Genomic DNA, 288358 nt, shown 5'->3' with positions numbered 1-288358 from the left:
TTGGGCACACGGCAGAGCTCGGAAAGGAAGTAGCGCCGTTTGAAATGCAGATTTAGATGGATTGGTCTGCAGGCGTCATGTTGCATTTGCAGAGTCCCTGATGTACCTAAACAGTAGAACCCCCCCACAAGTGACCCCATATTGGAAACTAGACCCCCCAAGGAACTTATCTAGATGTGTTGTGAGAACTTTGAACCAACAAGTGTTTCACTACAGTTTATAACGCGGAGCCGTGAAAATAAAAAATATTTTTTTTTCCACGAAAATGATATTTTAGCCCCCACATTTTTTTTTCCCAAGGGTAACAGGAGAAATTGGACCACAAAAGTTGTTGTCCAATTTGTCCTGAGTACGCTGATACCCCATATTTGGGGGGGGGACCACCGTTTGGGCACACGGAGGAGCTCGGAAGGGAAAGAGCGCCGTTTGAAATGCAGACTTAGATGGATTGGTCTGCAGGCGTCATGTTGCATTTGCAGAGCCCCTGATGTACCTAAACAGTAGAAACCCCCCACAAGTGACCCCATATTGGAAACTAGACCCCCCGAGGAACTTATCTAGATGTGTTGTGAGAACTTTGAACCAACAAGTGTTTCACTACAGTTTATAACGCAGAGCCGTGAAAATAAAAAATCCTTTTTTTTTCCACGAAAATGATATTTTAGCCCCCACGTTTTTATTTTCCCAAGGGTAACAGGACAAATTGGACCCCAAAAGTTGTTGTCCAACTTGTCCTGAGAATGCTGATACCCCATATGTTGGGGGGGACCACTGTTTGGGCGCACAGGAGAACTTGGAAGGGAAGGAGCACTGTTTTAGTTTTTCAAAGCAGAATTGGCTGGAATTGAGATCGGACGCCATGTCGCATTTGGAGAGCCCCTGATGTGCCTAAACAGTGGAAACCCCCAATTCTAACTGAAATCCTAGCCCCAACCTTAACCCCAGCCCTAACCCTAGCCCTAACCCCAACCCTAACCCTAACCCTAGCCCTAACTCTAGCCCTAACCGTAGCCCTAACCCTAACCCTAATGGGAAAATGGAAATACATACATTTTTTAAAATTTTATTATTTTTCCCTAACTAAGGGGGTGATGAAGGGGGGTTTGATTTACTTTTATAGCGTTTTTTTGGCGGATTTTTATGGTTGGCAGCCATCACACACTAAAAGACGCTTTTTATTACAAAAAATAGTTTTTGCATCACCACATTTTGAGAGCTATAATTTATCCATATTTTGGCCCACAGAGTCATGTGAGATCTTGTTTTTTGCGGGACGAGTTGACGTTTTTATTGGTACCATTTTCGGGCACATGACATTTTTTGATCGCTTTTTATTCCGATTTTTGGGAGGCGGAATGAACAAAAACCAGCAATTCCTGAAATTCTTTTAGGGGGGGGGGCGTTTATACCATTCCACGTGTGGTAAAATTGATAAAGCAGCTTTATTCTTCAGGTCAGTACGATTACAGCGATACCTCATTTATGTAATTTTTTATGTTTTGGCGCTTTTACACAATAAAAACTATTTTATATAAAAAAATAATTGTTTTTGCATCGCTTTATTCTGAGAGCTATAACTTTTTTATTTTTCTGTTGATGATGCTGTATGGTGGCTTTTTTTTTTGTGGGACAAGATGACGTTTTCAGCGGTACCATGGTTATTTATATCCGTCTTTTTGATCGCGTGTTATTCCACTTTTTGTTCGCCTGTATGATAATAAAGCGTTTTTTGCCTTGTTTTTTTTTTTTTTTTTGCGGTGTTCACTGAAGGGGTTAACTAGTGGGATAGTTTTATAGAGCGGGTCGTTACGGATGCGGCGATACCAAATATGTGTACTTTTATTGTTTTTTTATTTATTTACAAAAATAAATGGAATTACTGGGAAATGTTTTTTTTTTCTTTATTTGGGGATTTTTTTATTTTATTTTTTATACATTGTATTTTTTTTTTTACTTTTTACCATTGTCCCAGGGTGGGACATCACTGTTTTAGATCAGATCGTTGATCTGACAGTGTGCATAGCACTCTGTCAGATGAACGATCTGACAGGCACGTCACAGAGGCTTGCCGGCGCCTATTAGGAACTCTCAGCAGGCGCCGGCAAGCCAGGTCAGTAAATGACCCGGAAGGAGTCCCGCGGCCATCTTGGATCTAATCGCGCTGCTCCGGTGGGAGCCCCCGTCCCTGCGCGATCCACCTCTATGCCGCTGTCACTATTGACAGCGGCATCAGAGGGGTTAAATGCCCGCGATCGGCGATAGCGCCAATCGTGGGCATTGCTGCTGGGTGTCAGCTGTCATATACAGCTGACACCCGCACCCGATCACCACGGCGCTCAGCGCGAGACCGCAGTGATCGGTCCGCTGTACTAGTACTGCGGCTGGCACAAATGCAGTGCCGGCAGCGCCGTACTAGTATGGCGGATGGCGCGAAGGGGTTAAGTGATTTCTTGATTGAGAACAGGTGTGGCAGTAATCAGGCCTGAGTGTATTTGATCCCTCTGGCAAACAAGACATTACTGGTGGCAAAACCCTTGTTGGCAAACACAGCAGTCATTTTAATACTGGGAAATGGGTAAAAATGGCACCAAAATTTGTCCCCCACTTTCTGATGAATGTAGAAATACCTCATATGTGGATGTACAGTACTACTTAGCCATACGGAGAGACTCGAGAGGGATGGAGTGCTATTTGCCTCCTGGAGTGCAGATTTTCCTAGACAAGTTTACGGATTCCATATAAAGAACCCCTAAGTGCTAGAAAAGCAGAATCCCCCCTCAAGTGACCACATTTTGGAAATTATACCCCTTTGGGAATTTATCTACAGATGTAGTGACAATTTTGACTCCATGGGTGTTTTCCAGAAACAAACAGCAGTGGATGTTGCTGAGTGAAAATTGCAAACTGCCGTTGTAGTGACCAGTACGCTGTAGTGACCAGTACGTTGCAGTCACCAGTACATTATGCCTAGCTCATGCTTCTGGAGGCATGTAAATTAGGCAGGATCTCAAAACTACAAAAATGCCAAACATGTAGGCGCAAAATATGGTTTAGGCACACTGGGGCTCAGAAGGGAATGGGAGCATTTGGGTTTGGGAGAGGAGAATTTGCTGAATTTCTTTTGAGGAGCGAGGAGCCATTTATCTTTTCCAGAGCCTTTGTGCTACCAGTAAAGTGGAAGCCCCTTATATTTCCGTTAACAAATGACAGATCTGAGTGGGGACTTGCTTTTTTTGTGGATTGAGTTGAAGCTTTAATTGAAAACATTTTACATAATGTTTAGGATCACAGTTATCCGGCACTCTACACTGAGCACCTACTTTGGGGTTTCCATCTAAATCTCTGAGTGACGTGATTCAGATGAAACCCTCGATGGATTCATCTATCTATATAATCATCTAAGGGTAATTTTCGTCTGTTTGTCTGTCTGTAATGGAAATCCCACGTAGCTGATGGGCACAAACGGGCACAGTCTGACCGCGAATTCGCACCTTCCTACTCTCTATCAGTGCCCCTCCATACTCCCCTCCAGTCAGCGCTCACACAGGGTTAATGGCTGCGTTACACCGCGTTATGCCGCGGTGTAACGCAGTCCGTTAACGCTGCTATTAACCCTGTGTGACCAAGATTTTACTATTGATGCTGCCTATGCATGCTGTGCTATATACTACATGGGCTATGCTATATACTACGTGGGCTGTGCTATACACTGTGTGGGCTGTGCTATATACTACGTGGCTGTGTTATATACTTCGTGGCTGTGTTATATACTACGTGGCCTGTGCTATATACTACATGGGCTGTGCTATATACTACATGGGCTGTGCTATAAACTACGTGGATGTGCAATATACTACGTGGCTGTGCTATATACTACGTGGCTGTGCTATATACTACGTGGCTGTGTTCTATGCTTCGTGGGCTGTTATATACTACGTGGCTGTGCTATATGCTACATGGCTGTGCTATATGCTACGTGGGCTGTGTTATATACTACGTGTCCTGTGTTATATGCTACGTGGCTGTGCTATATGCTACGTTGGCTGTTATATACTATGTGGGCTGTGTTATATGCTACGTGGCTGTGCTATATTTCTCTGCTGTATCTGTGCATCATGAATCGTGGTATGTGTTAAAGAGGGGGGCCCACTGAGACTCTTTCACCCGGGGCCCTCAAAAACCTGGAGCAGGCCCTGGCTTCACTGATTGTTCACGGCCGGCCAGGCGTGACCAATCAGCGACAGGCACAGTCGGGCTGCGAATTGGCACGGAATTTGAACCACGCTTCGCTAATTGGTCGTGCCCGGCCGGCCGAATCCTGTGTATAAATTGCATTATTCTGAAAACTTCATAAATAGACTACATACATATTCTAGAATACTCGATGCGTTAGAATAGGGCCACCATCTAGTTCACTATAATGTGGCAGCAGAGTTACTGTTCCAGTGCACTTTTCTTAAGTGTACAAAACTGTGGCCAACGGCACTTTTATACAATCCTAAAAAGACAGACACTACTGGATCACAGGTCATATGGCATCCACAGTGCCTACATCTGCCTCATTATAGGGAATCTTCCGCCGGGGGTTCTGTCTGAATCATATATTTCAGAGATTTACACGAAAACCCCAGTGTAAGTGTTCAGCGAAGAGTGCAGGATAAAATGTGCGCTGAGCCTTACTGCGATCTTTGGGAGGCAGAATGAGTAAATCAACAGCAGGTGAAGAATTGGTTTTATTTATTTTTTATGCCGTTCCTTGTGCGGTAAAAATGATTAGGCAACTTTATTCTTCGTGTCAGTGTGATTACAGCAATACCAGATTTATATCTGATTTTTATGTTTGGCTGCTGTCACACACCTAAGGACGCTTTATATTGCGAAAACTGTTTTTTTGCATCATCATATTTTGAGAGCTATAATTTTTCCATATTTCAGCCGACAGAGTCATGTGAGGGTTTTTTTTTGGGGAACGAGCTGACGTTTTTATTGGTACCATTTTCAGCACATGACATTTTTTGATCGCTTTGTATTTTTATTTTTTGGGAGACAAAATGAACAAAAACCAGCAATTCAGGAATTGCTTTTTTTTTTATACCGTTCAGCGTGTGGTAAAATTGGTAAGACTGCTTAATTCTTCGGGTAAGAACGATTACAGCGATACCTCGTTTATATCGTTGTTTATGTTTTGGCATTTTCACACAATAAAAACTATTTTATGCAAAAAAAAATTCTTTTTGCATCACTTTATTCTGAGAGCTATAACTTTTTTATTTTTTTGCTGATGTAGCTGTATTGCAGCATGTTTTTTTGTGGGACAAGATGACGTTTTCAGTTGTACCATGTTTATTTATATTCATCTTTTGATCGCGTTTTATTCCACTTTTTGTTTGGCGGTATGATGATAAAGCATTGTTTTTGCCTTGTTTTTTATTTATTTTATGGTGTGACCGCTGTATCTGTATTGCAGCATGTTTTTTTGTGGGACAAGATGACATTTTCAGTGGTACCATTTTTCTTTACATTTGTCTTTTTGATCGCATTTTACTGCACTTTTTGTTCGGCCGTATGATAAAGCATTGTTTTTTGTCTCGTTTTTTTTTTTTTTTTCACGGTGTTCACTGAAGGGGTTAACTAATAGGATAATTTTATAGAGCAGGTTGTTACAGACGCGGCAATACCAAATATGTGTTCTTTTATTGTTTTTTTTTTTTTTTACACAAATAAATGTATTTATTGGAAAAATATTTATTTCTTTATTTTCCTTTATTTAGGGATTTTTTTTAAAAAAATACAGCTCTGGCAAAAATTAAGAGACCACTGCACAGTTTTATAAAAATCAGCTTCTCTACATGTCTGATAGCCATTCCATTCCAGTGTCAGTTGAATTCCAACTAGAGTACACCTCATTCTACTTAGGCTACTTTCACACTTTTTTTAGCAATCCGTCGCAATCCATCGTTTTGGGAAAAAAACGGATCCTGCAAATGTGCTCGCAGGATGTGTTTTTTCCCGTAGACTTGTATTAGCGACGAATCACGATGGATGGCCACACGTTGCGTCCGTTGTGCAATGGATCCATCGTGTTTTGGCGGACCGTCGGCACAAAAAAAGTAAAAAGTTCAAGTGAACGTTTTTTGTCCGTCGCGTCCGCCGAAACTCCGCCCCCTCCTCCCCGGACTTCAGAATGGGCAGCGGATGCGTTGAAAGCTGCATCCGCTGCCCACGTCGTGCACAAATTTCACAACGTGCGTCGGTACGTTGGCCCGATGCATAGCGACGGACCCGTACCGACGCAAGTGTGAAAGAGGCCTTAGTGTGCTTCTGATTAGGTGATCACCTGAACCAAATCTTATTTAACGAAGCAAAGTATAAAAAACACTGCTGTGGTGTTCACAATCCTCTTGCAATAGGACAAGCTGGATGGCAAAACAAGTGCTAGTAATATCCCAAAAGTAATAGGAATGAAAAAAATAACTTTTAACTATGCCAAAGAAGTTGAAAAGAAAAGTCTTGAGTGAGGAAAAGAAGGGCTCAATTCTGGCTTTACTGGCAGAGGGACACAGTGAGCATCATGTTGCCTTCATCCTTAAAATTTCTAAGACGGCAGTCCATTACAACAAGGTCAAGCAGCAGATATTGGGGACAACAAAGCTACAGACCGGCAGAGGGTGAAAACGACTCTCCACTGACCGGGATGACAGTCATCTTATTCGAATGTCGCTCAGCAACCGCAGGATGACATCAAGTGACCTACAAAAGGAATGGCAAATGGCAGCTGGGGTGAAGTGCACGGCAAGAACAGTTCGTAACAGGCTCCTAGAGGCAGGACTCAAGTAATGTAAAGCTAGAAAAAAGCCTTTCATCAATGAGAAGCAAAGGAGAGCCAAGCTGAAGTTTTCCAAAGACCATAAGGATTAGACCATAGAGGACTGGACCACAGAGGACTGGAGTAAGGTAATTTTCTCTGATGAGTCTAATTTTCAGCTTTGCCCAACACCTGGTCGTGGAGGATCGGTGATGATCTGGGGACGCTTCAGCAAGGCTGGAATTGGGCAGGTTGTTCTTTGTGAAGAACACAGGAATCAAGCCACATACAAGGTTATCCAGCAAAAACAGTTGATTCCTTCTGCTCAGACAATGTTCCCCAACTCTCAGGACTGTTTTTTTCCAGCAGGACAATGCGCCATGCCACACAGCTAGGTCAATCAAGGTGTACATGAAGGACCACCACATCAAAACCCTGTCATGGCCAGTCCAATCTCCAGACCTGCACCCCACTGAAAACCTCTGGAATGTAATCAAGAGGAACATGGATAATCACAAGCCATCAAACAAAGACGAACTGCTTAAATTTTTGTACCAGGAGTGGCATAAGGTCACCCAAAAGCAGTGTGAAAGACTAGTAGAGTCTGCACCATACATATACTGCTGTTTGCGGGAACGCAGCTGTGGCAGAGCAGTATATGTACCGCGCATGTCGGGAAGAGGTTTAAAGTTGAAAAATAATACTATACCTAAACAGTATTGGATATTTTAACAAATGTTTAATACGTTACAATGGAGTGGAGCCAAAAGAGTCTACCTTATCATGGTGGTGGATTAAAAAATCTTTTGGCCAAAACAAAAGGTGCTAACTATGTGTGTGATCTGGTGATGGGAACTGCTAATGTGGGATTGGTGATGATGTGGTGCAAAAATTTAGTTTTTCCAAGGGTCGGCAATTTTCAAACTTTTAATTTTGATGCCCTTAAATCAGAAAGTCATGTCACACAAAATATTTTATAAATATAATTTCCCACATCTCTACTTTACATCAGCACAATTTTTGAAACATATTTTTTTTTCATAAAAAGCTATAAGGGTTAAAAGTTGACCAGCAATTTCTCATTTTTACAACAAAATTTACAAAACCAGGGACCACCTCACACTTGAAGTGACTTTGAGTTGCCTATATGACAGAAAATACCCCTCAAGGTGCTCAAAACCACATTCAAGAAGTTTATTAACTCTTCAGGTGCTTCACAGGAAATAATGAAATCTGGAAAGAAAAAATAAACATTTAACTTTTTTTCACCAAAATTTTCATTTAGACACAATTGTGTTTACTTCCACATGGGTAACAGGAGAAAATGAACGACACAATTTGTTGTGCAATTTCTTCTTAGCATGCCGATACCCATATGTGGGGTAAAACCACTGTTTGGTGCACGGCAGGGCTCAAAATGGAATGAGGGACATTTGACTTTTTGAATGTAAAATTTGCAGGAATAACTAGCTTACACCATGTCGTGCTTGGAGAGCCCCTTATGCGCCTAAACAGTGAAAACCCCCACACAAGTGAAACCATTTTGGAAACTAGAACCCCTCAGGGAACTTATCTAGATGAGTGATGACCACCTGGAAACCCCAGGTGCTTCACATAAGTTTATAACTGTGATCAGTGAACATATATAAAAAAAAAAATCACATTTTTCCCACAAAAATGTTTTTTAACCACAAATTTTGCATTTTCACATGGGTAAATGGAACAATGGACCCCAAAAGTTGTTGTGCAAATTTTCTAGAGTAATCCGATATTCCCTATGTGTTTGAAAACTACTTTTGAGGCACAGTGCAAAGCTCAGAAGGGAAGGAGCGCCATATTGGAGCGCCCGCCAGGGCCGTGGGGTTACCCGGTACCGGGTCGGTTCTTAACGGGGATGTCCCCCTTTTTTTTTTCTCCTTTTTTCTCCTATTTCCTTTTCTCATTTGTCCCAGCACAGTATTTCCATTACTTTGCCTCCATTCCACATCATCACAGATACCCGGCAACACAGACCCGCTCATCCCTGCAGTGATAAAACACTGCTCTCCCTAGCACACAACGCGCATGCGCAGTTACAGAGCTCAGAAGCCATGACACGCTAAGAGCCCAAGCCTCATCCTGAGTAAGTACACGGCGCACGCGCCGCCATCTCCATACCTCGTTTTGATAGATACAGCCCTGCTGGGCTGCACGCTATAAATAGAACCACTGCCACCAATGCAGACAGACACTAATCCAGAAGCAGGATACCTCACCACCCCATCGTAAGGAGGTCAGTACCCTAGGACCTGCCCACACACCGTGCCATACCGCTATTCTTTGGCTCACACATGACAGGGACCTTTCTATTTTCAGCCCTTAAAGGGACCTTACCCACTTTTTGTCTACAAACACTTCAGGTCAGTTGCCGGTTTATACATAAGGGCTCTTTTCCATTTGCGAGAAACACGTCCGTGTCTCGCATGTGAAAACCAAGCTCTGGCGCCGGCACTCCAGAGTGGAGCGTGCGGCCGCATAGCAACACATGGAGCTGCACGCTCCGCTCCCAAGTGCCGGCACCAGAGCTTGGTTTTCACATGCGAGACTCGGACATGTTTCTCGCAAATGGAAAAGCGCCCTAATACTAAGGCTTGCCCTATCCAACACCGCTAATGATCTTAACCCCTTCCCGACCTGTATGCGTCATGAAAGTCGGTGCCAATCCGACCTGTGACGCATATGCTGAGTCACAGAATGATCGCGTCCCTGCAGATCGTGTGAAAGGGTTAACTCCAATTTCACCCGACCTGCAGGGACAGGGGGAGTGGTACTTCAGCCCAGGGGGGGTGGCTTCACCCCCCCGTGGCTACGATCGCTCTGATTGGCTGTTGAAAGTGCAACAGCCAATCAGAGCAATTTGTAATATTTCACCTAAAAAACTGGTGAAATATTGCAATCCAGCCATGGCCGAAGCTGCAATATCATCGGCCATGGCTGGAAATACTGGTCTGCCCCCCCCACCGCCCCCGATCTACTCCCCAGTCCTCCGTTCGTGTGGTCCGGTCCCCTCCGTCCTCCTGTCCGCTCCCCCGTCCTCCTGTCTGCTCCCCCCGTTCTGCGATCCACCCCCCCGTCCTCCGATCCACCCCCCGTCCTCCGATCCACCCCCCGTGCCCCAATCTCCCCCCCTTCATACTTATCGAGCTTCCCGGTGTCCATACGTCTTCTCCCTGAGTGCCGCCATCTTCCAAAATGGCGGGCGCATGCGCAGTGCACCCGCCAAATCTGCCGGCCGGCAGATTCGTTCGATGTACATTTTGAGCACTGTGATAAAACCTATCACAGTGATCAAAATAAAAAAATAGTAAATGAACCCCCCCTTTATCACCCCCATAGGTAGGGACAACAATAAAATAAAGAAAATATTTTTATTTTATTTTTTCCCCCACTAAAGTTAGAACTAGGGTTAGGGTTAGGGTTAGGGTTAGAACTAGGGTTAGGGTTAGAACTAGGGTTAGGGTTAGAACTAGGGTTAGGGGGTTAGGGTTAGAACTAGGGTTAGGGTATGTGCACACGTATTCTGGTCCTCTACGGATTTTTCCGCAGCAGATTTGTTAAATCCGCAGTGCAAAACCGCTGCGGATTTATCGCGGATTCACCGTGGTTTTTCTGCGGATTTCACTGCGGTTTTACAACTGCGGTTTTCTATTGGAGCAGGTGTAAAACCGCTGCGGAATCCGCAGAAAGAAGTGACATGCTCCAGAATGTAAACCGCTGCGTTTCCGCACATTTTTTCCCGCAGCATGGGCACAGCGTTTTTTGTTTCCCATAGGTTTACATTGAACTATAAACTCATGGGAAACTGCAGCGCACCCGCAGCTGCAGAAACACTGCAGATCCGCAGCGTTTTCCGCAGTGTGTGCACATAGCCTTAGAATTAGGCTATGTGCACACGGTGCGGATTTGGCTGCGTATCCGCAGTGGATTGGCCGCTGTGGATTCGTAGCAGTGTTCCATCAGGTTTACAGTTCCATGTAAACCTATGGAAAACCAAATCCGCTGTGCCCATGGTGCGGAAAATACAGCGCGGGAACGCTGCGTTGTATTTTCCGCAGCATGTCAATTCTTTGTGCGGATTACGCAGCGTTTTACACCTGTTCCTCAATAGGAATCCGCAGGTGAAATCCGCACAAAAAACACTGGAAATCCGCAGTAAATCCGCAGGTAAAACGCATTGCCTTTTACCTGCGGATTTTTCAAAAATGGTGCAGAAAAATCTCACACGAATCCGCAACGTGGGCACATAGCCTTAGGGTTAGGGTTGGAATTAGAGTTAGGGTTGGAATTAGGGCTAGGGTTGGAAATAGGGTTAAAATTAGGCTTGTGGTTAGGGTTATGGGTGTGTTGGGGTTAGGGTTGTGGTTAGGGTTAGGGATTAGGGGTGTGTTGGGGTTAGGGTTGTGGTTAGGGGTGTGTTGGGGTTAGGGTTGTGGTTAGGGTTATGGCTAGAGTTGGGGTTAGGGTTAGGGGTGTGTTGGGGTTAGTGTTAGTGTTGGAGTTAGAATTGAGGGGTTTCCACTGTTTAGGCACATCAGGAGTCTCCAAACGCAACATGGCGCCACCATTGATTCCAGCCAATCTTGCGTTCAAAAAGTCAAATGGTGCTCCCTCCTTTCCGAGCCCCGACGTGCGCCCAAACAGTGGTTTACCCCCACATATGGGGTACCGGCATACTCGGGACAAACTGGGCAACAATTATTGGGGTCCAATTTCTCCTGTTACCCTTGTGAAAATAAAAAATTGCTTGCTAAAACATCATATTTGAGGAAAGAAAAATTATTTTATATTTTCACGGCTCTGCGTTGTAAACTTCTGTGAAGCACTTGGGGGTTCAAAGTGCTCACCACATATCTAGATAAGTTCCTTTGGGGGTCTAGTTTCCAAAATAGGGTCACTTGTGGGGGGTTTCTACTGTTTAGGTACATCAGGGGCTCTGCAAACATAACATGATGCCCGCAGACCATTCCATCAAAGTCTGCATTCCAAAACGTCACTACTTCCCTTCCGAGCCCTGACGTGTGCCAAAACAGTGGTTTCCCCCCACATATGGGGTATCAGCATACTCAGGACAAACTGGACAACAACTTTTGGGGTCCAATTTCTCCTTTTAACCTTGTGAAAATGAAAAATTGCTTGCTAAAACATCATTTTTGAGGAAAGAAAAATGATTTTTTATTTTCACAGCTCTGCGTTGTAAACTTCTGTGAAGCACTTGGGGGTTCAAAGTGCTCACCACATATCTAGATAAGTTTCTTTGGGGGTCTAGTTTCCAAAATAGGGTCACTTGTGGGGGGTTTCTACTGTTTAGGCACCTCAGGGGCTCTGAAAATGCAACGTGACACCTGCAGACCATTCCATCAAAGTCTGCATTTCAAAACATCACTACTTCCCTTCCGAGCCCCGATGTGTGCCAAAACAGTGGTTTACCCCCACATATAGGGTACAAGCATAATCGGGACAAACTGGGCAACAACCATTGGGTCCAATTTCTTCTTTTACCCTTGTGAAAATAAAAAGTTGCTTGCTAAAACATCATTTTTGAGGAAAGAAAAATTATTTTTTATTTTCACGACTCTGCGTTGTAAACTTCTGTGAAGCACTTGGGGGTTCAAAGTGTTCACCACATATCTAGATAAGTTCCTTGGGGGGTCTAGTTTCCAAAATGGGGTCACTTGTGGGGGGTTTCTACTGTTTAGGCACATCAGGGGCTCTGCAAACAACATGATGCCCGCAGACCATTCCTTCAAAGTCTGCATTCCAAAACGTCACTACTTCCCTTCCGAGCCCCGACGTGTGCCAAAACAGTGGTTTCTCCCCACATATGGGGTATCAGCGTACTCAGGACAAACTGGACAACAACTTTTGGGGTCCAATTTCTCCTGTTACTCTTGTGAAAATAAAAAATTGCGGGCTAAAAAACAATTTTTGAGGAAAGAAAAAAGATTTTTTTATTTTCACGGCTCTGCGTTATAAACTTATGTGAAGCACTTGGGGGTTTAAAGTGGTCACTGCACATCAAGATTAGTTCCATGGGAGATCTAGTTTCCAAAATGGGGTCACATGTGGGGGAGCTCCAATGTTTAGGCACACAGGGGCTCTCCAAACCCGACATGGTGTCCGCTAACAATTGGAGCTAATTTTTCATTCAAAAAGTCAAATGGCGCTCCTTCCCTTCTGAGCCCTGCCGTGTGCCCAAACAGTGGTTTACCCCCACATGTGAGGTATCAGTGTACTCAGGAGAAATTTCCCAATAAATTTTAGGATCCATTTTATCCTGCTGCCCATGTGGAAATGAACAAATTGAGGCTAAAATAAATTTTTTGTGAAAAAAAAAGTACTATTTAATTTTTACGGATCAATTTGTGAAGCACCTTGGGGTTCAAAGTGCTCACTATGCATCTAGATAAGTTCCTTGGGGGGTCTAGTTTCCAAAATGGGGTCACACGTGGGGGAGCTCCAATGTTTAGGCACACAGGGGCTCTCCAAATGTGACATGGTGTTCGCTAACGATTGGAGCTAATTTTTCATTCAAAAGTCAAATGGAGCTCCTTCCCTTCCGAGCCCTGCCGTGTGCCCAAACAGTGGTTTGTAACCACATATGAGGTATCGGTGTACTCAGGAGAAATTGCCCAACACATTTTAGGATCCATTTCATCCTGTTGCCCATGTGGAAATGAACAAATTGAGGCTAAAAGAATTTTTTTGTGAAAAAAAAGTACTTTTTCATTTTTATGGATCAATTTGTGAAGCACTTGGGGGTTCAAAGTGCTCACTATGCATCTAGATAAGTTCCTTGGGGGGTCTAGTTTCCAAAATGGGGTCACTTGTGGGGGAGCTCAAATATTTAGGCACACAGGAGCTCTCCAAACGCGACATGGTGTCCGCTAAAGATTGGGGCCAATTTTTCATTGAAAAAGTCAAATGGCGCTCTTTCCCTTCCGAGCCCTGTCGTGTGTCCAAACAGTGATTCCCCCCAAATATGGGGTATCGGCGTACTCAGGACAAATTGTACAATAACTTTTGGGGTCCAGTTTCTCTTTTTACCCTTGGGAAAATAAAAAAATTGTTGCTAAAAGATCATTTTTGTAACTAAAAAGTTAAATGTTCATTTTTTCCTTCCATGTTGCTTCTGCTGCTGTGAAGCACCTGAAGGGTTAATAAACTTCTTGAATGTGGTTTTGACTATCTTGAGGGGTGCAGTTTTTAGAATGGTGTCACTTTTGGGTATTTTCAGCCACATAGACCCCTCAAACTGACTTCAAATGTGAGGTGGTCCCTAAAAAAAATGGTTTTGTAAATTTTGTTGTAAAAATGAGAAATCGCTGGTCAAATTTTAACCCTTATAACTTCCTAGCAAAAAAAAATTTGTTTCTAAAATTGTGCTGATGTAAAGTAGACATGTGGGTAATGTTATTTATTAACTGTTTTGTGTCACATAACTCTCTCGTTTAACAGAATAAAAATTCAAAATTTGAAAATTGCGAAATTTTCAAAATTTTCGCCAAATTTCCATTTTTTTCACAAATAAACGCAAAAATTATCGACCTAAATTTACCACTAACAAGAAGCCCAATATGTCACGAAAAAACAATCTCAAAACCGCTAGGATCCGTTGAAGCATTCCTGAGTTATTACCTCATAAAGGGACACTGGTCAGAATTGCGAAAAATGGCCAGGTCATTAAGGTCAAAATAGGCTGGGTCATGAAGGGGTTAAGCTCTATCAAATATCTGTTCCCCACCCAAATTAATACATATTAATGCTTTATTCAAGACCACGGTTAGGATTCTACTGCATTTGCTGTATTCTATGTGTAATTTATTGTTTTGGCATTTATCTTTGGAATTTTCTGTATATTTGTAAATATGTCTTTTTGATCATGTGAAATTTTGTACAGAACACTAATTTTGGTTTGTATGTTTATTTTCAGTGAAATTTGAGATAGACCCTAAGCGGGGTCGAAACATTACTTCGCTAACATTATCCTGCTGTACTGTATACAGTGGGGCAAAAAAGTATTTAGTCAGTCAGCAATAGTGCAAGTTCCACCACTTAAAAACATGAGAGGCGTCTGTAATTTACATCATAGGTAGACCTCAACTATGGGAGACAAACTGAGAAAAAAAAATCCAGAAAATCACATTTCCTGTTTTTTTATCATTTTATTTGCATATTATGGTGGTAAATAAGTATTTGGTCAGAAACAAACAATCAAGATTTCTGGCTCTCACAGACCTGTAACTTCTTCTTTAAGAGTCTCCTCTTTCCTCCCCTCATTACCTGTAGTAATGGCACCTGTTTAAACTTGTTATCAGTATAAAAAGACACCTGTGCACACCCTCAAACAGTCTGACTCCAAACTCCACTATGGTGAAGACCAAAGAGCTGTCAAAGGACACCAGAAACAAAATTGTAGCCCTGCACCAGGCTGGGAAGACTGAATCTGCAATAGCCAACCAGCTTGGAGTGAAGAAATCAACAGTGGGAGCAATAATTAGAAAATGGAAGACATTCAAGACCACTGATAATCTCTCTCGATCTGGGGCTCCACACAAAATCCCACCCCGTGGGGTCAGAATGATCACAAGAACGGTGAGCAAAAATCCCAGAACCACGCGGGGGGACCTAGTGAATGAACTGCAGAGAGCTGGGACCAATGTAACAAGGCCTACCATAAGTAACACACTACGCCACCATGGACTCAGATCCTGCAGTGCCAGACGTGTCCCACTGCTTAAGCCAGTACATGTCCGGGCCCGTCTGAAGTTTGCTAGAGAGCATTTGGATGATCCAGAGGAGTTTTGGGAGAATGTCCTATGGTCTGATGAAACCAAACTGGAACTGTTTGGTAGAAACACAACTTGTCGTGTTTGGAGGAAAAAGAATACTGAGTTGCATCCATCCAACACCATACCTACTGTAAAGCATGGTGGTGGAAACATCATGCTTTGGGGCTGTTTCTCTGCAAAGGGGCCAGGACGACTGATCCGGGTACATGAAAGAATGAATGGGGCCATGTATCGTGAGATTTTGAGTGCAAACCTCCTTCCATCAGCAAGGGCATTGAAGATGAAACGTGGCTGGGTCTTTCAACATGACAATGATCCAAAGCACACCGCCAGGGCAACGAAGGAGTGGCTTCGTAAGAAGCATTTCAAGGTCCTGGAGTGGCCTAGCAAGTCTCCAGATCTCAACCCTATAGAAAACCTTTGGAGGGAGTTGAAAGTCCGTGTTGCCAAGCGAAAAGCCAAAAACATCACTGCTCTAGAGGAGATCTGCATGGAGGAATGGGCCAACATACCAACAACAGTGTGTGGCAACCTTGTGAAGACTTACAGAAAACGTTTGACCTCTGTCATTGCCAACAAAGGATATATTACAAAGTATTGAGATGAAATTTTGTTTCTGACCAAATACTTATTTTCCACCATAATATGCAAATAAAATGATAAAAAAACAGAAAATGTGATTTTCTGGATTTTTTTTTCTCAGTTTGTCTCCCATAGTTGAGGTCTACCTATGATGTAAATTACAGACGCCTCTCATCTTTTTAAGTGGTGGAACTTGCACTATTGCTGACTGACTAAATACTTTTTTGCCCCACTGTATATATTTCAACACATGTGAATAAATTCATCACCGTTTTTGCAAAGCATATCTTGATAGAGTGCTGCTGTTTTTGATAGGGCTCCTTCTCACTTGCGAGACATACGTCCGTGTCTCGCAGGTTAAAACCCTCCTCTGGCGCCGGCACTCCAGAGCGGAGCATGCAGTTGCATAGCAACACATGGAGCTTCACGCTCCGCTCCCAAGTGCCGGCGCCAGAGGAGGGTTTTAACCTGCGAGACACCGCCGTATGTCTCGCAAGTGAAAAGGAGCCCTCAATCTGATTATTCTAGGTTTTGCCAAGTACAGACCGCACCGCTTAGTGAGCCGAGTGCGCTCCTCTTTTTTATTTCTATTCTTAAAGGGGATGTGTCACGGCAGCAGTGACCCGGTCTGTGGCCCTGGGCGTCCAATGAAAGGGATGAGGGAAATAGTCACAGGGGATTGTTCCTGACGCCACCTGTGGTACTCAGCCAGGGATGGCCGACGCTGCTTAAAGGGATCCGCTGGGGCTGATGGTGATGCAGCTTAGATGGTTTTGCTCCCCACAGGTGGAGTGGAGGCCCCAGGGCTACCAGGACAGTCTATGAGGGGTTGAAGAAGTTGGGGTGCAGGAATAATCGGAAAACATAGGGACTGTAGTTTCTTTACCTTTAATTGTAGGTGCTGTCCGGGGCACTGGTGACACGTGGTGTTGGAGGTCCGGGCAGCTTGAAAACAATTCAGAATCCCCCTAGCCAGGTGGATTTGAAGGCATTCCTTACTGCGCTGTTTTCAAGGTTCTTGATGCTTGATGCTCTATTCAAATCCCTCTCTCTCTCTCTGTCCTTTAAGTGGAACACTACCCGCATGGCAGGCAGCTCGAGTCTTTTCCAGGTGTCACTCTCTCTCGTGGTGACACCTGGCTCTAGTTTGCTGCTGTGCCTTCAGGTCTCAGTTGTGGCCAGGTGACCTGCAATCTCCTGTCATTCAGATTCAGTTGCGGGACCTGCAGTCCCCATACAACCACGGACTCCAGTGTCCGGCCTTTTGTGCGCAGTCCTGGAGTGAGCTCAATCGCAGCTCCACTCCCAGGCTTTCCCCTCATGCTTCCTCTTCCTTCACTGTCTGCATGCTCACTCTCCCTCCCTCAGACACAGACTAACTAACCCCACCTCCAGACCAGAACTTATAGGGCAGCTCCCCTGAAACTGGGTTTAGAGCTCCCCCTTCTGGTCTGGAGTCAGGAAAGTATTGAATGCCAGTGTTACCTGCTAAGGGGATTCCTTCTTGCTTCCCGGCATGGCATCACCCTCTGTGAGGGAGACAAGGCCATTGTGGCAACCGGACTCCTGGGATGCCACAATATTGAGTCTCTGAGGTGCCAGAACAGAAGTACCCCCATAAGTGACCACATTTTACAAACTACACCTCTCAATTAATTCATCTAGAGCTGCAGTGATCATATTAACACCACAGGAGTGTCACAGAATTGTATACCATTGGGCAGTGAAGAAAAAATAATTAACATTTTTACCACCAAGATTGTGTGTTAGCCCTAGATTTTATATTTTCATACTGGGAAATGTGTGAAAATGGCAACAAAATTTGACCCCCAATTTCTGCTGAATGTAGAAATTTCCCATATGTGGCTGTACAGTACTGATTAGTTACACGGTGAGACTCGGGAGGGACAGAGCGCTATTTGCCACTTGGAATGCAGATTTTCCTCGAATAGTTTGCAGACTCTATATACAGAGCCCCTGAGTGCTAGAAAAAGCAGAATCCCCCCTCAAGTGACCACATTTTGGAAATTATACCCCTTGCGGAATTTATCTACAGGTGTAGTGACAAATTTGACTCCATGGGTCTTATCCAGACACAAGTAGAAGTGAATGTTGCTGAGTGAAAATTGCAAACTGTTTTGTAGTGACAAGTATGTGGAAGTGACCAGTACGTTGTACCCAGCTTATGCTTCCGGAGACATGCACCTGTAAATTAGACAGGCTCTCATCACTATAGAAATGCTTAACATGTGGGCGCTAAATGTGGTTTAGACACACTGGGGCTCAGAGGGGAGGGGGGCATTTGGATCTGGGAGCGCAGAATTTGCTGAATTTCATTTTGGGGGTGAGGAGACATTTCGCTTTTATAGAACCTTTGTGCTACTAGTAACGTGGAAGTCCCCTATATTTCCATTGACAGACGATAGACCTGAGTGGGTACATGCCTTTTTTTGTGGATTGAGTTGAAGCTTTTATTGGGAAAATTTTACATAACATTTTGGATCACATTTATCTTGCGCTCTACGCTGAGCACTTACTTTGGGGTTTCCATCTAAATCTCTGGGTGATGTGACAAACTAAACCCCCTAGGGATCCATTCACGATAATAAGGGACCAGAGTTACTTTGGACTCCCTCTGGCCCTGTTCAGGATTGTCCTTCTTTTCCAATGTGGACAAAACTGTGGTCAACCGTGCATTTATGCGGACCACAGGTCCAATAGCATCCACAGTGCCTCCATCTGTCTTATTATAGGGAATCTTTCGCTGAGGGATCTGTCTGAATCACGTATTTCAGAGATTTCTAAGCGTTCAGCCTTACTGCAATCCTTGGGAGGCAGAATGAACAAATCAACAGCAGATGAAGAATTGGTTTTATTTATTTTCCTCGTGTGGTACAAGTGGTTAGATTACTTTATTCTTCGGGATGGCGATAGCCCGCGAACATGGGTGGTGTGCGGGTGATTGCCGCCGGGTGTCAGCTGATTCTGACAGCTCACACCCAGCACTAAGTGCCAGGAGCGGTCACACCATAAAATAAATAAAAAACAAGGCAAAAACAATGCTTTATCATCATACCGCCAAACAAAAAGTGGAATAAAACACGATCAAAAGATGGATATAAATAAACATGGTACCACTGAAAACGTCATCTTGTCCCACAAAAAAACATGCTGCAATACAGCTACATCAGCAAAAAAATAAAAAAGTTATAGCTCTCAGAATAAAGCGATGCGAAAAAAATTATTTTGTCTATAAAATAGTTTTTATTGTGTAAAAGCGCCAAAACATGAAAAAAGATATGAGGTATCGCTGTAATCGTACTAACCCGAAAAATAAAACTGCCTTATCAATTTTACCACATACAGAATGGCATAACCCCCCCCCCCCCCCCCCCCTAAAAAAAATATTGAATTTCCGGTTTTTGTTCATTCTGCCTCCCAAAATTCAGAATAGAAAGCGAACAAAAATGTCATGTGCTCGAAAATGGTACCAATAAAAACGTCAACTTGTCCCACAAAAAACAAGCCCTCATAGGACTCTGTGCCAAAATATGGAAAAATTATATGTCTCAAAATATAGTGATGCAAAAACAAATTTTTGCAATAAAAAGAGTATTTTACTGTGTGACAGCAGCCAAACATAAAAACCTGATAAACAGTGGGAAAGTATTCGGACCCCTTTAAATTTCTCACTCTTTGTTTCATTGCAGCCATTTGGTAAATTCAAAAACATTATTATTTTTTCTTTAACCCCTTCATGACCTTGGGATTTTTTGTTTTTCCGTGTTCGTTTTTCACTCCGCTCCTTCACAGAGCCATAACTTTTATTTTTCCGTCAATTTGGCCATGTAAGGGCTTATTTTTTGCGGGACGAGTTGTACTTTTGAACGACATCATTGGTTTTACCATGTCGTGTACTAGAAAACGGGAAAAAAATTCCAAGTGCGGTGAAATTGCAAAAAAAGTGCAATCCCACGCTGATTTTTTGCTTGGCTTTTTTGCTAGGTTTACTAAATTCTAAAACTGACCTGCCATTATGATTCTCCAGGTCACTACGAGTTCATATACACCTAACATGACTAGGTTATTTTTTAACTAAGTGGTGAAAAAAAATTCCAAACTTTGCTAAAAAAAAATAAAAATTGCGCCATTTTCTGATACTCGTAGCGCTCCATTTTTCATGATCTGGGGTCGGTTGAGGGCTTATTTTTTGCGTGCCGAGCTGGCGTTTTTAATGATTCCAATTCGGTGCAGATACGTTCTTTTGATCGCCCGTTATTGCATTTTAATGCAATGTCGCGGCGACCAAAAAAACGTAATTCTGGCGTTTCGATTTTTTTTCTCTTACGCCGTTTAGCGATCAGGTTATTGCTTTTTTTTTATTGATAGATCGGGCGATTCTGAACGTGGCGATACCAAATATGTGTAGGTTTGATTTTTTTTTTATTGATTTATTTTGATTGGGGCGAAAGGGGGGTGAGTTAAACTTTTATATTTTTGTATTTTTTTCTCATTTTTTTTAACTTTTTTTTTTTACTTTTGCCATGCTTCAATAACCTCCATGGGAGGATAGAAGCAGGCACAGCACGATCGCCTCTGCTACATAGCAGCGATCTGCTGTTCGCTGCTATGTAGTAGAAAATCAGGTGTGCTGTGAGCGCCGACCACAGGGTGGTGCTCACAGCTACCGGCGATCAGTAACCACAGAGGTCTCAAGGACCTCTATGGTTACAATGGAGAAGCATCGCCGACCTCCGATCATGTGACGGGGTCGGCGATGCGCTCATATCCGGCCGCCCGGCCGGATGCGGTAGTTAAATGCCGCTGTCTGCGTTTGACAGCGGCATTTAACTAGTTAATAGCGGCGGGTGAATCGCGATTTCACCCGCCGCTATTGCGGGCACATGTCAGCTGTTCAAAACAGCTGACATGTCCCGGCTTTGATGCGGGCTCACCGCGGAGCCCTGCATCAAAGCAGGGGAGCTGACCTCGGACGTACTATCCCGTCCGAGGTCAGTAAGGGGTTAATGTACACTCTGCACCCCATCTTGACTGAAAACAACGGAAATGTAGAAATTGTTGCAAATTTAATAAAAAAGAAAAACTGAAATATCACATGGTCATAAGTATTTAGGCCCTTTGCTCAGACACTCATATTTAAGTCACATGCTGTCCATTTCCTTGTGATCCTCCTTGAGATGGTTCTACTCCTTCATTGGAGTCAAGATGTGTTTAATTAATCTGTTTTGTAAAGGCACACACATGTCTATATAAGACCTCACAGCTCACAGTGCATGTCAGACCAAATGAGAATCATGAGGTCAAAGTAACAGGCCAAGGAGCCCAGAGACAGAATTTTGGCAAGGCACAGATATGGCCAATGTTACAACAGAATTTCTGCACTACTCAAGGTTCATAAGAGCACAGTCGCCAGAGAATCCTTAAATGGAAGAAGTTTGGGACCACCAGAAGTCTTCCTAGACCTGGCCGTCCAGCTAAACAGAGCAATCGTGGGAGAAGAGCCTTGGTGAGACAGGTAAAGAAGAACCCCAAGATCACTGTGGCTGAGCTCCAGAGATGCAGTAGAGAGATGGGAGAAAGTTCCACAAAATAAACTATCACTGCAGCCCTCCACCAATTGGGCCTTTATGGCAGAGTGGCCCGGCGGAAGCCTCTCCCCAGTGCAAGACATATGAAAGCCCGCATAGTTTGCGAAAAAAAACCATGAAGGACTCCCAGACTATGAGAAATTAGATTCTCTGGTCTGATGAGATGAAGATGGACCTTTTTGATGATAATTCTAATCGGTGTGTGTGGAGAAAACCAGGCACTTGTCACGGGGAAACTAGGTGAGCGAGAGCTAAATACCCGGGCCCCTGCAGTTTCCCTCAGACTAGGGAAATCCTGACTGACCCTCTACCTGGAGTTTACACTGATGGTGTGCATGTCCAGGCCTGGAACCTCACCCTAACTCCTGTAATAACCCTAGGCTAATACCTCCGCCCTCCACCCAGTGAAGAGGTAATATTCCAATACCCACAGATAGAACAGACAAGGATAAAGGAAAATATACACCACGCTGCAGTCACTCAGGAATACACTATAAATGTGCAGGGCAAAATAAATACAAATATAGGAAGGAGTAAATAAGACAGAGGAAAATACACCACCAGCAACGAATCTCCAAACCAGCTCTCCACTCCAGACCGAGATAACAACGCACAAGAGAGAAGCTATAATCGGCGACGCCCAATGAACAGGAGAACTATTTAAAGGCCATGGGAATGGCCCAGCTTCCAATCCGAGGATCAGGTAAATTAACCCCGGAACAGCTAGACAAAATCTAGCAGACGCCAATGAGGAAATAGTGGTCAACAGCGGAATTACCGCTGTTTGTCGGACGACCTAGTCTGAACAGCGTCCGACATGACAGTACCCCGCCTTCTACGAGGGACCCCAGGGCCCTCACGGCTTATAGGACCCGGCTTGTCTGGATGCCGTCGATGAAAAAAACGTGACCAGCCGATCCGCATGAATGTCCGAGGCTGGTACCCAGGACCTCTCCTCAGGCCCATAACCACGCCAGTGTACCAAGTACTGTAAAGTGCGACGCACTACACGAGAGTCAACCACCTTGGAGACTTCAAACTCCAAATTACCATCCACCAAGACTGGAGGTGGCATAGGCGCCGCGTCCACAGAACCCACCACCTTCTTTAGAAGAGACCTGTGGAACACGTTGTGTATCTTATACACCGTAGGGAGCTCCAATCGGTACGCTACTGGGTTAATGACGGCGGTGACCCTAAATGGACCAATAAACCGTGGACCCAATTTAAGGGATGGTATTTTGAGTCTTATGTTTTTTGTGGATAACCACACCCAGTCATCCACACTCAGGTCCGGACCTGGCACACGCCTACTGTCAGCCACACGCTTGTACCTAGCACCCACACTCAACAGGCGCTGCTTAACTCTCCTCCAGACTGATGACAATTGTGTCCCCAACTGGTCCTCCTCCGGAACGCCGGAAGAGCCCCTCTGACTCAAAGTACAAAATTGAGGATGTAGCCCGTAAACACAAAAAAACGGAGACTCCCCAGACGACTCCTGGCGGTGATTATTGATGGTAAACTCAGCCAAAGGAAGAAAGGTAGACCACTCCTCCTGGTTATCAGAGACAAAACAGCGTAAGTTCTGTTCCAAATTTTGGTTCATATGCTCAGTCTGACCATTTGACTGAGGATGAAACGCCGAAGAATGAGATAACTTGATCCCCAGACATGCGCAAAATGCTTTCCAAAATTTTGCCACAAACTGAGACCCCCTATCAGACGCGATGTCAGACGGAACCCCATGAAGTCTGACCACCTCCTGCACAAATACCTGAGCCAGAGTCTTAGCGTTAGGCAACGAAGGCAAAGACACAAAGTGCGACATTTTAGAAAACCGATCAACAATCACCAAGATGACCGTGTTCCCAGCTGATGAGGGCAAATCAGTGATGAAATCCATGGAGATTTCCGTCCAAGGCTTACTAGGTACCTCAAGAGGAAGTAGTGTGCCAACAGGACGGGAGCGAGGCGTCTTAGCCCTAGCGCACGTGGTACAAGCTGACACGTATGAGACCACGTCCTGTCGGATCTTGGGCCACCAAAACCGACGTGACACCAACTCCAAGGTACCTCTAACCCCTGGGTGGCCAGCCAGGACAGCATCATGATGCTCCGCCAAAACCTTTAGGCGGAGATGAAACGGTACAAAAGATTTGTTGACGGGAAGCTCAGATGGTACCTCCTCCTGAGCCTCGGCAATTTCAGCCTCAACCTCGGTAGTGAGAGCCGAAACCACAACACCCTTTTGGAGGATGGGTACTGGATCCTCCCGAGGTTCTCCCCCCAGAAAACACCTGGACAGAGCATCCGCCTTAGTGTTTTTAGACCCCGGTCTGTAGGTGAAAACAAAATTGAACCGCGTGAAAAACAATGCCCAGCGAGCCTGCCTGGGGGACAGACGCTTGGCTGACTCCAATACAGCAAATTCTTATGATCGGTAATAACAGTAACCTGATGTACCGACCCCTCCAAGAAGTGTCGCCATTCCTCAAAGGCCAACTTAATTGCCAACAACTCCCTGTTGCCGATATCGTAGTTACGTTCGGCGGACGACAGTTTCTTGGAGAAATAGGCGCACGGACGTAAACCACTCAAAGATGAGCCTTGAGATAGTACTGCCCCCACACCAACCTCAGACGCATCGACTTCCACAACAAAGGGTTTAGATACATCTGGCTGCACAAGAATGGGGGCTGAAACAAAACTGTTCTTAAGAAATTCAAATGCGCGCACAGCAGCCTCAGGCCAAACGGAGAAATTGGTACCCTTTTTAGTCATGTCAGTTAGCGGTTTAGCAATGATGGAAAAATCCTTGATAAATTTCCTATAGTAATTAGAAAACCCAAGGAACCGCTGAAGTGCTTTCAGGTTATCAGGACGTTCCCAATGCAACACCGCCTGCACCTTAGCGGCGTCCATTTTAAACCCAGAAGCAGACACAATATAACCCAAGAACGTCAACTCTTGAACAGAAAACACACATTTCTCAAGTTTAGCATACAGCTTATTCTCTCTGAGAAGCTGTAACACCTGCCTGACATGATCTAAATGAGCATCACGGTCGCAAGAATATATGAGAATGTCATCTAGGTACACGATAACAAATTTCCCCAAAACATGCGAGAACACATCATTGATGAAATGTTGGAACACTGCAGGTGCGTTAGTCAACCCAAACGGCATCACCAAATTTTCAATATGACCCTCAGGGGTATTAAAAGCCGTCTTCCACTCATCACCTTGACGGACTCTTATGAGGTTGTACGCCCCCCTGAGGTCAAGCTTGGTAAACCACTTAGCACCTGCCACCTGGTTGAACAAATCTGGTATCACAGGCATAGGGTATGGATCACGAACCGTAATCTGGTTCAACTCCCTGAAATCCAAACACGGGCGTAATCCGCCATCTTTCTTCTTCACGAAGAACTCTGCTGCCACCGGCGAGGATGACGGCCTGATGTGCCCTTTGCTCAAGCTTTCAGCAATGTAATCTTTTAACGCTTGTCTCTCCGGACCAGAGATGTTAAACATCCTTGCTTTAGGCAATTTGGCCCCTGGTTTAAACCTGATAGAACAGTCATAAGGACGATGTGGCGGCAACTCTGAACAACCCTTCTCAGAGAACACATCCACAAAATCCAGAAGTGACTCCGGAACACTTGAAGTCACCGCAGCCACACATGTGGCCAGGCAATTCTCCTGGCAGAACTCGCTCCACCGAATTATGTCCTGAGTTTTCCAGTCAATTACCGGGTTGTGCATAGACAACCAAGGAAAACCCAAAACCACCTGAGCAGGAAGATTCCTGAGCACCTTACATGTAACCCGCTCGGAATGTAGAACTCCAATGTGGAGTTTCACCTCAGCCACAAATTCAGTTATCTCCCCCTGAGAGAGAGGAGCAGCATTGATGGTGACCACACGGATAGGATGAGACAGTTTTTCAATCCTAAAACCTGCTGTGCGCGCAAACTCCTCATCAATGAGATTTGTGGCTGAACCACTATCCACAAAAACAGTAATTGGCAGCTCACTGCCAGCAATAAAAACCTTAGCAGGGAGCATGCATTGAGAAACCACCATGGAGGATATACATAAGCTCAGATTGGACTCCTCCACACCCTCTGAGCCTAACAGTTTTCCGCCGTTGCGTTTTTCTTAGACAGCAGAGGACAGATGTTAATAAAATGACCAGTTTTACCACAGTAAAAACAGGCTCCCTGCTTCCTGAGCTCAGGAGCTTGACGCTTGACACCCCTGCGATTTGCATAGGTTCCGTGGGCTCACCTGCAGCAACCTCACGTGAACCTAAACCTCCCACAGGCGGCGTCTCATGCTCCCCCTGATGCAAACGACGATCTATGCGGACAACCAGACTCATGGCGGAATCTAGAGGCGCAGGAGTCTCGTACATCAGAAGGGCTTTTTTAACCCTTCCAGAAATCCCATGTATAAACTGACTCCGCAATGCTGGATCATTCCACTGTGTATCGATCGCCCAGCGACGAAATTCAGAACAGTAATCCTCTGCAACTCGCTCCCCCTGGCGAATATTGCGTATCTTAGATTCTGCTAGAGCCATTCTGTCAGGTTCATCGTAGACTGTCCCAAGAGAAGAAAAAAAACTCCACAGAGTCAAATGCAACAGAATCAGATGGCAAAGAAAACGCCCACGCTTGGGGATCCCCGCTTAACAAAGACAACACCAGACCCACCTGCTGAGCCTCATTACCCAAGGAGATCGGGCGCATGCGGAAATATAGTTTGCAAGCTTCATGAAAAGAAACAAATTTACTGCGTTCCCCAGTAAATCTTTCAGGCAAAGGAAATTTAGGCTCAGCAACTCTTCCTGTCGCTCCAGCCTGCACATTAGCTACTGCTAGTCCCTGTTGCTGCACTGCCCCCCTCAACTCAGTGACCTGTAGGGACAGCGCCTCCATCTGGTGGGTTATGGAAGTCATGGGATCCATGACAAGACAAAAAAAAAGAAACCCCTTTTTTTGTTGTTGTTGTTGTTGGGCCGATTATAATGTCACGGGGAAACTAGGTGAGCGAGAGCTAAATACCCGGGCCCCTGTAGTTTCCCTCAGACTAGGGAAATCCTGACTGACCCTCTACCTGGAGTTTACACTGATGGTGTGCATGTCCAGGCCTCGAACCTCACCCTAACTCCTGTAATAACCCTAGGCTGATACCTCCGCCCTCCACCCAGTGAAGAGGTAATATTCCAATACCCACAGATAGAACAGACAAGGATAAAGGAAAATATACACCACGCCGCAGTCACTCAGGAATACACTATAAATGTGCAGGGCAAAATAAATACAAATATAGGAAGGAGTAAATAAGACAGCAACGAATCTCCAAACCAGCTCTCCACTCCAGACCGAGATAACAACGCACAAGAGAGAAGCTATAATCGGCGACGCCCAATGAACAGGAGAACTATTTAAAGGCCATGGGAATGGCCCAGCCTCCAATCCGAGGATCAGGTAAATTAACCCCGGAACAGCTAGACAAAATCTAGCAGACGCCAATGAGCAAATAGTGGTCAACAGCGGAATTACCGCTGTCTGTCGGACGACCTAGTCTGAACAGCATCCGACATGACAGCACTGCTCATCACCTGCCCAATACAATCCCAACAGTGAAACATGGTGGTGGCAGCATCATGCTATGGGGGTGTTTTTCAGCTGCAGGGACAGGTTGTCATTAAAGGAAACATGAACATGGCCAAATACAGAGATATCCTGGATGAAAACCTCTTCCAGAGTGCTCTAGACCGCAGACTTGGCAGAAGGTTCACCTACCAACAAGACAATGACCCTAAGCACACAGCTAAAATAACAAAGGAGTGGCTTCAGAACAACTTTGTGACCATTTTTGACTGGCCCAGCCAGAGCCCTGACCTAAACCCAATTGAGTATCTCTGGAGAGACCTGAACCAACAAGACAATGACCCTAAAGCACACAGCTAAAATAACAAAGGACTGGCTTCAGAACAACTCTGTGACCATTTTTGACTGGCCCAGCCAGAGCCCTGAACTAAACCCAATTGAGCATCTCTGAGAGACCTGAAAATGGCTGTCCACCAACGTTCACCATCCAACCTGACAGAACTGGAGAGGATCTGCAAGGAAGAATGGCAGAGGATCCCCAAATCCAGGTGTGAAAAACTTGTTGCATCATTCCCAAGAAGACTCGTGGCTGTACTACCTCAAAAGGCTGCTTCTACTCAATACTGAGCAAAGGGTCTGAATACGTATGACCATGTGATATTTCAGTTTTTCTTCCTTAACAAATTTTCAAAAATTACTACATTTGTTTTTTTTTCAGTCAAGATGGATGAGTGTATATTAACGAGAAAAAAATGAACTTTTTTGAATTTACCAAATGGCTGCAAATGAAACAAACTGTAAATCTGGTATCGCTGTAATCGCACTGACCCAAAGAATAAAGTTGCCTAATCACTTATACAGCACAGAGAACGGTGTAAAGAAGAAATAAAACCATTCTGATTTTTTCATTCTGCCTCCCAAAGATCGCAGTAAGGCTCAGCGCACGTTTATCCTGCGCTGAGCGCTTGCCCCAGGGTTACCGTGTAAATCTCTGAAATACGTGATTCAGACGGAACCTCTGGTGGAAGATTCCCCATAATGAGGCAGATAGAGGCACTGTGGATGCCATATGACCTGTGATCCGGAGGTGTTCGTCTATTTAGGATTGTACAAAAGTGCCGTCATCCACAGTTTTGTGCACTTCTGAAATGAAGGACACCGCTGAACAGAGGCCAAACGGAGTCCAGAGTAACTCTGCTGCCTCATTATAGTGAATGGATCCCTCGGATGTTTCATCTGAACCACGTCACTCAGAGATTTAGATGGAAACCCCAAAGTAAGTGGTCAGCATAGAGCGACGGATAACTGTGATCCAAAGCGTTATGTAAAATGTTCCCAATAAAAGCTTCATCTCAATCCAGAAAAAAAAGCAAGTCCTCACTCAGGTCTGCCATCTGTTAACGGAAATATAGGGGGCTTCCACGTTACTGGTAGTACAAAGGCTCTGGAAAAGGAAAATGGCTCCTCACCAGCTAAAAGAAATTCAGCAAATTCTCTGTTCTCAAATCCAAATGCCCCCTCTCTTCCGAACCCCACAGTGTACCTAAACCACATACTGTATATCATCCACATTTGGCATTTCTGAAGTGATGAGAGCTGGCCTAACTTACCGGTGCATGGCTTCAGAAACACAGGCTGGACATAACGTACTGGTGACTGCAACATACTGGTCACTAAAATGGCAGTTTGCAAATTTCACTCGGCAACATTCATTGCTGCTTGTTTCTGGAAAATACCCATGAGTCAAAATCATCACTACACCTGTAGATAAAATCCCAAAGGGGGTATAGTTTCCAAAATGGTGTCACTTGAGTGGGGATTCTGCTCTTCTAGCACTTAGGGGCTCTGCATATGAAGTCTGCAAACTATTCTAGGAAAATCTGTGTTCCAGGAGGTAAAGGTGTACTGTACAGCCACATATGTGGTATTGCCACGTTCAGAAGAAATAGTGTGACAAATGTAGTTATTTTGTCTTCACTGCCCAATGGCATACAATTCTGTGACACACCCATGGTGTCAATATGATCACTGCGCCACTGGATGAATTCATTAAAAGGTGTAATTTGTAAAATGGGGTCACTTATGGGGGGTTCTGCTGTTCTGGCACCTCACGGGCTCTCCCAGTGGGTCATAGCACTTGCAAACCGTAACAGTAAAATCTGGCGCTCCTTGCCTTCTGAGCTTTGCACTGTGCCTGAAAAATATTTCATGATTGCATGTAGGGTATTGGTACACTCAGGAAAAAATGGAGCTCAGTTTGTTATAGAAAAAAATCCTATTAGCCATTAGAAAAATTACAAACTTGGGGCTAAAGCAACATTTTAATGGTAAAAATGTAATTTATTCTTTCTTCACCACTTAGTGGTATAAAATTCTTTGAGGCACATGGGGTGTCAATATGATCACTGCACCACTAGATGAATTCATTGGGCAGTGTAGTTTGTACAACGAGTTCACATATAGGGGGATTCTGTTGTTCTGGCACCTCAGGGGCTCTGCCAATGTGACATGGTACCCTCAAACCATTCCAGCAAAATCTTAACTCCAATGTGGCGCCTCTTCCATTCTGAGCTTTGCACTGTGCCTCAAAAGTAGTATTTCCCTACATATGAGGTATCAGCATACTCAGGAGAAGTTGCACAACAAACTGTGTGGTGCAATTTCTCCTGTTACCCTTATGAAAATGCAAAATTTGGGGTTAAAATAACATTTCTGTGGGGAAAATGTGATTTTTTTTATTTTCACGGCTTAATGTTATAAATATCTGTGAAGCACCTGGGGTTCAAGGTTCTCACCACACATCTAGGTACATTCCTTGAGGGGTCTAGTTTCCAAAATGGGGTCACTTATGTTTTTTTTTCACTGTTATGGCACATCCAGGGCTCTTCATATGGGATCGTCCGGTAATGATTCCAGGAAATTTTACATTCAAAAAGTCAAATGACACTCCTTCCCTTCTGAGGCCTGCCGTGCACCCAACCAGTAGTTTTCTCTCTCATATGGGGTATTGGCGTACTATGAAGAAATTGCGCAACAAATTGTATGGTGCTATTTCTCCTGTTACCCTTATGAAAATGCAATATTTTCCCCTAAAAACATATTTGTGGGGAAAATTTATTTTCAATTTTTACGGCTTAACGCTATAAACTTCTGTGTAGCACCTGAGGGTTCAATGTTCTCACCACACATGTAGATCAGTTCCCTGAGGCATCTAGTTTCCAAAATGATGTCACTTGTGGGTGATTTTCACTGTTTAGGTGCATCAGGGGCTCTCCAAACGCGACATGGCAACCGCTAATTGTTCCAGCAAATTTTGCACTCAAACAGTCAAATGGCACTCCTTGCCTTCCGAACTATGCCATGCGCCCAAACAGTGGTTTTCTCCCTCACATGGGGTATCGACATGCTCAGGAGTAGGGTTGAGCGAAACGGGTCGATCATTTTCAAAAGTCGCCGACTTTTGGCTAAGTCGGCGTCTCATGAAACCCGATCCGACCCCTGTGCTTGTCGGCCATGCGGTACGCGACTTTCGCGCCAAAGTCGCGTTTCAATGACGCGAAAAGCGCCATTTCTCAGCCAATGAAGGTGAACGCAGAGTGTGGGCAGCGTGATGACATAGATCCTGGTCCCCACCATCTTAGAGAAGGGCATTGCAGTGATTGGCTTGCTGTCTGCGGCGTCACAGGGGCTATAAAGGGGCGTTCCCGCCGACCGCCATCTTACTGCTGCTGATCTGAGCTTAGGGACAGGTTGCTGCCGCTTCATCAGAAGCAGGGAGAGCGTTAGGCAGGGTCCACTAACCACCAAACCGCTTGTGCTGCAGCGATTTCCACTGTCCAACACCACCTTCGGTGTGCAGGAACAGTGGAAGCTATTTTTTTTTTTTTTTCCCCTCAGCGCTGTAGCTCATTGGGCTGCCCTAGAAGGCTCCGTGATAGCTGTATTGCTGTGTGTACGCCACTGTGGAAACCAACTGCTTTTTTCAAAGCACATATCCTCTTGTTCCTTCCTTTCTGCACAGCTATCTTTTTTGTTTGTCCACACTTTTTATTTAATTTGTGCATCAGTCCACTCCTATTGCTGCCTGCCATACCTGGCTTACATTACTGCAGGGAGATAGTAATTGTAGGACAGTTTTTTTTTTTTTTTTGTTTTTTTTTTGTGGGAGATTAAGATTGGCATTTCTGCTACAGTGCCATCCCTGTGTGTGCCATCTCTCACTGAGTGGGCCATAGAAAGCCTATTTATTTTTTCCGTGATTTGTGTTCTAAAATCTACCTCAACACAGAAACACTACATCAATCAGTGGGAGAAAAATATTGGCCTCAGTCAGGGCTTGTGTGCCACTGCTGTGTGTGCGCTATCTCTCATTCAGTGGGCTATAGCAAGCCTATATTTTTTTTTTTTTTTTTTTTTTAATATTATTTGGTTTCAAAAGTCTCCCTGAAAAAAAAAAAAAACCTAAAAAAACAGTGGGAGAGTAATATTGCCCTTTCAGCTTGTGTGCCAGTCTTGACTCCTGGGTGTGCCACCTCTCTCCCTCTCATTCAGTGGGCCATAGAAAGCCTATTTATTTTTTTTTTTAAATATTATTGGGTTTCTAAAGTCTCCCTGAAAAAAACAAAAAATACATAAAAAAACAGTGGGAGAGTAATATTGCCCTTTCAGCTTGTGTGCCAGTCTTGACTCCTGGGTGTGCCACCTCTCTCCCTCTCATTCAGTGGGCCATAGAAAGCCTTTTTTTTTTTTGGTTTTTTTAATATTATTTGGTTTCTAAAGTCTCCCTGAAAAAAACAAAAAAAACATAAAAAACAGTGGGAGAGTAATATTGCCCTTTCAGCTTGTGCGCCAGTCTTGACTCCTGGTTGTGCCACCTCTCTCTCTCTAATTGTGGGCCATAGAAAGCCTTTTTTTTTTTTTAAAATATTATTGGGTTTCTAAAGTCTCCCTGAAAAAACAAAAAATACATAAAAAAACAGTGGGAGAGTAATATTGCCCTTTCAGCTTGTGTGCCAGTCTTGACTCCTGGGTGTGCCACCTCTCTCCCTTTCATTCAGTGGGCCATAGAAAGCCTATTTATTTTTTCCGTGATTTGTGTTCTAAATTCTACCTCAACACAAAAACACTACATCAATCAGTGGGAGAAAAATATTGGCCTCAGTCAGGGCTTGTGTGCCACTGCTGTGTGTGCTATCTCTCATTCAGTGGGCTATAGCAAGCCTATTTTTTTTTTTTTTTTTTTTTTTTTAATATTATTTGGTTTCTAAAGTCTCCCTGAAAAAAAAAAAAAACCTAAAAAAACAGTGGGAGAGTAATATTGCCCTTTCAGCTTGTGTGCCAGTCTTGACTCCTGGGTGTGCCACCTCTCTCCCTCTCATTCAGTGGGCCATAGAAAGCCTATTTATTTTTTTTTTTAAATATTATTGGGTTTCTAAAGTCTCCCTGAAAAAACAAAAAATACATAAAAAAACAGTGGGAGAGTAATATTGCCCTTTCAGCTTGTGTGCCAGTCTTGACTCCTGGGTGTGCCACCTCTCTCCCTTTCATTCAGTGGGCCATAGAAAGCCTATTTTTTTTTTTTTAATATTATTTGGTTTCTAATTCTCCCTGAAAAAAAAAAAAAAACCTAAAAAAACAGTGGGAGAGTAATATTGCCCTTTCAGCTTGTGTGCCAGTCTTGACTCCTGGGTGTGCCACCTCTCTCCCTCTCATTCAGTGGGCCATAGAAAGCCTATTTATTTTTTTTTTAAAATATTATTGGGTTTCTAAAGTCTCCCTGAAAAAAACAAAAAATACATAAAAAAACAGTGGGAGAGTAATATTGCCCTTTCAGCTTGTGTGCCAGTCTTGACTCCTGGGTGTGCCACCTCTCTCCCTTTCATTCAGTGGGCCATAGAAAGCCTATTTATTTTTTTTTTTAAATATTATTGGGTTTCTAAAGTCTCCCTGAAAAAACAAAAAAAACCTAAAAAAACAGTGGGAGAGTAATATTGCCCTTTCAGCTTGTGTGCCAGTCTTGACTCCTGGGTGTGCCACCTCTCTCCCTCTCATTCAGTGGGCCATAGAAAGCCTATTTATTTTTTTTTTTAAATATTATTGGGTTTCTAAAGTCTCCCTGAAAAAACAAAAAATACATTAAAAAACAGTGGGAGAGTAATATTGCCCTTTCAGCTTGTGTGCCAGTCTTGACTCCTGGGTGTGCCACCTCTCTCCCTCTCATTCAGTGGGCCATAGAAAGCCTTTTTTTTTTTTGGTTTTTTTAATATTATTTGGTTTCTAAAGTCTCCCTGAAAAAAACAAAAAAAACATAAAAAACAGTGGGAGAGTAATATTGCCCTTTCAGCTTGTGCGCCAGTCTTGACTCCTGGTTGTGCCACCTCTCTCTCTCTAATTGTGGGCCATAGAAAGCCTTTTTTTTTTTTTTTTTTAATATTATTTGGTTTCTAAAGTCTCCCTGAGAAAAAAAAATAAATAAATTAGGTGGGAGATTAATATTGACATTAGTGCTTGAGTGACAGTCCTGCGTGTGTGTCATCTCTGTGATTTTGTGCCACAGAAAACAGAGTGTGTAACATTGTGCCTGATTTTCCTTGTGGTCTCACCAACCTGTTAAGGGATATTGAAATCATACTGAAGTTATAGCTCACCGTGTAAGTTGTTTGATAGCAACAAATAAAGTTACTTTGGTTAAGATTTTAAAACAATGAGGAAGTCTGGTGCAAGAGGTCGTCGTGGGCGTTCATTGTCAGCTGGTAATGATGGTAGTGGTAGTGGAGCATCAGGTGGTCGTGGGGATAAAAATATTCCACCTAAGTCTGGAGCTGTGGAGCCAGTTTCGTCGTCAGGCTACACAAGGCCTCGAACGCTCTCTTTTCTGGGAGTAGGAAAACCGCTTTTAAAGGCGGAGCAGCAACAGCAAGTTTTGGCTTACATTGCAGACTCAGCCTCTAGCTCTTTTGCCTCCTCTTCCGAAACTGGTAAATGTAAAAGCAGCGCGTCGCTTGTGGATGTTCACGGTCAGGGACAAGTCGCTTCCTTGTCCTCCTCAGCAAAAACTACAACAAGAGAGAAGGATGCAGCAGGCGACACAACGGGTCACTCCATGGAGCTCTTTACACATACCGTCCCTGGCTTAGAAAGTGAAACATTTAACAGGCCATGCCCATTACAAGTATATTCTGACATGGAGTGCACTGATGCACAGCCACAGCCAGAGTACTATGCTGCTCCTTTGACTCAGACCACCACATTGCCCTCTCAGGGTACAGATCCACAATCAGACCCTGATGAGACTATGTTGCCCCGCCACGAACGCTATACCACCGACCGACACAGTGACACAGACGAAGTTGCACACGAGCTCGAAGAGGAGGTAATAGATGACCCAGTTATTGACCCCGATTGGCAGCCATTGGGGGAACAGGGTGCAGGCGGCAGTAGTTCAGAAGCGGAGGTGGAGGAGGGGCCGCAGCAGGCATCAACATCGCAACAGGTTCCATCTGCCGGGCCCGTATCTGGACCAAAACGCGTGTCAAAGCCAAAACCTGTTGGAGCACAGCGTTGCCATCCGGTTAAAGCTCAGTCTGCAATCCCTGAAAAGGGATCAGAGTCTAGGAAGAGTGCAGTCTGGCATTTTTTTAAACAACATCCAACTGATCAGCGCAAAGTCATCTGTCAAAAATGTTCAACTAGCTTAAGCAGAGGTCAGAATCTGAAAAGTCTAAATACTAGTTGCATGCATAGACACTTAACCACCATGCATTCTCAAGCCTGGACTAACTACCAAACGTCCCTCAAGGTTGTAGCACCCTCGGCCAATGAAGCTAGTCAGCAACGCAACATCCCTTCCGTCACTGTAAGGCCACCATTTTCCGCACCACCGGCAGTATCTGTGCAGGTTTCTTTGCCAGCCAAAAGCAGTCAGGGTCAGGGAATCACCAGTTTTGTAGGAGGAAATATTGCATGTAGGGCACCGGCGGAAACAATACCGTCTCCAACCGTCTCTCAGTCTGCCATGTCCACCGGCACACCCGAAAGTTCCACGATCTACAGCTCTCCAGTCCAGCTCACCCTACATGAGACTCTGGTTAGAAAAAGGAAGTACTTATCCTCGCATCCGCGTACACAGGGTTTTAACGCCCACATAGCTAGACTAATCTCGTTAGAGATGATGCCCTACCGGTTAGTTGAAAGCGAAGCTTTCAAAGCCCTGATGGAGTACGCTGAACCACGATACGAGCTACCCAGTCGACACTTTTTTTCCAGAAAAGCCATCCCAGCCCTGCACCAGCATGTTAAACAGCGCATCGTCCATGCACTCAGGCAATCTGTGAGTACAAAGGTGCACCTGACTACAGATGCATGGACCAGTAGGCATGGCCAGGGACGTTATGTGTCCATCACGGCACACTGGGTGAATGTGGTGGATGCAGGGTCCACAGGCGACATCAATTTAGGGACAGTTGTGCCTAGCCCACGGTCTAGGAAACAGTTGGCTGTAGGCGTTCGCACCCCCTCCTCCTCCTCCTCGTCCTCCTGCAGAAGCTACAGCTCTTCCACAGAACGCAGTCGGCCAACCACTCCATCGGCAGATGACACTGTTGCACACCAGTTGTCCCATTATGGGCCAGCTACTGCCAAGCGTCAGCAGGCTGTATTGGCTATGAAGTGTTTGGGCGACAACAGACACACCGCGGAAGTTCTGTCCGAGTTCTTGCAACAAGAAACGCAGTCGTGGCTGGGCACAGTAGATCTTGAGGCAGGCAAGGTAGTGAGTGATAACGGAAGGAATTTCATGGCTGCCATCTCCCTTTCCCAACTGAAACACATTCCTTGCCTGGCTCACACCTTAAACCTGGTGGTGCAGTGCTTATTGAAAACTTATCCTGGGTTCTCCGACCTGCTCCTCAAAGTGCGTGCACTTTGCTCACATATCCGACGTTCGCCTGTACACGCCAGCCGTATGCAGACCTATCAGCGGTCTTTGAACCTTCCCCAGCATCGCCTAATCATAGACGTTGCAACAAGGTGGAACTCAACACTGCACATGCTTCAGAGACTGTGCGAACAGAGGCGTGCTGTTATTTATTTGTGGGAGGATACACGGGCAGGCAGTAGGATGGCAGACATGGAGTTGTCAGGTGTGCAGTGGTCGAAGATACAAGACATGTGTCAAGTCCTTCAGTGTTTTGAGGAATGCACACGGCTGGTTAGTGCAGACAACGCCGTAATAAGCATGAGCATCCCCCTAATGCGTCTGCTGATGCAAAGTTTGACGCACATAAAGGAGCAGGCGTCTGCACCAGAGGAAGAGGGAAGCCTTGATGACAGTCAGCCATTGTCTGGTCAGGGCAGTGTACAGGACGAGGTAGCGGGCGAAGAGGAGGTGGAGGACGAGGAGGATGATGGGGATGAGTATATTTTTAATGCGGAAACTTTCACGGGGGCACAGGAAATTGGTTGCGTGTCACGGCCGGGTTCTGGTTTTTTGAGGGACACAAGTGACGTAGATTTGCCTGCAACTGCCCCTCAACCAATCACAACCGGAGATTTGACAAGTGGAACTTTGGCCCACATGGCGGATTATGCCTTACGTATCCTACAAAGGGACACACGCATTACGAAAATGATGAACGATGACGATTACTGGTTGGCCTGCCTCCTTGATCCACGCTATAAAGGCAAATTGCAAAATATTATGCCACATGAGAACTTGGAACTAATATTAGCAACCAAACAATCAACTCTTGTTGACCGTTTGCTTCAGGCATTCCCAGCACACAGCGCACGTGATCGTTCTCACACGAGCTCCAGGGGGCAGCAGACTAGGAGTGTTAGGGGTGCACACATCAGAAGTGGCGTTGGACAGAGGGGTTTTCTGACCAGGTTGTGGAGTGATTTTGCTATGACCGCAGACAGGACAGGTACTGCTGCATCAATTGAAAGTGACAGGAGACAACATTTGTCCAGTATGGTTACTAACTATTTTTCATCCCTTATCGATGTTCTCCCTCAACCGTCATTCCCATTTGATTACTGGGCCTCCAAATTAGACACCTGGCCAGAATTGGCAGAATATGCATTGCAGGAGCTTGCTTGCCCGGCAGCAAGTGTCCTATCAGAAAGAGTATTCAGTGCTGCAGGGTCAATATTAACCGAAAAAAGGACTCGTCTGGCTACCCAAAATGTTGACGATCTAACATTCATTAAAATGAACCACAACTGGATTTCAAAATCTTTTGCCCCACCTTGCCCGGCCGACACCTAGCTTTCCTATGAAAAGCTCTTGCCTGTGAATTACTTTTCTAATGTCTAATTTGCTGCTGCAGATTGTACAGCATACGACATGTTTACACCTCCCTAAATGGCCAAACTCCCCACACGGGGCCGTGGTATCGCGACTTGGCGCAAGCACCCGTGAGACTGCTGTTTGTCTGAAGAGGTGGGTGTGCTCGCTTTTGGTTGACGGCATTGCTACTGGGTCCCTCATAGTACAATGTAGTGTCTCTGGCGGTGGTGGTGCGCACCCAACGTCAGACACACCGTTGTAACATGAGTGGCCCTGGGGCGGTCCCGCCGGCCTCAAGAGAGTTCCCCCCTACCCCAGCTCAAACTGGGCTCTACTACGTGCAAAATTATGTCGCACAGCTCCACCAATCTTTAGTCTATTCGCTGACATCATTCAATGTCTGGCACTGACAATACAAATTTGTAGACATCTATGATGCAACTTAAAGTAGTCTGTGTCTGTGTCCTATATTGGCACCATTAAATAGTTACTGCCAAATTACTATGTCAGAAACACAGCAGATGAGCCCACCCCTGTACCTAAGTATGCCATCTTTTTTTTTGTTTTGGTTGTTTTGCGAGACATTAACATCTATTTATATTTTGGGAGTACTGGGACAGACACTCCTTGCACTACTCCTCCACTCAGCACCAAGCTGCCTGCCCGTGTATCCATGTAACCGCTGTAAAACTGCCATGAGCCTATTGTTTGTTATTTTAGGCCTTTGATAGCCTGTCTGCGGTCCCTACTCCTCCACTGACCACCAAGCTGCCTGCCCGTGTATCCATGTAACCGCTGTAAAACTGCCATGAGCCTATTGTTTGTTATTTTAGGCCTTTGAAGCCTTTCTGCGCTCCCTCCTTCCACTAGTCCTCCACTGACCAGACCACTGCTGCCCGTGTACCCCTGGAACCAATTTTAAAGTGCCTACAGCCAGCCCATTTTATTGTGTTAGGCCTTCGAAGCCTGTCTGCGGTCCCTCCTTCCACTAGGCCTCCACTGACCAGACCACTGCTGCCCGTGTACCCCTGGAACCAATTTTAAAGTGCCTACAGCCAGCCCATTTTATTGTGTTAGGCCTTCGAAGCCTGTCTGCGGTCCATACTTCCACTAGTCCTCCACTGACCAGACCACTGCTGCCCGTGTACCCCTGGAACCAATTTTAAAGTGCCTACAGCCAGCCCATTTTATTGTGTTAGGCCTTCGAAGCCTGTCTGCGGTCCATACTTCCACTAGGCCTCCACTGACCAGACCACTGCTGCCCGTGTACCCCTGGAACCAATTTTAAAGTGCCTACAGCCAGCCCATTTTATTGTGTTAGGCCTTCGAAGCCTGTCTGCGGTCCATACTTCCACTAGTCCTCCACTGACCAGACCACTGCTGCCCGTGTACCCCTGGAACCAATTTTAAAGTGCCTACAGCCAGCCCATTTTATTGTGTTAGGCCTTCGAAGCCTGTCTGCGGTCCATACTTCCACTAGGCCTCCACTGACCAGACCACTGCTGCCCGTGTACCCCTGGAACCAATTTTAAAGTGCCTACAGCCAGCCCATTTTATTGTGTTAGGCCTTCGAAGCCTGTCTGCGGTCCATACTTCCACTAGGCCTCCACTGACCAGACCACTGCTGCCCGTGTACCCCTGGAACCAATTTTAAAGTGCCTACAGCCAGCCCATTTTATTGTGTTAGGCCTTCGAAGCCTGTCTGCGGTCCATACTTTAAATACTCCTCCACTCACCACCAAGCTGCCTGCCCGTGTATCCATGTAACCGCTGTAAAACTGCCATGAGCCTATTGTTTGTTATGTTAGGCCTTTGATAGCCTGTCTGCGGTCCTTACTTTAAATACTCCTCCACTCACCACCTAGCTGCCTGTGTATCCATGTAACCGATGTAAAACTGCCATGACTGCCTACTGTTTGTTATTTTAGGCCTTTGATAGCCTGTCTGCGGCCCCTACTTGCAATACTCCTCCACTGACCACAATGCTGCCTGGAGTGCCTGCCTGTGTATCCATGTAACCGATGTAAAACTGCCATGACTGCCTACTGTTTGTTATTTTAGGCCTTTGATAGCCTGTCTGCGGCCCCTACTTGCAATACTCCTCCACTGAGCACAATGCTGCCTGGAGTGCCTGCCTGTGTATCCATGTAACCGATGTAAAACTGCCATGACTGCCTACTGTTTGTTATTTTAGGCCTTTGATAGCCTGTCTGCAGCCCCTACTTGCAATACTCCTCCACTGACCACACCAATGCTGCCCGTGTACCCCTGGAACCTATTTAAAAGTTCATAGAGCCTAGTTATATATTTTATTTACTATTAATAAGGCCATGATGGACTACGCTGTACCACGCTACAAGCTAACCAGTCGACACTTCTTTTGCGAGAAAAGCCATCCCAACCCTCCACCAGCATGTAGAAGACCGCATTGTCCATGCACTCTGGCAATCTGTGAGTACAAAGGTGCACCTGACAACAGACGCATGGACCTGTAGGCATGGCCACGGAAGATTACGTGTCCATTACGGCGCAATGGGTTAATGTGGTGGATGCATGGTCCACAGGGGACAGCCTACTAAGTCTGTCTGCAGTCCCTAATTCAAATTGTCCTCCACTGTCTAAATCGGAACTTCCACCTTCTGGCTTTCGGCCTATAGTATCAGAAATTAAACTGCATTTGGCCTTCAACTTTGGTTAGGGCCTACTAACGGCTTCTGCCCCTCCCTGGTGTTGCCCTCAACTAAATAAAGCTGAGCTTCAACCTTCCGGCTCTCATTATGTGGTTTTAAAAAAAAAAATGGTGGTTAGGGCCTACTAACGGCTTCTGCCCCTCCCTGGTGTTGTCCTCAACTAAATAAAGCTGAGCTTCAACCTTCCGGCTCTCATTATGTGGTTTAAAAAAAAAAAATGGTGGTTAGGGCCTACTAACGGCTTCTGCCCCTCCCTGGTGTTGTCCTCAACTAAATAAAGCTGAGCTTCAACCTTCCGGCTCTCATTAAGTGGTTTTAAAAAAAAAATGGTGGTTAGGGCCTACTAACGGCTTCTGCCCCTCCCTGGTGTTGTCCTCAACTAAATAAAGCTGAGCTTCAACCTTCCGGCTCTCATTAAGTGGTTTTAAAAAAAAAAAAAATGGTGGTTAGGGCCTACTAACGGCTTCTGCCCCTCCCTGGTGTTGTCCTCAACTAAATAAAGCTGAGCTTCAACCTTCCGGCTCTCATTATGTGGTTTTAAAAAAAAAAATGGTGGTTAGGGCCTACTAACGGCTTCTGCCCCTCCCTGGTGTTGTCCTCAACTAAATAAAGCTGAGCTTCAACCTTCCGGCTCTCATTAAGTGGTTTTTAAAAAAAAATGGTGGTTAGGGCCTACTAACGGCTTCTGCCCCTCCCTGGTGTTGTCCTCAACTAAATAAAGCTGAGCTTCAACCTTCCGGCTCTCATTAAGTGGTTTTAAAAAAAAAAAAATTGGTGGTTAGGGCCTACTAACGGCTTCTGCCCCTCCCTGGTGTTGTCCTCAACTAAATAAAGCTGAGCTTCAACCTTCCGGCTCTCATTATGTGGTTTAAAAAAAAAAAATGGTGGTTAGGGCCTACTAACGGCTTCTGCCCCTCCCTGGTGTTGTCCTCAACTAAATAAAGCTGAGCTTCAACCTTCCGGCTCTCATTAAGTGGTTTTAAAAAAAAAATGGTGGTTAGGGCCTACTAACGGCTTCTGCCCCTCCCTGGTGTTGTCCTCAACTAAATAAAGCTGAGCTTCAACCTTCCGGCTCTCATTAAGTGGTTTTAAAAAAAAAATGGTGGTTAGGGCCTACTAACGGCTTCTGCCCCTCCCTGGTGTTGTCCTCAACTAAATAAAGCTGAGCTTCAACCTTCCGGCTCTCATTAAGTGGTTTTAAAAAAAAAATGGTGGTTAGGGCCTACTAACGGCTTCTGCCCCTCCCTGGTGTTGTCCTCAACTAAATAAAGCTGAGCTTCAACCTTCCGGCTCTCATTAAGTGGTTTTAAAAAAAAAAAAAATGGTGGTTAGGGCCTACTAACGGCTTCTGCCCCTCCCTGGTGTTGTCCTCAACTAAATAAAGCTGAGCTTCAACCTTCCGGCTCTCATTAAGTGGTTTTAAAAAAAAAATGGTGGTTAGGGCCTACTAACGGCTTCTGCCCCTCCCTGGTGTTGTCCTCAACTAAATAAAGCTGAGCTTCAACCTTCCGGCTCTCATTATGTGGTTTTAAAAAAAAAAATGGTGGTTAGGGCCTACTAACGGCTTCTGCCCCTCCCTGGTGTTGTCCTCAACTAAATAAAGCTGAGCTTCAACCTTCCGGCTCTCATTAAGTGGTTTTAAAAAAAAAAAAAATGGTGGTTTGGGCCTACTAACGGCTTCTGCCCCTCCCTGGTGTTGTCCTCAACTAAATAAAGCTGAGCTTCAACCTTCCGGCTCTCATTAAGTGGTTTTAAAAAAAAAATGGTGGTTAGGGCCTACTAACGGCTTCTGCCCCTCCCTGGTGTTGTCCTCAACTAAATAAAGCTGAGCTTCAACCTTCCGGCTCTCATTAAGTGGTTTTAAAAAAAAAATGGTGGTTAGGGCCTACTAACGGCTTCTGCCCCTCCCTGGTGTTGTCCTCAACTAAATAAAGCTGAGCTTCAACCTTCCGGCTCTCATTAAGTGGTTTTAAAAAAAAAAAAAATGGTGGTTAGGGCCTACTAACGGCTTCTGCCCCTCCCTGGTGTTGTCCTCAACTAAATAAAGCTGAGCTTCAACCTTCCGGCTCTCATTAAGTGGTTTTAAAAAAAAAATGGTGGTTAGGGCCTACTAACGGCTTCTGCCCCTCCCTGGTGTTGTCCTCAACTAAATAAAGCTGAGCTTCAACCTTCCGGCTCTCATTATGTGGTTTTAAAAAAAAAAATGGTGGTTAGGGCCTACTAACGGCTTCTGCCCCTCCCTGGTGTTGTCCTCAACTAAATAAAGCTGAGCTTCAACCTTCCGGCTCTCATTAAGTGGTTTTAAAAAAAAAAAAAATGGTGGTTTGGGCCTACTAACGGCTTCTGCCCCTCCCTGGTGTTGTCCTCAACTAAATAAAGCTGAGCTTCAACCTTCCGGCTCTCATTAAGTGGTTTTAAAAAAAAAATGGTGGTTAGGGCCTACTAACGGCTTCTGCCCCTCCCTGGTGTTGTCCTCAACTAAATAAAGCTGAGCTTCAACCTTCCGGCTCTCATTAAGTGGTTTTAAAAAAAAAAAAAATGGTGGTTAGGGCCTACTAACGGCTTCTGCCCCTCCCTGGTGTTGCCCTCAACTAAATAAAGCTGAGCTTCAACCTTCTGCTCCAAATTACCATTTTAAAAAATGCAATAGGCTTTTCCGGCCTACTAAAGGTGTCTGCCCCTCCCTGGTGTTGTCCTCAACTGAACAAAGCTGAGCTTCCACATTCTGGCTTTCGCCCTATACTATCAGATATTAAACTGCATTTGGCCTACTAGTGTGGTTAGGCCCTTGAAACAGTGTCTGCTGCTCTTGGGTTTGCTACTCCACTGAACAAAGCAATGCCGCCTGTTTAGTCCTGTTACCAATTTTGAACTGCATGTAGCCTACTTTATTCTTTGGCCCTATATCTGTTTCCTCCTCATCCTGCCCATTGCCCAGCCACTGCTAAATGAGTCTGCTGGTACATTGACCTAGACCACTACATTCCCCTTGTACTCTACACAGCCAGAATCTGTCCCTGCTGAAAGTAAGGTTCCCCTTCCCGCATGTTATACCACCTTACACAGGGACAAAGAGGAAGGTGCAGATGAAAGTGCAGGTTCCTTCATCAGGTGGGGGGGCATACTCGTTGGCGACGTCACTGGCACAGGGCCCCTCAGAGTACGCAAAAGTGTCGCTGCTGGTGGGAGGCGCCCCCGCCATGCAAACACACCGCCGTACTTTGAGGGGCCCTGTGCCAGTGGCAATGCGAACGAGTGGGCCCCCCCTGCTTGCTCAGGATCACAGCACTTGCAACTTTTAAATACTTACCTTTCCCTGCAACACCGCCGTGACGTAGTCCGCATTTCCTGGGCCCACGAAAAACTTGAGCCAGCCCTACTCCCCCCACAACTTTCCCCCAATTCCCTATGCCCAACTATTATTATACAGTTAATTAAGATTGGCAAGCTTCAGAAACAAGAATGGATGTTTTTGGCATTAAAATGGGCACTGTAGGTGTTTTCCTGGCCTCCACTCACTGCCGACTATGCTTCCCCATTGACTTGCATTGGGTTTCGTGTTTCGGTCGATCCCCGACTTTTAGCGATAATCGGCCGACTGCACTCGACTCGACTCTGGACAAAATCGGGTTTCCCAAAACCCTACTCGATCTTAAAAAAATGAAAGTCGCTCAACCCTACTCAGGAGAAATTACACAAAAAAATTTTGAGGTCCATTTTTTCCATTTACTCTTGTCAAAATAATTTTTTATTAATTAAACACATGTCCAGTAATTTGCACACACACTGTACTAATTTTATTTGTCACTGACATCTATATATCTACCTATTCTATATGTATTTGCTGTATGTAATCCATCTCTTCTATCCTGTCGGCTCCTGCAGTGATTTTACATAAGCCGGCAGATGAATTACCAGCTTTTCTTCTTTCTGTGAATTATAAATACATATATATATATATATAAATATATATATATATGTGTGTGTCACTGACATGTATATATATATATGTATTCTATGTGTATATGTCTAACCTATCTATTCTATTGTAACCTGTCAGTGTGATGTTACTGTACACCGCACATGAATTACCAGCTTTTCTTCTTTCTGTGAATTATAAATACATATATATATATATGTGTGTGTGTCACTGACATGTATATATATATATGTATTCTATGTATATATGTCTAATCTATCTATTCTATTGTAACCTGTCAGTGTGATGTTACTGTACACCGCACATGAATTACCAGCTTTTCAAAGGACACCAGAACGTAAAAAACGAACAGCACTTGCATGCTGTGAGTGATGTGCATTTTTTTTTCGCACCCATAGACTTGCATTGGTGAGACTCGGCCAATATATGCGTAAAATCGCAGCATGCTGCAACTTCACTCACACGTAGAATACGCCCAAGAAAAAAAACAGTGATATGAGCTTCCCCATAGATTAACACTGGTCTGAGAGCTACAGGTCCTTCTCAAAAAATTAGCATATAGTGTTAAATTTCATTATTTACCATAATGTAATGATTACAATTAAACTTTCATATATTATAGATTCATTATCCACCAACTGAAATTTGTCAGGTCTTTTATTGTTTTAATACTGATGATTTTGGCATACAACTCCTGATAACCCAAAAAACCTGTCTCAATAAATTAGCATATCAAGAAAAGGTTCTCTAAACGACCTATTACCCTAATCTTCTGAATCAACTAATTAACTCTAAACACACGCAAAAGATACCTGAGGCTTTTAAAAACTCCCTGCCTGGTTCATTACTCAAAACCCCCATCATGGGTAAGACTAGCGACCTGACAGATGTCAAGAAGGCCATCATTGACACCCTCAAGCAAGAGGGTAAGACCCAGAAAGAAATTTCTCAACAAATAGGCTGTTCCCAGAGTGCTGTATCAAGGCACCTCAATGGTAAGTCTGTTGGAAGGAAACAATGTGGCAGAAAACGCTGTACAACGAGAAGAGGTGACCGGACCCTGAGGAAGATTGTGGAGAAGGACCGATTCCAGACCTTGGGGAACCTGAGGAAGCAGTGGACTGAGTCTGGTGTGGAAACATCCAGAGCCACCGTGCACAGGCGTGTGCAGGAAATGGGCTACAGCGGCAGAAGCGCCTGACCTGGGCTACAGAGAAGCAGCACTGGACTGTTGCTAAGTGGTCCCAAGTACTTTTTTCTGATGAAAGCAAATTTTGCATGTCATTCGGAAATCAAGGTGCCAGAGTCTGGAGGAAGACTGGGGAGAAGGAAATGCCAAAATGCCTGAAGTCCAGTGTCAAGTACCCACAGTCAGTGATGGTGTGGGGTGCCATGTCAGCTGCTGGTGTTGGTCCACTGTGTTTCATCAAGGGCAGGGTCAATGCAGCTAGCTATCAGGAGATTTTGGAGCACTTCATGCTTCCATCGGCTGAAATGCTTTATGGAGATGAAGATTTCATTTTTCAGCACGACCTGGCACCTGCTCACAGTGCCAAAACCACTGGTAAATGGTTTACTGACCATGGTATTACTGTGCTCAATTGGCCTGCCAACTCTCCTGACCTGAACCCCATAGAGAATCTGTGGGATATTGTGAAGAGAAAGTTGAGAGACGCAAGACCCAACACTCTGGATGAGCTTAAGGCCGCTATTGAAGCATCCTGGGCCTCCATAACATCTCAGCAGTGTCACAGGCTGATTGCCTCCATGCCACGCCGCATTGAAGCAGTCATTTCTGCCAAAGGATTCCCGACCAAGTATTGAGTGCATAACTGAACATTATTATTTGATGGTTTTTTTGTTTGTTATTAAAAAACACTTTTATTTGATTGGACGGGTGAAATATGCTAATTTATTGAGACAGTTTTTTTGGGTTATCAGGAGTTGTATGCCAAAATCATCAGTAATAAAACAATAAAAGACCTGACAAATTTCAGTTGGTGGATAATGAATCTATAATATATGAAAGTTTAATTGTAATCATTACATTATGGTAAATAATGAAATTTAACACTATATGCTAATTTTTTGAGAAGGACCTGTATGTGATGTTTTCTCACATAGCATTCGTCCATATTATACGCTAGTGTGACTCCAGCCTTTTGGGTATCTTTTATCATATAGACTCTTCAAAGGGACATTAAATGTGATGTGGTCCCTAAAAAAATGTTTTTGTAAATTTTGTTGTAAAAATGAGAAATCACTGGTCCAATTTCAACCCTTATAACGTCCTAACAAGAAAAATTTTGATTCCAAAATTGTTCTGATGTAAAGTAGACATGTGGGAAATATTACTTATTAAAGTGAACTTGTCGGCTGTTTTGGCCGCTATAAGATGCGGCCACTGCCTTTCAGGACTTATCTACAGCATTCTATACTGCTGTATATAAGCCCCCAATCCGACCTGCAAGTGAAGAAAAATAAGTTTTATTATACTCACCCGGGGGAGGGCGGTCCGGTCCGATGAGTGTCGCAGGTCCAGGTCCGGCGCCTCCCATCTTCTTGTGATGCCGCCCTCCTGCTTCTTCACAGGCTCCCCGGCATCGCGCTCCTGCACAGGCGTACTAATCTGCCCTGTTGGGGGCAGAGCCAAGTACTGCAGTGCCGAGGTGCCAGGAAAGGTCAGAGAGGCCCAGCGCCTGCGCACTGCAGTGAATTATGCTAAGTACTGCCCATAAAGTGGGGTTGGGGGCCCAGATCTGCACAGGAGCCCACCGGGGGATTCCCGTTACCCTGTTGGCTAGTCCGAGCCTGGACATAGACATCTATCTGGCTGTACTTAGGCGATGGAATATCGGGTTGCCTTTGATATGTGTCTGTAGAAATTGCATGATTCATGTGCCATGGGTTTTTTTTCTCACACCCATTGGCTTGCATTGGTGAGTGCGATCAGATTCTCGCATCCACTCGCAGCATGCTGTGATTTTTTTCTTCAGTCCGATCCGAGCTGAGAAAAAACTCGCAGATGAACACTGACTCCTAGAATAACACATTTCCCCACATTGCACTCCTCCATATTATACGCCAGTGTGAACGAGCCCATAGTCAAACATTCTGTAACCTTCATTCATCAACACACATGCCCAAATTCACCAACCACACGAATAAAATAAAAAGACACGACCCAGAATGCATTGCAACACGTAATTACAAAGCTTACAATTTATTGGTGGAAAGGACATTCGGGCCTCGAAAAACGGGACCATAAAAAAAAATAAACAAAAAAAGCATGTTGGGAGGAATACCTAGAAAACAGGGTACAACATGGTTTAAGGGAGGGGGGATATCGGAGGGTAATTGACAGAGAGGGTGTGAAGGTGGGTAGATTACTCAACCCGCCACCCCTATTCTCACCACCCTCCCGCCATTGATCTGAGGTAAGTTGTGTGTGTATATGATGTTCAATATTAATAACTTAGCCTATTTTACTGAAGGAACAAAGCTTATAAAAACAAAAAAAGTCAAGAGACAGGGGGAAACCAGCCTTGTCTGCAGAGAAAATGTTACCACATTACCAAAAACCCTGAGCTTACACTCCCCCCACTGCGCCACGCCACTGCCAGTGCCATGAGCAAAGCAGTGACGTGGTCACTTAAGTGTTAACAAACTCTGTCCCGGCTGAATCCCCCCCAATCATAGAGCAGTTTGTTTCAAGAAATTTCAGGAGAATAACACTATAGAGAAGGAAAGGGAGAAAGAAGACATTAAAAAATCCTAAATGTTAGCATGGCATTTTCATTTTTTTCTTTTTTTAATACAGCATTTATAGGCTCTCTGCATATAAAGATTACAGTAAAAAAATAGACAGGCATTATTTCTTTGTAGGATGGGGGGAGGGGGGGAACGGAGAGAAACCGGGAAGAAAAAGGGTTTGGTTGGGGAAGAAGGGGGGAGTCCCTGAAAAGATACATAGACACAGACATTACTAGACAACAGTAACCCCTTTTTTCATAACATCAAAGCATAGATAAGATTGGAGAAGGGGCCAAAATCCCTCCTAATGGCATGAAGAGGGAAAACATCTCCCATTTGGGGTAAACAATGTCTTAGATTTATACATTTTCTCAATTTAAAAAAAAAATAAAACAGAAAGGCAAAATCAATAAGAGGAGAATATACCGCCATTAAACTTCATATAAACTGCATACATAGCATTGTAGGGAGCGCCATCATGGTCCAACCTCTCTCCAAGGCACCATCTGATGCTAGAAATCAAGCAGAGGGGTTGTTTTATAAAGGGTCTGCTTTTACTTCCTAGTAACAGCGCCACTCTTGTACAATGGCTGTGCATGGTATTGCAAATCAACCCTATCCAAGTACATAGGGCCAGTCCGCAATACCAGATACAACCTATAAACAAGAGGGGTGCTGTTTCTTCACACAAACTAGACCTTTTATATCCAGTATCAGACAAGCCTTTTTTTACTGGCACGTTTGATACATTTGATAGCTCTGACTAGAGATAACAGCACGGCAACAGTACATCTTTGGAATAACACCTTGACTTTCTAGTTTTTTTTTTAGCAAGCCTCTTGTACTCATAACATTAATATCATGCCGGCCCGAAGGTTTTTGGGGCGATGCTGGCGCGCCCTACGTGTGGGGGGATATCAAGTTTAGGAAGTATATTTTCTTCCTTTTCATTTTTATAAGGCAGTGCTGTCCTATTATATCATATGGCGCTATTAAAAATATAAAACATGGGGGCCCTAGGAGTATTAGACTAAAGAGAAACACAAAGGACGTCATAGTCAGGTCACCCCGACGTGCTCCTATTAGCTGCTACTTTAGGCATAACCCCAGTATTGCCTTACCCTCTATACAATTAATTCTCTATAGGGGCCTTATGTGAAAAGAGAATTAAGAAAATTATCTACAGGCCACTCTACGACATCTTTATTAACTCTATCTAAGCCTGCGGCGCCGTCCTACAGTCGGGAGGTCACCCTATACTAGATAGGAGCTCAGCGCTGTAGGAGTCTGTCCTGATGATCCACTAATCCCCTTATACTATGCATATGGCACAGGCTGAGCATATGGCATGTGAAGCCTCCGGGCTGTAGGACATGGGGGGCGTCAGGCCTGTTCAATCCTACTATATATCGCAAACCTAATATAAAGTTTCTTTAGTGTAAGCAAACCGTGCCTGAGTCTAGGGAGAAGAAGGGGTTAAGTTAGGATGGGGATAAGGCAATATAGATGGGTTGTGCATGTCGGTGGTTGGGGCATCAACCTACTATTTAGAAATAAGTAAAAAGTGCCGCATAATAGGGGACTCGTATTAACCCCTTAGCACCTGCACAGCCAGTCACCAACCATTCAATAGGTTTTGAATTCCTAAAGATTACCCTACGCTAAATTTCTAATGACCTATAGAACCTAAGTAAAGTGTAGTTAGTTAATTTGGTCTTTACTATCCTTAGATCACACTTCCTGAACAAGCAGAAGTCATTTTGTAGAGGCAAAAACATAAAAAGGGGGTCACTAAAGTATGGTGGCGGGGCATGGGGGGTGGTGGTAATATAAATGGTGCCGAGGAACAAAACACAAGAATCCCTTTGGTTAAGGGCAGTGAGCTTACCGCAGAGGACGTCTGCTGGTGGGACAAACATAAAAAAAAGAGCAAAAGGCTAACATGAGACCACCGAGAATCCTAATATAGGACCGAGAGGGCTGCACCTTGCCTCTGTAAAGGGGCAGAGATACCTGAAAATGACCATTCTCCCTATATTATCTATGGAATATTGTAAGCAGACTGAAATATGCAGAGGTAGGTGGAGTGAGAGTAAATATGTCACTTGCTTATTCAGAAAGTTTGATGAAGAAGAAGAACCCCAAGTGTGAGTAAACATCGCCCCCTGCATGTAGAACGAGACTTGACAGCACCCACTTCATCGATGAGGGTGGGGGTGGGAAAGGCATTATGAAAACTCACAACCCCAACGAAAACTTGACGAAAGCGTCCCCGAGTGTCGGGGCGTGATTAACGGCATAGAGATGAAAGTGGCACTGTGGCGTCACAGGTGAGTCAGAAGAAACCTGCAGACCAGTCAGCAAATGGCGCATGCACAACGAGCACGACTGCGAGAGTAGAAACACCACTAATGCGTCCTGCATAAACTCTGTAGGATCTGAGGTGAAGGTAGATGCTGGTGTGTGAAAGGTGTGACACGGTTGACACCACAGTGGGTTAAAAAAGGGCGAGATGTGACCTGTGTTCAGGGAAATCTCAGTAGTAACAGGTAATTTCATTTTCTGCATGTCACTGTCATGTTACATGTGAACAGGGCCCATTTTGTATAGTGCTTCCTAATGTGGCCACTAGAGGGCGCTGTTACGTCTCAGCACACTACAACTACGTTTAGATTTAAAGGGCAACTGTCACCATATTTTTCCCACCTAATCTTAGAGTAGCATAATCTAGACACTTACTGCGCTGCTTGTTGTACTTTTGATAAAATCACAGTTTTATTAGCAGTAGATTATCACTAGAGGACTAGTAAACCTGCTACCATGTAGTCCAACCACACCCCCACCACTGACTGGCTGCTTTCTGCCTACACAGTGTACACAGAAAGATGCCATTTAGTGCTGTGGGTGGGGTTATACAGAACAGGTAGATCTGCAGCAGAGAACACAAAGATTTTATCAAAACTACAGCAAGAAGCTCGGTAAGTGACAACACTGGAATCAGGGTCTCTGCCCCTACATCATGCTGCTTTCAGATGGGGTAGCAAAAATTTGGTGACAGAATCCCTTTAATAGATCTCCTCAATTTAGTTTATTATAGCGGTCCTGTCGACTCTCCTGACGATTCTGTTAAAATACTTTTATGGAATCACCATTAAATAACAAGGCTGGGCATCTCATAGGTATCTGCAATGGGCAGCTCCCGTTATTACCCCTTGAAATGCATGAACAACTTGGGGGCTTACAAATGCTTTTCTCAAAAGGGTCCACCCCAGCAAACGATCAGCACTGATTGGTTAGTTTCAATGTGCAGGGACATGGTCCTTTGACAAATGAAAATAATAAAAACCAATGGAGTTATTTATACATTTCCAGTAGGAGTAACAGAGGAACGCCACAATGTAGGATACTAAGCGAAGATGCCTCAGGATTGGTATTTATGGGGAATGCAAGTTTTTACTAAAACAGGGCAGTGACAAAGGGAATAAGGTTCTCCTACTATAGTAGCGGAGACATACAGTGTATGGTGCTACACATGCCGTACACCACCGCTAACTACTACACCTGACAACCAAACCCCTTCCTATCTGCGGTCATCCTCGTCTCTGGGAAAAGATGCATGTGAACAGGGCCTGACGCTGAATCTATGGCCTCTATGTGCCATTTAACAAGCATAAAAGACAAATTGATTATAGCATTAGCTAAAGCTTTAAATTGGGCTGTACAAGACTAGAAAAAAAAACATGGCTGCGGGTTGTTCTTGTTAATAAGGCTCAGGAACTTTCACTTCAATTGAGCTGAGTTGCAGTACCAGGTACAACCAGTAACAGGTGTGGCGCTGTTTCTACAAGAAAGAAGCCATGTTTTTCTAATCTCGATCAACCCCTTTAAGTAAATGCACTTGTCAGGCACAATGGAGCCCTCTTTATAGTTGTCACTAAACCTTAATTACCACTGTATTTCTATATATGGATTTCCTAGCAATACCTTAAAATATACATTATCTAAACTGCAGTACAAGGAAGGAATTATAAAATAACATTCATTAGGTCGTACAGAAATAGTGTGGACATGATTTGTCAATATGGAGGAAAATTCAAGTGAGCATGGCTGATAAAGGAGAACAATAGCATGCCTATCATAAAGTTACCAACAACAGAATAGGGGCATGAAAGCCCCCCCGAGAGCGCTAATCATGATCACAGGCTGGCATTGTGTGGGTTGGCACGGAGCGCTCTGGCAGGTCGTTGTGATCAGCAGCTGTGTTGTGCATGGCGACCTGTAATTTGTGTAGTGTGCCTTTAAATTTGTAACGTGCATAGATTATGTATCAAAGAAAAATAAAAGTGCCGCGCTGTTACTACTCGGAAGCGTTTTCCATGTGAACAGGTCACTATAGGAGAGGAATGTAGACAGATCGCCTGATTTAACCCATTGTAGGTGGACACCACTTGCATAGCTGTTGCACTGAGCCCTGCCTGGTAACCCCCTTCAAGTGTTGGGTAAGGACAGTGGGTTGGAGCAGTGACACAGTAATCTCGGATGGGCTGTAATCGTACAGTGTCCAGCACATAAAGGGACATTGGTGACCACTCTTCATTGCACTAATCTGCCAACTGTGGCGTAACTTGGCTGCACTCGATTTAAAGGAGAAGTCCACTGTAATATATAACAGCTCCATAGGATTGTTTGTTCAGATTCTTTTTTTTTTTTTTTGGGGGGGGGGGGTCATTTTAAAAATTGCCATGAATTTCAAGAGTTTTGGGCATTTTTTTGCAATGTGCTACAAAAAAGTCAAAACCTCTATCAAGAAATCCCATTAAAATGTAGGTACCTGCCTTGGCGCCAACGAGGGATACATAACCTCATTGCGCACCAAATACCGATCCGTAACTGATATCAGTCCTGCAAAAAATAATCCTTCTAGCTCTTGTACACGACCAATTTTCACATCCGAGTGCTATCCTTGGTTCTCACGGATCACACGTGCACCTATGATATTCTATGGGCACAAATTACAAGTGCGCAAAATCCACCGCAGTCCTCAGTACCAGCAAAGTGATTGCGTTTTATCTTACTCTCATCCGCTTTCTGATTTTCTTTTCTGAATCTGCATGGAAAGTGGATTTTGTTTTTTTTTAAATCAGCAGCATGTCAATTTCTGTTCCAACTTGTCTCTTCAGAGAGGAAGAGGGCTAGAACTCTAGGGCCACCTCTAGGAAGTAGCGATCCTACACGTATATGTGGCACTAGAGTTCTAGTCCTCTTCCTCTCTGAGGAGCCATGCAGCTTAAAAGTCTCCTCACCTTGGCATGTCATGCTTGACATGTCACTCTCCACAAGGAGAAACGTTACCCCAAAGATACAATTTTTGTTACAGAAACACACTTTATTGATGTAGATTTTACCCTTTAATTTTATTGGGGACCCTTAGATTTACATTACACCCGTGGCCTGTCATTGGTGTAGATGTAGTGATTTTCCTCAGGCAAAAAACTCAGTGGGGAAAATATGCATGGATTTTTTAAGCAGAAACGAGCGGGTTTCAGTTTAGAAGGCAGTGCATAAATCCACACCAGATAGGCAACATGTGAACCTAGCCTCCATGTGCCATTTTTAGGACATCTCATTCCTAAGCCAAGTTATCAGCCGGTATCGCTGAGGGACAGACTTCTGTTACTGCATCCCCAAGGGAAAACCTGCCTGGTTCACTGACAGGTCAGTGTTATCATGGGGGCACCGGGCCGGATAGCAACCAATCTGAAACCAGCTGTTAACCAGAGATCTATTTGGTTGTCCTTATGTTAATACGGCCACATTCCAAGGCAGGAAGGGTTGTCATAGGGCACAGGCCAAGGATGCCATTTTAACCACTGTTAGCTTGGTATACCTAGGTTTTGGAGTATATATTACAAACAATGGGAGTTCTCCTTTAAGAGTCACCATTCCTCATCATCATTTCATGAGCTACCCTTCAGTGCTTCTGTCTATGATCTCGTCACATTAGCATAGGTGGATAAGGCTCGTTGGGTTGTACCCCTGCCAAGAGGTGCAGATACTTTTACTAGGAAAGATAATGTGTGTATGTGATATTAAGCCAGACATACCGAAGAATATCCCATCGAAGAGACGGCAGGTGAATACGCAGATGGAAAGCCGGCAGCAAGCCCAATGCTTATGTGAGGAAATTCAAAAAATATTGCTGGTGCAGCAGCTTTCTGATGTTAGGCCCTGGACCATGAATATAGTAATTGCAGGGTCCTCGGGCCGTCCCTAATGCTGAACTGTCTCTAACCTGAGTGAGGGCGGATGGGGGGAACTGTGTAAAACATTCAGGCTGTCACCTGTGATTAGGGCTGTCAGGCTGGTAAAATATGGATTTCAGGCCCTTGATAAAATTATATATATATATATCTCTCTATCTATGAATATACCAGCAATAGGGAGCAACACTACATGGGATGTGCTGACACTGAACGGAGCTCCATGTCTCACAAGCAAGTCTCCTTACACAGAATTTCTGAGCTATCAGTACCGCCTTGCGTGGCCTAGCGCAGCAAAGACTGGGTTCACTTGAAGGGATGAATAGGCCTGCTTGAAAACCCGTAAAAAAAGCTTCTTTCTTTTTTATTTATTTACATTTTTTTTTGTGTGTGTGTGTTTTGTGTTTCATATATACTTAAATATACAGATCCTCCCACAAGAAATGAATTTACCAGAAAAAAAGGTTTCAGATTGAGCTTAGAAGTTTTAACCCTGTGATTGCTGACGCAGTGTTTTTTTTTATCATCTCCTCTGCGCCTTTAACCCTTCCACGGACCAAGGATGGTACATTTATAAAACTTGGAAGGGCTACATTTTCTACATTACGAAAGAGAGACATAATGATAGGAAGAGGGCATAAGATGGCAACACAATGACCCTATGGCCAGAATGTGCGCACACGCACACACATATACGGTATATATATATATATATATATATATATGTATATATATATATATATATATGTGTGTGTGTATGTATGTGTGTGTGTGTGTGTGTGTGTGTGTGTGTGTGTGTGTGTGTGTGTGTGTCTATATATATATATATATATATATATATATATATATATACGACTAAAGCAATTGCTTCTTCACTGGTAAGATTAATAGCCTGCGCACATCAGGCGGGGGATTTAAGCAAAGACTGTCCGTTTTGCGTTTTTTTCGCACATATGCAGAGTCACGTGACCCTTCAATGTTATAGAAAGATGCAAAGCCATGGGGGGTAAGGACAGGCGGAGGGGACTTTACTTGCAACTCTTATACGTTTCAACAAGGGAGCTCAGTCTTACATTGCATAATGATAAAGGTCCAGTGCCCTGAAACATTTAGGACCCTGGGAACGTGCGAGAAAGATGAGCGGATTCTGACCCGGAGATAGAAAAAAAAAAAAAGGGTGCTTGTGTGCAGTGTCTGCTATCTCCTTTAGTGCCACAGCAGTATTTTCTAGCAGTGAAGAAGTTAATCTTACATAAAAAAAAAATGAGGAGGAAAAAAATCTCTATATAGCTCTATATATCTTGAATAAACCACCATCATATCTGCAGGCCAAAGATCCAGGATGTATAAAGCACTCTAGGAGATGAGAATTAACCCATCTCTGCCCCGTATTACCAGCCAAAGTAATACCATGCAGTTTTTTTTTTAATGTTTTATATGTCATATCACCTCCAGCAGAAAAAAGGGGCGTCTGAGGAGTAGGAACGTTTAACCACTAAACAGCCAGTAAGTCTCCTGAAAGCAAAGAGGTTAAAAGAAGTCAGAATACCCCCTCCACATGGTACCCACCGTTATACATTACAATTACTAAGACTATAAAAGAGGTGGTTGGTAAAGACGGGGGTGCCTCATATACCCCTAACCACCCCACCCCTGTGCTATGAAACACAACGATACTTAAATGAATAGAGAAAAGAAAAATAACAAAAAAGATCTTTTTCTCTCCTGTAAAATTTGACGTTTTGTAAATTATGGCTAACATCTGTTTAACCCTCCCACAAACATTTGAGGTTACAGAAAAAAACAAACAAAAAAAAAAACAGAACAAAAAAAGAAAATCAAATGACATTAAAAGGGTTTCCTGAAACGCTGAAAGAAAGGTGGAGTTAAATCCTTGCTTTAGTTTGAGTCACAAAGGGCTGGAGGAGGCACACTGTTGAGGTCTGTATGATCGTCTGTGGCTGAGACAGTCAGTGGGTTTGTCTTAATGCTGTAGAACACAACTATGAAGGGGCATTTGCTTGACCCCTGGTTAAAGTTCAATGACTCTCCAATCTGTACACTCTGAAGCACGGGTCTTATCCGTGGAGATCCTTATAGTTTTCCAGCTGGTGAGAAATGAAAATCCATATACAATTCCAAGTCCATATTTCTCACCGAGTCAGGACAGTGAGGTCGGCAGGAGAGACAGAGAAGGGTTGCGGTGGTTGAGGTATGAGTGTAAGAAAAAAAAAAAAATGCAATAAACATCTTCCTGGTTTAATCTCGGTAGAGTGAGTAAAGTGTATATGTGCGAGGTGAGAGCGAGTTTGGCTTTGATACTCACTTCTCCCTTCTTGGCGGGACAATCACTCCGCCTCTATTACTGTCAGTTAAAAGGTATTCCTCTGCTTAAGATACTGAATGAATTGAAGAAAAAAAAAAGAAATATCCCAGAGAGAATTACATGTAGTGTTGAGAAGTTGGCATAAGAAGAGGACCATTTTCCTGTTTCGATCTCGGGGAAGGGGTTGGTGGCGTACAATCTTCAGAGTACACATCGGGCTAGAAGAGAGGAAGCAGGCTTAACTTCAGTTCTTGGGATGTCGTGGACTCGGAAGGACCGTGTCACCTGTGTGGCACTCTGTTCCAGTGCGACCAGTGATCCGGGCAAGACAGGAAGAATATACAGGTGGCGAGTTAGTTGTGGGCATCACCACTTTCCCAGGAACAAAAATAAAATATCAGTCCAAGCTGTATAGTCAAGTGGACACCCTAAAAACCTGTGAGAATATGTCCCGATGAGAAGCTGGTGGGTGTGACGTAGCCCGACTTGTCAAAAACACTCCCAACAGGAAAAAAATCCAATAACTCTTCACCCATAGTTCCCTCATCAACCACCTGGCAGCAAATGGGTGAAATAATGAGGGGTGCGACAGGGGAGCACAATGTCGTGTGAATTATCCAAGTTGTCTTTAAATCCTTCGGTCAAGATATGTTCGTGTAAACCTTCTCAGCAGATGCACAGGACGCATGGCTGCCCAAATACGCTGTATTGCTACCTGATGTAAAAAACAAGCTTCAACCGAGGCCTAGGGTTGAGCGGTTCTCAATTTGACCTCCACTCAAGCCACATTACAGAAGAAAAAGAGCAAGTCCACCCTCCCCCTTGATGGGTAGAGATGGCATACGGGCAGCAACGGGGACTTTGAATTAAAGTAACAAAATCGAAGGGGGTTGAGGGTGACAAACATAGGTGTATCCGCCTTACAGGTGTCTACACAGAAGCACATATATACAAATATATACAGATTCTGTTTTCTTATTAGAGTGTGCTAAGCACACAGGTTTGCAAAGACAAAGAGACAGACAGAAAGAGGGGGTAGAGGCGAAAGGGATTCTGGGTAAATTTAGCCAGGCCTCGAAGGCCTGGAATTTTTAATGTCCACTGAGTGGACCGGACCATATTTCTTTTTAACGTCAGTCCGCAGACGTTAAGCTAAGAGAGATAGCTCTGTGCTCGGGGCCACATTGGCAGTCGGCAGTGCAAAAGGCTGACCGTCAACCCAGCCCTGAACCAAGAAAAACACTATTAAACAAAAAGGAGACCAAAAAAAAAACCCAACTCTCTTCATCCACTCAATAGCTGAGGTTAGACAGACGCAGAGCGGTTTTTTTTTCTTCTTATGTTGCAAGGAAATTTAGCACCACCCAGAACCAGAGAGAAGAAAGCAGCTTTTAAAATGCAAAGCTTATAAAATGCACCCCTCATGGTACATAAAATCATTGATCACCTCCCCCCACCCAAATCTGCACCATATAATTGACTTCCCCCATCATTTACCAGATTATCAATCAAGTTCTATGTTAAAAGTAGCAAATGTATCCTTGTTCCACAGATCGATGCTCAGGATTCTCTCTGGTAATGGAATGATTTGAAGACCTATATTCCCCGTCATATAACAGGAGACGCTAACTAAGCACCGATTCCTGCCCCTTATATTTGCGACTTGGTACAATGATAAAACCTCATTACAAAAAATACTCCCCCGATTATCAGGTGGTGCTTAGTTGTCATCTCTGTGACAGCAAAGAATCAAATGCAACATTGTTCTCCCCAGCTTTATGGCACAGAATTCCCTTTGCAGAACCATTCTCGCTTCCAAATAGTACAAATCCAAAACAAAATGTACGAATATTCAGGATTTATATAAAAAAAGTATCTAAACATGCAAATGCATCGTTTATTAAGTGCTTCAAATATTCGGCTTTTTGGGAGTGAAAGGGAAAAAAATCTGCCTGCGGAAAATGTTGAACCCTAAAACACTAAATTATAAAAAGGTTGAAATAATATGTGGGAATCAAAATAAAGGGAATAATAAGTGCTTCATTTTAGCAGCCAAAATAGCTATATTTTGGCAATCGGCTATAGTCGCATCGTTATTTGAAGTCCTTACCTCCTAAGGCAAAATGTATAGGATTTAATATGTGATCTAACCTAGGACTTATTAACGTTTAGCAGCAATGATGCAGCCCCCCCCCCCCACAAAAAAAGTTACTCCAGTTTTCCCCTTGTGCATTTTCCCTATTAAAGTTATTGGTAAATAAATGCTACCAAAATGGCAGGCATTGGGCATATACCATCGGCCTCTATACTTAAAGGGAACCTGCCGCAGTGCATGTGGTGTCCAATCTGGGGTGGGATCATGATATAGAGCAGGGGGTGCTGAGAAGATTGTTAGATAGTTCAATGGGAAAATATTCAGTATACAGCTCTGTTCACATAAGATATAGTACAACCTGCTACCATAGAAATGTGACAGACCCCCCATTAGAGTCATTGGGGTCCTTTGAGCGATTGTTTGTGTCATGGGATAGATCCGCCTTTTGTATGAATTTCATTTATCTGTTCCTACAACGGAGCATAAAAATGGAATTCCTAAAATAGAAGTCAACATAAGCTAACATGTATTTTATAGATTAAATTCTATACTAACTCTTTGATTAGATGTCCAGCGGGTGGTCCTACACAGTGATTGACACCCCCTGTATGCCTTAATTTATTTAAATTCCATAGGAGTCCAGTGGGCGGTCCTACACAGTGATTACTACCTATCTGTGTATGACTTAATTGAATTCCATAGGAGTCCAGTGGCCGGTCCTACACAGTGATCAATACCTATCTATGTATGACTTAAGTGAATTCCATAGGAGTCCAGAAGGGGGTCCTACACAGTGATCGATACCTATCTGTGTATGACTTAATTGAATTCCATAGGAGTCCAGTGGGCGGTCCTATACAATAATTGATACCTATCTCTGTATATCCTAGCTTGTACCTTATCAACTTAACTCCATGCTAAATGTGAACTAAAGGTTCACGGGTTGCGGTACTACTCTATGACTGACACCTGTCTCTTTATGCACAAATCAAATTCTGGGTTCTCTGAATTTCTGCTCTATACCATGCTGTCTGCAGATCAGACACCATGTGACAGGTTCCCTGGTATAGGGGTCCACGAAAAGGTGGACTCCACTATACATATATGAAGAGGGCACGTTCATTTTGCCTTATTCTAAAAGGAGGAGAGGATTTTCTTGTATTTGTTTTGCCTTTATTAGTGATACCTACCCTTCATTGGGTGGCTACACCAGAGATTGTTTTTCGTTTTAGTGCTAATTTGAGAACATGTCACGCTCTCTCAGAAAGGTGTCCCAAAAATGTACAGGATCAAGTCTAAAATACACATAGATTTAGAAAAAAACTAAGAAAATTAAGTGCTTATTTTCATTGAGCTTATTTAGGAAAACGAAAACATTCAAACATAAATTGGAAACCATCATTGGTAAAGAAGTGCGTTCTACAAAGTGCAAGAAGATAGGGATTGGGCATAGTTAAAGTCTACACTGAAAACAGGATTTCCCCATCTTGTAGAAATATTGGCAAAGCAACCCTCAAAAAAGGGTTTGTAAATAGACATTGCTGGCTAAATAGTAAGGCCTGGAACTTCATAAAGCCATGTAGGATCAGATCGCTAAAAGATCCATCATCGTAGGGTGCAAGAGCAGCAAAGAAGGGTTAATATCTGCAATAATGGCATTTAAAAGTGCTTCTTAGAAACATTTTTGGTTTGTATAGCTGCAGTGGGTTCCTGCTTTTCCGCATGGCAGTGTAATGGGAAGAGTGGGGAGAAAAAGGGGAGACTTTGGTGCAATTTTTCAACCCAAATGGGTATATGTGGGGTGATTTTTACAAACCGAGGGTGCCATAGAGGGAATTCTGTGTGCGGGTGTAGAAAACACTACATCCCCCAGCTTCCTCAGTGTCCTGAGGAAAGTCTAACATTAAACCCAACTCACTAGGTGAATTCAGAGGCTGGGGAAGATACATATCTGATTGTGTGTATATCTATATATGCATATCTAGTACCGATTTGCAAATATGCAACATTTTGTATCAGAATATCTACTCTTTATCTAAAATATCACAAATGCATACCCTAGAGTTCATCAATTCAATAGCTGAAGGTCCCACCGACTATGCTGCCTGCAACACTGGACCATGATGTGTCCATGCCTCACAAAGGCACGCACTTCATTTTGTATTATTCCCTTTTAGTACATTGACCCTGGCGGGCCTATAACATCCCGTTCTGTACTGATGCTGAGTGCATGGCTTTTCAGATTACATATAATGTATATATAGATATACAGCACAATCAGATATTTCCTTTATTCCACACCCAAGAATCAATGTGTAAGTGCTCTGTTCTGTAACAATCCTCGGCTCACAGAAATGGGACAGGTTCAAAAATTTGCATGTTACCGAGAGGCAAGAGGACGCCCCACTTCTTCGTAGGTGGACGCGCACAATGTATACAAGGCAGCTCTGGCCAAGGAAGGAGCTGACTCTATAGCCATCTGGTGGTCCTGAGTCTGCAAATGTCTCAGCATAATATGGCCAAGCATTACCTAAGTTGAAGCCTTTGTCTTCAGTCATACATATTATATATATATATGTTTTGTTTGTAATATAGAATATATATATATAATATATATACACATATAAACACACGAGAACATATTATATGGGGGGCAATAGAACATTTAGCCTTGCTCATAACTCTTACCCTTCCCATATCCAAATTTAGGTCACCCAGATCACATTCACTGGGTGAACATTGATGATGATGATAATGATGATGAATTCTCACGTCTTAGTGTACCAAAAGGTTTTTAGAAGCATCAATGAAAAAAAGGTGACTTCTTGCATCTTAAGGTTTGCTCGATGGTAGAAAAGAAAAAGCCTTAAATCCTTGTTCTTTTTTGCTTTTGCCAATATGGTGATTGAAGATCTGCTGCAGAATGATGTCAACCTGGGAGCATCCATTCCTGGTAAGTGCCGGACTTCAATGGCAGTTTTCATTCGAAAAGCTTTACGAGCCACTCATCTCTATCCAACTCAGGGCTTGTGAGCTGTACACGGGTGGCGGGTTGGAATAGAGCCAAGCGATTCCCTTTCCTCTCTACCCCGCTTTGCTGCCCCTCAGACTTCCTGGTCCTCAAACACCTCAAGAAAGAGCGGTGGGAACAGCTCCGTGGGACACTCAACTTTCATATGTAGGAAGCGACTGGCATGGCAAGCTCCGATCATGCGCAAGTCAGTCACTTTCATCAGGAGCTTAGGCCAGAAGTGGGGAATGTTGTGTTTGCGGTGGTTGATGTAGTGTTCGAAGGCGAGGAGGTACGTCTCCTGACATTTCTCTATCTTGTCTGTGCAGATCAGACCGGTGCGGTCTAGAAAAGGAGAGAAATCTTAGAACTTGTGCAAAGTCATAGAAAGATTACATTATAACTGAGAAGCAAACTTTGTAGCAAAGAATAAGACTACTGGTAGGGGTTATCTGGGACTTTGCCTATTTTTCCCCATGGGGATAAGAACTTATAGTCAGGTACTTGCTAATTACTTACCTGTTCTGCCCGCTGCTGATCTCTGCCGGCTCACTGTCTGCTCCTGTCTGTGATTCTGCTGCTTCCACTGACTTCACGTCAACAAAGAAGATTCTTCTCCACCTCTCTTCTCTGTTGACAGGGTGTGACTGCTGATGTCATCCCAATTAACAACTTCTCGCTACCTAACAGCAGGGAGCCGGCTGTCAATCAGCATGACATAGGCAGTGATGCCCCATCGACAGAGCAGACTGGAAGAAGAAGAGCTGCTCTGTTGACAAGAGGCTAAATGAAGCAGCAGAATCGCTGGCAGGAACGGTCCATGACCGCTCTAAGCCGGCAGAGATAGGCACCGGGAAGAACTGGGAGATAGTTAGCAACTACCTGCCTGTAAGATCTTATCCCCATTGGAAAAACATAAGCAAAGTCCCAGATAACTCCTGTAATGTTTAATATGTAGATGACATTATTTTGTATTAGTCTACATCTATGCAGCATGGAGCAGATAATGAAACACGTACATTTATGTTGCTGCAGTTTGTTTAGTGCATATGGTGGCAAAAAAGCCATCAAAACAAAAAAATGTGAATACACCACAAATAAGCTTTGTTTTTTATTGATGAAATAAAATTGGTTGGATTTATTTGAAAGGGTAAGAGCTAATGGTAGGAGTGAATGCAGTAACCAAACTCACATCCGGTGGTGAATGATGTGCCAATTTGTAACCAAAAATGGGCAAGATTCAGACGAACTATCTGATCTCACCCTCAAGCATCTTCATCCTAGGGCAGCTACCTTCTCTCAAGTGCGAGAAATGTATTTATTAAAGATATTGTACGCAGATATGTATTCACCTGAGGACATGAGCAAGACGGCTTGTAGCAGAGCCACTTCTGTGTCATCAAGATTGAATGCAGACAAAGATCGTCCCAAGTCAAATATGGCATCAGAGACCACCCCTAGACCTCCGTTCTTTAGCTGTTCTTGCTTCACTGCCATCTCGCCGCTCAGTGTTAGGGTCTCGCTGTCTGGATCATACCGCACGGCAGCCCGGAGAGACATGATCTCCATACAGCATCCTTTCAACAGGATGATCTGGTCTTCACATGGTAACTGCAAAGAGAAGCAGAGGTCAAAACTAGTAACACAGACGATATCTAATGATTAAAGTAGGTAACAGAGTCAGTAGAGTCTCAAACAAACAGTCTATAGCATGAATAGATAGCTATTATAATCCTTGTACAGTACATGCTTCTCTAATATATTTAGTTTAGAATGTAACTACATTTTCTATTTCTTTTTAATAATTGTATCAGGCATAGAAAGTTATGAAGCTTTGAAAAATTACTTATTAGAGGATTGGTCTTCATTTCTGCAAACAGAAAAAAAAACAGCTTCCAACCCCCTGCCTTTCCCCAGTCTATTTACCTGCCTTTAGCTGCACTGATAGCAGCACACACTCATTTGGAGTACAGATGATGGCAGTGAAAGGTCAGCTCTTGCCTCCTCCTCTGAGCATTGTGCCCACCGTTTTCACTGCCATCATCTGTACTCCAAATGAGTACAGTCTGATATAAGTGCAGCTAACAGCAGGTAAATAGACTGGAGAAAAGCAGGGGATTGGAAGCTATTTATTTTTTCTTTCTACAAGTTTGAAGCCAAGTTCCCTAACATAGTGATTTACGAAGTTTCATAACTTTCCACGCTGAACATAATTATAAAAGAAACAAAAAAATCAAAGTTTATTTATTCTTTAAGGCACAGTTTCTTAACTGTGGCTCTCTTACTTTTAAAAAACTACAGCTACCAGCATGGCCTGACATCTTCAGGCTGTCATAGCATGTAGGGGGTTGTAGTTTCACAGACAACGCTATCAGAGCGTGCTCTTAGGCCGTATATATATTAGGCTCTATCAGCTGCTGTTTACAGATCTGTAATTCTGTGCTATGAGGCCTACCGAGTATTAGGCTGTATCAGCTGCTGTTTACAGATCCATAATTCTGTGCTATGAAGCTTACCACACATTGTGATGTATCAGCTGCTGTTTACAGATCTGTAATTCTGTGCTATGAGGCCTACCGAGTATTAGGCTGTATCAGCTGCTGTTTACAGATCCATAACTCTGTGCTATGAAGCTTACCACACATTGTGATGTATCAGCTGCTGTTTACAGATCTGTAATTCTGTGCTACGAGGCCTACCGAGTATTAGGCTGTATCAGCTGCTGTTTACAGATCCATAATTCTGTGCTATGAAGCTTACCACACATTGTGATGTATCAGCTGCTGTTAACAGATCTGTAATTCTGTGCTTTGAGGCCTCCTATACATTAGGCTATATCCGCCGCTGTTTACAAATCTGTTATTCTGGGCTATGAGGCCTCCTATACATTAGGCTGTATCAGCTGCTGTTTACAGATCTGTAATTCTGTGCTATGAGGCCTCCTTTACATTAGACTATGTAAGCTGCTATTGCTTCGCATTGTATCTTAGTGTGCCTACAAATGGAAAAATAAATGTTACTGGAACCTCACTTTCGGTGATGCCAATCTGTAGAGTCCATTTTTGAGTATTGAGCGCTACAGGCCAAGATGTTTGTGCTTTTCTGGCCAGTATTATAGCGTGTACAAACCTCAATAAGCTTTTGTTTTCAGGGCCACTCACCTCGGAGAACATAGGCAGTTTCTTGGCAAAGTCCACCACTCGGGTAATTGCAGGGGTGATTATTTTGGTGAACTCACTGAAAGCTTCTAGATCAACTTTATCCCCATCTGGCATTGACGCCATGGGAGACTGCCCAATGTCTTCAGGCTTTCATGTCACAGGGGAGGAGGGGAGAGACACAAAAATAGCATGAATGTGTATGCAGGGAGAACATAAAAGAAATCTACATTAGTACATGACTAGTAAAGATCAAACCTAGCCTTCCACTTTCTCCATGAATGGAAAGATTGGATAGAGCTACAGATTATCTGCTCGCCTGGCATTTATCCAGCAGAGGGAGCAATATAACAAGGCAGGACGACCATAAGGGAAAGAGAGCGTGTACCCTCCACGTGACAGGGAAAGGAGGGAGTGGGGAGACAGCATGGGAGGAAGGGAGGGAGAGAAGGAGCTGCAGCTCCCAGCTGCTTCTATCCTTCTCAGACAAAATGTACATACGTGTGTCATGTAAGGGCCTGCAAGTATACTAATCCTAAATGTGCAGGAATCCATGATCAAAGCAATGCTATCTGGGCATCGAGAGCCCAGTGCCAAGTTATAGGGTCAGCAGCTGCGCACTGCACAGATATCCATTAATATGCACGGCGGTGCTGTATGCAGGAAGCATATACTGTACAGATAACACATGTACCAGATAACATGGACAGCACGGCAATAATGCTGCGGAGCACGAACTTGTATGAATTTCTAGAACGTTCTGCAGCACAGCCATATGGTGAGATATAGGAAAGTGCACTGCATCATCTAAGTAAAGGGAGGCGTTACTGGCAGAAACCTAACACTGCTGCGGGAAGAATAGAGAATGAATTGCTCCGTACACATGTGGCGGGGAAAGTTTGTGAATTGCCGAAAGACAAGGTGAGGGATAGCACACAGCGGGTGAGAAAAGAAAAAGTAGGACAGACGCAGCTGCACAGTGACGGATGTCAGGACACTACAAGCACGTGGCTTCCTCTGTGTGTAGGCCAGTGAATTATGGACCAGAACAAAGAGCAGAATGTATACCTTATAACACTTTTAAAGGCTGAACTTGATGGACCTACGTCCCAACCGATGTGACCCTGCGTACCATGCTAGCATGTTCCATGTTTAGGAGTGTATTGTGCAAGCTCACTTCTGTGTGAGCGCTGATACAGCATGACAAATCTATTGTGTACGCAGGCGGCACCGGGGCACTCTGACACAGCTGTAGGTCTGCCAGGATCTATTTCCAACCCTGCAGTGTATGCCTGTGTCCACCAGTCCAGTCTCCTGACACTTGTGTGTGACTGAAGAACTGCGCTTATACATCGCTGCGCCCTGGCGATCTGTAGGTGCACAACTCCAAAGAAAAATAAACCGAAAGTTTTTGTTTGACATCAGTGGCGGAGTATTGACTTGTCTGACCAGAGCTATGTTAGGTATGAACGGACTACTTCTTGTCATTTCGGACTATTAGATTTCCAAGATAGCAAAGATCTTTGAAATGTTCTTGTGACAACACTTGGGAGATGTCTGCAAAGCACTGGGTGATATATAATAATTACACATTAGTTCATCCCGCACCACTGCACAATAAGGGTACGGCCGCACGGGGTGGAACTGCTGCTTTGGCAAGTTAGCCAGAAACCTCAGTGCCATCTGCAGAAGCAAATACCCATCAAATCATATCGATTTGGGTGATCTGTCTGTGGGTTTGCCACTACAGAAAGGATAAATAAAAAACCCTTAACTCCCCTATCCTAGTAATACTAGCCTGGTCATCTGTAGGCTCTGTAAAACCTGGCCTACTGCAATGATAATGCGTCCCGTGCGACCACTGAGTGTGCACATTGGACAAGATGCCATCAAGGCGTTATACAGAGACTAGCAAGCAACCAGGCATGGAAGCCATGGGGAGTATATTACCTTTACACTTTTTATTCGGGAGCTGCAGATTTTGCTGCGGATCAGTGGGTGATCTGCAATAAAACTCACAACTGCAGATTTGACATCCCTACTGAACTCAATGAGGAAAATCTGCAATAAAGTGGCAAAATAAATTGACCTGCTATCGATTTAGAATCAGCACTGAATTCAGACTGATTTTTTTTCCCGATTTGTAAAAAAATCTCAACCTCTTTGCAACTACTATAAAACGCAGGAGATTTTCCACCAGTAAATCTGAAGATCATTGAGCAAATGCATACGAGCATATCCTAAAAAAATACCATTTTAGGAAGCAAATTCTGGCATGGGTTAGATTGTGAAATATCAGGTCTGCCCTAAGAGCTATCATTGTGCTATCAACAGTCAGCCATGAAGTGGTGGTCCAGGTAAACTCACGGACGGGGCTAGTATCTACCAGAATGCATGGCTCCTACGGAACAATTTAGTGGACAAGGGATCATGATATAAGACAGTTTTTCCTGATTTTGAGCCTTAATACCAAAGGGTAATGCTAATGATTCAGCTTTCTTAAGACATTTTGCACAATTGTATCTTCTAAGGTTGCATGAACAATTTGGGGAAGGCAGTTTTCATGTTCAAGCATGACTGAGCCCCAGTGCACAAAGCAAGGTCCATAACGGCATGACTGGGTGAATTTGGTGTGGAAGAACATGGCTGGCTGCACAGATCCCCAACTTCAACCCCATCCAAAATCTTTGGGATGAACAAGTACGGAGACAGTGGGCCAGATCCACTCATCCAACATCAGTGTCTGCCCTAACAAATGTTCTTCTGATGAATGGGCAAAAATCCCAAAAAAAGAGATCAAGTTGTTATACCCACAAAATGGGGACCAACTCCATATTAGTGAACATATAATCCCTTTAAAAACAGCTTTTAATAATGACATTTTAAAAAAACACCTACCCAGTGAAAGAATGGTTAAATACCATCAATAAATATTGACCACCAAGGTACAACAACCCTGCAATCGACCTATCTTATACCTGCCTTACTGTGGAGGTTGGCACCCTAAAAGACAGTCGTCGGGGTTATTCCAACTCCATATTAACATCAATGGTTTTCGAATGTCATGTCCACCAGGTTCATATAGATGTGATCGTCAGTTGTCCAAATTATTTTGCCCATATAGATGATTCATGGGCACTAGTCACACACAACAGCAGAGAACATAGCCAAAAAGACTCTTGCTTTATTGGGTGCTCCTCAATGCAAGAACTACAACTCTCAGGATACCCTCAGGCATAGGGTCAGGACTTCAATGATGTGATGACCCATGCATCCTTATTATCCACTCACACACTTTACAGCAGGCTGTGCTGCTTTGCCAATGGGTAAAAGTATAGAGGGGTGTAACAGATGCGGCTTGCTCTCTCCGAGAGGTCACAGCCTCTCCATCTGCACAGGATGTTTGCTTAAGGAAATCAAGAGATTCCCGGTTGTATCCTGCCATGTACACATATCAAAATCTGTGCTTCGCTATACCTCATTATACCAGCCATACATGTATCCTCTAAATGGGGCTAATGAGGATTGCATGGTGCTATGGTGTTAAACGGCTAGGTCCTGCTCCAGGCCTCTGTGTGTGGATATTGCACTCTCCAGATCCCTCCAATAAGTGTAATGCTTACATCTACAGATATCCAATTCTTTTGTTATATACATATATATATATATATATATATACCGTATATATATATATACACATGCACAATAAATATATATGTATATATTATAAATAAAAAATTGAAGCAGCAGTAGATCCACCAAATTTGGATGCAAGCCTCTCTATCTACTAGCTATTAGATCAACAGTAGAAAATAACATTTAAGGAGGCAGTGGTTGTATATGACATTTCAGCTCCCATATTGAGCCTTTCTCACATTTGAGAAGTGCTGCCTGCTTTATTATTTTTAGATATATTTATATTAGGGTCTGTCTACAAACATGACATAATTGGTGGTACTGTGTAATTAATATTTGATTTCCGCCAACGTATTAGTTGCATATTGGTCAGTCCTATGTTAGTGACGTCAGCTATTGTCGTGGCCTTATTCTGTGTACAATGAAAGGCCGTAGTCTATATGGTGGTACATACACTTCCTATGGAGGCTAAAGGTATGTGCACACATTCACTATGTACAGCAGAGAAATGTACTGCAAATACTGGAGTGTTGGCATGAAAAACGCTGCATAAAACACACTTGTTTTTTGATGCTTTTTTTGGTTCATTCATTTGAGAATGCTGTAAAAACACTGCAATAATTGACATTCTCCTGCCTAGAAACTGCTTCAAATCTGCAAGGAAAAAATAAGCAGCGTTTGCTTGAGATTTCAGAAACATCATTCACTTTGCTGATACTGTAAGATGTGTTTTTTCGTGGCAAAAATGTGCTGAAAAAAACACTGAAGAAATGCCAGGTGTGAACATACCCTAAAAGAGATATTTTTGAGCACATATGAGAATAGAGCAAAACCTGGTAAAATATCAGAACTGTCATTATTTTATATCCTAGAGGGATAAGTGTTTCTGTCCATCCTTCCACCGTCAGATGACATCTCTATAGGTCTGAAAAGATTGTGGAGCTGTCAAGAAGCTATTACTAAGAAGTAAGAACAGGAAAATAGACGAAAGGGAACATTTCTACTGGATGACAGAAAATGGAAATTTGAGATGTTGTGGAAGGCGTTGGGGACTAACTAGTCTTAATATAGTTCTTTTAAAATAGCAGAAAGTGGTATGTATGACACCAAGTAATGAAAGGGTGCAAAATCAGAGCTACTCTGAGGAAATACCGTACATCTGGAGTGGGTGACAGTGCTGTGAAGATCATGCTGCACTAATGAAACAAAGCAGTTACTGATGTCCTGTGAACATGGTCACCCCAGACCAATGTCAGTACATACGTCACATACTCTGATTATTTCTTATTTGCATCTTGCCTCACCAGGAACTTCCTGCGCTGCTTCCAGTGGCTGCCCTGTGCGTTGGTACTTCGGTGAGCTTCTGTCACGATGTGAATCAGCTCCCATTCTTCACTGCTTGGCTCAGGCCGCTGCTGCAGAGTCTTGATCATCTCCTCCTTCCGACGCCGTTCCCGATTTTCTTCAATCAGCTTCCGCTTGGCTACCCGCTTGGAATCATCCAGGACAACTGTGGAGATGGAGGGAGCTAGATAAAGAATGAACAGCAGAAGGAAACCATACATGTCCTGGTATCATACATTGTGTCCAGTGTTTGATACGCTGTGCCTCTGTGATAGGAAACATGCAATATAGTTAATGTAATAAATGAGGCTACAACGGCTTGTAATCATAGCCAGCCATCACTTTGATCATGGTAATCATACTTACGGTCCATCGCCATGCCCACAGCAATACATTTCTTAAAGCGACAGAGCTGGCACTGATTCCGGGTGATCTTGTCGATGATGCAGCAGCCATCGTATTTGCAAGAATATGACGGGTGCAGATTCTTTTGGATGGTGCGGCGAAAAAAGCCCTGCATGGCAAAGAGAAAAAAAGACATTTTCATTACTTTAACTTCTACAATAGATAATGATGATTAATTCTTCTCATTTTCTGACACCAGAATCAGTAAGAAGAAAATGAACAGGGAATCATAATGTATGGTGTTTAATAGCTAAATAGCTTCTATCTGTCACCTTCTCCAGAAAAGCCAGCACCCAAACCAGAAATATGCTGTAATGGACTTTATACAACCATGAGGCTCAATAAAGGGCATTATACTTGACTTTTGGATTGGGAGTGCTGCCTTTATTTGGAGAGGTATAGAAGAAGAGGAATATGACAAGGCTTTGTACCCATTGCTCAGCTGATTGCGTCAGTGTGTATTTCCTGTTTATCTCTATCTATCTATCTATCTATCTATCTATCTATCTATCTAACATCTATTATATCTATCTCATATCTACAGTATGTCATATCAATCTATCTATCTATTATATCTATCTCATATCAATCTATCTATTATATCTATCTCATATCAATCTATCATATCTATTATATTTATCTCATATCTACAGTATGTCATATCAATCTATCTATCTATCTATCTATCTATCTATCTATCTATCTATCTATCTATCTATCTATCTATCTCATATCAATCAATCATATCTATCTATTATATCTATCTCATATCTATGTCATATCAATCTATCTATCTATCCATCTATTATATCTATCCATCTATCTATCTATCTATCTATCTATCTATCTATCTCATATCAATCAATCATATCTATCTATTATATCTATCTCATATCTATGTCATATCAATCTATCTATCTATCTATCCATCTATTATATCTATCCATCTATCTATCTATCTATCTATCTATCTATCTATCTATCTATCTATCTATCTATCTATCTATCTATTCCAACCCTCTATCTATCTCTCATATCTATATTATCTCCCTTTCTAATATCTATCTGACATATTATACTTGTCGCTCGCCTCCCAGATTACTCTTTATATTGTTTAGGCTGTTTTTAATCCATTTTAATCCAGTGTGGTCATTTCCTGCTGGCAATTCCTTCCTAACTCTGTGTGCCAACTACCAGAGGCAGACATAGAAACATTATATCCATACAGTTCAGGAGTAAAGAATATGGCCTGTATTACTGCAGCCTGGGAGAAGGAGAAAGAGAAGGATCTTTGGCTTATATATTAATTATCTGTTTGCACCATGACCATTGGGCATTTCCATTATATAATTAACTCTATAAAGAACATTGAGCCTTGCCGAAAAATTATTTTGTTGCCCATAGCAACCAATCTGAGCTCAACTTTCTTTTTTCAAGCGGCTCAAGACTGTGTGCTGATTGGATGGGCAACAAAGTCAGTTTTTCTATTAGACAGTCCTGATAAATTTGTCCCTGTATGTGTAATATATAGAGAGAGGATACCAACAAGCAGCCTGTGACTACATCCTCAGCCTGTGCTGTCAACAATCTCATGTTAATGACATATACTGTCATTTTGACAAAGGGAGAGACTGTCCTTCTAAACATGGGCAGACGTCAATATATCCGGACATCAGCAATTAGAGATTACAGCGGAAACTATGGCGGCTCACTCACCTTGCAGCCCTCACAGGTGATGCACCGGTAGTGGTAACCTGTGGCCTTATCGCTGCACACCACGCACGGCTCGTCTTTGTCCAAGTAGCTAGGGATGTACCCTGCAGAGAGCAGAGATACCGAGCTGTCACCTGTGTCGCCGGGTGAAAGGAGGGGGACAATCTTATTCAAGTCAATAACACAGATACAGGCTGTGAGGGTATGGACAGACTCCTGACACACTGTGCCAGAACAGAGGGTCAAAACAGAGGAACAAGCGAGTGGCTCAAGAGACGGGCAAAGACAACACATAGGGTCTGATAGAGGCAAGACGCACACAGCCATAGAGGACACACAGCCATAGAGGACACACACAGCCATAGAGGACACACACAGCCAGGCCAACGCATGGAGACACAGGAACACAAGAGGGCCTGTTCATTGTGTCGTAAGCAATTATCCAGTGTCTCTCCCTTCTGAATATCTCTCTCTCTTGCCATTTCGGAAGTAATTATGTTTTATAACTCTGAGATCCTGTCTGGACGGTGCAGAGATGGCAGCGGGGTGAAAGGGGGCCTGCTGCGTGGGGTGAAACGGCGGCTTCTGCTGCACAAGGGCTAAAAACGTGGGAGGGAAGGCCTGACATTGGCGTTATGAGACACATCATGGTCGTATTACAGAGGAGGAAACACAGCACCACAGGCAGCGTGCCATCAAATAGGAGGAATCACCTTGCTGATGTGCTTGTTCAGGAGATAAAAAAGTCATTTCAGATTCATCAAAGCTATTTATATGTATAATGGCTAATAATAGTCTAGGCTAGGGCATACTGTCTTTCCTAGAAAAGGGGGAACTATAGACCAGGCAATGCTCCTGGGCAAAAGGTATGCAAATTAATTTTCCTCCAGTAAGAGGAGCTTAGTAACGCCACTCTGAGCTGAGCCACCTTCACGGGATGCCCTATGGTAAGTATGATCAGGGACGGATAGGGCTAGTGTTCGTTTCCGTAACCACATAGTGAGTAGCCAATCCTCTTACATAATGCCCCCACTATGTACAGCCAAAGATGGCCTATTGGTGATGAGCAAACAAGCTCAGAAGACGTTATCCGAGCATGCTCAGGTGCTAAACGAGTGTCTTTTGGTGTGCTCGAAAAATATGCTTGAGTCCCCCGAGGCTGCATGTCTCTTGGCTGTTTGACAGCTGCAACACATGCGGGGACTGCCTGTTTGTTAGGACATCCCTGCATGTGTTGCTGCTGTCAAACAGCCACGAGACATGCAGCCACAGGGACTCGAACATAGTATTCAAGCACACCGAAGACTCTCAGTCAGCACCTGTGCATGCTCAAATAACACCTTACCAGAGCACATTCACTCATTACTACTGCCTATCACTACCGTATGACCAAGCCCTGCAATCTACTACATGACTTTTTGCAGGATTTCCAGATATTAAGATTTTATAATGGCAGAAAGCAGAGACAATAAATTTTTCGAAGCCATCATCATGCCCAAACTAGTCCTGTCAAGCTGATGACAGAATTGTATTGATTACTAAACTTACTTTTGGCACTGACTTACAGAAAAGTGATTTATTTATTTCACGGATTGCTAGTTACTATGACAGGAGAATTTAGGTGGGAGCAGCAGTTATAGGAAGAGCTGATAAAATAGTAAGCATACCTTCCGAAATATTGCAACGAAAGAGGAGAGCGTACTACACACATAGCCATACCCCCAATCCACATTTGTAAGATAGAGCAAGGGAGTGAAGAATGGTAAACATTAACCCCTCCATGTTTTTAAGATTCTCCAGGAAAGCCAACCCAGTTACCAGCAGAGCGTGCATCAAATTCTAATTTTCCTCTCGAAGAAGTACAGTACTTTGTCAGCCTGTGTTTTATCCATGGACACATATGGATGCGTTTCTTGTCCATTGACAAAATGAAAACCATAGAGAGGTGGTTCCTAAGGCTCTAGGATTAATCTATAAGGTTAGTTTCAAACAGCTAATGATCAGTGTGTGGACCATGATGTCTGGATAGCCACAGATCTCCTGACCCGAATTCAATAGTATCATAAGCATATATAAGGGCAGGAAACCCGCAGCCAGTCCAGACATTGGGGTCTGCACATAGACCATGAACGTCGGATCTGTGAAACTGGCCTAATCAGACATTCAAAGTTTTTTTTCAAGGAATTTGGAGCAGATTCTCTTCTAAAATCCACATCAAAAACTCTTTATATAAGCCTCCTGAGTTAGGGAATCTGTCAGCAGTTATTTTGCTATTGAATCCGAGAACAGTTTAGTGTAGAGCCGGATTCCAGGGATGTGTATGTGCTCAGCAGCTTGTTGTAATTTCAATACAATCAGAGTTTTATCAGCAGGAGATTATTACTTGAGGACTAGGTGTGGCTTGCAAGGCAGGCAGGGTAATATGTGTAACCCCACCCCACCACTGATTGGCAGCGTGCTGACAATGCACACAGGAAACAGCCAATTAGTGGTGTGGGCGGGTTTATATACAGCTTAGCATTCTGATTTGTATCTACAGCAGAGAAAACAGGGATTCCTTCAAAACTACACCAAGCAGTCTAGTAAGTGACACATCGCTGGAATCAGGGTCTCTGCTGCTACATCATGCTGCTTTCAGGTTCCTTAGAAAAACATCTGCTGACAGATTCCCTTTAATGAAATTGCTCCAAAACCCAAGGAACAAACAGCACCTTGTGCACTCTAGCAGCGTTTTCTCATTGATATCAACAGTAATCTTATTCAAAGGTCATTTAAAGCACTTTTTTGTGGATTTTGGAGCTACATTTATTATAAAACTCCTTGTGGAGAATTTTTATGTGGATAATGGAGTAGATGTTGCTCCAAAATCCATATGAAAAAAAGCTTGAAATACTTTGTTGCAGAATTACCAGTAGTTTCACCCTTTGTATGACCAATGGGTGAAATCTGTGATGAAAATCCACTGTATTGAGCAGATTTGTTTTTTAAAAATCTACATTTCTGGCAAATCTATGCTACAATTTTTTTTCTGCAGCACATGGATGAGAGGTTATAAGATCTCATTTACACTAATACACAGCAGACCGTCTCTCTGGAAAATCTGAATGAAAAATCCAATGCATCTAGAACCCGTGTGGATATACCCTAAGACTGCGTTCACACATAGCGGTAACACTTTTGCTTTAATCCACTTTTTCACTGCTCAATCACTTAATCTTGTAATCCTGTATAACCTGCAAATCCGAGCGGCCATTGTGATCACCTGCACGGCTTTACTGATGAAACAGGTGTTTCTCCGAAAGATTAAGTGATTGGCAGTGATCCGGCAGCACAGGGCTGCTGTAATCTAACGCCACAACTTGAATGCAGCATGGGCACGCCGCATAAGTCTGGGTTCACAAGTAATGATTCATTGTCTTTGCCCCAATTTTCAAGTCTTGCTAAAAAAGGACAAATTTTCTCTGCAATTTTAAGTATATATATACACTCACCGGCCACTTTATTAGGTACACCTGTCCAACTTCTTGTTAACACTTAATTTCTAATCAGCCAATCACATGGCGGCAACTCAGTGCATTTAGGCATGTAGACATGGTCAAGACAATCTCCTGCAGTTCAAACCGAGCATCAGTATGGGGAAGAAAGGTGATTTGAGTGCCTTTGAACGTGGCATGGTTGTTGGTGCCAGAAGGGCTGGTCTGAGTATTTCAGAAACTGCTGATCTACTGGGATTTTCACGCACAACCATCTCTAGGGTTTACAGAGAATGGTCCGAAAAAGAAAAAAAATCCAGTGAGCGGCAGTTCTGTGGGCGGAAATGCCTTGTTGATGCCAGAGGTCAGAGGAGAATGGGCAGACTGGTTCGAGCTGATAGAAAGGCAACAGTGACTCAAATCGCCACCCGTTACAACCAAGGTAGGCCTAAGAGCATCTCTGAACGCACAGTGCGTCGAACTTTGAGACAGATGGGCTACAGCAGCAGAAGACCACACCGGGTACCACTCCTTTCAGCTAAGAACAGGAAACTGAGGCTACAATTTGTACAAGCTCATCGAAATTGGACAGTAGAAGATTGGAAAAACGTTGCTTGGTCTGATGAGTCTCGATTTCTGCTGCGACATTCGGATGGTAGGGTCAGAATTTGGCGTAAACAACATGAAAGCATGGATCCATCCTGCCTTGTATGGAGCATCTTTGGGATGTGCAGCCGACAAATCTGCGGCAACTGTGTGATGCCATCATGTCAATATGGACCAAAATCTCTGAGGAATGCTTCCAGCACCTTGTTGAATCTATGCCACGAAGAATTGAGGCAGTTCTGAAGGCAAAAGGGGGTCCAACCCGTTACTAGCATGGTGTACCTAATAAAGTGGCCGGTGAGTGTATATATATATATATATATATATAGAGTCATGGTATAATGGGCCCAATGTAACGGAAGCAAGTCCTGTGCTGATAATTGAGATTTAGTAATGTTCTTCTGGAGAATCCTTACAGGAATGAGCAAATGAAATGATGTTGGGACACAGAAGGAGTGACAGGACGGATTATACAGTGGGAGGAGATATAGAAATGTCATATCCGAGAAGCAGAATCCCCTCCCAAGCACCCTCAGTGGACATCATACCTGACATTCCGCCTTTTCCCATACATTGGCTATTCTTTCTTTTACGCTTCCCATCCGGCCACCTGTACAGATAGAGAGATAACATGAATAAAAGACCAGAATGTAGAGGCTGTCCGAAATAGCTCACAACTCCTGATGTGTGTATTGTACCCACAAATTGAGCTATAGAGAAGAGAGTCCTCTAATCCTGCACGTCATAAATATCCAAGTATTAAAACTCTTACCAAACAGGACGCCACCTAACACACCTACGTTTGAAAACACTCACCGCCTTGAACTTAAATGCTCCGGATTACTATATTGTGTCACTGTGTCACTAGCTGTCTATGTCAAAGTGCTGACCGGCACAAGCTGCCGAGCATCACGCATCTGCGGAGCCTGGGAACGCAGGTGCCCGATGCCATTATGTATTGTGCAAAAGGAGAAAAATACATTCCAAAGATGAGAACGGTGAGCGCTAAAAGACCCCACTGCCTGCATCAATGAGAATGAAATATATCCAAGAGGTTATCTACCTATAGGGCCAGCCTTTTTTTTTACCAAAATTCATGAGTTTTGAACGGAAAATCAGTTTTGCTATTCAGTTTCATTCAAAATCTTGCACCGCTTTGGCTCTTACAAGCTTTTTGTTTTCCTGCACATTCAACTTTGATGCGGTCTGGAGTCAAAAGTGAGCTGAGAGGAGCTCAGAAAAAGACAGATGAAAGAGTTACATACTCTCCCATTGGAACCCAAGAATGAGGGCTCTCACAGATTATCAGTAGTGATGAGTGGGCATGGTCGGGGAAACTCGAGTAACGAGTATACTCGCTCATCACTAAACTGGCCAACAGTGAAAATGTTTCTGAAATGAAAATAGCTGGTTTGTAATAATTTTAGCATCCTAAAAACGAATATGTTACTTAAAAATCATTATTAGCTCTTGTTGCTGAGATACAGGTCATTTAAGATTATTATGCAGGAAAATAGGGAAATTTTGAATTTTCAACAAATGTGTATTGGTAAACCTGATTACAGACCTGTTGAACCAATGTCAGCCATTTTATAAATTGTGTCTGCATAGTTTGTACTAATTGAAGTCTCTTTCTCTTGTTGCAGTAATTTTGTGGAGAGAATTTACACTTTGAAAATGCCTCGTAAATGTGCAAATATTGTTAACAATTTTTGTTACGTGTGTGGTTATGTGACATTTGCCAACCAAAGAAGACCAATTACTCCACTTGTGAAGACTGCTTACCATCATTACTTTGCTTATACGTGGCACTTAAATACGTGGCACTTATACGTGGCACTTAAATACGTGGCACTTATATACGTGGCATTTTGAGACCTATAATTTTTCCACATTTTGGTCCACAGAGTCATGTGAGGTCTTGTTTTTTGCGGGACGAGTTGACGTTTTTATTGGTAACATTTTCGGACACGTGACCATTTTTTATCACTTTTTATTCCGTTTTTTGTGAGGCAGAATAACCAAAAACCAGCTATTCATGAATTTCTTTATACCGTTCTGCGTTTGGTAAAATTGATAAAGCAGTTTTATTCGTCGGGTCAGTACGATTACAGCGATACCTCATTTATATCATTTTTTAATGTTTTGGCGCTTTTATACGATAAAAACTATTTTATAGAAAAAATAATTATTTTGGCATCGCTTTATTCTGAGGACTATAACTTTTTTATTTTTTTGCTGATGATGCTGTATGGCGGCTTGTTTTTTGCGGGACAAGATGACGTTTTCAGCGGTACCATGGTTATTTATATCCATCTTTTTGATCGCGTGTTATTCCACTTTTTGTTCGGCGGTATGGTAATAAAGCGTTGTTTTTTGCCTCGTTTTTTTTTTTTTTTTCTTACGGTGTTTACTGAAGGGGTTAACTAGTGGGACAGTTTTATAGGTTGGGTCGTTACGGACGCGGCGATACTAAATATGTGTACTGTACTGTGCAATTTATACTCTTGTAATGAATTCTTCTCGCTACCTACAGCACATACTTCCATGGCGTGTATCTAAAAAACGAGAGCTAATTAAACAATTCTGTGGGTATATTTGAGTTTCTCGACCCAAAATTAGTAATATTTGCCTATTTTCATCAAAGAAACATAAAAAAAGTTGTTTTTTGTTGGCCTGTGGTCAGTTAACACCTAAAATTCAACATTTTTTTCTAAAACATAATTACAACATTTTTTCAACCAAAAATACTTTAAGTAAGAAAAAAAAATTGTCAGTGGACAACCCCTTTGAATATGAAAAATGCCAGCAGACTTGTCTGATAACCACCTACCTCTTGTTTTTGTGTAGAAATAACAGGATTGTTAACTTGGGGGCTTAGCTTGTTTGTTTGTTTTTCTCTAAAAAAAAAAAAAAATTGGCCCATAAGAAAAAAAAATATGCTAAGTTGGGCTATTCCAATAATTGTAATGTCCCTGTTGGTCCAGAGAGGTGAAAAGAATAACTGTAAATTCCTTATTAGGCATTAAAGAGGTTAGTAATAATTTCTAGGAAACAAGACCCTGTGCAATGTAGATGCTCACAGATTTCCGAGAATTTTTTTTTCTAGCCAATTCGCTTTAAAATGATGGTTACACTTCTGGTGTCCTGGGTTCAAACCCCACTAAGGACATCATCTGCAAAGAGTCTGTATGTTCTCTCCGTGTTTGCGTGGGTTTCCTCCGAGTTCTCCAGTTTCCTCCCACATTCCAAAGACATACTGATAGGGAATTTAGATTGTGAGCCTCAACGGGGACAGCGACGATAATGTGTGCAACCTGTAAAGCGCTGCGGAATATGTTAGCGCTATATAAAAATAAAGATTATTATTAGCATTTTTGTTTCCTCTTCAGATTTTTGAAAAATGCCTGGTGGAAAAAAGTCCAAATCACTTCTTGGAAGAGGATCCTGATGTAATCCACTTAAGCTAGCAATGATAAATCAAAAGGCTGCAAAAATAAAAATTAATACTTAAGGAAAAAATGCATAAGGAAAAAAACTTCAAAAATTCTTCAAATCCACTTCAGGAAAAGAAAAACTCCTCCAAGAGCTCCCCTAAAGAGGAAAGTTTCTTGAAGAAGGATTCCGCTTGAACAAGTCTTCAGATTTGTTCTCCTCAAACGACTCCATGTGAACATGGCCTAAAAATCGTCTCAAGGAGGAGTATAATCTTCTTATTAAATCTTCGTCTCCATTTTATCAGTTGTTTTATTGTTGAGCTCTTAGTCTCCAATATATCACATGCTCCACACTGACTACCTGAGTGCTACAGTGACGTCCATGTGGCTTGGAGGCCAGAGCCTCGTTGCATTCGTATGACACTTACATTGAGGCTCTCATAAGAATACAGAAAAAAGATGACTTTCGGTCCACAAAAAAGATGTTTTAGGATTTGGATAGTCGGAGTTGGTTATGTCAACAGTGCCAGAGAACGGAGAAGATAGTGAGGCAGAATAGCTTGCACTACCTTTTTACTTGGTGTACAACCTGATTACAACTGGAGGCAAAGATAGAAAATAAAATATTCTGGAGTGCTTCCTTACATCAGTTATGGCAACCATGAAAAACTGCATTTATGCAGCCCCCCCAACTATCCATATAAGCATTTAGCAGCAGGCTGTACGATGTATCTTCTAAGTTCTATGTGAAATTGCCATGAATGACCATAAGGTGCCGTGAGGAGCGACAAAGGCTCATCAATGGGACATTGAAGTCCAGAAGAGACAACTTATCCTTGCCTGGAGATGGCAGAAAGTTCTGCAGGTTGTGTGTTAGCGAGGGGGGGGCAGATAATATGCACCATACATTCCTTCTGTCTGTGTCATAATGCAGTGGGAGTAACAGGTTACATGTTCTATGGATTCTTTCTGCAGTCAGCTCGACTCAATGCCGAGGGGGAGGAATAAAGTTGCTATGCATCTATTCAGCCTGTGGAACTCTTTCACGGACAATATTACTTTTTATATAGAATCAGACTGCGTCAATTGTCATTGGGAGCAGAAGGCTACCACAATATCAAATGTATTGTCTCTGTCTGCGCCATCCAGGCAGGTGTGTGCCGGACTTCATTCCGTCACTGAGTGCCCACAAGTACAAGGGGGGAGAACACATAATACATCCTTGCCATGCTACAAGGTCAGACACGGAACACGCAAAACTTTCCCTAAATAAAGAATCATTTACAGACATGATCATTTTACTGGCAACATTAATGGAAACCAGGCAGGGGCAGAAAACGGATTAGACACTTGCCTCATTTTTGGCACTCAGTAGTGGGATGAGAAATACATCTGTATCACCTGACGGGCTATAATACTTTCATACAACTTAGTACATAACACATGAGACGTCTATGTCATGTAACTGTAGGGGGGTCTCAGAACCAAAAAACCTTCAAGTCTTCTTAGTTAAGTGCCCTCCTACCCATTTGTCATGTGTCAAAAACAGTGCTAGTGGGCAGAGCGCTTCATCCTTATGTATCGGGTCAGCCTAAAAATTATCATCTTTCCTTTTTCCTTTTGCTCATCGCTAGATGATTGTCATTGTTTCCTACCTTTCCAGAAGGCATAAAAGAGGGACAGGACAATGATGTCTTTGAAAAAAGATGCTCCAGAATTGGCATTTCATGGGGAATGCAAATATGAACTAAAGCAGACATGTCAGGAGTGGTGACACATCCTTTTCTAAAAAAAGAAATTCGGGTTAAATTAGAGTTTTACCATTGTTTGGCTCAGGTTTGGGTGGCAATGGGGGTAGGGAGAGGACTGGTGAAAAATCAGGTATATGCGGCACATGTAGCCACGCAGCAAGATTGCATTACTACTGGTGAACATATGATATTATACCACCATCGTTTCACCCCCTGAACAAATGCTGATAAAATGGCCATCCGTCCAGCTTCAGAAAGTAAAGAAAGGAAGGGGATGATGGCTGCAGACTTTAAATCTATATTTTGTATCTGGGTGGAATATCTGTAAATGTCACCATGTGCATAAGTGAGGTCCTCACTACAGCCATCTATACACTATGTGTTCTGTGGCCCTCTCTCTACATCTCTCCTTGGGGTAATGTAGTGGTTAATCAACCCTGGTCTGTTTGGTTCTGCTTTGCGGCATTTTCAAAGGCAGGAATGTTATTTTTGGAAGTCGACATAGGGTACTGATTGCGGAGGATCCATGCCAGGTTTGCCATAAACAACTTTGATTCCCACCAGATGCAGGGAATATCAAACCAGAGATAAACTTGTGCAGATGAGAAGAAGGGAGAAAAGGCCGACAACAGAGCAAGCAATTCAGCTTCTTCTACTTCTGCTTAAAATGGAAACAGAAGGGTGTGCGGAACTAAATCACAAAAAAGGCTGCAAGGAGGCATAGTAACAAAAGAAATGGAATGAAAAGGAAAAGATAAAAAAGTATAAAACAAGTAAGAGATAAGGAAGGGAGCAAGAGAGGTAAAAGAGACCTGACATACAGGAAATCAGTGATAAGGTAGCAGATAAAAGGTATATTGTACAAGTAAAGATTGCCTATACTGAGCAAAGGTGAGAATGATTAGAAAATTCATAATGCAGCTATGGAATATGGTGCATGTCGGCGTTCCCTGCTGAATTCATTGAAGCCCTGCCTGAGAGATCCTTAGCACCTCTGGTGAATGCCATGTGCAGCTGACTGTGCCAGAGAAGGTGTGACTGGGGCACGAGCCAACGACAGGTCACAGGAGCGTCACAATTCTCATTGCTCACTGTTGTGCTGCCTAAGTGAGATGTTGGTCCACACGTGGGCCATGCTGTCACAATCCACATCTCCTGCATCTACAGCATCCAAACCACAGTAACATAGGAAGAGGACATCTGAGAGCAGCGACACGGCAGCACCTGAGCATTGTGTGCGGACAGGTGGATGGGATAGATCGATCTGGGATAGACAGACAAACAGATAGATAGATATGGGATAGATAGATAGATAGATAGATAGATAGATAGATAGATAGATAGATAGATAGATAATAGATAGGGTTAATGTCAAGATCAGGTAAAACTACACCTGGCATTGACCTGATCATGTCCATTCCAAAAATACCACCTTTGTCAGGACTTGGGGGGCATGTTTTGTGGAGCCCTATCCTGTAACTTGACGCCATTGAAGTCCGTGCACACCATACTCACCAGTGAATTTTTATAATATACCTTTGCAGACTATATTCTTCTCTATTGCATGCAATTTGCTCTTTTTCTGGGTGACTACCATTTTATTCCATGTAGCTAAAAGTGTGGAAGTAGTCGCAGAACATAGTGCCAGAGGGGCAAGTGTGAAAGATGAATACATGCTATCTGTCCATGAGAGGCGATGGAGGCCTCAGGGAGGATGTGCTAGGCGTTACAAAACTTAATGAAGATTTTCCGCCTATGTAGTGAAACGTGAGCTTGTGTCTTCTCTGCATACCAAGGTACTAGTATTAGTCTCTCCCACCTGTAGATACATAGGTGCACACACCCACGCAGGTGTCTTTCCGAGGCCGTTGATCCTGATAATATTATAGAGCATGTGTATGTATTTATGGCCGCTGTTCATGTACAGAGCAGTCTGGAGCTGTATACCGCCACATAGGTGCAGGCAGGGCACACAGACTTGCAGTTATGCGGAACTAACCATGTCTCGCATGCTATATGGCAGGGAGTGGCCCCCAGTGGAATTGCCTTGTTTTGTGCAGGATAAACAGTATATACGTTTGCACGCTCACACACAACATATCAAAGGTTGCACAGGGTAAGACAAACTCTTTTATTGTCCCCATAAAGATAAACTTGGTGGGATCACAGGTTCTTGTCTGTGTCATCTGGGCAGGTTTTATGAAACCTAAGTAATGTGTCACTAAGTGGAAGCAAGGACAAGTCTCATATAGCCTATGTGTCACCTTACAGGTATAATCTGCCTTCTCAAGCATCTACAGTTAGGTCGATATATATTTGGACAGAGACAACATTTTTCTAATTTTGGTTATAGACATTACCACAATGAATTTTAAACAAAACAATTCAGATGCAGTTGAAGTTCAGACTTTCAGCTTTCATTTGAGGGTATCCACATTAAATTTGGATGAAGGGTTTAGGAGTTTCAGCTCCTTAACATGTGCCACCCTGTTTTTAAAGGGACCAAAAGTAATTGGACAGATTCAATAATTTTAAATAAAATGTTCATTTTTAGTACTTGGTTGAAAACCTTTTGTTGGCAATGACTGCGTGAAGTCTTGAACTCATGGACATCACCAGACGCTGTGTTTCCTCCTTTTTGATGCTCTGCCAGGCCTTCACTGCAGTGGTTTTCAGTTGCTGTTTGTTTGTGGGCCTTTCTGTCTGAAGTTTAGTTTTTAACAAGTGAAATGCTGCTCAATTGGGTTGAGATCAGGTGACTGACGTGGCCATTCAAGAATATTCCACTTCTTTGCTTTAATAAACTCCTGGGTTGCTTTGGCTTAATGTTTTGGGTCATTGTCCATCTGTAGTATGAAACGACGACCAATCAGTTTGGCTGCATTTGGCTGGATCTGAGCACACAGTATGGCTCTGAATACCTCAGAATTCATTTGGCTGCTTCTGTCCTGTGTCACATCATCAATAAACACTAGTGACCCAGTGCCACTGGCAGCCATGCATGCCCAAGCCATCACACTGCCTCCGCCGTGTTTTACAGATGATGTGGTATGCTTTGGGTCATGAGCTGTACCACGCCTTTGCCATACTTTTCTCTTTACATCATTCTGGTATAGGTTGAGCCTTTTTATTCTTGATGCTTATGAGTGGCACCGTGCAGTGAACCCTCTGTATTTACTTTCATGCAGTCTGCTCTTTATGGTAGATTTGGATATTGATACGCCGACCTCCTGGAGAGTGTTGTTCACTTGGTTGGCTGCTGTGAAGGGGTTTCTCTTCACCATGGAGATTATTCTGCGATCATCCACCACTGTTTTCTTCCGTGGGCGCCCAGGTCTTTTTGCATTGATGAGTTCACCAGTGCATTCTTTCTTTCTCAGGATGTACCAAACTGTAGATTTTGCCACTCCTAATATTGTAGCAATTTCTCGGATGGGTTTTTTCTGTTTTTGCAGCTTAAGGATGGCTTGTTTCACCTGCATGGAGAGCTCCTTTGACCGCATGTTTACTTCACAGCAAAACCTTCCAAATGCAAGCACCACACCTCAAATCAACTCCAGGCCTTTTATCTGCTTAATTGAGAATGACGTAACGAAGGGATTGCCCACACCTGTCCATGAAATAGCCTTGGAGTCAATTGTCCAATTACTTTTGGTCCCTTTAAAAACAGGGTGGCACATGTTAAGGAGCTGAAACTCCTAAACCCTTCATCCAATTTTAATGTGGACCCTCAAATGAAAGCTGAAAGTCTGAACTTCAACTGCATCTGAATTGTTTTGTTTAAAATTCATTGTGGTAATGTCTATAACCAAACTTAGAAAAATGTTGGCTCTGTCTAAATATATATGGACCCAACTGCATATAATATATATCTGCCCAAATAGGAAGATTCGCTGGTCAGAAACCCATGAAAGACCCAGTGGAAGCGGTAACGATGGATGTATTGGTCTTGAAAGGAATTTGTCAGGGCGATTTTACTGCTGAAATTAGTGTTATGGCTGTATAGGTCTTAATGGAACAATTACAATGCTACCTGACTTGTAGTAATCCGATGTGCCAGGGCTGAGGAATCAAAGTTTGCAGCTACATTCAAATTATCCATGAAGTACATTAGGGACGGCCACAAATACATGGACACGCCTCCATTGCACTTCCATGACACATCGGATTGCTACAAATCTCCTTTTTATTGTGGATCTATACAGTCATACTATTAGTTATTTCAGTAGTAAAATCATCTTGACAGGTTCCCTTTATCTCAGCTTTACCAGAAACAGATGAACTTCAGAATATGCAGAATATTTAGCAAGTCAAGGACTGGCAGTCATGTAAATGTTTACTTTGAAGTTGCTGCTTTTAACAAACCTGCTATCCTATGACAGATCTTCCGCGCCCCGCTAAAACCTGTGAACACGGAAGCATTTGATGTTAAGGACACTTCTGATGATGGCAGATGTTATGTGTTCCACAACTTTCAAAGGTTGTTTAAGACAGTCATGCAATATATTCCACTTGTGTTATCTCTGGTGACCTTAGATGAAGGGGACATTACATAACATGACATAACATTCCTGAACTGTGTCTCCTCCGGGTGGACGCTCTAGGCCACACACCTCAGCTGGAGGAACACACATATCTAGCTTTCATTCTACTCCATGGAGGTTTCCATGTTGTCATCTGGAACATTGAAGACTTCAATCACATCTCACCATCACATCTGCTCTTGAGTACAGTCTTAGATAAACCGCTGCTTCTTGGGGGTTAGGCGAGTGGTCAACGTTAATGGCTTCTAGGTTGGTAATTGCAATGTAAGGGGTATTTCATCAATATGTGTCCGATGTTACTGGTGGATCATGTGCAACGTCTTATATCTGTGCCCTGCTACTCAGCCATCATATACATTCCCCTACTAGCTCCTCAGCTATAGATTTCAGCTGTATGAAGGAAAACATGGGCCAATTATACCTGCACTGCGGGGGTTACGCTTACATTGGACACCTCAGTGAAGATGAATATCTGCAAAATTCCCCCTCTAGTCCGCCTCTCCCTTTTCTCAGGTCCCCCCCACCCCTGGTAAAGTACATGCTGTACCAGACAGGGGCCTGGGCAAATTGCCAACTCCTGAGGTCTTCCCAGTTCATGGCTCCAGGCCAAGGCCTGCATCCCGACACCTGAAATATCCCCCTGGTGACAGGGAGGGGACGACCATTAGAGAGGAGAGGCAGTCACGGGACAGGGAGCCTGTGGATAAACATCCGTCTCCTGACTGACCTCAAAGGGCAAACAGTTACCTTAACTCTCCCTTGACTCAAAAAACTGTTACTAGATTGTCAGCTCCTTGTACCCCAGCCCAGAGGGGAGATCTGGAAAGAAGAATGTGTAAAAAGAAAAAACAAAAATCATCTGACAGGTGACATGATGTCACGGAGGAACTGAAAGTGGAGACCTTGTATGGGCTGATGCAAAACTTCTGAAGTTCTGCAGACTTTCTGCTTCACCTCCCCTTGAAGACATTGTGTGCTGTCAGAAGATAATCCCTCTGTATGGATTTCTCGTACTCAAGTAATGTCATCAGTCATCCTGAAAGTTACGTGAACGGGAAAATAAATGAGTAGGAAGCTACATCTCGATAGGTAAGGTCCAGCACCCTACATGCCAGTGTCGGATGTGTGCCCAGCTTATAAAATTAATTTAAAAAAATCAGATATATTTCTCAATAAATGAATTCACATATACACAGTGTTAGTTAGAGCGGCCATCAGTGGACAGACCTAAACATCCTCAATACCAGACCACCGGAAAGGAGGACTGATCATGTTTCTATGAGTGTACACAACTTTTATATCTTATCATACATGGATGATCCCTTGCTTGGCTGTTGAAATGACAGTGAAGTAAGTTTGATGGTGGTCCCTTATCCCAGGACCTTAGATCACATTAAGCCTGTTATAAGAAGGTTCTGGAATCCCCCTTGGAATCTTTGAAGAACTCAAAAAAACACACTATGCTTGGAATAGTTATGGGGATGCTTTATCATCAGATTACATGAAACAACCATAAAGAAGCCTTCTAAGAGGCTAGAGCTTTCTTGTTTTGAATCTGGGTCAGTCATCAGCTGTTCACTGCAGGTCTAGTTCCAGAAACCCAAATGATCAGATAATCACTTCAGTTCTGAATACAGAAACCCAAAAACGATCAGATAATCACTGCAGATCTGGCTCCAGAAGCCCCCAATGATCAGCTGGTCCCAAAGGGTCCAGTTCCAGAAACTCCAACGATCAGCTGATCACTGCATGTCTGGTTCCAGAAGCCCCCAATGATCAGCTGATCACTACAGGTCCATTTCCAGAAACTACAACAATCAGTTGACCACTGCAGGTCTGGTTCCAGAAGCCCCCAATGATCAGCTGATCACTACGGGTTCATTTCCGGAAACTCCAACGATCAGCTAATCACTGCAGGTCTGGTTCCAGAAACCCCCATCAATCAGCTGATCATTGCAGGTGTGGTTTCAAAATCTCCAACACTCAGCTGATCATTGCATATCTGGTTCCAGAAATCCCAAAACCAGAAACTCCCAATGATCAGTTGGTCACTAAGGGTCCAGTTCCAGAAACCCTTAACAATCAGATGATCACTGCAGTCCTGGTTTCAGAAACCCCCAAAATCAGATAATCACTGCAGGGATTGGTTCCAGAAATCACCAATGATCAGCTGATCACTACGGGTCCAGTTGCAGAAATTTTCAATAATAAGCTTATTGCTGTAGGTCCAGTTACAGAAACATTCAATAATTAGCTGATCATTGCAGATTTGGTTCCAGAAATCCCAAATATCAGAAGATTACTGTAGGTCTGGTTCCAGACACCCCAATGATCAGCTGATCACTACGGGTCCAGTTCCAGAAACCCCCAATGATCAGCTGATCACTATGGGTCCAGTTCTAGAAACTCCAATGATAAGCTGATCCTTGCAGGTCTGGTTCCAGAAACCCCCAATTATCAGATGATCTCTGAAGATCTGGTTCCAAAATTCCCAGCAATCAGCTGATCACTGCAGGTGTGGTCAACAATGATTAGCTCATCACTGCAGGTCTAGTTTCGGAACACAAGTAATCAGCTGATCACTGTAGGTATGATCTCAGAAACCCCCAATGATCAGCTGATCACAGTAGGTTGGCTTCCAGAAAACCCATCAATCACCTGATCATTCAGGACTGAGTTGAGAACTCCCCCCCCCCCCAGTGCGATCAGATGTTATCAACCAATATTTTCCCTTTAGAAGTAAAGTATTGCATGTCATCAGATCTTCTTTAATACATCGATAGATGGGCTAGACCTCTGTAAGCAGCTGGCCATTTGGCTTTTAGAGGAGTAACCCAGGCTTGATAACCTCACAAAGATGTGTACATGATGTTCTTAAATCGATAAGAAGTTTTTTAATCATCAAAACAACCTATAAATGTAAGTAAATATGTAAATATATCACATACATTCTAATTTTAATGGAAGAGAAGAAGTATAAAAAAATACAAACCTCCACACAAACTTGCCTCACTCTATAGGAAGGCAATCACCAGCACACTTCCTCTGATCAGTGCGAGCTATAAGGTGATTATTGTCCCCGCACAGCCTGGTACAATTCCCGTATGTTTATTCATTGATAGGGTACAGGCTCGGCATACAGTCAGGTCATGCGGGTTCCTATCTATACTGAGTGTGATTGCGGCATCTACACTATCGTTACATTGTGCTTAATCAGTACTTATATTAATACACGAGGGCTGTTTCTTATCTGACTGGGATGTATTTTGATGTTGACACTTTTATACTTTTATTACTAGAATGAATGGGTGTATTGAAATGTAACAATATCTGCAAGTGTAGATATAGAATAAGTACAAAAGGGTCCTTAAGCAAACAAATAGTCCAAAAACACAGAAAACCATTTAGAACCTAACATTATTATTATTATTATTACAGTAAAAATTATTCCCCAGAAAAGTGGAAGAGTATACTAGACATAAGAAAATACTCAGGGGAAAGAAAGGCATGAGTCAATAATGCTCCTCTTTGTAATCCATAATTGATAATACACAAGAAATATACACCACAATCCGTATGGCGTTAAACACTAAGGCTGTGTGCACATGATGTGGATTTAGTGCGGATCTGCAGCGTATTTTTCTGTGCAGAAACACTGCAGTTCCGCAAAGTGATTTACAGTACAATGTAAATCAATAGGAAAAAAAAAATGCTGTGCTAATGGTGCGGAAAAATCTGCATGAAAAACGCTGCAGATCAAAAGAAGTAGCATGTCACTTATTTTGTGCGGATCTGCAGCGTTTCTGCACCCTTCCATTATAGAAATCCGCAGTGGTAAAAAACGCATGAAATCCGCAACAAAACACAAAATCCGCATAAAAAATGCGTCAAATCTGCACCTGCGTTTTCTGCCAGGAGATGTGGATTTTGTGCAGAAAATTCTGCAACCCAATCCGCAACGTGTGCATATAGCCTATGGATAAAAGGGGACACAAGCATGGCAGAAAAAGAAGGGTTCAGGGACAAGCCCAAGGGCATGTGTTATAGCTCCAGCTAACCTATCATATCTTTCAGCTAAGCTGGGGGCAGGGACAAGTCCAAGGGAATGTTTTACAGCTCCAGCTAACCCTATCATATCCCTCATCTAAGGTGGGAATACCTACCTGACAGTGGAGGTTGGCACTCGAATGTAACGATATGGCACCCTACACCAAGGGTGACACAGAGGAGGACTCTTGTGTAAGATAGTGCAGCATATAGGCCCTTTGCAGGCCAACAGTCCATCATAATACACCTTTTATGTATCCGTGATAGAAGCTGCTTGCTGCTTTGGAGGTGGAAGTAGTCCCCTTACCTCTTGGGCCCATGTTGCACCTATGGTATGTCCGCCCCTGAACCCACTCCTCTTTTACTAGTCCCTATGTATACCTAATAACATCCTATATATGAAAAAATTTACTTATACTGCATCTTACCAACGTACAGTATCTCCAGTTTGGCCAGAGTAAGGCCCCATTCAGACGTCTGTTTTTCATGTATATTTTCTATCCATGATTTTTACGGATAGAACACTTATTCATTGTAGTCTATGGGGTTGTTCATGGATTTCATCACCCAAGGTATCATTTTAATCAGTATAACGGCGCCGACCTGACACTGACTGAAGGTTACTGTGCACAATCCTGCAGACAGGTTCCCTTTAAAGAGTAACTAAAAAAAAATTGAGATGCTGCAAACACCTTTTAGTCATTTTAATTGGTGGGGGTCTAGACTCTGAGCCCCCCGCCATTTATTGAAAGAAAGATCAAGAAGATGCATGCCATCGAGGATAAGCTGAGCAATTCTGTTCTCTCTGATGTGGGAATAGTGGGAGTTTCAGGTTCTGGTCCACTACCAGTCAGAACTACAAACATACACAAAACTTTTCTACAAGTTTACTTACCCTTCAAAAGAAGTCAGAGCAGCTGACAACACTGGATAGATGAGGGTCAAGGGGTGTTTCTGTTCGGAATATTTTTGGCTTATCGACCAGACATGCTATAAATGTCTGATAGATGTTGGATCCACCACTGGCACCCGCTTCTATCTTGAGGATAGGCCCCATGACAGGTTGTTAGGAACAGTGGGACGCCCGTGTGTCCACGTCTATCTCTAATCATTTTTATGGGAGTTTCGAAAACTGTCGGATTAGATGGGTACCCCCTCTCGAAATAGATGCAGGTCTCATGGGTAATAAGGTTAAATACCTGAACCAATTAAACTGCCCCAAAAGTATTGAATAAAGAGCCAACATGTAGAGGAACTTAGATACAAAGTCAAAAACTTCTGTCAACATTTTTCTGGGGCTCTAAAACCAAAAGGTAATTTCCTATTAACTAGCTTTTGAAAAAGAAAGAGACAAAAACAAAAAAAACCCAGAAAAAAGAAAGATGACAAAGCTTTTTTGTCTCTGACTTATCAGTACCATGTAAGACCCCTTATCGTACGTTGAGAAATGTGTAGCGGCGAGATAAAGCTATGATAAACTCCCTACATGTGAGTGGGACGTGACATTGTGTAACACTGGTATACAACCTCATACGCCTGAGGGTTACACACAGAATGACGCAGAGGTGGGTTCACAGTGCTTCATCCATTGTCTCTGGCACTGCCAAGTTGGGAATGACCCCTTAAATGGCCATCACGGAATATCTGCAGGTTACCAGGTGTATGAAACCAGACTGATCACAGGACCAGCTTCAATGTGGAAAAGGAGTGTCAGGTTAACATAAACCATTAAAAGAATTGTCCCTTCTCAAAGGACAGAAGATAAATTGCTGGAGGTTTGACGACTGATGGGTTCCAAAGTCCCCTGTGTGAATGCAGCGGCACTGAGCATGTGCAACCACTGCTCCATTCACTTCCTATAAGAATGGTGGCCATGCACATGCTCGCTGCCTCTATTCATACATGGGATTTGCGCCCCCCTTTTCGAAGAGAGACACAGAAGCAGGACCCCTTAGCAGTCACCCATATATCATCTTGTGGGGCCCCCGATAGCAGTTGTATTGGCCAGAAACAGATTTAACTATGAAACTGCTGAATAGAAGTTTTTATAAATTGACAGAAGAAGTAAGCTAATTTTCTATAATGATTACTATTGGTGGATTTATAGGAAAGCAACACTTTTGCCTATGGCCATCCTATTAATATGAGATTTAGGAAACAACGATAGCCGGTAGCATGGTGAATTGTGGCTATGCTGGTAGTTGTAGTTCCACCAAAGCTGCAGAAATTGAAGTAAGGAACTAAGATGCAATGTCTTGAATCCCGATTTAATAGCAGGAATCCCAACGCTTAGCGCTGGCCCATGAAATAACCATTTGAAGCTCGAGCCTCAGTGTACGGTTGGAGAAGCAGAGTTCAGAGGCGCCACGTGCGTCTCCCATAGTGTGCACTACACGTCTGCTGAGCAACAGAACATCACGCAGCATTTTCTCTCCGTCTGACTCATACCCACCATTTATTTTGACGCTATGGGCGGTGACAGCTCGAGCTCTGTGTTCGCCGCACAAAACCACCGCCTCCTCTCTGTCGTTTATGATAGTGCCGGCTGAACGGGACGAGGATCTATGCTGGCAAAGGATCCCTATTTATATGCGAGCTAGGGATTTCCCCTCGCACAAACAAAACTCTGTGCCAAGTTTGGCGTTTATACAGATTATAGGGCAGGGTGAATGCCAACCTTCGCTCACACACTCGCTGCTCTCCTGCGATACTCACAAACATAACACAAACATGGCTTGTTGTGGCGCAGATCTCCCGCTACGTGAATGGCGAGCACAGCACCAGGGCTAAACAGGCACCGACAGGGGACCTAATTACAGCGCTCAGCCTCCCTTCATTAGCGGCATATTTAATTAGCATTTCCATTCCCTTACTCCATTTCCTGCACTGCCATCAAATTTGATAAAGGCTTGAAATACTTTTTTTTGCCCTGAAATCTTTAAAATAACATACTTAAGGCCATGTCATTAATTTTCCTTTCTCTAGCCCGTCCACCTGATCTTGTACATCTAACTTTTATTACCAGTCGATCAGGGATTCCTATTCGGGACTGTACATACTGTATATTGTTTCCTGCTGTGCAGTATGGTTTATTATAAAATGAATATTCACTTGCCAAAAGCCATGATTAACTGTTTAACAGAAACCATTTGTCGCTCATATCCTGGGGGTGCAGTTGTGATATGAATAATAGACAGTTATCCGAGAGCCTAGAATGTATAGGAGGCCAGGACAGGTAGTGGGAGATGGAAATATAAGACCCCATAAACCCCTTTAGCACATGAACTCTATATAGCCTCATGCTATGAAACATTTGGAAGTTTAATAAATAGCCAGTAATGCTGCCAAGTGATTAGCATTAAAGGGAATCTGTCAGCAGGATTGTGCGCAGTAACCTACAGTCAGTGTCAGGTCGGCATCGTTATACTGATTACAATGATACCTTGGGTGATGAAATCTGTCTTATGGTTGTTGTTTAATCTTAATGATATGCTCGTGCCCCGGGGCGGCCTGTGGGGGTCTTCATGTGATGCTCCGATTAGCTATTTACATCAGTATGGCTTCTGACAGATTACTGATCTCTCACTGACCTGCCCTCTAGTTTACATAATGAATATTATATATATTGTAAAAAAAAATCACCTGCAGCAGGCGGGCAGAGGCACCTGCGCTGCAGCATGATCGTTTGTGTAATGTGTATTAAATTGTTTTATTTGATGACATAAGTAAATTCATTTAAAAAATAATTAAAAAAAATGAATAATAAAAAAAATGCCTCCTCCAAGATGGCTCCGCCGTAAAATGCTATAACAGGCGATCAAAAGATTGTATCTACCCCAAAATAGTATCAATAAAAACATCAGCTTGGCATGCAAAAAATAAAACCTCACTCAGACCCAGATCCAAAAAAATGGAGACGCTACAGGTCTCGGAAAATGGCGCCAAAAAACAATTGTGGAATTGTACTTTTTTTGCAATTTCACGGCTCCTGAAATTTTTTCCCATTTTCCAGTACACGATATGGTAAAATCAATGGTGTTGTTCAAAAGTACAACTCATCAAGATAAGTACTCACACAGTAAACACTGACCTAAAAATTCAAAAGTTATGGCTCTGGGAAGAAGAGGAGGAGAAAAAAAAGAAAAGAAAAATGGCCATGGGGTGAAGGGGTTAAATATGATAGTATATTAACTTTAGCTAATAAAAATGCACCAAGCTTCATTTAGAATTCATCAATCTATAATTTATTTTCAGACTCCTTGATATGCAGCTTGCAGCTTGATTCAAGCTTCAGATCTTTCTTTTTGTGGGAGTGTTTCTCCCAGTAATATAGGTTGGGTGTGAGGTCTGTGGGTCTCTCCCAGTAATATAGGTTGGGTGTGAGGTCTGTGTGTCTCTTCTAGTAATATAGGCTGGATGTGAGATATTTGTGTATCTCTTAGTAATAAAGGCTGGTTCTGAGGTCTGTGCTTTTCTTGTCTCTCCTGGTAATACAGACTGAATGTGAGGTCTGTGTGTCTCTCTTAGTTTTAGAAGCTGTGTTGAGGTCTCTATGTGTCTGCTTAGTAATAAAGGCTGAATGTGAGGTCTGTGTGTCTCTCCTAGAAATATAGGCTGAATATGAGGGTGTGTCCTGACCTTCACTGAATTTCAACTTGGTCAATCCTTTGGATTCACATGAGACAAGCGTCCAGCGGAGGTGTCTGGCAGCTGCTTATTCCCATTCTATTTAGAACACATGCAAGATTAGCAGAGAGCATTGGAGGTTTATAGCTGTTGGCCAAACAAGCATATGGTTGACAAGAGAAAAGTGTAAGAGAATCTTAAAGAAGATCTGACACAAGAATTCAGAATGCATAATGTACACATTGTTATATCCATTTCAGAGACCTGATGAGGCTTGTATACTTACTTTGAAACTCAGAATAGGTGTATAATGCTGCATTCACACATCCGTGTGTCACAGTCTGAGTATAGACGCATGATGCCCGGACTTCCCCCGGGTGTCCTGATCTGGATTTCACAGACTCATATATGACTATGAAGCTGTGAGGTTCAGGATAGGAGACCTAGGGCCAGTACAGGCATCATGGGTCAGGCTCTGAATGTGACAATTGATGAGAAAATTTGATATAATCTAAACTTTATTGATATACTTAGGTGCGGATTACATGCGTTTTTCATGTGTTTCTGCTGCGGAAACACACTAAAAAGGGATGGGTGTTTTTTCCTGTAGATTTTCTGCATCTACTGCAAGTCTATGGGAAAATCTGCACATAAAACTCAGCGTACCTGCAAGAGAAATTGACCTGTCGCAGATTTGAAACTCGCACCGCAGGTCAGTTTACACTGAGTAACATAAAAGCACAGTGGGCAGGAGATTTCTATAAATCCCATCCACTTTACTGGACCTGTAAGACGCTGCGTTTAGGACGCAGCAAAATTACACGGCGCCAAAAATGCACCAAAAGCTCATGGTGGGAATGTGGCCCTAGAGATCTATTTACTAGTGTATGCAGTATGTATTCTCAAATCTGGTGACAGGTCCACTTTAAAGGGAGCCTGTTAGGCAACTCATGCTACCCAAATTGCTGGCGGCATCAATCGCAGCCTAACTGCAGGCAGGTACTGTATATTATTCTATGAAATACTTTGGCATTTCAGAGGAAATATACTTTGAATATCTGGCCGGGGACCATAGGTAAAGGCTAGACTAGTCTCCTCTCGGTGCTGCTGCATGTTATTAGCAGGTTTCTCCCTACGTACTCGTGAATGAGTGACCTGTTAATCATATGCAGCAGATATAGGAAGCACTGGACTAATCTAGTCTCTGGCTATGGTCCAGGGCTGGCATTACCACCCATAGCACCTGGGCAAGTGAAACGGGGAGAGGTGACTACTGGAAACTGTTAAAGGGGTTGGGGTGCCAGTGCTGGCACCTCCTACTCACGGGCCTCATAGCATGCCGGTGAGGTGAGAATTTGATTATTTTTTTTATGAATGTAGCAATATATGGGGCCCATTATACTATGTGAAACAATATATGGGGCCCATTATACTGTATGGAGCAATATAGGGCATCATTACACTGTATGGAGCAATATAGGGGGCCCATTATACTGTATGGAGCACTATATGGGGCCCGTTATACTGTATGGAGCACTATGTGGGGCCATTATACTAAATGAAGCAATATATGGGGCCCATTATACTTTATGTAGCACTATTTAGCGCAACTATACTGTATGGAGCAATACATGGGCCCATTATACTGTAAGGAGCAATATATGAGGCCCATTACACTGTATGGAGCACTATGTGGGGCCATTATATTGTACGAAGTAATATAAGGGGCCCATTATACTGTATGGATTAATGTATGGGACCCATTATACTGTATGGAACACTATGTGGGGCCCATTATACTCCATGGAGCACTATGTGGGGCCCATTATACTGTATGGAGCACTATGTGGGGCCCATTATATTGTATGGAGGACTGTGTGGTGCCCATAATACTGTATGGAGGACTATATGATGCCCATAATACTGTATGGAGGACTGTGGTGCCAATAATACTGTAGTGAGGACTATGTGGTGCTTATAATACTGTATGGAGGACTATGTGGTGCCCATAATACTGTATGGAGGACTATGTGGTGCCCATAATACGGTATGGAAGACTATGTGGTGGCCATAATGCTGTATGGTGGACTATGTGGAGCCCATAATACTGTATGGAGGACGATATAAAATGAAAAGTCTACAGTCATTCTATGTCACTGCAAACTTTTGAATTACCCTAGCGCACGCACTGTGTGCTGAGAGGTTTTCTAGTTTCTGAGATATTGTAGAATTTACAATAGATACTACTCGTGTAATGTAAGAAGTGAAATCTTTGCCATTGTACTATACCTATATTTCTCTGCCCTACTGTGCTTCATGAACCGTGGTATGTGTTAAAGGGGTCCACTGAGACTCTTTCGCCTAGGGCCCATGAAAACCTGGAGCCAGCCCTGCTATGATCCCCGGATATTCAATGTACATCTTTTCTTTAGTGCCAGACTTTATCAGAGAATAAGATACCTGGCTGTAATCATGCAGCCCATGGTTTGGACCCCAGGAATTGCCTGACTCATTTCCTTTAAATCCACTGGAGTAACTACATGCACATACCTGGTTACATACCGATATCATGTATCCCTGTGCACTGGCTTAATGTGTTGGGTAATACTTCAAGTTACCTAATGGACATTATACTCCCTACCTGAGTGATGACTACGTAGCCGTGTCAACAGGTGTATACACTGGAAGTTCTAGATGCCATACAATATACTGCCTCCCAGTGCAGCACATTTGTATGATACTCCTCCCAAATGGGCAACCAGAAATTTGTAGATAGCATTCTAAATAAAGTAACTTCAGGATGAAAAAAAAAGCAAGAGAATTGACGTGCCAATTCGCACACGTGCCAATGCTGTACAAAGAGGAGTTTGTGTAACAAGTGGAGAACAGTGCCAGGCTACAGGGCCCAACATCCAATGTCTGGGCGTTACGTTTCTTCTAAAACTGTCTCTCTGCAATATAAAGACGAACGCAAGACTCCAGCAGTAAAAGTTAACTGGGCAATCGAAAAACTCCAGTTAGGAAAGCCTGAATAGTTACTGAATACAGGACATTGACAAACATGATGTAAGAGCTGGCGCATGACCAGGATTTTGCATAATCGTTCCTGCTGTTTCTCCCCTCCTTTCTCCTAGGAACCATTTTAAGCAGATGTGTTATATAATATCCAGTATATGGTCTAGTCACATTAATCTGGAGCTGTACGTGGAGTGGAGGTGGCCATTTTGTGGGCTTCGTACTATGTAGGATTATAGTTCACTTGTAATCATCGCTTGCAGTTTGTGCCTTATGGCTGAGAATAAATTCACATTAATCCGTAGCCATAGGTGATGGATACAGTGGTGGGTTTAAAAAGAAGAGGCAATAACAATATATGGGCTCCTTGTAGTCCATTAGCTCATCATAATGCAGAATTCCGCCTGCTCTGGAGGTGGCACTGAGCCCCCTTACCTCTTGGGACCCTGTGTGGCCGCTCAGCTTGCACCAATGATACTGTGAACATGGATTGGTTTTAGTTTAGTTATAGAAAACACTTTTCCATCATCGGAGCCTCAGCAGAAATCCAAGACATCCTCCGGTGATGCACAAGCTAATACATTCAGCAATTAAGAAATCGCATTACCCAAATACCATTATCATATACTTTCTAGCAGTCCTGCAGGGAAATCAAGTTATTGGTGACTAGTTCTAGAACTCACACATGCATCCCCCAGCTACTTTCCTGTTTCTGTTATTAAAGGGATTGTCTTGATTCTGAAAACCCATTATCTAATATCCCTTTAAAGGAACTTGTCACCATGAACATGGAGTCCAATCTGCAGTCACCGTGTTTTAGAGCAGGGGGAGCTGAGCGGACTGATATATAGTTTTGTGGGGGAAAAAAAATCAGTATAACCTGTGTTTTAACCATTTAATTCTCTGCTCCTCCTCACTATGCTCCGCTCCATCGGCCTCAAGGACACCGTTCTCTCCTGGTTCTCCTCCTATCTCTCTGACCGCTCCTTCACTGTAGGTTTTGCTGGTTCCTCCTCCTCTCATCTTCCCCTTACTGTTGGGGTTCCTCAAGGATCAGTCCTAGGCCCCCTCCTCTTCTCTTTGTATACCGCCCCTATTGGACAAACAATCAGTAGATTTGGTTTCCAGTACCATCTCTATGCTGACGACACCCAATTATACACTTCTTCTCCTGTTATCACACCGACCTTTTTAGAAAACACCAGTGATTGTCTTACCGCTGTCTCTAACATCATGTCCTCCCTCTATCTGAAACTGAACTCCTCGTGTTCTCACCCTCTACTAACCTACCTTTGCCTGACATTGCCATCTCCGTGTGCGGTTCCACCATTACTCCAAAGCAACATGCCCGCCGTCTTGGGGTCATCCTTGAATCCGAGCTTTCATTCACCCCCCACATCCGATCACTGGCTCGCTCTTCTTATCTGCATCTCAAAAACATTTCTAGAATTTGCCCTTTTCTTACTTTCGACTCTGCAAAAACTCTTACTGTCTCACTTATTCATTCCCGTCTGGACTATTGTAACTCTCTACTAATCGGCCTCCCTCTTACCAAACTCTCCCCGCTCCAATCTGTCCTGAATGCTGCTGCCAGGATCATATTTCTCACCAACCGTTACACCAATGCCTCTACCTTGTGCCAGTCATTACACTGGCTACCCATCCACTCCAGAATCCAGTACAAAACTACTACCCTCATCCACAAAGCACTCCATGGCTCAGCACCACCCTTCATCTCCTCTCTGGTCTCAGTCTACCACCCTACGAGTGCCCTCCGCTCCGCTAATGACCTCAGGTTAGCATCCTCAATAATCAGAACCACCCACTCCCGTCTCCAAGACTTTACACGTGCTGCGCCGATTCTTTGGAATGCACTACCTAGGTTAATACGATTAATCCCCAATCCCCACAGTTTTAAGCGTGCCCTAAAAACTAATTTGTTCAGACTGACCTACCGCCTCAACGCATTAACCTAACTATCCCTGTGTGGCCCATTAAAAAAAAAAAAACATAATCAGGTTCCTCACATCATGTTCTCATACACTTTATGCAGTTACTAGCCTCTGTGTCTGTACTGCTACATACTTAGGCAGTTAACTGGTTCATGCAGCTTTACATGAACACCCGAGCCTTACACTATGGCTGGTCCAAATAACTAAAGCAATTGTTACCATCCACCTCTCGTGTCTCCCCTTTTCCTCATAGTTTGTAAGCTTGCGAGCAGGGCCCTCATTACTCCTGGTATCTGTTTTGAACTGTGATTTCTGTTATGCTGTAATGTCTATTGTCTGTACAAGTCCCCTCTATAAGTTGTAAAGCGCTGCGGAATATGTTGGCGCTATATAAATAAAATTATTATTATTATTATGTTCTTTCTGGGATTTTGGGTCCAGTGGGCAGTCCTATCAGTGACTGACAGTTATCTTTGTGTGCACACTTATAAAAAGGAAGCTGATGGGGACACCCACTACACCCAAAATCTCAAGCACAAAGGATTAAATGATGAAAACACGGGTTATATCTAGTCTTCCCCTACTCTAAAACATGCTACCTGCAGACTGGACTGCATTTTCATGGTGACACGTTCCCTTTAAGTTAACTTCACACGAAGAGTTTTTGATGCTGCATATTGTTGTTGTGCAAAAAACACAGCGTCTTACAGTTCCAGCAAAGTGGATGGTTTATAAATTTATCTGATTGAACACAGATGTTTTCCATAGGTTTGCTTTAGATGCATATACAGTAATCTGCAATTAAAAAAACCTTGTGATCTACACATGACTGTATGAATAAAGTTTTGTTAAAGCCAAGTACCAGAAAGTATCAAAAACAAATAGCTTTATTTAAAATATGACATAGCACAAATAGAGAGGACAACCACAGCATCAAAAACATGAGGAAAACACATTTTAAAAAATGCACTCAAAACGCAATGAAAAAAAAATGCCAATAGCCTAATTTACCTAATAGGTGCAGAAATGCTGCAGAAAATCTGCAACATCAGAAACTCACCAAATACCCATGGTAGAAACATTGCTTTACATATAGGGAACCTCATAAAGTGTCCCGAAACAACTCCTCTCGCTCTGGAGGACCATGCGTTCATTGATTTCAATTGGAACTGCAATACTTCATTTTTCCTGTGGGGGAGCTGTAGTGAAACTAAACACTTGCTGCTAGTTTCTCCCACTGCAAATGGATTGTAAAAAGTAGAGAAGCCTTTGAGGTTGTGTACCTGTAAGCCCCAGCTAGGTTTATTAGTGTACAGTCAGCAAGCGGGCGGTATCTATTTTGTGAGCTTAAGCAATAATCAGTGTACAGTTTGGTGCCTGAATAATATAAATGGTTTCAATTGAATTTGTGGTTTCGGATAATGGTAGACACGGAAGGAGATCAAACAAATCTAATGTACTAGTAAAAATACATTTTCACTATTGTGTTGTGAGTTCATACAAATAAGAACATGTACTGTCAAACCAGACCGGTCAGGGTTGCAGGGCCGAACATGAAAAGGTCATCTCAGGGTATCCGGTTCCAGAGTTGCCTAACTTCATTCCAGTCCTAAACACTTATGACTCGACACAGACAAGCAGGAGTGCATTATATCAATGAACGCACGGCAGGTTCAGTGGAGGCCAAAAAAACCGTCCATAGCCCTCAGGCTGCCGTCACACTAGCAGTATTTGGTCAGTATTTTACATCAGTATGTGTAAGCCAAAACCAGGAGTGGAACAATCAGAGGAAAAGTATAATAGAACCATCTGCACCACTTCTGCATTTATCACCCACTCCTGGTTTTGGCTTACAAATACTGATGTAAAATACTGACCAAATACTGCTAGTGTGACGGCAGCCTAAAACTCAGCATCATTGCACACTGCACCAGGGGCAAAATGGTTAAAATGTAAAGTATATGGTGTTCTCAGCAAGTCTAATTGGAAGCAGTGGTCTCTATTCCTGGATTGAGACTTCACTACCATGTGTGTGAGCTCAAATGGAGAAGCCCAGAGGCAAGAGAGGGAGACACGGTGGCGCAGTGGATAGCACTGCAGCCTTGCAGCACTGGGGTCCTGGGTTCAAACCCCACTAAGGACATCATCTGCAAAGAGTTTGTATGTTCTCTCTGTGTTTGCGTGGGTTTCCTCCCACATTCCAAAGACATACTGATAGGGAATTTAGATTGTGAGCCTCAACAGCGACAATAATGTGTGCAACCTGTAAAGTGCTGCAGAATATGTTAGCGCTATATAAAAAAAAAAAAAAAAAAAAAGACAGACACTGTAGGGAGATGTGGAAATCTACCTTCTGTACAGTCTCCTGTATGGGGACATACAATGGTGGATCCTAGCAAATAACTCCAATTAGAAATGTAGTATAGTTTTTCTAATTCACTATGTAGTATGCTAGTATGTAGCTATGCAGTAGCTTGGGTATCCATGGTTACGACCACTAACAGCTAACAAACTATCACTATATGAATGGTCGCAACCATGGATACCTAAGCTACTTCAATGACCTACATGGGATAAGGGACATAGCAAATCAGAAGAACTATACTACATTTCTAATTGGATGTATTTGGTAATTATTATTATTATTACATTTGCTAGATATTGAGATAAAATCTTGGAGATGGTAATAACCCTTTAAGGATATACTGATTTCGACTGGTATGGATGAAACCTAAAATGGTAAAAAGTTAGAAAATGTTTCAAATTAAATTTCCATTTTTTTTAGGAGAATTTTTTTTTTTAATAATTCCTGCCACACTTGTTCCTACTGGCATTAAGAGATCACTGTTACGCCCAGTGACTGGTTGCAGTGGTGACATCCAGTGATGGGATGTCATTGCTGCAGCAGTATGTAGAGCCAAGCAGGGCACTGGGTAGCATTGGAACAGGAGAAGCGAGGCACCTGAGAGTAATTTTTTAGGGCTCATACTCATCAGCGGACGAGGGATGAGTGAAAGCCTCTAAAAAAAAATCGGATTGCACTCTGACTAATGTTATTCACTGATTCAGTGCTCATCTGCAATGTTTTTTTTCTTAGTTTGGATCGGAATAAGACAAAAATTTGCAGCATGCTGTCAGTGGCAGCGTATATCAGACTCGCCAATGCAAGTCAATGGGTGTGAGAAAAAAATTGCACAGCACACACAGCGATTTTTACACACCCATCTCATAGGAAATTGCAGTAACCTTACTGACATCACCGCTTTCAGTATGAAAAATTTCTCACACTGTGAAAACTGATGTCAGTAAGGTTACTGCAGTTCATAGCCGATGAACTCCGGTCACCCTATGACCCCATAAAGGGAATCTGTCAGTAGGATTGAGCCTCCTAAGCCATGCATGTTATGGAAAACTGAATACAATGATATCTTGATAGCTGCGATCCGATATTTGATTCCAGAATAATCAATATTTTTCTTATAAGTAAATGAGCTGTTAAGATCTATGGGTCGCACATAGATCTCCATGAGAATCGGACTCCACAAGTTATTTTAAATGAAAGAGGGCGTTACCAGTGTGAGACATGTAATGACTGACAGTCCTCTCCTGATCTTCCATGACATAAACCCTATATTATGGGAAGAAACGCACTGGGTCACTATTCTGTCACCTGTTGTAATGTGATGAGTAGAGTAGGTGAGCGCATCACTGTATCAAGGTTACAAGCTGCAGTGCTAATCGTGGAGCATCTAGAGACAGGCCTGGGCATAAAAGAATCAGAATGCCCCATGAATACCAGATTTAGGCAGTGTGCATCAGTATGTGGAGCATGATAGGTTCGTACATGGCCAGCCAAGCACAGTAGGCATGCAAATGTGTTTCCTTAAGACTTCTATTTTATTTTATTTACTTGTCTATATATCTATGTGCTTTTAGCTACATATGTATCATAAATCACACATCTGACCACCACATGAGAGGCACTGCAAAAGTGAACAAAGGAATTCCAACAACTGTTATACAAATGTCTGACAGCATCGGTATAGAACCGACAAAAAATGGGTCAGTGAGCAGCATGTAACGCATAAAGCAGGAGATGTGGTGGGAAAGGGGCCTTTTATCGGTTTTGCATTGGGACTTAGAAACCCCAAGTTACCCCTTTGCATGATACTATTACATCCTGTGTACATTGGGCTTTGTAGACCCTGCACGACAGGTAGATCTGTTTTTCCTTGCTACCTTTCAGCCTGTTTGCATGTCAGCAACCTTTCTAGCAGTGCTGTGGAGTCAGAGTCGGAGTCGTGGAGTCGGAGTCAGTGACACTGAGGAGTCGAAGCTGGAGTCAGAGGTTTGGCTTACCAACTCCACAGCCCTGCTTTGTAGTTCAGGCCTTCTCTCGATGGAATAGAAAGAACTGGATGAGCAGTGCTATTGGTCTGGCCTAGTGGGCAGTGGGAAATCCGGCTCATGTAAGGTAAGTGCATTCTCTGCGCTGGTAGCAAATATTTGACAATGGTCTTTGCCGTAAAAGTATACTCCAGCCTGCCCAAAACTAATAACAAGTAGATTCCAGGGATGTCTGGTGCATTCGCACAGTGTCCATCATTAAGAAATGACTACATCATCGCAAGACCCTATAAACGGTTTACCTATGAAATACAGATGGCCAACATTGCAAACGACACAGGCCAGAATCCACGTCTACTGTATCCCGTGAGCATGGTGCTTACCACAAAAGAACAGAAAGCAATGCTAGCACATGGATGGAAGGCAGGAGACAGAGCCAGGCATTACACTAGAGGGAGGCAGAGAGACAGGAACAGTCAGGAATAACACTAGGCTGAAAACAACGCCATAAAGGAAGTCTAGGGAACGTAGGAAAACTACTGGCGAGGCAACATGTGTGCTTAGCACAATGTACAATGTCGTCCTGGTAGACAAGACAGACAACAGGGATCTTGGGTCAAGGACTTGGTGACATGAATGGGGATAGGCTCCAAGTTGTGATCTAAAGGGCAGCGTCTATTACTCCTTCCTTGTGCAGGATGGTGACTCACCTTGCTATAAGTAATAAAGAAGAAGACCTTGAAGGAAAGAACGGCGAAGAGTATTAGGTTTCATGCTCTAAGGGAACTTGTGTCTTCTCTTGATAAGCACAGTATGGAGGGTCACACCAGGGCATGTCTACATGCAAATACATTAGGATACATGTTACACAACACGCCAAACTCAGTGGCCTTATGTTCTAGGAAAAAAACAGCCCTGTGTACAATATTCTCCTACTTGTATAATGGATCGGAGAATGAATAGCCGGGGAAAGTCATCTGATCCACATATGATTCCCAGACATGTCTAACACTCGGAGTTTCTTCTGGGTCATGCAGCAATGTATAGGAAGACACTAGGCCCATAGATACAGTCCTCTGGTACAGCAGTATGCGGCACTGCTCACCCGCACGAGAACCATCTCCTCCCATGTTATAGCAACAATGATGGTGAAGTTGGTTTCTTATTCGGCATCGTATGGCGACGCCAATTTCTGATCAATATCAGCTTCCACTCCACTTAGGTCTGACATCACGATTACCACTGTGACTGCGGCGGGTCATTTGAGAGGGAGGGCAGGGTGATACTGGGTAGAAGAGATAGCAGCAGGTTTTTTTATTTCAATATGATGAAAAAAGATGGAAATTAATTTGTAGTTAAGAAATTGAATCGACCTTAATGAGATATCTGCATGTAATGAACCAAAACCAAAGTTCAGACATGTTAGTGTCTGAGAGTACGAACCTAGTGTAATAGGCTGACAGGCGGGTGGGTACTTTTTGGCAATCATATGATGACAATGACTGTGCTATGTAAGATCTGTATTATTAGGACGCCTGTCCTAGTGATAGATGGTATTACCAACCTTCATTCATAGTTTTGGTTTGGAGCAATGATTCCCACCCAGTGCCTCTACAGCTTTAATGGATTGACTACTGCCATTACCTGATAGCCAGTGACAGCCATGGCATGCTGCGAGTTTTAGTTTTGGAGATCAGTGGTTTATACTATGAATGGAAATCACCTAAAAAAACCATTAAAGTGGCTGTCCACTGCATGAACAACATCTATTTTAAATAAAGTAGTTTTCCATATAAAGTAATAAAAGTAAACATAAACTCACCTTCAGCACCAGTGCCACTCCAGCAATGTTGGCGCCTAGGCCTGTACGGCACAACAACGCCACACTGCAGCCAAGCCGATATTGGGCTGCTGCACTCTTACTTCCTTCAGATGTTGAACTAGTGGCAGCTGATTGGCTGCAGTGCTCACGTGGCATAAAAATGCCATGCGCACCCCGGCAGACCTGGCACCAACATTGCTGGTATGATGCCGGCGCATAAAGTCAGTATGTGTTTTTTTATTACAAAAGGGGGCTCCATCATCCACTATCTGTACAACCCCTTCAAGGAGGTTGTCCCATAATCAAGATATTTTTCACACCTATCCAGGTGGTTGGTTATAAATGTATGATCTTCGCGGATCAGGCCACTAGAATTCCCACCGATTATGACAACTGAGATGAAGGGAGCGCCCCTTCTTGGGATCGGTGGGAGTCTCAGCAGCTGGATCACCCGCTATTCTGTGGATACAGTAGGTGATATGTGTTTTTTATGGGACAACTCCTGAAAAGTTTTGTGGAACTGAAACTTTCCCAGGATGAAGGAAATCCTGGCTACAACTCTGCCCTGGGGTAATATAAGCACAACGAACCCTTCCAGGCCATGAAGAGGCGGCAGAAAACGTCTCCCAGTAAGGGATAGCTCATCCATTTGTTGCAGCTGTGGGTGGTGACATTTGTCCCTCATACTACACAGGACACAGACGAGTTCCAGCATTTCCCTGGCAATCTCCCACACATTACATAAGTCTACAAAGTGAAGTGTGCACTTCAGGAACACCCAGGACCAGAAGAAAATCCTGTGAGCAAAATTGCATACGTAGTGGTCTGCAGACTCTGATCACCGAGTATATGAATAGTTAAAGTTCACCCTACGCTGAAGAGTTTACAGATAACTTTTTACCCCTATTTTGAGAACGTAAAGAACTTTTTAGCGGGTTCTTTTGGTCTACTCCTCCACAGACCTGATAAGTGGCCTAGAAGAGGTTGAACCTGATGGACTTTATCCCTGTTTGACATTTTAGGTGGTTGTTGATAAGTAAAGCGTATAGCGTCATGGCTGTAGGTACAAAACATACCTTCCTGGCGGGCTTATGCCTACATAGGAGACTTTGATCAGACATGTACATTTCAGGCTATGCTAAACTCTTAGAAAGGGCTTAAAACAGCTATTATTATTAATAAAAATAATAATAATAATAATAATAATAAAAGGCAAACAAATAGAACTCTTCTCACAAACAGGGATTGTCCGACGCAGAGAATCCCTTTAACTCCCCACAGAATGAAATAAACTGGATCTTCAACAAAAATAGAATAAGTTCTGGTAGCAGCTTATTTTGCTGATCTAATACTATTAGTTCTCATCCTATTTCTCTTCAATCCTGAATATCTACTGGAAAGAGATGAACTAAAGCTCATCGGTCTCTACTAAGCTAGCATGGAGGGTGCATTACAGAGTACAGACTGGCTATTAAAGGCATAATCCAGAAGTTTCTTTTCCTAATTATTATATTTCAGGTTTCTGTAAGACGGAATCCCTGTGTGGTGGCATTAATTGTCCTTAACTTTCCTCCAAAGGAAAAATAATGAACATTGCACTGAATGATCAGAGAATATGATGGTGTCAATAGTCCTGACGCCAACCTGCACAATATTGGGGCGATACAAAAATCTGTAATAGGACTAGAGCACAAGCCTAATGACATAAATGAGAAGAGTAGGTGCTGAGAGGGGAGTAACCATGACGTGAGCTGTAAGTGCAGCGGCACAGAGCACCTCGGCATCTCTGCCATACACAGCATAAGTAGTCATAATTGCAGCAGTTCCTTCCTGTGGTTAAATGCACACAGTCATCTAGACAGACAATCTTCACTTGTAAAGTCTCTAATGAAGTTTTATGTATAATGACTGGCCTACATACTGTCCCCATATGACCTTCCATTGAAAAAAAGACTGTAGCTTGAAACCCCTGCTATTGTACACAGCAGTTAAAGATGTGACGCTACGTTCCCATCTTGTTTTTGGCTTCTTTGGAGATTACGTTGGGAGTGTTCTCTTATGTATACCTTTGATGTGTCCATACGCCCCCCATTCACCCAGCATATGTCAGAAAAAGGTTGGCAAACGCTGGGCCAGTAGGCATCTGCTTACTGCCTTTTTACCACTATATAGAATAACATAGTCTACTATACTTTCCTATGCAATGTAACACAGAAAAACTGGAATCAATGGCCGACTTATCCTACTTAGTGCCTCTATAATAATATAGGTTGGAAGCAATGAAACAAGTCACTTGGAACCACTGTTATTATTTCAGCGCTGGAGTGGTGCTACTAATCTAAGTTCCCTGAGCCTAGTGTTATACTTACCAGCCGTTGTCTTTAGCTGTTTCCACCTGCGTCGCCATTTTGCGACTTCTGATTGACCAGAAATCAGAAGTAACGACCACAAGCTCTCAGTGTAAGTCTATGGGAGCCTTGTTCTGCCCTCGTTCTGGCTCTCATAGACTTACATTGAGTTGTGACTTCAGGACTGCTCCAACAAACACTGGAGCGATCCGGCAGGTCACAAATTGCTGGAAAGATGGCTGGTACGTGTAAGACTAAGGCCAGGGAACTTTGATTAGAAGCCCTACGCAAGCAGTGGAATGAAAAAAAAACACTGGAGTAGTTCCCAAAAGGTTTTAATACGTGTGCAGAACGGGTTCTCGCTCTCATTGGGTCCAGCATCAGCTGGGTGTAAACCGCTGAGAACAGTGGTGATGTGCGCTATCGATGTGACTTCACCACTGCAGCCAAACCACAGAGACTGGAACAGCGGCACAGAGCCGGCGCTGGACCCTATGAGTGTGAGTACCTACTCTGTTTGTTATTTTATATGTTTAAAACCACTTTTCTCAGGGGGCTAAGAACTGACACGCAGGTAGTTGCTAACTGCCTGATCTGCCCAATGCACAGCGATCACAGACTGCTCTGGCCGGCGATTCTGCTGATTCACGTCAACAAAGTAACTCTTCTTCTTCTTTCAGGCAACTCTGTTGACGGGGCGTGACTGCATGGCATCAGGAGTCACACCCCATCAAAAGAGTAGTGGAAGAGAAGCAGCTGCTCTGTTAACGTGACGTCACTGGAAGCCACAGACATTGGCATTGGGCATAACAGGCAGGTTGTTAGCAACGATCTCCGTGCAAATTCTTAGTCCCATAAAAAAAAAGGTCCTTGATAACCCCTTTAAGTTCTTTAATTCTTGCCTTAGTTAACAGACTTATGGAGACCATCAGTAGTAGCTAATAGGCAATGAGAGCAGTGCTTACAAGCTTTTTGTTATTGAGCTTGTAAGCACTGCTTAGAAGTTATCTCAATCGATGGATCCAGACAGTTTCAGTGCCACTTTGCTTCTCTGATGACGCAGTGCAGAGGTATATAGCTGCACCATCTTGCAGCATGGGAGAGTGCATATTTCAGTTTGGTTAGAAACAATACTGCTGGTCCGAAATGTGAATTAATTAGGAATGGACCCACCAGCAAACAGGAAGTTGGGAGGCTGGAGAGCTGTACTGTCCTGGAAAAAAATATTGATAATCCCAACAATAATTCTATTTTAGGCCTGCAAAAAGGATTCAGAAAATGATGGCTGCCATGTTTGTATGGGCATGGTTGTTCAGCAGATTATCATCCCATGTAAAAGGGTCTTAACTGAGATCCAAACTTATTAGCTTCACTGAAAAGCAGTGGGTGGGCAGTCAATCATGATCTCACATTTCCCCCATGTCTTACTTACATGGATCCAGTAAGCAGAGATCTATGCTCCTATATGAAGGATTTTTCAGCTATATAAGAGAGGAAGCTTTACGCCCCATTATCTAAGTATATGTTGAAAGATATCTATAGCTAACTACCAATGTCACGCTGTTACAAACATGGTTTATGGCCAAATCTCCTACAAAGAAAGATATAAGCATATTGACTAGTGTTGATTGAGAACTGAAATGCTTGAGTGCTCGGTACTCGAATCGAGCAGGTTGGACGCTCGGATGTGCTCGACTCGAGTAGCGAGCATAAAGTGAATGGCAAACTCAAGCATTTTTCCAGAGGATGGAAAAATTCTCTCTGTCTGCAGCCAACTCAGATAATTTACTTACGGAGATCCGAGCACTCCAGCACCACGCCATCCCCAGTGCTGAGCACGCTCGCCAATCACTACTAATTGTCATCAGTAGTGTTATGCCTATGATGGACATTACCTGCATTTAATCTACAAAACAGAGACAAATTATTTAGGCATCCTTTGCCATCGTCATCATGTATCTTAGCAATTCACACCATTCCTCATTATATTTTAATGATAAGTGTGTTGGGGGTCTCTCTCCGAACTTGCTTGTTATAACTTGAGACCTCCGCGGGACATGAACTGCACCACAGAGCGAAATCTGCAGGAGGTAATGGCCTGAAAGCAGGGGAGGAAGCAGAATAATATAGCCTGCAATGTACACTATGACCAGCCTGAGGAATCTGCTTCTGTAACTTTAGACCATCTGCCCAGTAGAGGTCCCCAGCACACATCATCAAGAACCTGGGACCCCACTAATGCATGGAAAATTAATTAAAGGAGATGTGTATAACTTCATTCTCCTTCTCTGTGCTACGGTAAACCCTGCAACCGCTGAAAATGGAATAGAAGCTTAACATCTGCTGCATTTGGCTCAAACACACAAACACCCACCAAAGTAAACCAGCCAACAAAAGCACGCAGCATGGTATTATGGTCAGCCCTGAAGTAGGCCAGCCAACCTTCAAGCTTGTTTACATGGAACGTTTCATTTGGAGAATGCACAAAAATATGCAAATATTAAAAAGGAGAGATAAAAGATTTCATTCACTGCAAGATATAAATATCAATATAGCAGAGGTCTGTGTGGAATATCATGCTGGGAGCTCAGTTTCCCAATCAATAAGCCGACATTTGCACGTTAGGGAATGACAATTCTGTAGAATATCGCTATGATCAGGATCAGTGGTGAGGATGACACTGATGGGAAAAGGGAATCAGCATGTATTAAAATGTCCCGCTGATTCCCTTCAGCTTCTCAGTGACTTCCGGCAAGTATGGTGGCCTTGCAAGGGAATCTAAAGGGGTTGTCTACTTCTACAATTATTTAAAGCTTAGAATAGGATACAAAAGAGTTAAGAAGAAAAAGGAATAACTCATCCTCTGCCACTGGCATTATGGGACTGCCTGGTCCCCAACCCATCTCTACTTCCTTCTGCTGTGATGACGTCCCCCAATCACTGGCTGAGGAGGGTCACACAGCGGGCAGTGATTGGCTGTGCGCCCATTTTCTGTGGGTCTAGTGCAGTGTTCCCCAACTCCAGTCCTCAAGAGCCACCAACAGGTCGTGTTTTTAGGATTTCCTTAGTATGGCCCAGGTGATGGAATTGTTGCCTGTCTAGATTATGGAGTTCTCACCTGGGCATTACTAAGGACATCCTGAAAACATGACCCGTTGGGGGCTCTTGAGGACCGAACTTGGGGAACACTGGTCTAGAGGGATGAGAGACCAGCGGGAAAGCATTGAAAAGGGAATGACAAACGAAAGGTGGGGTGACTATCACTTTTTTATGTTATTACGAGACTTTTTTTTTTAAATATTGTGGACAACTCCTGTAAAGAGTTTGTCTAATTTTGAAAAAACCCCTTTTAGGGCACTTGGATATCTCGTACCTGCAGACCCCGTCCCTCAATAAAAGAATGTAACATGTTACTGCACTTCTTTATTATCAAATCATCAAATCATTCAGGCCTGAGTTATTCCAATATATACTATTATATATGCCATTACATGTAATAAAAGGTAGGCAGATATGTCCAGATATACGTTTATCATATACACGTACATCTGTACATGATTTGTACCATTAGGGAGCCTGCGGAAGTGTACTTCTTTCAGTAAGTGTATAGAAGAGGCTTAGGAAGACAAGTATTTGTGGCTAGTTGGGTGTAATTCATTTAAATATAATAATAAATTAATACTTCAGAGTCTGATGTCTGTAAGGAATTTTTCCACAGACATAAAGTCACTTCCCAGACTTAGCTACCGTATAATTCTTGTTCTTGGCATAATAAATCTGTTTCATTGACTAAGCATTTGGGAAGCAAAACAGCAATATCGGTAATTGCAGCTAAGCCATTTACCTCTTTTCATCTGGCTCTGACAAGCAGTCCAGCCCGCTAAGATTCTGGTCCATTCAACGTAATTCCATCCAGAACCAATCAGAAGAGACCAAGGCGGGCTCCGCCCCCAGTGGCCCGAGGTTCATGGGCCGCCGCCGTGTTCACATGGAGGCAGGTCCTACACCTTCCCTGGACCGACCATTCTCATCTCAGAGAGAGGGAATCATAGAGATGGGGCCTGGTGTCCAGAAGGGCCCCTGAAAAACAAAAATGAAGAGGACAAAATTGGGTTATAGAAGGAAATATTGTTTGCATGGAAAATACACACATTCATCACTTACAACATAGCGGTTACAAACGGGGTAAACTACTAGTGCAAATAAGGATGACACATGTCAAACTTAATGGACTCAACGATATTCTGAAAAATGTGGGAGATCCAGCAGCAGTATGTGGGAGGTAGTGGGCACGTATCAATAACATAACCGATTTGCTCTTAATTGATACAATGGAAGGAACATGTTTCCTTGAAAATATGTTAAAAGCCATCCTCTGACCGCTAATTCCAGCCTCTTACAGCTTTCCTACAGACTGAACATTCTTCATTACCGTCCTTTGTTCACATGCGACTTTAATGGTGGCTCTTTCCAGTACGACATAAATCTCCCCGTAATGTCTACTAGATGGTTCTGTGACTGCCCCCTGTATTATTTTCTTCAGGCCATATCCCACTGCCTCCCCCCTCGTCCAAGACATGAGCACTTGGGGGGCAACGTCTGGACTAACCGCAGCGCCTGCTTCAACATAGAGCTTCTGCTGTAGCCAGAGAAATATGCGATACATTCCCCTTAGCAATTAGGGAAAGGTCACATAATGTACAAGACCACATCATCTCTTAAAGAGGTTCTCCGCATTTAGACAACACTGTTTAAAAAGCCTATTTTAGGGTAATAGAGGAGAATTGCACGTTCAGGAATATCTGACACGTCCATTGCTTCTCCAACATTTAATGCCAGGTTTCCCCTCCGATAGAATTGTGTGACCCAGATAGAACAGTGGCAGCCCAAACTGCCCAACTATCTCAATGGTTTCACTTCCCAAACGCTGGCCACAGACATGAAGATTAGCTCCAGATCTGATCAGATCGCTATAGTCTTTCACTGCAGGGATGACATTTTTCAAAGGGATCCTTTCACCCGATTCATGCTGCACAAAGCAAAGGTAGCAAGAATCAGAGCCTAGCAGCACAATTGCAGCCAGGTATATACACTCCAGCGTTTCAGAGAAAAATATTCCTGACTGCAGTCATGCCGCCAGGCTCTGATTCATGCTGCCAGTGGTCTGGGCAGAATGAATCAGGCGACAGGATCCCGTTAAAGAAACCATAACTATTGGACTTTATGCAAACGGTTTCAGCTTTTGCCTGCAACTATGAGATATCCACATGTATTTTAATTTATGATATGTGAGAAAATGCTTTGATTGTAGCTTTTGACTGTAACAAAGATTATTTATAATTAAAAAGGTTGTCCAGGCTTGGGACAAAAGTTTGCTTATGCGATTGCAAAGTGCCAGTGTCCGGGTTGTCACGATTCCCAGTGTTCCTAGTTGGTGGTCACCTGACTGCATGTATGCCTCGTCTCATGCCAACTAGACTCATCCAACTTCCCTCAATTCACTTCTACAGAAGTGAACAAGTCTAGTCGGAATGTGACAGCAAGCATGCAAATTGCATACATGCGAAGACGTGACTGCCGTCTAGTGCGGTGAATACTGGGGAATTATGTCACGATTTGGGAGTCTGCAATAATGTAAAGTGACTACAGACTTTTGTCCAAAACTTGAACAATCCCTTTAAATCTAATATGTGCTACGCCTATGGCTAAATTAAGAGATTTTGGAGGTTCAAAGTTACAGCCATATACATATGCAGCCATTCACACAAGTTACTGAAGCATATACAGGTACATAATGAGATATATATACGGGTAGGCATATACGTATACAAACTGAGGCATATAAGATTATATACTGAGGCATATACGGCATATACTGGTACATAATGAGGAGTATACGGTACACACTGAGGCATATACAGGTACATACTGAGGCCCATTAAGGCATATACGGGTACATACTGGGGCATATATGGGTACTTACTGAGGCATATATGGCATATACAGGTACATACTGAGGCAAATACGGGTACCTACTGAGGCATATACGGGTACATACTGAGGCATACGGCATATACGGGTACATACTGAGGCCCATTATGGCATATACGGGCACATACTGGGGCATATACAGGTAAATACTGAAGCATATATGACATATATGGGTACATACTGAGGCAAATACGGGTACATACTGAGGCACATATGGGTACATACTGGGGCATATCTACATGCTGAGGCATATACAGCATATATGGGCACATACTGAGGCATATACGGCATATATGGCATATACGGGTACATACAGAGGCATATACAGGTACATACTGAGGCATATACGGGTAAATACTGAGGCATATACGGGTACATACTGAGGCATGTAGGGGTACATACTGAGGCATATACGGCAACATACTGAGGCATACACGGCAAAATACTGAGGCATATACGGGTACATACTGAGGCATATACGGGTACATACTGAGGCATATACAGGTACATACTGAGGCATATACGGCAACATACTGAGGCATACACGGCAACATACTGAGGCATACACGGCAACATACTGAGGCATATATGGGTACATACTGAGGCATATACTGGTACATACTGAGGCATATACGGCATATACGGGTACATACTGAGGCATATACGGCATATACAGGTATATAATGAGGCATTTACGGGTACATACTGAGGCATGTATGGGTACATACTGAGGCATATACGGCACAGGCACATACAGGTACATATTGAGGCTTATACTTGTACATACTGAGGCATATACGGAACAGGCACATACAGGTACATACTGAGGCATATACAGGTACATACTGAGGCTTGTACGGGTAAAAACTGAGACACATACGGGTACATACTGAGGCATATAAGGCATATTTGGCATATACGGGTACATACTGAGGCATTCACGGCATATACAGGTACATCCACCACCATTATTAGATGTATGCAGACCTAAAATGGTGAAGTGAGAGAAAGCAGGACTTCATGATAATACGATTTACAGTACAATGTAGAAATGCTGCTTGTTCAATTCCCTCTTCCCTCCTTTCAATCACTAGGAAAGAAGTCTGGTCTCATGCCCATGTCACACAGCTGCCAGGGCCTACTCCTGTTACCTGGCAACCAAGCAGCCTGGACGCCACCAGAGGGATCTGTCTCTGTGAACCTTTTCTGTACCCCTGGCGCTCTGCCCTTTATGCCCTGTGAGACCACATACATAATGAAGTTAACTCAAATGTTGCCAGTGAGAAAGAGGAAGCCTGGCATGACAAAATCACTAACGACATTTACATTGATTTGGACAGACGAGATAAATGCTGATTAAATTGGTGTTATATCCTGCCTAGACATCATTACATCACGTAGACCCCCCAGACAATGGCCGCCGCATGCCACAAATGCCTCCGCACAATGCTGCTCATATTCGAGCCATGGGAGATTCTCTCTCACCTAGTAGTGAAGTCAATATCTGTGTATTTCCCTGTGTTGTTCGCTATTTCTTACTAAACTCTTCAGAGACTTGGCAAATTCTCTCAGAAGAAAATCCATGTGAAATTAAAAAGACGGACAGGAGGAGGTACAGACAGTGCAGGAGCCAAGCGGCTTCCCTCTGCCAGACCCACTGGGCTACTGAACAATCTGGCCTCTTTGTAAAGACATTTGAAAGGGGGGTAAGAATCCCACATGTGGGATAGAGGATTTGGAGAATTAAAGAGGAGAGGAACGAAAGGCACACAACCCCACATAGAGACTCCAGTCTGCAGCAGCTTGGAGCCAACACTTTATATGGATCAATGTGAGGAGGGAAAGTAAATGACTGCACGAGCCGCCCTATAAAATGCCATCTACTCCATGGATAAGAAATGGAAGCCGCCATTTACAGAGATAGTACAACAAACAAACCGCTAGTCAGATTGTGCATCTCTGAATCCCAACATAGTTGTGTATCACAAGACATCAAGACATTTTCTAACTTTCTACAGAAAACCCCTTTAACATTTGACCCCGATGGCAGATTTCAAGACTCAATTTAAAGTGTGCCTGTCTATTTACACGTAACCTACAGAAAAGATTGGATTAGCTGCCCTCGTCCTTCACAACAAGTTGAAGCTACTTTAGATGCACAATTCAGTCACGTCCACAAACTGTCCTGATTTGTGTGGACTATGACATGCTAACTGTTCTTTTTAAGTGAAAGGTTCTTCTTTATCAATTTTCTTCCAGTACTACAGGTGTTGTGGCTTCCTTCCCCCATCCCCCAGAAGGCATTCTCCATGATAATCCAGTTATGAGCCCTGAATGGAAAGCTTGCCTCAATTTAATGTCTGTATGCAGTTTTACAGACAGGAGAGCAGGAGCAGACAGACAGAAAACTGCCTTCACTGTATTCCTTCTTTGCATGTCGGCTGATAAAGATGGATGACACCTAAGGCTACGTTCACATTTGCGTTGTTGTGTGCTGCGTCGGCGACGCAACGCACAACGCACGCAAAAACGCATGCAAAACGCAGCTTTTGTGACGCATGCGTTCATTTTTATAGCGCAAAAAAATGCAACATGCTGTGTCCTCTGCGCCCTGACGCTTGCGCCAAAAAAACGCATGCATCACAAAACACAACACAACGCATGTCCATGCGCCCCCCATGTTAAATATAGGGGCGCATGACGCATGCGTCGCCGCGGCTGCGCCCGACGCAATGCAAATGTGAACGTAGCCTAACAACATGGAGAGGACAGCAGGTTAGACAGAAGACACATCAAGTGTTGACACTTTGGAGTGATGTTGAGGTGGAAACAGCATCATTTCTTTGCAAATTTTCTATTTAGCACATCTACTTTAGTTTTCTAAAAGTACAGTGACCATTTTATGCCTAGATGGACATGAATATTGGGGAATAATAGTCAACTTTTGTCCTTTTTCTCTATGGAAACCTGGTAGGGCTAAACTCTGCACCTCTTCTCCAAGACTGGGGCTGAAGAACCCTTGAGTCTATTTTAGTTCTCGACAAGACTGCTTACAGATCAACATCAATTTGTTTTCTGTTCCTTTTCTTATATCAGTCAATCTTCTTAATACTTTTTTTCCCCAGTCTAGTGCGATTTGTTAAAATTCTTTAAAACTAAAAAGAAGAACACAAAAAGACTAATCGCTCCCTCCATGTGTTCCCTGTATCTAGACAAGCCTGCCAGTGAGAATCAGGATCAGGCGATGGTAAGTGGCAGCACACTCATTTGTACCCCCACACCAAAAACCACCCTCCCCCCCTTTTTTTAAGCTATTTTTACACTCATTGAGTTAGCTTTCAAAAGTATCAACAACATCTTTCTAGGTGAACATGAATTAATTTGGGTTTTTTTGCTGCCAAATTTACTGTCATTTGTACTGAGGATGCCTGGCTGGCACACATGCAAGTTCTTAATGAAGGACAATTAGTCGTTTAATGAAAAGGTCTCCTCTAAGGCAGCCCATAAACCCTTAGTCTGAGAAAATAATCCCCCATGTGTGGTAGCTGTAGAAATAAAAGCCATGACACTAGGCAGCCCTGGCACAAAGTGTGGCTGTTTAGCCAGTCCCTTTATGCACGATGAAGCCAAAGCTATGATTCAATTATTGTGTTAAGTATAAAGAATAAAGGAAAAACTACACCCTGAAATTAAAAGGGACTTATATTGAAGACATCTACAGAAGCCAGTAAAGGTGTAAGCTAGGACTTCCAAAGCCGAGCGAGAAGGAGTTGTACTTAAAGTGAACCTCTCAATTCGGATAACATTATTAACTTGCAGATTTTTGGTTAATCAGCAGGTTTAAAGTGTTAGGAAAGTGCCCGTCCACTGTACTGAAAGTGTGAGAGAAAATTAACTTTGTTCCTCTTGTGAGCCGCCGGCTTTCAGTCATACAGAAGTGACGCCGCCCCTATAGTCAGCGATCCCAGCACTGTGAGTTGCGACTGTATACAGGGCCCAGCACTTTGACAGACTGTGCATCAGTGCAGGACCGGCTGTCAGTCAGTGTTGGGGCGTGCTTACAGACGCAGATCACAGTGCTGTATGCCTGTATAACTGAAAGCCGGTGGGTCCCGGGAGGAATAAAGTTCATATTCTCCTGGATGCCATACTTTTAGTACAGCAGCCGGACACCTTTCTAACACTATTAACATGAAAATGAACCTTATATCTGCAGGTTAATAACATTATTCAACATGACAGGTTACCTTTAATGCCTAAAAAATTACAATAGGGAGGAGCAGGTTCATTTTCTACTTTCAGGCAATCCGCAATGATCAGAACACTCCAAGTAACGATAAACTAATTGGTTCATATGACCGTAGCTTATAAAACTCATCACAAATATCTTTCTGAAAAGAACCTGTCATAAGTTTCATGCTAACCACGGATTAAATTTGTGCTACAATTTATGCCAGTTTCTGGTGTAACTTAAATCTGTCTGGAAAAAGGAGGTCTCATGCGTTCACTTAGTTGCACCCCATTTTGAAGATACGAAAAATCCTACTGTATTAAAATTTGTTATGGTACTTCTTTCTTTTGACATAAAATCATCCCATATTTTGTAAAAAAAAGAAATGAGTACAGAAAGATGAGATCAGGGTCACAGAGGGTGCATCAGCCATCTCAATTTAAAGGGACAATGTAGATAGCTGCACCATTATAAAAAGACAGAAATTATTTCACCATCAGTAATAAAAGTCTCCGTTTTATTACTTATTTTGATATTTTGCTCTATCAACCGCTTGTACTAAGGTCTTGTTACATTTCTTAAATGTTGTGCTCTTGTCTCAGTCACTCTTTTGTAAACTTGCCCAATGAACGTGCCCTGAGCTCCGAAAGCTTGCAAATACAGCTTTTCAGTTTATCCAATAATGGTATCATTCCTTGAATACCTTTTGTCTTTTTTTGGATGTGAAAGCATTTATAAAGGCTGAGGTGGAGAAGACATAGATTATGGAAGTCAGGCTTTCACTTGAAAGTTTGAAATATCAGTGTACAAAAAGGCAAATATAAGGCAGACTGTCTCTCACACAGCAGAAAGGTCAAGGCGAGAATCTTTAGAAAGAGAAAGACAAATAAAGAAGATGAGCATGAACAATAGTTTCAGAAGAACATCCACACCATGAAGGACAGACAAGAACATAGCAATTGTGCTTCCATCTACAAGGACAGAAATGTGAATCATAGAATACGTTCTCCCACATTTAGTTGCTGGAGTATAAGGACAAAATATTGTAGATTAATACTTGACGCCATTATCACAAGATCAAGAGTGCAAAAAAAAACCTCCAAACTTCTTTCTTTCTACTCCTTCAGCTTTCATTAAAGGGTTGCAGACTTACAAAAAAAACTTTACATGATGAAGCAAATAACCAACTAGCGCACTTGTAGAAGCAAAGATCCACACATGTGCCTGTTTTACAGACCTCCACTTTTGGCTTGTGCTCAACACAGGAGGGGTTCCTTTGTTAGCACGTCATCAGGGCAGTATGAAGGGTGCTGGCTAACTGCTTATTTCAATAGTTATCCCCCCTTCTATGTCTATGCATCGGCAATGAGAAGGAAGGAGGCTGAAATCATCAGTTAGCCAGCATTGATGACAAGTCAACTCAGGAAGCTTTCTTTTGTGTCAAGCACAAGTCTGAAGTGATGGTGCCAGGACCTGGTAGCATCGGATCAGCAGTGGTGCACTAGTAATTAAGTGTTTCACTCTGACTTTCTGTAAAGCTTAAGGAAATGGCAGGCAATACCGCTTGTCACGTTAGCGCCCCATACACATCCCATGGAAACCCAATTTGAAGTAGAACATACTGGAAAAAAATACATACTATTTAGTGCCAACAATAGGCAGGGAGGCATGGTTCAGATTTTCCAAAGACCTTCCTAGGCCTCCACAGCACCTATTTTGGTGAAAGAGTTAAAGGGACACCCATCTGGAGGCTCATCAGAGGACATTAGGTATGGTGACTACACATTAGAAATGTATAGTCACATTGAATGTTGGGGTGGATGGTCACTTTAGGGGTACAGTAAATAGGATTATTAGATTTAGGACAGTAACAAGACTTACAGAATCTACATATCTCATGTAGCTTATAGAGTTTGCGCACAAAGTCTCATTAATACCAGTTAGGCGGAGGAACAGGTATTTTCAGGTAGGGTGCAGCTAAGCAAATACGAGGACCCGAGCCCTGAATGTGTCCCTCAATACTCCCCCGCAGAGCTCTCCCGGCTGTATCTATGGTTACTGCCATGTTTTGCCATGTAAGTGTGAGTCAGAACACAGGTGATAAGTGGCAGAAAAGAGGAATGAGCACAGAAAAGTTACACTGAATCAAGAAACTGTGATGTGTGTCGAGACGTTCGAAAGAAGGGATCAAAATCATAAGTGTGAGTAATGCTTGAGAGATGTGGAGAAACAAGATAGCACAGGGTAAACCGGAGGCAAATGGATGACAAACTATGCTCCGCAAAGACCTAGCTGTACGCAGGTTGACAAATAAGCTGGAAATGTAGAAAAGAAAAACATTCTATACAAAGGTATATGAAGAGGATGCAGCATTGTGGACAACATGACATCTGCCATTTTTATATGGTAAAACCCAGGGCTGTGGAGTCAGTAAGCAAAACCTCTGACTCCTCAATTTCCATGACACCGACTCTACCAAAATGGGCTCTGATTCGGACTCTGACTCCACGACTCTGACTCCACAGCACTGACAAGGATATGGAGTCGGTAAGCCAAACCTCCGGCTCCTCAATTTTCATGACACCGACTCAGACAAAATGGGCTCCGACTCTAAAGCCCTGGTAAAACCTAATCTATACCTTTCTAAATCTAGGTTCACATCTATGTTAAGTGACTCAGTTGCAGATTTTTCAGTTTTAATGTGCTGCACTACTTTTCCTGTTAAAAACATCATAGACCCCATTAAAAGTCAAAGGGTCCATCTAGCATGGCACAGATGGTGCCTGATGTGATAAATTCGTCCACTGCATGAATTATGTTTTTCTGTAATATGAAACAAAATTAATTTGTGCATGTCCCTTCCCAAAGAATGTACAGAATGCATAAAAAAGCAACAGTTTGTTGGATGGGATGATAATTCCAACTTCAGACATCCATAATCCAGCCAGATTTTAACATCTGCATGATGTCACTTGCGGGGGTGGAACTAGTCTCTTTTCCTGCACACAGGGCATTCTTCTTACAACTCGCCCTGACAGTGCACTCTCTTGCCAGCTGATTACTTCTGATCAGAGGTGACGAGTGAGTGCACTGTCACTGTTCACATTTCATATCAACAAGAATCTACTGAGCATATGTCGAAATTGGCAATTGAAAAGGATGTTAATGATGATGCTTTACTTCAGTGAGGGGCTGAGGCTGCGTCGATGACCTGATGATTCTTTTGACATAGTGTAATCAAACAGTAAAAAAAAATAATAAAGCAGTTAGATAAGAGTAGTGAGGGGATGGTGAGGGACTTTTTAATTAAAGTATAATAGAAAGGAGATTAGATTATTATATTAAATACAGAGGCATTTGGGATTAAAATACATTTTTTGTTTTGGGCCTCCCCTTTAATGTTGCGTTCAGTTCACCCCTTCAATAGTGTACTTCAGACTTTTAATTTTTTTTATATTTTGTGAAGAAGATAAACGGTTCATCTCTGCCACTATTATCGCCATCAATATTATTAAAGCCCCAATGGATCTCAATGGGTTTTATCAGGATTTACTAGCAAAGCAAACTAAAGCAAAATAAATTAAGTCAAATAAATAAATCACATTTATAAACCATTGACAAAGTAAAAAAATCATAACTTATAACTTGCAAGGAATGCAGCCAGCTATTCTTCAGCTTAACATACGACTTAAAAAGTAGCAAAACCCGTCTACATAAAGCTTGGCGAAGTGGATGCCCTACTCCTTGTAGGATTGCCCGCATCTGCTCCACATACGAAGACAGCTGTGGTACGAGAAACCACATTATGTAAAGATTATTATGCCAAAGTTATTTCTGAAATTATTATATTCCCCTGTCCTATGTGATTTTGTAACCATGTAGGAAAAAGAATCTAGCGTAGTCAACAAGGCGACTGGAACAGCTGTCATTGGAGCAATTACTCGGGTAAGAGATATTCGGCATATTCTGAAATAGTATTTGACACTTTAACTGAAACCATGGCGGATTTAAAAAAATAAATTGCAAATTAAAGCAGCAAATGGAGAAATATTCAGTTTTTACCCTTCTACATTCATAGTGTAATTAGATGCAACCAATGTGCAATACTATTAGAGAAAGGCTGGGTTTACAAAGAGCGATAAATGCCTCAATCAGATGAATATCCTAATAAGATTGTTCCCTTCCTGGCAAAAGAAAGCACTGCTATTCCTCATAATGGGGATTCCCATCAAAATGTCTGTGTACATGCCACCATCGCAGGCATCAATGTGATCAGATGGGAATGACGGCGAGATAATTAGGGGGTTGATCATTTTCCCTATTTATAATGATTGCTCCTGCAATCCAACGTTCTCTGTTGTCAGTAAATATTAGGCACAGCAGTGTGAGAACAAAATGGAGTAGATTAACAAAAAAAGAAAAAAGAAATTTAAAGAGGACGAGAAGTTGATAATAACCAATCAAGGTTCCAAATCTAATTTTGAGATTTCCTTTTGTCTGGTAGTAATAGAGGACCTTCTCACTTTTCGCATGCACTAACGTTACCTGACAGAGAAGCTTTCCATTGATCATGCTCATACACAAGGACATCTTCCAATTGTCCAATTGTATTTGACCAAATGTAAGTGCCACAAAAACCAAGAATGAAAATTTTCAGCTGCTCGTTGAGGTCAGATGCTAAACATGATTGCATCCAGTAAATCTTTACCTTGTAAAGACAACAGTATACGATGGGGCTTTTTGCACCTGTACCCCTTCTCTATATAACAAATAAAGGGGTTTTCCGGTCTCCAAAAACTTTCCATTTGATGGCTGATAATTGTTAGATTGCTGTGGATAGTGCCGGACTGTGGTGCCAAGGGCCCACTATGGAAAGCCCATTCCTGCATGGGGGCCCATTGGGGGATTCTGCTGTGAGCCAGTCCGAGTCTGGCTGTGGATCTCTATTTTAAGACCTACACCAGAGGACCAGACCAGGGCAAGATGAATGGAATGGAGTAGCCAATCATGCACGCATTATGCCGTTCTATTCAAAGTCAGCGTTACTGACAAAGATTACGCTACTCGTCATCATCGTCACTCCCATAGACAATGAATGGAGCTGCTAGGAGCATGTGCGACCATCCACTTCATTAACTTCTCGCGGTCACCCAGTTTGGTGGAGTCCCAGGAACAATTAACGGTGGATATGTGACCAATTTTGTAGACTAGCCCTTTAAGCGTCTTACTTTTGTGTTGGGTTCATATACAATCTGACACATATAAAAACTTTTCTGCCTCTATATGAATGTAAATGTATGTGGAGGAATAGTAGGGCACTTTAGAAGTCTATAGGTGACCTTTTTCAATTTCATGTAACTCAGAGGGGGCCATGTACATGAGGCTGTTGTACTTTGTCAAGTCTTGTTGAATTTGCAAGTTAGACTTTCCAGGTTCAAAGTCTTAAATGAGATTTTTTTTTTCCCATTTTTCACAACTAAGAACAAAAAAAAGTGCAGTGAGGAATTTAGAAGAAGCGAAAGGGTTAAGGTCCATGTGAGCTCCCTGTTCAGACAGAAGAGGCGAAGTGCATTACAGCCTATAACTCATTGCGCAGTCAGAACTGCAGGACATTAAGGGATCAATGAGAGTCCCACGAGGAAGGGAGGAAGAAAATCAGCAGATAGTAGGGGAGGAGGCCCCTCTTACCAAACCCAGCAATGGAGCAGCAGAAGCAAAGAAGAGGAGCAAAGGATGTGTAGTACCTTATCCTGTGTAAGTAATGGTCGGTAGAACAGAAGTAGGGTTGGTCTGCTGCCGAGAGACAAACCATTGCTTTGGCCTATCGGTAAGATGGTTGGAGAACAACACAGCTTTTGATTGAAGAAAAGGGGATCACAGAAAGTCTATGCACAAACACCTCCATAAATTAGGGACTGATGGACATGTATATCCCTTACAACTGCCCTAGCGGAAACGGACTTTCTGGTTTGTCTTCTTATCCTAAGTCATGTGGCAAGCGTCGATATTCACTCTTAGGATGGATGCAGCCAATAAGTAGCGCTAGAGTTCAAGTCCTCATCATCTATGACTATTTGCATATCTACAATCCCCAGACACTAAGGAGCATCTAGCCATAATGCCATCGCCTTTTTCTCCTTACTGCTCAAAAAATGCCATGCAGTGATGGTTGGCTGCCACATTGTAAGAAGCCAGTAAGGAGCACTGTATGAGACACAAACTATAATGGCCGGTCCATAAAATCATGTAGCCACTAGACTTGGTACACCACTAAATGGGGCTGAAAGTTCTTAATCCTGGGTCATCATTAGGAGCGATGTCTAATCGAAGTCACAATAAAGATGGCGGTAGTGTGGACAGGGGGTGCAGCAACACAGGCATATTGACAGACACTATAAAGCGGCAGTAACTCGCTGCAGGACAAGAAGGGGTCAGCTGGATTTAGGACTGCAGCTGCTCTCCCTATCCTCTTTCCTGCACTAATTCCTCATTATCATGGAGAGCACAGGCTATGCCACGCTGGCGACCACTTTTGTACCATTTTCAGCCTTGAACATACATGAATAAGAACATGCAATTCATCAAATGCATTACTATAAGGAAAAGCACGCTAATCCCATAGGCATGGCATTAATCACAAGATTACCTCTCCGTATATCCCACTATGGGACTGTGGGGGAGGATGTACCTGGTCTAGCTACAGGAGTTTGAGGGTAGCGGGAAGGGAAGATCATGGCCTCTCTATGCCTAGTTCTGTAGATGAATCTGAAGGGTCATATATAGAAATAAATGTCATTTTAGCATAGGAAGAGAACTGGCTCTGCTGTACCACACGTGTATACATGTAGCATTAGTGTCAGACACTACAGTATCCGCCCTGTAAATATGTACAGTCTGTCGGGGCTGTAAATAAATACCGCAGGCTTTGACACCATTATGTGTATAGCCATGCATTGGTATGAGGCTGGCAGTGCCCAGCCCCATGTTATTCATCTATAAGACTGTGTCAACTGCGAACACGAGAATGGGTGTATTGGGGTGTGAGATGTTGGCTGGCAGGGCGCCTGTGGAAGCTGCGAGCACTCACTGGTGTGGGGTATGGGAGACAACACTTCTCTCTGAGCTATAAATACGAATATGTGTGTGCGAGGGGGAGGCTGGCACTACATCCGTCTGATCCATGAACACATGTAATGGAGGGTAAGTGAGGAAGGAGGCATTACTGCTATAAATACAGGCTGGTGGGCACACCTCTGTCGGCTGAGAAAACATGCATACTGCCGTGTATTGGGAAGGGGGCAGCAGACAGGACAGATTAGTGGTGGTCATACCATAGCCATGGATACATGCAATGTGGCGTAGTATATTAATGCGTATTCCTCTTCCTCAGTCATATATTGGGGGTGGATGATTATATGTAGTACTACTGTGAGCTGTACATAGTGGGGTCCTCTTGCTTTGTTATGGATGTATACATGCTAGTAATGGCGAATGGCATGTGTATATAAATATCTTTCTGTTTATAATGAAAGAAAGGCAAGCCAGTGTCCAAGATAAAATCTTGAGTTTATTGCGTTGATTTAAAAACATATCAATTAGTACCAGATATAGGTTGGACTTACGCGTTTCAGGCACTGGCCTGGGCTATTCTACTAAGTGCTAGTTGTGCCTGAAACCAGGGCTGTGGAGTCGGTAAGTCAAACCTACGACTCCTCAATTTCCATGACACTGACTCCGACTCCACCAAAATGGGCTCAGACTCCACAACTCCGACTCCACAGCCCTGTCAGGGCTGTGGAGTCGGTAAGCCAAACCTCTGACTCAGACTCCTCAATTTTCATGATATTGACTCCGACTCCAACTCCACCAAAATGAGCTCCAACTCTGACTCCACGACTCCGACTCCATAGCCCTGACAGAGCTGTGGAGTCGGTAAGCCAAACCTCCGACTCAGACTCCTCAATTTCCCTGACACCGACTCCACCAAAATGGGCTCCAACTCTGACTCCAAGTCCACAGCCCTGCCTGAAACGTATAAGATCAATCTATACCTGGAACCAATCAATAGGTTTTTAAATCGAGGCAATAAACTTACGATTTAATCCTGGACACTGGCTTACCTTTCTATACTTGTGTTCCACTGCCTCCTCTTTATGTGTATAGGTGCATATCTCTACATTTGGACACTGGGGTGTTGACCAGCTCGGCCTGGGCTGTTTATTCTTGTCATATTGGTGTAGGATACCACTAAATGCATAAAAGTAATGGCGCCCTGTTGTATAGTGAAGCGGCAGTGGGGGTTGGCAGACATGTAAGGGTACTGGTGGACAAACGGCGTAGCTGGTGATAACAATGTTTATGCTCTGAATACAAGTAATGGCGGATGAGGGTGATGTTGGCACTGGTTCCATAGTGGAAATGTGACACTGTCTCCAGGAGCGTATTGAGGCAAGAGGCTGGCAGCTGCACAGTGTGTGTTTACACAGGCATTACCATGGACGGGGGAATTACCGCTAATATAGCATGAGCTGGAAAAGATGGTGGAAGAGGGAAAATAGAGATAGGATGGCGGGGAGGAGAGGAGCTCTAGAGACAGCGCAGGAAATGGAGAGGAGGGAAGAGGCGGTAAAGGTCCAGATGAAGAAACAAGGGAATTATGGAGGATGCTCGAATTAACTTTATTAACCCAATATGGAAAAAGATAAAATGAGGACGGAGAATGTAACCAAGAACGAAGGAGGAAATTAAAAAGACAGACGAGGAGGAATGAGACAGCTGGACAGCCACAGACACTGTAAGTGTCAATCTGGTTTATAGCAATGTCGGTCTATAATATAACCCAGAAGGCACAGGATAGGATGGAGGGAGGAAGCAATACAGGGTAAATGAAGAGATAACAGAAAGGTGGGGAAGGAGAAGAGTCAGGGAAAGTATAAATGACAGAAAGTGAGAGAGGAGGCTATGAGGGAGGGAATCCGGAGAGGGCAATGCCAAGCACAGGCGAGAAACATGGCAGAGGAGGATGGCATGAAAGGAGGGAAGAAAGACAAGTAGACTAGGGAAGAAACAAAAAGATGAGAAGTAGAAAAGGATCAAAAAGAATAAAAAAAAAAAGGTGCAAGAAACTACCGAGAAGAGATGGAGACGCCACGAAAGGAAAAAGGAAGTGGCGAGAGGACAAAGAAAAATGTGGAAAAAAGAGGGAGACAGGATTGGATTAGCGAACAAGAGTGATGGTACCAGAGATAATGGGAGAAAGAGAGACAGCCATATTGATGGAGTGTGAAAGCGAGCCAGAAAGGGTAAGATATATGGCAATGTTCCCCACACTCTCCTCCCTGCTCCCCACAGTCAGAGCCGCAGGACGGACCCCTCCCCTGCTTTCTGCACTATTGATAAATACATTAGTATGTGCGGGATACGAAGCAGCTGCTGAGCTGGCAGAGAGGGGGTTAACCCTGGCACTGCCGCAGAACATGGGAACGACTGGCTACGGCGGAGCGGGCCGTGCCAATATACTGCGGATGAAAACGGGTTAAGAGCTGGGGCCTTACCTTCCAGCTCCGACTTCCACGTGGTTCATTATGGAGACTTCTTGGAATCAACAGCTGCTTTGTGTTTGCTGCATTAAAATGAGACAAGTCTGCAACTCACTGCTGCATGCAGGATGGATGGACGGAGGGAAGGATGGATGGATAGATACATGGATATATGAATAGATAATAGAAAGATGTAATAGATTATAAGTAGGTAGATAGAGAGATAGATAGAGAGATATGGGATAGATAGATAGATAGATAGATAGATATGGGATGGATAGATAGATAGATAGATAGATAAATAGATACATAGATAGATAGATATAGGATGGATGGATAGATAGATAAATAGATACATAGATAGATATAGGATAGATAGATAGATAGATAGATAGATAGATAGATAGATAGATATGGGATAGATAGATAGATAGATATGTGATAGAGGATAGATAGATATAGGACAGATAGATAGATAGATAGATAGATAGATAGATAGATAGATAGATAGATAGATAGATAGATATGGGCTAGATAGATCTATAGGGCAGCACGGTGGCGCAGTGGTTAGCACTGCAGCGCTGGAGTCCTGGGTTCAAATCCCATCAAGGACAACATCTGCAAGGAGTTTGTATGTTCTCCCCGTGTTTGCGTGGGTTTCCTCCGGGTTCTCCGGTTTCCTCCCACATTCCAAAGACATACTGATAGGGAATTTAGATTGTGAGCCCCATCAGGGACAGTGATGATAATGTGTGCAACCTGTAAAGCGCTGCGGAATATGTTAGCGCTATATAAAGATTATTATTATTAGATAGATAGATAGATAGATAGATATGAGAAAGATATATATCAATCAGCAAAATGGGGGGAATACTCCAAAACCAAATGGTGACAGAATGGAATCAAATCAAGAGTAGTACAAAGAGTAGAGCATGACTGTGATAATTTGTAGGTGTGGGTTTAGGCTTCAGGATAAAAATCTGACAAATGCTAAAATAAACAGGGCTAAAGTAAGTTTGCACTACAATGATTTTTTGAGTTCTGCCTTTACCATCTTTTGGAACACACAGAGAGATAGCTGGCACAGAATGATTTGGGTGAGTGACGACCGGGCTGGTGGCCATAGACCAGCTAGTAGTGTAATGAATGGAAGTCACATTTGGAGAGGAGAAAGGTTATGAGATAGATAAGATTATAACAAGATGGAGAGGAACGACCGTGTTCCTGGGAGATGTGGAAGAAAGGAGCCATACAAAAACATAGGACAGAGGATTTACTAGGATTCAATGTAATAAAATTGGGAGCCGGAGAGAGAAAATATAGATATTTTCTGTGGAAAACCAGAATATGACATTTGGAGAATAGACTTTCTGAGGCAGATAATTTCTAGGGATTTTTTATTCTGAGGATGGAGGCTAATGATTGCTGATGGCTGGCAGTGCATGCTCATTGATTTCCATGTTACACTGTGCATGCTAACTACATGAATCCCAGTGTTTCTGCAGTCCTATATACCAAGAACACAGGCCTGCCTCTAGGGGGAGCATCAGCACCCGGGGCAAGAGGAGCAGCCTTCAGGGATGCCTGCGATACTGCAGGGTGGTGCTGGGCCGTAATGGTCGATGGAACAGCACATGGTTTAATATGAAGCAGATGAGACTCTACATATCAGCAAAAGGTCGGAGCTAAATGACCATTGTGTAAAGGAACAGGCACTTCTGGTGTAAGGCCGGCCATACCAATGAGACCACACTGAGGACATGTGCCCGAACTGCCGCCATCCTTCATACTGTTAGAGCCCATTCCTCTACTACATACACAATGGGACCAATTTATTATAGCATTTGCGCCTCTTTTTTGTTTAGTTTTTGGTGTTTTTTCTGCCTGTTTTTCATTTGCACCTACTTTTTTTTTTTTGATTTGCGCCTTTTAATAAATTTATTTTACATGTGTTCACCTGACTTTTTTTCATGTCGCCATCGTGGGAAGAGTTTAGAGTTCCCAGATGTTTTCGCCTGATTCATCATTTACAACTTTTTGAAAATTCACAAAATTTGACGCAAATCTACTCCAGTCCTCAAGGAGTGATATTTTTTGTACACTAGTTATTTTGACACAATTTTTTATGCTATTTTGTGAAACTTTTTATGCTAGAAAGTTGCCAAAAAAGGTTAAACACAAAAATAAAGATCATTTTTGACTTTATGCATAATTCATTAATCATGTGCACCCTTTTGATGAATTTGGCACAAAAATGTCAGTGAATGCCATAAGGCAAAAAAAAAAAAAAAAGAAAAGAAATGTGGCTTTAACAATCAGCTAATGATTAATCAGGCCCAAATGTTTTCCACTTAAAGGGAATATGTCAGCAGGTTTCTGCTATGTAATCTTAAAGCTGCATGATATAGGGACAGAAACCCTGATTTCTGTGATTTGTCACTTACTGGGCTGCTTCTTGCAATTTTGATAGAATCCCTGTTTTATCTGCTGTAGATGCAGCAGTGCTCAGAATGTGTGTAACCCCGCCCACACCACTGATTGGTGGCTTCCTGTGTACATTGTTAGCAAGCTGCCAATCAGTGGTGGGGGCGGAGCTACATAGATTAGCCTGACTGCCTTGCATGTGAGACCTAGTCCTGCAGCGATAATCTCCTGCTGAAAAACATTGATTACATTGAAACTACAGCACACAGCCTAATAAGCAACACATCCCTGGAATCGGAGTATCTGCCCCTACATTATGCCGCTCTCAGAATAAATACCAAAAACCTGCTGACAGATTCCCTTTAAAGGACAAGAATATGTTTTACACATAGAACATGACCATTTCTATTTCAGGCTGCACATTCCTGAATTGCCTTATCTACGCTTTATTCCCATATCAGTTCCATACATGTGAATGGGGTTATTTCTGCAGTACATACATGTAGTTTTGCAAGCCTCATTCGGATTAATTTGACCTTTACAGAAACTTCTGCAACAAATCTGCCACTTGTGAATATACAGCTCCTGATCACGTTCGAGAACCTCTAAAAATGGAATAGTAGCGTTTTGGACGCAGCGTATTTTCGCATGTAATGCTATTCTATTGGTCAAAATTGAGATGCTGTAGCTTGTAAACACCCTCCGCGGGTGAGTGAAAGCAGCGGTAAATAGAAGCACAGTGGGCATGGGATTTCTATAAATCCATCCGCTGTGCTTGTAATGCGCCAATTCAAAAACGCTACTATTCCTGATCCTGGGCCTAAGAGTTGCTTGCGTTCACGGTTTTTAATGGCCTCCATCACCCATGCTTTAAGTAACACTCCCTGCAGCTTTTTGCAGTGCGAGTTTTCGGAAGGAGCCATGTCACAATGGCTACATGTGAAAACACCCTAGAACCTGGTAGCGAGTGATACGAGCAAGAACAGAAGATTTTTCTGCATTACGCATCGAGTCTGAGCTCAGTGTAAAATTCTCTTCTGGAGGTTGCGCGGCTGTATACTTGATGATATACATCTGTTGGGTGTGCCTGATACGGCCCAAGACACAAACTGGGAGGGGTCTCTATATATATTTAGCTATACAATGTAGGAAGTTAAGTCGCATACAATGCAAAACCCCTGCAGAAAATATTGCGCAAGGCCTCATCAGACATCTGTGCTTTCAGTATCATCAGTGTTTTTCCTCCAAGTTTCATCAGTGTTTGGTCAGTTTTTACCATCAGTGTTTTATCAGTGATTTTCACATATGAAAAAAAAAGTTGAAGTCGCAGCCCATTTTGCTGAGTCGGAGTCATGGAAATTGAGGAGTCGGAGGTTTGGCTTACTGACTCCACAGCCCTGCCCGCAGTATCGGCACTCGCTCTCCCCGGGGCCCCCGTGCTGTTGTTGTGACACGTGACGCCACCACCCAATCAGTGCTGGTGTCACTGTTCCCGCCTTCTGTCGAACTGAGAATGAAGAGGAAGTCTGAGATCAGTTGTAGTCCAGACTTCCTCTTCATGTTCGGTTTCTCCCAAGGTAGGGGCACTGACGCCAGTGCTGATCGGGCACCAGCGTCACAACAACTCCACGGCCCCGGGGAAAGAGCAAGTGGCGACACCGCGGGAACTGCACCAGCACGGGAGGTGAGTATAAGCTTTATTATTTTATGGGGGCCAAACATTTTTATCAAGAAGGTCCTAGTAGTGGACAACCCCTCTAAGAAGCATCGATCAATAATAACAAAATGCCTCCACACATACCACTGGAAACCACTACACTAACATCCAATTGAAAAATAATATCTGAAGCCAGCAACAATGACGACACATAAGAAGGGTGCGAGCATGCACGTATTGTTATGGGGACCCCACAGTACTATAAGGGACACCGTAGTGGGAGTGGCGGCTCATCCACGCTGTGGTGGAACGTGTGTTAGGACAGCAGTGGTATGTGAGGAGGCTGCTGCTGCTGCTGCACGGCTTGGCGTGGGAATCAGTGAACTGCTGCCTCTCACTTCAATCACATGCAAATCCACATCCTTAATCTGCTTACTAACTCAATCCTGATAGAGGTGGGGGCATCACCGACGTGCGGCAGCTATGTCCCTTCTCTGCAGCATTAGAAAGTCAAGGGTAAACATAGCAGGGAGGTATAGAAGAGAAGTACTGGATACAGACCTCGGAATAAGGCCTGACCGAGGGAGTCAGCATATACAATTACTGGCGGAGAACAACCAACATATGGAGAGATATTGGGCAGCACGGTGGCTCAGTGGTTAGCACTGATAATTTGCAGTGCCGGGGTCCTCAATTCTAATCCCACCAAGGACAACATCTACAAGGAGTTTGTATGTTCTCCCCTTGTTTGCGTGGGTTTCCTCCAAAGACATAATAGATTGTGAGCCCCATTGGGGATGATAATGTCTGTACAGTGTTGTGGAATATGTTGGCGCTATATAAGCAGTGCATAATAATAAAATATACAGAAATGGGTGTCTTATAACTCATACAATCACTTACTGTAGATACTGATGGTTAGGAAGAATGGCGCATCATGGATCCTCCCAATATACTGTATAGTGTTTATTAAATTCATGACATGTAAGAAACTGCTGTGCAACAAAGACCATCTAGTATTATAACTTAAGGCAGAACTATTCGGTTACATTCAGATCCTACATGCCAACTCATAGCCAGGTACAGCCACAAATTACAGAGGTATTAATTAATTACAGAGCATCCATTTGTAGATCCGTGTGCTCATCCGTATCACTGACTAGTCAAAGGATTAGTGCTGTTGATCCATGTGGAAAATGACTGATAAGCACTGCACTGACTTTCATTGGTTAGTGTGTGTCTTTACGTGGCCAGTCATGCACACAGAAAGCAAACTTGCCAGCTAACTGGATGCCAAAAAGAATGGATGACATCATATTTTAATTCCAATCTGACAAAATGGATAAAAAAACTAATAGGCTCTGAGTTTAAAGGGAACCTGTCACCAGTTTTTTGTCACCTAATCTGAGAGCAGTATAATGTAGGAGCAGAGACCTTGATTCCAGTTATGTATCACTTACTGGGCTGCTTAGTATAGTTTTTATAAAATCATTGTGTTATCAGCAGGAGATCTAGTAAACCTGCTGCCTAGTAGCCCACCCTATTCATGAGCTCTATATAACCCCATGCTATTGGCAGCTTTCTGTGTACACTGTGCATGGGCAGAAAGCTGCCAATCAGTGGTGAGGGCGGGGTTATACAGGGCTCTGCATTGAGAGAACTGCTAGGGTATGGCTCCACGGTCCGGAGGGGCGGCGGTATCGGCGCAGCGGCGAAGCCGCTCGGCGCTAAGCCCCGCCCCCTTTCTGGGACGCGATGGTGCCGGATGTGTACAGTACACATCCGGGATCATCGCACCCCTCGCCATAGGGCCCTGTGATATGCCTTGCGGGGACGCTGCGTCCCCGCAAGGTGTACGGACATGCTGCGTTCTCAAAAGACGCGCAGCATGTCCGGAGTCGCAGGGCCGCCGCGTGCGGGTTTCCACGCATAGTGGAGACGGGATTTCATAAAATCCCCTCCACTATGCTGGAACATCTGGACGCTGCTTGTTTGACGCTGCAGCGTCAAACAAGCAGCGTTTACTTACCGTGGAAACATACCCTTAGACAGAGAAAACAGGGATTTTACCAAAATGACAGCAAGCAGCCCAGTAAGTGATACCTCGCTGGAATTGGGGTGTCTGCACCATCATAATGCTGCTTTCAGATAGGGTATCAAAAACATGGTGACAGATTCCCTTTAGGCCATGAACACACATTCAGTATTTGGTCAGTATTTTACATCAGTATTTGTAAGCCAAAACCAGGAGTGGAACAATCAGAGGAAAAGTATAATAGAAACATGTGCACCACTTCTGTATTTATCACCCACTCCTGGTTTTGGCTTACAAATACTGAGGTAAAAAACTGACCAAATACTGAACGTGTGAACATGGCCTTAAAAAATAGATGCAGAGATCCATATAAAAAAAAACCTGATGTGTGAATAGTTTAATGGAATTCTATTGGGAGAGTAAAGGGTTTTCTTTTTTTTTTTTACACAAACTGACCATTGGCACTAAATGAGAGGAAACTTTTTTTGCTGATCGTCGGTCATTTAATAGTCTGCTAACACAGGCAGACTGCGCTTAACGATGCGAACTGAATGATTGCTCAGTTCTCATAGGCTGCAATTGTTCTCGGCAGCACAGGTGTAGCTGTTTGATCAGAATGATCTGCTACTGAAAGAGATGAGCTTTTCTGCAGCACTAAAATTGATTTTGCTCATTCATCAAGTGATCAGTCTTAGGAATGTTCTTGATAATCTTGCAGTGTAACTGGAACTTAAAGGGGTTTTCACTACTGGGACAACCCATTCTGAATGACCACATTCCCCCACATTAAATAATAACAGCCTCTACTCACCTCTGGTGCCGATTCCCCTGAGGCTCAAGTGACATTGTTATGTCATGTGAGCCCTGCAGCCGCTAATGGGTGGCTTCACTCTCATCTCCTCAGATATACCGTAACTGAAATCCGGGGTAAGTCAGAGAACGAGGAGCTCTCACTTCTGCCAGTTTTGTCCGAAGTAAGTGAGAGTGGTTGCAGATTAGCTGCAGGGCACACATGACATAACGACACACAAGCCCTGGGAAAACTAACATCACTGGAATGGAGCCGGCACCAGAAGCCAGTAAGGGTGATATTGTTTTTTGCAGTGGAATATGGCGATAGAGAAGGGGTTATACAACTAGTCGACAAACCCTTTAATACTGTGACCTCAGTGTGACTTAAGGGTGAATTCACATGAGGCAGATTTTGTTGGAAAAGATTCTGCAACTAAAAGTAGGTTGCATCAAATTCAAATGCTTTGTAGTACAGCTAACATTTTGATAGCATATTCAATAGGCAGATTTCAAGAAAAAGTGAAATCTGGTGCCAAAACAAGAACAAGGCTTTACTCATCATCATTGTTAGGAGCACACTGCTCCGCTGCCTCCCAGCTTCCTGACAGTGCGCTCCTCTTTTACTGACAGTTTGGACGAGAGTCATCTTTAAGCCGCTGACCCTAACTCTGTGCTTTCCGATGCTGCAAGCAGAGACAAACTTGCCTCTGCAGCTTCGGAGCAGTGCAGGGATACTACAGCTGGTCAGAGTCAGTGATTTAGGCAATTTCAGAGCAGCTCTAGCAAGCTCCACTGGAAAGAATCGTTGCACTCATTGCCTAGGAGACTGGCTACCACTGCAATGGTGGTCGGTAACCTAGGCACCATAGTAAACAAGATGAAATATCTCTCGATTCTTGACAACGGAGAGGAATTTTAATAAGTAGTAAATTGCATAGTTGATTGTTTCTACATTTTACCCATTAGTATAATAAAAATAACCCTTTGTGCACTAAACAAAAAGATGAAATTACCTAAATAATGATAAAAATAGTTAAGTCAAATCAAGTAATTACAGTCATGGCCAAAAGAATTCACACCCCTGAAATTCTGTCAGATAATACTCAGTTTCTTCCTGAAAATGATTGCAAACACAAATTCTTTGGTATTATTATCTTCATTTAATTTGTCTTAAATGAAAAAACACAAAAAGAATTGTCCTAAAGCCAAATTGGATATAATTCCACACCAAACATAAAAAAGGGGTGGACAAAAGTATTGGCACTGTTTGAAAAATCATGTGATGCTTCTCTAATTTGTGTAATTAACAGCACCTGTAACTTACCTGTGGCACCTAACAGGTGTTGGCAATAACTAAATCACACTTGCAGCCAGTTGACATGGATTAAAGTTGACTCAACCTCTGTCCTGTGTCCTTGTGTGTACCACATTGAGCATGGAGAAAGGAAAGAAGACCAAAGAACTGTCTGAGGACGTGAGAAACCAAATTGTGAGGAAGCATGAGCAATCTCAAGGCTACAAGTCCATCTCCAAAGACCTGAATGTTCCTGTGTCTACCGTGCACAGTGTCATCAAGAAGTTTAAAGCCCATGGCACTGTGGCTAACCTCCCAAGATGTGGACGGAAAAGAAAAATTGACAAGAGATTTCAATGCAAGATTGTGCGGATGTTGGATAAAGAACCTCGACTAACATCCAAACAAGTTCAAGCTGCCCTGCAGTCCGAGGGTACAACAGTGTCAACCCTTACTATCCGTCAGCGTCTGAATGAAAAGGGACTGCATGGTAGGAGACCCAGGAAGACCCCACTTCTTACCCCGAGACATAAAAAAGCCAGGGTGGAGTTTGCCAAAATTTACCTGAAAAAGCCTAAAACGTTTTGGAAGAATGTTCTCTGGTCAGATGAGACAAAAGTAGAGCTTTTTGGGCAAAGGCATCAACATAGAGTTTACAGGAGAAAAAAAGAGGCATTCAAAGAAAAGAACACAGTCCCTACAGTCAAACATGGCGGAGGTTCCCTGATGTTTTGGGGTGGCTTTGCTGCCTCTGGCACTGGACTGCTTGACCGTGTGCATGGCTTTATGAAGTCTGAAGACTACCAACAAATTTTGCAGCATAATGTAGGGTCCAGTGTGAGAAAGCTGGGTCTCCCTCAGAGGTCATGGGTCTTCCAGCAGGACAATAACCCAAAACACACTTCAAAAAGCACTAGAAAATGGTTTGAGAGAAAGCACTGGAGACTTCTAAGGTGGCCAGCAATGAGTCCAGACCTGAATCCCATAGAACACCTGTGGAGAGATCTAAAAATGGCAGTTTGGAGAAGGCACCCTTCAAATATCAGGGTCCTGGAGCAGTTTGCCAAAGAAGAATGGTCTAAAATTCCAGCAGAGCATTGTAAGAAACTCATTGATGGTTACCGGAAGCGGATGGTCGCAGTTATTTTGGCTAAAGGTTGTGCAACCAAGTATTAGGCTGAGGGTGCCAATACTTTTGTCTGGCCCATTTTTGGAGTTTTGTGTGAAATGATCAATGTTTTGCATTTTGCTTCATTCTCTTTTGTGTTTTTTTCATTTAAGACAAATGAAATGATAATAATATCAAAGAGTTTGTGTTTGCAATCATTTTCAGGAAGAAACTGAGTATTATCTGACAGAATTGCAGGGGTGTGAATACTTTTGGCCATGACTGTATTCAGTTGCACTGTCCATTACCTTCCGGCAGATCTTGCAGAAGGCACAAAACCATATGGCAGCATTCTATTATCCTAGATAGATATAAAGATACATAAATGAAGACAATGGTAATAATGTTTCTCTATCTTATTTTTATTCCTCGCCTGGAGTCTATGCACCTTCTGAAAGTCCACAGCTAAGTGCGGAATATACATCCCCAGACTGACAGGTGGTCAACAACATAATAAAGACAACGTCGGCAACGTGAATTGGTCTAGACTTCATTTATATTTCTTCACATGCGTCAATAAGTAAGTAATGAGATGAAAACAACTGCGCAGACAGGAGGTAGCCATGCATTTACTGTATGTCTGACAGGTTACATACTCTGCTCATGTCAGTATAAGAGAACCTCTTAGCCTCAGACTGTACATCATTACGGCATATACCAAACCTTACAGTATAATGCACACTGCATACAAGGAGGAATACATGGAATTAAGCCTCCACTAAAGCATGGCGACATTTTTTGCATCATATGGAAGCAATTAATAATAATAATCTTTATTTTTATATAGCGCTAACATATTCCACAGCGCTTTAAATACATTAACATCGCTGTCTCCGATGGGGATCGCAATCTAGATTCCCTGTCAGTATGTCTTTGGAATGTGGGAGGAAACCGGAGTACCCAGAGGAAACCCACGCACACACGGGGAGAACATACAAACTCCTTGCAGATATTGTCCTTGGTGGGATTTTAACCCAGAACTCCAGCGTTGCAAGTGCTACCCACTGAGCCACCATGTTGTCCATATATATAATTCCACAGCACTTTTCAGACAGTCTCATTACTGTCCCCATTGGGGCTGACAATCTAATTCCCTATCAGTATGTCTTTGGAATGTGAAAGGAAACTGGAGAACATGGAGGAAAACCACACAACACGGGGAGAACATACAAACTCCTTGCAGATGTTGTCCTTGGTGGGATTTTAACCTTGCTGCCCAGTAGAACCCAAATACTGATGTGTTGAGGATGTTATATAAAAAAACTATTAATTCCATATAAAAAACCCTGCCAGTCCCGAAGTGATGACATCAAGTCTATTACACTGGTCAACAAAAAAAAATTTTTTTTCTGGTGTCCAAAATATTTTAATGAATTTGGGGTATTTTTGGGGTGCTGATTCTGAATATGCTATCAGTTTTGCCAGATTGGCTCAAGTTTTTGAGATTTTTGGTATCTTATTTATAGCACTTGTTGGTAAATGTGACGCATCATCTCATTAATTTCTTTGGATTAGTACTTGAACTGAGCAGTTCTCAATATAGTTTTGTGTTAATTAGTGTTCTAAAAGTTTGTTCATAGCTTGATTTTTGCACTAACTTTATGTTGTTGTCTGTTTTCCAGTGAAAAGCATGAACTCATCAAGAAGAAGTTGTCTTAACGATCCAGACTCATTCTGTTACATTTGTGGTGAATACACACTGCCAAAACATAGAAGAAACATAACAGACTTCGTAAAAAAAGTGTATTTTGCCTATTTTGGGGTTATGCTTGGGGACCAAGACAAGTTTTGGGCACCACACATAGTGTGCAAAGCATGTATCGAATTATTACGAAAATGGAGCAAAGGACAAAGAAAAAGCTTCAAATTTGGTGTTCCAATGGTGTGGAGAGAGCCAAAAAATCATCATGATGACTGTTATTTATGGTAAACACAGGTACAGGCACATCTTCACAATGAGGGACAGGCCTTCTTGCAGATTCCATGTTACTCCCATTTTCGTTTCTTATGCTTATTGAATCCTTGCACTTGCACTGCACAGAAATAACAGTCATCATGATTTTTTGGCTCTCTCCACACCATTGGAACACCAAATTTGAAGCTTTTTCTTTGTCCTTTGCTCCATTTTCGTAATAATTCGATACATGCTTTGCACACTATGTGTGGTGCCCAAAACTTGTCTTGGTCCCCAAGTATAACCCCAAAATAGGCAAAATACACTTTTTTTACGAAGTCTGTTATGTTTCTTCTATGTTTTGGCAGTGTGTATTCACCACAAATGTAACAGAATGAGTCTGGATCGTTAAGACAACTTCTTCTTGATGAGTTCATGCTTTTCACTGGAAAACAGACAACAACATAAAGTTAGTGCAAAAATCAAGCTATGAACAAACTTTTAGAACACTAATTAACACAAAACTATATTGAGAACTGCTCAGTTCAAGTACTAATCCAAAGAAATTAATGAGATGATGCGTCGCATTTACCAACAAGTGCTATAAATAAGATACCAAAAATCTCAAAAACTTGAGCCAATCTGGCAAAACTGATGACATATTCAGAATCAGCACCCCAAAAATACCCTAAATTCGATGAAATATCTTTGGCACCAAAAATGCTGTTGACCAGTGTTATTTATGTGACTACTGCAGCCAAACACTGACATCAGTGGTCAGGTGACATGTGACCAATTTTCACTTCTGAGGGCAGTGATTGGATGGAGTGGTCACATGAATGATATAAAAGGCAGATGACAGAGCCCAGTGCATGGTGGATTTAATAGGTGAGTAATATTAATTAATACTTGGATCAATGATCACTCAACATGCAGTAATAAAACCGAAAGCGATGGCAACTCAGCAATGAAGTAACTGGACAAGGTCTTCAAATCTAGGAACATTTCACTGGCGAAAAAGAGATAGTTCATACATAGTTTGGACTTTTCTGCAGTAACATATGTATACGAAACCTGGGCGATAAAGAAACAAGACAGAAGGAAAATCAACCCCCCTCGAAATGTGGAGAAGGATGTTATCACTTCCATGGATGGCAAGCAGAACAAATTTAATCTTGGAACAAATCAAGTCAGACATGTCACTCAAAGCAAAGATCACCAAGCTACGACTTGCCTTCATTGGACACATCATAAAGATGCTTCTCACAAAATTAGAATATCATCAAAAAGTGAATTTATTTCAGTTTTTCAATACAAAAAGTGAAACTCATATTATATAGAGTCATTACAAACAGAGTGGTGTATTCAAGTGTTTATTTCTGTTAATGTTGATGATTATGGCTTACAGCTAATGAAAACCCAAAAGTCGTTATCTCAGTAAATTAGAATACTTTATAACACCAGCTTGAAAAATGATTTTAAGATCCGAAATGTCGGCCTTCTGAAATGTATGTTCAGTAAATGCACTCAATACTTGGTCGGGGCTCCTTTTGCATCAATTATTGCATCAATGCGGCGTGACATGGAAGCGATAAGCCTGTGGCACTGCTGAGGTGTTATGGAAGCCCAGGTTGCTTTGATAGCAGCCTTCAGCTCATCTGCATTGTTGGGTCTGGTGTCTCATCTTCCTCTTGACAATATCCCGTAGATTCTCTATGGGGTTAAGGTTAGGCGAGTTTGCTGGCCAATCAAGCACAGTGATACTGTTTTTAAAGGTATTGGTACTTTTGGCAGTGTGGACAGGTGCCAAGTCCTGCTGGAGAATGAAGTTTCCATTTCCAAATAGCTTGTCAGCAGAAGGAAGCATTAAGTGCTCTAAAATTTCCTGGTAGACGGCTACGCTGACTTTGGTCTTGATAAAACACAGTGGAAACAACAGTCTGAAAACAACACCTTGGACCACTGAGCAACAGTCCAGTTCTTTTTCTCCTTAGCCCAGGTAAGACACTTCTGGCGCTGTCTATGGGTCATGAGTGACTTGACACAAGGAATGCGACACTTGTAGCCCATGGCCTGGATACGTCTGTGTGTGGTGGCTCTTGAAACAATGACTCCAGCATCAGTCCACTCCTTGAGAATCTCCCCCACTTTTTTGAATGGCCTTTTCTTAACAATCCTTTCAAGGCTGCGGTTATCCCGGTTGCTTGTGCTCCTTTTTCTACCACACTTTTTCCTTCCACTCAACTCTCTATTAATATGCTAGGATACAGCACTCTGTGGACAGCCAGCTTCTTTAGCAATGACCTTTTGTGGCTTACCCTCCTCATGGAGTGTGTCAATGACTGCCTTCTGGACATCTGTCAAGTCAGCAGTCTTCCCCATGATTGTGGAGCCAACTGAAACAGACTAAGGGATTTTTTTAAACGCTTAGGAAGCCTTTCCATGTGTTTTTTGTTAATTATTCTAATTTACTGAGATAATGACTTCTGGGTTTTCATTGGATGTAAGCCATAATCATCAACATTAACAGAAATAAACACTTGAAATAGATCACTCTGTTTGTAATTACTCTACATAATATATGAGTTTCACTTTTTGTATTGAAGAACTGAAATAAATTTACTTTTCGATGATATTCTAATTTTGTGAGAAGCACCTGTATATAGAGAGCAATCACTGGAGAAAGACATCATGGTTAGAAGAATAATAGGAACAAGGCAAAGAGGAAGACTAGCAATCCAATGGCTTCTTGCTATCAAGATAACGTCGGAGAAGACTTTGGTGGACCTATCTAGGCTTTCAGAAGATACAGTTAGGTCCATATATATTTGGACAGAGACAACATTTTTCTAATTTTGGTTATAGACATTACCACAATGAATTTTAAACAAAACAATTAAGATGCAGTTGAAGTTCAGACTTTCAGCTTTCATTTGAGGGTATCCAAATTAAAATTGGATGAAGGGTTTAGGAGTTTCAGCTCCTTAACATGTGCCACCCTGTTTTTAAAGGGACGAAAAGTAATTGGACAGATTCAATAATTTTAAATAAAATGTTCATTTTTAGTACTTGGTTGAAAACCTTTTGTTGGCAATGACTGCCTAAAGTCTTGAACTCATGAACATCACCAGACGCTGTGTTTCCTCCTTTTTGATGCTCTGCCAGGCCTTCACTTTGGTGGTTTTCAGTTGCTGTTTGTTTGTGGGCCTTTCTGTCTGAAGTTTAGTCTTTAACAAGTGAAATGCATGCTCAATTGGTTTGAGATCAGGTGACTGACTTGGCCATTCAAGAATATTCCACTTCTTTGCTTTAATAAACTCCTGGGTTGCTTTGGCTTTATGTTTTGGGTCATTGTCCATCTGTAGTATGAAACCACGACCAATCAGTTTTGCTGCATTTGGCTGGATCTGAGCACACAGTATGGCCTGAATACCTCAGAATTAATTTGGCTGCTTCTGTCCTGTGTCACATCATCAATAAACACTAGTGACCCAGTGCCACTGGCAGCCATGCATGCCCAAGCCATCACACTGCCTCCGCCGTGTTTTACAGATGATGTGGTAATGTGGTATGCTTTGGATCATGAGCTGTACCACGCCTTCGCCATACTTTTCTCTTTCCATCATTCTGGTAGAGGTTGATCTTGGTTTCATCTGTAGTGTTGAGCATTCCGATACCGTAAGTATCGGGTATCGGCCGATACTTGCGGTATCGGAATTCCGATACCGAGTTCCGATATTTTTGTGGTATCGGAAATCGGAATCGGAAGTTCCCAGTGTATGGTTCCCAGGGTCTGGAGGAGAGGAGACTCTCCTTCAGGCCCTGGGATCCATATTCATGTAAAAAATAAAGAATTAAAATAAAAAATATGGATACACTCACCCGTCCGGCGGCCCCTGGACCTTACCGATTGTAACCGGCAGCCTCCGTTCCTAAGAATGAGGAGTTTAGGACCTGCGATGACGTCGCGGCTTGTGATTGGTCGCGTGAGCGGTCACATGAGCGGCACGCAACCAATCACAAGCCGCGACGTCATCGCAGGTCCTAAACTCCTCATTCTTAGGAACGGAGGCTGCCAGTTACAATCGGTAAGGTCCAGGGGCCGCCGGACGGGTGAGTATATCCATATTTTTTATTTTAATTCTTTATTTTTTACATGAATATGTATCCCAGGGCCTGAAGGAGAGTTTCCTCTCCTTCAGACCCTGGGAACCATCCAGGATAGCTTCCGATACTTGTGTCCCATTGACTTGTATTGGTATCGGGTATCGGTATCGGCGATATCCGATATTTTTCGGGTATCAGCCGATACTATCCGATACCGATACTTTCAAGTATCGGAAGGTATCGCTCAACACTATTCATCTGTCCAAAGAATATTCTTCCAGAACTGGCTTTTTTTAGATTTTTTTTTAGCAAAGTCCAGTCTAGCCTTTTAATTCTTGATGCTTATGAGTGGCTTGCACCGTGCAGTGAACCCTCTGTATTTACTTTCATGCAGTCTTCTCTTTATGGTAGATTTGGATATTGATACGCCGACCTCCTGGAGAGTGTTGTTCACTTGGTTGGCTGTTGTGAAGGGGTTTCTCTTCACCATGGAGATTATTCTGCGATCATCCACCACTGTTGTCTTCCGTGGGCGCCCAGGTCTTTTTGCATTGATGAGTTCACCAGTGCTTTCTTTCTTTCTCAGGATATACCAAACTGTAGATTTTGCCACTCCTAATATTGTAACAATTTCTCGGATGGGTTTTTTCTGTTTTCGCAGCTTAAGGATGGCTTGTTTCCCCTGCATGGAGAGCTCCTTCGACCGCATGTTTACTTCACAGCAAAACCTTCCAAATGCAAGCACCACACCTCAAATCAACTCCAGGCCTTTTATCTGCTTAATTGAGAATGACATAACGAAGGGATTGCCCACACCTGTCCATGACATAGCCATGAGGTCAATTGTCCAATCACTTTTTGTCCCTTTAAAAACAGGGTGGCACATGTTAAGGAGCTGAAACTCCTAAACCCTTCATCCAATTTTAATGTGGATACCCTCAAATGAAGGCTGAAAGTCTGAACTTCAACTGCATCTGAATTGTTTTCTTTAAAATTCATTGTGGTAATGTCTATAACCAAAATTAGAAAAATGTTGTCTGTGTCCAAATATATATGGACCTAACTGTAGATCTTCCAACAGATAGGTCATCCGTCAAGGCGCCATATATAATGTTATTTTTTATTTTAACAGATTTGCTGCTCTTTGCCAATTTTTTTAAACATTCTGTGAAAATCCCCTTTCAGTCTTAGCTGTGGCCCCACGAGGATTTCACATAATTAGTGTAAAGTTGGAGTAGTCACAAATATAGGAATTCAATTACCTAAAGGAAGAAAACATCAGAATACACAGAAGGGAGATCTGAATGGAGAGCATGAGGTAGCAAGGTGTCTTATTGTTATTGTAGGGACTTTGGAAGGGGAGTTAAGCTTTAAGATTTGTTCAGTCAGGCAGCTGATGAGCTACGGTCATAAATCAGCTCCTGTCTGTGTGTAGGTATTTTCTACCAGAAGTTGATCTATAGTACTGATCTGTCTGTACAGGAAGAAGAGCATTTGAAAAGCCATTTCTACTCTGGATCAGGTAGTGGAAAGTACAGGGTGAGGTAGCAAACAGAATTTTAGGAAAGGAAAGGTATCATTAGTTTAATAAATCTACAATGAAAGAATGACAGGAAGGATGTGAAGACATTTGTTGAATTGAGACAGAAAAATGGAAGAGCTGCCCAATGGGACCGATGTGTTTTAAATATTCTGCTGGAATCTGATTGGTAGCTATGGGCAGGTGCTCTATGTATTATTTTCACCAGTTTGAATAAATAATGATGAAAGGATATTTGGCACGGGGCGAAACGCGTTGGTTTTTCTGACTTAAGATGTTTTGTCTACATTTATGTTCCTAAAGTAAATTTGAAAATTTTAGCCCTCTTACAGAGTGCCGGATATGCTTTCATCGTTATTGTGTGAGAAGCTCATGTGCCCGTGTGCCTGTTTGAGGACTATACTGCTGAACTGATGACCTGGAATCCTCGTTGCCTGCAGTTTTAGTAAATATTCTCCAATATCTCCTAGCGCAAAATTTTTATAGGGGGTGTCAAGGGCTGAAATATTGATGACCTATCCCTATGTCATCGATATCTGATCGGTGGGGGTCCAACTGATCAGCTGTTAGCAGGTCCAGCGTCTGACCAACGTACTCTATAGTTGCATGCCCAGCTCCCACTGAAGTGAATTACAGATGATCTGCAATAGATATGTAGCGGAGATGTTCCAGCTCCATACACTGTGTACTTCCAGAAGCCACAGGACCTGTTAACAGCTGATTAGTTGACACTCGGCACCCAAACAAACAATCTAATATTGATGATCTATCCTATTGATAGATCATCAATATCGCAGTCCTAGACCAGTGGTCTCAAACTCGGCTAGGTATATGGGCTGCACAAAGAAAAAAACTTTATTTCTGGTGCCATATTATTGCAGGAAAAAGTCCTGGTCACCTTCTTGTAGTAATGCCCCATCCTGGTTGCTTTCTTGTAGTAATGTCCTCAACCTGGTCCCCATCTTGTAGTAATGCCTCATCCTGGTCCTCATCTTGTAGTAATGTCCCCAACCTGGTCCCCATCTTGTAGTAATGCCTCATCCTGGTCCTCATCTTGTAGTAATGTCCCCAACCTGGTCACCATCTTGTAGTAATGCCTCATCCTGGTCCTCATCTTGTAGTAATGTCCCCAACCTGGTCCCCATCTTGTAGTAATGCCTCATCCTGGTCCTCATCTTGTAGTAATGTCCCCAACCTGGTCCCCATCTTGTAGTAATGCCTCATCCTGGTCCTCATCTTGTAGTAATGTCCCCAACCTGGTCCCCATCTTGTAGTAATGCCTCATCCTGGTCCTCATCTTGTAGTAATGTCCCCAACCTGGTCCCCATCTTGTAGTAATGCCTCATCCTGGTCCTCATCTTGTAGTAATGTCCCCAACCTGGTCCCCATCTTGTAGTAATGCCTCATCCTGGTCTTCATCTTGTAGTAATGTCCCCAACCTGGTCCCCATCTTGTAGTAATGCCTCATCCTGGTCCTCATCTTGTAGTAATGTCCCCAACCTGGTCCCCATCTTGTAGTAATGCCTCATCCTGGTCCTCATCTTGTAGTAATGTCCCCAACCTGGTCCCCATCTTGTAGTAATGCCCCATCACAGTCCTCATCTTGCAGTAATGCCCCATCCTGGTTCCCATATTGTGGCAATGCCCCCATCTTGTAGCAATGTGACCATCCTCGTCTTTATTTTGAAATAATGCTCCATTCTGGTCCCCATATTGCAGTAATGTCCCCTATGGTGCCGTTCTTCACATACTCATAAGCAAAAAAAAAAAAAGACTCTTATCACCTGTCCTGTTTCCTCGGTGTCCTCTTTTCTGTACACATGGCCCACAGGCACTGTAGACATTTCGAATATCGTGGCCCGTTCCAGGGGTCCACTGACGGCAGCGCTTTATTTCAATTTAATGTGTGTCCCTCGACGTACATTCAGTTGAAATATATTTCTGCACAGAGACAAGCTCTCTGCACAGCAATACTACTGCCAGCCAGCCAATCAGAAGCCAGCAGAAAACATTGTCATGTCGGCGCATTGATATTGCTATGTAGAGAGCTTGTTTCTGCATGGCAATACATTTCAACTGAATGTGTGTTCAAGGACACACATTCAACTGAAAAAAGCGCTGGAGTCGGTAGACTCCTGGACCGGAGACGAATGCGTCCCGCAGACCGTGTGTTTGAGACCCCTGTCCTAGAAAATAATTTCAGTATGAAAGATCTATACTTAGACTATGTCAATAATCTCATAACAGTTGGGTCCATCTCCTTGCACCCTCACTGATCAGTTGATTGAAGGGGCCGTGACAAGCTGGCACAGCAGGGTATATCTGTAATTGTGGTGAATGTCATGCCTCTGTAACAATCTTGCTGCATCGCTGCCCTTTCAATTAGCTGATCATCGGGGTGCTGATCACCTAATTGATTTGATATTTATGATCTATCGTAAGGATAGGTCATCAATAAATAAAATCCTGGAAAACCCCTTTAAGACTGGGGTCACATGGCTGTTGATTATCATGCGAGAAAATCATGCTGATTATGCTAAGGTCACTGGAATCAAACTCTGTTAGAATATCAGATTGAAGCAGAAAATTAACCCCTTAACGACCGCCGATACGCCTTTTAATGGCGGCAGTTAAGAACTAAGTGTATAGCGCCCCCCAGCTTCAGTACCTGAGACCCCGAAGAACATGATTCAGGTCGGTTTTTATCATCCCCTGTCACATCACCGTTATTCACAGAATAATGGCGATCACAAAAAAAAATTAGAATAATCAGATTTTCCATTCATTTCTCTATCCTCTGATATGATCTAACATATCAGATGAGAGAGAAATGGGGTCCCTCGATCCCCCTGGTACCTCCGCCATCCCCGGAGATTTTTTCTATTGGTTCATTTTGATCACTGTGATAGGGTCTATCACAGTGATCAAAATAAAAAAAAGTAAATAATGAAACCCCCCTTTGTCACTCCCTTAGTTAGATAAAAATAATAACATTTAAAAAAAAAAAATTCCATTCTTTGCAGTTAGGGTTAGGGTTGGTGCTAGGCTTAGAGCTGTGGTTATGGTTGTGTTACGGTTAGGGTTGGGATTAGGGTTGTGTTTGGGTTAGGGTTGGGGCTGTATTAGATGTGGAGTTAGAAATGGGGGGTTTCTACCGTTTTGGCACATCATAGTGTCTCCAAACGCGACATGGTGCCCGCCATCGATTTCAGCTAATTTTGCGTTCAAAAAGTGGAACGGTGCTCCCTCCCTTCTAAGCCCTGCAATGCGCCCAAACAGTGGATTTCCCCAACATATGGGGTATCTGTGTACTCAGGAGAAATTGTACAACAAATGTAGTTGTCCATTTCCTCCTGATACCCCTGTGAAAATAAAAAAAATTGGGGTCTAAAGTAAATTTTTTGTGAAAAAAAGTTAAATGTTAATTTTTTTCTTTTTTTGACATGTGGGAAATGTTATTTATTAACTATTAACTATTTTGAGTGACACGACTCTCTGTTTTAAGGGCACAAAAATTAAAAGTTTGAAAATTGTAACATTTCCAAAATTTCTGCCAAATTTCCGTTTATTTCATAAATAAGTAAACGGAAGTCATATCGAAGAAATTTTACCACTAAGATGAAGTACAATATCTCACGAAAAAATAATCTCACAATCAGTGGAATCTGTTGAAATATTCCAGAGCTATAACCTCATAAAGTGACAGCGGTCAGAATTGTAAAAATTGGCTTGGTCATTAAGGTCAAAATTGTCTCTCAAAAAGTACAAATTTGATTGGTCCTGATTGGCACTTTTTATTTTCAGCAGTTCTCCCTCATTAGACGATCAGTAATACTCCAAGTAGACATGACTTAAAATTACATCCATATCATGATTGTAGAGCGGATTGATATAGAAATACAGAGTTTTATTATTTGTTAACTCTCTGAACAAAGCAGTAACATATAACTAAGGATGGAGTACAGTTAAAGTGTCTCCTCTGGAGCCGGGTACAAACGTTAAAATTTGCTAATGAAAGAAGAATGCTGTTTAAAGGTTTCTGATTACTGTTCCTCCTCACATCTAGTGGTTATCACTATAGTCATAAAATGACTTCCCTCTGCCATAACGATAACATCCATGTCCGTAGGGTATGTCTTCCTGGAGAAATGTAAAAGCTAGGACCACTTAGTGCCATGTATCAATAACCTGCCCCGCAGTGGTTCGAGCAGCAATATAAGGACCCAGCTACCAGCACCGTGAATTATACTGTGCCAGGATACTTACTGAACAGTATACTGGGAGTATTGGGAGAGAAGAAACCTGGAGAAGTGGAGGATCTAAACATATGACCCTTGGGGGATTATAGGAAAGAGGCATTTAGCTCAATTGCACTTTCCACGCCTCTTTGTTCACTTGACTCATTTCTCGATGAATGGTTTTAAGGATCACATTTCTGAGCCTCTCCAGAAAAGTTAAAAGTTATGGAGAAAATTAGAAACTGGGGCTCTAAATATAGAGAAATATTAGCAGCTATTCATGCAGGAAACAAGAGTGTGAATTCTAGATCCAGACATTACAACAATGAGATCAAGCCTAACCTCAAGACATTCATAGAACAACCCTAAGCAGGCACTGGCAGGATGCTTGCAAGTTTGACCTCTGTAGATCCGAGCACCTGTCTAGCAAGTGCATCTTAAACATACCAAAGCAATGCCGCTACAGACATATTACATACGAACATACCAGAGGGTAAGCATTAACTTGATTTTTCCAGAGCGATACATCTACGGAAAGTCCGCAAACCATGTCTGAACACCATAAAAACAAGTCTATCCTCTAGAAAACCAGCCATAACTAGTGAGGCATGGCCTCTATAATCGGTACATACAAACAGCGCCGGCTACAAACACAATGTAAATAAGGCACCTGCACAACATGACCTCAAAAGTCTTCTCTAAAGGCCACTACCAATGAATGAGCGAAACCCACAGTAGACTGAAGGCTATGAGGTGACGACATGGTGGAAACAATGACCTTACACCGAAAAAATGTATATTTCTTCATAAATTTGATTTAATGAGCAACAGTGCTTTTATTTTTTTTAACAAAAATATAATAGAAAAGGACGAACATATAAGGAGGATTTGAGGAGAGATGAGCAGATCGATCAGCAGAGGATCAAGTTTGAGTAAAAATTCCGGAAATTGGCGGTTTTATGTGAATTTTAATATTTTTAGATTCAATGTGTAGTTTGCAAAAAAAAATTGATTAATTAATTTCTACATCTTTTCTGCTGCCAGTGCGAATCACACTGCACTCAGTTGGCATCCGAGTGCAGTGCGATGTTTTACACTCGCCTATAGACTTATATGGGTGCGTGCGATCCAAATCTGGGATGCAATCACAGCATTTCGCAATTTTTTTCCTGTCCAATCAAGAACGGATTCAAGCAGGAAAACAAAACAGAGGCATAAGATTAAATTGGTACGCGTGCAATTCGATTTTTAATCGGATTGCATTCGTCCGATTTAATCGCAAGTGGGAGCGAGTCTTAACTCTGTCTCTCCTGTAGAGTGGAAACTCTTATGGTCAGCGGGGTAACCTGTCTCCTGTAGAGTGTATGCTTTTATGGCTGACAGGGTCCACTGTCTCCTGCAGAGTATAGGATTTTATGGTCAGCAGGGTCCCCTGTCTCCTGTAGAGTGTACGCTTTTATGGCTGACAGGGTCCACTGTCTCCTGCAGAGTATAGGATTTTATGGTCAGCAGGGTCCCCTGTCTCCTGTAGAGTGTAAGCTTTTATGGCTGACAGGGTCCTCTGTCTCCTGTAGAGAGTACGCTTTTATGGCTGACAGGGACCTCTGTCTCCTGTAGAGTGTAAGCTTTTATGGTCAGCAGGGTCCTCTGTCTCCTGTAGAGTGTAAGCTTTTAAGGCCGGCAGGGTCCTCTGTCTCCTGTAGAGTGTAAGCTTTTATGGCCAGCAGGGTCCTCTGTCTCCTGTAGAATGTACGCTTTTATGGCCGGCAGGGTCTTCTGTCTCCTGTAGAGTGTAAGTTTTTATGGTCAGCAGGGTCCTCTGTCTCCTGTAGAGTGTAAGCTTTTATGGCCAGCAGGGTCCTCTGTCTCCTGTAGAGTGTAAGATTTTATGGTCAGCAGGGTCCTCGGTCTCCTATAGAGTGTAAGCTTTTATGGTCAGCAGGGTCCTCTGTCTCCTGTAGAGTGTAAGATTTTATGGTCAGCAGGGTCCTCGGTCTCCTTTAGAGTGTAAGCTTTTATGGTCAGCAGGGTCCTCTGTCTCCTGTAGAGTGTAAGATTTTATGGTCAGCAGGGTCCTCTGTCTCCTGTAGAGTGTAAGCTTTTATGGTCAGCAGGGTCCTCTGTCTCCTGCAGAGTATAGGATTTTATGGTCAGCAGGGTCCCCTGTCTCCTGTAGAGTGTAAGCTTTTATGGCTGACAGGGTCCTCTGTCTCCTGTAGAGAGTACGCTTTTATGGCTGACAGGGACCTCTGTCTCCTGTAGAGTGTAAGCTTTTATGGTCAGCAGGGTCCTCTGTCTCCTGTAGAGTGTAAGCTTTTAAGGCCGGCAGGGTCCTCTGTCTCCTGTAGAGTGTAAGCTTTTATGGCTGACAGGGTCCTCTGTCTCCTGTAGAGAGTACGCTTTTATGGCTGACAGGAACCTCTGTCTCCTGTAGAGTGTAAGCTTTTATGGTCAGCAGGGTCCTCTGTCTCCTGTAGAGTGTAAGCTTTTAAGGCCGGCAGGGTCCTCTGTCTCCTGTAGAGTGTAAGCTTTTATGGCCAGCAGGGTCCTCTGTCTCCTGTAGAATGTATGCTTTTATGGCTGACAGGGTCCTCTGTCTCCTGTAGAGAGTACGCTTTTATGGCTGACAGGGACCTCTGTCTCCTGTAGAGTGTAAGCTTTTATGGCTGACAGGGTCCTCTGTCTCCTGTAGAGAGTACGCTTTTATGGCTGACAGGGACCTCTGTGTCCTGTAGAGTGTTAGCTTTTATGGCCGGCAGGGTCCTCTGTCTCCTGTAGAGTGTAAGATTTTATGGTCAGCAGGGTCCTCGGTCTCCTATAGAGTGTAAGCTTTTATGGTCAGCAGGGTCCTCTGTCTCCTGCAGAGTATAGGATTTTATGGTCAGCAGGGTCCCCTGTCTCCTGTAGAGTGTAAGCTTTTATGGCTGACAGGGTCCTCTGTCTCCTGTAGAGAGTACGCTTTTATGGCTGACAGGGACCTCTGTCTCCTGTAGAGTGTAAGCTTTTATGGTCAGCAGGGTCCTCTGTCTCCTGTAGAGTGTAAGCTTTTATGGCCAGCAGGGTCCTCTGTCTCCTGTAGAGTGTAAGATTTTATGGTCAGCAGGGTCCTCGGTCTCCTATAGAGTGTAAGCTTTTATGGTCAGCAGGGTCCTCTGTCTCCTGCAGAGTATAGGATTTTATGGTCAGCAGGGTCCCCTGTCTCCTGTAGAGTGTAAGCTTTTATGGCTGACAGGGTCCTCTGTCTCCTGTAGAGAGTACGCTTTTATGGCTGACAGGGACCTCTGTCTCCTGTAGAGTGTAAGCTTTTATGGTCAGCAGGGTCCTCTGTCTCCTGTAGAGTGTAAGCTTTTAAGGCCGGCAGGGTCCTCTGTCTCCTGTAGAGTGTAAGCTTTTATGGCTGACAGGGTCCTCTGTCTCCTGTAGAGAGTACGCTTTTATGGCTGACAGGAACCTCTGTCTCCTGTAGAGTGTAAGCTTTTATGGTCAGCAGGGTCCTCTGTCTCCTGTAGAGTGTAAGCTTTTAAGGCCGGCAGGGTCCTCTGTCTCCTGTAGAGTTTAAGCTTTTATGGCCAGCAGGGTCCTCTGTCTCCTGTAGAATGTATGCTTTTATGGCTGACAGGGTCCTCTGTCTCCTGTAGAGAGTACGCTTTTATGGCTGACAGGGACCTCTGTCTCCTGTAGAGTGTAAGCTTTTATGGCTGACAGGGTCCTCTGTCTCCTGTAGAGAGTACGCTTTTATGGCTGACAGGGACCTCTGTCTCCTGTAGAGAGTACGCTTTTATGGCCGGCAGGGTCCTCTGTCTCCTGTAGAATGTACGCTTTTATGGCCGGCAGGGTCTTCTGTCTCCTGTAGAGTGTAAGTTTTTATGGTCAGCAGGGTCCTCTGTCTCCTGTAGAGTGTAAGCTTTTATGGCCAGCAGGGTCCTCTGTCTCCTGTAGAGTGTAAGATTTTATGGTCAGCAGGGTCCTCGGTCTCCTATAGAGTGTAAGCTTTTATGGTCAGCAGGGTCCTCTGTCTCCTGTAGAATGTAAGCTTTGATGGCCAGCAGGGTCCTCTGTCTCCTGTAGAGTGTAAGCTTTTATAGCTGACAGGGTCCTCTGTCTCCTGTAGAGAGTACGCTTTTATGGCTGACAGGAACCTCTGTCTCCTGTAGAGTGTAAGCTTTTATGGTCAGCAGGGTCCTCTGTCTCCTGTAGAATGTACGCTTTTATGGCCGGCAGGGTCTTCTGTCTCCTGTAGAGTGTACGTTTTTATGGTCAGCAGGGTCCTCTGTCTCCTGTAGAGTGTAAGCTTTTATGGCCAGCAGGGTCCTCTGTCTCCTGTAGAGTGTAAGATTTTATGGTCAGCAGGGTCCTCGGTCTCCTATAGAGTGTAAGCTTTTATGGTCAGCAGGGTCCTCTGTCTCCTGTAGAATGTAAGCTTTTATGGCTAGCAGGGTCTTCTGTTTCCTGTAGAGTATAAGCTCTTATGGCCAGCAGGCTCCTCTGTCTCCTGTAGAATGGACGCTTTTATGGTCAGTAGGATCCTCTGTCTTGCTTGTAGAGTGTAAGCTCTTATGGTCAGTGGTATCCTGTCTCTCTTCTGTAAAGTGTAAGCTGTTATTGTCAGAAGGGTCCTATCTCTCTGTACTCTACCCCATGTGTATTTATCAAGCAATAACAAGCTTTCCAGTCTTGTAATTCACTCGCCACAAATCTATTTTTTAGGGGAATACTCAGCTAAGTCATTAAACTAGAATTTGAAAAGATATTCTCATCTCTAGTTTTGAGGTCATTGTTCAAAAGCTTTTTTTAAGGCATGATTAGCCATAGGTCCCCCACCTTCAATTAGCTAAGGCTCTGTTGCATGCCTCCTCTAGCAATTATGTCACATTCGACAACAAGTATGGCACAGCATGAATCACTATTTTCAATATTGAAGCAATATATAGCACAAATGACCCTATTATAAGTCAACGTGATATATGGCATGACTATTCTAGTACTATACAGGTCCTTCTCAAAAAATTAGCATATAGTGTTAAATTTCATTATTTACCATAATGTAATGATTACAATTAAACTTTCATATATTATAGATTCATTATCCACCAACTGAAATTTGTCAGGTCTTTTATTGTTTTAATACTGATGATTTTGGCCTACAACTCCTGATAACCCAAAAAACCTGTCTCAATAAATTAGCATATTTCAACCGTCCAATCAAATAAAAGTGTTTTTTAATAACAAACAAAAAAAACATCAAATAATAATGTTCAGTTATGCACTCAATACTTGGTCGGGAATCCTTTGGCAGAAATGACTGCTTCAATGCGGCGTGGCATGGAGGCAATCAGCCTGTGACACTGCTGAGATGTTATGGAGGCCCAGGATGCTTCAATAGCGGCCTTAAGCTCATCCAGAGTGTTGGGTCTTGCGTCTCTCAACTTTCTCTTCACAATATCCCACAGATTCTCTATGGGGTTCAGGTCAGGAGAGTTGGCAGGCCAATTGAGCACAGTAATACCATGGTCAGTAAACCATTTACCAGTGGTTTTGGCACTGTGAGCAGGTGCCAGGAAGCATGAAGTGCTCCAAAATCTCCTGATAGCTAGCTGCATTGACCCTGCCCTTGATGAAACACAGTGGACCAACACCAGCAGCTGACATGGCACCCCACACCATCACTGACTGGGTACTTGACACTGGACTTCAGGCATTTTGGCATTTCCTTCTCCCCAGTCTTCCTCCAGACTCTGGCACCTTGATTTCCGAATGACATGCAAAATTTGCTTTCATCAGAAAAAAGTACTTGGGACCACTTAGCAACAGTCCAGTGCTGCTTCTCTGTAGCCCAGGTCAGGCGCTTCTGCCGCTGTTTATGGTTCAAAAGTGGCTTTACCTGGGGAATGCGGCACCTGTAGCCCATTTCCTGCACACGCCTGTGCACGGTGGCTCTGGATGTTTCCACACCAGACTCAGTCCACTGCTTCCTCAGGTTCCCCAAGGTCTGGAATCGGTCCTTCTCCACAATCTTCCTCAGGGTCCGGTCACCTCTTCTCGTTGTACAGCGTTTTCTGCCACATTGTTTCCTTCCAACAGACTTACCATTGAGGTGCCTTGATACAGCACTCTGGGAACAGCCTATTTGTTGAGAAATTTCTTTCTGGGTCTTACCCTCTTGCTTGAGGGTGTCAATGATGGCCTTCTTGACATCTGTCAGGTCGCTAGTCTTACCCATGATGGGGGTTTTGAGTAATGAACCAGGCAGGGAGTTTTTAAAAGCCTCAGGTATCTTTTGCATGTGTTTAGAGTTAATTAGTTGATTCAGAAGATTAGGGTAATAGGTCGTTTAGAGAACCTTTTCTTGATATGCTAATTTATTGAGACAGGTTTTTTGGGTTATCAGGAGTTGTAGGCCAAAATCATCAGTATTAAAACAATAAAAGACCTGACAAATTTCAGTTGGTGGATAATGAATCTATAATATATGAAAGTTTAATTGTAATCATTACATTATGGTAAATAATGAAATTTAACACTATATGCTAATTTTTTGAGAAGGACCTGTAGGTGAACATAGCCTAAATCCCAAAATTGTGTCCAGCGTAGAAGAAGAATTTCAAGATGAACTATGGACAACCGGGTAAAATTTACATTTTATTATTCCCCTCTGTAGCTCCACAGCAGAGAAGCAATCGTTAAACTGATGCTAATGACTATTCCTCGTGATACGTTTCTGTGAGGGAAACCTACAATATGAGGCATTGGCTCTCCATGTCAGGCCCTGGTTGAACAATTTACCATAGACACCAGAAATGCAAGAACAAGTTTAAAGCTCTCGTGCATTTGTAGAAGATGTAGAATAGAATATAGGAAAGGAGAAAGCAGTACCTGCAGCCAAAAAAAGTCTGGACCCTGAAAGTTGGGGTGTAATTATATGTTCAAATAGAATTTTGTTAGGGGTGTTCAGAAACTACAAGCTTTTTCAAGTGGCTTTAGGACACACTCCTGTCTGAGGAGGTTTAATTTTCCTGAAGTGGTTTTTGAAGAGGTTTTGAAGAGTTTTTTTCAAAACATTTTTTCCCTGAAGTGGTTCTTGCAGCCTTTTGACTTGTGTCAATTAGAGCTGATTCTATGAGCATTGACCAGGCATGTTTCAAAATCTAAAAGAAGAAAAAAAGCGCCAAAAAGCCTGACCATGTGAATAGCAAATATACAGTAATTCAGGGTATGTGCACACGGAGTCTTTTTGCTAAGTTTTTAGAGTAGAAACTGAGAGGAAACGCAAAGTGTTTGCTGAATTTTGGTATTTTGAGGAGGATATGAACAGTTTCTGTTCAGTTTATGCTCCATAATCTCCTCAAAAAAGTCTCTCTGCACATAAGCCTAAAGATATGTGGACACATCTCTTTTTCCAGGAGCAGAGCTGTAAAGCGGTTAAAAGAAGAAGCAAAATACTGAACACATGCACAGCAATAGCGTTTTTACATTGTCTGCAGTACGTTCATTTTTTTTCAGGGGTTTTGCGATGTTCTTTCAGGTTGGTTCCAGGTCGGTATCTGCCTGAAAAATGTCATGTGCACGTGTCCTAACATGGAAATTAATAGAAAAAAATATTTCAAGAGTTTTTGATGCAATTTTTAAGGTGGTCAATCTGAACATAATCCAATATAGATCGGTACTACAGGTTAATTATAGGGTACATTAGTGACCATCCAAAGCAGATGTCACAACCTGTGGACCTCAGGCTGTGGTGGTACGTTTCAGCACTGCTGGAGAGCTAAAAGTTGGAGCACAATGGCCTATATAAAGCCATCAGGTTCTTTTTGGGTAGGACGTTCGATAGCAGAACATAGAGTAACTGATATACAGGAGTATATTGTGGGCCATGAGGAAAAAAAAAATGACACCTTTCACTTAAAGGGTAAGAATATTGACCGCAGACGCTGACAAGCAGCCGTGGTCACACTTTCATGAGGCTGTGAGCTCACTACAGTGCCATTCACAACAGCTCTGCTTGCTAGTTCATGACCCCTTCTGGGATTATTCGCCCCCCTTGTTCATAAGCAGCAGGTCTCCACATGCACATACAGAGCACACATAAAATCCCTCCCTCCCACAGCATGGCAACACCCCACCTTTCCTCTGATGTCTACTTCCAACCAATTAACCCCTTCACTGTGAAAATCCCTGCCTAGATGCAACCCGCAGAGCTCATCATCACAGAGCAGCCAGTGAAAGTGGATAACATCTGATGCACATGACGACTGACGTGGAGAGATGTCACTTCCATTGTGGGCCTTTTTAAAAAATGTTTTACTACTATTATATTTTTGGCAGCCATATAATATATAGAGCAAGATGAACTTCCAAAGATGGCAGAATACTCATTATGGACCTGATTAAGCACACTGGCACAGTGGCCATCACTACCGCCATAGGTGCCAACCCATAGCACTTAATAGAATTGCAAAGTTACAAACGCTGCCAGTGTCATCTCATACATAAAGTTGGCCATAGATGTATCTGTAAAGCTCTAGGGCAGGATTGCAACTTGGTTTTTATTTTTTTTTCTGGACAACTTATCCAAAAATCATGGACAGCCAACGTTTTTTGACGGACACATTGGAAAACAATAAAGAGTCATTAAGATTTGAACTGATATATATAGCTACAGTCCACAATTATGATATGCAGACATTAGCTGTAAGCTGATGACAATTAATCATAATTATCTGCACAATCGCCAGCTTCAAAAAAATCTATTTTTTTTACAGACACGGAAATAAGTGTCCTACAGGCTGCCCAAGAATTTTTGGACGGTTGGCAATCCTGATTGAGGGTAAAAGCATATATAAGGCTAAGTTCCCATTATGCATTTTTGGTGACTTTTTGATGTTGCAGATTTTCTGCACCTATTAGGCTATGTGCACACGTTACGGAATGGGGTGCAGAACTTTCTGCACAAAATCCGCATCTCCTGGCAGAATCCGCAGGTGCAGATTTGCCGCAAATTTTGTGCAGTTTTTATGCGGAATTGAGGCGGATTTTGTGCGTTTTTTACCCCTGCGGATTTCTACAATGGAAGGGTGCAGAAACGCTGCAGATCCGCACAAAAGAAGTGACATGCACTTCTTTTAAATCCGCAGCGTTTCCGCGCTGGTTTTTCCACACCATCTGCACAGCTTTTGTTTTTCACATTGATTTACATTGTACTGTAAATCACAGTGCGGATCTGCAACGTTTCTGCGCGGAAAAAACGCTGCGGATCCGCACTAAATCCGCATCGTGTGCACATAGCCTAAGATAAATTAGGTCACTTGTGTTTTTTCATTGTGTTTTTACCACAGTATCAAAAAAGTATCAAATACTCATCATGGAAACTCAGCCTGCAAATATTTGCTCCAGATTTTTAGCAGGAAAACTGTACCTCTCACTTCCCCCCAAAAAGGCACCAAACCTGGGTGTTAGATGACATGCATTGAGACAGATGAAATCTGCATTAAATCCTCATATTTATATCCTATACATTTTAAAATCAGCACACAGGTCAGTTAGATATCTTTTAAAAAATAAATAAATACCGTAAATAAAAATAAAAAAAGTCATCTGCATCGTTGGAACTGTATCATGTTGAAGATTTTCTGAATGCAAATTTGCACTAAATCTTCACCATGTGCATTCATCCCCAAGCTATGAGACTTAAAGGGAACCTGTCACCCGGTTTTTTCAGTATGAGATAAAAATACCATTAAATAGGGCCTGAGCTGTGCTGGACAATAGTGTATTTTGTGTACCCTGATTCCCCACCTATGCTGCCGAAATACGTTACCAAAGTCGCCGTTTATCAAGGTGGTCAGGTCAAATGGGCGTGGTGAAATCGCTTCTTCTCCCCCAGATCTTGCTCATCTTTCCGTTGGTGGCGTAGTGGTTTGCGCATGCCCAACAGGGGAATGCACTGCGCAGCTGAAGAAAAAGAGCGCGATCTGCGCTATTCTCCGCTTTTTCGCTGGCGGCGGCCATCTTCCTGAGGCCGCGCGTGCGCAGATGGAGCGCTCTGCTGCCCGGGGCTTCAGGAAAATGGCCGCGGGATGCCGCGCGTGCGCAGATGGAGATCGCGGCGGCCATTTTCCTGAAGCCGAGTTCGCATCTCGGCCGTATCTCGCAGCAGTGTGTCTCCGGCCTAAGTCAGATGTCAGTGATTTTTTTTGGTCTGAGTTTCATCATGGTATTTGACTTGAGTTTCATCAGTGTTTGGTCAGCGTCAGTTTTTACCATCAGCGTTTCATCAGAGATCTTTCATGTATGAAATTCATATGCCATCCATGTGCAGTCTGTGATTCTCACGGACCCACAAATTGTCTGGATAATTTTGGTCTGTGACTCGGATCAAAACCAAACACGTCTCCATCATTATTTTTGCAGACAGATGAACAACTCCATAGATTGTAACGGGAATCTGTCCTACCCGTGAAAACCACTGATAGACCATATATACGAAATACGGTGGTCCGACTGATGCCAAAAATACACAAAAACCGCACAGTGCAACAGCGTCTTCAAAGTTCAGTGAATTTTCAGAAAATCGAATGAACTTTTTTTGAACTGTTAACTACAACAGATTTTGTGCACAAAAACATTCAGCAGGCGCAGTACTTATTGTCCATGGGAACATGGCCTAAAAAGCACAATTCATGGGCAGAAGAAAGAAGTCTCTCACTGGGCTTTGTTCACACTGAGTTTTTTGAGACTTTTTAGATCAGAAACTACAAAATCCTCCTCAAAAACTTTAAAGTTTTCAGTCAAGTTTACCGTCAAAAAAATGAGCAAAAAGACTCAGTGTGAACACACCATTACAGTAATCTCACGACATTCAAGTTTTAGAATGATCAGATTTGACAGATGGAAATTTGTTCCAATGGGCGAAGCATTTAGAAAACTGGCCTTACTTCAGGTATTAGTGGCAAACAGTACTATGCTAGCAGTGATACCAAGTCTCTGTTCAGACCAGGGCTGAATCTAACAGCGGACCTTTTCCAATGCGTATTTTTACCGATGTAGCGGCATAGAGCTCCCATAGGCTTCCATGTAAGAGCAACATATACTGAGCAGAGCTATAATGGTGGACACACCAAACGTGTTCACAAAACGTGATGTGAACAGAGATTAGCAGTAACAGAAGGACCGCACCTGATAAAACTGATATATCTGTCCCCCTCGCTAATCCAGTATCCAAATATTAAATCTTATTTATATGCTGATTATATAGGCGGAAGGATAATCTTACATTAGGCCCAATCTGTGTGTGAGCAGAAGTGTGGATAGGAAATTAGATTGTAAATCCCCCTGAGGCCGTGGCTGATTTGCGAGTAAAATATTTGCCTGCACATTGCCAAAGGATATGTATCCTGCAGATGACCTTTGTGGTAAAGAAAGTAAAATGAAGGTTTTGCTTTCCTTCAGGTCCTTTACCAGAATGCCGAAACTACTGTATGCCTGATTAAAGCTGGATACGGTATATCCAAATATGACATTACTAGGCCCTGGTCAGACAATACAATCTTTATGCAGTTTTTCCCTAGGCAAAAATTTAGGAAGAGATGGTTTTCGAATTGCTGTAGCTCCTCAAAAAAGCAGAATCCACTGCTAAACTAGCCATAGAAATATACGAAGAATTTACAAAAAAAATAAATATACTCAAGAGCTGATATTAACAAACCCTCCATTAACACACATGGTCTCCATAACTAAATGTGCATTATCAATGGCGGCAAGCCCCTCCAGTGTTGCTCATCTCAGCAAGAAACAGTAGAAGATAGACAAGATAATTTAGTACATTTTTCACTCAAGACTGGAAGCCCAAATGTGCTGGAGAGACCCCGCACTAGGGACAACAGATCAGGCATTGGAGTGAAGCTATATGGGTGGTACTGTTATTGGTGTACTATCAGTGGCATGATTATTTTGGGGCATTGTGTACTTTTAAGACACTGAATGTAAGTGGAACGTGAGCGCATGTGTGTACGTGAATCCATCCTTTTTCTCCTTCGGTTTTTAATCTGGGCCCAGTTTTCAAGCAAAATAAAAGTATAGCTGCACAGTGTCAAACTGGTGCTACGTAAGCCACAACACTCATAATACTTAGCACTAACATCAAATAAATGCACTAATCCCAACATTTATTCCAGCAAGAATGGCATTTAAGCAAGTAAGCTTTGGCACCCACCTCGGGTGCTGACTTTCCCTTCACATTAAAAAGGTTGTCATGTTAATCAAATTCATAGTTACCTTTAATTAGCAAATCACACTCATTTTGTCTGGAGAGGTAACCACTATATGATTAATATGGCTGTCGCCTTAATACACTGATATAAACCTGTCCTACAATGTTAATAGGAAAGGAGCCTGTGAAGTAGGAAATTCTGCTTCTGTGACCCGGAGATAACCCATGACATATCCGTATTTGGCCATATACTGTGTTAGATCAGAGAAAAAGAGTGGACAGCAGTGTGAGCAGCCTCTTCTTACATCAGCACTCCTGGTACCTGCTGTATTAGATCAGACAGAGATGGTGGACAGCAGCGTGAGCAGCGTCTTCTTACGCCAGCACTCCTGGTATCTCCAGTATTAGATCAGATTGACATGGTGGACAGTAGTGTGAGCAGCGTCTTTTTACGCCAGCACTCCTGGCATCTCCAGTATTAGATGATATAGACAAGATGGACAGCAGTCTAAACAGTCTCTTATTACCTCAGAACCCATAGCATCTCCAGTATTAGATCAGAAGGACAGAATAGATAGCAGTGTGAGCAGCCTCTTCTTACCTTAGCCCTTCTGGTATCTCCAGTATTAGATCAGATAGACAGGATTAACAGCAGTGTGAGCAGCCTCTTCTTACCTCAGCACCCCTGCTATCTCCAGTATTAGATCTGATAGATGGTGGACAGCAATGTGAGAAGACTTTTCCTACCTAAGTATTCCTACTATCTCCAGTATTAGATAAGATAGACATGGTGGACAGCAGTGTGAGCAGCCTCTTCTTACCTCAGCATCCCTGGTATGTCCAGTAGTATTTGTTTTGATTCTATAGTGATTACGTCCATTGACAAACTGAGTGTGTTTTGCTAATTAAATGCATTTGGCAGTTTACTCATAATTACATTTACTTTAGTTAGTTTTTTTCCTATTCTTGGAGAACATTTTATAAGACAAGTTTAAAAATGCGACAAAGCAACATTGTGACATGGGACCTTCTGCACAGAGCCACTTCCTGTGGTCTCACTACCTTCCAAATACAGATAAGTAGGATTATGAAAACTCTCGGCCTGACACTACACTGCTCACCCACACTGTGTAGCCTAGGCTGTCACAGGAGATCACAAAACTGAGAGGATTTACAAATCATGTAGACACACACAGGACGTGGTACCTGCCATTGGTTTTGGCAAAAATAGACAGATTTACAGAGTGCCCAAGCGTACGCTGATTATTGTTCTGGTTAGAAAACCCATACATGTATTTGACATCTATAAAACCACAATAGTAAGTGCTACACTTCCTGTAATACACAAGATGAATGCACCTGTGACATAAATGGGGAGACTGGGACGGAAATGGTTCACAGAAAGTGTAATTCCCCTTCCATATGTTCAGATGATAGCTACAGTCCTGCATTACGGCGGTAACCTATGTCCATCAAAGATCAAGCTGGGTGTTGTAGTCTTGTAGTCTCCATCTCCCGATGAAACGCTTTCATCCAGCCACCCTCTTGGCTTTCCCTCCCCTGTTATATCTCAGCTTTCCTCCCCTCACAGCGCCCAATGTGTCGACAAGCAGTACATTTCCGTGACATACACAGGGCCTCATTGTCCACACTTGTCCTACAGACGGCCCACACAGTTACACCACAGGAGCATTTAGCAAATATACAGGAGCAACTGCTCCCCATAAACCAATGCAGTGTCTGCAAACAGAAGCCAAGGGTCCAACTAGGAGCATTGCGTTACGTCTGATTATGAACTGCGTGGAGCAATAATGCATGACCATAATAAAACTCACTGAAATTTGGTTCGACTTTTCTTGGCAAGCATTTACCTTATTATCCAGGATAACGCTACGTGTCCCTCCCTCAATGAGGGTGTGGGCCTTGGCACAGTGGCTTCTGCACAGATCTGGCCCACGCTAGGGACGCACGTGGCCGGCTGTCAGATCAGCTGGCAGAAGATCAGCGCCCAGGTCATGTGACCTGGCACAGGCGCCTGCTCCACCCTAGTGACATCACAAAATGGAATACCCCTCTCATTAACCCATTTCACACATTATACTGTTACTGGGAACCAGTGCAGCTCACATAATACGATGTAAGATCATCACTACAGAAGACACCACAATTTCATAATCATTCACAATTTTTCAGGCTAAGGGTGAGGGACATTGCGCAGCATTTCCCGGATGCCTTTGTAAGTTCTGCAATGCTGAGCATCTATTCCCTTATCATAGGCTCTGCAGAATCACTAAGTGTTGCACCTCACAACAATGAGCTCGAATCGTAGGAGATGTATTTATCCGGAGCACTAACAAGAGATGAGAGGTAATAAAGGACTACAGTAAAATAATAGCTAAATGCCAGACAACAGAATAAAAAATGACTGTGGGAATTTATCAAGACCCCACGGCTAAACCAAAAGCCAAGTAGGGTATATATTACAGAATGTACACCTGTAATTCACTTCTATGTGCGGTCCGTCACCTAAAAATGTAATCCATGCCAGATATGAGCTGCCAGAAAATGTACAATTTACACAATTCTTTTATTTATCTATTGGCTCGTTCACACTATCATATTCTTGGCCCGAGTGCTGTCTGTAGAAAAATTGGGACAGAACTCAGACCAATGTTATGGGGCAGTGCAGATGGGCAAATCTTTGCATTGACCAATTCTGTGTGTGTGTGTGTGTGTGTGTGTGTGTGTGTGTGTGTGTGTGTGTGTGTGTGTGTGTGTGTGTGTGAAAAAAATGGCAGCATGCACTAGTTTCTTCCATAAATCAGATGAGTCTCACCCATTCCAATATATGGATGCGTAAAAAAAAAAGATCGGATGCTGTAGTATAACATCTGATTCTTATGGATACATTGCAATTCTGTAACATAGGAAACTGTAAATGGTGCTGGAAACGATTAATAGCTGCTGCTGTAAAAGACGGATTGTATACAGACAGCACATGGATGACAAGTGAGAAAAAATCGTCCCAACTTTATGGATGAAATTCTGAAAACACTATGGATAATTCCACTCTCTCTTTTTACAGCCGATACAAAAGGGACCCTGTGCTTCAATTTTTAGACTTTTTGACATTAGAAAACTGGCACAGAGGGAAGAATAAATTCCCCTCTTTAATAATCTATATGACAATATTCAAGACAATCAATAGTAAAGTAAAATTATGTAAAAATACAAACAGAATTAGAACCCATGAGGTGTACTCACTTCTATCAGTCTCTGAAAAAATTGGGTGTGCAATATATCTACCATCACACCTCCCATAGGAGCAGTCAAGCAAATTTCCACACATGTCCTGAAGGGAAGATCAAAACCAACTTTCTGCAATCCGGCTTATCCAAGTACGGTAGCTTTATCCAAAGTTCTCTTCTATAATGTTTAGAATTGAGAGTCCTCAGTGGTTGATACCTTTTAATGGCTAACTGAAAAGATGGCAACAAATTGCAAGATTTCGAGACTACACAGGTCTCTTCATCAGGCATAGACTAATACAAATTCTGAAGAATCACATATTTATGCACAACATAGCACAGAAAAAAAAAAAAAACATGGATAAGACAGGTGGCATGAAGCAGAATTACCATGAGTGATAAACAGTTATGTCCATAAATGTTGGGCCAGTTCTTAGATAAGGAATGTTTTATTGTCCTCTGATTGGGGTCTCTGTTGTGATAACGCCTCATAGTCTGAGGGGCAAGTTCCTTAGTTGATGTAAAAAGACATAAATCCATGCGGACACATTCATTCCACCACTAAGACAGTCAAAGGTCGTCATCAGTTTATATTCCCAGACTCTTCTGTCTCTCTGAGTTTTGAAGTTTCCTTTTAACACAAGTAATTTCATGTCCATAATGCTATGATTTGGGAGACAAAAATGTATTGCCACAGGTAGATCCATTCTTTTTTCTCTTATTGTATGGCGGTGAGAATTCATTCTTGTTCTAAGCTTTTGCCCTGTCTCCCCCACATACATACCCCCAGTTGGACATTTAGTACAAATAATTAGGTACACCACATTAGATGTGATGCAGCTGAAATACCTGGTATCTTGTAGTCCTGATGTGAATTGGGGATCTTTATCTTGTCCGTGGTCATTATAAATGGACAGGTTTTACATTTCTTCTGATTGCAGGGAAAGGTACCTGCAGCTGTTGGAGAGGACAGGGAGCTCTTGACAATGATGCTTCTTAGATTTGGGGGCTGTCTAAAACACAGTAGTGGGGGGGTCTGGAAAAATGGATTGTAATCGGGCATCTTTTTGTAGTAAAGGTTGTAATTTCCGTACCCGGTTACCCGGTACCTCTAGTAGTTACCTACAATCCAAATCTGGAGGTGCTAAGGGGAGCTGCACGGAAATGACAACCTTTACTACAAAAAGATGCCCGCTTACAATCCATTTTTCCAGAGCCCCCACTACTGTGTTTTAGACAGCCCCCAAATCTAAGAAGCATCATTGTCAAGAGCTCCCTGTCCTCTCCAACAGCTGCAGGTACCTTTCCCTGCAATCAGAAAAAATGTAAAACCTGTCCATTTATAATGACCACGGACAAGATAAAGATCCCCAATTCACATCAGGATTACAAGATACCAGGTATTTCAGCTGCATCACATCTAATGTGGTGTACCTAATTATTTGTACTAAATGTTCAACTGGGGGTCTGTATGTGGGGGAGACAGGGCAAAAGCTTAGAACAAGAATGAATTCTCACCGCCATACAATAAGAGAAAAAAGAATGGATCTACCTGTGGCAATACATTTTTGTCTCCCAAATCATAGCATTATGGACATGAAATTACTTGTGTTAAAAGGAAACTTCAAAACTCAGAGAGACAGAAGAGTCTGGGAATATAAACTGATGACGACCTTTGACTGTCTTAGTGGTGGAATGAATGTGTCCGCATGGATTTATGTCTTTTTACATCAACTAAGGAACTTGCCCCTCAGACTATGAGGCGTTATCACAACAGAGACCCCAATCAGAGGACAATAAAACATTCCTTATCTAAGAACTGGCCCAACATTTATGGACATAACTGTTTATCACTCATGGTAATTCTGCTTCATGCCACCTGTCTTATCCATGTTTTTTTTTTTCTGTGCTATGTTGTGCATAAATAGGTGATTCTTCAGAATTTGTATTAGTCTATGCCTGATGAAGAGACCTGAGTAGTCTCGAAAGCTTGCAATTTGTTACCATCTTTTCAGTTAGCCATTAAAAGGTATCAACCACTGAGGACTCTCAATTCTAAACATTTTTCTATCTACTGGCTAACACGGTACCAAGATATATATCTTTCTTCTATAATGTGAAATTCAGAAAAATACCCAATGTGTTTGGAAACTTGGCTAACTGCGGCCAATAGAACATCTACAGTACTTTAGTTTTGTAATATGTGATAAGAGAATTAAAGTTACTGGTGTTTAGGAGCAACTGCTGAAGGTTTTCTTTCCACTAGTTTTAATGAGTCCTCCTCACTGTCAAAGCTAGAGGAATCAAATGGACATGATGTCTAGGGAACAAGATCTTTAGAAAACACCCTCATCAGTAGCCCGGGGCTCCCTGCCGAGACACCATTCCACACCTGTCAAAATCCATTTGCCTAGAGATCCAACTTCCGATCCCTGCATCTAGGAAAGCCTGAAGCTATACTAAAAATCTTGTACAGTGGTTACATCGACCCTATCCCCATCCAGGACAGTTACAGGACAAGGCACAATGACGTTTTGTTGGAAAGGCCAGTAATTTCCTCTAACCCAATGAGTTGTAGATTAGGGCCCAATCTACCAGTCCACTCATCATGGATTCTGGGCATGGCTCTGCTCACACATCAATTATTCCGTATTTGATTTATTCTGGAAATGTTACAGTTTTTGTTTGGATCCAATAATAATATAATCTTAATAGAGGAACTCTCATGGATCTCAGGGAGCATAAACTTGTTTCTACTCCCCAATGCCTAACAGATGGGCACCAGAGGTTACTTCTAGCCACCCTCTACCATAGGGAATATGTTCATGGCTGAATGTTAATAAGGGGATTGGGTTGACATCTGCTAGTAGATGTGTGAAGACCTTATTAGCAGAAGCCAACTGGGATCCTAAAAGTGTCATACATGGAAAGTCTTTAATCAATATTTCCTACAGCTACCAAATCCTTCAACAATGCAGTGGAATTGCATTAATAGCATCTGACGGACCAGAAAACCTACAGGCTCAGACGGGAAAAATATTCTGAAAATCCAAGGTAAATGGTTGAAGGGAAAAGTATAGTGGTAGTAGAGCTAAGCAGAGTACAAGATGGATTCCTGTAAAATACATGGCCAGTACAATGACAGGAGCTGCTGAACCTCATTACCTGGGCAGATGTAGGAGGGATTGCAAAGACGTTGGCAAGAAAAGAGGGAGAGGAGGTAGACCCGTTTTAGGATTTTTTTTGACCACTCAGATAACCTAATTGTAAAAATGTCTATACACTTTAGAAAGCTTGTTTGGCTGAAGATTATTCCTCCCAACCCCCTCATAAAGATGCGTGCTGTGCTTGGATGGGTCATGATGAATTCTAACAAGCCCAATCGTTCTTTTCTTTGCTATTGGGGAGCGATTCGAGACATCTCCATACCTATTAGATTGTCGGCTAATGCTTCCAAAAGATTGGGGACTTTGCTCATGTCAATCTACAATGTACAGGCACCTTACAGAGGTTCTCCACTACTATAAAAGTGAGCACAGGACGGTGTGAGAAAAAAAAATTATTGTCCACGGGGGCGGGTGCCAACCCTGAGCACCCTATACTGTATTCACCTCCATTCTATTGGCATCAATATCCAGCATTGGGAGGGAAGTGTAATGTGACCACTACAACCTTCACATTCCACCCAACAGTGTCTTCCTGTTCGGATAGAATGTGAACACTGCAGCTGATCAGCGGTCACTGATTGGCTGCAGCTGTCATGTGAGGCCTACCACCAGATGTTAGTGCCAGGAAACTGGCAGGTGTGGATCCCTGGGTCATTGGAACAGCAGCATCTATGCTCAAGCACGGATGTATTCACTTCTATGGGACTGACTGAACAGCTGTATCCTAGCCCCATAGAAATAAATAGAACAGTGGTCAGAAATGCGTACTAACATTCCATTCACATTCCTTTTTGGATCCCCATTGATGAGATTGGTCAGGGTTCCCAGTGATTTAACATTTACCACCTATCCTTTGGATAGGTGAAAAGTGTATCTAGTAAGACAGCCCCTTTAAGAGAAAGCATATATCACTCTGGCCAATCTCGGTAACTAGAAATGTCTTAAAGGAATAGAAATCTGCGCTTCCATCATGAGAGCCTTGAATATTGGATCTTCTACCATGTGTAACACTAGGAGCATTTAAGGTCCTTTCTGGCATGCAGTGTGTTAGGGGGACATTCATTAGGAATCTGTTGCTTTTGGCCAGCGATGTTTAAGACTCCCAAGCTTCCTTCAACATCACCAAACAGCATCTGTACTATAGAAGAATGTGACAGTGACATCACTGAGCAAACATGGGTAAAAATAGCGGCCGGACTCCCTGCTTTATACAATGCTCAAAAAATAAAGGGAACACTAAAATCCCACATCCTAGATATCACTGAATGAAATATTCCAGTTGTAAATCTTTATTCATTACATAGTGGAATGTGTTGAGAACAATAAAACCTAAAAAATATCAACGTAAATCACAACTAATATCCCACAGAGGTCTGGAGTTGGGAATGATGCTCAAAATCAAAGTGGAAAATTAAGTTACAGGCTGATCCAACTTCAGTGGAATTGCCTCAAAACAAGGAAATGATGCTCAGTATTGTGTGTAGCCTCCACATGCCTGTTTGACCTCCCTACAATGCCTTTGCATGCTCCTGTTGAGGCGGCGGATGGTCTCCTGATGGATCTCCTACCAGACCTGGACTAAAGCATCCGCCAACTCCTGGACAGTCTGTGGTACAACATGACATTGGTCAATGGTGAGAGACATGATGTCCCAGATATGTTCAATCGCATTCAGGCCTGGGGAACGGGCGGGCCAGTCCATAGCTTCAATATCCTGCAGGAACTGCTGACACACTCCAGCCACATGAGGTCTGGCATTGCCCTGCAATAGTAGGAACCCAGGGCCAACCGCACCAGCATATGGTCTCACAAGGGGTCTGAGGATCTCATCTCGGTACCTAATGGCAGTCAGGCTACCTCTGGCGAGCACATGGAGGGCTGTGGGCCCTCCAGAGAAATGCCACCTCACACCATTACTGACCCACTGCCAAACCGGTCATGCTGAAGGATGTTGCAGGCAGCAGATCACTCTCCACGGCATCTCCAGACTCTGTCACATGTGCTCAGTGTGAACCTGCTTTCATCTGTGAAGAGCAAAGGGCACCAGTGGCGAATTTGCCAATCCTGGTGTTCTGTGGCAAATGGCAAGCGTCCTGCACGGTGTTGGGCTGTGAGCACAACCCCCATCTGTGGACGTCGGCACTCAGACCATCCTCATGGAGTCAGTCTCTAACCGTTTGTGCAGACACATGCACATTTGTGGCCTGCTGGAGGTCATTTTGCAGGGCTCTGGCAGTGCCTCCTGTTCCTCCTTGCACCAAGGCTGAGGTAGCGGTCCTGCTGCTGGGTTGTTGCCCTCCTATGGCCCCCTACACCTCTCCTGGTGTACTGGCCTGTCTCCTGGTAGTGCCTCCAGCCTCTGGACACTACGCTGGCAAACACAGCAAACCTCCTTGCCACAGCTCGCATTGATGTGCCATCCTGGATGAGCTGCACTACCTTAGCCACTTGTGTGGGTTGTAGAGTCCATCTCATGCTACCACGAGTGTGAAAGCACAAGCAACATTCAAAAGTGACCAAAACATCAGCCGGAAAGCATTGGTACTGAAATGTGGTCTGTGGTCCCCACCTGCAGAACCACTCCTTTATTGAGTGTGTCTTGATAATTGCCAATAATTTCTATCTGTTGTCTATTCCATTTGCACAACAGCATGTGAAATTGATTGTCAGTGTTGCTTCCTAAGTGGACAGTTTTGATTTCACAGAAGTTTGATTTACTTGGAGTTATCTTCTGTTGTTTAAGTGTTCCCTTTATTTTTTTGAGCAGTGTATATCAACATAATAGAAAACTTTACAGAAAAAAAAGAAATAGCACTTAATAAAGTGGCTTCCGCAAAAATGCATAAACTACCCATTAGATAGGTGCAAATGTAAGAAAATGTTATCTTCACCAAAACTATAACCAAAGTTCACAAGGAATACTATTTATACTTCTAGTGCTAGAATGAACACCACCTAGTAAGAAAACAGCACCATTATACACTGGTTACACACCAGTCGCACCTTGATATTTGACCCTCCATGTGAATTCCACAAATGTAAAGGCAGAATTCATTATAGGTTGCCAATCGCTGTGAGGGTGCACTGCTCTTATGCCTAATACATACTGGCACCAAACAACTTCCCTGTGTTAAAATCTTCCCTAGGGAGACAGAAAGACATGACCCAATATGTAAGGGGTTTGTTGGCAGCAAGCAGAACACATCCAAGGTGCCTTTGTCCTAAGCACAGTGGGAAAAAAATGAACTGAGGAAGCAGTCAAGACTCTAAAACCAAATAAACGGGGCCAAGTTTTGTAGGTAATGTGATACCAACACAATGGAAGTGCAAACATTTATAACTATATTTCCCCAATTATCAATAAAAGGTTGTACCTAATATACAAACCATCCAATGTGCACGGAGAAATAGGTGTAAAGATAGAAGCACAGCATGGGCACCATATTTTGTTACATTTCTTGCAAAGGCTTCAATGGACTATAAGGGGCTTAATATTACATATCATACCATTCACAGTAGTATCTACAATGGTTCCAAGCAGCACTTCTCAAGCTATAAGGCATGTACTGTATTTTGTAATGCAATGTAGTATTGGCACTGCTGGGGGTATTATATGCTGTAACGTAGTACTTGATGCTACTAGGGAGGTAAGCTGTGCTGCACTGTGGTTCACATTTAGTGTTGCGGGCAGGTATGCTGTGCTACATTGTGGTTCACATTTGGTGTATGCTGTGCTACATTGTGGTTCACATTTGATGTTGCGGGCAGGTATGCTGTGCTACATTGTGGTTCACATTTGATGTTGCGGGCAGGTATGCTGTGCTACATTGTGGTTCACATTTGGTGTTGCGGGCAGGTATGCTGTGCTACATTGTGGTTCACATTTGGTGATACGGGCAGGTATGCTGTGCTACATTGTGGTTCACATTTGGTGTTGCGGGCAGGTATGCTGTGCTACATTGTGGTTCACATTTGGTGTATGCTGTGCTACATTGTGGTTCACATTTGATGTTGCGGGCAGGTATGCTGTGCTACATTGTGGTTCACATTTAGTGTTGCGGGCAGGTATGCTGTGCTACATTGTGGTTCACATTTAGTGTTGCGGGCAGGTATGCTGTGCTACCCTGTGGTTCACATTTGGTGTTGCAGAGAGGTATGCTGTGCTATATTGTGGTTCAAATTTGGTGTTGCGGGCAGGTATGCTGTGCTACATTGTGGTTCACATTTGGTGTTGCAGGCAGGTATGCTGTGCTACATTGTGGTTCACATTTAGTGTTGCGGGGAGGTATGCTGTGCTGCATTGTGGTTCACATTTGGTGCTGCAGGGAGGTATTCTGTGCTACACTGTGGTTCACATTTGGTGTTGCGGGCAGGTATGCTGTGCTACATTGTGATTCACATTTAGTGTTGCGGGCAGGTATGCTGTGCTGCATTGTGGTTCACATTTGGTGTTGCAGGCAGGTATGCTGTGCTACATTGTGGTTCACATTTAGTGTTGCGGGGAGATATGCTGTGCTACATTGTGGTTCACATTTGGTGTTGCAGTGAGGTATGCTGTGTTGCATTGTGGTTCACATTTGGTGCTGCAGGGAGGTATGCTGTGCTGCATTGTGGTTCACATTTGGTGCTGCAGGGAGGTATTCTGTGCTACACTGTGGTTCACATTTGGTGTATGCTGTGCTACATTGTGGTTCACATTTGGTGTTGCAGGGAAGTATGCTGTGCTATATTGTGGTTCAAATTTGGTGTTGCGGGCAGGTATGCTGTGCTACATTGTGGTTCACATTTGGTGTATGCTGTCCTACATTTTGGTTCACATTTGGTGTTGCAGGGAGGTATGCTGTGCTACATTGTGGTTCATATTTGGTGTATGCTGTGCTACATTGTCTTTCACATTTGGTGTTGCAGGGAGGTATGCTGTGCTACATTGTGGTTCACATTTGGTGCTGCAGTGAGGTATGCTGTGTTGCATTGTGGTTCACATTTGGTGCTGCAGGGAGGTATGCTGTGCTGCATTGTGGTTCACATTTGGTGCTGCAGGGAGGTATTCTGTGCTACACTGTGGTTCACATTTGGTGTATGCTGTGCTACATTGTGGTTCACATTTGGTGTTGCAGGGAGGTATGCTGTGCTACATTGTGGTTCACATTTGGTGTTGCAGAGAGGTATGCTGTGCTACATTGTGGTTCACATTTGGTGTTGCAGGCAGGTATACTGTGCTACATTGTGGTTCACATTTAGTGTTGCGGGGAGGTATGCTGTGCTACATTGTGGTTCACATTTAGTGTTGCGGGGAGGTATGCTGTGCTACATTGTGGTTCACATTTGGTGTTGCGGGCAGGTATGCTGTGCTACATTGTGGTTCACATTTAGTGTTGCAGGGAGGTATGCTGTGCTACACTGTGGTTCACATTTGGTGTTGCGGGCAGGTATGATGTGCTACATTGTGGTTCAGATTTGGTGTTGCATGGAGGTATGCCGTGCTGCATTGTGGTATCTAATTTTTCACGCTGCTATTACTGTATGTTATGCTGTACTATTGTGCTACTAGGGGGCTTTATGTGCATAACATGGAGGTCTTTGGTCAATGCTACTGGGATAATATAGGAACCGTATGGAGGTATTTGTTTGGTGATACTATGGGAGCTGCATGGTGTTATTTGTCTGCTGGCAAGGCCCTAGAAGCCCCAGAACTTGTCAGGTGAGGTCTGACTAGAATAAGTTTGAATGGGTCTGGTTAAGAGAACACCCTTTCAATTGTCCTATCAGAGCATACTGAGGAAAAACATGGCTCTTCTGTTTAAAGGGAGTCAGTTATCCAATTCAGAATTAGCATTCTGAAATCTTTCAGTTATTCTTTATGTTGCAGGCAAAAATAAAAAAAATCATCTTTATAGGATTGTAGATATTCACTAAAATCAACAGACATCCATCGATTTCATCTGTTCATTTTACACACGTACCTGTAAATACGTTTTAAGAAGGCGCTTATATGGAAACAGAAAAAAAATAACACAGAGATGAGAACATGTAATGGCAGCAACCGCTAAAACCCAGTGAACCGGTCTTAATTTCTTTCTCAGAAAAGGAAATCAGATCGCAGAGGAGTTTTTAGAAACGGAATATGACACGGCTCCACAGACATAAAACGTAATCCAGCTTACACTGATCAGAGATAAAACTGACATAGTCATGACCACGATGACTGATGGGGCCTCCTGATGAGGCTGAGGAGCCCAGCGCAGTTCAGACTTCGAGTTCTGCGGCTTTAAAGAACACCCTCATTACAGCCCCCATCCCAGCACTCACCTAACAGATGACACGTGGCTGTAGGACACCAAGCAGAACATTGCTGCCATGCTGAGTGCAGCCAAGCTGTACTTCTGCTGGAATACTGAGTGCTGCCATGATATAAACATGCATGAATAAACACGATATACAGTAAAGTCACATGGGTGTAGGCAAAAAAAAGGCAAATGGACCCTCATCCTCCTGGGCCATGTCAGGGCATATATAGCTTTATGCTCTTTTCAGTAACTGGATCAGATCCATCCATCCACCTTGCAATATATACGGTACACACATATATATCCATGTATATTGCAATATATACATATATAATGCAAGAGTAATTTGAACCATTAAAATAATTAAAGTATTTTTTTTTATTTTTTACAAGAACCTCACCATGTCATCATGGCTCCAAATAACTCCAATTAGAAATGTAGTATAGTTCTTCTGATTCGCTATGTTGCTTACCTCACGCGCAGGCCATTGCAGTAGCTGAAGTATCCATGGTTACGACCACTCATATAGTGACAGTTAGTAAGTTGCTAGTGGTCGTAAGCATGGATACTTAAGCTACTGCAATGCCTACACAAGAGGTAAGCAACAGATATAATCAGAAGAACTATACTAGACTTCTAATTGGAGGTATTTGTTTGTCTCAGAAATGCTATAACCTTCTTTTAAAGTATGCCGCAAACATATAGTTGATCCCGACACAAAATCCTAATATTGGTGATCAATGGTGCTTTTACTTTTGAATGGTAATTATAATAATGAATGGTGCTATTACTTAGGACCACTTTCATATAGAGCACCTATAAGATATTGCCTAGCACCGCTCTGATTATCTGAGGGCCATAATATGGCCATGGCCGAGGCCCTGAAGATAAACTGTGTTGTGACAAGAATATAAAGAATGCTTTTTAGTCCCTGAAAACTAAATTTATACAGAGCATCTTACAATCTTCACTGTTAAGGAAGTTGTAAGATGGATCCTGAGGATCCCGGAACTCGTTAAAACCTACAGAGAAGTTTCTATAGAAGAAGAGCATATAGCTTTACACAACATGTTGAGGTTTGTATATATAGATATATGTGTATATTTATATCCATATGTGTACATAGCGGCTGTTCATACGCTTGGAGGGTAACTACATAGTTAAAGTCACCGAGCGGTATTTGGTATTGGTTTTCTGGAAATAGGCCTGTAGCATTCATTCTCCTCTCTAGGTCATATTGAGCATAGCCAAATCAGAGAAAAACATGGGCACCATTAGGCAGGTCAGCGACATGAGGCCACTGGGGCGGTGGGCGCTCTATTATTCACTTTTTTTAATTTGGGTGATTGGATGTTTCCCTCCAGATTTACAGTCCGCTCTGAAATCCAGCAGCCTTCCTCCCCATCGCTCTCGCTCTCCTCCCCCTCCTTTATGCTCAGAAAGTGAAAATGTAATTCCTGTCCAAACAAGAAAATTCAGGGGTGTGTCGATGGTTGCTGTGGGGTATCCCCGATTGTACGAGAACCCCACTCCCTGTATAACTCCGCACAATCCCTACTGTGTCCTCTCCCTTTTTCATACCATGACACAAAGGCTGCACACCCCAACACAAACTCAACAAAAAGTTTTCAACTCAGAAGAAAAGACCAAACTAAGAAGGCCACAGTGCTGTAACCTGTCCCTCCCACTTCATAGGCCAGCACACAACACAAGGCCCACTCTCCTCCTCCTGCTGTCTGCTTGGGATATTATGAAATCTTACATCAGACCCTGTAAGCCACGCGTGAGAGCGTGGGAACCCAGCCCAGTCCGTCCTGGCCCCTCGCCTTCCCTGCGGTCAGCCAAAATCCCACATGTCTCCCAGGCCAAGCCTTCCTCTCAGCCCTATTCTGCAGACAGGAGCCTCGGTAACTGAACAGTTATTTTTAATATTTCCTCCTTGTGCTGCTGTGATGCTCACACAGGGGCGCAGTGTATCGCAGCCTTCCCTGCCGCCAGGAAAGTCATTAAAGAGCAGTTCCCCTTGTGACGAAAACAACAAATCCCAACTAGAAGTCCTCATGTTGTCCTTTAATGTCATGTTTTTAAGACTTCTATAATGCACATGGCTGGGGCAGATACAGCATATGTGCAACCTGGGCAGCTGCATAAGGGCTCAACAAGTAAAGGGGCTCACGGTCACATAGCAGAAAGTGACCGAACTGATACATTTCATGGCTCACAAGTACTGGTGGATGAGGGAGTTATTCTCTAATGATCAGTAAGGGGCCGATATCTTGTACGGCGTATGGTATTGGGACCTTGGTACCATGTAACAACACGCCACATGGTGTGTATGGTGTATAGTATGGCCTGTATGGGGACCTTGGTACACCGGTAACAACATGCCGCATGGTGTGTATGTCGTATAGTATGGCCTGTACGAGGACCTTGGAATCCCTGTAAGAACATGCCGCATGGTGTGTATGGTGTATAGCATGGCCTGTATGGGGACCTTGGTACCCTTGTAACAACATGCCGCATGGTGTGTATGGCGTATAGCATGGCCTGTATGGGGACCTTGGTACCCCTGTAACAACACGCCGCATGGTGTGTATAGTATGGCCTGTATGGGGACCTTGGTATCCCTGTAACAACATGCCGCATGGTGTGTATGTCGTATAGTATGGCCTGTACGGGGACCTTGGTATCCCTGTAACAGCATGCCACATGGTGTGTATGGTGTATAGTATGGCCTGTACGGGGACCTTGGTATCCCTGTAACAACATGCCACATGGTATGTATGGCGTATAGCATGGCCTGTATGGGGACCTTGGTATCCCTGTAACAACATGCCGCATGGTGTGTATGGTGTATAGTATGGCCTGTACGGGGACCTTGGTATCCCTGTAACAACATGCCGCATGGTGTGTATGGTGTATAGTATGGCCTGTATGGGAACCATGGTACACTGGTAACAACATGCCGCATGGTGTGTATGGTGTATAGTATGGCCTGTATGGGGACCTTAGTACCCCTGTAACAACATGCCGCATGGTGTGTATGTCATATAGTATGGCCTGTATGTGGACCTTGGTACACTGGTAACAACATGCCGCATGGTGTGTATGGTGTATAGTATGGCCTGTATGGGGACCTTGGTATCCCTGTAACAACATATCGCATGATGTGTATGGTGTATAGCATTGTGTATGGTGTATAGCATGGCCTGTATGGGGACCTTGGTACCCCTGTAACAACACGCCGCATGGTGTGTATGGTGTATAGTATGGCCTGTATGGGGACCTTGGTACCCCTGTAACAACACGCCGCATGGTGTGTATGATGTATAGTATGGCCTGTATGGGGACCTTGGTACCCCTGTAACAACATGCCGCATGGTGTGTATGTCGCATAGTATGGCCTGTATGGGGATCTTGGTACACTGGTAACAACACGCCGCATGGTGTGTATGGTGTATAGTATGGCCTGTATGGGGACCTTGGTACACTGGTAACAACACGCCGCATGGTGTGTATGATGTATAGTATGGCCTGTATGGGGACCTTGGTACCCCTGTAACAACATGCCGCATGGTGTGTATGTCGCATAGTATGGACTGTATGGGGATCTTGGTACACTGGTAACAACACGCCGCATGGTGTGTATGGTGTATAGTATGGCCTGTATGGGGACCTTGGTACCCCTGTAACAACATGCCGCATGGTGTGTATGTCGTATAGTATGGCCTGTATGGGGACCTTGGTACCCCTGTAACAACATGCCGCATGGTGTGTATGGTGTATAGTATGGCCTGTATGGGGACCTTGGTACACCGGTAACAACACGCCACATTGTGTGTATGGCGTATGGCATGGCCTGTATGGGCAACTTGGTACCCTTGTAACAACTCGCCGCATGGTGTGTATGGTGTTTGCATGTGTTTTTAGTTAAATCCAATTATTGAAAACCTAAGTAACAACAAATAAGGGTAAGCCCTGTAGACTAATGGCATCCAAAATAGTTTTCTCAAAAACAGATGCAATCTTTTAGCAAAACATTACTAAAATAATTATTAATTACTGTATGTCTTTTTCTAGCGATATAAGACCCACAAATGAACAATACAGCTGCGGCCATACATAAACTAGAGCTCAAACCCATTGAGTCAAGTAAAGTCATCCATCCTTTATATCTACGTAGCAACTGTTTACTGGAAAATGTGACTAAATATTTTTTTTTACATCGCGCTCTTAAAACCTGATAAATTGTGAAAGACTCCACTTGTGCTGTGTGACTACAAAAATGTCTTTGTGTAACTCTAGCCCCAAGTGTTGTCATGAAACCCCTTAAAGATCAGGTAAGCCTCCATTGTGTCACTTTCAAGGAACCCCTCCAATTACCGTCCCATTGTTTTTTGTGTGGTATGAAGCACCTGCCGCATTCGGAGCTGCCATAATTCCACCCCCCCTTTTATTAAGCTCCGTGCTTTGTCTCTATAAATCTCCTCCTATTACGGTACTATACGCGACCTATCTGATACCTCTTGTTTTATATAAAACACCTGCCGCTGCCCTTAATGTCAGACTCAACATATCAGCCCCCAACAGCTGGCTTCCCGCTTAATTAGTGCTCATTCCGACATCAGTGATTTTTATTTTAGGCAAAAGAAAAGTTTCATCAGTGTTTTTGATCAGATTTTCATCAGTGTTTGGTAGTTTGCTCGTGCACACGACTGTAAAAATCGGAGTGCTAACCGCTGTTTTGATGCATAGCACTTGGATGACATCTGAATGCAGTCTGATTTTCACAGATGGACAGAATGGAGAATACGAAGAATTTTTTTTTCATTCTCCGCATCTGAGAAAATTGGATCACACTATGATCAAACTCTGATCAAAGTGTCATTAGATAATCGGCCTGATTTTCTCAGATGAGAGAAAATCGGTCGTCCGACACTAGCCTAAGAGTTTCATCATTTTTTCTCATGTGAAAAAAAAAGACGGAAGTTTCTCAAACAGTCCGTAAAAAAACAGTCAGCACGCGCACTGGCAAGTATGCTCCATGACGACTCGTTTGCAAAAATACACATACGTGTGAACAGAAACAAAGAGTAGAAATGTTGTATGTAGGCTATAAGCTGAAAAACGCTTTGAATCGAGGTGCGGTGCGTGGAGGCTCTAGACCGACTACTAGGTGTAGATATAGAAGCAAAATGGAAAACCAAGCATCCGCAGGAAATGAGGAATGTATAGTATAACATTATTATATTAGCAACATATTTAAAAAAGGGAAAAATGAAAAATCAAAACATATAAAGGACACGGGTCTACGCGTTTCGAGCATAACTGCTCTTAGTCCTTATCGTGCAGCATGGGGAGAGTTCTGTGGCAGTGACTCCTATTTAGGTGGGACGTCACCGTAAACTCAGGGACACAGTGTAATAAGTACGCCCAGCACAAAAGAAAAGCCATTTCCTTGTATTCCCTAATAGAATATTAGCTCTGGGCTATCCGTCCTGATGTATTAAGCAACAAACATGCAAATAGAAACACTGAACAGGTACATGTCCATCATACTTTGTCCTGAAGGAAAATTACTGAACCCAAGCACAGTCTTTGTACTTTACATAAAATATTAAAGAACTACATAAACGGCCAGTCCATACACTACTGTGGAGTACAGAAATGTCACTGCAATCCAAACACGTAAAGATTCAAAAGTCCCTGTCCGCGATCAGATATGATGCGAAAAATAACCCATAGTATAGTAAAACTAGTAAAACAATAGACAGTTTACAGCCGGAAAAAAGAGGATTTTTGTCGCTTACAATCAATTAAAATGGTTAGTGGGAGAGGGTGATCTAGTAGGGTGGCCGTAATACCTAAAGGAATCCACGCCACTCCATATCAACGCTGATGAACATGGCTACATTTTATTATTCATTTTCTTCACTGTGGGATGTTATCATGACTATCCATGTATGTGGTCACTGCCAACCACGCCGCCAATTCAATCTCCGATACCATAGACTGTTGGAAAAAGTTTGGGAGAACTGAATGTTCAGCATTATTTCTAATAAGATAACAAATTAATCATAAATTCAGCTTACTGGAAGTATGCTTCACTGTGGAGTTATCATAAGATTTAGACATATTAATCAGCATTAACAGAGTGCAGTGAATTCTAGAAGAGCAGCTCAACTCAAGAGGTGACAGATCTACTCTAAAGGAACACTCCATGCAAAGCCGATACATTGTGTTATACCCCAAAACCAGGGGTGAGTGATAAATACAGAAGTGGTGACGTGTTTCTATTACAATTTTTCTCTGATTGTTCCACTCCTGGTTTTAGCTTACAGATACTGAAGTAAAATAATGACCAAATTCTCAAAGTGTGAACTTGGCCTTAACCCCTTCCCGACCCATGACGCCACGTAGGCGTCATGAAAACCCGTGCCAATCCGACCCATGACGCCTATGTGGCGTCATGGAGAGATCGCGTCCCTGCAGATCGGGTGAAAGGGTTAACTCCAATTTCACCCGATCTGCAGGGACAGGGGGAGTGGTGCTTCAGCCCAGGGGGGGTGGCTTCACCCCCCCGTGGCTACGATCGCTCTGATTGGCTGTTGAAAGTGAAACTGCCAATCAGAGCGATTTGTAATACTTCACCTAAAAAACTGGTGAAATATTACAATCCAGCCATGGCCGATGCTGCAATATCATCGGCTGTTGTGATTTTGCTTTTTGCTCCCTCTAGTGGTCATTAGTGATTTGACTCTGGAGCGTCTGTCTTTTCCTATATCCTCACCTGGGCCGTTAGTTCAGGGGCGTTGCTATATAAGCTCCCTGGACCTTCAGTTCAATGCCTGGCATCGTTGAAATCAGAGCTAATCTGTTGTGCTCTTGTCCTCTGATCCTGGTTCCTGTTTTTCAAGCTAAGTCTGCTTCCTTGCTTTTTGCTTTTGTTTTGTTTGGTATTTTTGTCCAGCTTGTTCCTATCTGTATCCTGACCTTTGCTGGAAGCTCTAGGGGGCTGGTGTTCTCCCCCCGGACCGTTAGACGGTTCGGGGGTTCTTGAATCTCCAGCGTGGATTTTTATAGGGTTTTTGTTGACCAGATAAGTTATCTTGCTATATTCTGCTATTAGTAAGCTGGCCTCTCTTTGCTGAACCTGGTTCATTTCTGTGTTTGTCATTTCCTCTTACCTCACCGTTATTATTTGTGGGGGGCTTGTATCTTGCTTTGGGGTCCCTTTCTCTGGAGGCAAGAGAGGTCTTTGTTTTCTTCTCCTAGGGGTAGTTAGATTCTCCGGCTGGCGCGAGTCATCTAGCGATCACCGTAGGCATGATCCCCGGCTACTTCTAGTGTTGGCGTTAGGAGTAGCTATTTGGTCAACCCAGTTACCACAGCCCTATGAGCTGGATTTTTGTATCTTGCAGACTTACACGTTCCTCTGAGACCCTGTCCACTGGGGTCATAACAATCGGCCATGGCTGGAAACACTGATGTGAGCCCCCCCCACCCCACCGATCGCCCCCCCAAGCCACCGATCTGTCCCGTAGTCCCCTCCGTCCTGTGCTCCGCTCCCCCGTCCTCCTGTCCGCTCCCCCCGTGCTCCTATGTCACCCCCCCGTGCTCCGACACCCCCCCGTGCCCCGATCTCCCCCCCCTTATACTTACCGAGGCTCCCGGTGCCCGTCCGTCTTCTCCATGGGCGCCGCCATCTTCCAAAATGGCGGGCGCATGCTCAGTGCGCCCGCCAAATCTGCCGGCCGGCAGATTCATTACAAGTACATTTTGATCGCTGTGGTAGGTTCTATCACAGCGATCAAAATAAAAAAAATAATAAATAAACCCCCCCCCTTTATCACCCCCATAGGTAGGGACAATAATAAAATAAAGAAAATATTTTTTTTTTCTTTTTCCACTAGGGTTAGGGTTAGAACTAGGGTTAGAACTAGGGGTAGGGTTAGGAGTAGGGTTAGGGTTAGGGTTAGGGTTATGGCATGTGCACACAGTGCGGATTTGGCTGCGGATCCGCAGCGGATTGGCCGCGGATCCGCAGCGGATTGGCCGCAAATCCGCAGCGGATTGGCTGAGGATCCGCAGCGGATTGGCCGCGGATCCGCAGCGGATTGGCTGCGGATCCGCAGCGGATTGGCCGCTGCGAATTTGTAGCAGTTTTCCATCAGGTTTACAGTACCATGTACACCTATGGAAAACCAAATCCGCTGTGCCCATGGTGGGGAAAATTCCGTGCAGAAACGCTGCGTTGTATTTTCCGCAGCATGTCAATTCTTTTTGCGGATTCCACAGCGTTTTACACCTGTTCCTCAATAGGAATCCGCAAGTGAAATCCGCACAAAAAAACACTGGAAATCTGCTGTAAATCCGCAGGTAAAACGCAGTGCCTTTTACCTGCAGATTTTTCAAAAATCGTGCGGAAAAATCTCACACGAATCTGCAACGTGGGCACATAGCCTTAGAGTTAGGGTTGCAATTAGGGCTAGGGTTGGAAATAGGGTTAAGATTAGGCTTGTGGTTAGGGTTACGGATAGGGTTAGGGGTGTGTTGGGGTTACAGTTGTGGTTAGGGTTGGGATTAGGGTTAGGGTTGGGATTAGGGTTAGGATTAGGGTTAGGGTTGGAATTAGGGTTACGGGTGTGTTGGGGTTAGGGTTGTGGTTAGGGGTGTGTTGGGGTTAGGGTTATGGCTACAGTTGGGATTAGGATTAGGGGTGTGTTGGGGTTAGTGTTGAAGTTAGAATTGAGGGGTTTCCACTGTTTAGGCACATCAGGGGTCTCCAAACGCGACATGGCGCCACCATTGATTCCAGCCAATCTTGCGTTCAAAAAGTCAAATGGTGCTCCCTCCCTTCCAAGCCCCGACGTGCGCCCAAACAGTGGTTTACCCCCACATTTGGGGTACCAGCATACTCAGGACAAACTGGGCAACAACTGTTGGGGTCCAATTTCTCCTGTTACCCTTGCAAAAATAAAAAATTACTTGCTAAAACATAATTTTTGAAGAAAGAACAATTATTTTTTATTTTCACGGCTCTGCGTTATAAACTTCTGTGAAGCACTTGGGGGTTGAAAGTGCTCACCACACATCTAGATAAGTTCCTTCGGGGGTCTAGTTTCCAAAATGGGGTCACTTGTGGGGTGTTTCTACTGTTTAGGCACATCAGGGGCTCTGCAAATGCAACGTGATGCCTGCAGACCATTCCATCAAAGTCTGCATTTCAAATGTCACTACTTCCCTTCCGAGCCCTGACGTGTGCCCAAACAGTGGTTTACCCCCTCATATGGGGTACCAGCACACTCACAACAAACTGGACAACAACTATTGGGGCCCAATTTCTCCTGTTGCCCTTGTGAAAATAAAAAATTGCTTGCTAAAACATCTTTTTTGAGGAAAGAAAAATGATTTTTTATTTTCACGGCTCTGCGTTGTAAACTTCTGTGAAGCACTTGGGGGTTGAACGTGCTCATCACACATCTAGATAAGTTCCTTGGGGGGTCTAGTTTCCAAAATGGGGTCACTTGTGGGGTGTTTCTACTGTTTAGGCACATCAGGGGCTCTGCAAATGAAATGTGACGCCCGCAGACCATTCCATCAAAGTCTGCATTTCAAATGTCACTACTTCCCTTCCGAGCCCTGACGTGTGCCCAAACAGTGGTTTACCCCCACATATGGGGTATCAGCGTACTCAGGAGAAACTGGACAACAACTTTTGTGGTCAAATTTCTCCTGTTACCCTTGCAAAAATAAAAAATTCTGAGCTAAAAAAATATTTTTGAAGAAAGGAAACACATTTATTATTTTCACGGCTCTGCGTTATAAACTTCTGTGAAGCACTTGGGGGTTCAAAGTGCTCACCACACATCTAGATAAGTTCCCTTGGGGGTCTAGTTTCCAAAATGGAGTCACTTGTGGGGAGTTCCTACTGTTTAGGCACATCAGGGGCTCTGCAAACGCAACCTGACGCCCGCAGAGCATTCCATCAAAGTCTGCATTTCAAAACGTCACTACTTCCCTTCCGAACCCCGACGTGTGCTAAAACAGTGGTTTACCCCCACATATGGGGTATCAGCGTACTCAGGAGAAACTGGACAACAACTTTTGGGATCCAATTTCTCCTGTTACCCTTGGGAAAATAAAAAATTGTGGGCTAAAAAATCATTTTTGAGAAAAGAAAAATTATTTTTTATTTTCATGGCTCTGCGTTATAAACTTCTGTGAAGCATTTGGGGGTTCAAAGTGCTCACCACACATCTAGATTAGTTCCTTGGGAGGTCTAGTTTCCAAAATGGGGTCACTTGTAGGGGAGCTCCAATGTTTAGGCACACAGGGGCTCTCCAAACGCGACATGGTGTCCGCTAATCATTGGAGCTAATTTTCCATTCAAAAAGCCAAATGGCGTGCCTTCCCTTCCGAGCCCTGCCGTGCGCCCAAACAGTGGTTTACCCCCACATATGGGGTATCAGCGTACTCAGGAGAAACTGGACAACAACTTTTGGCGTCCAATTTCTCCTGTTACCCTTGGGAAAATAAAAAATTGTGGGCTAAAAAATCATTTTTGAGAAAAGAAAAATTATTTTTTATTTTCATGGCTCTGCGTTATAAACTTCTGTGAAGCACTTGGGGGTTCAAAGTGCTCACCACACATCTAGATTAGTTCCTTGGGAGGTCTAGTTTCCAAAATGGAGTCACTTGTGGGGAGTTCCTACTGTTTAGGCACATCAGGGGCTCTGCAAACGCAACCTGACGCCCGCAGAGCATTCCATGAAAGTCTGCATTTCAAAACGTCACTACTTCCCTTCCGAACCCCGACGTGTGCCAAAACAGTGGTTTACCCCACATATGGGGTATCAGCATACTCAGGAGAAACTGGACAACTTTTGGGGTCCAATTTCTCCTGTTACCCTTGGGAAAATAAAAAATTGTGGGCTAAAAAAATCATTTTTGAGAAAAGAAAAATTATTTTTTATCTTCATGGCTCTGCGTTATAAACTTCTGTGAAGCATTTGGGGGTTCAAAGTGCTCACCACACATCTAGATTAGTTCCTTGGGAGGTCTAGTTTCCAAAATGGGGTCACTTGTGCGGGAGCTCCAATGTTTAGCCACACAGGGGCTCCCCAAACGCGACATGGTGTCCGCTAATGATTGGAGCTAATTTTCCATTCAAAAAGCCAAATGGCGTGCCTTCCCTTCCGAGCTCTGCCGTGCGCCCAAACAGTGGTTTACCCCCACATATGGGGTATCATCGTACTCAGGACAAACTGGACAACAACATTTGGGGTCCAATTTCTCCTATTACCCTTGGGAAAATAAAAAATTCTGGGCTAAAAACCATTTTTGAGGAAAGAAAAATTATTTTTTATTTTCACGGCTCTGCGTTATAAACTTCTGTGAAGCACCTGGGGGTTATAAGTGCTCACTATGCATCTAGATAAGTTCCTTGGGGGGTCTAGTTTCCAAAATGGGGTCACTTGTAGGGGAGCTCCAATGTTTAGGCACACAGGGGCTCTCCAAACGCGACATGGTGTCCGCTAACGATTGGAGCTAATTTTCCATTCAAAAAGTCAAATGGCACGCCTCCCCTTCCGAGCCTTGCCGTGCACCCAAACAGTGGTTTACCCCCACATATGAGGTATCGGCGTACTCAGGAGAAATTGCCCAACAAATTTTAGGATCCATTTTATCCTGTTGCCCATGTGAAAATGAAAAAATTGAGGCTAAAAATTTTGTGTGAAAAAAAAGTACTTTTTCATTTTTACGGATCAATTTGTGAAGCACCTGAGGGTTTAAAGTGCTCACTATGCTTCTAGATAAGTTTCTTGGGGGGTCTAGTTTCCAAAATGGGGTCACTTGTGGGGGAGCTCCAATGTTTAGGCACACAGGGGCTCTCCAAACGCGACATGGTGTCCGCTAAAGATTGGAGCCAATTTTTCATTGAAAAAGTCAAATGGCGCTCCTTCCCTTCCGAGCCCTGCCGTGCGCCCAAACAGTGGTTTACCCCCACATATGAGGTATCAGCATACTCAGGACAAATTGGACAACAACGTTTGTGGTCCAGTTTCTCCTTTTACCCTTGGGAAAATAAAAAAATTTTCGCTAAAAGATCATTTTTGTGAGTAAAAAGTTAAATGTTCATTTTTTACTTCCATGTTGCTTCTGCTGCTGTGAAACACCTGAAGGGTTAATAAACTTCTTGAATGTGGTTTTGAGCACCTTGAGGGGTGGTGTTTTTAGAATGGTGTCACTTTTGGGTATTTTCAGCCATATAGAACCCTGAAACTGACTTTAAATGTGAGGTGGTCCCTAAAAAAAATGGTTTTGTAAATTTTGTTGTAAAAATTAGAAATCACTGGTCAAATTTTAACCCTTATAACTTCCTAGCAAAAAAAAAATTTGTTTCCAAAATTGTGCTGATGTAAAGTAGACATGTGGGAAATGTTATTTATTAACTATTTTGTGTCACATAACTCTCTGGTTTAACAGAATAAAAATTCAAAATGTGAAAATTGCGAAATTTTCAAAATTTTTGCCAAATTTCCGTTTTTTCCACAAATAAACTCAGAAATTATCGACCTAAATTTACCACTAACATGAAGCCCTTTGAGGGGGTGCTGTTTTTAGAATGGTGTCACTTTTGGGTATTTTCAGCCATATAGAACCCTGAAACTGACTTTAAATGTGAGGTGGTCCCTAAAAAAAATGGTTTTGTAAATTTTGTTGTAAAAATGAGAAATCACTGGTCAAATTTTAACCCTTATAACTTCCTAGCAAAAAAAAAATTTGTTTCCAAAATTGTGCTGATGTAAAGTAGACATGTGGGAAATGTTATTTATTAACTATTTTGTGTCACATAACTCTCTGGTTTAACAGAATAAAAATTCAAAATGTGAAAATTGCGAAATTTTCAAAATTTTTGCCAAATTTCCGTTTTTTCCACAAATAAACTCAGAAATTATCGACCTAAATTTACCACTAACATGAAGCCCAATATGTCACGAAAAAACAATCTCAGAATCGCTAGGATCCGTTGAAGCGTTCCTGAGTTATTACCTCATAAAGGGACACTGGTCAGAATTTCAAAAAACGGCAAGGTCATTAAGGCCAAAATAGGCTGGGTCATGAAGGGGTTAAAGTGGATCTGTGACCATATTTCACTATACAAACTGCATACAAAGATCTATTGGACCTTTAGAAGCTGATGTACATCATTTTTAGGGGGGAAATCTGTATCAGACTTGCTATATAATTTTCATAATAAAATGGACTTCAGCCGGGCACAAAATACATTTGTAAAAAGGATTATACAACCATATTGCCATGGCTCTATTGCCAGGTTTCCCAGGATCAGGGGCTCCTTCCCTGTCCTTAACGCTAGGGGTGCCCTAGCTCGCCCTGTTCCCCAAAGTACCTCTGATGGTGAAGATATTGGGGTCACGTACTTTGCCTTAGCTTCTGAATCAGTCTGTACCCTTCCCCCACCCAGGGAACAGGGGAATAGTAGTGTATCGTGATACACGAACCAGACTAACAAGGTAATACAAACAGGGATAAATGAAAATACCAATCATACAAATAAACACACATAAACAACAGAGGTAAACACCGGGGAGTGGAGGATGGGGTTAAACGAAAGTAGGAGAAAAAAGGGAAATATCACACACTAAAAACCTAGCAACAGTCACAGATAAATGCCTTCTCCAATAACCACCAACAACCTCCAGCTGAGCAGCATAAGCTTCTCTGACAATGAGTGCTAGACAGGACCCAGATTATATAGGAGATGGGAGTGGCTAACCGTGCACAGATGAGAGCCTAAAGCTCCAGGAGCTCTCAACTGAGCAGATGAACCCCTGCACTATCAAAAGAAATGTACACAGTTTAATATGAAGATGAAGTGCTTCTAATCAGTTCAGGAGTAGGATGCTGCGGTTTTCTGGCTCCTCTCTGTCGCGGTAAACCTATGACACATATACTTTAATGTTGACATGGATTTTCAAAGTAAGCACAACGACCTCACAAGATCTAAAATATCGATTTAATAAACAGCGATGAGAAATCCGTAGTGATATGTATTTGTTTTGCATGGAGAGTTTCTATAAGAACATATTTGGAAACACAGAGCTCCTTTAAAATCTAAAACATAGAAAAAAGATGACCTTTGATATAAGGCTATGTTCACGTGTCTGTCTGCACATTCTGTTTGGAACAGGAAAACGGAATTTATGTTCAAAAGTGATCCACTGCATCAGTTATCCACGCAGAAGCAGAAGATCCCCATTTAGATAAAAAAAGATCTGCATGCATGAATTTATTTTTGTCCATTCTTTAAAACGGCACCAAGTGGAACCCAAACAGACCCCATAATCCTCAATGAGACCCCTCTGCTTACCTTCTGCATAAACAATATAATGAATCATTTTTGAACATCAATTCAGTTTGCCTGTTCCGAAAAAAAGGGAACAAAGACAATACGCAAATGGACAACTGGACTTAACCTAAAGTTTAGTCTTTACTCATCCAAGTCAGCTTTTAAAGTATACATCTATTCCGTTTTATACCATGCCTTTTTTTTAAAGGATTCATGGTGGATATGAAAGATCTATTAATATTAGTCATGAGCCGTTCAACATATATTAATCCACCAAAATCCCTATTTCACCCCTCGCTGACTTAGAATGAGATTATTTTTAGGTAACTTTATTGGTTTTGATATGAATAGGGAAACACGGCAGGTTATGCTACAGTGACCTTCAAAGGAAGTGATCCAAGTGTGAACAGAGCCTTAGAAGTTGACAAACAGCCATGGGTGTCCTGTACAATATATGTGTGTGTGTACAAACTGCGCAACAAAAAGTAAACTCTGGGACACAAAAAACACAGAGACAATTCTGATGCACAAAGCTCCATAAAATGCGCTCAACATTGGTGACATTTTTAGATCTCTTATGTCCTATTTTTATTGGGTTTAGCCTCAGTTCAGAATTCTTGGGCAAAATTCAATACAACTAATTAACACAACTAATAAAAAGGCGGCTTTTTAATTCTGTTTGCATCTGCAAATGCATTTGGATTTTACGACATGTTTTATTGATTTTCCGCTCTGGCTTTCTGGACTCGCAGGTGTCACAGATGAAGATGAAAAAGAATCAGAAACCAAACAATGACATTGGGAACTGCCGGGGATTTGTGACCAAACAATAGATAATCAGAGCAAGGAACCAATATCTACTATAGTACCGCGCTAATACGCTACAGTCTGAAAACTAATAAAAGGAAGAAAGTACGGTACATCTCCTATACACAACAAGAAGCTGAAAGGAATGTGAGTTGCAAAAAAGAGACCCTGTAGCCAAGTCAAAAGCGACAAGATTTTGCTCTTATTTTATTCACGAGGCTCCCATTAGTATTCTGGGTTTTTGGGATTTTTTTTTAATGTGCTATATGGTTCAAGAGATATGTTTATTTTTTATTTAGTGCTACCTTTTATGGTTTTTCTAAGGAGGAGTTGGGTGTAATAAAGCAGAGCATCCTAAATACAGAACCTGTGGGTCACATTCCATTGGTAAAGACGATAAAAATGAGCGCTAAATAATAAGGTTGAATTCCAGAATGAATGGCTTGGTGACAGGTCCTCTTTAAAGAACACTTCTTAGTGTAAAGTTTTTTAACATTATCTAAATAATCATCTTCTATATGGAAGAGAAACACTACAAATCCAAAACTTCTTTGTTTTGTTTGTCAGATCGCGTGCCAACATCTTCTTGAAATCGAGCCTGACCACCGATGGTCCGGGGAAGCCTCTAGTAATAGGATTGCCTACCATGCATTGCACTGCAGGAAAAATGTATCCTTACATGCTGGCCGGATAAATAAATTAAGCCCCCCATGCAGTTTAGGCAGCTATCAACCATCTAATCTTTATGCTGACAGCTTTCTCTCCCGACTCCCCCATGCACGGGGCACTCGGCTCAGCTGAGCGCTCCTTTGTTCTCAGGAAGAGACGCTGCCAGACTTACCTGGCAGCAGCTTATCTCCATCAATAACATAAGGACAAGCCATTAAAATGTAGCAGGTCAAATCCTTCTCTCCCCCACATGTAAAAAAGAATCAGATAGTCTGTTATCTCAGTCATGTAACAATCTGTCTTCACTGCATACAGAATCACCCTGGAATTGAGACTTTTGAGAATGAAAGTCCTGATGGAAAAAGAAGCAGATTTCGCTGACAAGAAATGTTACAACTTTCTTATTTTCATGTGTGCTATTGACTTATCAAATAAATATGTTAACTACGATTACGCTTTAAAAAGAAAACCAGCTGGTAAACACAAATGAATCGCCAAGATAGTAGTCATTTTCCATAGTCATTCAACGCCATATTTTCATCACCTCCATAAATCCATCCCTATGCTTCCCAACATTACGTCTCACCTGGATGGGGGGGGAGTTGTACAAACTGACTAACATGTATAAAGTCAAGGCTAAAATATTTCTTAAAAGATTCATGCCACTTTGGCAGTGTAAACAAGGTGCGCGCCATATTTGAAACTTTTCTTGTTTATGACACTTTTGTAAAATTGGAGAAACAAGTTAATCACTAGAAGTGGGGGCCCATTAGGTCCGACACATTTATCAGACCCTACTACAAAAAATTGTCTCAAATTTTGGTGTTATCTGTGCTCACTCATAGCCGGAGTGGAGTTCAGCTTTTGTTGTTATAACTGCCCAAAAGGCACCAAATTTATTAAGGGGAATCTGACACCAGGTTTTTGTTACCTCATCTTAGAACCACATGATGTAGGGACAGCGACTCTGATTCCAGTGATGTATCACTTACTAGGCTGCTTGCATCAGTTTTGATAGAATCACTGCAAATTTACCAATTCTCTGAATGCTGAACTCTGTAAACCCCCCACTGATGGGCCGCTTACAGTGCTGTGTACAGTTTGATCTTCCCTTTCCTATTAGCACAAAGTTCTCAATATACCCGTGAATGAGACAGTCTTCTCACAAATAAGACTGCAAGGCCACGACTGAGATGGAACGCCTGGACCCAAGACAGCGAAAGCCCGAACATCTGCACACGAGACAGCCCACAAAAGAATGCAGCAGTGTGCCAGGGAATGAGACGGGTCATTCCGTGAGATTTGACAGGCCCTCTTTGTATATTTTTATAGATTTCAGGACCGGAATAAATGTACATTTTCCACAAGAAACAAAAATTAATCAGTACCAGATTTCAGCTGGAAAAGAGACATCAAGGTAAAGAGGAGCACGCGGGGAATAGGAAGAGCCCTTTAAAATGTCCGCTGATGGGCTCCTCTTAAAGGGGATGTATGTTTTTTTTTATTGGTTTGATAAAATAAATTCCCGTTTTGTGCATACAGCTCCTATTCAGACCTATGGGCAGAGCAATGCGAACTATGAGGAATCAGATCCCGCAGTCATGCGTTATTCTCTTTCATGGGCTCCATTGTAGCAAAAAGGGTTTAGATGCAGTAGAGGCAGCCATACACTTCAATAGCTGTTGGCCAAATGCCCAGTTGCTCGACAGCTATTTTTCCCAATTAACCCCCTCCATACAAATTAACACTCCGCTTGGCCCACCCTGCATGTGTTTTTAATAGAAAGAGGAGAGTACAAAACTGGAAGATACCTCGAAAAAAAAAAAAATCATTCTTTACCCGACATGTGCTCTCGTGGGAGAGATGTGATACCCTTATACATATCAAATGGTCGGCTGGTTCTGCCCATATTGGCAGGTATGCCCAACATGTATCTGATCTGTTTGGCAGCCTTAAGACGTAACTGCAGGAACAAACTACACGAAGGGCTTGACTGCAGACTAGAAACATAGAATATAGGTAAACTTTACTTTACATTAGACCAATAAAAAATGTCTACCTTCACCCTCCAGAATGCTGTTAATTATTGGGTGATAACATGGGGGAAAGGCATAGACATTCATTACAACAAATACTTCCATCCTTCATAAAAGAACAATTAGGAAATATTTACATCCTTAAGGTCCTCTATTATTTGTTCCGGAAATGTATGAATCAATCAACAACTTAGTATTAACAGTAAGGGCGGGGGGCTCCACACACATCACATTGTCCACTGTGGGTGGGGGAGGGGGGCTCCACAAAGTGACACTGTCCAGCACTGTCCAGTGTGTGTCTGTGTGTGGGCTCCACACAGTGATACTGTCCACTCTGGGGGTGGGGGCTCCACAAAGTGACACTGTCCATTCTGTGGGTGGGGGCTATACACAGTGACACTGTCCACTCTGGGGGTGGGCGCTCCACAAAGTGACACTGTCCAGCACTGTCCAGTGTGTGTCTGTGTGTGGGCTCCACACAGTGATACTGTCCACTCTGGGGGTGGGGGCTCCACAAAGTGACACTGTCCATTCTGTGGGTGGGGGCTATACACAGTGACACTGTCCACTCTGGGGGTGGGCGCTCCACAAAGTGACACTGTCCACACAGTGATGCTGTCCAGTCTGTGGGGGAGGGCTATACACAGTGACTCTGTCCTCCCTGTGCGAGTGGGGGGCTATACACAGTGACACTGTCCACTATGTGGGTGGGGGCTATACACAGTGACACTGTCCACTCTGGGGGTGGGGGCTCCACAAAGTGACACTGTCCATTCTGTGGGTGGGGGCTATACACAGTGACACTGTCCACTCTGGGGGTGGGGGCTCCACAAAGTGACACTGTCCATTCTGTGGGTGGGGGCTATACACAGTGACACTGTCCACTCTGGGGGTGGGGGCTCCACAAAGTGACACTGTCCATTCTGTGGGTGGGGGCTATACACAGTGACCCTGTCCACTCTGGGGGTGGGCGCTCCACAAAGTGACACTGTCCACACAGTGATGCTGTCCAGTCTGTGGGGGAGGGCTATACACAGTGACTCTGTCCTCCCTGTGCGAGTGGGGGGCTATACACAGTGACACTGTCCACTATGTGGGTGGGGGCCTCCACACAGCGACACTTTCCACTCTGTGGGCGGGGAGCTTCCACACAGTGATGCTGTCCACTTAGTGGGTGGGTGAGGGGCTCCACACAGTGACACTGTCCACTCTCTGGGGGGCTCCACACAGTGATGCTGTCCACTCTGTGGGGGGCTCCACACAGTGACTCTGTCCATTCTGTGGGTGGGGGATCCACACAGTGGCACTGTCCACTATGTGGTTGGGGGAGCTCCACACAGTTCTACTGTCCACTCTGTGTGTGGGGGAGCCTCCACACAATGACACTGTCTACTCTGTGAGTGGGGGGCCTTCACACTGTGACACTGTCCACTCTGTGAGTGGGGGGCCTTCACACTGTGACACTGTCCACTCTGTGGGTGGGGGTCTTCACACTGTGACACTGTCCACTCTGTGGGTGGGGATCTTCACACAGTGACAGTCCACTTTGCCGGTAGAGGGACCTCCATATAATGACACTGTCCACTCAGTGTGTGGGGGGCATTCACAGAGTGACACTGTCTACTCAGTGTGTGGGGGAGCATTCACACAGTGACACTGTGCACTCTGTGCTGCTAATGACAGACTGTGTGACGACATATCTCTGTGATTAAGGCAATAGTAATACATAGATGTAAATTTGCTCCTAATTTTCCAGGAGGAATAATAGAGGAACAGCAGAAATAACAGCACACTTATTTTTTTAAAGCTTCAGAATTGTAAGAAAAATCTGTCCTGGATCATTATTTCATGAGAAATGCAGGTACTTACTAAAACAGACATGTCAGGAGAGCGGGGAGGTCTGTAAAGACATGACTGCAGTTTAACTTGTTGACTGCCAGTTATTGATTTTTTTATATAATTTATGGAATTTATTAGTATAAATCTGGACTCTATGTCGATGCAAACATCAGACGGTAGAGGTTTTTTGGAGGCAATACTAAGATGTAAGAGTTGAATTGAAGGATATATGGTAATTATCAAGTAGAGAGCGACACACATTCATGCAGTGACCCTGAAGCGATTTAGGCGCGGGCAGGAAGACTAGTTCTCTATGGAACAATCTGATTCTAAGATTTTGCAATTTTCAGGCTCCACCAACGCTAAGGTCAAACGGTACAGGCTCACCACACAGAAATGTAACGGGAATGGATTGGTTCTTCTCGGGCGTGGCTCTTCATGTAAACTTGATCTTATTGCCCAACCATTTTTTGATACTTCAGAATGTCAGTTTCACGACTGGATTTGGGGAAAGCCTAAATGTAAATGTCCAAAATTAACCTCACTCATTTCTAGAATCATTTGTAGACAACTAAATACATCACCCTCTTCGTGTTAGGAGACTGACACAATTACCTCAGGAGTCAGGACGGCAGCCACAAACACATGAATATCCTCAGTCCTCACCTCATGTGACAATAACCACCCCATACTCACATGCTTCTTTATGGAGAATGACAAATGTGCATGAAAATCTGTGTTAAGTGCATTAAAGGGGTTGTCTACTTTCAGGAAAACGCTCTAAAATACCAAAAAGAAGGTATTACGCCTCGTCGGGTCCAGCACTGGCTCCCCACTGCTGCTTGGGCCTCGGTGTTTTGGCTGCAGCGGTAACGTCACATCAAAAGCTCACAGCACTGTTGCAGCCAATAACTGAGCTTACAACTGTGCCAAGGTTTTTATTTTAGGTACTTTAGAGCAGTTAGGACCCACTTTCTTAAAAATGGAAAACTCCTTTGATGAGGAGATCCATCTCTTGTTACCACCACAGCCTGAGATCTGCACACCCCTGTAAAAACTTGAGATGACCCCTTCCTTCAGTCCTTCTACTGTGGGGGCACAGTGCACCAGACCACACAAACACCAGAGATCTTTTCTCTGGTTGTAATTGCGCCAGTGATGCCGTGTTTGTGACTCACACACACACCAGAGACCTCTGTGGCAGGACATACAAACAGGGCGGGTATTTATTATGACTGGCAGAGGACATTAGTCCTTTATGTAGAAAAACAAAACACGATTGCAGACAAAATGGCAAAGGTCTAATTTGGGTAATTAGGACTCCTCATTTTGCCGGCACAGGATACTCAGATGGCCACATACATAGCGTTCACACCAGTGTTGGCTCCGTTGTAGAAACTGCATATATTTCAGTAATAGTGCAGCATGATGTGCTATTTTTTGTCTGGTGAAAAGAGGGACACGACGAAAGACCCTATTAGACTAAATAGCAACTGTCGGGTGCTGCTGTCTTCTTGTATGAACTGGAGTTCAAGTTGGCATACATGCAAAATAGGAGCATGTTCACATTGGCCATTAAACATGTACCATATTTTTCGGACTACAAGACGCACTTTTTCCCCCCCAAAAAAAGGGGGGGAAAATAGGGGGTGTGTCTTATAGTCGTAATGCAGGCTTACCCGCAGTGGTGTGGTGGCGGCGGCAGAGGTGTGGTATGGCGTGCGCAGGGTCCCTTCCACAGGTGAGGTGACGCAGCGGCCCGGAATGCAATGTGAGCAGCAGAGTCGGGTTGATCACCGGTTTATCAGTGGCGGCGGCCATCTTCCGGAGGCTGCGCGTGCGCAGATGGAATGTTCTGCTTCCCGGGGTTTCAGGAAAATGGCCGCGGGAGGCCGCGCGTGTGCAGATGGAGATTCGCAGATTTAGAACTCGGCTTCAGGAAAATGGCCGCCGTGATCTCCATCTGCGCACGCGCGGCCTCCAGCGGCCATTTTCCTGAAGCCCCAGGAAGCAGAGCACTCCATCTACGCACGCGCGGCCTCGGGAAGATGGCCGCAGCCACCGATAAACCGGTGATTAAACTGGTGATTAACCCGGCTCTGCTGCTCACATTGCATACCGGGCCGCTGCGTCACCTCACCTGTGGAAGGGACCCTGTTCACGCCATACCGCTCATTATCCCTGCACCTCTGCCGTCGCCACACCACTGCTGCAACCCCTCCTTGGACACCAGGCCATGGCGTCGCCCACCTAAGCAGGACGGGACCCTGCTCAGGTGCACGCCGTACCGCATCACCCCACCTCTGCCGACACCATGCCTCCTGTGACCATGCTCTGCCACCGCCAGCCCTCAGGTAAGATACTGTAAATTCAGACAATAAGACGGACCCCCATCTTATAAAAAAATATTTTTTTCTGCAATTTTCACCCCAAATTTGGGGTGCGTCTTATGGTCTGGTGCGTCTTATAGTCCGAAAAATACGGCAAAACTCTAAGATATAAACAAAATGAACATCTACCCTGCTGTAATTAAATAACTGAAAGCAATAGTGCATAAATATAAATAGGGTACTTAAAAAACACCATTTGTGATTAAAAAAAAAAAGCATACAAGCCATCCCACCAGCGACAGAACCAAATTCAGGATGGTCCTAACCTCTAGTATTAAAACCTCATCATGAACATGCTGCTATTTTGCACGCAAACTTATACTCCAATTATTTTTTTTTTCGTATAGTTTGAGGCTTCAGCTCCTTGGAGCTGGACATTACTTTTATACAGTATAGCTTCCCATCCATTTGCTGTGTGTCCGTGTTTCGGACCTGGTCCTGCTCAGCCCTTATTCACACTACTGTCACTGTGATGCATAGGAAGGTGTAAATACTAGAGGTTAGGACCATCCTGAATTTGGGTACACCTTGTGGTGGTGTTATCTCTTTTACGCTTCTTTTAAATCAAAAACTGTATTTATTTACTTATTTACTTACAGCAGGGTATATGTTCATTTTGTTTCTGTCTTAGGCTATGTGCACATGCTGCGGACTGGTGTGCGGATTTTTCCGCACTGATTTTGATAAATCAAATCCGCAGGTCAAAAACACTGTGTTTTTCCTGCGGATTTATCGCGGATTTACTGCGGATTTACCGCAGTTTTTGTGCGGATTCTACTGCGGTTTTACACCTGCGTTTTTTTTAATATGGAGCAGGTGTAAAACCGCTGCGGAATCCGCACAAAGAATTGACATGCTGCGGAAAATAAACCGCTGCGTTTCGGTGCGTTTTTTTCCGCAGCATGTGCACAGCGGTTTTTATTTTCCATAGGTTAACATGGTACTGTAAACCGCATGCAAAACTGCTGCGGATCCGCAGTAAAAACCGCAACGTGTGCACATACCCTTAGGTTTTGTCTTTTGTTATGAAAAACAACAGAATCTACAAACACAGAAATTAAGAAAGCCTATATGTGCAATGGTTCATATAGCAAAAAACAAGGGCATCTTACTCCAATGACAAGAATTTAAACCACAACAATATTCTTACACTTCTTCCCCTAACAGAATGGTCAAGGCGACCATTGTGCTTCCAAAAACTAACACCACACTTCCCCCTTCTACTTTGAGGCCTGCTGGCACATAGTAAAGTGAACTACAAGAGTTAGGATCCATCCTGATAGGGTTGGGTTTTATGTTCTTTGATAAAAATAGAGTCAGCTAAATGGCCTGTGTTATTTACATGTATTATTAGTATTTATATACTGCGGGGTATCCTATGTTCTGTCTGTCAAATGGCCACAGTGTGAATGAGCACCTACACATTGCACTTATATCATTTATTTGATTTTGCAAAAACTAACACAGCTAATGTATAGAGATAAGGGGGCTGGCTAACCTATTGAAATGAGCTATCAGCCAGCCCCCTTTATACACTGTGCAGGAAGTGAAGTTCCCGCTGTGCACAATCTCCACTCCACCTACCACACAGCGTTATTCTCTTTTTTTTTTACCATCCTTTCCATCATCCAGCAGTCCATGTACCTGACGAAGGTTAGACTATATGACCGAAACGTAATATGAATGGCAGAATGTATCTGACACAAACCTGAAGAAGAACTACAGGGACCAGAACTGAAGCCTGTCCCTGAAGATCGGGACACATTGCAGATGTGATACATAGGAAGTTGCATTTCGTCTGCTCCATTATCCAAGAATGAGGCACAAAGTATAAGCTCACCCAGGGGCGTAACTACCGCGGTCGCAGCGGTCGCCAGTGCGACCGGGCCCGGCAGGTCAGGGGCCCGGGCTTGGCAGGTCAGAGGCACCGAACACCATGTTGCAGTGCAGGAGATTCCTCCTGCACGGCAACAGTCCGAGGCGTATCTAGGGGGAGGGGGCAGCCGGGGCAGTGAGAGACAGGAAGCAGCTCCAGTCAGCATGGTGAGACTGTCAGCTTCTGCTCTGCAGCCCCGGGTCAGAAGGTGAAAGCAGGGGGGAGGTGCGGGACAGAGCCGATTAGTCAGGAGAAGCTGAGGAGCTGCAGCCGACTTACATCAGCCACCCCTGTACCAGACAGGAGATTGTGAGTTGTGTATATGAGCTAGTGTGTGTGTGTGTGTGTGTGTGTGTGTGTGTGTGTGTGTGAGTGATATCTGTAGTATGTGTGTGTGTGATATCTGTAGTATGTGTGTGTGATATCTGTAGTGTGTGTGTGTGTGTGTGTGTGTGATATCTGTAGTGTGTGTGTGTGATATCTGTAGTATGTGTGTGTGTGATATCTGTAGTATGTGTGTGTGTGTGATATCTGTAGTGTGTGTGTGTGTGTGTGATATCGTAGTGTGTGTGTGTGTGATATCGTGTGTGTGTGTGATATCTGTAGTGTGTGTGTGTGATATCGTAGTGTGTGTGTGTGATATCGTAGTGTGTGTGTGTGATATCTGTAGTGTGTGTGTGATATCGTAGTGTGTGTGTGAGGCAGGGGCGTAATTACCACAGTCGCAGCGGTCGCCGCTGCAAGCGGCTCTGGCAGGTCAGGGGCCCGTGTGTCCCCTTGAGCCTGTCTCCCTTATCCCCTTATGCTTGTGTCCCTTGTCCCCTTGTGTCAGTCTCCCTTGCCCACTTGTCCCCGTGTGCCCCTTGTGTCAGGCTCCCTTGCCCACTAGTCCCCTTGTGTCAGTCTCCCTTGCCCACTAGTCCCCTTGTAACCTTCTCCCCTGCCTCCTAGCCCCCATGTGTCCCCTTGTGCCTGTCTTCCTTGCTCCCTAGCCCCCCTATGTTACCCTTGTGCCTGTCTCCCCTAACCCCCTTGTGCCCTCTCCCCTGCCCCCTCGTCACCATTTGCTCATGTCTTTCTCACTGCCCCTGTATGGAGGGGCTACCTTATACTATGAGGGGGGCTGCGTTGTATTCTATGGGGGTTACATTGAGTTGTATGGCAGGGCTGCAGGGGGGGGGGGGGGGGGGGGCATTTGGAAGTTCGCACCGAGGCCCATAACTTTGTAGTTACGCCACTGAGCTCACCCCATCAAATATATCTATGTCATTCAATCCACTCCCTGTGCATGGGTAAGGCTTATGAGGTATCACACAGCTTTGTTCCAAGTGGTGAAAAAGGTTTTTTAATCCCGTAAAGTGAATTAAGAGCCAAAAAATCTTTATTGTGACTTCATTGAAATAGTAGCATGTGCATAGAAAAAGCTGACGCGTTTCAAGTCTGGCTGACTCTTAATAGTAATTAAGTACTTTATCTACGATGAAGCCGTGAAACGCGTCACTAAATTTTTCCATGCCCAAGCTACTATTTCAATCAAGTCTCAATAAAGAATTTTTTGCTTTTAATTCTCTTTGCTGCATGGAAAAACCTTTTTCATCACTTTGAATGGGGCACAAAAGCTCAGACTTATGAACACTAATGCAATGGAAAAGTAAAGCAGCTGCCCAAAGCAACCAAATCTACCGCTTTCACTTTTCTAACGGCCTCTTAAAACATAAGGGGCAATGCAATCCTAAAGGTACCTTCACACGAAACGACGCTGCAGCGATAGCGACAACGATGCCGATCGCTGCAGCGTCGCTGTTTGATCGCTGGAGAGCTGTCACACAGACCGCTCTCCAGCGACCAACGATGCCGAGGTCCCCGGGTAACCAGGGTAAACATCGGGTTGCTAAGCGCAGGGCCGCGCTTAGTAGCCCGATGTTTACCCTGGTTACCAGCGTAAAATGTAAAAAAACCAAACAGCACATACTTACATTCGCGTCCCCCGGCGTCCGCTTCCTGCACTGACTGACTGACTGAGCGCCGGCAGTAGCAGGGCACAGCGGTGACGTCACCGCTGTGCTGTGCTTTCACTTTCACTTTGCGGCGCTCAGTCAGTGTGGGAAGCGGACGCCGGGGGACGCGAATGTAAGTATGTACTGTTTGTTTTTTTTACATTTTACACTGGTAACCAGGGTAAACATCGGGTTACTAAGCGCGGCCCTGCGCTTAGTAACCCGATGTTTACCCTGGTTACCAGTGTAAAATATCGCTGGTATCGTTGCTTTTGCTGTCAAACACAACGATACACGGCGATCGGACGACCAAATAAAGTTCTGAACTTTATTCAGCGACATCACAGCAGGATCCTGATCGCTGCTGCCTGTCAAACTAAACGATATCACTAGCGAGGACGCTGCAACGTCACGGATCGCTAGCGATATCGTTACAAAGTCGTTTCGTGTGAAGGTACCTTAAGGGTTGCCATGGGCTGTGTATAGGTGTTTTTTTTCTATTTTCACCTAAGGGTAGGTAAGTTCACACTAGGCGTTTTTTTCATCGTTTTCTTTTCTGCAGCAAAACCTGATCTCTTGGCAGGAAAGAAGCTGCAGAAAAAGCCTGTTTTTCTTGTTTTTTGGCTGCGCTTTTGGTGTGTTTTTTTGCTGCGTTTTTGGCATGCTACATTTGTCTCTTGTGCATGCTGATAAAGTTTAGTACTGGAAATAAAGTCCGATTTCATAAAATCAGATTTTGGCCCCCAAAAAACTGCAAAAAATGATACCTGCGTTTTTTCACCAACCATTCAAGTCAATGGGTGAAAAATGCAGAAAGAAGTGACATGCTCAATGTCCCAAAAAAAATGCCAGGCACAAAATCCTGATGACAAAAAAAACAAACAATGTGTGTGCATGAGATTTCTGAAATCTCATAGGCTTTGCTGGTACTGTAAAAAGCAGCTGAAAATTAGCATAAAAAAACGCAGCAAAAAAGCCTAGTTTGAACTTAGCGCAAAAGTTGCAACGATTGAAGCATTTACCTATTATTCTTCAGGCGAACAAAAAAACTGACAAGTTACTAAAAAGAGAAAAGAGAAAAAGTTACATCTATGGCAACCACAGCTCTATAATTAGACACTTTTGTTAGACTTATTGCAGATTATAGTCACCAACAAGGAATTTTTCTAGTCTTGTGTATGGAAAGCATAGAAACCTTAACACCTTCAGGACCAACACTATATATATTTTTTTCTTTTCTTGCATTGATATAGTGTTTTATATAACAATTTATTGTACATATATAAATATTTTTTTTCCTTGCATTGATATAATTTAAGGTCTTCTTTACTGTATGCCTGTTAATGTTTTTCTTTACTTTTTAGTTTTTATTTTACTTTATTTAAAAATTGCTCATAAAAAGTAAAATATTCTCTTTTTTGATTCAGTCGTTCTTCACAGCGGGATGATGATGACTGATTGGATTGGTTGCGATGGGCGACACTGACCTTTTTCTTGTACGAGGTTCTCTGCTCAGTAACCATGTCGCGGGGTGAGATTATCCGTGTATTTAATGTGTTACCGTCATATATGGCTTAACTTCGTTTAGTGATATTTATTATTCCAAAGCCTCTCCATTGTTGAGTGCTACCTATTCTAGCTAGGAGATTCTGTTGGTCACTATTAACATGCAATTTTCACTATTTGTTTTCTTGTCATTAAATAGATGGTTATCCAGATTGTTTGGATTCATCGTATTATGTGACCATAGGATTTATTCTAGTATTATACTGTTTATATATATGATTTTTGATGCTGAATTTATTTTCTTGCACTGCTGTCTATATTAGGCCGGTTTCACACGTCAGTGGCTCCGGTACATGAGGTGACAGTTTCCTCACGTACCGGAGACACTGACACACGTAGACCCATAAAAATCAATGCATCTGTTCAGATGTCATTGATTTTTTGCGGACCGTGTCTCCGTGTGCCAAACACGGAGACATGTCAGTGTTCGTGGGAGCGCACGTATTACACGGACCCATTAAAGTCAATGGGTCCGTGTAAAACACGGACCTCACACGGACGTTCTCCGTCTGGGGTCCGTGTGCGTGCAGAAGACAGCGCTACAGTAAGCGCTGTCCCCCCCACATGGTGCTGAAGCCGCGATTCATATGTTCCCTGCAGCAGCGTTTGCTGCAGAGAAAATATGAATAATAGTGTTTAAAATAAAGATCTACCTGTCCCCCGCCCTCCCACCCCCTGTGCGCCCCCCCGCTGTTCTGAAAATACTCACCCGCTCCCACGTTGGCTGTCACTCCTTCCTCTCTGCCCCGCGCCTCCTACTGTATGCGGTCACGTGGGGCCGCTCATTTACAATCATGAATAGTCGGCTCCGCCCCTATGGGAGGTGGAGCCACATATTCATGACTGTAAATGATCGGCCCCACGTGACCGCATACACTAGAAGCCGCGGCCAGACCAGGACGCAGCGAGGGAGGCGGGTAAGTATTTTCTGAACAGCGGGGGGGGGGGCGCACAGGGGGTGGGAGGGCGGCGGACACATAGATCTTTATTTTAAACACTATTATTCATATTTTCTCTGCAGCAAACGCTGCTGCAGGGAACATATGAATCGCGGCTTGGGTACCACACGCGTGGGTACCACACGCTCCGTGTGGTACCCACTCGCCATACGGGCGGCACACGTGTGCCGCACGTATGGCCTACGTGAGTTCCCAGGCACACGGACACGGATAACTCCGGTACTGATTTATTCCGGTACCGGAATTATCTGGACATGTGGGACAGCCCTTATATGTGTGGTAGGGTATCCATAGTTTGTGGAATTATTTTTTTGAAGCATAATAGAATATATATTTGATTGCTTGATTAATCATTGGTAGTGGCTTTGGTGCTCTAGTATTTAAAGGGAATCTGTCACCAGGTGTTTGCTACTCCATATGAAAGTAGCATAATGTAGAGGCAGAAATTCTGATTCCAGCAATGTGTCACTTACTGAGCTGCTTGCTGTCATTTTGATAAAATCACTGTTTTATCTGCTGTAGATCTAGCAGTGGTCAAAATGCTGAGCTCTGTATAACCCCGCCCCCACTCCTGATTGGCAGCTAGCTTCTTATGCACAGTGTACACAGAAAGCTGCCAATCAGTGGTGGGGGCGTGTTTGGGCTACATGGCAGCAGGTTTACTAGTCCTCTAGTGATAATATCCTGCTGATAAAACAGTGATTTTATCAAAACTACAGCAAGTAGCACAATAAGTGACACATTGCTAGAATCAGGGTCTCTGTCTCTACATTTTTACTACATTATGAATCCCTTTATTGTATCGGCTTTGCATCATCCTTCATGTTTTTGGAGTCTGATTAGGCTGAATCTGATTGTGTTATGCCTTTTTTGTTGTTTATGTGGGGGGGGTTTTAATCACTGATTTATGTGTATTTTGTGACATTGTTCATACATAATAAAATAATTATATATACGGTATATATATATATATATATATATATATATATATATATTATATATATATATATATTTTTTTTTTTAATATTGCTCCCTTAGTTTCTGTATCTGGTACATGTTAATTTGGAAGCTACTGGTTATGTTGTGAGGTTGTTTTGCAGTTTTTTTTATGTTGCTCACAGCGGACTGCCAAGCAGTGCTTGAACACAATGTGATAGCTGCACTAGCACAGAATTTGACCCATGCCTGAGTCACCTTTCTGCAATCAACATTACCTCCAAATTATAGCTAAAGATAAATATTCCCTATGTAAATAACATGCACAGTGCAATGAAGGCATTGTCTATGCTCTGGGCATAGTCTCATAAGGGGGAGAGAAATCCTTTTTGCACAATGCTGACAAAGCATATGCCCATTATGGCATTTACAGTACCGCCCACTAGTTGATACGCTGGCATCGAATAAAGCATACATTAGTGTAAAATCACACTATGAGGGCATTCAACTCTCACTGTGCCCTATTGTTTCAAAGACCAAGGAGGATTTATGCCTTATAATGACGTTTACCCTGCTTGTGTAAAATCGGATTTTTATGAGTGCAGATTGTAAGCACCGCCATTCCACACAAAGCGGAGCAATGTCGGAAGCTGGGACATAAAACCCCTGCACACACTGCACATAAACACTAGATGCAAATCACAAAAGCAACACCGGCGGCAGAAATAAAGACAAAGGCCCATCTACCTGGCCTAGTTAGCGTTGGCTTTGTGGAATATCGGGTGCAAGCGGCTGGACACTACCCTGAGGTCCACCATATAAAATAGCAGCACCCTACATAAAGTGTGCAAACGAGTGGAGGTACTTTATTGACCAATCTCAAATGCGACGTTTTGACTCCTGGGAAAAAAAACAGTGAAGACCCTTTCTCAATACTTATTATTTATTTATAACCTGGATTAACAGACATAACTTTAGGACAAATGTCTGTCTATCCCAAATAGGAGCTAAAAACTACTATATGCTGGAAATACTTTATAATAGCATTGATGCACAGTTACAAGTGAAGTGCCATAGGACTAGAAGCCCAAATAATCCAACAACTGATAATATATATTTATGGGGCTGGAAGTGCACCAAACTTTATACAACAGAAAGAAAAAAATATTTTCTTAGAATTAAAGGGTTTTTCCCATGGACAAACTAAATTTTAATTAATAGACCTTGGAATAATAATACGCTCCACAATTGGATGTGTTTTAAAAAAATGTTCCTGTGCTGAGATAATCTTATAAATGTGCCCCTGCTGTGTGCTGTGTAATGGCTGTCTCTGACCTTACAGGGACATGGTCTGATCATACCACAGCTCCTGGGCAGGGAGGGAGAAAAAGAGGATGCAGACTTTAAAGCACAGGATCATAGCTGATTCTTTCTTTGATGTAAAACTTTGCCTACAAACAAGCAGTGAAATGTTGTGCTTCACAAAAAAAATCAGATGAGATATCCCATGCTGTCCTGTCTGTATACTCTTTTGCTTCCTCCCCTGCCCAGGAGCTGAGGTATGATCAGACCATGTCCCTGTACCGTCAGACACAGCCATTACACAGTACACAGCAGGGGCACATTTATAAGATTATCTCAGCACAGGAACATTTTTTGTTCATGGGAAAACCCATTTAAGACTTCCATGGTGGTGATTGAAGCAATGAAAAGGTGCATGATACCATCTCTGGTGGGCTAAAGTAGTTGAATGGTAATATGTGATATTACAGTGGTAATGCACTCTTTCCTTGGTGGTCTAGGTGCACATCACACTGAGCTTCCCTAATTGTCCTTTGCTGATCACAAGATCAGACTGTGCCCCATCTCTACCAGGATTGAGCGGAACACTTTCTATTTTCCACACAGTGAGCCTTATAGTCCAATTTGGATTTACAGCTAGAGGTTATGTAGTAACTTAGGTAGAAAAAAAGACATAGGTCCATCAAGTTCAACCTTACTTGACCAGTTATACGTTCTCTATCACTAGAATCTTCATAACCCTAAGCCTCACAATAACATTTGTTGTGAGAAAAGCAAGCAGATCTTTTTAAATGCTGTTCTAGTGTCTGCCATTACTACCTCTTGTGGTCGACATTCCACAGCTCTAACTGTAAAGAACCCTTTCCTATTTAGCTGTCAGAATTGCCTTTCCTCCACACCTTATGAATGTCCCCTGATCCTTTGTAAGGTCTTTAGAAAGAATAAGTCATGTATCAATTCTTTTTATTGACCACACATATATTTTTATACATATAAATTAGGTCACCTCTGACATGTCTTTTTTTTCTAAGCTAAACAAGCCCAACTTTTCTAATCTCTCATTAGGAGAGATCTTCCATCTCTTTAATAATCTAGTTGCCACCACTGAACCAACTGTAGCTTTTCAATATTGTTTGTAAAATCTGGAGCCCAAAACTGAATCCCATATTCAATATGTGGCCTTTAAAGTGATTAATGGAGGGATAATAATACATTGGAATCGCAGGATTTTATTTCTTTTTAAACACCTTAAAATCTTGTTTGTTTTTGCAGCTGCTGCTTGACATTGAGTACTGCTGCTCAGCATAAATGGAACCGGAATACCCAAGTCCTTCTGTTCTGTAGTCCTGAGTGTACTTCCATCAAACATATGTGCAGCAAGATGAGTACTCTGGCTGTGGTGCATTACTTTACATTTATCAATTAAACCTAATCTGCCAAGTGTTTGCCCATGCAGACATCTTATAACTCTAAAATTAAAGGGTCCCCTTCGAATGACTGTTGATACAAGAGGAAGCAGTATGGGAGACATATAACAGTATGATAGGTACACATGCTGCATGGATGTGTAGTTAGGCACATTGCCTTTTTACATCTAACCACTTCCTTTTCAGTAAAGGCAAAAATCTAATAATCATAACACAAATATTTGATTATATATCCCCATTGAGATAATGGACCTTTCAAGAAAAGTAACAGACAGAATACTGCGTCTTATAGATATGGATGGCATTTTGTCACATGCACTCTGTCATAACACATTTGCACATAGGAAAAGTATTTTTGCAAGTTCTTCAAATATTTAACACCATGAAACTGATAAAATCATTGTATGCCATGCAATAATTCCTTATAATTATGATTTCTTACAGTGAAAGTGTCTTTTCTAGGGAATGATCTGTCTCAATTGGCCATTAGTAGATCAACATGTTGGTAGACATAAAGTATGGAGGGAAAAAACATATACAGTACACCTCATTATTATCCACTCTTTTACAAGCATCACTTTCCATTTACATTCTTAGGCCATGTTCAGACAGAGATTTTGTGAGGAGTTAAAAAAATTATGAATCTTTCATGTGGAAAGTTGTTCAGTAAACTCTTTATTTTTTAGGAGTTTTTGGAAGGAGTTTTTCTTTTAGCGAAGCGTTTACTGAATAAAGAGATTTGGTAGAGTTTTTTTCCTGAAGCGTTTTTTGTGTGTGTGTGTGTGTGTGTGTGTGTAGCCTTTTGATTGGACAGTGCTTAGTTGGAGCAGATTGCATCAGGAACCGTTTTTTTTTCCCATTGAGGATTTTTCAAAATCCCTCCAAGACACTCAAAAAAAACTCCTCAGTGAATTTCCTCTGGAAATTAATAAGAAGAGTTTTTAAAAGTTTTTGAAGAAAGTTTTTGAGAAGGATTTTGGAGTGAATCTGCGTCGAAATCCTCCTAGAGAAATTCTGTGTGAACATAGTCCAAGGTCAGGGTTCAGGTTCATAAATCATAACTGAGTGGCCAGGTGCAATATGTTACGTATAAAATATCTCTCTAGCCAGACTTTACATAAAACACTAAGGAATAAAGAACTCTGCCATTATGTTGCGGATGTTGAAAGCAAGAAAAAGTTTTTGAAAAAGAAAAATATATATATTGTTTAAACATCAACCTTTCTTACCCATTGTCATAAAAAGTGCATAAAGCCACAATTGTTTCCACTTTATATATATATATATATATATATATATATATATATATATATATATATATATATATATATAAATCATAACAATGATCACAGCCAGGTGACACATTAGTACATAAGGTTCTCACTGGGGTTGTGCTGTGCCATAGGGCAAAGTGTGAGTGTCTTTTTAAGCGTATATATATATATTAATATTTATTGAGCTTTTGCCCTATGATAATTGATACCAGTTAGTCCCTGTTCCGATGTTGTTTTCTTTTTCCATTTATTCATATTTATTTATTTTCAGTTTTAATTAAAACAAAAAAATAACATTTATTAAAACTGGAAATAAATAAACATGAATAAATGAAAAAGAAAACAACAACTGAACAGAGACTAGCTGGTATCAAATATCATAGGGCAAGATATGAACACAGCAGTGAAAATCTCCTACCTTGTATCCTTTTGGCTATGCCACGTTTGAGTTTCTTTTTTTATCTTAATTTCAGCAGTAAAAAAAAATGCTAAAAATAAATAAATAAATTGCACTATAAAATGTAGTGTGCTTTTCTGTGTCAATAAGCTGCACTTATAAGCGATGGGTGAGCACAGCATTGCACCAGGACAGGACGGCTACCACAAGAGACTGAATGCCTATAGGCATAGTATGGCCTGCAAGGCCGGCCGTACACACAGCCCACCATAGAGCCGTCAGCCTCGTCTCCTATAGGCCACCATAGAACTCTTAAAGTGTAAGGCTGCCGTCACACTAGCAGTATTTGGTCAGTATTTTACATCAGTATTTGTAAGCCAAAACCAAGGAGTGGGTGATAAATGCAGAAGTGGTGCATATGTTTCTATTATACTTTTCCTCTATTTGTTCCTCTACTGGTTTTGGCTTACACATACTGAGGTAAAATACTGACCAAATACTGCTAGTGTGACGGCAGCCCAAGAGAATCAGGGGTCCATTGAACTGTCAGCACGACGTACACGACACAATTGGCACCTTGGTAATATTACACAATATATTAGCAGTCATGGTTTTTAGACAGGAAAATCCCCAGGTTCCAGGCCGCAGGTCGGCACGCTCAGTCCTTCGGCAAGGCCGTCGGTGTCACATGCGCGCACAGTGTCCCAGCATTGTGAATATCACACTCCACAAGATATTGTTTCCGATTCAGCCTATCTTTCTGGGACTCTCTGAGACCTCGAGGCACTTTCTCCCTGCGCCAGAAACCTCCACACCCCCTTCTCTGAACATAACACAGAAATCAGGACAGCTGCCTGCATGACAGAGTGCCAACACCACTCCAAAAGCCACCTGCAGGACACCCTGACACGCGGGGCGACGATCCCTGTCACCGACCTGAGAGGCGACAAACAAAGAGAGCCAACGCCGCATGTATATATGCCCATCTATAGGTGCCTACGAGCACGTGAGAAGACGGCGGATCAACTCTGCAGCATAGACATGGCCACGAACAAAAAAAAATGCAAATGAGAAAATAAAAAAAAATTGATAAAAGTCGCCAGCAGAAAAAGTAATACGATACATCGATCACAGGACTTTGGTGGGATAAACGTACAATGTCCGGGGGCATAGTAGGGTTAAAATGGATGACATGGAGATGATATTGAAGGGTGTCACTGGGAGAAAGCAAGTCTGACACACGCAACTGAAAACCATGCGCTGGCATGGAGGCCTAAAGCTTGCATAATAGTAGTTAAAACAACATATGCCAATGCTAACCCGTTCTGACACATGGAAATGGGGGTATCCCGGAGGCAGGACCTGACTTTTCATCACAGATTGATAGCATGTATACACTTGATTTAACAGACAGACATTATCGAACACAACGCAAAGACGGAGGAGAAAAATCAGCATTTTCATATTCATTTAATCAGATTGTGTGATTTGCTATCTCCCTAGCATGAGATGCTCTGCGCCCTTTAAACAACATACACAAATATCAACGACTTCTATAGAAGTTGCTAAAACTATATGATGGTAGGAAGTGGAAAATGTACGAGCGATAAGGCAGATCAAGAAAATAAAATGCAATGCAGGAGGGTAGCCATCATAGAGTCTCTTCAGGTATAGGGGCAGAAGCCATCTCTGCAGCCAGCCATCCTATGGCTGCACACAAATAATGCACTAGACTGGAGTGCCTTATTGCAAGTCAAGGGGGAGAGGAGGACACGGCCTGTGCACTGTCAGCATTCACAGGGAGTTAACCACTTCTCCACCTCAGCGAGAGGCAGCCTTGAACAACCTTGCTAAGATATCACACAGTCAACACAGAGAGCGGCCTTGTCTGTGAATGTGTGCACACTATAGGAATACCGCCAGGCAGCAGACAAGCAGTTAACACTCAGCAAAACCCTTTTTGCACTCTAAGGAAATGCTCAGAGTGAAGAGCACCCTGCCTGGCACCCCAATAATAATCCCTCCATAAAAAATTGCACCAATTACATGTAAAAAGACAGGAATTGAGTGTACGTGGTAGGGGGGGACCCTATAACATATTGTATCAAGCTGCTTCCCCCCATAAAGTCAGTCTAGAAATATTTGGAAAGGGGGTGGGGATTGCTTATGATTAGGATTATAAAAACTGAGGGTGGGGGGAGAAGCTGCAAACCAAGACACCCCCTTCTCTTTCTAACACTGTGCTGGCCACCACCATGCCTCACGCCCCTTCTTGCAATATATACAGGCCTTATGCTCCAGCAGGAGAAGGGTTAACCAGGTAGGGCTGTGAAGACATGACCTTATTACAGTAAACAGCTATACAAGAGACCATGCAGACCCCCATGTGCAAGTCTACAGGACCACTCACCTCTCTGCAAAGAAAGCCTGGAGGACTTAGATCCCCCTCTTCTGTGGGACTGAGCGCAAGCCAAATTATATGGGTGCAAATAGTGATATCAGGAAGAGGGGTGCAGGGCTCCGGCTCCCCTAATTCTCCCCCTAGACAAGCCCAGGATCTTTGTTGGAAAGCAAGTGATAGTCTGCGAATCCCAGTATTATACGCTTAAGTTTCTTTTTAGAAGGGGTGGGGGATTTATTCCTGTCTGTGTCTCTCTTTCTTCTCTTCCCTCCGTGTGTCAGGAATACAGACAGAGAGGAAAGGGGAAAAAAATCTAGTTATACTCAGCTCCTCCCTCTCTATCTGTGTATCATATCCTTTAAATACAGTATGGCTGCTATGCAGCACCCCCTGGAGGACTTGCGGCCTACAGCACCTTCCTCCATTGAGTGCTTTGCCGTGGCTTTGTGAGGAGTGCTAGCTGAGTGCTCCAGATGTGATGTGCGGAGCTCATCTGCCAGACTCCAGCCTCTCCCCCTAACATCGGTGACCGCAGATACCTGAACCGTACATCTCCCCCCCCCTCCGCTCTACACCTAATATAACCAGACGAGTACTAGGGGGCAATGAAAAGTATTCACCCCCCTCCTTCACCCGTAGATGCGTCTTATTGTGTATCCCTGAATCACAGTGGACTAATTAGGAATTTTGCAACAGATCTCATCAAAGTGAGAACAAGTCTGTACAAAATGATCTCCACTCATTACACAGAACTAACGAATGATTAACCACATACATAAGAAAGCTGAAAAATTACTGAAGAAGTTAGTTGGATGGTCGTATACTAGTACAAAAAAGTATAATACAAAAAAAAGGGTAAACCGCTTTTGTGACCACACTACCCACCATCGGCGATGGTACTAGTACAGTCATCCTTAGGCCATGTTCACACCTGTTAGGAGGTTTTACCATAAGAGATAGAATTTTTACTAGTAGAAAAAGATCAGTATGCAGAGGTTATTTTCTGCTTATATGACATACACCTAAAGAGAAGCCCCCTTATAGTTAATCCATCATAGGTTGAATCCATTCATTGCAGGAGTTCAGTATCTGTAATGAAGCAGAAACACAAAATTCTATACACCAATGAGAACCTTGTCAAACCCAGGGTCATCACACTCCAGAATGACTCCACTTGTACGAGGGATACACTGCCCACCATCATAGTGCCGCATACATGGGCAGATAGGGATATGAGAGTTGTGGGGTATAGGGCAGATCTAGTGACCTCCCAAATCTAGGGTGGAGTAGAGAGAGATGGAAGAAACAGATACACACAAGAACATAGATTATGTGAAGAAAAGTATTGGTACACATGTCTTAATCACAAAATTCAGGTTTAATATACAGTCCCATGGCCACAAATGCATAAAATCCAGTCCCTCACCCTGCATTGTGGTCCTTTTTTAATTGGTCATCAACGGTGTAGCAAGTTAGATTGTGACATTTCGTCCCTTCTAAATATCCCACTTTTTTTTCATAAACTGTAATTTTTATTAAAGTTTTGACACAATTGACATAACGCAAAATTTTGAGAATTAAAAATAAAGTGTCAAAAACAGTAAAATAAAATAAACATATAAAAACTGAAAGACTGAAACAACCAACACGGAACTGAGGATGCTGTCAAAGTCATAAAGGGGGACAGTTCAAAAGTTCCCCGACATAAAATATCACAAAAAATCTTAAAAGTATAATATTGTTGAGACCCCTGGGTAAGTTTTGAAATAGGAAAAATTACTAGACTTTAAAATCAAGTAATTGACAAAAACCACAAAAAAAACACTGAAGACGGATGACTTAGACAAATTTGGAATGTTAAAGGAGTATGGAAGGAAGATCTATTAGTTTTGTTGGGCCTAGAAATAATCAAATATTTCACATTTTAAATGAATAATTATTGGAAAACAAAAGCATTTAGGGACCACACCAATTCAGCCGCGACGTGTAGACCATGTAATACAGAGCCGGGCCCCTGAGTGCTGAGGAGCATAGTACATACAAGTCACCAATGCTCTGCTGAATCCATAACTGCAGATTCCAAACCTCCTCTGGCATTAACATCAGCACAAAAACTGCGGGCAGGGAGATTTATCTCATGGGCTTCCACAGCCAAACAGCTGCATCCAGGTCTTCCATCACCAAGCGCAATGCCAAGCATCAGATTGATGTAAAGCCGACACCACTTGGGAGTGGAACATCTATAGAGTGATAAACCACCCTTGTATATCTGGCATTTGATGGACCAGTCTGAGTTTGGAGAATACCAAGAGAACGATACCTTCCTAACTGCATAGGATCAAGGTTTTTTTCTAAAGTTTGGTGGAGGAAGGATTATGCATACGGTTGTTTTTCAGAGGTTGAGCTAGGTCTTTTGGCTCCAATGGAGGGAATGCTTTAGTATACCAAGACTTTTTGGACAATTGTAGCTTCCAACTTCGTGGGAGCAGTTTGGGCAATGGTCTTTTCCAATCCAGCATGACTGTTCCCTAGTGCACAAAGCAAGTTCCATAGAAGCATGATTGGGTGATTTTGGTGTGGAGCAACTGTCCGGACCACACAAAGTCCTGACCTCAACCCCATTGAACTTCTGTGAGATGAACTAGATTAGACATTGTGTGCCAGAAGCTCTCTCCGACATCAGTGTCTGACCTCACAAATGCTGTTTTCAATAAACAGGCAAAAATTCACCCAGACAGCTCCAAAATCTTGTAGAAAGTCTTCCCAGAAGAGTAGAAGCTGTTATAGCTGCAAAGGATAGAGACAGTGGTTGCAATACACATGAAAGTCTGCACATTCCTGGAAGTTCTGTACTCTAGGAGGAAGCGACTTTTTATCTTAACCCCTGTGAATCTATGACAGATTTTCCACGTCACTTGGGCAAAGGCCATGTACCAATCACATTCTGCTTGATGATCCATCAGGTGCCAAAGTAATCCTACCATTGCAAATTGGAGCATGGCAAAATCATTTTAATGTCAGATTTGTAGCAAATTTCATCATATGAAATCAATGGAATTGGAGGTATAGTATGAGTTCTTACACTTGTACGGTTGCTTTATTATAGCTCTATATATGGCAGAATGGGTTAAAAGGATTGTTCAGGTTTAGCACGAAAGTCTGCACTCACTCTATGTGACTTCAGACTTGTGAATCTTCATCTGTCAGGATTCCCTGGTGTCGGCGGCAAAACTGGGTGGTTATGTTGTAATAGTATGCAGGTACTGAGTGTGTCACCACGGAGCAGACAGACCAACAGTTGAGGGGTTTATTAACAGGAATCAGGTTTTCCTTGCAGGGAGGAAGCAGTAGAATATAACTAACAATAAAACAGTGCAAAAATATGGGAGTTAAACAGTGTAACAGAAGTAAGCAAATTTCTTGAGATAAAAAGACTTATCAGTCTGATGAGGACTTGCTTGAAGGGTCGTCTTCTCCAACGTAGGTGCCGAGAAACAGTGGCACTTGTCGTCCCTCTGTTGTCCGTGGGCTGAGTAGTCTCTAGGAACCCGTTGCCTGGGGTTTCGGGAGTTAATGTGATATACACTGGCTCTGAGTCTTTAGCTTTTACAGCACAGCCTATCCCGGGAAAATGATGGGCAGTCTATTATTAAGTCTCTCACCAGGAATCAAGGGTTCTGCACTGATACCGTGGATACCAGGGGTCACAGTCTCTGCACTGATTCCGTGGGTACCAGAGGGTCACAGTCTCTGCATGGGCCAATGTCTCTGCACGGGTCTCAAGGCGCCCCTCTCCAGTCACAGCAGAGTCCGCTTTCATGTACTAACAAGATGCAGTCCTTCTGGGCAATCTCCCTGTATTTGTCCTCTGACTGAGAGCTCTCTCTCTCTCAGAGCGCAGCTGCGCCCTGCTCTGAGCGCTGCTCATGCTGCTCTGACCCTTGCGCACACGCCTTTCCCGCTCTCTGCCCAGCTTCCTTACTGTCCCAGTCTCTAAGTCTGCCCCCTGGGGAACCTGTAGCATAGCTCAATGGTTCCAGGCACAGAGCCGAGAAGGTAACCGCCCCCGGACTCTTCTTGTGCTTCACCTCCTTACATTGTGACCACAAGTAAGCGATTAACATACTTCCAGGCGCATTCCGACTAGACATGCGCGGTTTCACTCAACTCGTTTGTGTTCAGTGAGGCCACGAACGACTAGTGCCAAACCTAGACAACCCCTTTAAGTCTTACTAAAAGCATATCTTGCTTTAGCTAAAAAGTCTATATAATAGTTATTCAAGACTACTGCAATTATTACCGTACTATGCTAACAGTTAGAGCAACTGACTCAAACATGCTAAGACCACCATGGCCAGCAATCACCACCAAGGCCAGTGTCAGAAAATAAATAAAATTTTGTAATACAGTATACCTAGGCAACTTTCACAGCACATTTTAACTCCTGGCATTTTTTAAAAAATTTTTTTGTTTTTTTCCCTTCATTTCTTCCAAAAGCCATAATTTTTTTATTATTCCATCGGCATAGCTGTCACAGGCTTACCACAACAAAGAGGGGCCAGAAGACAGCAGTGTCTGATTGCTCCTACTCCTGCGCTGAAAAGAAGAACATCACTAGAGAGAGTACAAAGGAGGGCAACAAAGTTAATAAAGGGGATGGGAGAACTACAATACCCAGATAGATTAGCGAAATTAGGATTATTTAGTCTAGAAAAAAGACGACTGAGGGGCGATCTAATAACCATGTATAAGTATATAAGGGGACAATACAAATATCTCGCTGAGGATCTGTTTATACCAAGGAAGGTGACGGGCACAAGGGGGCATTCTTTGCGTCTGGAGGAGAGAAGGTTTTTCCACCAACATAGAAGAGGATTCTTTACTGTTAGGGCAGTGAGAATCTGGAATTGCTTGCCTGAGGAGGTGGTGATGGCGAACTCAGTCGAGGGGTTCAAGAGAGGCCTGGATGTCTTCCTGGAGCAGAACAATATTGTATCATACAATTATTAGGTTCTGTAGAAGGACGTAGATCTGGGGATTTATTATGATGGAATATAGGCTGAACTGGATGGACAAATGTCTTTTTTCGGCCTTACTAACTATGTTACTATGTTACTATGTTACCTTCTATTTAAATGGTGTTTATTTGTTTTGGCAGAACAGGTTGGGAGTTCTGGGATTCTGAGCTCTCAGCTGAGCTTGGTTAGCCAATCTTATCTCCTATATAATCTGGGTCCTGATTGAAACACATTGTCAGAGCTAGCTTATGCTGCATGGCTTGGAGGAGAGGTTTTTGGTGCTTATTATGAGAAGGAGTTTGGAGGAGTTATCTGTGACTGTTGCTTGGGTTTTTAAGTGTGATAATTCCCTTTCCTCCTCTTATTTTTTTCCCTCATCCTCCACTCCCCAATGCATTCCTCTGTTACATGTGCGTGAATATTTGTATGCCTGGTATTTTCAGTTACCTCTTGTTCCTGTTGCCTTGTTTGTCTGGTTGGTGTACTGCAGTACATGGCAGCTCCCCTCTTCCCTGGGTTGGGGAAGGGAACACACGGAGGGCTGATTCAGGAGATAAGGCAAGGGTGGCGGCTCTGGCATCTTCACCTTCAGAAGTATCCCGGGAATAGGGCAAGCTACTGCACCCCCTAGTGTTAGGGACATGGAAGGAGCAGCTGGTCACGGGTCACCTGACAGCTGAGTTGTGACAATAGCTGTAAGAGGTATTTGCCTTTTGTGAGACACGTTGTAGTTTTAAATGACACCAATCAATTTACCATACTATGTACAAAATAATGTTAAAAAAAATTCAAGTGTGGTGAAATGGTGAAAAATATGCAATTATACCATTATTTTTGGCTTTGGTTATCATTGAAGTTTTTATTTTTATTTTGAGGGTGAACAAAAATTCAGAAGTTTGTAAAAATTTAACTTTGCAAATTTCTGTAACATTTTTACTCAATAGAGCTGTGTGTGCGGGTGGGTGGCTGTGTTTTTTTTGTAAGCTGACATTTTCATTGATATCATTTAGGGATAAATAGGATATTTTGATTGCTTTTACTGTATTTTTGGGGAGGTGTGATCAAAGAAAACATGCTTAATTTTATATTTTGATAGATCTAACTTTTACGGATGCAGATGCAGCGCCCCAGAGTCCTGGTCGTTGCAGTATTGTCGCTCTGCCACAAGGGGGAGTGATGGTACGTCTGATGGCACTAAAAGAGTTCACCTGACCAGGTATCACAGTCACACACTACACTTCACACTCCGGCCACCAGGGGGAGCAAAAGGTTCTATGTATTAGGCCACTCCTCACACTCTGGTAAAACTGGGGGTCGGATAGGAAGTTAGAGAGAAGCTGACTGGGTTTTGCCCAGGTAACATCTAGTGAGAGAGAGCGTTGCTTGGGAAGACTCAGGGAGGTCCCTGTCAGGGGTGGGATCCTGGCAGTGGCCTAGCACGAGACAGATCGTTACGGAGCCGTGCCTGCACCTCATTGCGGCGGCATCCTAAGAAAGGACACGAAGCGAAGTATATTGTGGAGAAGTGAGAAACGAGATCACAGCACAAAGGAGATAGAACCAGGAGGAGTCTGCCCCAAGATCGGCAACATCCTTCTGAGGCGCGTAGCCGGCGGCCGGAACGCCGAGGAAGTAATAGACTCTACGCATTACTTTGAACTACGGCCGGGCAGTTAACTCTAGGTTGGCTGTCTCACCTTTACACCTAATGAAGACAACGGAGGCGATTGTGGGAGAGGGGCGTCTCTAGGGTCCCTATAAAATAACTCCAGGCCTAGCCCGTCATACGGGTCCTCCTATCCATATCATCTGGGGGACGGAGAGAGAGAACAGAAACATACACGACAGTTGTGAGGACTATCCCGTGGTGCTCAGCAGGGAAGTACTACAACACCCAGGCGCTAGTAGGTAGGCACTGATTTCCACCTGCAAAGGAAACTCTGGATGTGCCTTCGGACCGGCCGGTCTCAGCCAGCCCTGTTAGCAGTGCTCTGGATTGTGGATGCCGAAGCCTTCAGTAAGGAGGTAAAGAGACTGCAACCCTGTGTCCTCGTCATTTACTGCGACCTACACCATCACCATCTACTCATCAAGGGAAGCCCTGGGGACATACTTCACCTGTGGGAAGTTACACCATCTAGCTGCCATTCCATCACCTCAGCGGACCCCTAGCAGCGTCGGTCACCCTGACCGAATACCACAGGTGGTGTCACGAACACTTGACAAACTCTCACCTACACCTTTAATTGGGCGCCCCTTAGCAGAGCCACGGACCGGGTCGGGCCACCGTGACACCCCTAGAACCGAGACCGAGGGACCCGGTACCGAGTACCCCGCTTCTCTGCGTTTGGGGGCCGCTCCACAGAGATACCAAATATGTCTAGTTTTTTTCATCTCTTCATTTATAGTGCGGGGAAAATAGGGGTGATTTTATATAATTTTTTTCTTTAGTTGTCAGTTTCCTCATTGGGCTTGAACATGAGATCGCTGAATCACTTGAACTATGTACTACAATACAGTACAATGGTATTGAAGCATATAGTATAAATCCTGGTCTCCTATGAAGCTCAGACTATAGTTGAGCTTCGGAGGCACAAGATGGCAGCGATGAGATCTTCAGAAGATTTTCAGCTGTCATAGTTACCCATTGCTTTGCAGCAGAGGCGTAGCTAGGGTTTCAACTTAGGGGGGGCGAAACATCTGAGTGGGCCCCTAACCAGCTAACCCGGATTACAGCTACAGTTGCGCACTCTAATTGAAAATATAGTGGAACCTCAGAATATGACCCTACTGTTATTGAAAATAAATCTATATACAAAAACGAACATTGACTTTAAAGCCATATTGTGACCATATGCAACTTTGATGTTCACAATACTGCCCACTTAACATTTAATAATGTCCCCTAAGTTCCCCCATGTACTGCTCCATTATACACAGTATGGTGAGCTTAAAGCTTCCCTATACACAGTATGATGATTCTATAACTCCCCTTTACACAGTATGATGTTCCCACTGCTCCCCTATAGATAGTATGAGCCCATTACTCCCCTATACACAGCATAATGCTGACAGAACTCTACTATAGAAAGCATAATGCCCCCCAGAGCTCCTCTACATACAGTGTAATGGGCCAACAGCTCCCATATGCACAATATGCCTTCACAGTTCCCTATACACAGTATGATGGGCCTGCAGCTCCCGTCAAACAGTATGATGTCCCTCACAGTTCCCCTGTACACAGTATGATGGGCCCGCAGCTCCCTTATACACAGTATGATGGGCCCACAGCTCCTTTATACAAAGTATGATGGGCCCACAGCTCCCTTATACACAGTATGATGGGCCCGCAGCTCCCTTATACACAGTATGATTGGCCCGCAGCTCCCTTATATACAGTATGATGGGCCCGCAGCTCCCTTATACACAGTATGATGGGCCCGCAGCTCCCTTATACACAGTATGATGGGCCCGCAGCTCCCTTATATACAGTATGATGGGCCCGCAGCTCCCTTATACACAGTATGATGGACTCACAGCTCCCTTATACACAGTATGATGGGCCCGCAGCTCCCTTATACACAGTATGATGGGCCCACAGCTCCTTTATACACAGTATGATTGGCCCGCAGCTCCCTTATATACAGTATGATGGGCCCGCAGCTCCCTTATACACAGTATGATGGACTCACAGCTCCCTTATACACAGTATGATGGACTGGCAGCTCCCTTATACACAGTATGATGGGCCTGCAGCTCCCTTATACACAGTATGATTGGCCTGCAGCTCCCATATACACAGTATGATGGGCCCGCAGCTCCCTTATACACAGTATGATGGGCCAGCAGCTCCCTTATACACAGTATGATGGGGCCACAGCTCCGTTATACACAGTATGATGGCCCCGCAGCTCCCTTATACACAGTATGATGGGGCCACAGCTCCGTTATACACAGTATGATTGGCCCGCAGCTCCCTTATATGTACACAGTATGATGGGCCCGCAGTTCCCTATACACAGTATGATGGGCCCGCAGCTCCCTTATACACAGTATGATTGGCCCACAGCTCCCTTATATGTACACAGTATGATGGGCCCGCAGTTCCCTATACACAGTATGATGGGCCCGCAGCTCCCTTATACACAGTATGATTGGCCCACAGCTCCCATATACACAGTATGATGGACTCACAGCTCCCTGTCATGATTTGGATGCCCCGGTCATTTACTCATCCTCCGGCGTATTCACTATTTTGTGGCACTGCTGCAGTCCCACAGCTCAAACTTGTGAGCGCAGCTTCTGACTGGCCAGAAGTTAGAAGCTATGTCACAAGCGCTCAATGTAGCACTATGAGGCTATGTGCACTTGTTGCGGATTTGTGCGGATTTCCTGTGTTTTTGTGCAGATTTCACCTGTGTTTTACTACCTGCAGAATCCTATACAGGAGTAGGTGTAAAACGCTGCGGAATCCGCAAAAAGAATTGACATGCTGCGGAAAATACAACACAGCGTTTCCGCGCAGTATTTTCCGCACCATGTGCACTGCTGATTTGGTTTTCCATAGGTTTACATGGTACTGTACACCAGATGGAAAACTGATGCGAATCTGCAGCGGCCAGTCCGCACCGTGTGCACATAGCCTGAGAGTGAGAAAGAGGCCAGAACGAGGCTCCCATAGACTCACACTGATTAGTGACCTCTGCGCTGCTCCACGAAACACTGGAGCCTCGGACAGGTCACAAACTGCAGGAGACGGAGCCAAGCGGAGAATAAAACAGATGAAAACGCCAGAAGGTGAGTATCAGACAGAGGGCAGGGGACGCGGATTTTCAGCACCGCTCCAGCAATGAAATAAAAAAAAATGCTGGAGTGGTGCTGTAAATGTGATGCAGCTCTTGGTTACTGTATGCGGGCTCCTTATACTAATACTCATAAAAGACCCAGGTGGTACGTATCAAAAGCCCCCTACCCCCCCCCCCCCTCCATCTCCAGCCTCCCCAGACAGCAAATATTACATGATGGAGTACATATAATATCATAACAAAACATTGTTATGACAATGTGCCCTGTCTCCCCTCCCCCACAATACCCCCATGGTCTCACATTCACCTCACAGTGACATACCTGAATTTAATAAAGCTAATAAGTTCCATCCCCACTTACTGATAAAGTTTGCACTGCAGGCAGGACCAGGAAGTGTCTAGATGAAATGCAAGGTGTGGGCACTAGGACCCAGCGTGCCTGAGCCAATCCCAGCGTGCACAGAGTGAAGAAAACTGCAGCCAGGAAAAAGCTTCATGAAGAGGTCAGACGGGCGAAACCATTCACTGCAGGGGGGAGACTGCAGCCGCCACTGTGCTAGTCAGCGTGCAGAGTCTCCGTCAGACGGGAGCAGACATTATACTGCTCTGCTCCTATGCGGTGTTCTGCCTCCTCACAGAAGTAGCCCTGGCTCCCGGTGGGCCCCTTCATGTGACAGGGCCCGGGGCGATGGCCCTCTCTGCCCCCCAGTAGCTACGCTACTGCTTTGCAGGAAAGAGGGGGTAATGGTAGCCTGTAGGGTTGAGCGAAACGGGTCGGCCATTTTCAGAAGTCGCCGACTTTTGGCAAAGTCGGGTTTCATGAAACCCGACCCGACCCCTGTGTGGGGTCGGCCATGAGGTCGGCGATCTTCTGAATCTGGTATCGGAATTCCGATACCGAGTTCCGATGTTTGCGATATCGGAAATCGGTATCGGAATCCACATTTAAGTGTAAAATAAAGAATTAAAATAAAAAATATTGATATACTCACCTCTCCAGAGGCCCCTGGACATCGCCGCTGCTAACCGGCAGCCTTCTTTGCTTAAAATGAGCGCGTTTACGGCCTTCCATGACGTCACGGCTTCTGATTGGTCGCGTGCCGCTCATGTGACCGCCACGCGACCAATCACAAGCCGTGACGTAATTCTCAGGTCCTAAATTCCTCATTCTAGGAATTTAGGACCTGAGAATTACGTCACGGCTTGTGATTGGTCGCGTGAGCGGTCACATGGGCGGCCGCGATCAATCACAAGCCGTGATGTCATCTAAGGCCCTTCATTCTTAAGAAGGAAGGCTGCCGGAAAGAAGCAGGGCGCGTCCGAGGGTGAGTATATACCTAATAGGAATATACTCACCCTCGGCTTCTTTCCGGCAGCCTTCCTTCCTAAGAATGAGCGCATTCAGGGCCTTAGATGACGTCACGGCTTGTGATTGGTCGCGTGGCGGTCACATGAGCGGCACGCGACGAATCAGAAGCCGTGACGTCATGGAAGGACCTGAACGCGCTCATTTTAAGCAAAGAAGGCTGCCGGTTACCAGCGGTGATGTCCAGGGGCCTCCGGACGGGTGAGTATATCAATATTTTTTATTTTAATTCTTTATTTTACACATTAATATGGATCCCAGGGCCTGAAGGAGAGTTTCCTCTCCTTCAGACCCTGGGAACCATAGTACCCCATTGCACTGCATTGGGTTTCGTGTTTCGGCCGACCCCGACCCCGACTTTTTTATAGGATCGGCCGATTTCGCTCGACCCGACTTTTGAGAAAGTCGGGTTTCGTGAAACCCGACCCGATCCTATAAAAATAAAAGTCGCTCAACCCTAGTAGCCAGTGCGTTCTCACACTAGCTGTTACATACTGCTGCCAGAGATTGATCCTGTGCTGAATGCTTTTGTTAATTGCTTGTACATATTGCATTACTACTAATAATCCCGTACATCACAAGGACTACATAAACATATGAATAATTAAGGCAGATAGCCTACTAATAATGCACCAAGGGTATACAAATGCTTGAATGGAATCTATCAGCAAAATTTCAAGCCCCAAACCATTTATATGCACATGTAGCTTAAAGGGAATCTGTCACCCCAAAAATTGTATATGAGCTGCGGCCACCGGTATCAGGGGCTTATCTACAGCATTCTGTAATGCTGTAGATAAGCCCCCGATTTAACCTGAAAGGTAAGAAAAACAGGTTATATTATACTCACCCAGGGGCGGTCCGATCCGATGGGCGTCACGGTCAGGGTCCGGCGCCTCCCATCTTCATACAATGACGTCCTCTTCCTGTCTTTCTGCTGCGGCTCCGGCGTGCTTTGTCTGACCTGTTGAGGGCAGAGCAAAGTACTGCAGTGCGCAGGCGCCGGGAAAGGTCAGAAAGGCCCAGCGCCTGCGCACTGCAGTACTTTGCTCTGCGCTCAACAGGGCAGACAAAGCACGTCGGAGCCGCAGCGTGAAGACAAGAAGAGGACATCATCATATGAAGATAGGAGGCGCCGGACCCAGACCCGAAACGAACTGGGACCGCCCCTGGGTGAGTATAATATAACTTGTTTTTCTTACCTTTCAGGTTACATCAGGGACTTATCTACAGCATAACAGAATGCTGTAGATAAGCTGGTGGCCGCAGCTCATATATGATTTTTGGGGTGACAGATTCCCTTTAAAGACAACTCCACCAATACCTTTAAATGGTCAATCCGTTCCTCCGTTACTGAGGAGACTGACAGCTTCTCTGCTGTGTGACTTAAGGCAAAGAAGCTGTCAGTCAAGCAGGAGGAGGCAGCGCTGGGCGAGAATAGAGCTAGAGTGACAGAGGTTTCACATCTACAGCCTCATTTGCATATCTGTTCAAACACTTGATTTCTCAGTGACACAGGAACGGACTGAACATATATTGCTGGATTTGTCTTTGAAAGAGGTACTTGCACATATAAATAGTTTGGAGATTAAATTATACTGACCGATTCTCTTTAAAATTGACATCGCATGTACAGTACACGTACACAAAAAATGTATGAGACACAGATTACCAAAAATAACACATACCCATGTTGTACTTTCCCGCTGGAATAAAGTCAGTTCAGGCATGTATTTTGAACAAAAAAAACAAATACAGAAACATAATGATTAACCCCTTCACGCCGCAGCCCTTTTTCGTTTTTGTGTTTGTTTTTTGCTCACCTTCTTCCCAGAGCCATAACTTTTTTATTTTTCCATCAATATAGCCATGTGAGGCCTTGTTTTTTTGCAAGACATGTTGAACTGTTGAACGACAGCATTGGTTTTACCATATCGTGTACTTGAAAATGGGAAAAAACTCCAAGTGTGGTGAAATTGCAAAAAAAGTGCAGTTCCACAAATTTTTTTTACATTTTTTTTTTAACCATGTTTTCCAAGTTATTACGAGTTTGTGGATACCAGAAAAGTGTTAGGTTGTTTTTCTATTTAAATGGTGGAAAAAAAAGTCCTAAGTTTGTTAAAAAATTAATTAAAAAAATGCGTCATTTTCTGAGACCTGCAGTGTCTCCATTTTTCGTGATCTGGGTCTGGGTGAGGGCTTGTGTTTTGCGTGCCGAGCTGACATTTTTAATTATACCATTTTGATGTGGATACGATCTTTTAATCGCATTTTAATGCAATGTTGCGGTGACTAAAAAAAAGTATTTATGGCAGTTTGACTTTTTTTTCGGTATGCAAACCCCGGGTTGACATGTGACACGGGCACCGATAGGCAGGATTAGTGACGCACTTCCAGCACGATCACATTAAATGCCGCTGTCAGAGATTTTGCTTTCAAAAAGTCAAACGGTGCTCCCTCCCTTCTGACCCCTGTCATACGCCCAAACAATGACTTTCCCCCACATATGGGTTATCGGGGAACTCTGGAGAAATTGCACAACAAATTTTGTTGTCCATTTCTCCTGATACCCTTGTGAAAATAAAAAAAAGGTTGGGTCTAAGGCTACGGTCACACTATCAGTATGTGGTCAGTATTTTACATCAGTATTTGTAAGCCAAAACCAGGAGTGGAACAAACAGAGGGAAAAGCTATAATAGAAACACGTCACCAAGTCTGTATTTTTGACCCACTCCTGGTTTTGGCTAACAAATACTGATGTGAAATACGGACCAAATACGGTGCAGCACGGGCAGCACGGTGGCTCAGTGGATAGCACTGCAGCCTTGCAGCGCTGGGGTCCTGGGTTCAAACCCCACCAAGGACAACATCTGCAAAGAGTTTGCATGTTCTCTCCGTGATTGTGTGGGTTTCCTCTGGGCACTCCGGTTTCCTCCCACATTCCAAAGCAGGGCCGGCTCCAGGTTTTCATGGGTCCTGGGCGAAAGAGTCCCAGTTGGCCCCTTTAACACATACCACAATTCATAATGTACAGATGCGGCAGAGAAATATAGGTATAGTACAATGCCAAAGATTTCACTTACTTCTTACATTACATGAGTGATATCTATTGTGCATTCTACATTAGCTCAGAAACCGGACAGTATAGTCCTCTATACAGAATAATAAGCCCCATATATTGCTCCAAACAGAATAATGAGCCCCATATATTGCCCCATACAGTATAATGGCTCCATACAGTATAATTGGCACCACATAGTCCTCTATACAGAATAATGAGCCCCATATATTGCTCCAAACAGAATAATGAGCCCAATATTATGCTCCATACAGAATAATGAGCCTCATATAATGCTCCATACAGTATAATGGGCACCACAGAGTACTCCATACAGAATGAGCCGCATATATTGCTCCATATGGAATTTACCCCATATAATGTTCCATACATTATAGTGAGCCACATATAATTCTCCATACAGTATATGATGGGCCCCATCTATTGCTCCATATATAATGGGCCTCATATAATGCTCCATACAGTATATGAATGGCCCCATACAGTATACTGAGTCCCATATATTGCTCCATACAGAATGGGCCCCATATGATGCTCCATACAGAATGGGCTCCATATAATACTCCTTACAGAATGGGTCCCATATAATGCTCCAAAAATAATTGGCCCCATAAGATGCTCCATGTATAATGGGCCCCATATAATGCTCCATATATAATTGGCCATATAAAATACTCCATATATAATTAGTCCCATAAGATGCTTCATATATTATTGGCCCCATATACTGCTCCATGTCATTGGCTCCATATACTGCTCCATATTGAATTGGCCACATAAGATGCTCCATATTAAATTGGCCCTTTATAATGCTCCCTATATTATTGGCCTCATAAGATACTCCATATAGAATTAGTGTCAGGACTCTGAACATTTTTTACCTTTTGTGCATTACTGCCCTTTTCCGAGATGGCGTCTTTGGTCTCATGTGCACTGTGTCTTCCTGCTATAAAACTCCACCCCAGCCTTCAGTCAGTGCTAGATTATTTTGCCTTGCATCCACCTCCTGATCTCTGATTACTCCCTGGCTATATACCTGCTCCTGTGAACCTGTGTGGTGATCCTGCTACTCTGCTCTGAGTTCCTGCTGCATACACAAGTTTCCAGTAATCCTCCTTCATCTGCTGCTCGTGTTTACTTTTACCTGCATTTGCTGGACATGTAAGCTGCTGCTGCTTTGCATTAACCTGAGACTATTAACCAGGCCTGCACCTGTTTAAATCACCATGTGATAATATAGACTTTACCACTTATAAAACTGTGTCCTGTAGTTGTCTTGTTCCATGCAAAGAGTCTCCTGAGTTACCCCCTATAATTATTACAATTAACCCCATATAATGCTCCATATATGGGCCCCTTCTGATGGTCCCCATATATTAAAAAAAAAATGAAATACTCACCTCTCGTTGCTTGACGCTGCTCTGCTCTGGACTCCTCAGCGTCGGCGTCTTCCTGCTCTCTGTGCTGCGACTGCTCAGGCAGAGGGCGCGCACTGGTGATGTCATTGCGCCCTCTGACCTGAATGTCACAGTCAGAGGATGGAAGACGCTGCAGCGCTAGAACCGGGAGAGGTAAGTATCGTAAGTGTCGGGGCCCAGAGCAGGCGGGGGGTCCACTCGCGGGGGCCGGCACTATAGCGCGCCAGTGTCCCCGACGGCGAGTCGGCCCCCTGCCTGCTCAGGTCCCCGGCACTTGCCCGGGTGCGGACGCCGGCCCTGTTCCAAAGACATACTGATAGGGAATTTAGATTGTGAGCCCCATTGGAGACAGCGATGATAATGTCTGTAAAGCGCTGCGGAATATGTTAGCGCTATATAAAGATTATTATTATTGTGACCGTAGCCTAAAGTAAATTTTTTGTAAAATGTTAATTTTTCCTTCCACGTTGCTTTAGTTCTCGTAAAGCACCTGAAGGGTTAATAAACTTCTTAAATGTGTTTTTTGAGCACCTTGAGGGGTGCAGTTTTTAGAATGGTGTCACTTTTGGGCATTTTCTGTCATATTGACCCACCAAACTCACTTCAAATGAGAGGTGGTCCCTAAAAGAAATGGTTTTATAAATCTCTGGTCAACTTTTAACCCTTATAACTTCCTAACAAAAAAATGATGATTCCAAAATCGTGCTGATGTAAAGTAGACATGTGGGAAATGTTATTTATTAACTATTTTGTGTGACACGACTCTCTGATTTAAGGGCACAAAAATTAAAATTTTGAAAATTTCCCAAATTTTTGCCAAATTTCCGTTTTTTTCATAAATAAACGGAAGTCACATCAAATAAATTTTACCACTAACAAGAAGTACAATATGTCACGAAAAAAAATTCTCAGAATCAGTGGGATCCCTTGAAGCATTCCAGAGCTGTGACCTCAAAAAGTGACAGTGGTCAGAATTGTAAAAATTGGCTTGGTCATTAAGGACAAAATTGGCTCTGTCACTAAGGGGTTATTCATTATGTTTCTGTCTTTGCTTTTTTTTCTGTTTAGTGGCCAAGTGTGACAGTGCGCTTACACGCTTCATTTGTAAGCAGGTTGCGAGTTGAAGTGACAGACAGAAGGCAGAGCAAGGGTTAACAAATATAACAGTTTTAATTTAACAGGGGGTTATCTCCTCACAGGGAGGTGCAGGGTTAAATGGGGAGAATAACAGTCCAATTGTAAAGGATATGCAGAATTAAGGAATAATTAATCAGATAACGGCAGTTCTTGTGAATCACTTAATGTGGCAGTAGTTCCTCAGACTATGAATTCTGCTGGGAAGACAATAGCGCCAACAACGGCTGGCGCGGTGCTTGTACAAGAAGGTTCAGCTGGTAAAGGTGGTCCTTCTTCTGGCGGCAGCGGTCGGTGTCAGGTACCTTCCGCTGAGCCCCTAGTCCATGAACATATGCGGCCGGAGCAAACAAGGCTCCAGCACAATCAGGGTCTCCCGTGGGCAGGAAGGTATAATAATAATAAATAATAATAATAATTTTATTTATATAGCGCCAACATATTCCGCAGCGCTTTACAACTTATAGAGGGGACTTGTACAGACAATAGACATTACAGCATAACAGAAATCACAGTTCAAAACAGATACCAGGAGGAATGAGGGCCCTGCTCGCAAGCTTACAAACTATGAGGAAAAGGGGAGACACGAGAGGTGGATGGTAACAATTGCTTTAGTTATTTGGACCAGCCATAGTGTAAGGCTCGGGTGTTCATGTAAAGCTGCATGAACCAGTTAACTGCCTAAGTATGTAGCAGTACAGACACAGAGGCTATTGACTGCATAAAGTGTATGAGAACATGATGCGAGGAACCTGATTATGTTTTTTTTTTTTTTTTATTTTAATTAGGCCACACAGGGATAGTTAGGTTAATGCGTTGAGGCGGTAGGCCAGTCTGAACAAATACGTTTTTAGGGCACGCTTAAAACTGTGGGGATTGGGGATTAATCGTATTAACCTAGGTAGTGCATTCCAAAGAATCGGCGCAGCACGTGTAAAGTCTTGGAGACGGGAGTGGGAGGTTCTGATTATTGAGGATGCTAACCTGAGGTCATTAGCGGAGCGGAGGGCACGGGTAGGGTGGTAGACTGAGACCAGAGAGGAGATGTAGGCTGGTGCTGAGCCATGGAGTGCTTTGTGGATGAGGGTAGTAGTTTTGTACTGGATTCTGGAGTGGATGGGTAGCCAGTGTAATGACTGGCACAAGGTAGAGGCATCGGTGTAACGGTTGGTGAGGAATATGATCCTGGCTGCAGCATTCAGGACAGATTGGTGCGGGGAGAGTTTGGTAAGAGGGAGGCCGATTAGTAGAGAGTTACAATAGTCCAGACGAGAATGAATAAGTGAGACAGTAAGAGTTTTTGCAGAGTCGAAAGTAAGAAACGGGCGAATTCTAGAAATATTTTTGAGATGCAGATAAGAAGAGTGAGCCAGTGATCGGATGTGGGGGGTGAATGAAAGCTCGGAATCAAGGATGACACCAAGGCAGCGGGCATGTTGCCTGGGAGTAATGGTGGAACCGCACACGGAGATGGCAATGTCAGGCAAAGGTAGGTTAGTAGAGGGAGAGAACACGAGGAGTTCAGTTTTTGACAGGTTCAGTTTCAGATAGAGGGAGGACATGATGTTAGAGACAGCGGTAAGACAATCACTGGTGTTTTCTAAGAAGGTCGGCGTGAAAGCAGGAGAAGAGGTGTATAATTGGGTGTCGTCAGCATAGAGATGGTACTGGAAACCAAATCTACTGATTGTTTGTCCAATAGGGGCAGTATACAAAGAGAAGAGGAGGGGGCCTAGGACTGATCCTTGAGGAACCCCAACAGTAAGGGGAAGGGGAGAGGAGGAGGAACCAGAAAAACACAGTGAAGGATCGGTCAGAGAGATAGGAGGAGAACCAAGAGAGAACGGTGAGCATAGTGAGGAGGAGCTGATGATCCACAGTGTCGAATGCTGTGGAAAGATCCAAGAGAATTAGCATGGAGTAGTGACCATTAGATTTAGCTGTTAGTAGGTCATTAGAGACTTTAGTGAGGGCAGTTTCAGTAGAGTGTAAAGAGCGGAAGCCAGATTGAAGAGGGTCGAGAAGAGAGTTATCTGAGAGATAGCGGGTAAGACGGGAGTGGACCAGGCGTTCCAGGAGTTTAGAGATGAAGGGAAGATTAGAGACAGGTCTATAATTAGCGGCACAGTTTTGGTCGAGGGAGGGTTTTTTAAGTAATGGATGTATGATGGCATGCTTAAATGAGGAGGGAAAAATACCGGAAGTGAGGGAAAGGTTGAATATTTTTGTTATGTGAGAGGTGACAGCCGGGGAAAGGGACTGGAGGAGATGTGACGGAATGGGGTCACTGGTGCAAGTGGTCGGGCGAGAAGATGCAAGGAGCCTGCTTACTTCTTCTTCTGTAACTGGTTCAAAGTCAGAGAGTGAACTAGATGCAGTGGGGGACGGAGGACAGTGCCTGGTATGAAGAGATTGGGAGATGATTTCCTGTTGAATGTGGTCAATTTTTTCTTTGAAGTAATTGGCCAGATCGTCAGCGCGGAGATCTGTGGTTGGGGCCTGCTCTCTTGGGTTGAGTAGGGACTGGAAAGTGTCGAAGAGACGTTTAGGGTTATTGGACAGTGAGGTGATGAGGGTATTGAAATAGGTTTGTTTGGAGAGGTGAAGGGCAGAGTTGTATGTTTTTAGCATGAACTTATAATGGATGAAATCTTCGGGTAGATTAGATTTTCTCCACAGACGTTCGGCGCACCTGGAGCACTGCTGCAGGATACGTGTTTGCAGCGTGTGCCACGGTTGTCGCTGTCTGTGTCGAGTTGCTCTATGTATAGGAGGAGCAGCTTCATCCAGGGCACTTTGCAGGGTTTCATTGTAATGCTTCAGAGCAGAATCAGGACATGAGATAGAGGAGATTGGGGCCAATGAAGACTGCAAGTTCTTCATAAGTTTCTGGGTGTTAATGGCCTGTATGTTTCTATAAGTGTGGAAAGTGGGGGTGACCTGAGCGGGATGGCAGTTCTTGATAGAGAATGAAAGAAGGTTGTGGTCAGAGAGCGGGAGAGGGGAGTTTGTGAAATCATCCACTGAGCAAAGCTGGGAGAAGACCAAGTCAAGGGAGTTTCCATCTTCATGGGTTGGAGAGTTAGTATGCTGCGAGAGGCCGAAAGAGGAGGTTAGAGATAAAAGGTGAGAAGCAGATGGGGAGAGGGGAGAAGCAATGGGGATGTTGAAATCACCCATGATAAGGGTGTGGGTGTTACAGGAGAGAAAGTGTGGAAGCCAGGTGGCAAAATGATCCAGGAACTGATGAGAGGGGCCAGGAGGACGATACACCACCGCCACTCGCATGGAGAAGGGGACGTAGAGTCTAACAGCATGGACCTCAAAGGAAGGGAATACAAGTGAGGGTACTTGGGGGATAACTTGGAAGGTACATTTGGGTGAAAGGAGCAGACCAACGCCTCCACCTGCTCTGTTGTCTGATCTTGGGGTATGAGAAAAGTGTAGTCCACCATATGAGAGAGCAGCAGCAGCAGTGGTGTCTGACTGCTGGATCCAGGTTTCAGTAAGAGCCAGGAGATTAAGAGAATTAGAAAGGAAGAAGTCATGAATGAAGGAGAGTTTATTACACACAGAGCGAGAATTCCAAAGAGCACAATTGAAAGAGACAGAAGGCATGCATGGAACATTAATAAGGTTAGAGGGGTTTCTGGGTGTAGCAGTTGGGAGGTTTGACTGGCTATAACATGGGGGGCCGGGGTTTGGAGAGATGTCTCCAGCGACTAGGAGAAGGAGGATAGAAAGAGTGAGCAGATGGTTAAGTGATTTGTGAGAGCGTCTCTTGTGTTGGATGGTGGGACTGAATGGATCTGCGCTGTTAAGCAATGTGAACAGAGCATGAGTGCTATACATAGGAGAGGCAAGGACAGAGGGGCCGATATGGATGGAGTTTAACCCCTCTGTGACCTTAGACGTACTATCCCGTCGAGGTGACCTGGGCCTATCTGACCCTCGACGGGATAGTACGTCATAGCCGATCGGCCGCGCACACGAGGGGAGCGCGGCCGATCGCGGCCGGGTGTCGGCTGCATATCGCAGCTGACATCCGGCACTATGTGCCAGGAGCGGTCACGGACCGCCCCCGGCACATTAACCCCCGGCACACCGCGATCAAACATGATCGCGGTGTACCGGCGGTATAGGGAAGCATCGTGCAGGGAGTGGGCTCCCTGCGGGCTTCCCTGAGACCCCCGGAGCAACGCGATGTGATCGCGTTGCTCCGAGGGTCTCCTACCTCCCTCCTCGCCGCAGGTCCCGGATCCAAGATGGCCGCGGCATCCGGGTCCTGCAGGGAGGGAGGTGGCTTACCGAGTGTCTGCTCAGAGCAGACACTTGGTAAGCCTGCAGCCCTGCACAGCAGATCGCAGATCTGGCAGAGTGCTGTGCACACTGCCAGATCAATGATCTGTGATGTCCCCCCCTGGGACAAAGTAAAAAAGTAAAAAAAAAATTCCCCACATGTGTAAAAAAATAAATAAAAAAAATATCCTAAATAAAGAAAAAAAAAAATATATATATTATTCCCATAAATACATTTCTTTAGCTAAATAAAATAAAAAAAACAATAAAAGTACATATATTTAGTATCGCCGCGTCCGTAACGACCCAACCTATAAAACTGCCCCACTAGTTAACCCCTTCAGTAAACACCGTAAGAAAAAAAAAAAAAAACGAGGCAAAAAACAACGCTTTATTATCATACCGCCAAACAAAAAGTGGAATAACACGCGATCAAAAAGACTGATATAAATAACCATGGTACCGCTGAAAACGTCATCTTGTCCCGCAAAAAACGAGCCGCAACACAGCATCATCAGCAAAAAAATAAAAAAGTTATAGTCCTGAGAATAAAGCGATACCAAAATAATTATTTTTTCTATAAAATAGTTTTTATCGTATAAAAGCGCCAAAACATAAAAAAATGATATAATTGAGGTATCGCTGTAATCGTACTGACCCGAAGAATAAAACTGCTTTATTAATTTTACCAAACGCGGAACGGTATAAACGCCTGCCCCAAAAGAAATTCATGAATAGCTGGTTTTTGATCACTCTGCCTCACAAAAATCGGAATAAAAAGCGATCAAAAAATGTCACGTGCCCGAAAATGTTACCAATAAAAACGTCAACTCGTCCTGCAAAAAACAAGACCTCACATGACTCTGTGGACTCAAAAATGGAAAAATTACAGCTCTCAAAATGTGGTAACGCAAAAAATATTTTTTGCAATGAAAAGCGTCTTTCAGTGTGTGACGGCTGCCAATCATAAAAACCCGCTAAAAAACCCGCTATAAAAGTAAATCAACCCCCCCTTCATCACCCCCTTAGTTAGGGAAAAATAAAAAAATTTAAAAATGTATTTATTTCCATTTTCCCATTAGGGTTAGGGTTAGGGCTAGAGTTAGGACTAGAGTTAGGGCTAGGGTTAGGGCAAGGGTTAGGGTTAGGGCTAGGGTTAGGGCTAGGGTTAGGGCTAGGGTTGGGGCTAGGGTTAGGGCTAGGGTTGGGGCTAGGGTTAGGGTTAGGGCTAGGGTTGGGGCTAGGGTTAGGGCTAGGGTTAGGGCTAGGGTTAGGGCTAGTGTTACGGCTAGTGTTAGGGCTAGTGATAGGGTAGGGTTATTGCTAGGGTTAGGGCTAGGGTTAGGGCTAGGGTTAGGGCTAGTGTTACGGCTAGTGTTAGGGCTAGTGATAGGGCTAGGGTTATTGCTAGGGTTAGGGCTAGGGTTAGGGCTAGGGTTGGGGCTACAGTTAGGGTTGGGGCTAAAGATAGGGTTAGGGTTTGGATTACATTTACGGTTGGGAATAGGGTTGGGTGTGTCTGGGTTAGAGGAATGGTTAGGGTTACTGTTGGGATTAGGGTAAGGGGTGTGTTTGGATTAGGGTTTCAGTTATAATTGGGGGGTTTCCACTGTTTAGGCACATCAGGGGCTCTCCAAACGGGACATGGCATCCGATCTGAATTCCAGCCAATTCTGCGTTGAAAAAGGAAAACAGTGCTCCTTCCCTTCAGAGCTCTCCCGTGTGCCCAAACAGGGGTTTACCCCAACATATGGGGTATCAGCGTACTCAGGACAAATTGGACATCATCTTTTGGGGTCCAATTTCTCCTGCTACCCTTGGGAAAATACAAAACTGGGGGCCAAAAAATAAGTTTTGTGGGAAAAAAAAGATTTTTTATTTTCACGGCTCTGCGTTGTAAACTGTAGTGAAACACTTGGGGGTTCAAAGTTCTCACAACACATCTAGATAAGTTCCTTGGGGGGTCTAGTTTCCGATATGGGGTCATTTGTGGGGGGTTTGTACTGTTTGGGTACATCAGGGGCTCTGCAAATGCAACGTGACGCCTGCAGACCAATCCATCAAAGTCTGCATTTTAAAACGTCACTATTTCCCTTCCGAGCCCCGATGTGTGCCCAAACAGTGGTCCCCCCCACACATGGGGTATCAGCGTACTCAGGACAAATTGCACAACAATCTTTGGGGTCCAATTTCTTCTCTTACCCTTGGGAAAATAAAAAATTGGGGGCGAAAAGATCATTTTTGTGAAAAAATATGATTTTTTATTTTTACGGCTCTGCATTATAAACTTCTGTGAAGCACTTGTTGGGTCAAAGTGCTCACCACACATCTAGATAAGATCCTTAGGGGGTCTACTTTCCAAAATGGTGTCACTTGTGGGGGGTTTCAATGTTTAGGCACATCAGGGGCTCTCCAAATGCAACATGGCGTCCCATCTCAATTCCAGTCAATTTTGCATTGAAAAGTCAAATGGCGCTCCTTTCCTTCCGAGCTCTGCCATGCGCCCAAACAGTGGTTTACCCCCACATATGGGGTATCAGCGTACTCAGGACAAATTGTACAACAAATTTTGGGGTCTATTTTCTCCTGTTACCCTTGGTAAAATAAAACAAATTGGAGCTGAAATAAATTTTGTGTGAAAAAAAGTTAAATGTTTATTTTTATTTAAACATTCCAAAAATTCCTGTGAAACACCTGAAGGGTTAATAAACTTCTTGAAAGTGGTTTTGAGTACCTTGAGGGGTGCAGTTTTTAGAATGGTGTCACACTTGGGTATTTTCTATTATTTAGACCCCTCAAAATGACTTCAAATGAGATGTGGTCCCTAAAAAAAAATGGTGTTGTAAAAATGAGAAATTGCTGGTCAACTTTTAACCCTTATAACTCCGTCACAAAAAAAAATTTTGGTTCCAAAATTGTGCTGATGTAAAGTAGACATGTGGGAAATGTTACTTATTAAGTATTTTGCATGACATATGTCTGTGATTTAAGGGCATAACAATTCAAAGTTGGAAAATTGCAAAATTTTCAAAATTTTCGCCAAATATTCGTTTTTTTTACAAATAAACGCAAGTTATATCAAAGAAATTTTACCACTATCATGAAGTACAATATGTCATGAGAAAACAGTGTCAGAATCGCCAAGATCCGTTGAAGCGTTCCAGAGTTATAACCTCATAAAGGGACAGTGGTCAGAATTGTAAAAATTGGCCCGGTCATTAACGTGCAAACCACCCTTGGGGGTGAAAGGGTTAAAGAGTTTATGCAAGGGCGGTGAGTGAATGCAGCAGCCAGGATATAGATTATACAGATACATATGGTGAGTATTTGTTCTGTTTCAAGTGAATAGGGAATAGGTTTAGATTGTCTTACCTGTCTCCTGCCCTGTCTAACTGCCATGTTATAACTGCTGCATACTTAGAAAAAAATACTTTGAATAAAACTACACGAATAATAGTGCACGAATGCACCCCTGCATGAATGCATCCTCAAGCTATGTCTACATTTATAGAAGGCTAGCTCTTAGATCTCACTTTTTATAATAATAATAATAATAATAATTTTATTTATACAGCGCCAACATATTCTGTAGCGCTTTACAACTTATAGAGGGGACTTGTACAGACAATAGACATTACAGCATAACAGAAATCACAGTTCAAAACAGATACCAGGAGTAATGAGGGCCCTGCTCGCAAGCTTACAAACTATGAGGAAAAGGGGAGACACGAGAGGTGGATGGTAACAATTGCTTTAGTTATTTGGACCAGCCATAGTGTAAGGCTCAGGTGTTCATGTAAAGCTGCATGAACCAGTTAACTGCCTAAGTATGTAGCAGTACAGACACAGAGGCTATTGACTGCATAAAGTGTATGAGAACATGATGCGAGGAACCTGATTATGTTTTTTATTTTTATTTTAATTAGGCCACACAGGGATAGTTAGGTTAATGCGTTGAGGCGGTAGGCCAGTCTGAACAAATGCGTTTTTAGGGCACGCTTAAAACTGTGGGGATTGGGGATTAATCGTATTAACCTAGGTAGTGCATTCCAAAGAATCGGCGCAGCACGTGTAAAGTCTTGGAGACGGGAGTGGGAGGTTCTGATTATTGAGGATGCTAACCTGAGGTCATTAGCGGAGCGGAGGGCACGGGTAGGGTGGTAGACTGAGACCAGAGAGGAGATGTAGGGTGGTGCTGAGCCATGGAGTGCTTTGTGGATGAGGGTAGTAGTTTTGTACTGGATTCTGGAGTGGATGGGTAGCCAGTGTAATGACTGGCACAAGGTAGAGGCATCGGTGTAACGGTTGGTGAGGAATATGATCCTGGCAGCAGCATTCAGGACAGATTGGAGCGGGGAGAGTTTGGTAAGAGGGAGGCCGATTAGTAGAGAGTTACAATAGTCCAGACGAGAATGAATAAGTGAGACAGTAAGAGTTTTTGCAGAGTCGAAAGTAAGAAAAGGGCGAATTCTAGAAATATTTTTGAGATGCAGATAAGAAGAGCGAGCCAGTGATCGGATGTGGGGGATGAATGAAAGCTCGGAATCAAGGATGACCCCAAGGCAGCGGGCATGTTGCTTGGGAGTAATGGTGGAACCGCACACGGAGATGGCAATGTCAGGCAAAGGTAAATGCTGGTATATGCTGGTAAGGCTGAAAACGTCTGTCCAGTACCCAGTTCTCTCTTTACAGCACATGCGCTGTACTGACGGTCATGAAGCACATAGCACCTCGCTCTCTGCCTGCTACTGGGCGCGCTGCACTTCTCTCTCTATGCTGTGCGCTGCCTGTTGCCGCCAGGTCTGTAGCACCAACAACAGCTGACATGACATTTCTCCAAAAAAGGTCCTGTAGACAATGGTCCGACGATGTTGGCAGCAGCGAACAGTCCTCAACTCTGCCCTGGATCTTAGGCTGGTGTGTGGCACTTAGCTGAACAGGACTCCCGGCTCTTTCCCTGTTACTGCGGTCGGCTCCGGCAGCGTCCCGGCATTGGATCGTCCGCGTGTCATTGCTGCCCAGCTGCGCACCCCTCGGAGCCCACTGCGCATGCACCTTGCCTCTGTCACTGCTGGCGGGAAACTTCCCGACACTACGCACGCTTTTACTTATAACCGCGCCCCCAGCTTCCGGGTCAGGGAACCTGTCCGGGCCTTTTTGCCTTCCCCCGGACAACATGGGATGCAGACTCAACAGTTCTGGACCCGGTCTAGCAACGGTACTCGCAGTCTGGGCTTCCTCCTTACACTCCCCCTCTTCTTTAGCTCGCTATTCCATGGGCGAGGACTCTTTGTGCCCCTTTAAGTTCTTCGAAGGTGGGCCAGATGCCCACAGTTTTCGCAACCATTTCTTCCTCTCTTGCACTTTGTTTGGCCAAAGAAGATTGTTCTGCGTATATTGCATGGGCAGAACACCAGCGTGGTCACACTGAGCACTTTGAGGCACCTCTTGAACTTTCTCGTCAGGACAGTACTCAGAACTTCAGGGATTTCGTACAGAATTTTGACATCGGGCTCTTCTCCATGGCATTCAATGTTCTCCTTCACTAAGTCATCTGACTGCACTTCATCATCAGGCCGCAGCTCTCGGTTTTCTCCAGCCTCACAGCCATACAGAACATGGAGTGACACCCGAATACTCGGTACCTCCTTCAACGGCGTTAGTGTGCTGTCTCCAACACCTGATTGTGCACTAAGTGTGAGCTCTACCTCCGTTTCTTCACTGGAGCCACCGTCATCTTCAACTTCCGTGCTCTTGGGTAATGTAGAAATCTTGCTGCAGGCAAATGACACCTCTCTTCTCGATGTCTGACGCCATGGCTCTGCCTTCCTCTGGGTGAGGTTTCCCTCTGCTCACCGTACCATTTCTTCCACGTGCAGCGTTCTCTCCAGTGAGCATGACCTTCGGAAGGGTGAGCAAATCTTTGCCGTCGGCTAGCTTATGTAGGGCATCTTCTCGACATGTGTCCTGTTTTTCCACAAGTCCAACACTCACTTCTGCGCCTGTCTGCTGGGCGCTTCGGTTTTCGGCATACCCCTTCTGTAATCACTCTTCGTCCCAGGATAGAAGATTAGATATTGGGGCTGCTGCTGGAGTTTCTCTTACACTCCGTGTCTCTCCTCTAATCTCTCTTATCCCTGGCCGTAAGTTACCCCGTGGTATAGGATTGGACTCCAAGGTAGCAGCAAGGGCTTCCTTCAGGCTCCTGATTTCTGCCCTCATTTTTTGCATTTTCTGCCGTAATTCGCTGGACCACTCCGGCTCTGCCGCGTTCGGGGTAGGTACTTCGAAGCTCTGTACCATCCCTGCCAAGGCTGTGGTCCCCTGCTCCTGCTTGCGTGCGCGTGCTTCCGCCCGATTTCCAGTAAAGACATGCGTGGATTGGCCTGCAAGCGCTCACGCACAACTTGCTTAAGCATCTCCTCTCTAATGCCTGCCACTAGCTGGTCTCTCAGAATTATGTCAGGAGGCCCTACGCATACGTCCTCCCGCTTAGCGAGCACAGCGTGAATCTCCTGCAGTGTATTCATGTATTGGGTCATCGACTTCCCCTTCCTATGGACATGGCTAAACAGGCGCATGCGCAATTCCCCGACATCTGTGGGATTTCCGTGCATCTCCTCTAATATTTGTAACACCTTGTCGAAGGTATGAGGCCATGATGGAGACATATATGGGGGCAGGATGGAGACATATATGGGGCAGGATGGAGACATATGGGGCCCGGATGGGAGGACATATGGGGTGATGATGGGAGTACACATGGGCCGACGATGAGAGGACATATGGGAGCAGTATGGAGACACATAGGGGCCAGGATTGGGTACGTTGTTACAGCAAGGTGTTTTCAGTGGGGGGGAGGGGTCCTGTATACTGTACAGGGTGACACTGTTGCTTTTTTATTCATCTGGCATAGTGTAGAAGTTGGGGAAAAATTGAGGCATGTTCTGTGTTATTTTATGCACAGATGAGTCCTAACTGGAAAAATTGACAGTGGTCTGTTCTGGATGAAGAAGAAAAGCGAAGATGAATATCTTCAACTAGAGACTGACACTATACACTGTATATCTATGTACAGAGATCCTGTATATAATGTCACTGGTGATCCCTGTATTACCTGTACACTGACACTATATACAGAGCTCCTGTGTATAATGTCACTGGTGATCACTGTATTACCTGTACACTGACACTATACAGTCTGCCGCGAATTCGCCTCGACCAATCAGCGATGGGCACAGTATCGACGTAGATGTCATAATGGTTGCCATGGCGACGATGATGTCATAAAGGTTGTCTCGACCTATCAGCGACGGGCACAGTCTGCCGCGAATTCGCCTCGACCAATCAGCAACGGGCACAGTATCGATGTAGATGTCATAATGGTTGCCATGGCGACGATGATGTCATAAAGGTTGCCTCGACCAATCAGCGACGGGCACAGTCTGCCGCGAATTCGCCTCGACCAATCAGCGACGGGCACAGTATCGACGTAGATGTCATAATGGTTGCCATGGCGACGATGATGTCATAAAGGTTGCCTCGACCTATCAGCGATGGGCACAGTCTGCCGCGAATTCTGGAATCATCATTGTCCAAATACTACGGGGACATGCATATTCTAGAATACTTGATGCGTTAGAATCGGGCCACAATCTTACTGCTCCCTATGTACAAGAATATACAATCAGCGACGGGCACAGTATCGACGTAGATGTCATAATGGTTGCCATGGCGACGATGATGTCATAAAGGTTGCCTCGACCAATCAGCGACGGGCACAGTCTGCCGCGAATTCTGGAATCATCAGTGTCCATATACTACCGGGACATGCATATTCTAGAATACCCGATGCGTTAGAATCGGGCCACAATCTAGTATCTATATATATTAAAAAAAGTGTATGTGTGTATGTATGTGTGTATCGAAGATAATGTCATAATGGTTGCCATGGCGACGATGATATTATAAAGGTTGCCATGGCAAAGATGATGTCATAATGGTTGCCATGGCGATGATGATGTCATAATAGGTTGTAATGGTGACGGTTATGTCATCATTGTTGCCATGGTGACAATGATGTCATAATAGGTTTCCATGGTGACGGGTAATAATGGGTATATGGGCACGGAACTATGGGATGGAGGATGTGTGATGGGTATATGGGCACGGGACTATGGGATGGAGGATATGTATGATGGGACTATGGGCACGGGTCTATGGGATGGAGGATATGTATGATGGGAATATGGGCACGGGACTATGGGATGGAGGATGTGTATGATGGGTATATGAGCATGAGACTATGGGATGGAGGATATGTAAGATGGCTATATGGGCAAGGGACTATGGGATGGAGGATGTGTATGATGGGTATATGGGCACGGGACTATGGGATGGAGGATGTGTATGATGGGTATATGGACATGGGACTATGGGATGGAGGATATTCATTATAATTTGCTATAACTAACCACAGGCCAAAAACATCACTGCTCTAGAGGAGATCTGCATAGAAGAATGGGTCAACATACCACCAACAGTGTGTGCCAACCTTGTAAAGACTTACAGAAAATGTTTGACCTCTGTAATTGCCAGCAAAGGATATATAACAAAATATTGAGATGAGCTTTTGTTAATGATGAAATACTTATTTTCCACCATAATTTGCAAAATAAATCTTGCCAAATCAGACAAGGTGATTTTCTGGATTTGTTTTCTCATTTTGACTCTCATAGTTGTGGTCTACCTATAACGTCAATTACAGGCCTCTCTCATCTTTTTAAGTGGGAGAACTTGCACAGTTGGTGGCTCACTAAATACTTTTTTTCCCCACTTTATGGGGGCAGGATGGAGACATATATGGGGTCAGGATGGAGACATATGAGGCCAGGATGGAGACATATACAGTATGAGGCCATGATGGAGACATATATGGGGGCAGGATGGAGACATATATGGGGCAGGATGGAGACATATGGGGCCCGGATGGGAGGACATATGGGGTGATGATGGGAGTACACATGGGCCGACGATGAGAGGACATATGGGAGCAGTATGGAGACACATAGGGGCCAGGATTGGGTACGTTGTTACAGCAAGGTGTTTTCAGTGGGGGGGAGGGGTCCTGTATACTGTACAGGGTGACACTGTTGCTTTTTTATTCATCTGGCATAGTGTAGAAGTTGGGGAAAAATTGAGGCATGTTCTGTGTTATTTTATGCACAGATGAGTCCTAACTGGAAAAATTGACAGTGGTCTGTTCTGGATGAAGAAGAAAAGCGAAGATGAATATCTTCAACTAGAGACTGACACTATACACTGTATATCTATGTACAGAGATCCTGTATATAATGTCACTGGTGATCCCTGTATTACCTGTACACTGACACTATATACAGAGCTCCTGTGTATAATGTCACTGGTGATCACTGTATTACCTGTACACTGACACTATACCCTGTATATCTAAGTACAGAGCTCCTGTGTATAATGTCACTGGTGAGTCAGTGTGTTACCTGTACACTGACACTATATGGAGCGCCCCCACACCGCCGCAGGGCCGAGGGGTACCCGGAGCCGGGCCTCTGGGATCTCAGTCCTGGGGTTGTCACGGTGGCTAGACCCGGTCCGTGGCCCTGTCTGTCAGTGGGGGACGTCCGTTGCAAATAGGTGCTGTTAACGGTGGTATAGCGGTGCAGTTGTGGGGTGCAGGTCGCGGTAAATAACGAGGACACCAGGTTGCAGTCTCTTTACCTCTTTACTGGAGATCTCTCGGTCCTCAGTCCAGAATCCGGTCCACCAGGCTGCGCAAGTCCGGCCGGTCCAATGGCACCTCCAGAGTTCTCCTCACAGGTGGAAATCAGTGCCTTCCTTCTTAGCGCTTTGTGTTGTAGTCCTTCCCTGCTGTGCTTACGGAAAGTACCCCACAACTGTTGTGTCTGTTTCTTAAGTTCCCTCACAACTCGATTAACTGATCTTCTGCTAATCTTCCGTCCCTTCCTGATGTTACAGTAAGAACGGCACCCGTTTGTCAGGTAGGCCTGGAGTTCTTCCGGGACCCTAGAGACGCCCCTCTCCCGCAATTGCCCCCCAAGACTTCATAGGTGATATGTGGTAGACAGCCCGCCTGAGACTGACTGTCCTGCCGCTGTTTGGAGTATGGCTTAAAGCTGTATATTATTCCACTCCCTCGGCGTTCCGGCCACCAGTAATGCGCCTCAGCAAGGTGCTGCCTCTTTCAACAAAACCCCTGCTGGTATTCTCCTTCTGCTCGATTTCGTTTCTCACTCAGCACAATCTATCTCGCTTCTAATCCTTTCTTAGGGCACCGCCGCTATTCTGAGCAGGCACGGTCCCGTTACGTTCTTTCAATGCCAAGCCTCTGCCAGGATCCCACCCCTGGCAGAGACCCTACTGTCTCTTCCTCCACAACACCCTCTCTCGCTAGGTGTTGCTTCGTTCGATCCAGTCAGCTTTCTCTACTAACTTCCTGCCTGACCCCCAGTTTACCCACTATGGTGGGGAGTGGCCTAATGAATAGCACCCTTAGCTCCCCCCGGAGGCCCAGCTGTGAAACATATTGGTGTCTGTGATACCTGATTGGAGGAACTCCTTCAGTGCCATCGAACGCACCGTGGCTCCCCTTAGTGGCGGAGCCACAGTACTGCAACGACCAGGACTCTGGGGCGCTGCACTCCCCCCTGGTTAAACACAGTACTCCGGGACTGGGAAGAAAACAACAATACAGGTTAGCAAAAAGACATACAAATTTGTTGAGTGCAAAACAATAAGCATACTTGAACAGGCTTCCCTTTATGGGAGGTGAGGACACTTTAACGTTACAAAACATAATCAAATATCATAGCAACAGGCTACAATTAACTCTCATTACCCAACCGGGTATTCTACTAAGTGCAAATGCTGGAACAATAAATTAACATTGCCTTTAGGAAACATACACTCTTAGTTTACCAAAGGCCTTCCTATAATCACATTACAGGGCAAGATAACTTCACATTCTCCTACTTTGAACCTGCAGGACCGCCTGTCCCTATGGCACCAGACCTACTGCCTCTCCTTTCTTTTACAGGACCGCCCCGTTCAGCCAGGGCCTACTGCCTTTCTCTACTATACATAGTATAGACATAACATTCCTTTCAATTTGAGAGCATGGAGCCCACTCTGCTTGGCTCCTATAAGGACTCACTCACTAACCCCTACGGGTCTACTTTCTGTCCTTAGTAACGAACTAACTTTCTATGGGGACGCAGGGTTTACCTTCTATCCTCACCTTCGTTATTACTTCTTTACTTTTAGTTAAACGGAACTCTACATCTACCCCTACGGGCTTTCTACATCTTTCTCTTCAAAGAACATTATCTAGGTTTCACATTTTAAACAAATTAAACACACATAACTTTTCCATGAAAAACAGTTACATTTCCTTCAAAGCATTATCTTGACATTACTGTTCTAAAACAGTATCACTTACAAGTTCAATTCTAACCTCCCCTTTAAGAGGAGATCAAGTCTTTCTGAGGTAGCTCTTCTTCTCAGCCTACCAGTCCATGCAAAGGCTCCGGAATGGTATCTTCGCAAAATGTCTTTAAACAAAACCAGTAGGAAGCACCTTTAAGAAGGTGCAAACTATTTACAAGAAAGTTCAAATCATGCACAGTCCATGATTTCGCAGTTTGTGTAACTTTGTGCAAAACTTCAAGAAAACAACAATAGTGACCCCGGGTCAACAAAGGGGTCACCTTTCTTAAAGTTTACCCTGGACGGGTTTAGCAGCAACTTAAAGAACAAACAGTAACTATTTACATTTTCAGGTTTCCGAGGTTTACTCTTGCTCAGGTGGCTTGGGCTCCTGCCCCCCGGCCACTGTGGTGCCAGTGTCCGCGGTTCGAACGTGCAGATGAACTCGACTGGCCAACTCGGTGGCCGCTACCAGGCGCACTGTCGCGATGGTGACAAGGTCGGGTGCTCCTGGGACCAGATCCGAGGTGGTAAGGGTCGCGGCTCCAAACATACACCGCCGAACATTCCGTGCATACCACCCGAGCGGGTTCTGGTGGCGGCTGTAGGTCACCTGATCCCCCTTTTGCAATGGTTCTCCACTTCGGCCACAGCAGGGAGCCCTCACGTTACAGTGCGCAACAAAAACGTCAGTATCCAATCCCGGCTCGTGTATGAGGCCCCACCCCCTTCTTGCATGGTAGGCCAACACAGTGCCCCGCCTTATCACGTCTCTGTCATCCCATGCCGGAGGGGATTGTTGTATTTTCGGTGGACCCATCGGCTCGGCCTCTTTCCGGCCTTTCCACTGTAGAATCAAGCACTGTCTATATTGTTCCCACGTAAGTACCGCAAGAGTGGACCCGTTCTCCTGGGATCCATCTGTCCCAACCCAGGGGCTGTCCCACCGAAGAACTACTCCATCTAGACTCACATCCACGGGCTCCCCCACTCTAGTCGACAGCGGTGGCACCATCCTCCCCAGGTCACCAGGGGATAACACCATTAACCCTGCCGAGAAGGGTCGACCTTTACTGAGATGGAGGTGGGTCGTGGAAGCGGACTCGTGAGGGGGAGCAGGGGCGTCTTCCGTACCTACGCCTGATGTGGTTCCACCGATGTCGATCCGGTCCGCTGACAAGAACGCTGGAGTCGGCTGCTGCTCGGATCGCGGCTCTTCCGATGCGGCCCCCGAACGCTGCTCCGCTCGCTGTGGTTCCTCCTCCACGGACTCCAAGGTCAGGGTTGGTGGACTCAGCTCTGCTATCTGTTCCAGGAGTTTCAGGTCCTCCGGCTGCAGGGGACATAAGTCCGTCTCCGGTGAAGAGGGGCAAGCCGGAGTCGCATCTTCCTCGCTCAGGCACTTGCTGTTCATCATCGCTGCCTGATAGTCGGTGGCAGTGCATGCACCTGACTCCGCCATTTCTCCGAGGTCGGGCTTCTCCATCTCCTGCTTCCCGCCGTTGCAAATCAGGAGGTTGTCTTCTGCTTTGGGGCAGGTCATCTCTTTGCAGCCCGAAGCGCAGAGGGCGGTATCCATTTCTCGCGCCATTCTGGTAGTCTCCTCCCATAGCACGCCCTCCTTCTTCTCCAAAGTAGCAATGGCGGCGGCTTTTGGCGGGAACTATTGGTCAGTGGTAGCACACAGTCTCTCAATAAAGCTACAGTTCATGCACAACAAATCACAGTCTCTAGGCACACATGACCTGATTCTTCAGGCTTAAGTAGATCCTGTTCGTGACGCCAAGAATTGGAGCGCCCCCACACCGCCGCAGGGCCGAGGGGTACCCGGAGCCGGGCCTCTGGGATCTCAGTCCTGGGGTTGTCACGGTGGCTAGACCCGGTCCGTGGCCCTGTCTGTCAGTGGGGGACGTCCGTTGCAAATAGGTGCTGTTAACGGTGGTATAGCGGTGCAGTTGTGGGGTGCAGGTCGCGGTAAATAACGAGGACACCAGGTTGCAGTCTCTTTACCTCTTTACTGGAGATCTCTCGGTCCTCAGTCCAGAATCCGGTCCACCAGGCTGCGCAAGTCCGGCCGGTCCAATGGCACCTCCAGAGTTCTCCTCACAGGTGGAAATCAGTGCCTTCCTTCTTAGCGCTTTGTGTTGTAGTCCTTCCCTGCTGTGCTTACGGAAAGTACCCCACAACTGTTGTGTCTGTTTCTTAAGTTCCCTCACAACTCGATTAACTGATCTTCTGCTAATCTTCCGTCCCTTCCTGATGTTACAGTAAGAACGGCACCCGTTTGTCAGGTAGGCCTGGAGTTCTTCCGGGACCCTAGAGACGCCCCTCTCCCGCAATTGCCCCCCAAGACTTCATAGGTGATATGTGGTAGACAGCCCGCCTGAGACTGACTGTCCTGCCGCTGTTTGGAGTATGGCTTAAAGCTGTATATTATTCCACTCCCTCGGCGTTCCGGCCACCGGTAATGCGCCTCAGCAAGGTGCTGCCTCTTTCAACAAAACCCCTGCTGGTATTCTCCTTCTGCTCGATTTCGTTTCTCACTCAGCACAATCTATCTCGCTTCTAATCCTTTCTTAGGGCACCGCCGCTATTCTGAGCAGGCACGGTCCCGTTACGTTCTTTCAATGCCAAGCCTCTGCCAGGATCCCACCCCTGGCAGAGACCCTACTGTCTCTTCCTCCACAACACCCTCTCTCACTAGGTGTTGCTTCGTTCAATCCAGTCAGCTTTCTCTACTAACTTCCTGCCTGACCCCCAGTTTACCCACTATGGTGGGGAGTGGCCTAATGAATAGCACCCTTAGCTCCCCCCGGAGGCCCAGCTGTGAAACATATTGGTGTCTGTGATACCTGATTGGAGGAACTCCTTCAGTGCCATCGAACGCACCGTGGCTCCCCTTAGTGGCGGAGCCACAGTACTGCAACGACCAGGACTCTGGGGCGCTGCATATACACTATGTAGTATATACAGAGCTCCTGTGTATAATGTCACTGGTGATAACTGTATTACCTGTACACTGATACTATACACTGTATATGTCACGACACAGCTGTCGGGTGACCCGGGACCAGGGGCTCCTTTCCTGGCCCTAACACTGGGGGGAGCCCCAGCACGACCTGTGCCCTGGGATACTTCAGATGGCGAAGACAATGGGGCCTCCACTCTTGCCTTGTCTCCTAAGTTAGCCCTCTGTCTATTGTCTTCCCCCTCCCAGGGAAGAGGGGGCGCTACTGTGCACCTCAATACACCAACCCAACATATATACGTTGTTGCTTCAAGTAAATAACCAATAAATTAAATTAAAGTTACCATAAACATAGGACAATAAAACAAGTCGCGGACAATCGGAAATTGCCAAATAAGATAAAAGAAAAGAAAAAAACGACCAAAAAGTCCAACCCGACGCGCGTTTCAGGTTGCCACGCCATCCTTAGTGCGAGGGACTGCATTACTTTTGTAAGTATACTATTGGCCATAGTTTATATTTATTCCTACTGAGTCTGGTCCCTCCATCTGCTCTAATCGCATTGCTTTTGCACCTGCACTTTATAATTGCACATATTTATATACTTGGCACGGTTTGCTTTTATTATATTACCCCACTTTTTTCACCATCATACATTTTGCATTTATTTATTACCTTTTTGATTTTTGGCTCACTAGTTTTAGCAATTGCTATTTGGGCTTTGCATGTACTTTTTCATATTTGGATGTGCGTCCTTGCATTTTTTTTATATTACTTTTTATACTATTTATGTAATCTGGTATTGTACTTGTGCACTTTGTCTCATTATTTTTCCTGATTTTAACTTTATTGTTTGTAATAAAAACATATTCTTTGGACTTTTTGGTTGGTTTTTCTTTTCTTTTATCTTACTTTATATCTAAGTATAGAACTCTTGTCATGTGTATAATGTCCCTGGTAAGTCAGTGTGTTACCTGTACACTGACACTATATACTATGCAGTATTTACAGAGCTCCTGTGTATAATGTATCTCATGATCACTGTACTACCTGTATACTATACACTATATACAGAGCTCCTGTGTATAATGTCACTGGTGATGACTGTATTACCTGTACACTGACACTATGCACTGTATATCAAGGTGCAGAGCTCCTGTCCTGTGTATAATGTCACTGGCAAGTCAGAGTGTTACCTATACACTGACACTACATACTATAGGATATACAGAGCTCCTGTGCCTAATGACACTCGTGATCACTGTATTACCTATACAATATATACAGAGCTCCTGTGTATAATGTCACTCGTGATCACTGTATTACCTGTACACTGACACTATACAGTATACAGAGCTCCTGTGTACAAAGTCACTGGTGAGTCAGTTAGTTACCAGTACAATTACACTACACACTGTATACTATGTACAGAGCTACCAAGTATAATGGCACTTATGGTAATATCAGTATCGTGTTTTTTTTTATTAATGATCAATATTGTTGCATTTAGTCAATATGTGGTGTTAATATGTCGTAAAATCGTGGAGTGACAGAATTTGTCTCTTTATGTGGTATTATTCAGTCACTTTGTGGTGGTAATATGTGGTCTGGTCATAGTGTGGCAGTATTTGTCCTTTGTATGTGGTATTATTCGGTCACTATATGGTGGTAATATGTGGTCTGGCAAGGGCGTGGGGGTATTTGTTTGTATGTTCTCTTATTCATTCACTATGTAGTGGTAATATGTGGTCTGGTCATAGTGTGGCGGTATTTGTCCCTTGTATGTGGTATTATTCAGTCACTATGTGGTGGTAAGAAGTGGTCTGGTCATCGTGTGGCCGTATTTGTCCCTTATATGTGGTATTATTGGTTATTTTAAAGAATGTATATGACACATTCCCTTAAAGAAAAATATACCTACATTGGATAATCGTGGATATTTTAAGAAATGTTTGATAGGTTAGAGAAGAGAAGGGCCCGGCCAAAAGAATCTACCATGTCGTGGTGGCGGCTAAAAAAATCTTTTGGCTAAAACAAAAGCTACTGGCTATGTATGTTATTTGGTGTTCAATGGGAACTGTTAGGCTATGTGCACATGTTCTGGATTTCTTGCAGAAATTTCCTAAGCGAAACCGGACATTTTCTGCAAGAAATCAGCATGCGTTTTTTTTGCGTTTTTGCGCGTTTTTGAGGCATTTTTTTTCCGGAGCTTCCCAATGCATTAAATAGCGGGAAAAACGCGAAAAATCCGCAAAATTAATGAACATGCTGCGTTTTTTACCACGATGTGTTTTTTTCGCGGAAAAACACATCATGTGCACAAAAATTATACATGATGGGATGCATAATGTATGCGTTTTTATAGCGAAAAAAACACGAAAAACGCAAAGTGTGCACACAGCCTTAATGTGTGATTGGTGAGGACGTAGTGCAAAAGTGAAGTTTTTCCAAGAGTTGGCGGTGGGACTGTGGAAGGTTCAAGGGTTGAAGGCAGAGCTGGGGTAGAGCCTGAGTGAAGTCTCAAGGGGGCCCGAACATGTTGCCGGTATGGGGCCCTGAAATTTCTAGTGGCAGCCCTGGTACCAAGGCATGAATAGGAAGAACAGCCTACACCATACAGGAAGATACGGGTTATGGAATGACAAGCAAGGGCAATGCAAGAAAAACTGTGAAAGAATCTGGATGACGATGAGGAAATCTAGAAAGAAGAAAAAAAGGAAGAAACAAGAAGAAAGATCAAAATCAACATCAGCACCAGAAGAAGCACAAGGAGAAACTCCAGAAGAAGCATTACCTCAAGAAAAATTGTGATGAATTGTCAGGCGGCAGAACATAACATATTGGATATGTCAACCTGTATTTAACAGGAAAGAGGAACATCACCTGGACAATCTTGCTAGGACCACTCAGCCGATAACATCATATATGGCAAATGCAAGAAAGTACCGTATTTTTCGGACTATAAGGCGCACCCAGGTTTTAGAGGTGTAAAATAGGGGAAAAAAATATTTGAAGCAAAAAAATGTGGTAAAATATTTAATAACATAAATAAATAATAATAAATAACATACTATTATATGTGGTGTTATTACATATAATAGTATGTTATTATGTTGGAAGCTGCAGGACCAGTTTGGTGTCTGTACAGTACTATATGAAGACACTGGAGGGTGAGTATAAGAATGGGGGCACAGGGCTGATATTGAAAGCACCACTCCAGCACTGCAAAATAGCACTGGAGTGCTGCTTTAAAATCCCATGGGAGAACTATAACGCCCACCATGTCCTGCAGATCCTATGACATGCTAGGAGTTATAGTTCACCACAGGAGTGGCAGAGTGCTTTATTGTGTTTTGTAAAGACTAACCTCTTAATTGTGGCAGCCAGCCTGTGGTGAGTTAAAAGCATCCCATGACTGCACACAGAGCCCTCCCTCTTGTTGCCTCTCCACAGCACAGGTTTTGAGGAAGCCTGCAGATTCTAGTGGAGAGCCTGAAGGACCTGTGATGATCTCAAGAAGAGGGAGGGCTCTGAGCTGCCATGTGATGCTCCAGCCCGCCCACTCCTGACATCACACAGGTCCTGTTTGTGCACAGCACTCGGCATCCAGGCATGGCAGGCAGGTATACAGCGATCTCCTCTCTCCTCTGGCCCCTGCTGCTGCTGCTGCCTCCTCCCCAGGACACACAAATCTCCCTAGCTGCTGCAGCAATCAGCGCTGAGGAAGCCATGCGTGTCCCTGCTTAAGTGCAGTATTCATTTGCTGCTCCCGGCTCACCGCTCAGCTGATCGGTGGGCGGGAAGCCGCTAATGAATATTCACTGCACTTAATCATCGGGACCACATGGTTTTCCCAGTGCTGATTCCGGGCAGCGGGGACATCCTGAAGTGGGATAACAGTGCGATCCCACTCACTGCTGCCCCCCTCCCCACATGCTACATCCGTACCATAAGACGCACCCACACTTTCCTCCCAAATTTATAGGGAAAAAATTGCGTCTTATGGTCGGAAAAATACGGTAAGTATTAAAAAAACTATTAATAATAACAGCATTATAATACATATATATATATATATATATATATATATATATATATATATATATATATATATATATATATATATATATATATATAGCATTAGTATATTAATGCCTTAGTGACCAGGCCCATTTTTTATCTGATCAGTGTCACTTTATATAGTAATAACTCTGGAATGCTTCAACATATCCCGATGATTTTTCGTGACATGTTGTACTTTATGATAATGGTAAAATTTCAGTTGATATGTTTTGCATTTATTTATTAAAAAAAAAAAAATTTGCAATTTTCAAACTTTGAATGACTATGCCTTTAATCCAATAAATATACAAAAAAGGTTGCACTCTATCGTGCCAAAGCATTTCTAATATGGAATACTTGAAATTTGAATAGCAAAATGGCTTTTGAACATTAGAAAATTATTTAAGAGACGCTTAGCACAGAATTTGATATAATCAAATAGTGTGTGCCCATCAACCGACGTCAAGGTGGTCTCATAAACTGATGGGTCCCTGACCTCCCTGTCCAAATGTGAACACTTACCAAAGGCCAATGTCTGTATGCCTGGGTGAATGTGAAAACCTCTGTTCAGCACAGCCTACATATGGGTTGGCCGGGACCAAGTGTAATGAGATGCAATTAAAAACCACATGGTGATGGGAGGAGTGCTCAGTCTCATTACACTTGGTCCCGGCCAACCCATATGTAGGCTGTGCTGAACAGAGGTTTTCACATTCACCCAGGCATACAGACATTGGCCTTTGGTGCGCAGGCGCCGGAAAGGTCAGAGAGGCCCGGCGCCTGCGCACTGCAGTACTTTGCTCTGCCCTGAACAGGGCAGACAAAGTACGCCTGCGCCGGAGCCGCAGCGTAAAGACCCGAAGAGGACGTCATGGAATGAAGATGGGAGGCACCGGAGCGGACCGGAGACACCCATTTGACCAGACCGCACCGGGACCGCCCCTGGGTGAGTATAATCTAACGTCTTTTTCTCCTCTTTCAGGTAACATCGGGGGCTTATCTACAGCATTACAGAATGCTGTAGATAAGCCCCTGATGCCGGTGAGCTTAACTCACCAGCCATTTTGGGGGTGACAGGTTCCCTTTAAGGTTGGGATTAGGGTAAGGGGTGTATTGGGATTAGGGTTGGGATTAGCGTTAGGTTTGAGGTTAGGGTTGAGATTAGGATTAGGGGTGTGTTGGGTTTAGGGTTTTGATTAGGGTTGGGATTAGGGTTAGGAGTGTTTTGGGGTTAGGGTTGTGATTAGGGTTATGGTTAGGGCTGTGATTAGGATTATGGATCGGGTTGGGATTAGGGTTAGGGGTTTAGTTTCTCCAGTTACCCTTGCAGAAATAAAAAAAATTGAGGGCTAAAAAATCATTTTTGTGGAAAAAAAAGATTTTTTATTTTCACAGCTCTGCGTCAAAATTCTGTAAAGCACTTGGGCATTCGAAATGCTCACCACATATCTAGATAAGATTCTTGGGGGGGGTCTAGTTTACAAAATGGGGTCACTTGTGGGGGGTTTCTATGGTTTAGGTACATCAGGGGCTCTGAAAATGCAACATGACACCCGCAGACCATTCCATCAAAGTCTGCATTTTAAAACGTCACTATTTCCCTTCCGAGCCACGATGTGTGCCCAAACAGTGGTCCCCCCCACACATGGGGTATCGGCGTACTCAGAACAAATTGGAAAACAGCTTTTGGGGTCCAATTTCTCCTGTTACCCTTGGGAAAATGAAAAATTGGGATCTAAAAAAATCATTTTTGTGGAAAAAAAATATTTTTTATTTTCACGACTCTGCATTATAAACTTCTGTGAAGCACTTGGGGTTCAAAGTGCTCACCACACATCTAGATAAGTTCCTTGCAGGGTCTAGTTTCCAAAATGGGGTCACTTGTGGGGGGTTTCTACTGTTTAGGTACATCAGGGGCTCTGCAAATGCAACATAACGCCCGTAGACCATGCTATCAAAGTCTGCATTCCAAAACAGCGCTCCTTCCCTTCCAAGCTCTGCCATGCAACCAAACGGTGGTTCCCCGTATCAGCGTACTCAGGATAAATTGCACAATAAATTTTGGGGTCCAATTTCTCCTGTTACCCTTGTGAAAGTAAAAATTTTGGGGTGAAAAGATCATTTTTGTGGAAAAAATATGATTTTTTATTTTCACGGCTCTACGTTATAAACTTCTGTGAAGCACTTGGGGGTTTAAAGTGCTCACCACACATCTAGACAAGTTCCTTAAAGGGTCTAGTTTCCAAAATGGTGTCACTTGTGGGGGGTTTCTACTGTTTAGGCACATAAGGGGCTGTAATAATTATAGGGGATAACTCAGGAGACTCTTTGCATGGAACAAGACAACTACAGGACACAGTTTTATAAGTGATAAAGTCTATATTATCACACGGTGATTCAAACAGGTGCAGAGAGATACTCAAGTCCACAACACCTGGTGCAAATACCAAACGCAGCCCAGCAGTCTATAGGAAACTTCATAGGAAAATGCAATCACGCAGAAAGTCTATGAAGCACAATTATTCCTGAGGACACTTGACACGAACAAGTCCTTGTTTTAGTCCAAACACAGATAGATATGCTTATAAGGCAGTTCAAACAATATCCTAGCTCAACCAGGGAGGCCTGGATAAAAGTCCCAGGTCTTTTCAGAGCAGCAACAGCTTACATGTCCAGCAAATGCAGATGGAAGCAAACACGAGCAGCAGATGAAGAAGGACTACTGGAAACTGGTGTATGCAGCAGGAACTCAGAGCAGAGTAGCAGGATCACCACACAGGTTCACAGGAGCAGGTATATAGCCAGGGAGTCACTAGAGTCAGGAGCTGGATGCAAGGCAGAATACTTTAGCACAGACTGAAGGCTGTGGTGGAGTTTTATAGCAGGAAGACACAGTGCACATGAGACCAAAGACGCCATCTTGGAAAAGGGCAGTAATGCACAAAAGGTAATAAAAAATGTTCAGAGTCCTGACATTACTCCCTCCTTAGAAGCGGCCTTAGGACAATCCTGGACCTGGTTTCTCAGGGAATCTCTGATGAAAACGATAAATCTTCTGTTGGGCATTGATGTTTTCCACAGGTTCCCAAGAGTCTTCCTCAGGGGGATATCCCTGCCATCTTATCAGATATTGGAGCCGATTCCTGCGAATCCTGGAATCAACAATTTCCTCCACCACAAATTGTTCTTGCCCATCAATCACCACAGGCTGCGGAGGTGGCACAACACTTCCCTGGAAGGTATTAGGAGATACAGGCTTTAGTAAAGATACATGAAAAACTGGATGTACCTTCATAGTCCTAGGCAGCCGGCAGGCCATAGAGCTCACAATACCATTGATCTTGAAAGGGCCAATGAATTTCTGTCCAAGTTTTTGTGACGGAACGTTTAACTTCAGATTCTTAGTTGCTAACCAGACGGAATCTCCTACCTTGAACATGGGCGCAGGTTTACGGAATCTATCAGCCGATCTCTTATAACATTCTTGAGCTGTGGTCAGGGATTCCTTCAGAACCTCCAGATTTTGCCTCATCGCAGTCAGCCTTTCCTCCACTGCCGGAACCGGAGAATTAATTGGAGACCTAGGTAAGATACACGGATGATAACCCAGATTGGCAAAGAAAGGTGTAAATTTAGTGGCGGCGCTCTGAGAATTGTTATATGAAAATTCGGCTAACGGCAGCAACTCCAACCAATCATCCTGGAGATGGCTGACATAGCATCTTAGATATTGTTCCAGCGTCTGGTTGGTACGCTCAGTCTGACCATTTGTCTGGGGATGGTAAGCGGAAGAGAGACAGACATTAATATTGAGTGCAGAGCAAAACCCCTTCCAGAATCTTGAAATGAACTGTACTCCACGGTCAGAGATGATCTCATCCGGAACCGCATGCAACCGAAAGACATTCTGTATAACCAAGTTCACTGTATCTTTAGCTGAGGGGAGGCCGGAGCATGGAACAAAATGAGCAGCTTTAGTCAGGCGATCAACTACCACCATGATTGTATTCATGCCCCCTGATGTAGGCAGCTCCACAATAAAGTCCATTGATATAGACCCCCAAGGGAGGGACGGAACAGGTAATGGTTGTAGAAGACCCGTAGGTGCCACATGAGGAGTCTTGTAACGAGCACATACCTCGCAAGAGAGAACATAGTCCTTGGTATCCTTCTGGCAAGTTGGCCATCAGAAAAATCGGCTCAGGAACTCTTGTGTCTTCTGTACCCCCCTGTGACCAGCCAACTTGGAGTCATGTACCAACTTGAGGATCTGCAGATGGACGACCTCAGGGATGTAGATACGTCGATCTCTGAACCACATGCCACCCTTAAAGACAAGATTAATATCCACAGGTGGGTTGGCCAGAAATACATCACCGTCATAGGCCTCCCTGCACTCCTTCCACAAGTCCTGATCGTGGATAACTCCAATGAAATTGGCATCAGATAGAATGGTCTTGGACGGGGCTCCAGGTACGGAATCCGCAGCATGGATTCGGGATAAAGCATCATCCTTCCCATTACGAGAACCTGGACGGTACGAGATAACAAAGTTAAATTGATTTAAAAATAAGTTCCAATGAGCCTGACGAGGAGAAAGACATCTAGCGGATCTAAGGAACTCTAAATTGTGATGGTCAGTTAGCACTATGATCTGTTGTGCAGCTCCTTGCAGATGATGCGTCCATTCTTTGAAAGCCGCAATAATAGCCAGCAATTCCTTGTCTCCCACGTCGTAAATCTTCTCTGCTGAGGTTAGTCTACGAGAAAAGAAAGCACAAGGGTGTAACAGACCCTTCTCTCCAGTTCTTTGGGAGAGACTAGCCCCCAAAGCATTATCAGAAGCGTCCACCTCCACAATGAAAGAAAGTGTTGGATCTGGCTGTATCAACAGTGGTGCTGATGTGAAACAGATCTTCAGCCGATCAAAAGCTTCTTGAACCTGTGATGACCACTTAAAGGGCTTTTCCTTCTTTGTCAAGAAACATAGACTTTCACGAAGGCGATGCTCCCGGCGCTCATTGATCTCGCGCCTCTGAACGGAATCAATTTGCATGGGCACCACCTCCTCCTCCCGAGATGTTTTACCTGCCGGCTCTTTGGAAGGAAGGGAAAAGTTAGAAATACGGTTATATGCAGCAAACGTCCCCTGCCTACGCTCAGTAAGGCGAAATGTCTATGCGCACACAATGCTGTATAAATGTCTCTAGCTCTTGTGGTGACTCAGAGAGAGCTAGTTCATCTTTTACAATACTAGACAGACCCCTTTTAAAAATAGGCAATTGTGCATAACTGTCCCAATTGGTATCTACCGCTAATCTCCTGAATTCAGTAGCATACTCAATAACAGAACATTTAGCCTGGCGTAAAGACAATAAAGCAGATTCAGCAGTAGCACGGCGATTAGGGTCATCAAACATTAATGCCATAGCGGCCAAGACATCATCCAAGTTATTTAACCGTGGGTCACGAGACTCAATCATCGGATTCGCCCAGGAGAGTGCTCGTGCGGTCAGCAGCATTATTACACACAATACTTTGGATCTATCATTAGGAAAACGGTCAGCATGCACATCAAAATATAGCATACATTGATTCACAAAGCCAAGAAATTTTTCGCGATCACCATTAAATCTGAATGGGGGCAACTTAGGTGGGCTAGCTGGTGGAGGTTGCCCAGAGGTAAAGTCGCTTGTGCAGCTATTTGCGTGCTTATGTCCTGAAAAGCCCGTCCATACTGGGACTCTATGCCAGCAAGTTTGTTTTCCTGGGCTGCCATGCGGGTGCTTAAGTCCTGCAAAGTCTGTCCAAACACTTGTTGATTGTGTTCAAAGCTTCCAAACTTCTTTTGCAGACCTTCCACATCTTTCTGCAGTGATCTAATTATGGAAAACACCTGCTCTAATCTGCTCTCTGCAGTCATTGTTCCAGCAGTCTCCTCTTTTCTGGCTACAGTATCCTGTAATAATTATAGGGGAAAACTCAGGATACTCTTTGCATGGAACAAGACAACAACAGGACACAGTTTTATAAGTGGTAAAGTGCATATTATCACACGGTGATTCAAACAGGTGTAGAGAGAAGCTCAAGTCCACCACACCTGGTGCAAATACCAAACGCAGCCCAGCAGTCTATAGGAAACTTCAGAGGAAAATGCAATCACGCAGAAAGTCTATGAAGCACAATTATTCCTGAGGACACTTGACACGACAAGTCCTTGTTTTAGTCCAAACACAGATAGATATGCTTATAAGTAGTGTTGAGCGATACCGTCCGATACTTGAAAGTATCGGTATCAGAAAGTATCGGCCGATACCGGCAAAGTATCGGATCTAATCCGATACCGATACCAATACAAGTCAATGGGACTCAAGTATCGGACGGTATCCCTGATGGTTCCCAGGGTGAGGAAACTCTCCTTCAGGCCCTGGGATCCATATTACTGTGTAAAATAAAGAATTAAAATAAAAAATATTGCTATACTCACCTCTCCGACGCAGCCTGCACCTCACCGAGGGAACCGGCAGGCTTCTTTGCTTAAAATGCGCGCGTTTACTGCCTTCCGTGACGTCACGGCTTCTGATTGGTCGCGTGCCGCCCATGTGACGGCGACGCGACCAATCACAACAAGCCGTGACGTAATTTTCAGGTCCTGAATGCCTAATTCTAGGCATTCAGGATTTGAAAATTACGTCACGGCTTGTGATTGGTCGCGTGCCGCCCATGTGACCGCGACGCGACCAATCACAACAAGCCGTGACGTAATTTTCAGGTCCTGAATGCCTAATTCTAGGCATTCAGGATTTGAAAATTACGTCACGGCTTGTGATTGGTCGCGTCGCGGTCACATGGGCGGCACGCGACCAATCACAAGCCGTGACGTAATTTTCAAATCCTAAATGCCTAGAATTAGGCATTCAGGACCTGAAATTACGTCACGGCTTGTTGTGATTGGTCGCGTCGCGGTCACATGGGCGGCACGCGACCAATCACAAGCCGTGACGTCACGGAAGGCAGTAAACGCGCGCATTTTAAGCAAAGAAGGCTGCCGGTTCCCTCGGTGAGGTGCAGGCTGCGTCGGAGAGGTGAGTATAGCAATATTTTTTATTTTAATTCTTTATTTTACACATTGCTATTAATCCCGATACCGATTCCCGATATCACAAAAGTATCGGATCTCGGTATCGGAATTCCGATACCCGCAAGTATCGGCCGATACCCGATACTTGCGGTATCGGAATGCTCAACACTACTTATAAGGCAGTTCAAACAATATCCTAGCTCAACCAGGGAGGCCTGGGTAAAAGTCCCAGTTCTTTGCAGAGCAGCAACAGCTTACATGTCCAGCAAATGCAGATGGAAGCAAACACGAGCAGCAGATGAAGGAGGACTACTAGAAACTGGTGTATGCAGCAGGAACTCAGAGCAGAGTAGCAGGATCACCACACAGGTTCACAGGAGCAGGTATATAGCCAGGGAGTCACCAGAGTCAGGAGCTGGATGCAAGGCAGAATACTCTAGTACAGACTGAAGGCTGGGGTGGAGTTTTATAGCAGGAAGACACAGTGCACATGAGACCAAAGACGCCATCTTGGAAAAGGGCAGTAATGCACAAAAGGTAATAAAAAATGTTCAGAGTCCTGATAGGGGCTCTCCAGAGTCCTGATAGGGGCTCTCCAAACGTGACATGGCGTCCGATCTCAATTCCAGCCAATTCTGCATTGAAAAAGTCAAACGGAACTCCTTCTCTTCCAAGCTCTGCTGAGCGCCCAAACAGCGGTTTACCCCACATATGGGGTATCGACATACTCAGAAGAAATTGCACAACAACTTTTGTGGTCTAATTTTTCCTGTTACCCTTGTGAAAATAAGAATTTGTGGGCGAAAAGATAATTTTTGTGTAAAAATACGATTTTTTTATTTTCACGGTTTTACATTATAAACTTCTGTGAAGCACTTGGGGGTTCAAAGTGCTCACCACACATCTAGATAAGTTCCTTAAGGGGTCTAGTTTCCAAAATGGTGTCACTTGTGGGGGAGTTTCCACTGTTTAGGCACATCAGGGGCTCTCTAAACGTGACATGGCGTCTGATCTCAATTCCAGCCAATTCTGCGTTGAAAAAGTCAAACTGTGCTCCCTCTCTTCCAAGCCCTGCCGTGCGCCCAAACAGTGGTTTACCCCCACATATGGGGTATCGGCATATTTAGGAGAAATTGCACAACAAATTTTGTGTTCATTTTCGCTTTTTACACTTGTGAAAATAAAAAAAATTGGTTCTGAATTAAAATGTTTGCAATAAAAGGTAAATATTCATTTTTTCCTTCCACATTGTTTCAGTTCCTGTGAAGCACGTAAAGGGTTAATAAACTTCTTGAATGTGGTTTTGAGCACCTTGAGCGGTGTAGTTTTTAGAATGGTGTCAAGTTTGGGTATTTTCTGTCATGTACACCCCTCAAAGTGACTTTAAATGTGAGATGGTCCCTAAAACAAATGGTTTTGTAAATTTTGTTGTAAAAATGAGAAATCGCTGGTCAACTTTTAACCCTTATAACTTCCAAACAAAAAAAAAATTTGTTTCCCAAACTGTGGTGATGTAAAGTAGACATGTGGGAAATGTTATTTAAGGGCATAAAAATTCAAAGTTTGAAAAATTGCAAACTTTAAAAATTTTTCTCCATATTTCCATTTTTGTCATAAATAATCGCAAGTAATATCGAAGAAATGTTACCACTAACATAAAGTACGATATGTGATGAAAAAACAGTCTCAGAATCAGTGGGATCCGTTAAATCGTTCCAGAGTTATAACCTCATAAAGTGACAGTGGTCAGAATTCTAAAAATTGGCTCGGTCATTAAGTACCAAATTGGCTCTGTCACTAAGGGGTTAATGACCAAAGGGGGGATATATTTACTATTTTGTTTAATTTGGTCACTGTGATAGGGTCTATCACAGTGATCAAAATGAACCAATAGGTGAAGGCCGGCAGATTTCGGCAGGCGCACTGCGCATGCACCTGCCATTTTCTCCCGGAAGAAGATGCCAGAGGCCCGGGGGACTTCATGGGGGGATTCCTGGACACCAGAGGTACTGGGGAGTGATCGGGGGGACCCTATTTTTCTGTCCTCTGATTTGCGATCACATCAGAGGAGAAATGAAATAGAAAATAGGACTTTTTTTGCGGTCGCCGTTATACTGTTAATAACGGCGATCGCAACATCGGGGTCTGCAAAAACCAACCCGAATCATGTTCTCTGGGGTCTCGGCTACTTCCGGCAGCTGAGAAATTCCAACTCTGGTGCGCGTACTGTACACTTAAACCTCAGCGGCATTAAAAAGCGGAGCTGTGGTGAGTACCCTTAACTGCCGCCATTAAAAGGCATATCGGCGTTCGTAAAGGGGTTAATATAAGAACAAAATAGGAACCTTTTATTACTAATAATAATGATAAAATGATTATAACAATAATAATAGCAGTAAACTAATAATAGCCAGAGCTCTAGTAGTATGACTTGTTCCAGGGTTCTAGGACTGATCGCTTTCTGCCAGGATTATGAAGGAATTATTCCCATGACCCAGTTTGGCTGAAGGTGTACAGAGGTTTTGGTGCATCATGCATCATCAAAGTAGGTATAGTGACTTAATTATCAGTAGGGGAATGGCATTATTAACAATAGTATTATAGGAATAATGAGTTGCCATGGATATTGAGAACTTTTATTAATTACAAGAGTAGTCATCTAATATTAAAGGTGTGGTCCAGTCTTAAAGAAGTTGTCCAGCCTTAAACTGCAAGTCTGCAGTTACTATATGTGACTGCATATTTTTGAATGCGCACAGCGTGCACACTATGTTCTGTGAGGATTTCCTGGTATCAAAGTCGGAAACGGCGGTCATGTGACCATAAATATGCGATATGCATACTCCTGGTCATATTCCAACTAGATGTGCGCAGCTTCACTGAATACAAGTGCATTGGGCGAGGCTGGAAACAGTCTAGTCGGAACGTGGGTAGGAGTATGCATATTACTTGTCGTCACATGACTGCCTTTGCCGGCTCCAGCACCAGTGAGTCCTAACAGCGCGCAGTACGCATGATATGAAAATTTACAAGTCTGCAGTCACATAGAGTATTTTATAGCTCTAGGCCGGAAAACGCCTTTAACAACTATTACTCTACTACAACACTATCAGTAATGAAGAAGACACTAAGACATAATTTAATAGAATTAAGGTGCTTGATCCAGGGTTCTAGAATTGATTTGTTCTCATTTTTCTGGCTGAATTGGCTGAATGTGTCCAGGGTTTGTCCCTTCTTCTGTATCAACAGTGCAGATATAGTGTAGCATTAATACTTATAGAATAAAAGACTAGAATAATTGTGTAACAAAAAACAGTGTGAAAATATTGAAATATGCAGTAGTAGAAAAGTTGTAATAAGTATGAAATACAGAAACTTAAATACCGTATATACTCGAGTAGAAGCCGACCCGATTATAAGCCGACCCCCCTAATTTTGCCACAAAAAACTGGGAAAACGTAATGACTCGAGTATAAGCCTAGGGTGGAAAATGCAGCAGCTACTGGTAAATGTCAAAAGTAAAAATAGATACCAATAAAAGTAAAATGAATTGAGACATCAGTAGGTTAAGTGTTTTTGAATATCCATATTGAATCAGGAGCCCCATATAATGCTCCATACAGTTCAGGATGGCCCCATAAGATGCTCCATATTAAAATATGCCCCATATAATCCTGCATAAAGGTTAATAATGGCCCCATAAGATGCTCCATAGACACATTTGCCCAATATAATGCTGCACAAATGTTGATTATGGCCCCATAAGATGTTCCAAAGATATTTGCCCCATGTAGTGCTGCACAAACCTTGATTATGGCCCCATAAGATGCTCCATACAGACACTTGCCCCATATAATGCTGCACAAAAGTTGATTATGGCCCCATAAGATATTGCACCATATAGTGCTGCACAAACGTTGATTATGACCCCATAAGATGTTCCATACAGGTATTTGCGCCATATAGTGCTGCACAAACGTTGATTATGGTCCCATAAGATGCTCCATAAAGATATTTGCGCCATATAGTGCTGCACAAACGTTGATTATGCCCCATAAGATGCTCCATACAGACACTTGCCCGATTTGCTGTTGCTGCGATAAAACAAAAAAATCACGTACTCACCTCTCCGTCGCTCAGGCCCCCGGCACTTTCAATATTCACCTGACTTCTTTCCGGCACCGCTCCATCTTTAGCGTCTCCTGCACTGACGTTCAGGCAGAGGGCGCGCACTAACCACGTCACCGCGCCCTCTGACCTGAGCGTCACTGCAGAAGATGCTGAAGACGGAGCGGCGCCGGAGCGAGGAGCAGGTAAATATCGCGCAGCGCTCCCCTCCCCATTATACTCACCTGCTCCTGGCGCTGTGCAGTCCCTGCTTCCCCGGCGCAGCAGCTTCTTCCTGTATTGAGCGATCACCGATACCGCTCATTACAGTAATGAATATGCAGCTCCACCCCTATGGGAGGTGGAGCCGCATATTCATTACTGTAATGAGCGGTACCATGTGACCGCTCAGTACAGTTAGAAGCTGCTGACGCCGGGGAAACAGGGACCTAGACCTGCAGGGACCGCGCCAGGAGTAGGTGAGTATAATTAGACAGCCCCCGCTCCCCCTCCCCTGCCGACCCCTGGGTATGACTCGAGTATAAGACGAGAGGGGGACTTTCAACCCAAAAAATGGGCTGAAAATCTCGGCTTATACTCGAGTATATACGGTAAAAAATAAAGTAGTCATTAAAAAAGTACTGTAATATTAACCCCTTCACCCCCAAGGGTGGTTTGCACGTTAATGACCGGGCCAATTTTTACAATTCTGACCACTGTCCCTTTATGAGGCTATAACTCTGGAACGCTTTGACGGATCTTGGCGATTCTGACATTGTTTTCTCGTGACATATTGTACTTCATGTTAAAGGTAAAATTTATTCGATATAACTTGCGTTTATTTGTGAAAAAAATGGAAATTTGGCGAAAATTTTGAAAATTTTGCAATTTTCCAACTTTGAATTTTTGTGCCCTTAAATCACAGACATATGTCACGCAAAATACTTAATAAGTAACATTTCCCACATGTCTACTTTACATCAGTACAATTTTGGAACCAAAATTTTTTTTTGTGACGGAGTTATAAGGGTTAAAAGTTGACCAGCAATTTCTCATTTTTACAACACCATTTTTTTTTAGGGACCACATCTCATTTGAAGTCATTTTGAGGGGTCTATATGATAGAAAATACTCAAGTGTGACACCATTCTAAAAACTGCACCCCTCAAGGTGCTCAAAACCACATTCAAGAAGTTTATTAACCCTTCAGGTGTTTCACAGGAATTTTTGGAATGTTTAAATAAAAATGAACATTTAACTTTTTTTCACACAAAATTTATTTCAGCTCCAATTTGTTTTATTTTACCAAGGGTAACAGGAGAAAATGGACCCCCAAAGTTGTTGTACAATTTGTCCTGAGTACGATGATACCCCATATGTGGGTGTAAACCATTGTTTAGGCGCATGGCAGAGCTTGGAAGGGAAGGAGCGCCATTTGACTTTTCAATGCAAAATTGACTGGAATTGAGATGGGACGCCATGTTGCGTTTGGAGAGCCCCTGATGTGCCTAAACATTGAAACTCCCTACAAGTGACACCATTTTGGAAAGTAGACCCCCTAAGGAACTTATCTAGATGTGTGGTGAGCACTTTGACCCACCAAGTGCTTCACAGAAGTTTATAATGCAGAGCCGTAAAAATAAAAAATCATATTTTTTTCACAAAAATGATATTTTTGCCCCCAATTTTTTATTTTCCCAAGGGTAAGAGAAGAAATTGGACCCCAAAAAATGTTGTGCAATTTGTCCTGAGTACGCTGATACCCCATATGTGGGTGTAAACCATTGTTTGGGCGCATGGCAGAGCTTGGAAGGGAAGGAGCGCCATTTGACTTTTCAATGCAAAATTGACTGGAATTGAGATGGGACGCCATGTTGCGTTTGGAGAGCCCCTGATGTGCCTAAACATTGAAACTCCCTACAAGTGACACCATTTTGGAAAGTAGACCCCCTAAGGAACTTATCTAGATGTGTTTTGAGAGCTTTGAACCCCCAAGTGTTTCACTACAGATTATAACGCAGAGCCGTGAAAATATATTTTTTTTTTTTTCTCAAAAATGATTTTTTAGCCCCCAGCTTTGTATTTTTACAAGGGTAACAGAATAAATTGGACCCCAAAATTTGTTTTCCAATTTGTCCTGAGTACGCTGATACCCCATATGTGGGGGGGAACCACTGTTTGGGCGCATGACAGAGCTCGGAAGGGAAGGAGCGCCATTTGGAATGCAGACTTAAATGGATTGGTCAGCAGCCGTCACGTTGCATTTGCAGAGCCCCTGATGTACCCAAACAGTACAAACCCCCCACAAGTGACCCCATATTGGAAACTAGACCTCCCAAGGAACTTATCTAGATGTGTTTTGAGAACTTTGAACCCCCAAGTGTTTCACTAAAGTTTATAGCGCAAAGCCGTGAAAATAAAAATTCTTTTTTTTTTTTCACAAAAATGATTTTTTAGCCCCCAGTTTTGTATTTTCACAAGGGTAACAGGATAAATTAGACCCCAAAAGTTGTTGTCCAATTTGTCCTGAGTACGCTGATACCCCATATGTCGGGGGGAACCACTGTTTGGGCGCATGACAGAGCTCGGAAGGGAAGGAGCGCCATTTGGAATGCAGCCTTAAATGGATTGGTCTGCAGGCGTCACGTTGCATTTGCAGAGCCCCTGATGTACCCAAACAGTACAACCCCCCCACAAGTGACCCCATATTGGAAACTAGACCTCCCAAGGAACTTATCTAGATGTGTTTTGAGAACTTTGAACCCCCAAGTGTTTCACTAAAGTTTATAGCGCAAAGCCGTGAAAATAAAAATTCTTTTTTTTTTTTCACAAAAATGATTTTTTAGCCCCCAGTTTTGTATTTTCACAAGGGTAACAGGATAAATTAGACCCCAAAAGTTGTTGTCCAATTTGTCCTGAGTACGCTGATACCCCATATGTCGGGGGGAACCACTGTTTGGGCGCATGACAGAGCTCGGAAGGGAAGGAGCGCCATTTGGAATGCAGCCTTAAATGGATTGGTCTGCAGGCGTCACGTTGCATTTGCAGAGCCCCTGATGTACCCAAACAGTACAAACCCCCCACAAGTGACCCCATATTGGAAACTAGACCTCCCAAGGAACTTATCTAGATGTGTTGTGAGAACTTTGAACCCCCAAGTGTTTCACTACAGTTTATAATGCAGAGCCGTGAAAATAAAACATCTTTTTTTTCCCACAAAAATGATTTTTAGCCCCCCAAATTTTTATTTTCCTAAGGATAACAAGAGAACTTGGACCCCAGAAGTTGTTGTTCAATTTGTCCCGAGTACGCTGATAACACATATGTTGGGGTAAACCCCTTTTTGGGCGCACGGGAGAGCTCGGAAGGGAAGGAGCACTGTTTTACTTTTTCAACGCAGAATTGGCTGGAATTGAGATTGGACGCCATGTCGCGCTTGGAGAGCCCCTGATGTGCCTGGACAGTGGAAACCCCCCAATTCTACCTGAAACCCTAACCCAAACACACCCCTAACCCTAATCCCAACGGTAACCCTAACCACACCCCTAGCCCTGACACACCCATAATTCTAATCCCAACCCTAATCCAAACGTAAATGTAATCCAAACCCTAACCCTAACTTTAGCCCCAACCCTAACTTTAGCCCCAACCCTAACTTTACCTCCAACCCTAGCCCTAACCCTACCCCTAACCCTAACCCTAAACGTGACTGAAATACGTGGCACTGAAATACGTGGCACTGAAATACGTGGCACTGAAATACGTGGCACTGAAATACGTGATACGTGGCACTTAAATACGTGGCACTGAAACACGTGGCACTGAAATACGTGGCACTGAAATACGTGGCACTGAAATACGTGGCACTGAAATATGTGATATGTGGCACTTAAATACGTGGCACTGAAATACGTGGCACTGAAATACGTGGCACTGAAATACGTGGCACTGAAATATGTGATATGTGGCACTTAAATACGTGGCACTGAAATACGTGGCACTGAAATACGTGGCACTGAAATACGTGGCACTGAAATACGTGGCACTGAAATACGTGGCACTGAAATACGTGATACGTGGCACTTAAATACGTGGCACTGAAACACGTGGCACTGAAATACGTGGCACTGAAATACGTGGCACTGAAATATGTGATATGTGGCACTTAAATACGTGGCACTGAAATACGTGGCACTGAAATACGTGGCACTGAAATACGTGATACGTGGCACTTAAATACGTGGCACTGAAATACGTGGCACTGAAATACGTGGCACTGAAATACGTGGCACTGAAATATGTGATATGTGGCACTTAAATACGTGGCACTGAAATACGTGGCACTGAAATACGTGGCACTGAAATACGTGGCACTGAAATATGTGATACGTGGCACTTAAATACGTGGCACTGAAACACGTGGCACTGAAATACGTGATACGTGGCACTGAAATACGTGGCACTGAAATACGTGGCACTGAAATACGTGCAACTGAAATACGTGGTACTAAAATATGTGGCACTGAAATACGTGATACGTGGCACTGAAATACGTGGCACTGAAACACGTGCCACTGAAATACGTGATACGTGGCACTGAAATACATGGCACTGAAATACGTGGCACTGAAATACGTGGCACTGAAATACGTGGCACTGAAATACGTGGCACTATGACTGTCAGAAAATGTTCATTAAACGGTTAGGGGTGAGGTTAGGGGTAGAGTTAGGGTTTGGATCCCTTTATCACCTTGATGGTGGTGGGTGGCTTTTCAGTGTGTTTTCTGTTTTTTTCGATAAAAATGCATGCGTTTTTAACGGAAACAAACGCATGTGCTTAAAAACGCAAGAAAATACTGCAGGTTGTATTTCTGAAAATGAACGCATGCAGAAAAAAACCGCATGCGTTTGAAAACGCGACCAAACGCGTACAAAAAAACCGCATGCGTTTTCAATGTTAAATATAGGGAAAAAACGCATGCGTTTTTTTGTGCAAAAAACGCTGCAGACAAAAACGGAAGTGTGAAACCAGCGACGCTTTTTATAGCAAAAAAGTTTTTGCGTCTCCACATTTTGAGAGCTATAATTTTTCCACATTTGCTCCACAGAGTCATGTGAGGTCTTGTTTTTTGCGGGACGAGTTGACGTTTTTATTGGTAACATTTTCGGACACGTGACCATTTTTGATCGCTTTTTATTCCGATTTTTGTGAGGCAGAATGACCAAAAACCAGCTATTCATGAATTTCTTTTGGGAGAGGCGTTTATACCGTTCCGGGTTTGGTAAAATTGATAAAGCAGTTTTATTCGTCGGGTCAGTACGATTACAGCGATATCTCATTTATATCATTTTTTTTATGTTTTGGCGCTTTTATACGATAAAAACTATTTTATAGAAAAAATAATTATTTTGGTATCGCTTTATTCTCAGGACTATAACTTTTTTATTTTTTTGCTGATGATGCTGTATGGCGGCTTGTTTTTTGCGGGACAAGATGACGTTTTCAGCGGTACCATGGATATTTATATCAGTCTTTTTGATCGCGTGTTATTCCACTTTTTGTTCGGCGGTATGGTAATAAAGCGTTGTTTTTTGCCTCGTTTTTTTTTTTTTTTCTTACGGTGTTTACTGAAGGGGTTAACTAGTGTGGCAGTTTTATAGGTTGGGTCGTTACGGACGTGGCGATACTAAATATGTGTACTTTTATTGTTTTTTTTTTTTAATTTAGATAAAGAAATGTATTTATGGGAATAATATTTTTTTTTTTTTTTCATTATTTTGGAATATTTTTTTTTATTTTTTTTTACACATTTGGAAATTTTTTTTTTTACTTTTTTACTTTGCCCCAGGGGGGGACAATACAGATCGGTGATCTGTCAGTTTGCATAGCACTCTGACAGATCACCGATCTGATTGAAGTGCAGGCTGCTTCACAGTGCCTGCTCTGAGCAGGCGTCTGTGAAGCCACCTCCCTCCCTGCAGGACCCGGATCCGCGGCCATCTTGGATCCGGGTCTGGAGCAGGCAGGGAGGGAGGTAAGACCCTCGCAGCAACGCGATCACATCGCGTTGCTGCGGGGGGCTCAGGGAAGCCCGCAGGGAGCCCTCTCCCTGCGCGATGCTTCCCTGCATCGCCGGCACATCGCGATCATGTTTGATCGCGGTGTGCCGGGGGTTAATGTGCCGGGGGCGGTCCGTGACCGCTCCTGGCACATAGTGCCGGATGTCAGCTGCGATATGCAGCCGACACCCGGCCGCGATCGGCCGCGCTCCCCCCGTGAGCGCGGCCGATCGGCTATGACGTACTATCCCGTCGGCGGTCATACGGGCCCACCCCACCTCGACGGGATAGTACGTCAAATGTCGGGAAGGGGTTAATCAGAAAATTTTATTATATAATCAGGTTTGATCCAGCGTTCTAGGACTAATCGCTTTTTTCCGGGGTCAAGAAGGAATTTTTCCTCTGTGACACAGATTGGCTGATTGTGACTGAATCTTTTTACTTTCTTCTGAATTAACTACATTAGGTATAAGAATCACATTCATAAAAATATTAAAAATAATCCTAAGCATAGTATAGTATAAGCATAGACATAGCAAACATTGTAGCTTTAATGTTAGAATAAAATAGAAATGCTAAATTACTGACAACAAAGATAGTAGTAATAATAATAGCCATAAGGATAATAATAATAACTGTAGTATTAGTCGTAGGGTTTGATCCAGGGTTTTAGGACTGATCGCCTTTTCTCGGGGTCAAGAAGGAATTTTTTCCCTGAGTCACAAATTGGCCGAACGTTTCCAGGATTTTTGGTCTTCTTCTTGATCAACAACAATAGACATAGGGACTTTATTAATACCAGTTAGTGTAGTGTTAGTGTAGGTCCCATCTGAAAAGGTCACCTTGTCGTTGGCAGATGGGCTCGCACAATTGAATAAAAATGTGCGCTAAGAACTTCATATTTTTAGGTCTAGTAAATGTGGCAGTAACACGTAATTTCTACCTTTTCATGCAGCTGAGCTTTTCTTTTTTTCTTTTTCGATGCAGCCACAGAAGCTGCTCTTGCACATTTATTTGTTAAGGTTTAAAGGTTGATTTGATGGCACTTTAGACATAGGGACCCCATAATTAGAGCTGAAGGGTGGTATCTACAGATAATGGATGTGATGTCTCATTTATTTTGAAGAAAACCACAAGACATTTTTCCCTGCTTCCAATTTTTAATCAAATACACCATATGAACATTTTTTTTATATATTTTCACCTATGTATTGATGCTCTATAACTTTACAGAAATAGATGGGTCTGCTACAGAAACTCCAGGGATCATATCACTTATGTCTGCCACTTAACAAAGATTGACCCTCTATTAGACAACCATGGTTTTAATCAGTTGTAAAAGTAACCAAGCTGGCCCTATTGCTAAGATGGGGTCAGCCTCCACTTTGTCCACATTCTGCAGCAGATATAGAAATCTCCACTGTCACGTGTATTAATTAAACTTCAAAGATCTGCATCTAAAGGGGTTGTCCATAGATTGTGTTTGACATTGAAAAAATAAATGGGAGGGAAGTGTGTGTGACTGCTGTTGTAATACAGCTGTATGATAGAAAAGGGTGTCATGTTCACAGCTGTAGTGATATAGATGGCAGGGCTGATGACTGATGTAGTAAAGTAGTGATTTATTAGGGTGTGATGATGTCTTACAGCTACATAATAAATAAGAGGAGGTGGTGACATATTACAGTCAGGGGTTACCCCACATAGTTTACAGCAGAGTGAAAATATTTCCCTTGGCATGTTTCAGGAGCATTTGTGGTAGAGTAGAAGTACATAATATGCAGTAAGTTAAATTTGTATTGCACAGATAAATGTAATGTTAAAGTGTAATTCTCACTTTCTAAAATGTTTTATACATTATAGACTCTAAAAAGTGTTGGTGATTGGTGAGGGGTCCGATTCATGAGATTCCCACCGAATAGTCAAAAAACCGCTCTCGCTCTAAAGTGTGCAGAATTGCATGATCTGCGTGCACAGAGCGGTATATGTGCTTAATAGTAAGTCTATGGGTCCAACAGAAGTGTAGCTACTGGGGAGGACAAAGAGTGTGATTGCCCCAGGCCCCGTACTCAGAGGGACGCAGCACACCCATACTCTTAAGGCAGGCAGTGGCATAACGTCAATGGAGGCAGGCCATGCGGCTCCTATGGGGCACGTGAGTCAGGAGGGCAGGTGCCAGCATCGACATCAGGCCCCCGTCACTGCACATTCAACTGTATCAGCATCATGGATGCTTCACAATGCTCGCTGCAGAGACCGGTGCAGTGGGAGAACAAGGAGGAGAGGTGAGTATTGAATTTTTTTTTTAAATTGAGGTGGCCATAATACTGTATGGAGGACTGTGGGGAGTGCAGTATACTGTGTGCAGTACTATAGGAAGAACAGTATACTGTACAAAGTCCTATGGGGAGTGCATTATACTGTATGGAGGACTATGGGGAGTGCATTATACTTTATGAAGGACTATGGGGTATGAAAGGCAATGTGGGGCCAGTGTAGTATATGGATTCCTATGTGAGGTCCAGTATACTAAATGGAAGGCTATTAGGGAGCCATTATAATATTTGAAGGCTATGTGGGGCCGATTGTATAAGTTCTTGCATACCGTATAATGTGAAAGATTGTGTATGGTCCATTATATTTATTGTATGTAGGCCCATTATACTGCATGGAGGGCTAGATATGGGTCTCAGTTGGAGGATCATACTGTGTTGGGGGATATACAGTTTAGGGGCTAATATACAGTTTGGAGGCTAATGTGGTGGCCATTATTCAGTTTGGGGGCTAATGCAGGGGCTATTATACAGTTTGGGGGCTAATGTGGAGACCATTATACAGCGTGGGAGCTAATGCAGGGGCCATAATACAGTTTGGGGGCTAATATACAGCCCATGATACAGTTTTGGGGCTAATGTGGGGGCAATTATACTGTTTGGGGGCTAATACGGAGGTAATTATACAGTTTGGGGGCTAAAGTGAGTGCCCTTATTCAGTTTGGTTGCGAATGTAGGGATCATTATACAGTTTGCGGGCTAATGTGAGGGCCATTATACAGATTAGGGCCTACCGTGGGGGCAATCACACAGTGTGAGGACTACTGTGAAGGGCCCTCATACAGTGTGGGGGCTTTTATAGATTGTAGGGACATTTGTGGGAGCTAATGTGGGAGACATTATGCAGTTTGAGGCTTACTGTGATGGCCATTTACAGTTTGAGGGGTAGTGTGGGGACTACAGTGGAGGCCATTATACAGTGTGGGCCCATTATACAATGTGAGGGCCTCTGTGTTGGTCATTATACTGTGTTTTGGGGCAGAAGTGGGGACATAATACTATGTATAGAGGACTTGTAGGGGTATCATACTGTGTATAGTAGAGCTGTGACAGGTAATGACAGGTGCCAAGGTCCTGTGGCTGCAAAACAAGCCCAAATCACTACACCTCCACCACCATCATTGATAGTTAATATGAAGTGTTTGTGCTGATATGCTGTATCTGGCTTTAGCCACAGAAAGCTCACGGCATTATGCTAAACCATTTTCACTTTGTTTTTTTCTAGCCAAATGACATTATACCAGAAATCTTGTGTTTTGTTCAGGTACAACTTTGCAAACTTTAGCCATGACACCATGTTCTGTTTAGAAAGAAGATGCTTTCTCTTGGAAACCCTTTCAAATAAGACATACTTTTTCAGTCGTTTTTAAATTGTACTGTCACAAACTTGAACATTTAACATGCTGGGGCCTTTAGACTCTTAGATGTAACTCTTGATTTTTTTTTTAAGTTTCTTTGAACATTGCATGGGGGTGAACTTGCAGAGAAGATTGTTAACTGTTTTGTGATTAGTTTTTCTTACTGCAGAATGATAGACTCTAAATAGTTTGGAAATGTCCTTATGACCCTTCCTAGATTGATGAACAGCAATAAATGCTTCTCTAAGATCATTGCCGATTTCTTTCCTCATTGACATTGTATTAACACATGCCAGAATCCTCCAGACCCACAAACTACCAAAAATGTCTGATTTAATAGAGGTGGTCACACTTGCTGATGAACAATTAATCAACGGCATTTGAACCTGGCTGATATTTACCTTCTTAATTCTTATGGAAGCAATAAGGGTGTACTTAATTACAAATGTCCTCCCTGCAATGAAGTATGAGATATGTTCCTGACAGGGAAAGGGTTAAACTCCTACATTACAGGCATTTTTTTAACTTGCTCTACAATCTGATCAGCAGACCAGTACATGTTCTCCCCATGTAGAGAACTGGTTAGTCTCTGAATTCCACGATAACATCATCAACTACCTAACTCCTCCTGACACCTTCACACCCCACTTCCCCCATCAAGCTCCACACTCCTAGTTTCTCTTTATGTCTTTTCACACCTCAGGAGATATAATTTCTGAGAGTAATGTTAATAGGAGACTATTGTTTAGCAGATTGGAGCTGTCTGACAAATTTTAGTCTGATGGTCAAATAGACACTGGCCCAAGAGTAGAACCCTATCCTTAACTTGCTTATCCGCCTGCAGTATAAAGGCAGCAAACGTCACTGTTTTCATGTTGGGATTACACACACATGTATAATACCAGATACATGACTGAGCTGTTGCTTTGGATGTGGAATCTCAGAGCTTTTGATGAGGATTTAAGTATAGTATCCATGACTAAATCCTCATCAAATCTGAAGGCGGAAACACGAGCTAAGAGTATTGCAGTATGCAGCAAAAGTAACAATCTCTTATGAAGTCAAGCTATGGGAATGCGAAGACGTTGGTGACAGCAGCCTTTAGTGGGCCTCCAGCGACATGGTAACCCATCGACACCCTACAATTTAGTTGCAACGGGGACTATAGGAGCACAAATGGGTACACAGGCCTATAGCAACTATTTAAGTGCAGCCGTCAGAGACTGTCAGTGGCATCTAAATGGTTATACAGTAGCGATTGCTCTAGGCACCTTTTTTGACATTCTTCAATAATACAAACAGTATACTGATTCTGGGGCTACTTCTTATACTCTGGACTAAAGAGATGCCTGCCTGTGGTTACTAATGTATGAAGAGAGGAAATGCATCTATTTTCAAATGTTGCAAGATATTATGTATTCCATGTAAATACGGATCTCAGTTTTACATTGGAGAACCTAAGAGAAAGTAAGATGATACGCATCAATCTTGGAACAGAGAGATTTTACAAAAACACATATTATGGGGTAATCATTTTTTGAGATAGTAATTTTTATCGAACCGCCATAACTGTAATTATATAAAACTTATATTGTAGCTACAGAGACAATTGAGAGGAGGTATGGTTTCCCACTTTATACTCTTTACACTACTGTCATGTATGTGTTCAAACACATACAGGCTGGATTTAAGTGTCTTCTTCCTCAGGATGCTAAATAATGTCTGGTACACAGGAAGCACAATTATAGTTATTTAAGGCTGTACTGAAAGTAGTGGTAGGTGCAATACCATGAGTAACAGCAAGAGACCCTCTGATCAGCATGAGAAAAGATTGGCATATTATCTTTCTCTACAGAACAAGATCTTACAACTATAGTTTGTCCGAGTGTCCACAATATAGAAGGCTGTACACAAAACCCTCCAAGAGCTCCGTGTACCTATTAGGTATACCATGCCACCTATGTCTGTCTTCGGGGGTGCATCTAGCCTTTCTGTCCGAGGGGAACTTACTAAATTATTGAACACCTTTAACCTCTTCCCCCTGTGGCATTTTTTTTTCTTTTAACACTTTTTAGTTTTTTTCTTTCCCTTCTTCTAAAAGCCATAAAGTTTTTTTTCCTCCATAGACATAGAGATATCAGAGATTTTTTTGGGGGGAAAACTTGCAGTTTACAATAACACCACTCAGTTTAATATATAAGGACTCCTTCAAACATCCAGGTGATTCCTGGAAAAAAACAGTTCTGGTGAGATATGTGATCTGTGTCCATGTGCCATCCGTATGTAGGCATGTGGCATCTGTATGACATCCATGTATCCTTTTGCTGTCCGTGTTTCACATCCTTGTGTCTACGTGACACGTACCGGCGACAAGGAAGAAGCAGTACAGTTCGCGCTGATCCCAGGCACCATCATCATTGTTTCTTGGTCTTCTTGAGATCAGCGCGACAAGCTGACTGTGATGGGAGTTTTATTCAGCTCACAGATGTTTTCTTAGCCTTTACTGATGATTTTATGGAGGACCCCAGAAAAAATTATGTAGGTTCCCCCTAAAAATTCAAACCAGCAACAGCTAAACAGACAGCTGTTGGTCAATATTAATAGCCTGGGACGGGGCCACAGATATTGCACCCCCCCTCCCCAGGTTACCAACATCAGCCCTCAGCCGCCCAGAAATGGCACATCCATAAGATGCTTCAAATCTGGTGCTTAGCTTCTCTCTTCCCACCTGCCCTGTGGTGGTGGGTAGTGGGCTAATAGGGTTGTAGTTGATGTCAGCTTTTTATTGGCAGCTGACATCAAGCCCAGGGATTCGTAACGGAGAGGTGTCTATAAGGCGCCCCCATTACTAACCCCAAATTAAGTTTGGAAATAAACACACAGCAAAAATAAAATCCTTTATTTGAAATAAAACTCAACACCCTGCTTTGCACATTTATTAAAAATTCAAAAACAAAGTTATACACACTTTTAAGCCTAAAATCCATTGAAACCCATGTCCCCTGTAAAAAAACAAAAATAATAAACCATATCCCTCACCTGTCCGACGTGAAGATAATCCATACTGTCCTATACCATAATCCATCTCTGAGACATCTGATTTTCAAACTGAATGGTGACATGATGCAACTGTCCAGGCTGAAAAGCAGGAGACACTGAGCTGCTGTGAGTGCAGCTTCAGTGACGAGTGGTGACGTCAAAGAGGTTACCACCGGTCACTGAAGCTGCGTTTCCACGCTCAGTTTACTGTGAGCTGAGACTGCGGGGACCTCAATGAGAACGCTAGCACCCTTAAAATTTTCTCATGAACTATACCGCTTCTTCCCAGGTGCTGATACATGTCACGCTGATGACTCACAGATGTCATCTGTGTGTCATCAGCATGCAGCAAACATTTTGTCCGCGCTGCACAAAAAAATTGACATGTTTGCAGTTTTTTCACACGGACACACGGTCATGTGAAAAACCTGACATGTGCGCATCACCATTGAATACAGCTCTTAAAAAACAAACCACAAAACAGACAGGTGAAGGGGGCCTAATTAAATGAAAAATGGGAAAAAATTCCAAGTGGAGTTAAATGGAAAAAAAACAACCCACCTCCCCTACGTTTCCGCCATTATTTTTTGGATATTGTTTTATAGTGTTAATTGTGAAGTAAAAACGACCTGGTAAAATGATTTTGTAGTTATGTACATTTAAAGCAATTCCAAATTTGAATTTTTTTTTATATTTTAGTGATTCAAAAGTGTTAGAACTTCTTCTGGTTTGTGTCTCCATTTTCTAAGAAACATAAGTTTTGGATTTTTCCGTTGACTGATCTGTGAGTGTGTTTGTATTTTTGCAGGTGCCCTGTAGTTTTTATTTGTACTTTTTTGCAGGAGATATGATGTTTTAATCTCTTTTAGGTTACGATTACACGTTTATTACGGTATTTTGTCAGAATTTTACATCGTTATTTGTAAGCCAAAATGAGGAGTGGAAGAATCAGATGAAAAGTTACAATTGGGGCTTTAGTTCAGTTATTGAGGGGGATGCAATAACAGATGATCAAAACATTGCCTATAGCTCAAAATGGTATCAATAAAAATGTTAGCTCAGGGTGCAAAATGCAAGTCCTCACACAATTCCATTACTCAAAAATTGAAAACGTTACAGCTCTTGGAGAATGGTGACAGAAGCAAAATTGTTTCTTGCAAATGTTTAAAAAATATTTTTACCACGTAAGTAAAAAAAAACTATGCATGTTTAGTATCACCAGAATCGTACTGACCTGTAGAATCTTTGTAGGGCATTTATACTGTATATTGTGGAATATGTTGGCTCTATAGAAATGCAATTCTTATTATTAATAATAATAATTATACTAGTTTTATATTAAGCACTGTAAATTAATAAATATGAAAAAATTGTGCAATTATGCTTCTTTGCTGTTTAACTGCATTTTTCCCCCAGTATTCCACTACATCATATGATAATATGGCTCTGATCATTCAAAATTACAACTTGTCCTGCAAAAAAACAAGACCTCACACGGCTATAGCGACAGAAATGTTTTTTTTTTTTAAAGTTATGCCCTTGGAATAATTAAAAAGGAAAAATCAAAAGCGCAAAAATGGGAAATTGCTCGGTCAAGAAAGAGTTAATACATCTGACCTCCCTTGTGGATTCTTTGTGCACCAGAAAATGAAACCTGTGACCTGGAGTACAATTCACCTACAATGTACACTAGTTTTCAGCCGTATTGCCATTTTCTAAGCCCGATCCAATATTAGAAAAGTGCAAGCACCAATATAATAGAATAAACAAAATGTAATGCAAATACCACTGGTGATGGTGACACATTTTTTATATCAGAAAACTACTGGCATAGAGAGAAAAGTACATTTCTCTAATGAAATGTAACCCTTGAGAGTGGTTTGCACATTAATGAGCAGGCCAATTTTTACAATTCTGACCACTGTCCCTTTACGTGGTAATAACTCTGGAACGAGTCAATGGATCCCACTGATTCTGAGACTGTTTTGTCTTGATATATTGTACTTCATGTTAGTGGTAAATTTCTTTGATATGACTTGTGTTTATTTGTGAAAAAAAACGGAAATCTGGCAAAAAAAATTAAAATTTCGCAATTTTCCTACTCTGAGTCTTCATGCCCTTAAATCACGGAGATGTCGCACAAAATACTTACTAAGTAACATTTCCCACGTGTCTACTTCACATCAGCTCAATTTTGGAACCAATTTTTTTTTTTTTGCTAGGAAGTTATAAGGGTTAAAAGTTGAACAGCGATTTCTCATTTTTACAACACCATTTTTTTTAGGGACCATATCACATTTGAAGTCATTTTGAGGGGTCAACATGGCTGAAAATACCCAAAAGTGACACCATTCTAAAAACTGCACCACTCAAGGTGCTCAAAACCACATTCAAGTTTATTAACCCTTCAGGAGGTTCACAGGAAGTTTTGGAATGTTTAAAAAAAATTAACATTTACCGTAACTTTTTTCACAAAAATTTTAATTCAGATCCATTTTTTTTATTTTTCCAAGTGTAAAAGGAGAAATTGCACCCCAAATGTTGTTGTGCAATTTATCCTGAGTGCGCTGATACCCCATATGGGGTGTGAACCACTGTTTGGGCACATGGCAGAGCTCAGAAGGGAAGGAGCGCCATTTGACTTTTTCTACGCAAAATTGGCTGGAATTGAGATTGGACATCAGGTCTCATTTGGAGAGCCACTGATGAGCCTGAACAGTGGAACCCCCCCCCCCCCCCGAAGTGACCACATTCTGGAAACTAGACGCCCCAAGGAACTTATCTAGATGTGTGGTGAGCACTTTGAACTCCCAAGTGCTTCGCAGAAGTTTATAACGTAGAGCCGTAAAAATTACAAATATTTTTCCACAAAAATGATCTTTTCGCCCCAATGTTTTTTATTTTACCAAGGCTAACAGGAGAAATTAGACCCCAAAAGTTGTTGTGCAATTTCTCTTGAGTACGCCGATACCTCATATGTAGGGGAATACTACTTTTGAGGCACAGTGCAAAGCTCAAAAGGGAAGAGGCGCCATATTGGAGTTCACATTTTGCTGGAATGGTTTGAGGGTGCCATGTCACATTGGCAGAGCCCCTGATGTGCCAGAACAACAAAAAACCCTATATGTGAACTCATTTTACAAACTACACTACCCAATGAATTCATCTAGGGGTGCAGTAATCATATTGACACCACATGTGCCTCACAGAATTTTATACCACTGAGCGGTGAAGAAAGAATAAATTAAATTGTTACCACTAAAATGTTGTTTTAGCCCCAAGTTTTTAATTTTTCTAATGGCTAATAGGACATTTTTTTTTAACAAAAAACTGAGGTCCATTTTTTCCTGAGCGCACAAAAACCCTATATGTAATCGGAAAATATTTTTCAGGCACAGTGCAAAGCTCAGAAGGCAAGGAGCGCCAGATTTTACTGTTATGGTCGGCAGGTGCCATGACCCACTGGGATAGCCCATGAGGGGCCAGAACAGCAGAACCCCCCATAAGTGACCCCATTTTAAGAACTACACCTCTTGATAAATTCATCTAGGGGTGCAGTGATTATATTGACACCATGGGTGTGTCACAGAATTTTATACCATTGGGCAGTGAAAATAAAATTGTCATGGCTCAGGACGAGATTTCCTTCCCTGTCCTTGGCTTGTTGGGGTTAACTCTGATTGGCCTCCTTTTGGTTTGGGGAGGGCTATTTTAACCTGAGCTGAGTAGCTGACCTAGGTGACCCTAGTAAATACCGCTTGTTCCTCTGTGTGCTTGTTCTGTGTATGATTCAGCTTGTCCCTTGGTTTGTGTCTGCATAGTGATTCTCTACTTCTTAGCCGAAAGTCAGAACTGTAGAATCCTAAGTTCTCTGATTTTCCTCCTGTCTGCACCCCTGGTTATTGCATTACCCTCTGGTTACTGAACTCGGCTTGTCTGACCTCACTCCCGCCTCCCGCTTTCTTTTTCTCTCCAGCCACTCCTCCGGAGGTCACGTGTCTCAAGTCCTGCTCTCCTGCGGCTCTCCTCCGGAGGTCATGTGTCTTAGGTCCTACTCTTGTGCGGCTCCAACGCGAGATTGCTGCCTTCCTTCATACTCCCCCTTGGTGTTCATTACAAAAGTAACTACATTTTTACCGCCAACTTTTTGTTTTAGCCAAAGATTTTACATTTTCACACAACAAGTGGGTAAAAATGGTACCAAAATTTATCCCACAATTTCTACTGAACGTGGCAATGCCCATATGTGGCTATACAGTACTACTTAGCCATACGGAGAGATTCGGAAGGAAGGAGTACTATTTGATGGGAGTCATCAGCCTACCCCTGCTGCTGCTAATAACAGTGACAGCAGGAGTGGCTGATGGGGGTATTCATCAGCCGCCACCTGCACTATGAATAAATATAGTGGGTACGGAAAGTATTCAGACCCCTTTAAATTTTTCACTCTGTTTCACTGCTGCCATTTGGTAAATTCAAAAAACTTCATTTTTGTTCAAATTAATGTACACTCTGCACCCCATCTTGACTGAAAAAAAACAGAAATGTAGAAATTTTTGCTAATTTATTTAAAAAAACCTGAAATATCACATGATCATAAGTATTCAGACCCTTTGCTCAGTATTGAGTATAAGCACCCTTTTGAGCTAGTACAGCCATGAGTCTTCTTGGGAAGGATGCAACAAGTTTTTAACACCTGGATTTGGGGATCCTCTGCCATCCTTCCTTGCAGATCCTCTCCATTTCCGTCAGGTTTGATGGTAACCGTTGGTGGGCAGCCATTTTCAGGTCTCTCCAGAGATGCTCAATTGGGTTTAGGTCAGGGCTCTGGCTGGGCCAGTCAAGAATGGTCACAGAGTTGTTCTGAAGCCACTCCTTTGTTATTTTAGTTGTGTGTTTAGGGTCATTGTCTTGTTGGAAGGTGAACCTTCGGCCAAGTCTGAGGTCCAGAGCACTCTGGAAGAGGTTTTCATCCAGGATATGAGTACTTGGCCGCATTCATGTTTCCTTCAATGTCCCTGCAGCTAAAAACATTTAAAAAAACAGCGTGGGGACCCCTCTATTCATGAAAACCAACCTTGTTGAAGCTGACAGCTGAGGGTTACAGCCCTCAGCTGTGAGTTTTGCCTTTGCTGGTTATAGAAAATACAAGGGAACCCTTGCCGTTTTTTTTCATTTATTCATTTATAGCGCAGGCTGCGGCTGATGAATACCCCCATCAGCCGCTCCTGCTATCACTGTTAATAGCAGCAGCAGGGGTAGGCTGATGGGAGTAATAGTCCCATCAGCCGCTGGCTGCTATCTCTTTTATCACTTAAATTTAACTATCATCATTCTCCCCTGCTCGTGCCGATCGTCTGTGTTCACCACCCGGCAACGGGGAACCACGCTTACTGTTCTTCCTCGGCGCCGATGCGTGTCACATGGATTACATCCATGTGTGTTATGCGTGTGCATGTGTGCGGGACGTTTTGTACCCGGCGCCGGGAAGCAGCACTTACTGCAACGCTTTGTCCCTGGTGTCCTCCGTGTGATACTGTGACGGCACACGCATGCCACACGTGTGCCGCAAGTATTACACACACGGACTCTGACATTTCCGGTACCGGAAATATCAGGATGTGTGAAAGAGGCCTTTAAGCTGTTTTTTTATGTTTGACTGCTATCACACACTGAAAGACGCTTTTTATTGCAAAAAATAGTTTTTGCATCATCATATTTTGAGAGCTAAAATTTATCCATATTTTGGTCCCCAGAGTCATGTGATGGCTTTTTTTTTGCGGGACAAGTTGACATTTTTATTGGTACCATTTTCGGGCATATGACATTTTTTGATCACTTTCTATTCCGATTTTTGTGGAGGCAGAATGAACAAAAACCAGCAATTCATGAATTTCTTTTTTTTTTGGGGGGGGTTTATGCCGATCTCTGTGTGGTAAACTTGATGAGGCAGTTTTATTCTTCAGGTCAGTACGATTACAACGATACCTCATTTATATCTTTTTTTATGTTTTGGCGCTTTTATACAATAAAAACTATTTTAATAAAAAAATAATAATTTTTTTATCACTTTATTCTGAGAACTATAATTTTTTTATTTTTCCACTAATGAAGCTGTATTGTGGTTTGTTTTTTGCAGGACAAGATGACTTTTTCAGCTGTACCATGTTTATTTCTATATTTAGAAATATATTTATATTCTTTTTGATCACGTGTTATTCCACTCTTTGTTCAGCGGTATGATGATAAAGCATTGTTTTTGCCTTGTTTTTTTTTTATGGTGTTCATTAAAGGGGTTAACTAGTGGGACATGTTTATAGGTCAGGTTGTTGCGGACGTGGCGATACCAAATATGTGTGCTTTTATTGTTTATGTATTTTTTTCATTCAAATATTTATTTAGAGATACAATATATATTGTGGTTTTTTTTATTATTTTTGATTTTTTTTTTCAAATATTTTTACAATAATTTCAAATTTTTTTTAAACTTTTTTCTAACTTTTTTTACTTTGTTCCACTATGGGACAATCTTTTTTTGCAGGCTGACCGCTTCTATAGCATGGAGATGTAGCAGCATCGCCATGCTATAGAAACTGCCAGCTCTGCACTTGCTGCGCATGATCAGCAAGTTTCCTAGCTCTGGTTACCCGGATGTCATCATTACGACATCGGGTCACCATGGCAACGATCGGGACCCGCGGGGTCTCTGATCCGAAGGCAGTGGTGCTGTCAGCCCTCTGCCAGCTTCCGGGATGCTGCGATTGTGTTCGATCGCAGCATTTCCGGCATTAAAGGGTTAAAGTGCAGGAGCGGTCTGTGACCGCTCCTGGCACCTAGTGGCTGGTGTCAGCTGTCAGAATCAGCTGACACCCGGAGGCGATCACCTGCACACCCCCCGTGTGTGCGGGTGATTGCGATGACATAATATTCCGTCCATGGTCAAATAGGCCAGGTCACATGGACAGAATATTACGTCGGATGCCAGAAAGGGGTTAAATAATATTTATATTTAAAATAAATCTACAGTATGGGACACTTTTAGGTATATAGCAGGCCGTCTTCCTTCCCCCCACAAAAAAATGCAGTTCCATCAAAGCATATGTTCACATGCAGCGCCCCAGAGTCCTGGTCGTTGCAGTACTGTGGCTTCGCCACTATGGGGAGCTATGGTACGTCTGATGGCACTGAAGGAGTTCATCTGATCAGGTATCACAGACACCAATACATTTCACAGTCGGGCCTCCGGGGGGAGCTAAGGGTTCTATTCACTAGGCCACTCCCCACCATAGTGGGTAAACTGGGGGTCAGGCAGGAAGTTAGAGGAGAAAGCTGACTGGGTTGGAACCAGGCAACACCTTGTGGCAGAGGGTGTTGTGGGGGAAGATACAGTAGGGTCTCTGTCAGGGGTGGGATCCTGACAGAGGCTTGGCAACTTGAACGAACGTAACGGGACCGTGCCTGCTCAGCATAGCGGCGGTGCCCAAGGAAGGATTAGAAGCGAGATAGATTGTGCTGAGTGAGAAACGAGATCAAGCAAAAGGAGAAATACCAGTAGGGGTCGTGCTGTAAGACCGAAGCAACACCCTACTGAGGCGCACAACCGGCGGCCGGAACGCCGAGGGAGTATAATAACATTCAGCTTCAAGCAATACTCCAAACAGCGGCAGGACAGTCAGTCTAAGGCGGGCTGTCTAACTTAAATCACCTATGCAGTCTTGGGGGGCAACTTGTGGAGAGGGGCGACTCTAGGGTCCCGGAAGAGCTCCGAGCCTACCCGTCAAACGGGTGCCGTCCCAACCAGAACACCAGGGAGGGACAGAGGATTAGCAGAACATCATCTAATCGAGTTGTGAGGGAACTTAAGAAACAGACACAACAGTTGTGGGGACTTTCTGTAAGCACAGCAGGGAACACATAGCGCTAGCAGGAAGGCACAGATTTCCACCTGCTAGGAGAACTCTGGAGGTGCCATTGGACCGGCCGGACTTGCGCAGCCTGGTAATCCAGATTCTGGACTGAGGACCCAGAGATCTTCAGTAAAGAGGTAAAGAGACTGCAACCTGGTGTCCTCATTATTTACCGCTACAGCACCACCACTACCATCATCCATCATATCTATCACTGTGCGCCCCTCGGCAGGGTCACGGACCGGGCCTAGCCACCGTGACAACCCCAGAGCAGAGACTCACAGGCCCGGTACCGGGTACCCCTCGGCCCTGCGGCAGTGGGGGCGCTGCACACACATTATCTGTACAGGTACATGTTTTATCCAGTATTATATGAAATATGTAGTAAAATTCACTATAGGGCAATAACAGCGTCATGTCCCTTTAAATTATCAGCGACTTCTGTTACTATGGCAATAAACAACCAATAGGATTGCTGGATTTGAATTTGAAGTAAAAAAAACTGTTATCCTCAGTCTGTTGTATCTCAGCAGTGAGTGAAGACAGACAGCAGCGGCTACAGCGACAGATCAGGTATAAGAGGTGACGGCTGATTTATCTCATCACATGTCCGTACAGAAGAAACCAAGACGTTATGTTACTAATTGCTATCATGTCCCCCAATACTTTCCATAGAGACATGTCCATGATAAGAGGCTGGGGCTGGTAGTTCTCAGCACTTGTCACATCCTCCATACAGGTGCATCCAGTGATGGGAGCCCAATATTTAACAACAGCTCCATCCTCCATAGGGAACGGCGCCGGCAGCGCGGAAAACGGCCCGAAGTCTATTATTCCTACTATCCCTGCACGAGAGACAGTGCTCCATATACACCACATATTAATGGGGGAGGGCAAATATTTTATATATAACAGTCAATATCATGTACATTTTCCTAATGTTGCCTTTGCCCCAGCAATGACCCCAAAGTTTCCAATAACAGTACACCCTAGTCAAAGAAATCAGAACCACTTGCCCAAAAGCTAATCTGACTGTTCTGGCTGTTTTATAGGAGTTTGATAGGAGTGAAGACTACAGCGGAGACCATGTGGAGCGGCCATTCAGCCTGCGTTGGATCAGGTGAGATTCTGTTAAACGACCATTCTCTGTACAGTGCTCAGTTAGCTCTCTACAACTTCTCTTTTACTTTTATTGGATATGTCAGGTTTCTAGTATTTTTAAGTAATTGTTATCACCGCAGACTGTCTCAGTCTTGCTGTCAAAAAATCTGGAAAGTTTAAAGGGAATCTGTGATGTTCAGAAATGCTACTTATCTACAGATATATGGTTAATCTGCAGGTAAATAGCATTAAAATAATATCTGCCTGTCTTAATGAATTACCGGCTACAGGGAGAAAAAAAACTTATATTATCCCTGCAACCTTTCGCTTTCGGAGCAGTGAAAAGAGCTGTTGCAGTTACCGCTCACTATGCAATTTTGTTTGCTGCCATTTCCCCTCTTTGTACTTAGTGGGATGATTTCTCGTATTGGGGTCAGTAGTGCCGCTCTGTCACACCCTCCTTGTACGGCTATGGTTGATTCTAGTGTTTGGTTGTTTTTCTTCAGTTGATATCACACTGGAGGAGACGCGAAGAAGACTGGCCTTCTGTGAGAAGCTTCTCCCGTCATCTCTCTACAAGATGGAGGTTAGTGAGAAGAAGACTATACCGCTGCCATTATTTTTAAAGATGAAGGGGTGTATAGGAATGGCTTATTGCATCACTAACTTAATCTGTTGTCTTCTTAGCTCCTCATGATGACAAATCCAACAGCCCAGAAGAAATATGTGCCAAGGCATGAATATGAAGAGCAGCCTACACCATCCAGGAAGATGCAGATCACAAAACAAGAAGCATGGGCAATGATGGCTAAAGAACTGTGTAAGGACCTGGATGAAGATGAGGAAGAACAGAAAGAAGACAAGACGGGAGAAAAGAAAGAGATCAAACTCAGAATTAAGATCGGCACCAGAAAAAGAGGCCAGGAGGAGCACCAGGAGGAGCACCAGAATAAGCGTCACAAGAAGCAGGACCAGGCAGTGTAACATCTCATCGTTCATCAACCAGTATTTGAGAGGAAGGCTGGGATTACATGTGCAAGAAACTCGCACGAGTCTCCCATCTCAATACCGTCACTGCCGCCATCACTCGGAACCGGAGTGCTCAGCTACATAGAAATACATGTAGCCGCACGCTCTGGTCCCGAGTGCCGGCGGCAGTGCCGGGTATTGAGATGCGATACTCGTGTGAGTTTCTCGCACGTGTGATCCCAGCCAAAAGAGGAACATCATCAGGACAATCCTGCTAGGTCCTCTCAGCCGATAACATCATATACGGCAAATACTGGGACGTAAGTATGAAAAAACCCTAGCAATAACTTAGCAGTATAAAACTATTATAGAAGCAGTATATTAATATTAGTAGGTATAGTGTAATATAAAAAGTTATAATAGCAATATAATAATATAATAAATAAGTAATAATGATAAGAATAAGTATAATAATATAAGTAGATATAGCAATAATAATATTTATTAAAAAGTAATAGCAAAATAAATATATTAATACAGTAGATACAGTAGTAGTAGTAGTTTTAAAACCAGGTTTGCGTCAACATAGTGTGATAGTAATACTTTTAGTTTTAATGTAAAAATAAAACAAGTTTTAAGGGACTAATAATAAATGTAGGATAATAATAATGATGATGATCATGATGATGATGATGATAATAGCAAAAAAATAATAACCATAGTATTAGCAGTAGAGTTTGATCCAGGGTTTTAGGACTGATCGCCTTTTCCTGGGGTCTAGAAGGAATTTTTCCCTGAGTCACAAATTGGCCGAATGTGTCCAGGGTTTTTGCCTTCTTCTGGATCAACAACAATAGACATAGGGAATTTATTACTACCAGTTAGTGTAGTGTTAGTGTAGTGTTAGTGTAGGTCCCATCTGAAGAGGTCGCCTTGTCGTTGGCAGATGGGCTCGCACATTTTGATTAAAATGTGTGCTAAGAACCTCACATTTATAGCTTTAGTATATGTGTCAGCAATTAAAATATATTAATTTGTTCATATCCCATAGTCTTTCCAGACTGCTGTTCCTTTTTTTGCTTTCATGTTTTATTTAATTTGCTTTGGACATGATGTACCTTTTTTACACATTTACATCAATTTATTGATACTTTATTACCGTGGAGTAAAATGGATGATCACATAAGAATGATTACATCAAAAACCTGCGCTGGTATAGCTGCCTGTCAGCAAAAAATCTCCTACACTTTCAACAGCTTTAAGGTAATATGCACAAAAGACTGTATTGGCATACTACGAAGTCCAATGTTACAACAAATAAACAGACCAGACGACATTCACGGTCAAAGGAAGGAAAAAATCAATTCTCATCCTTACCACGAGTCCATAGGGGGATGCTGACGGTCCTAAATGAAGATCCGCTGCCAGAAAAAGTCCTAAAATGCCGCTTCGCTGGCCAGGGAGATAACAGGACGTTATGTCCTTTATTACCGTATATACTCGAGTATAAGCCGACCCGAATATAAGCCGACCCGAGTATAAGCCGACCCCCCTAATTTTGCCACAAAAAAAAATAGGAAAACTTAATGACTCGAGTATAAGCCTAGGGTGGAAAATGCAGCAGCTACCGGTTTATGTCAAAAATACAAATGATACCAATAAATGTAAAATTAATTGAGACCTCAGTAGGTTAAGTGTTTTTGAATATCCATATTAAATCAGGAGCCCCATATAATGCTCCATAAAGTTTATGATGGGCCCCATAATATGCTCCATATTAAAATATGCCCTATATAATGCTACACAAATGCGGATTATGGCCCCATAAGATGCTCCATACAGACATTTGCCTCATATAATGCTGCACAAACGTTGATTATGGCCCCATAAGATGCTCTATAAAGATATTTGCCCCATATAACGCTCCACAAACGTTGATAAGGCCCCATAAGATGCTCCATAAAGATATTTGCCCCATATAAAGCTGCACAAACATTGATTATGCCCCATAAGATGCTCCATGTAGACCAGTGTTTCTCAACTCCAGTCCTCAAGACCCACCAACAGGTCATGTTTTCAGGATTTCCTTAGTATTGCATAGGTGATGGAATAAATGCTTGAGCAGGTGATGAAATTATCACCTGTGCAAAACTAAGGATATCCTGAAAACTTGACCTGTTGGTGGGTCTTGAGGACTGGAGTTGAGAAACACTGATGTAGACATTTGCCCCATATGAAGCTGCACAAACATTGATTATGCCCCATAAGATGCTCCATGTAGACATTTGCCCCATATGCTGTTGCTGCGATAAAAAAAAATAAAAAAATCACATACTCACCTCTCGTCACTCAGGCCCACGGCACTTGCTGTATTCACCTGCTCCCCGTTCCACCGCTGCCAGCCGCTGCTGCGTCTTCCCCGTCCTCTGCACTGACTGTTCAGGCAGAGGGCGGCACGCACACTAATCGCGTCATCGCGCCCTCTGACCTGAGCGTCACTGCAGAGGACAGGGAAGATGCAGCGGCGGCCGGCGGCAGTGGAACGGGGAGCAGGTGAATATCGCGCACTGCGTTATACCCACCTGCTCCTGGCACAGTTTCTGGTTCCCCGGCGCCAGCAGCTTCTTCCTGTAGTGAGCAGTCACATGGTACCGCTTATTACAGTAATGAATATGCGGCTCCACCCCTATGGGAGTGGAGTGGGGTCCATATTCATTACTGTAATGAGCGGTACATGTGACCGCTCACTACAGGAAGAAGCTGCCGGCACCGGGGAACCAGGGACTGCGCCAGTAGCAGGTGAGTATGATTACACAGCTGCTGCTCCACCTCCCCTGCCGACCCCTGGGTATGACTCGAGTATAAGCCGAGAGGGGCAATTTCAGCCTAAAAAAATGGGCTGAAATTCTCAGCTTATACTCGAGTATATATGGTACTTTAAAAAAGTGCTGAGTTGTTTGCCTGATTCCTACAAAAACTCCAGGAATCATATGACATCAACAAAATGTGAATTTGTGTACAGACAGCATGAAAGAGAGACCAGCCCTGTCTGTACAAACACCTGTGCAGCTTTTCAGATAAAACATAGTTGAAAATGGGGGCTGAGGACTAAGCGAATAAGAAGACTAGTCACGGAGGCATGTCCCTGCTGACTTCTCCCTGCCCTGCTCTACATGATTGATAGGGACTTCCCTATACACACAGAAGTAGAGACCTGTGAATCAAGCACAACATAGTAGGGAGATGACGGCAGAGATATGCCTCGGCGACTAGTCTTCCTGCCCTGTAGCCCGCCCTAGAGGCTAAATCTGCTGCTTGTCAAAAGAGACTGCAAACGAAAAAAAACATCAAGACTAAAAACTCATCTGAACTGTGAGGCATGCCTGGGACCTAGATGCTTTGTGTGTCATTGAGGGAATTTTTGATTCAAAGATGTAAGAAAACATTTTACAGTAGAATGTACAGGCAACATCAATATTCTCCAGCTGAAGAGATGCTAAGTGATGCTACAATGACCCAAAGCATACAAGTAAATCAAATAAAGAATGACTGAGAAATAAGCTTTGTGTGTTGGAATGGCCAAGTCAGACTGCTGATCTTAACTCTAACAAGATGGAGTGGAATAACCTGGAAAAGGCTGCGCAGCAAGGTATCCCAGAAATATTGATGAATGGAATTTGCAGAAAGAATTGTTCAAAAATTCCTCTTCAACCTTGTGTTTAAATCTTATTTTTAGCTACAGGAAATTTTTGGTAAGGTTAGGTTTTCTCACTGCCCTGTGGATTTGTACTCAAAGTGCTGAGTAAGAACATGGGCAGTACAAGTGTTTGTGGGTTGTTTGTCTATAAGTGTAGAGTCCAACATACCGTATTTTCCGACGTATAAGACGACCTTTTAACCCCTGAAAATCTTCTTAAAAGTCGAGGGTCTTCATATACGCAGGGTGTCGTCTTATAGGGCGGGCGGGTGCGGACCAATGTGCATATGGTGGGTGGGGGGAGTGGTCCCGATGACGAAGAGAGGGGGCGTCTCACAGGGAAGGTGTTAAGTGGAGTATCCCCCTATTACCTCATTGTGGCAGCGATGCTCTCTGTGCTGGGGGGCGGCGGCTCCTCTTTGTGCAGCGTGGGGTCTCTGTGCTGGGGGGCGCCGGTGGCTCATCCTTGAGCAGCGTGGGGGCTCTGTGCTGTGGGGCGGCAGCGGCATATTTTTGTGCAGCGTCGGGGCTCCGCCGGCATTTCCTCAAAGCCCGGAGGCACCGGCAGCTCCATTGCTGCGATGCGGTGGCCTCTGGGAAAATGGCCGCTGAGAGCAGCGCATGCTCAGATTCATATCTTGTCCCGAGATCTCGGGAGACGAGATCTGAATCTGAGCATGTGCCACCCCCAGTGGCCATTTTCCCGGAGGCCACCGCATCGCAGCAATGGAGCTGCCGGTGCCTCCGGGCTTTGAGGAAATGCCGGCGGAGCCCCGACGCTGCACAAAGATATGCCGCCACCAGCCCCCAGCACAGAGCCCCCACGCTGCACAAAGAGGAGCCGCCACCGCCCCCCAGCACAGAGAGCTTCGCTGCCACAATGAGGTAATAGGGGGATACTCCACTTACACCTTCTCTGTGAGACGCCCCCTCTTCATCATCGGGACCACTCCCCCCCGCCATATGCACATTGGT

At 43.5% G+C, this 288358-nt stretch overlaps 2 protein-coding genes and 1 long non-coding RNA gene across 7 annotated transcripts; 2 read left to right on the top strand and 1 right to left on the bottom strand.

Annotated features, from left to right (window-relative positions):
- Positions 1-47556: 47556 nt before the first annotated feature.
- THRA (thyroid hormone receptor alpha) lies at positions 47557-210376 on the bottom strand. 5 transcript variants are annotated; one of them, XM_077252376.1, is made up of 9 exons: positions 210111-210376; positions 111879-112114; positions 76694-76755; positions 72070-72200; positions 70315-70462; positions 69909-70114; positions 64972-65118; positions 63163-63421; positions 47557-62155 (listed from the first exon to the last, which is right to left on the bottom strand). In XM_077252376.1, exons 2-9 carry the CDS (start codon positions 111929-111931, stop codon positions 61905-61907), a joined length of 1257 nt encoding a protein of 418 aa, XP_077108491.1. In that variant the 5' UTR covers positions 111932-112114; positions 210111-210376; the 3' UTR covers positions 47557-61904. The 5 variants fall into 5 exon arrangements, with proteins under 5 accessions (XP_077108491.1, XP_077108494.1, XP_077108492.1 ...); XM_077252379.1 differs by having other exon boundaries at positions 72070-72170; XM_077252377.1 differs by lacking the exon at positions 210111-210376 and adding an exon at positions 115013-115533.
- Positions 167389-189935, top strand: LOC143769121 (uncharacterized). Its single transcript, XR_013214218.1, has 3 exons — positions 167389-167451; positions 188978-189179; positions 189600-189935. It is a non-coding gene; the product is annotated as an uncharacterized LOC143769121 (long non-coding RNA).
- Positions 210377-213071: 2695 nt separating the features above from the next.
- Positions 213072-283748, top strand: LOC143769120 (uncharacterized). Its single transcript, XM_077257701.1, has 4 exons — positions 213072-213164; positions 282669-282736; positions 283224-283303; positions 283405-283748. Exons 2-4 carry the CDS (start codon positions 282703-282705, stop codon positions 283699-283701), a joined length of 411 nt encoding a protein of 136 aa, XP_077113816.1. The 5' UTR covers positions 213072-213164; positions 282669-282702; the 3' UTR covers positions 283702-283748.
- The last annotated feature ends 4610 nt before the right edge of the window (positions 283749-288358 follow it).

The sequence above is a fragment of the Ranitomeya variabilis genome, chromosome 4 (assembly GCF_051348905.1).
Source record: "Ranitomeya variabilis isolate aRanVar5 chromosome 4, aRanVar5.hap1, whole genome shotgun sequence".
In the NCBI taxonomy this organism is placed as follows: domain Eukaryota; kingdom Metazoa; phylum Chordata; class Amphibia; order Anura; family Dendrobatidae; genus Ranitomeya; species Ranitomeya variabilis.
This window is presented reverse-complemented; position numbering and strand designations above follow the sequence as displayed.

Excerpts from the sequence above, each read along its gene's own strand:
- THRA (XM_077252376.1), bottom strand. The coding sequence starts at position 111,931 with ATGGACCAGAATCTTAGCGGGCTGGACTGCTTGTCAGAGCCAGATGAA. Across the intron at positions 70,115-70,314 it reads TGTGGGCATGGCGATGGACC|TTGTCCTGGATGATTCCAAG; the intron begins GTAAGTATGATT and ends CCATCTCCACAG. Across the intron at positions 63,422-64,971 it reads AACTGCCTATGTTCTCCGAG|TTACCATGTGAAGACCAGAT; the intron begins GTGAGTGGCCCT and ends TTCTCTTTGCAG.
- LOC143769120 (XM_077257701.1), top strand. The coding sequence starts at position 282,703 with ATGTGGAGCGGCCATTCAGCCTGCGTTGGATCAG. Across the intron at positions 282,737-283,223 it reads TTCAGCCTGCGTTGGATCAG|TTGATATCACACTGGAGGAG; the intron begins GTGAGATTCTGT and ends GTTTTTCTTCAG. Across the intron at positions 283,304-283,404 it reads CATCTCTCTACAAGATGGAG|CTCCTCATGATGACAAATCC; the intron begins GTTAGTGAGAAG and ends TTGTCTTCTTAG.